The sequence below is a fragment of the Xiphophorus maculatus genome, chromosome 9, assembly GCF_002775205.1.
Source record: "Xiphophorus maculatus strain JP 163 A chromosome 9, X_maculatus-5.0-male, whole genome shotgun sequence".
In the NCBI taxonomy this organism is placed as follows: domain Eukaryota; kingdom Metazoa; phylum Chordata; class Actinopteri; order Cyprinodontiformes; family Poeciliidae; genus Xiphophorus; species Xiphophorus maculatus.
The window spans coordinates 22,638,891-22,892,760 of NC_036451.1; the positions used below are offsets into that span (position 1 = coordinate 22,638,891).

A 253,870-nucleotide genomic window follows, 5' to 3' on the forward strand; every position below is an offset into this window, starting at 1 on the left:
GACGACTCCAGCTCCTCTCCGCCTCCCTCTGGGCCGTCGTACTCCTCGCCGCTGTCCCACTCGGCGTCCTGGGAAGGCCTGTCGGAGCTGCCCACGCAGGGTCTGCCGCTGCGCCACGTGACGCGCGTTCGGCCGAGGCCTCCCCGGAGGCACAGGGGAGGACACATCACCGCGGAAACAGTAGGGACAAATCTTTTCATCGCCTTTAAATTTTCCGTTTTTTCACTTTTCTTTCCAAGCTCTAGATTTAACTAATGTTTCCCGGTATTTCGTCTTTCAACTTCTGTCTTTGTCAAATATAAGCTTTCAATTGGACTATGTCATCTCAGTGCATGCAGTGTACCCCGTCTGTTTTACTGCGTACATAACTTTTACAAATGAACCCCGCAGAACGAGCCTCTCTGAGGGGAGTGTTTGTGTGTGTCTGTGCCCAGCACTGCAGTGAAAATGGAGGAATAAGCCCTCTGGACGACGGACTCCCAGATTTTTATACAAAACGAGTTTTACCTGACAGGTGAGGGACGCTTTGATGTTCTCCACCTCCAGCATTTCACCTCCCGCCGTGAACCTCCGCTAACAAAATAGCCACAGACTTTACAAGCTTAGCCTGCACATTCGGTTTTTCACACGGTTTTTTCACTGCTGCTGTGTAGATTTTATTTCCACTTTTGCTGCAGTCGTCCATTTTCGATGTTTCGCAACACATTAAAAATGAATGAGCACTTTTGAATTACATGAGGAGTCCATAAGATTGGATGTTATGTAACAATAAGTAAAGCTGGCTGAGAAAGTAGAAAAATAATTTTTAAAACAAACAGTAAAATAATTCAATGATATAAAAAAATAATAGAAGAAAAAGTGGATATTTCTCTAAGGAAAAACCAACCAATCTATCCTCTCAACTGTACTATTCCAAAAATACGTACCCAGCTAAAGCATTGAGGAACCGAGCTTGTTCAGGTTCCATGCTGACTTTCCAACCTGCTAACTTTTGTTTTTTATTGCAAACAAAACGAAATGGCGTTGACCCACTCATCAGGAAATTCTGTGCTTACTCCAGAACCTTCAGCGCATTTAACCACGAGCATTTAAAGGAACTTTACGAATAATAATCTTTTAAAATCACAGGCAGTAACTGTGCAACACACTTGTGCACAGGGCCAGAGAATTAAAAAGCAGAGCAGATTTGTAGCAGCGTGATCGTGTAGAGACCAAAACGTCCTGCTGCATTTGTTCAATAAAAGGCCAGATACAGTAGACAGACCTGAATAGGAAAGGTAACCTTGCATGATTTCTCCTTTGAGTTTGTGCTTTGTGTAAAATAAAATACAGTTTTCGCGGTTTGTTGGGCGGCTCAGGGTAAACAATTCAATGTTACAGAGCGTTGGTGTCACCTGGCAACTTAACTCCCCCAGCCTGGATAGCTTGATTGACAATCAGCTGCAAAGGTAGCCTAGAGACCCATGTGCTATTTTGCTGATGAGGTTGGCTTCAATTGTCTTGTCCTATGAGATATTTCAGGTTACCAGTTTGAAATACATGAGTGAAAATCGGTTGTGGTCTGTTCAAATGTTCCGGCTCACATGAGATTTCAGCAAAAAAAAAAAAAAAAAAAAAAAAAAAAAACGTCTTTGAGCTCCAGTAGAAAGTTTTGTTTTCAAGCTGGAGTATTTAAATCAGAAACAATTTCATCCTTTTTTTTTTTTTCTTTAGTTTTTTAGTATTTATCTTTTTCTAAAGGCTTCTATAAAATATTTGAGTAATTGTTTCTCATTCGAATCCGCAACTATTATTCAAATTCAAAAGTAATCCCAAAGGGAAATTAAATGTTGTTGTAGCCAATACTAATTCAGGATTCTTTAAAGAGTTATTATACAGTAGATGCTGATGGTTGTGGGCAGGAAGGATCTCCTGTAGCAGTCTGTATTACAGCAAATTAGAAGAAGCCTCTGACTGAAGACGCTGTTTTGCTATGACAGTCTCATAAAGTCTTTTGTAATGTCACAAAAAAAGGACTAAATTCACAAAAATATGGTTGTGATTTATGTGTGACTTTGTTACTTCAAAAAATTTATATGTATGTATATATATATATATATATATATATATATATACATATATATATTTAAAACCATATAAAAAGCCATTATTGTTGTGTCCTTAAGACATGTATCCTAGCAACACCGCTACTGCAGTAGCAGAGCAGACAAACAAGCGACCCAGATGGCCGTGATGAATTTGGTGACATCTTAACAGAAGGGGCTCGTGTGTGAACCAACAGGATGACTGTGTTGAACTGGACTGTGTGTGTGTGAGTGTGTGACATGCAGCCTTTCTCCCCACTTTCAGTCAGCTTTCCTCCCTGCATAAAGCACACTCTCTGAGGAGGAAGAAAAGGAGGAACATGCTGGCCATCTTTGGCTTCCGTAGGAACCGCAGCCAGACCCTGTCCAATCAGGGGCCGGAGTCAGAGGTGGAGGTCTACGGAGATGGGTGTCACACGGTTGCTACGGCGCCCACGGGGTGAGACATTTTCCACAGACACACTCTAAGATTATTTCTTGGAAAGACTTTATCCAGTAGGAATGGCATCCCACTATGCCCCTTAGTTATCCACCATTCATCTAAGGCCTTACTAATCAAGCAACTTCTAAAGGCAACAAGTTGCAACAGATTTTGTTTAAAGGAATCAGAGCAACAAGAGCTTGTAAATGTCTAAAAAAAACAATAAAATGGACCAAAGTTTGTGGCTGTAATACTACATGAGAGGTACAAGGGATATAAATACTTTTTCCAAAGCACTTTATAGAACCACAGGCTCAGAGTTTCTGGTGGTCAGCTCCTTTTGGTTTTCTCTGTGAAAATCCGCTGCTCTGAGCTGATAAATTCTCAACAAACGGCGCTCTGAATCTCCATGTTTCCTGTGTTGACTTAAGGAATCACTGAGAGGTGCCAGTGCAGCAGCAGGCTGATGTCACAGTGTTTGCACAGGTGCGGATGACAGCTGGCGGCTCCGTTTTGGATTCAAAAGTCAACTAAGTAGTTAGAAATGGCCTCACTTCTCCTTAAACGCAGATTAGGCCAGTAAAACTCAGATCTTTACCAGGAATAATGATACCTCTTGATTATGCTATTTGTATCTTAATCAGTATTCATACGTTGAGGACTTTATTACATACTACCGTGTATTTTCAAGACTCACAGTGCTCTTTTATAGCACAATCAAGTAACTATGTTACTTTCAGTTGTTATAAAAATGCTGAGTGTGCCAAACATGAACAAAATTTGACTTTGCAATTTGATGCCTTGTATTTGGGCCTCTGTTTCTTTAAGAAGCTCCTGCTCCTCCTCATCATCACCACAACGTTCCTCCATTAAGCCGTTTACATTCTTAGGAGCATAGGACTGAGTAGTAGTTCCTACGATGAGATCAGCGGGGATTTGTTAATTGCTGCTGCCACTAGTCTGGAGGAGCTGTGTTGAAATAGGCGGAGCTTTGTGAGACCGATCGTTTAGGCGCCCTGAATGGTTGCCACGGAAGATTCAAGGATTTTCCAAACTTGCGTGAAAGAATCAAAGCAACACTCCAGGTATGTTTTTGATGAGGCAGTAACATTATAACATGATACAAAGCTCAAAAAAGTTGATTTTACATAATACTCCCTCCTTTTACACACTCTACACTGTGCAGCATGGTAGTGGCAGCATCATGTTCCGGGAAGCTGTTCAGGGAAGCTGGTCAGAGCTGATGGGACATAATGAGTTAAATAACAGGGCTATCCTGGGACAGAACTTGCTATAATGAACGAGTGAACACTTTTGCGAAGCTTCGTAGTTTCATCTGCTTGGGTTTTATGTCCGGCGTCCGATCAGTTTGTACACGCTCTCTTTTAGGACAGCAATGGAGAATGTATACACACTCCTCCAAGCTCCGCGGCCAGCCGCCAAGTCTCCCAGCGACGGGGCCGACGGGAAAATGAATGATCAACAGGGAAAAGGCGCTCTTATCCTGAGTCCGCCACCGGTGCCGGGGATCCCTCACCCAGGCATGGGAGGAGGAAAACACCCCTTCTACTCTCCCCAAGAGGTACTGAGCAGCCCTTCCTCTGTTTGCTTATACTTTCACCGCGCTCAGTCTATCTCGCCTCTTCGTCCTGTGTTTTGACAGATCTCTGAAATGGACGCCGTGTTCGAGCAGCCAGGGGAGACGGATAAGTACTGGGTGGACGACAAACAGCGGACAGAAGTGCTGGAGGCGGAAGCGGACTGGATGATCGAGAGCCGGCCGGGCGAGACGCCGGCAGAGAGGCAGCGCTTTGACGAGAGGACCCCCGGAGAGCCGAGGACGTCCGACAGACAGAGCGACAGGTACTGGGCCGAGAGCAGGCCCGTGGAGAGGCAGTGGACCGTCGACAGGCACACCCAGCGCCAGATCGACAGGAAGATAGAGAGGCAGTGGATGGGCGGCAGGCAGATTGAAAGGTCGTGGTCTGAGAGCAGACCCGTGGACTTACAGGTGGACAGTCAGTGGACGGGGCGAAAGCAGGACAGACAAGTCCAGCCGCTTCATTTGGCTCAAAGGCCGCTGCCTCCGTACCCGTCGGAAAGGACGCCGTCGCCCAAACAGGAGGGAGGTGACCTGTTGAAGAGCAGCGCAGAGGCAGCAGCCATAGAGTGGCATCCCCAGGACCCGCAGGGAGACGGAGGGGGTCCAGCAGATGGGTGGAGGAGCGGCGGAGAGGCAGGGGGAGGCCGGAAACCAGAACCCCCACCGCAGAGCAGCAAACCCAACGTGACCCGACTGCGGCCAAGACACAGGAGGGAGAGTTCAGACGCCCTGCCAGGTACAATCAATCAATCAATCAATCAATCAATCAATCAGTTTATTCACTCGATTTAAGGGGGCAGTGTTATATAAAATCCACTTTTTTGAGCTTTACATTATGTTATAATCCCAAATCAAAAACATGCCTGGAGTGTTGCTTTCATTCTTTCATGCATGTTTGAGAAATTATTTAATCTCCCATGGCAACCATTCAGCTGTGCAAATCGCCTGGTGAGCATCTGCTGAGATCTTTATAGAAGCCACTTCTCAATGCAACGCTGGTGAAAACGTTGCTAAAGGGTTAATGGAGGAGCCATGTTGTGATGACTTCCTGAAGGCGGAGTTTCAGAAAGAGCAGGAGTTTCTTAAAGAGACAGAGGCCCAATTTCAAGGAGTTAAATCAGGAAGTCATGAATGTTTGTAAATTAATTGTCAATAATCTCTTTCTAGTTAAACATACCTAATAGCATTTATAAATGAACCAAATCTCTTAGTTTCTAGATTTTTGATAGAATAAACAATTTATTAGTCTGTTCTCTGGCATTCATTCATATAAAATTATTTTATATAAAGTGTCACAAGCAAAGGTTCGGTGATAGTTTTATTTGTGCCTATGCAAAAAGTCAGATATGGAACAGCAATTTAATAATATAATTCTTGGGAGTGCTGACAGTTATGACACATTTTTTTTGCTGAATTTAGTAGTCCAATACTTTTACATGATTTCTCCTTTGTGTATTTTATAAGAGATTTCCAGTTAAATTTATGACCCAAAACAACCTCTGAAATTTTAACTTCCTGTTCTCGTTCCACTAGATTGTCACCAGTGGATAATCTAATCTGAACAGAAAAATCATCTGTTTTTCTGTTTCAAAAATCATACATTTTGTTTTATTCCAGTTTATTGCTAACTTATTGTACATTAATCACTCATTAAGCTTGGATGTCACAAACCAGACGTTCTGTAATGTTTTTTAAATCATTTATCCCGGTTGATGCGATCATAAAGCAAATTTGAGTTTGGCTTTGATGACAGCAAATTTCTCTTCTCATCGTTTGGCGCAGAGGAGGAAGGCGATGAAGAGAGGGATGCTGGGAAGACAGAGAGGAGAGAGAGAAGACGAGATTCCGAGGGTCAGCCTCCTCCCATTCCCGAAAAGGTGACAAAAACAAAATGTTTGACCTGCTGAAAGCTATCGTACTTTGTGGTGAATATCCGCTAATCACACTCTGATGTCATGTGATGTTGGCAAAAAAGAAGTGAATAATGTGATTCATGGTTAATGAGCTCCAACCAAGAGCACAATTCAAGGTTTAGATTTTAACACGACAGTTTTTCCCGGAGGCTAACGGATTTTCTCGTTGCCATTGTTGAATTGTGCCTCTCAGCCAAAGACCTCCTCCTACGTGACCTTTTCTAAAGAATCGGCGAATGAAAGGAACTTGCCTCCTCCTCCGGTGCCGCCTCCCGCCATCAAGCCGATCCACGGGCTCCCAGGCAGAGCGGCGAGTCAAGGTACCCCGCACCACAAATCCTGATTAGCAGGGAGACGCCAGGATTCAGTCTGAATGTATCCACACAAAGAGATTAGCAGGTCTTACAACGAGCAGCCTGACAAACTGAGGTTTTCTTTACAACACGATGCAGGAAGAGTAGCTCAAAATGCAATCGGGCTGAAATACTTTAACTTTAAATAATTCCCTGCGCTTCAAAAAAGAAAGCAGAAAATGTGGAAAATTCAGTCGACAATAGTGTGAGCGTGAGCGAGGTCTCCTGTGTGTGAAGACGCGCATAAGGAGGACGGCGCTTTGACTGCGGCTGTTTGAATGTGTTGCTCAGGCGACGAAGGACTGAGACCTCAGGCTCCTGCGAAGCCGCAGAGGAACAGAAAGGCAATGTCCTGTGATGCAGGTACGACGTCGTTTTCTGGTTTTATTCACTAAGCATAACAGAGCTGTGATCGACCCTCACCTCCAAAAATCTGACGTTTAAGTTTTCCTCTTGTAAAAAAAAAAAAAAGTTTGCTGAGGTTTTTTTTGTTTGTCTGTTTCTGTAGAACATTACACCATTACCCCATTTTGTAAATTAGAAGACCGTTTCCATTTGTCTGTGAACTTTTTAAGCAAGCTAAAACCCATAGAAAGAAAGCAACCGTATTTATGTTTTTTACAACTAAAGTTACATTTGAATGCAGGTGTGGTGACGACGCTCACCTGAAAGCCTCCCTGAACCTCCTCTTGTATCCTAATGCAGTTTGAAGGGCCTTTTCTTTGCTCCTTTTCTTTCTCGGGGAACCTGAAAGCAGCCAGCCCTTTTTGGAGATGAGGTGGTGCATGTCTTAGTGTGTTGTTGCTGTTTTGTGTAAAGTGTGTTTCTCTAACTGTTGACTTGTCTCCTGTCCCTCACCGACCTCAGGCTCTGAAAGAGAAAGCCCCAATAACATTGAGAAGCCCCCAAATCGCAAACCCCCCGTGAAAAAACCTAGACTACCACAAAACAGAAACAAGTCTCTGGACTTGTCTGGTACATGTCTCTGTTTTTATCTGTGTGCGTGTGTGTGTGGGTGTGTGTGCGTGTGTGTGTGTGTGTGTGTGTGTGTGTGTGTGTGTGTGTGTGTGTGTGTGTGGGTGTGTGTGTGTGTGTGTGTGTGTGTGTGTGTCTAACGGAGGAGGCGTGTGAGTCAAAGCTACTTACGCTTTTGTATCTTTGTACCAGTTGAGCTCACCTTCGCAGCATCATATTTTTATTTATTTTTTGGTTCCTTGCAGACAGCTTCAACGCCGCACCCGGTCACAGCGAGCTGGTGTGACGGCTGACAATCCCAGGGTTGCCATGACAGCGGCGGAGGGCGAAGAGCGCAGGGCCTAGGAGGGAAGACGACCAACATCGCGAAGCATCGCCTTGGTTTCTGTTGAAGCGCTCCCTCTGCCTCCCGCTTAATTTCCCGCGTCGGAACCCGCAGTCTTTTTGAAAACAGCATTTGCTACCTTAGAGAAGTAAACGATCGTCGCCGTGTGTGTCGCTGGAAAGCGGGCCTAGCGCTCGAATGTCGTGGCTTTTTTTTTCTTTTCTTTTATGGCCAGAAGATAAACGTCTTCATTAGAATGTGGTTTTTCTCTTTATTTTTGGATTTTATTTTTGAATTTGCAATGCATTTATTCGCTGATCCAGTTGACTGCCTTGATTGACACTTGAAAAATTAGTTGCTTCTTATCAAATGAAACCTGATGATTTTTATCTAGTTTTGCTTTCAGGAAAGGTAATATATTTTATAGATGAAATAAATATTATGTATGAGCACCCTCACGTTATCAATTAAACATGAATAAAAGAAAAGGTGAACTTCTTCTATCTGCATTTGTATTTTATTGCTTTAATTTTCTTCCTCCCTACAGGAGCTACATTTTACAGTAACTGCAGGCGGATGAGGCGACTCTTTTGAAGGAAAATGCTTGCTATAACTATGACGTAATTGTTTTTGCGGGTTTTTTCACCGATAAAAAAAACCCCAGTAAATTTTCCATTTCAAAAACATTTGTGCATTTCAGTTATATGCTGCATAATGAATAATTATTGCATCACAGTCCCTTTTTCCCCAGTGCGCTATGTTACAGCCTGAAGCATAATTAGATTTTTTTTTTTTTTTTTAGGTGAAAAGCTAACACAAAGTAGTGAATAATTACGAAATAGCATAAACGGGTTTATGAGCTCGGGCAGTTTTTGTGAATAAATATTTCAAAAGTTCAATGTTCAGCTTCACTAAGTATTTTTGTAGGACTCTATAGCCGTTTCTCACTCAGACTCGATGGATAGTATAAGGTTTTAAATCTTATACTATCTCAATAAAAAGATTCTCAATAATATTTAGGTCTGGACTTTGACTGAGCCATTGTTTCACGTGACGGGGCTTTGATCTAAACCCTCTGATTCATTTCTGGCTGCAGGTTAAGGGTCGTTCTCCTTGCTGGAAGGCGAATATAAAGTCCAGTGTTACGTCTTCTGTGGTCTCTAAGCAATCACGAAAGGTTCTCCTCCGTTATTGTCCTCCATCTTGTTCCATCCGGTGTCCAGTAGCTAAATCGGTGTCCCTCACTTGGCTTTTTGGGAACCTGCAAAGAGATCGCTGTAGAAAAACGGATAGGAAAACATCTCACTGAGCACAAAATGCCAGCACAGAACCGGTAAGTTTTAAAAGTCCTGTTAGTGTCAAATAAAGTCTCAAATCTATCAGAAGAATAAAGTCTTTGTCAGGGAGCCTGAACTATATACATAATGAGAGGAACAGGATCATGAAAATATATTTATTCTCAGATTTACATTATTGAAACATAATTATGTTACATCTAGTCACTAAAATAATACACTGTACTTTGTCAAACTTCTAGCAATCACCATAATACAGTGATTAATGGACTTATAACGCAGATATGTAAAATTTCAGAAAGGGTTTGAGAATGAACTTCTATTATTTTCTGTGGCTGATGTACTATCAAATGGTCTCTACCAAAAGAGATTAACTTTTTTAAAAATCCTTTTTATTTGTACCAAGATTTTTTTTTTAAGTAAAGTTAAATTCCATAAATTCAATATCTATTAAACTATACTCAGCACAAAGCTAAAGAGTTTTGGATAAATTAGGTCAATTTGACTTAGTTCCTCTAAATCTTGTTACATGTAGTCAAACTAAGTGAAATTTGACCTTTTTTATAACAAAGACATGAAAATATTTTAAAATATTTTTGACCTTTTTGAGACTTAAAATTACTTAATTAAATTAATTAATTATTTAAACGTTTTAGTTTGTAAAGATTAGTAAATCTTAATTTATTTAGATAAATACAACACATGACAAATCACTTTCCAATTATATTAGAATTATATCTTTTTTACACGTAAATTAGCAAAATTCTGCTATATTAAATGGACATGCACACACACACACACACATACTGTACATATATATACAGTATATACTAACTGACGCCACTCCAACCTCACATAATATTCTAACAGTGGACGTAAAATATATTATTGTCTTTCTGGAAGCACAGACTCAAGGTTTCCATGCATAATTTGTATTTATTAACCTGGCATAACCATCGGGGAGGTTTGGAGAAGAAGCGAAAAATTCACTAGAAGGCCTTCAAGGTCCAACAGGTTCTGTTCTGACGCCAGCCTGGCATAAATACGCGATCCAGCCTTGACTTTAAAGCAATCCCCTCCTGGTTTTAAATCTCCCAGCTCCAAGTTCAGGCAGCAGACGGTCCTTGACTCGTCTGTAACCTTTTATTGCACATGAGGAGAGCAGATAGATCAATGTTCGTCTTAGAAATTGATGGCGAACAAAACTTCAAACTGAATCCGCCCTCATATCGGCTACAGCGGCCAACAAATCAGAGCAAAACGCTGACATTGCCTCCTCCTCACTCGTCAGCCTCACAGGCTCGCTTTCGGGCTCGTTTCTGTCGCCCCCAAGTGGCGACGAGGCCGCAACTGCGACGGAACTGTGATTAAAAGAGGCAGAGTTGTAATTGCGGTTAATTAGCGGGAAACGGTTTCAAAGGAAGTGGCCGTGATCGCAAAGAGAGATTCCAGCTCAGGACGCGATAAGGACAGCTTCAGGGTCCCACGGTAACGACCTCACAGACGCCTGGTTTTGATTTCCACGATCGCGACGTGGCTGCTAAATTTACCGCTCGACTTCAGAAATGCCCCCTCGGGTTGGCATGGCAACGTCGTGTGGTTACAAGTAGAAGAATGTGAAAACAGCAGGGGGCGACTGATCCCTACAGATGAGGCAATCGCTACTGAAACACACACACACACACACACACACACACACACACACACACACCCGAACCGGGTTGTCATCGGCAACCGAGTTCTGACCTTTTTTTTTTTTCTTTCAAGAGATTTGCTATTATGAGTCAGATGTGAGTTATATACAGAGAGGAAATCTTTGTTTGCAGTTTAATGAAAGGAAAAGAAGAACGGCAGGTTTTCTAGAGTGAAAGATTTATTTATTTCTATGACTAAACAGAGTCCTGTGCTCCTAAAGTCTCACTTTTTTTGGATTCCGTGTACATAAAAGAGTAATTAAAACGTAAACAACTCTTCCCGGAAACAATTTGACACTACAAACTATGACTTCAGTTCAAACTACAGACATCCTGGCCAGATACGACTTTTATCTCACACACAGCGGACGTCTGGTTTGAAGTTTAACGCCTACTACGCCTCACATGTATTGATGCAGAAGCCACTTGAAATGGCAACAAATCTGTTGCAATGTAAATCGATTGGACTTGATTTCGTACTTCCTGTTCTCCACCACGTCTCTGTTTGTTCTCAAGAGAATACGAGGAAATAACACCCAAACCTGGAGCACTTCAAAGTTCAAGCTGCACCCGGAGGCGTCTTATTTATTTGTTTTCATTTATTACATTTTTTCCCGTCCGTACTCGCGCCTTAACTCTGAAGCGAAACACCCAGTAAGGGCCATGTTGCATTTTCTCGAGGCCAACTCTCCCTGTGTTTCTTTGCAGCTGGTGCGAGAGGACACGTCACATGGCACAGGAGCCATCCGAACACATCCTACTCTTCCCATCATTCTCCCGCTTGTTACCAAGCAACATGATCACATAGTAAAAAGGCCGAGGGAAGAGAGGAGCAAGAGAGAGAACGTGTGGGTAGAACAGTAAGACGCAAGAGCATAAAAGGATGGAGGCAGTGCCGAAGAAATGGGGGGTTATGGTGCTCTGAAAGCAGAGGAACACCCCCTGGAAACCAAAAAGAAACCACATCTCTCGTACCAGGAGCCAGATGCTCTGCTGCCTCTTTAGGTTTGCAGCCACTGTAGAGAAGTCCTTCTGCAAACTCTCTGTTCGTTATTTGAAGGTTCAGATCGGTCCTTCTTGTGGTATTTCTCTTGAAATACGACAGAAGGAGGTCGCGCTCTGTGAGATGTCAAAAGGGCCTGAGTGAAACGTAACTCCTTGAGTGGATGACTCACCGAAGCAGGACATGAGGCGTCTCAGTTGTATTGTGATAAAGCTTGTGCTGGCAAAGGTCACATGTGAGCTGTTCACCGCGGTCGCCATAGAAACTGTTTCTACAACAGGTGACATGGACTTCAGCCTCCTAATGTTTCCTTTGGCCTAGATGCCTGTTTGGTAGATGTAGCAGCTCAAGCAGCTTCACTGTTGTTCTCAGGTTGCAAATTTTAGGTTGCTACGTTTGCAATTACATTACACGTCACAAGACATGTGGGCCGATGTTCCTCCAAATCACGTCTCCGAAAATTACAGGCTAATATTTGTAAGCTGTGCTCCACCGTTAGCATCCATGTTTACGTCCGCAAACACTGAGAACGCTGACGCTTTTGCGCCCTCTACTGCGCATGCGGGACACTTTCAGGTCATTTGCCATTCACACATACAGCTCGCATCTATTTTGAAGTGGGGACGGCCACGGTAAAAGAATCCAATTTGACAAAAAAAATATTGGAATTAGGTCACTTCAGGCTGCAGTGTGAACGTAACCATAGACGGTAAGCAACACACTGGGTGACCATACGTTTTGACTGAATGAGCAACAAAATGCAGCCTTTCGTGCCGCCCCCTCATATAGTGGCACCCTCGGCAAAGAGCCACAATGCCCACACCAGAAACTGCCACTCTGTGCTACCAAAAACCCTCACCCAGATCGATGTAAGCAGAATGACCAGTTTTCCAATGGCTGAGGCAAACAAGCGGAGCAACAGCAGTCAGACTAATCGAACAAATGCTTTGAGAAATCCCCAAAATCACAACTTTTACAACAGCCCCATTTACAGTCCTACTGCTGCTCACAAACACACTTTGATCTCCTGGAAAGTGCCGTGAAAATCATCTCGTCAGCTCTCCGGCAAGCCCGAATCTCATTGATTATCGACTTGACATTAAGGACGACAGTGGAAATATCATAATCCTGCAGGAGGATGAGGGAGGAGGAGAGAGGAATCAGAGTGAGCGAGGAGGAGGGCAGGAGGAGGGGGATGAATTAACAGATTTAGTGTCATCTCTCAGTCTGGGAGAGCAGCCAAAGTATCGACCGCCTTAATCCGTTCATCCCTCTCTTCCTCCTCCTCCTCCTCAGCCTCCCTGTCTGCTGCCAAACCAGATTTCATCTGTTTTGTTTTGTGTTTTTCTCCCCTCCTCGCCCCCATTAAGATTAAAGTCGTCTAATACTTTTTGTTTGTTAATATGACCACTGTTGACGTGAGGTTGCAGCCTTGGAAACTTTAAGCTGTCTGCTCAGATCTAGAGGCGCCCAGCCCAGCAGCACATCTGCTAGAACGGTTGCTATGCACTTGGAAGAGGGAGAGAAAATTAAAAGGGCCTTATCCCAAATTAAAAGGCATGCTAATTTTCATCATCATCATCATCATCAAAAAAAAATAAAAATTACGACATCCACCCCAGGCTGAAGGTTTCGAGCATCATGAATAAGCAGTACTCATTACTTTACATCAATCTTTAGTTTTATACTTTATTTTATTACTTTTAGAAATTGTGGAGTACTCACTATTTAGACCAATATTATATTTTTTATATTATTATGCAGAGAAACTCCTATTCGTTTTTCCAGGGAAACGCCTTCCAGCTTATAAATGATAAATTATGAAGTACTTATGATTATCTTGCAACCCAGAAAAGGAATTAGAACAAACTTAGAATCCAGAGAAACTCACCTTACTAGCTTATAAATAACAGACTACTTATTCCTAAACAAAAGGAATTAATATGTAGTTTTATACTTTTTCTTCTTTTGCTCTTTCCTTTGGTTTGTTATTCTGTTTGCATTTCCTTCTAATTCACGTGAAGCACTTTGAATTGCCTTGTTGCTGAAAATGTGCTATATAAATAAAATTACCTTTCCTTACCTTACCTCAAACATCAGCGTTTCCAACAATTGTTGGCTTAAATTACATCGGAGGACTCGCGATTAAAGACTAAAATGTCAAAGTTTCCCCGCGGAAGAATCAGCCGCGCATAAAGGGAAATTAAATAATTAATCACGATAAAACCGCTCACTGGTCTGAGGAGGGGTCGGACGGCGGGAGACGATACGATGCGATGCGATGCGATGCGATACGATACGATATGATACGGTACGGTACGGCGCGTGAGGTGAGGTGAGGTGAGGTGAGGTAATAACGGGAGCGCTGACGGCTTATGCGAACTGCTCTCTGTTAATCTGACATTGGGTTCTCTGAGGGAGAATCAGCTCTAATCTCGCGACTAGCCCCGATAAACCCGCTCACAACGAGACCCTACGTGTGGGTGGGAGCTAGGCAGGAGTAAACACGGGAACATCGTGCACACGCAGATCCACAAACGACACGCCGTCAGGGGTGCAAGACGGTCTGGCGAGGCAAGAAAATCAATAAAGGTCCTGTAAATACCTTAAGAGTATGAACATGTTTAATCGCAAAGCTACACAAGCTCAAAGTCAGATTTAGGAATGGGCAATTTAAAGCTTGGGAGTTAAAGTGATGGATTAGAAAGAAAGAAAACACTGAGATTAGAAAAGCTAAGAGTTTGGGAGTTTTAATGATAAACATTGATCATCCAAGGGTATATTTACATAATATTTCGGTAAGCTGTAATAAAACATTGGTTTCACTTCATTTTTCTTACACTGAATTTGAGGCACAGCCGAGAGGCATCCTGCTGATATTACTGCAATATTTCAAGCTGCGGACAAAGCGCAGCTTGAATACTGTGGAGTAACATTTCCACGGTTTTATGCAAAGAAAAGAAATTTAATTAAACAAACGTTATGACACAGTGGGAAGCAGAGGTACTGGAGGGATCCTAAAAAATATTGCGGGCAAAGCAGAGGAGTAATTTTCAAAGTAATTTACTGTAAAATAAATAAATAAATAAATTGTATTATGTCACACTAATCTTCAGCCTATTAGCCGTGTTTTGGACTTACTGTGAATTAAACAAAATGGAAATGTACTGGTGTTATAGCGGTCTAAACAAAGGTCTGATGAAAATATACTCCCATTTCCTTTACAAAACTGACAACATTTCAATAATTCATCACCAACTGATTACTCAGAGTATCATGAAGGTGATCCTTTCTTCATTTGAAGTCCTGCTTAGATCGTTAAAAAACCTAAATATTCAAGATTTTGTTGCAAAATCTGTAACTCGTTGGAAGGAGATTAAAGGTTTTTTTCCAGATATTTTGAAATGGCACATATTTTATCCATTATTTCTTACCTATTTTGTTTTATCGGCTCTAGCAAAAGTTAGTTAGCTTTGCTGGATTGACTGTAAGAAAACATGAAGAGTTAGTGGCAGTAACTCCTGTAGTGGCTTCATCTAGGAATGAAAGCTAGCGAAATGAAAAAACTTAAGATAAAATTATATACATACATATATATGAACATACACATATTATGACTTTAAGCCTAGAATGTAATTTTGTCTCAGCTTTAGCGTATTGTATTCACATTTATTCTTTACTCAGTAATGCAGCAATAAAAAAGACACATGACAAAACAAATGTTTCCCATGATAGCATCTTAAAGAGCCAAAAAATATGAAGCGGAATTTCTTGAAAAAGCTGCGCATTTTGGAGAAATGTATTTTTTTATAGAAAAATTAAAAATCATACCAATATGGAAACATGGTGGTGGTTGTGTGATGGTGTGCTCTACTATCAGACGTTGTACGAATTGGCAGAGTGGATGGACTCATGAACTTCCAGATAAACATGAACCTCAGGCTCATCTGAGTCGATATGGAAGTCGATCTGACGACAACAACTTAATGACAATTAATTAAAGGTGCCAATTACTATTTTCACAAAATGGCCGATTTAGAAAACTATTTCTCTCTTCATAAATTACACCATCATTTGAAAAACGACTTTTGTTTTTCCTCAGGTTGCCTGTGATTGACGTTTTTTTGTTTGTTTGTTTTGATTATCTGAAGCATTAAGACGTGATAAACAAGCAAACATAATAAATCCGTGAGGGATGTGGACGTCTTCACTGCTCAGCGGCTCACCAGTTCATACCAAATTTCACTTTTAGGGACAATGACAATCAACATCAACATTTTTCAAAACCTCGCCAAAAATGTATTAATAAAGAATATACACAAATATATTAAGGCAGCATAACATGTATTTCAAACCATCTCAGATCCTACATGTTTCACCTGATATGACCAATTAATTGGATTGGAGTATCAATTTTCACCAATGTGATCAGTTTCTGTCGTGTGACCCCCTGTTTTCTTTTCCAGTGTCACCTGTGCGTGTGTGTTTCTGTGTGTGTGTGATGAGTGAGGAAGGCTGAGGAAGGAGAGGGAGGGATGGGAGTGAGGGAGGTGGGGGCTCTTGTGAGGTGAGACGTGTAAGCCTGCTGCTTGTAGCAGAGTTAGTAGGGATTAGGACATGTATATGTGGGATAAGGCCGAGTTATTGGGACCCTGCAGGCCTCCAGATCACACCATCTGTCCAAACAGAGCCGGCCCACCGTTAGCTCCGTCACTCTCTCGTTCCCAGCGTACCCGGCTGCATGCACGTCTCCTATTGTTTTCTTTTTTATTGATTTAGCGACGATTCTGAAGTCAACTGTGACCAGCGCTTACAGCGAGGCCTTTTCCTGAGTTTCTCCAACTCCGAGGGCTCATGTCACTCGACCTCACATGGCCTCTCAAAGGATAAACGCTGAAGGATGTGAGACCCGGGCAAACAGGGTGACAGCGGGGTCAGCGTCCCATTCATAGGTTTTTGTAGCAACAATGGGAGATGCTCTGGCTTAAAGGGTCATTTCAGTTAAATTAACTAGCTAACTACCTAACTAACTAACTAACTAATTATGAAAACTGTTGTGGGTTTTGAATTTTTTTTAAGCCATCTTGAAGCTCAACTGCTGCTGCTTTTAATCAGCAGAACTTTCAAACAAATAATTGTGTTTTTTGATGAGTTTAAGCATGTATTAGTTTTTATGCTCACATAAATGGAAGTAATTTAAATTGGTATGAAACAAAAACTAGAAATACGCTGTACCCACTAGCTTTAACACACAAAAAACACGATTGTGCAAATTGCGCAAATAAATGTAAACTAAACACGTAAATAATATATTTTCTCTGTGTGGCTCCAGTGTGTAACTGTATTAACATAGGCAGTCGATTTCTTTGATTTACTGAATGTTGGAGCAGTTAATGGACGTTAACGTCTCCCTGGCAACCAGCTCTGACCATTTCACATCTTTTTAAAACCACTCCATGAAACAGGAGCTGAACGTTTTAAAAGCCGTTTTGTTTTCTTTCATTCTCTTCCTGACTCTGGGGTCAGGTTTGTGTGAAAAGCCTTCGCAGTGCAGCCCAGGCAGGGTGTGTTATTATATTGTTTGGAAATGGCCTCAAAACACCAATATTATCGTTTATTGCAATAAGATCTGGGACTATTCATCGTCCAGCAGAATTTGTCATTGTGACGGGCCTAAAGATAAAATAGCCATTTTTATTGTTTGTGTAAGATGGTAGAGGTACACTTCACTATACGGGAAAGATTTTTGGATGTATAATATCTGTATTTTATTCCCAGTTGGACGGTTTCGGCCTTCTCGCTGTCATCCTGTATGCATGCAGCGACAACTCACTCACTCGTATTTTCAATCGTTACGGTAATCTGGGTCAATAGGTAGTTAAACGATAGCAACAGGATGGTAAATGGTAAAAACAGTGGGTTCAAAGGTCTCACTTGAATGTGCGTTAAAAATCGATAGGATAAATGCATGCACGACTGCAGATGTAGAGGATGTAGCATTTGCAGTAGAGTATGAGGTAAGTTCCTCTGTGTCTCTGCCTGTCTTTGTCTCTCCCCCTCACGGGAGGCCCTGTTGGTTTAGCTGCTAAGCTTTCCCTGGAAACACACGATGGTCAGATAGAGAAGCTGGAACAGGGAGCGTAAAAAAGAAACACTCAAAGAGAACAGATGTAATTTTACCAGTCTTCATTCAGGCTAGATTGCCTCCTAAATAAAGTATTTATTCTGGGTTGTTTTTTTTTCTGTTGTGTAAATTTCAGAAATATTCAGTCTGAAACTTTTGTTTGTGCTTCTCGGACTGTTTTTTTTTTTTTTTTTTCCACCAGTCAGCATGTCTGCTTGCATTAAAGGTTTTGTTTGCTGTCTAAGTCAGATTTGTGATGGCACTATTAACTCACTGATTCCACAGCGAGACACTATTAAGACACGCAGAGACTCGGGATTAACAAGTTTAGCTTTTAAGGAGCATCGAGAAATGCTTGTTGTGCATTTCCCTGCTGAGGATTCGTAGAGGGAAACACTGAGCTAGAAATGTTCACATTTAAGGTTTTTATCCCAAGTCCAAGAGGCACGGAATATGACTGAGACACTGTCAGTGTGAAATTATTTGATACCTTTATTATAAAACATTTAATAACATTTTTCAAAGAATTGTCTAGATGTGTTAATTACATTACTAATTCTGAAATTAAACAGGCTGATCCTTGTAAAAAAATATATATATGTATATATATATATATAATTGTACTTAGGCTTAGAAAGTGAAGACGTTGGATTGATATTTTAACCCAACTTTAGAAAAAAAAATTTTTTTATTTATTTTTATTGAAATGGCAGATATAACAAGGAAATCTGGCAAAAGGGTTTCAACAAGTGCAAGGAGAAGAAGAATATTTCCAACTGGACACTTTTCTCAGAAAATACGTAGTAGTAATGTGACATTATAATTTAGACTTTCATTATAGAATGATTTGCAAAAATAATTATTGCTTCTTTAAATTTTCCACACTTATTGGCATTGCATGAGCAGAATGCTCAGGAGTTTTTATGGGATTTAATGAGATAGACCAAGATGACAGAGTGGCACATGATTGTGAGGTGAAAGAAAAATGGTACATGGGTTTCAATTTTTCTTTCTTTCTTTCTTTGCAAAAAAAAAAAAATAAAATAAAAGGTTTATTGTCCATTTTCCATTTGAATCAAGACTTTGTAAAAGCATCTTTCACTATGATCACTGCTGCAAGTCTAATCTACAGAAAATTGATCTTTTTAGTAAAAAAAAAAAAAAAGTACTGGTGTATGAACATCATTCTTTTATTTTTTATTTTTTTGTCTTGCTATAGACACTCGATTACAGCTAGTTCTGGACTTTAACTGGGCCATTCATGAACATGTTTTGAGCTAAACCATGACATCATAGGTCAAGCTGTATGTTCCAGGTTATGGTCCTGCTGGGTGAATCTCAGTCCCAGGCTCAAGTCCTTTAAAGCCTCTAACAGGTTTTCATTCACCCAACTTATGTTCAACTCATGCCAGCTTCCAGCCCCACAGCATAATGTTGCCACCACCATATTCAACACATTCGGGATGGTGTGATTAGGGCAATATTCAGTGGGATGCATGTTGGCCAAAAATGTCTGTTTTGATCTCGTCTTACCAAAGCAACATTCTCCGTGTGTCAAACAGCACAAGGTACTACTCATAGTTTCCTTTCAATAATAGCTCTCCTATTGCCATTCACCCAAAAAGGCCATATATATGGAGTGCAACTGATTCTGTCAACTGACTTTTGGATCTCTCCGACTCCTCCAGAGCTACCAGCGGTGGTTTTGGGTATGGGCAGCATGGCTTTCTGCCCAGGTTGACATGGCCAAAGGGGTGGCATTAGCATTCAAAAAGGTCATCTCACTCTACAGCTGAATAGATACACTGACGTTTGTGTCTGGTTCACATAAGCAATAATCTACAGGGCTGCTGTTTTTGTTTTTTCTTTTTCTTTTTAAATCATCTCTGGTTTCAAATCCCAAATAATAAGATTGGCCAAGCCTAAACTGGATTGTTCCCTTCTATACAGATATTTAAAACTAAATTTAACAGTAATAAAACTCTACTCTGTATTTTTAGATGGAAAAACTCATTTATGCAAGAACTGCACTGGACCTGAGCCTTCAGGTCCCTGTGGGATCAACGCCCTCCCTGCCGGGCCTGTCATTTTCAGTAGTTTGGTAGTTTGTAGTTGAGCCACACTCTTCCAGTTTTCAGGATAAGTGTTCCATGAAACGGGGTAAAGCTTGAGATATCATATTCAGGTCTAACTCTGCCCTATACATTTGCACAAGTCTGCTGTATTCCTTGGTCTTCATGGTGCTGTTTGTTCACAGATGTTCTACAGCAAACCTTCGCGGTCTTCATGGGACACCAAATAACACACCGGTATGAAGGGAGTCGGTTCCACTGTTTGTGTTTTTAGGGGTATCAGATCAAACTGAGTGACCTTAAAGATTTTTGGTTGATCAAAAAAACTTTGTGTTCTTCTCTTACACCACAATAAAATGAGTGTTGTAGATCTGATGTGCCAAAAAGTCCACAGGCTCAAGGGGGTACGATGACTTTTGCACAATCACGTCCAAGCGCCAACATTAACTCTTTGGTCAGTAGGACTGTCCACGGTGAGGCAGCACAGAGTCTGGAGTTCAACTAGGGGCATGACAACAAATGTGTTTTCAGCTAAGTATTGAGCCAGGTAGAGTCCGATTTAGCAATATGACATAAAGGTGTGAGGGAAAACTTCTGATAGAATAGTCATGAGCTGGTAGAAAGTTAGTTTTACAGCGACTCTGACAGTTTATCGACTGATAGGCAGCAACCCCAAAGAGTGAGATGGGAATGTGAAGGTAGGTCTGTCTGTGTGAGCATTAAGGAGAAACAAGGTGAACAAAAAAACAAGATAATAAAAAAAAGGATAAAAGATAGAGAGGGAGCGAGACATTGCCAGACTGTGTGAACATGCCTGTGATCCATGAGAGAGGGCTGAGGGGGGGGCAGAGAGGGGAGGGCTTGTTGCAAACAGGGATTTGCAGTGAGGGGGGGGAAGGAAGGGGGCAGTGGCACTCAGTGACAGAGAGCTAAACTCACACACCATACACACACACACGCACGCACACCCACCCCTACACACACTGTTTCCTCTGTGTCTCTTTCCAAACGTGTCAGTCAACCAGTCAGTCAGTCAATTATTTGTGTGTGTGTGTCTGGTGGGGATGCCTGAAAAAAGCTCGTAACCATCCTTCATCTCTATGACCGGCGGTAAGACGATTTCCTTCCTCCTTGATTGACGCCTATCTGATTTCCAGGACTTCCTTTCGTTCCACTTTCATTCTACTTTCATTCTACTTTTGTTCTACTTTTGTTCTTTCGCGAAGTGTGTTTTCGCCGTGACTCTGGTCCGGAGCCAGACTGAGGCCTCCATGGAGCCCTGACACTGTTTGCTTTCTTTTACAATCCATTTTAAGCCGCAGGGGTGCAGGACTAATGGGCTGTGCACCAAAGGCACCAGTTGAAGGTGGATTTTTAATTAGGTGTTCATTTGGATAATTACAATAATTAAATCTGAAGGTCTGTAATTAGTGTAGGTGGGAAACAGCTTAGCTCTTCTCAAGCTTTCTTTGATATCCTTAGCGATGCAGATTGGATTAAAAAGTTTGGGCTTTTTGGTCATATTAGAACGCGATGTGTGGTGATGTCTTTGAATTGAACGAATGCCTTGTGTACTAATGTGAGATTATTGGTTTCCAAGACTTAAAATTATGACGTAAAACTTTTTCAGTGATCATCAAGTTTGTCACAAATCATATTCTGACTCCTGAGCCATGTTAAAAATGTTTTTCACTTTGTTTTCTGAAAGTCTCTTGGCCTGGATTAAAGTCTGAACCTCTTGATAATTGGATTTGGTGTCTTGAGACGTGTATCTTTCTGTCAAAAATGATTAGGCCCATTTAATTTTTGTGCTCAAGTTAGTATTGAGTCCAGTGGGATGTTTTTTATTATTATTATTATTTGATGTTATATGTATTGGGTTGTCTGCTGTATGGTAGGTATGTAAAGATTACACCTCAGGATGCGACCAACCTGAAATGTGGTTTAAAGTATCTACTTTATTTATGGAAAAGTAGGCAATTTACTTGATTAGATCATTTAAAATAAACAAAGTTATCTTAAACAAAGGTAGGACTTTTATACACACATATATGCAGCTTTTAGATCCTGTGAACAAGTACTAAAATATTGAGTTTATAAAGTGACAGCAAAAGGATGGTACTGTCTGGCAACCTTCTAGCTTTTAAAAATTAGTTAATTAGTCTTTGAGTTGTTATTTGCTAATTGTGTAACATTTGAAATTTTACGGCTTTTTAAATGATTTATGAGATGTGCGAATAAAAATTTTAAAGTCTAAATTATGCGAGGTGAGTTTTAGTTTGAAAAGTCATTAATGACATTGCAGAAAACCTTCTTAAAGGTTTGTTGCAATGTCAAAGTACAAGCTTTAAACGGAAATAAACACAGTATGAGCTATATTACAGCCTCCACCTGTTAAGTTATTCTTTTTTTGAACAATCCCAAGCTGATCTGCCGGTTGCCAAGATGTTTTGACAGTGAGAAAGCATGTCTGGTTGTATATTTTAAGAACTAGGAAATATACAACCAGTATCAGTTATTGTGAATCTGACGAAATGGAGAGTAAAGACGCACTCTCTTTCCTGTGACCCTGGTTTTGTTTCTGCAGGACACAAGAATCACAGACGAGATCGAGGAGACGAACAATTTCTCACAGTGGAAATTCCTCAATCACTTTACCTCCTGGTATCACTACTGTTGCCGTCTATGAGCTGCGCCGTGGCAGCGGAGCGGGCTTTCCTGAAATCCTGACACACGGAGAAACCCAGTAAAAGCTCCCAGTAGCTCCAGCAGCAGACGCCATGTCTTCTCCTTCCCTCCCCATGCCGTCTCTCCCACCCAGCCCCCTGGCCATGGAGTACCTCAACGACTTTGACCTTCTCAAGTTTGAGGTGAAATCGGACACGCCTCCGCTTCCTCCTCCATGTTCGTACCCCAAATCTGGCCTACCCCATGACCCCTCGAGCTCTCCGTACACCAGCAACCCTCCACATGACTCCAGTTTGAGCTCCAGTCCTTACAACTCGCTGCCGCCTTCGCCGACTCTCAGCGATGCGCACCCGCCACCCTCGGGCTCTTCCTCCATCTCGTCATCGTCCTCCTCCATCTCCTTCCCTCTGTCCATATCCAACAGCTTCACCTCTGGCATCAGCTCTGGGTCCCAGGGAAATGTGGAGAGCAGTCCCGCACATGGTGGCCCTCAAGGCCCCACTCCTGCCTCTCTTGAGGACCTGATATGGCTGGCGGCGCTGCAGCAACAGTTTGGAGGGGAGGTGACGGGGCCGGCCACTTTGCTAGGAGCTTTGGGTGGAGTTCCAGAAAGAGGCGACAGAGAGAGGGGACCGGGGAATGGCTTTCTGGGATGCGAAGACGCCGTGGAAGCTTTGCTGAACTCAGCTGCCGCAGCGGTGAGCTCGCAGGTAATGGCAACAACTCCAGGGCTATTTTCTCATTTCTTGCGCCTCTATCCTTTGAAGGGCTGATTTTATTCTTCTTGTTCAACCTACCAGTTCCCAGGTCTTTCTCAAAGCTCAAGCAGCAACCTGGGAGACTCCAGCAGTGACAGTGGAGGAGACATCTCCTGCACCAAGGCGGCAGACATGTGCCATCGTCCGCTAGTCTTCCTGTCATCCGCCCCTCCCACGCTCCCTAATGGCGCCCCTGCCTCAGTTCCTTACCCACAGCCACTCAGCCCCCAGGGCCGCCTTCATCACCACCAACATCACCATCATCATCCTCACCATCCCATTCATGCCAACCATCACCATCATCACCAGTCACACGTCAGCCAGGTAAGCATCACGTCTGTAAAGACTTGTGCTCGTGATAAAGGTTCGCTGACAGTGCACAACAGAAAATCAAAGATGCAAGACCTTGAAACACACTTCTACACAAATGGCCTAGACTTCTGACCACCAGTTTGACCAGTGACAATGTCCTCACGAGCGTAAGCCTTTTCCCAGCAACAGAAAGTTGTTGAAAAAACAGACTATCGTGTTGCTCTTTGTGTTTATAGAAGGTCTTTTGTGAATTGTGAAAGTTTCATTAAAAAGCAAACAACTAAAAGGTAACTGTGTCTGAGAGTAGGTGAAACGTTAGAGTGGGATAAAACCAGGGAACTAACCCTTGTTTTCAACATCTTTGCTTAGGTCACACTCAGAAAGGACATTAAAACATTTTTCAAAGTATTTTTCTCAATTACAAAAATAGAAGGATCATTTTTCTTCGTCAAAAAGTCCATATTTATCATCCTGCATTCTTATCAAAATAGCCACTCATGTTGGATTCCTTCGAGGTATTTGAGGTTTTCTTTAAAAGGTGCCACCTTTTGAATCTGAGGATGGGCAGTCGCCATTCATTGCCTTGGAGGCCTAAAAGGGTCACTGTAGAAGGATCTGAAGTCTGAATTTCTAATTTTGTTATATGTTAATATGCAGGTATTAGCTGCATTAGCTAATATTAGCCAAAACAGTTGATAACTTGTTGAGCTGCTTTTAATTGAACCAATCACTGCAACATGTTTAGAAACAGACTTAAGACTAATTCAATAAACTTTAAACTGAGAGTGGTCCAGTTGCAGGTCAGAAATCAGTGGGATATGCTAATTGTTTCTAATGACAATGCTAACTACAATTAGCAATGGAAACAGGTAACAACAATCTCTACGATTTATGCATTCAAAGACCATAGAAGTGTTTCTTTAATAGAAGCTTTAAAGTCTCATGTCTGACACCAAATAAACTCAAAGAACTGCCGATTGAAAGCCTAACTAAAAGTTTATGACAAGAGCTATAGTGATTCCTGAGGCAATATCACCATTTTAGATCTTTAGGTCTGGCAGGAGAAAAATCTCTAACAAACATTAATTTGTAATTCCAATGTCTGGGAATTCCTGAAGCTGGTATTCTGATGCGGAAAGCAGCAGCTTCTTCACCAACACAGGCCTCAAATTCCAATATGGCTGACTCACACATAGCAAGGTGTAAATAGTCAGTTATTAACTTTTAATTTGCACTTCTATGGATTTGCATTGTATGTTTATCAGTTACAGACAATCCAGTTTAATTTATGGTAGAGGAAATACTTTCAGTGTTTAAATGCTTAAAATTTGGGGAAATTTGTTTTTTGTTTGTTTTACAGTCCTGTCATTTAGAATAAAGAAATAAGCAACTCCAACTGTTTTTTTTTCTTTCTCAAAGTAGCACTTTTAAGCCAAAGGTGACAGATGTCACAGATTCCAGTTGTAAGAATAAGTCACAACTAAACCAAAGCAAAAACTATAAACTTTCTTTAAGAAGTCCTTTAAAAGCATAACACTGCTAAATCATTCGTGTTTGCAAGTAGATATATAGTGACAATAATGTAAATACATTAAAAAAAAAACATTAAACTGTGAAGAGGTTTTAGCTCTCTTTTATAATAGAAACATTCTTTATCTGTAGCCTTTGTATTACTAACCACAGACATACTGTAGGTCAGACTCATCAGGAAAAAGGCATTATCCTCCTTTTGCTACTACACTAAAGCAAGTTTGCATTAAATCCTTATGAAATGATCTCCAATGAATGCAGCACCACAGGTAAATAAACTTTATACGCTGTGTTCTGGTTGATCAAGATGTCTCGATGGATCTTTATATGGAGCACAGCATGAGCTTACGATAATATCTGCTATTATTGCTGTACCTAATCCTGATAACTGTCACCCACACTTAGTCAGATTACATGACAGATTATGGACATGTGGTGCCGAAATGTGCATCCTGACAGACAGACGTGCTCACCAACACACACCGACACACACCGACACACACGCATATTTGCGCGGCTATCTTTGCAGGGACTTTCCATTGACTTCCATTCATTTCTACAGCCCAAACCTTACCCTTACCCTTATCCTAACCTTAACCATTACATACCTAACCCTAACCAAAACTCAATTCACATTCACAATCTGACCCCTGACCCAAAACCAGCGTTTCCCCTTGTGGGTCCCCACAACGTAGTACGTGTCAGGAAAATGGTCCCCACGAGGTATTAGAAACAAACACACACACACACGCACACACACACACACACACACACACACACACACACACACACACACACACACAAACCATGTTTAACACATCACACGTAGCCAAAACATCGTAGTAACATAAAAGTCTAAATGTTTTCCCAAACTCATTTCACCCTCCTTTAACACGCACACTCCTCTCGGCGTTGGAGCTGTTGCCACCGCGCTAACTCTGCAGCTGTGTTTTTGCCCATCTGCCCAGCCATGCGGGGTGAACGAGCGCTTCTCCGACGAGCAGCTGGTGAGCCTGTCGGTGCGCGAGCTCAACCGACACCTGCGTGGCGTGAGCAAGGACGAGGTGGTGCGCCTGAAGCAGAAGCGTCGCACGCTCAAAAACCGCGGCTACGCCCAGTCCTGCCGCTACAAGCGCCTGCAGCACCGGCACGCGCTGGAGTCAGAGAAACACCTGCTCACACAACAGGTAGACGCACACACTAACGCTTAAAACTGTGACTGACAGACTTGGTAACACTTTATTTGACGGGGTGTGCATGTAAGACTGACGTGACACTTGTCGTGAAGATGAAGGGGTTTTCAGGAACGCTAAATGGCTGCTGTCATGAAGTGGGATTCGGTAAATAGTGACACTTTTAATCAATCAATCAATCAAATTTTATTTGTATAGCACATTTCAGCAGCAAGACATTTCAAAGTGCTTTACATCGTTACAAACACAGAATCACAATGCAACATAGAATCAAGCATTAAGTCAAGTTACATCAATAAATTTGTAATTGATTACATTTCAAATACAATTCTAAACAGGTGGGTTTTCAGTTGAGATTTAAAAGAAGTCAGTGTTTCAGCTGTTTTACAGTTTTCTGGAAGTTTGTTCCAAATTTTGTTTTAATGCAAGGTTAACAATTTGAATGAACTTTTGACGCAAGGTTTAATGCAACTTTGCTTTAAAAAGTGTCAGTATTTACCAAATAATGCCGAGTTGACACTTTTTATGCACTTTTAATGCAACTTTGCATTAAATATGCATTTAAAGTGTCATTTACCGAATGACACTTAATGACAGCAGTCATAAACATTCATGAAGACTCCTTCATGTTCATGACAGGTTTTATGCACAATTAAAGTGTTACCACAATAGTAAACATCACCTTTCCGTGCGTTTCATTGTGATTTAATGTGATAGGCCAACACAAAATAAAGGGTCATTGTAAAATGGAAAGAAAATAATGATATGAAAAGTTTAGCATAGGGTCATATTTAGGCCTGTTGTGATAACTATTTTTACTGGACCTTCAATTGTCCCAGAAGTTATCGCGATAAACGATAACATCGTTGCTTTGAGACCATTTTCAAGTAACATAACGGAAATGGCATAATAATGCAAGGACACATTTTTAGAGATTAATCAACTTTAAATTCTAATGAACAGTTACCACTAGGACTGTAAGTCATTTGAAGTGTCCAAAATAAACAAACAACTCAGAAACAACAAATAGAATGAATTGTGGACTCTCTGTGAGCCAAACTGCCCTTCAAAATAAGGGCTTGGCTGAAGACTTTTATCATCCAGCTTTGGTAGAAAGAGAGAGAATTGAAATTATTGAGTTTGTTTTAATTCATCATGATTGTAATTTATTGCTTTCTGTGACAAGCCTTGTTTATGTAACCCCCTTTACTCTGATGCCCCTAAATAAACCAACCAATTGCCTTCATAAGTCACCTAACTTGAAGCTAAAGTCCACCTGAGTGCATTTTAGCGCCAATATGCATCCAGGCGTTCTGTGAAGCTCTTTCTTATAGCAGCATCATGAAGACCAAAGACCTTGGTGCTGATAAGGTCAGACAGAAAAGTGTGGAGAAGTTTAAAACAGTATGTTATGAAAGTAGAATCAGAGGCTTTGAGCATTATTTACTCTTTCACACAAAAGCAGTAATCAGAGAATCGGCTAAAAAGCTCCTGGCATGTCTGAAAAAGAGATGTAAAGATCCACAGCTCAGGTGGGACAATCTGTTGACAGAGCAACCTTTTCCCCTGAATTCCTCAAATCCGGCCAAGATAGATGAGAGGCTAGAAAGTCACTGCACATCCACCTCAACGCAACCTGCCCACTGTGACGTATGGTGGTGGTCACATCATGCTGTGGGGAGAAATCTGAAGGAAGCTAGTAGGATGGGAAGGTGGATGGAGATAAATGCTGGAAGAAATTTCTTGATTTATCTTCACCAAACACTTGAAGGTGAATCTGTATTTTTCACTTGGAAGACGATCTAAAGCACATGTGCCAAACTCAAGGCCCGGGGGCCAAAATTGGCCCGCCGGAGCTTTTTATGTGGCCCGCTAGGCTCCAAGTTACATCAATAAGTCCTTCCAATTTTTCACAGATATGCAAAATTCACACAAAATCAATAGATCCCCACATTTTTTCTCCTTTCACTGCAAATTTTTCTGAAAATTCATCAATAAACATTGGGCTTCATTGACTGCTACCCCTCAGCCTTACTTGATACCAAGTTATGGTTACGGCGAGGAATAAAAAGTCACATTTAAAGTTATACACTAGCACAAATATCAAAAAAATTCCCCCACAAAAGTAATCATAAAATCCTGGAGGGACAGCTATTTGTTAACATTTTAACAGTTTGATTGGTTTTATCGATACATTCTGGTTCAACCGGCCCTTTAAGAACGTTATGATTTTTGATACGGCCCAAAATGAAACCGAGTTTGACACCGAGTCTGATCTAAACCACACAGACTGCAGAGGGATGGTTTCAATCAACACATATAGTCAAAGTCCAGAACTAAATTCAAATGAGAATCCTGGCATTAAAAAAAATAAAGTGTTTGAACTATTTTTGCAATTACAAATGGACACCTAGAGCTACCATTGAACCAAAAGGTTGTAAACAAAATGTAAACCTTGAATCATTTTTATCACCAGGAACAAACTACTTAAAATATTTTGTATGGGGAAACCATAGTTTCCCAAAAAACCGAAAATAGAAAATAATAAATGAAGAAATAAAATAACTTTCAAATAATTTAATATATAAACTAATAGATTAAAACAATGCTTGATGGGATTAAGAAGGTATGGCTTTGAGTCTGTGTAGGTACGTCAGCACCGGATTCCAGATAGAGAGGAATTGATCCCTCGAACGCCTAATCTTTCTGTATAAACGGCATCAGATCTCCTAGACATAGACCGGCTTTAGGTGGGTCAGTGTAATAATAATGTCCTTCTGCAACGATGTGTGTGTGACGTTTCTTACAAAGTTTTAATGAACGGGAAGTTAAAAACTTTGGGAACGTGAAACAGCGCAGACATTACCGGAACGTTCTGCTGATATATTTTGCAGTCTGTTTCACTAAATCCTTGCGTTGCCATTAAGAAAAACTCAAAGAAGCAATAATTCTGTGCTGTTGTTTGTTTTTGCTTTTTTTTTTTCTAAACTCCTTAGCTGGATCAGCTGCAGTGTGAGCTGACCCGGGTGCTGAGGGAGAGGGACGCCTACAAGGCTCGCTACGAGAAACTCCTCAGCACAAACCCGGGAGCCGGCGGCGAGGCGGCCCCTCAGACGCGCACCAGTAACCCACCATCCCCGCCCCCCGACTACTTCCTCTGAGTTTATCAAGCATTTAAAAACAAGACCAGCCAACATGGAGCAACATGCTGATGAGTGATGACACTCTGGGGGACGCAGGAGGGGGTAGAAAACTAAGATCTGTGTGTGTGCATGGTTGTGTTTATGTGTGAGAGGCATTTTAAAGAGAGGCGTTTTCAGGTAGCGTTTGGGCTTTCCAACTGTGAAAAACACACTTTGAATGGTGGGGGGGGAATTAAGCAATGCGGTCTGACTTTGTAGATAAAGAGCCTTCCAAAAGTTCTCATATCCCTTTAACTTTTTTTTTACATTTTGACACGTAAAAACCAAACACTATGTGTTTTATTGACATTTTTGCTCCTGACCAACACAAAACAGTGCATAATTGCGAACTGAAAGGAGAAGTTCTTTTTTTCTTCTCTAAATCAAAAAACTTTTATTGTTCAGTCAGCACTTTCTAGAAACTCATTTTGAGGCAATAACAGCTGCAAGTCTCTTCAGGGTATTTTCTCTAAATAGTTGAACTGAAAATTTTCCAACCTGACTCCAGCTCAGCCAGATTCAGTGACAAAATGTAAAATCTCAGCACAGGTTTTTAAATAAAAATAAATAAATAAAATAATTTCATGTCTGGGCCATTCTAACAACCCAATATGCTTGGAGCCGAACCATTTGGTTGTAGCTCTGGCTGCACCCATGTTTTTAAGCTTTTGCAGGCTCCAACTAGTTCTCCTCTATTGTGCATTTCCCATCAGCTCTAACCAACAGGTGAAGGGGGGTAAAAAGTATTTATGGTAGGAATGTCATGCTTTTGGTGATCATATTCCTTCCACTTCACAGTAGTTTTGCTACTTTATGTTGGTCCAACACAAAAAGAGAATCTCTGAAATGCATTTAAGGGGCAGTATACTGTAAAATTGACTTTTCTGAGAAAGAGCAGGAGTTTTTAAAGAGACAAAGACTCAAGATCAAGGCACTAAATTACAAAGTAAAATGTCATATTTGATAGCAGTTTTATAGCAACTCAAGTTAACATAACATTATGTGCTACATAATGGCATTAAGTGTCTGGAAAACACACAACCCTGCCCCTTTAAAGTATATGGTTATTAAGTTGCAAAATGTAAAAAAAAGAAAAGGGGATATTCATATTTTTGCAAAGCACTGAATATACACTTTTCTGTGAACACACAAAAACCTCCTGAGAGCTCTCCTGAAATCAGTGCAACAGATCAAAAGAGCTTTATAGTCCCTCACACTGCTGAGCGTGGTATCTATGCAATAATAGAATATATCTGCTATGTACTTTCCATATGTCCAAATGAGTAATCAAGGCTCACTGTAGCATTTTTTCTTCTTCTTCTTCTTTTGTTTTTTTTTTGTTTGTTTTTTTTACAATAAGCTGCTAAAGCTGCAGAGGTCTGAGTAGTGCAGTGATGATACGTGGAGTGATATGGGATTGGATCACGTTTCCATGGCATGCAGTTGAATATTTGCCAGCTAATATTTCACAGTTGCCTACCAAAGTTTTTAAGCTCACCAACACTTGTTATTCTTTGTAAAAAATTAAAAAAAAGAATAATAAAAAAAAGAATAATCATAGATTAAAGAATGTACAAGGATACCTTTCAGAGGAATCCATCAGTGATAGTGACATTGCTCTTGTGTTTTAGCAAAAGGAGTCTCCTTTTCTTACTAGCTGAACATATTAATTAGTGGCCTTCAGCCAAGAACAAAGTACAGACTTGCTGTTTGCTACAAACAATCAAGTTTTTTTTGTTGTTGTTTTTTTTTCTGCTAATGCAGAGATGTGGGGTTCTGGGAACGTATTTCGAAGCAATCCATCGCAGAATAAAGACACAGAAAGCTTGGTGTAAATAGGAAGATGTGTTTTGGGGAAGACCTTTGCAGGTCTCCTTATCCAAAGCAAATTGTGACACCACAGAGCTGGTCACTGTGGACTCAGACACTGTGGGACTAATTAACAGTTCAGGGATGAAAACAAAGACGGAAACACACACTGTTGTTGAGATATTTTCTGAGCTGGAGGTACAACGCCAGATTTCATTCATTAGAGGCTATTTATTTTGTGTGAGTGTAGTTACAAAAGAAAAAAAGAAAAGAAATCAATTGTTCTTTTATTTATTCACTTATTTATTCAGTATTTAATGTTTATTTATGTACTTCTAATTATTTCACTGGTTTCCATTCCATTAGTGTGTATTTTTACTTTCCTACAGTTTATCATTTTACTCTGTCGTGACTAGAATTAACATTATTACAGAAGCGAGGGCCATCGCCGTGGTTTCCCGCTCCCATTGTAGTGTGGTTTCATACACGTATGAAATAAACAAAGTTGTTTTTTAAAAAAAAAACAACAACAACCTTGCATTGTGTCCATGTTTTATTGCACACCTTGCAGCGAGGTGTTAACCTCCTCTCCCCTCACGTTCTCATATCCGTGTATCTCCCACATTCTGTCCCCGGTAGGCCTTTTTTTTTTTTTTTTTGGCAGCCACATGCCCATCCATCCCTCCCTTTATCTCTGTGCTTCTATAGTGAAGCGTTGACCCTGGGTGTGTGCTGTTTGGGATGACCTCATCTTCGGCTCTGCCTCCCCCTCTGTGTGTGTGTCTCTCGTTCTCTCTCTGGTCTGTATAATGGAGCAGGATTAGGGCTACAATAGCACTATGGCTGTTCACTGCCGGCGTCCATTGTTGCTTTGTGAGGGGAGTTTGGGAAGGGGTGGAGGGCGTGGGGTGGGGGGTGGGGGCGTTAGCACGACTGCTAGTGGTCAGACATACTCTGACACAAAATGCATCCAAAACACACACATCTTGAATAATCTATCTACCTATGTTCATGCGGATGTGTGACAAATATATCTAAAGGTGTTCAAAAGCAGGAGGCAGAGTATTGTAGGAGAGCCGGCCCAAGGCAAAAGTACAATAAGCGGCCACTGAAGGCCCCCTGCTGGCCTGGAGGCGCCAAGGGCAATCGAGGTTTCAGAGGACAGGACGAAAAATGTTCTAGTTATATCTTATATCAGCTTAGTGCTTCACAAAACACTAAGCCATAAACCACCAAGTTTTTAAGATAAGTAAGTGGTCGTTCTTCAGTGGCGTGCCCAGACATTTTGGAGGAAAAATGATAAAGTATGTTAAACAATAAAAGGGTACCTTGTGTGCCAGTTCGAAACATGGGCTGCATTAGAAGTGTGAGATTTATTACAGGCCACACACTACACTGTAAATTAAAAAAAAATAAAAAAAATCTGAAATGCCCTGTTTGTCAATAGGAAAGCAAGCAGATGCTGTAGCACCACCTAGTGCTGTGGTGTCCAAATTGCCCAGGGGCAATTTATGGATCTTGAACTGATTTTTTTTTTTTTCATACCCCCAAATGCAGTTCAAGAACAGTACAAATTTGTTTATGAAACGTTTTACTTTTAATCAGTAAAATTATTACCGTTGCTGATGGCCCAGGTCAGATTAGCTTCAGCCTTGGAAAAAAAAATAACAACAGAAAAACACCTATTCATACAAAATAAAAAATCCAAGAGTTATACTACTATTTTTAAAATAAACCCCTCTGAACATTCCTTTAAGGAATTAATTCATTAGTAAACGTAGACAACAACACCATCAAACAATGGTCAATATAAAAGATGAAATGGGCCGCTGTGGTGGTTGTGGCCACCATGTCAGATCCTCCCTCCGGTCCTGTTTAATCCCAGACCGGCTCTGGGAGCCAGACAGACTGTCATAACTCTGTTTTCCTAAATTAACAACCCAATAAATTGCTTAATTTTACATATCTCCCAAGGATATGCTCACTCTGTGACCAATTAGTAGGGAAAACGCTTGTCTTGTACTGCTCTCTAGAGGCCGTGTTCTGCATCGCCCCCATCTCCGGTACCAGAGGTTAATGAGAGCTTCGTGACTCTGACCATCTTTCCACAGTCCTGCTTCTTCTCAAGCTACACCCCAGCTCTGTTTCCTCTCGTTTGTAATTAATTAACTACATGCATCTGCAGCAGATACCTGCAGAAAAGCTCCTTTCTTCCTGTCTTCTTTGTTTGTTGGCCAGATTCATCTTTCCTCCTCAGCAGGAAATCTGGATCCGGAAAGCCTTTAGTAGGTGTGAGTCACACGGCAGTAAGTCTGAAGTGATGAATTAGCGTGCTGCCTGCGGAGCTGGACCCGGGCCCTATAACCTGAGAAAGCAGCGAGAGAGCAGGGAGACGAGAGAAAAGAAAGGGAGGGAGAGAGAGAGGAAGGGAGGGAGTGAGGGAGGACGCAAGGGAGGAGAGAGAGAAAGATTGAGAGAGAAAGAGAGAGAGAGAGGAGAATCCGTGCTTACTTTATAGTTGCCGACAGTCACCTGAGTGGTGAGAAACCAGACCGGGCCGGTGGAGCTGGGGCTCATTAAATGACTGGGCTGGGGGTTCACAGGGTCGTTCCTGGCGTTGCTCTGTGTCTTCCGGACTCCTCTCTCCCGATCGCTTTGTTTCAGCTTGCAGATGCCGACAGATGTGCCCGAAGACAGGCTCAGCATCGAGGAGAATGCCGCCAAGGTAAGGAGGGCATGAGGGCACCGAGAGCCCCCCCGCCCCCCATCACTCCTCTGGAATGATTAAAACACATGATCTATCTATCGGCGCTGTTGTTGTGACTGTCACGGAGACTCTGTGCGTTTTCTGTATAAATCTGTGTTAAATGTGGGTGGAGAGTGGGTGTCCCTGGGTTTTTATATATTTTTTCAATATTGTCTACTAAAATTAAGGTGCTTTCTCGGGTTATATTACTTATACAAAATAATATGTGTGTGATATTTAAATTTAAACACTGTTTTCAGCTGACAACATCTGAAGGAGTTAGCGCCAATTAGCAGAGCGCTGGCAACTAAGCGAGTCCTGCATTAGTGTTCAAATATTTCCACACAATTTCGCAAGTTATGGAAGAAGAAATACAGTAGTCAAATAATTTTCGCTCTACACTGCTTGCCTCTGTGATGTACAGTGGCTTCTTGTTACCTTAACAAGCATGTAAGAGCAACGATGTCAAAGATTTTTCACCAAATGGCAGAGGGGTTAGCAACTGGCTGGCTAGTAGTAAATGAGGTTTTTTTTTTTATTTTTTTTTTTTTTTACACAATTTTGCAATTTTAGAAAAACAAATTGCAAACTATATTTTGTTCAAAACCTTTACCTGTGCAGTACACGTTTGTTGCATCTTTGAAACTGATCACAATCGGGAACAATGACGGAGATAAATATTGGTTTTTAATATCGGATCACTTTAATCAGATCAATACCGATACAGATTAAAAAATGACTAACATCAGCCGATACCGATGTCGATGCAGATATATCGGTCATCCCTACTTACAATATTTATTGGTTTGGCTGCAGTGTTTGAAAAACGAATCCTCTCGAAGAATGAGATGCCGTCCCACATCAGTGTGTGACCAAGCTGGTGACCAGTATTAGGGGGAGGTACCAGGGTGTACTGGTTATGTACGACAGGTCACACACTTCAAAGGCTGCTGTTTGTTGAATTAATGAATTGTTAACTTATCTTCAAGCTTTAATCATCCGATCCAATAAAGGCCATCAAACAAGAGTCAATAGCAAAATGAAATTTTTGCCATTGGCAGAGAGGATTTGACACGTCTTTTATGGGTACAACTCTGCTGCTCAAACCGCGATTTCCTAACAAACATGGGATTGTGCAAATGGAAATGAGAAAGATTTTAAATTGTTTAAGATTTATTGCCAATTGGCATAGTCTGCCATGCACATCATTTTCTTAGCTTTCTTCCTTGGTGTATTTTTATTGTTGCTGTTTTGGAACTGGCACCGCGAGGAGGACTCCTGCTCCCGTGACGACGGAGAACAGAGACAAAATTCACACGTTTTCAGTGTGTGAAAATTGTACTCATGTCTTGAAAGTTGTTGGAGTTTTTTATTATTATTATTTCTTGTGGTTTCAACATGTCTCTAGATAGACTATTAGAGGAAGAAAGTTTTGGAACTTTTTGAAAGTGTGTTACTGTGTGGGGGGTGTTTTGTTGGTTCAGTGTGACAGCATGACTCTGCCCAGCACCCCCACGGTCCGCAGAGGAAGCACCCCTCTGCCGATAAAGCACCAGCTCAGACGAGAAGAAGCTGTTCACGATGACGTGGACTGGGCCTCGGGGGCGGCCGGGCCTTCCCCCTCGCCGCTCGGCTTCAGCCCGGCCCTGGACGACACTCCCATCGTCTCCGTGGAGGGCAGGCACGACGGGCCGCTGCGGATCGCCCTGCTGGGTCAGAACGGAGTCGGGAAGTCCTCCCTGGCTCTCGCCTTTGCCGGCGACATGGACCGGGCTGCGTCGGTGGATTCTGATGGTACGCGAGATTAACGGAGGTGGTAAGTTAACGGCAGCGTGTGTCGTCTGAGAGCTAACCGACCCCGTCCTTCATCCTTAGGGGAGGGTTACGTGCGCACAGTCAGTGTGGATGACGAGGAGAGCACCATCGTTATCTATGACAACTGGAGACAGGTGAGCCAAGCAACACTTCAGGGTCCGCTCTGCTCCCAGCTTCCTCATTAGGCCGGCCGAGACCCCTCTGCAGCTGCGACCCATATGAGCTCACCTACTTTTCAAACTTTTCACAGAACTGTATGTTTTCTTCTTCTTCTTCTTCTTTTTTGTTTGACCCAATTCCTGGTATGGTAAGCGAGAAGTTTTCATTTCCCTTCCTTTATTTGAGATTTGTAATGTAGACTGGAAAAACACAAAATCTTACCAAGTAATTAGCTTCTACTCCAAATATTTTATTTCTCATTTTGAAATAAGATGAGCCTACAAGTAACTTTTGAGCAAGATATAAGAGCTTGTTTTTAAATCAACAATTCCTGAAAACTACTAGTTCCATAGGTGGATTATTTCACTTATAACAAGACATTTTTCCCAAATTATAAGTGAAATATTCTGCCAATGGATCTAGTACTTTTCAATCATTATTAAGGAATTATTGACTTATCTTGGTACAAGGTTACTTGCAAGTTAGTTTTATCTTATTTCAAGTGTACTGAGATATTTGCAATAGAAACAAGACCAAAATGGCCTCTGTGAAGATTTTGTGTTTTTGCAGTGTAGAGAAGGATGAAAATAGACTCCAAATAAACGACAAGTAAAATTTTAATTTGAGCTCACCCCAGGATGCAAGCTGCTTTAGACAGGCTACCAGTACAAATATTTAAAGCATCTAAAAGAACAAAAAGCGAAGAAAAACGGTGCTATAATGGAGTATTACTGCTGTATGTATAAGCAAGTGAAGTAAAATCTGTTCCCATTCTATACCTGGAGATTATTGTTTTGTTTTTTTACTGTTTTGTTCTCGTCAGCACTGTGGCAAAAATAATTGCCCATGGCTGGAGAGGCGTCGTGACAAAAAAAAAAAAAAAACCAGAAGGAGAGGACAGTAAATCTGCAGCATGTGCATCTGTTCCAGCGAGGAGCGCTCGCTCTCGGCTTGTTTGCATTTCTCTTCCTCTTTTCCCTCGAGTGCGTTTCAGAGGCGTCTGTGTGAATGTTGGCTTGAGCCGCCCACAGCCTGGGAGTGCCAGCTGACTGCTTTAGCGTTTCTGATTTAGACGGATGTGTGAAAAATACCGAAGACTCACGATTTTGTTGCTGCAGTCCGTCTTTTTTTGGGGGGTGGCAGCTCTTAAATTTGGAGTGCTTGTCATCATCAGTCGGTGCTTAGCAGCGGCGGTCCAAGCCTGCATGGGGCCCCGAACAGGATTTAACCTGGAGCCCTTCTGACTACCATAAATCAACACATCCAACTAATATCTGCTTTATGTTACTCACAGTCAATCAGTTACGTGTTAAATGTTAAACATCCATCCATGCATTTTCTGTTCACCCTTGTCCCTAATGGGGTCGGGAGGTGCTGGTGTCTATCTCCAGCTAACGTTCCGGGCGAGAGGCGGGGTCACCCTGGACAGGTCGCCAGTCTATCGCAGGGAAGAGACATACAGGACAAACAACCATGCACACACACACTCACACCTAGGGAGAATTTAGAGAGACCAATTAACCTGACAGTCATGTTTTTGAACTGTGGGAGGAAGCCGGAGAACCCGGAGAGAACCCACCATGCACAGGGAGAACATGCAGGTTAAACATAATAATTGATATTTAGTCTACAGTTCATGCCTGAGTGATAGCAGTTAATGCTAAATTTGGCATATACTTCAGATCTTCTGATTTTCCCAAACTAACATCGTTTTTAATTTTGTGAGGGTTTTTTTATTTTTATGGAGTCTGGACTGAACTTGTGCATCTCTAGCTGATGATCAAAGTTATTTAAATAGGTAAACGCTCAACTTCAGCAACAACTATTTATCAAGCACACATTTGAAATCATGACCTCTGTAGTCTTTGTGGAAAACAGCAGGTGGATGTTCTGGGTTGGGCAGCGTTGTTAGGATTCAAATTGCAGACTGTTAAAACCTGGAATAAATTATTCCACACTGATTACTGATTTGACATTTTGTAATCTGTGAAGTGTTTACACAATTTAGTACTTAAGTTAAAATTTTGCGAAAATTCTCCCTTGGAAAAAAAAAGCTAATTTTGTCAAGTGTTTTCTTTTTTTAAAAAAAAAAAAAACGTCATTACCCGTAATCTATTTCTTGTAGAAAATAAATAAATAAAAATGGTGCATTTGTAATCCTTATCTATATAACAGCTTTATTAGTCATTTGGACCTCCATGTTGTCGTTTTTTTAACCTCAAGCAGCTGCTTAGTTGTGCCTTGTGTTTGCTCCGGTTCTTATCTACAGAGATTATTTTTTACAAAGAAAGAAGGAAGAACTAGCAATGGCAGCATTGACTAAAGTAGCTTTCTCAATTAATTTCAGTGTCATTCAGAAGTTTCCATACCCTCATCAATAATGTGAATGTTTTACTAATTTTCAACCTCTAATAATACACAAAGAGCAGTTTGACAAAGAGGTATTTTTAGGCTAGATTGTTAGGTAGGTTGCATTTAAATCGGTTTTCTGAACTATTAGGCAACAGTGAAAATAAGTATGTTGGTAGAAATCGATTAGAAAGGCAAACAACACTGTTTAACTGTCAAGCATGGCGGTGGTGACATTATGCTGAGGGTCTGTTTCAGTGATAGTGTTAATGATGTGTTGCTCAAAGTCGATAGAATGACGCAGGAGGAAGAGTTACATTTTTTAACTTCACCTCAAATCATCAGCTCATCCAAGAAGACGACTGATCACAGAAGCACGACGGATAACCAGAGCAAGTATTTTTTCTAAAACCTTCGGAACGCTTTGTTTGTTCACTAAGGTTTGAAATACAATGTCCTGTTTCCCTTTTTGACGTCCTCGTTCCATAAAGCAGCATCTCCTGGGGATTCCTTGTAACAGCTGTGTGTTTTTATTCCGCATCTTGTTGAAAGTGCAAAGTGTTTCGGCGTGTGAATGACTGAGTCTCCACCTAGTTTTTTATTTTTGGCTGTTTTTACCTTCCCACAGGACCTGTCGGCTCTCCAGTGTGAAGTGTGTGTCCTGGTGTTCTCCGTGACCGACAGGCGCAGCTTCCACCGCACGGCCCAGCTCCGTCTCCTCCTGAGAGAGACGCAGCCTCAGACTCCCATCATCCTCGTCGGCAACAAGAGCGACCTGGTTCGCTCGCGCGAGGTCACGGCCCAAGGTGCGTTTCCGCTCTCCGCCCGGCCTCCCCCGTGGGTTTCGCCCAGGTGGCGGGATTTCCTGCTATTGTAATGGCAGTGAACAGCAACGTGAATGTACAGTGGGTGTCTCACGGGAGTGCAGAGGGTGCCACAATTACAGTCAGAGCTGAAGAGCGTTCGTAGTGAGTGTTCGCTGCCTCTTCACATTCATAACACTTTCACAGCATTCAGGCTGTGTGACAGACTGTGTTATTAGCTCCATTACACAAAGGTTGAACCTCACATCCATTTTTGATAAACACCGGTGGCACTAGAGTCAACAACATCCTAGTGGCGTTAGTGCAGTGCATGTTTTTTTTTTTGTTTGTTTTTATCTATCAGGAAATGCATGTACATAAATCAAGGATTCCCAGCAAACAGCGCAGAACCGCTTAGCAAACCCCTAGACAATTCTACAAAATATGCAAAGAGACATCGACTATTGTAATGTTTTTTTTTTTCCTCACTTTTATTCACTAATCAAAAATTGTTAGCAAAAGGACGGTTCCTTTGAGTCTTTTTCCTGCCCATTTTTGCGCTTGCTATGCTAGCTTGAGGAGCAAAGATTTTTAAAAAATCATGAACGTAATATTTCAGTTAATTATTTTTGCCTAATTGTTATAATATTGATTGAAAAACTATGATGGAGTATTACGGTCGCGCTAAAAGTAAAAAAATAAATAAATGAATCAGTTATAAAGTCATAAAATTACAACAATAGAATCATAAATATCAGAATAAAGTCGTATGAGTTTAAACTCGTTATTATTACCAGAGAAAGTTGTAGCATTATGAGCATAAAGTCGTAATATTGCGCCCAGTGTGGCTCTATGAGTCACATGTCCCGATAACCCAAACTGAAATATGGGCTATTTTCTTTAGACATTATACCACAGCTGCCAGATTTACACACGCACAGGCAAAGAACGTGGCATTTTAAATCACCCACTGTGCACCCTGCCGTGGGAAATGACTGCACTGGTCATTATGTAAAGCTTCTTAATGTAACGAGTGTCTGGGGTCTTTGAGGCAGGTCAGATTGATGGCTGTTTGTGCTGCTAATGGCGCCAAAATACCTGCTAATGGCAGAAAAAATCAGCGCAGCAACGTTGTTTCTGTTTTGTAAAGAAAATGTCCTTCTTCTAGTACGATTCAAAACGACTCCAAAATACACTGAAGACCGCAAACGTTGGAGTACTGACCCTCTGTCCGCCCACTCTGCCTCTGTTTGATCCACAGCTGCACACATTCATATATGTCTGTTTTCAAATCGTGCGCTGGTTGTGTGTTGTGACGTTTCTACATGATTGCTTTTCTTTACTTTTAGCTTTTTGACGAAAGAAATGTTTCATGTCAACACGAAGACTGATTTCAACAAAATAATGACGAATAATTAAAAGTATTTAACATAAAAAAAATCGATTGCATTATAATTCAGTACCTTTAAGTCAATACGTGTAATAGGCACTGTATCTGTGCTCATATGGCCCAGACATAAATCTAATTGATCTATCTAATACTTGAAAAGCATGTTTACAGATGCTCTCCATTCAAACTGGCTGAACAGAAGCTATTTTACTGAAGAGAACAGAAATACATTTCAGAGTGCAAACCTAGTAAAGATAGTAAAGAAACAACTTGCAGAGCAGTGAAAGCTGGCTCTGTGAAGCAATAGCTTCATCTTTATATTTGCATCATTGTCATTCCACTACTTAGTGTTGGTCCACCACATAAAATCTTAATAAAACACCATGAGGCTTGTGGTTCTAAAGCAAAAAATATATATATGAAAAAGTTCAGTGCTTATTAATACTTTTGCAAAACACTGAAAATGTTCTTTAAAAAAAAGACTTTTCACCCAGAATCTAACTCTAAGTGTCATCATCAGAGCCGGACCAAGGGATACGCAAGTTAAGCAGCTGCTGAGGGCCTCCACACCACGGGGCTCCCAAGACCATCATTTGATTTCTTTCTGTGGCGATAGGTTCCACCTTGTGCACATTTTGCACACCTATTCCAAATTTTTAAAAACAGAAGAAATTCAATTTGCTAACTTTGTTTACTGCATATTTGGTGTTTGTCTGCAGATGTTACTTTCAAATTAATATGCCATTACTTAAATACCACTCTGCATTTCAAAATGCAAATTAATCAGAGCATCTTTGCTTGTTTGTTATTCCCAAATCAACAGCCATAATAACACCTCTAGGATGTAAGCTAATTACAAATGACGCTAATCGTATAGTAGGTATTTTACATGTGTAGTGTAGCCTAGAAATTATAACGTATCTGGGCTTCGATGTGTTGGTATTGGTGGCCCCAAATTAAAATCTGCAAAGGGCCCAAAAAAGGCCTGTGCAGGCCCTGGTTATCACATTAAAACCTCTTAAGTAGATGACGCTAAAGATTCTTTGCTCTGACGCGACATGATTTTTATTGACTTCCTCCCTGTCGTCTCCGTCAGAGGCCATGTCCAGCGCTGCCCTCTACAACTGCCTGTATCTGGAGATCTCCGCCTCCCTGGACCACCGCACGCCGGAGCTCCTGGAGTCCGCCGTGCGGCTAGCCAGAGGTCAGCCGCCGTGGCCCCCGGGATCCAGCGCGGAGGACATGTGCGGGGGAGGTCAGCGAGAGAGCATCACCTCGCGCGCTAAACGCTTCCTCACCGGCCTGATGCCGCGGTACCCGCGCGAGAGGGAAGTGGGCAAGTTCCTGAGACAGAAGTCCCGCTCGTGCCACGACCTGGGGGCGCTGTGATGGCACGCGGCGAGGAGTTTTAATAGCTTAGCAGAAACAACTCAAATTGATGTAGTAAAGCAGCAGAATGGAGGAGGGAGGGAGTGACGTGGCACTTAGTGGACAAAGATGTAGGATGTGAATGACAGATGGGGGGTGAGGGGCCCGTGTGCGAATTTACCGGAGAAACGACAGGAAGGTATCGCAGTATGGTGTGAAGGATCATCCGGCGCACAGGAGAAGACGGGAAGAAAAGCTAGCTATCATGTCGAATGGCGAATTTTTGTACACAAGCTTAAAGAAAAACAAGAAAAAAAATACTGTTGTAAATAAGCTGTAGATGTGATACCCAACTGCCACAGCTTTAAAAGCGAAATAAATTGCTTTTTTTTTTGAGTCTTCAGACGGCTGTTTCACGTTGGCCTCGAGTTTTTATTTATTTATTTTTTATTTTTTTGTTATCACCTTCAGCGGATGGGAAGTAATCAAAGTAGAGGAAAGAAACACACAGCATAAAGGCATCTCTGCAGATATCCATAACCTTTCACCGGGTAAGACCTCGTGTTGCGCTCATTTCTTTTAAGCTGTAATTGCATCCGTGACGACGGCGGAGGAGCCACGAAGGGCAGCGAGGACAGACAGGAAATAAAGAGATCCACAGAGCAACAGCCAGGCAGGAGATGCAAAAGAAAAGCAGATTATTGTATATAGACCGACTGTTGCCATGTTACTGTTGTCTAGGAAACCTGGAGTCACAGAGACTTGGACATTATGTCCACTCTAGCTCTTTGGATTTGTCTCAGCTCTTTGGTTAGGGAACAAGGGGGTTGGTTGTTGGTGACTGCGTTGTATTTTCAGAGTTTAAATACTTAAATATATATATATATATTTAAATGAAGATCTTTCTTCTTCATTCTTCATGGACTCATCTGCACACTCTGCCCACAGTACTTCTGTCCTCCCACGGCCACCCACGCATGCAAAGATCCTGGATCATTATACTTTTCTCTTCTTTTTTTTTTATCAAGAAGAAAAGGTGAGATATCATAGAAGAAGAAGAAAGAAACAGAAAATGGTGGCATAGTAGTCATGAGTCATTCTCTTGGCTACAAACTACTGGAATGAAGTGAAAGGTTAAGATTTTGCACAGGAAAGGATGAGCCTCAGGCGCCCTCTGGCGGTTCATCTGGAGTCCTGCAAGCACAGGAGATGGCGATCTGGCGGGGTGTTTTTCTGATATATATTTTTTTAGCAGCAGCAGCAGTGATACTCAGAGCAAACCAGGTGTCATGCAGATGGTGTTGTGGGAGTTTTACGAGCAGTGAGGTGGAAAAACATTTGTCAACCGTGTGTTGTTTTTTTTTAAAAGCAATTTATAGAAAGCACAGCAACAAATTACACAGCAGATATGAGAAGCTGGGAGGTCAACTATCAAAAACGGGCATTTGTCTGAGTGAAGAGTGTATAAAATTAGTCTTAAGATTTATTTTTCTTACTATGTGATTACAGTGCAGAATTGTGCTGTTGAAATGTAAGTGTGCTTTACGTGACAGCCCGACACGAGTTAGCGCGGAAAAGGACAGTTTTATAAAACAAATACCTCAAACATAAACAGTGTTGCATGCATTTATATTCATATCCCTTTGCCTCTGAACTCTCCTAATGAAAACCACCTGATTAGTAAATAAATAGTAATTTAATCTTATAGCATTTGGGCAGGTTAAACTCTAAAATAATATCCCAAGCTTTGGACATCTTATGGGTGTAGCTTATATTTCCACAATTGGAAATTGTATAAATACAAAGATGGAGGGAACCTGGGCTGGGCTTCAGAAAGGGCTTACAGGGGCAGGAGCCCATGGCTGCAAGGTTTGGGGGTGGCCAAGGATTTAGAGTATTTTTGCAATGAATGCATCTTTTACATTGTACATTATATAAAGCTCGTAGGCCCGTACGAATTGTGTTTTTACAACACTGAAACATTTGAAAGTTCTGAACCTGTAATGCATCTTTTTGGAACCGACACTGAGCCATCTTACGCAGGACATCTTGAACCTGCTGATGTGTAGGCCTGAAGTGACTGAAATCGGATTTTTATTTATTTTTTTGCCCTTATTCGACCAATATCTGATTTGTTTACGACAGTCTGAACAACACAGCTCAGACTTTTCCAAAGTGACCAGGCGACTTTAATATACATGAAAACCACGTGGAATTTATAAAATACGGTCGGTGAGCATCAGACAGGAATGACAGACGCCAGTAAAAAGAATTGAAAACCCAAAGTTTCCCCCAGAAAACCTGCTAAGCCCGGTGGTTGGGCGCTAGGGCAGTCATTCATCCAGCGGCCCCTCGTGTTTTTGAGTTAAAAAAATGTTTAAAGTCGATAGGAAATTTGAAAATATCACTTGATAATCATGTATTATTGAAAGATTGGACGATTAACACCTGAACACCAACTATAAAGTCTTAAGAGACGCAAATATTTTAAAAAGACTTAAATAAGCAACACTTAGCCTGGTGGCCCACCAGGCTTATAATACACTGGGGGAAACCCTGAAAACTTTATAATGCTGCATTTTACTTTCTGCTGATGAAGATGATGGATTAAACAGACAAAATAAATGGGCATTTTATTCATTCTTGTTTTAATGGAATGATTCAGGAAGATCTACAGTTAAAGGACAAAGGCATGATATGGGTTTAGGGCACAAGTCGGTCTAAGCTACTTAGAGGCTACAAGCTTGTAGTTTTTGGTCAGCAAGCTTCAGAGACACCCATGTGTTGAGCATGGAGGCCCTGATCTTGCACCACACCAGGTGGTTGCTCAAGCCGATGATCTGCGCCGCAAACTGAGCCGCGGCATCAGGAGCGAGGATCGTGGAGCAGCCCAGGCCTGTGGAGGACACGGAAGACAAGAAAGCTTTAGCGGCTGTGACGGATCAACCCGCCTCCCATTAATGGAACAGCAAACAGGACGCCGAGCGCTCTGCTCACCACTCGGCAAACGGAGGGATGACCAAACGTCTTGCGCTCCCCAGTCTGGAGTGAGAGGGGGGCAGTTGATGACGGGATAAGCGGTGTTTCCAGACATCACCGGCCCCAGGCCGTTACTCCTGCCAGCTACAGCCACGAATATGGTAGGAACTCCGTCACCTAGGGGTGAAAAAAAAAACCCACACATAAGAGATGAGGGATGGGGCAAAAACACCACTCAGTTAGCCCTCTCATCTTAAGAAATGCATACCTTCATATTCTGCTTTAATACGGAGGGTTTCATCTGGGCCTTTGTGAGCAGAGGTGACCCTCAAGATGCAGGGGAGTCCGTAGGAGGTGCAGGCCTTCTTGATTTTTTCACAGTGAGCCATGTCAGAGGTGGAGCCCATCAGAACAACCACCCGGCCGCTGGCTTGGGGCTCCAGGAGGAGCTACCGATAACACAGGGATCAATACCCACAATGAGCACACTGCAGGAGTTAATGTTGAAGGAGAACACCAACTAGTGGTGCAGAATACTGTAAAAATTGTCCAAGGGTGGATACAAGAACAGCAATCTGTATGCTCATCCTTCTGGTGGTATGTTTTCTCATATTTCCCCAATAACCTTTTGAATTTCAGAATGACAGACAGTTTTTGAAATGGCCACCATTTGACTCTTAAACCAATTATTGCCATAAACTGTTCCCTATTTTTATGACTTGGATGTCAGTGGCTAGCTGTGCCCACCACTGACAATAACCATTGTCAGTTTTAGTGAAAATATACATGCTCCACTATAACCATTTTGAAAAATGTCCACCGGGAAAAGAAAAAAAAAGAAAAGAGTTCATTTGTATTGCTCAAAATATGTAGGCTATGATTTGACACTAAACACCTAGTTGGAAATTTTAGTGTAAACATCATTTCCCATGATGACAATGGTGGCCATCTTGAAAAAAATCAAAACATTATCAGTAAATATGATTTGTGGGTCCAATTATGTACAATTTGCCACCAAAATTATTCATCTGCTCAGGGACCATCTTGGAAAATTGCCACCATCTTAAATTTTTTCAGTGGCTAGCATGTGAACATTTTTGCCGAAATATTCAACTATCTGCTGCACTAAACCAAAGCATTCCTCAGGTACTGATATCAAGTAAATCCTACCTGGACCCTTTCAGAAACCCACTCAAAGTTCCTCTTCACCATCTGCATCGCTTCTGGTGTAACTTCTTTCAGGTCTCGATACACCTAGGAGGAAAAACCCAAAAACATTTTAGCCTTTACAGTTCCCTGAAAGTACATCATCATACAATAAAGATGATTATAATTTCTGACCTGCTTGTCTTTCTGCTGGCTCCGATCCCCAGCCGGCCAGAGCCTCCACGAGTCGTTGTCGATGACGTCAGCGAGAACAACCTCCCGCGTTTTAACATTCACACCGAACTCAATCTACAAAGATTTAAATGGGAAAATAAAATAAGTTCTGTTGTTGGGCAGAGTAAATAACCAGCAGGGGCGACTACCTGCCTTCATGTCCACCAGCGTGCAGTTCTGAGTAGCCCAAGCCTTCTCTAGAATCTCAAAGATGGCCACTGTGCTGCGGTTCATGATGTCCACCTCACACTGACCAACGGTGAGCCCAGCCAGGCTGAACTTGGCCGCCAGCACCTGCTCCTCGGACCACTGAGGATCGTTGTTGGCGTCGTCCTAAAGAGAACGACAGTCATTCAGCTCCCGCCCATTTACGGACGGCCGATTTCAATCATCGTGAGCCTTCGCGCTTACTTTGAAGAACATCTCCATCTTCAGTGGGGTGAAGCGGTAACCCTCTTTGACTCCCGGGTTTCTCTTCAAAAAGGACCCAGTCGCCACTCTGCGACACACCCACTCAATGGGAATCATCTCACAGTGGGCAGCGGTGAACGCCGTCTCTGAATGTTGCTGCACAAAGGCAGTCTTAATGCCTGCAAAACAAGACAAGGTGTTAAGACTCGAGCCTAATTCCAGCCTTGGACTTTAGAAATGCATTCCAGGTTTTTGAAGGGGTGCCAGACATTTTTTTAATGTCCAAATTCAACCCTTTTTCAAACTCGGAAACAGCCGTCCATTCTTGAGCGTATTTTTCAAATTTAGCACAAGTGTGACAGTACTAAACAGAAGAGAATATTCACGTTTGTATTGCCTTCAACGCACAAAACTTGGATACATCAGTAGCTATACGAGCAAACAAATGTGTAAAGTGATGGAAGGGCATGTCAAATGAACGGCTGTACAAATGGTTCGCTCCAAATGGCCATCCCAAATCTGTTATTTAGATGGATGGAAGGATGGGCAAAAACAAAGGGATGAGTGGCTTGGTTAGGGCAGATCTAATTTGCCACTCATCCCTTATAAAATACACCAATAAACTCCCAGCCTTTCCAGAGTAGTTAACAAAAGACGATAAAATAAAATGGCTCAATCGTCATTTCAAGAACTGAATGGCTGATTGTTCAAACAGAGAGAACTTCAAAAAGCCGTCAGCAGTGTGAAGACAGGCCCCATCCCTCAATGTAATTCTGCTTAATTAGAACGTGACCGGCCAAGTTCTGGTGAATTATGAGAAGGAAGTCACAAGACGGACCCGGGCTGCCACTTGATTTACACACACCAGACTGAAGAGGCACATGGCAGAAAATCAGCCAGTTACTTCTGCATAAAGGCAGAGAAAACGAGCGATTTGGAGATAAATTCATTCATAGGTGTACCTTGTCTTTACAGATAGCAAACACCTGACCTCAGGTGTAAGGTGTCCTTAGTGGTCACCTTACTGATCTCTGGCCTTTCCAATCAGGATCACACCAGCATTCATGTCAACCATTAGTACTCAGCTGCTAATAAGACTAAGGTTATCGCAATAAGCAATAAATCGCTTGAAAAATTGAAACAATATCAATAATTTTCCATTTGCATGACTTGTCGTTTCTTTAGTCCAGTGCATTGGTCTCAACCAGCCCTTTTTTTGAATAAGACAGTTTAGTCTACAGAAACTTCATAATTCATTTTATTTATTTATTTTAGGTATATAAAATGTCTTCAAGTTCTATTGCTAAATGTTCATTATAGTTTTATTGATTTTGGAGAATCTGCCTTTGCATTCTTATGCCATCACCATTATGTTACCTGAAAATGGTCTCTAAACAACAATATTATCGTGTATTGCAATAAATTATGTGACAATTTCTCGTCAAGCTAAATTTGTTATGGCGACGGGTCCTAAATGAGTTAGTTTTCCATAATATTGTCAGAGAGCAGGTGGGAGGAATAATGGGCATAACCCTAAAATATCTTGAGGAATTTGTGTGAAACTTGCTTGAGGGCAAATGTGACACACCTGCACCAGCTCACGCTGCAACCTGCAGCACCAACACCTTTGGGTTCACAAACGTCACCAAGTCCTCACCAGATTCCTGGAGAAGTTTGAACACGCAGCAAGTCGTCTTATTGGCGATGGCAGCCTTGCCCTCCATCTGATCCTTCCTCGCTGCATTCCCAGCGGTGATCTGGTCTTTGGACTGCACCAGAACCAGTCCCGGCTGGTCCACCAGCTCGAAAATCTGCTTCGTCTTCCCCTCACTCAGTTTCTGGCCGATGTTCAACTCTGAAATCACGCACAACAGCGAGAAGAGAACTCAAGTAGGTTGCGTTTAATTACTTAAGCATGAGTTGATTTTTCGTGCAGTACCTGTGCTGGAAGCCATCGCGTTGGTCGGTCCCAAACTGTCCTAGAGTACAAACCAAAGAAAGTTGTCAGGGGCAGCAGCAGGGAGGCGTGGAGGCATGCAGCAGCAGCCTCGGCTTACGTTCACTGACAGCCAATCACAGCCTTCCACAGACTCCCTCAGCCAATCACAGCAGCGTTGTGCAATCACATGGGTTCAGGAAGCTCCAACACATAATTTTAAGGAGAAAAACTTTGGAGTGCCACAATTTTTAAGTTCGATAAGAGAATCGATCTGTCGAAAACCAGATCAACACGAGACAGCAGGTCTAGTGACCAAGCGGGATAGTACAAACACCTGTGTTTGTGATCAAATTCCGCTTTATTCATTCATTAAGAGTTAGGACGTCTTGTTTCTTCAGTGAAAACCGTCTTAACCTTTTTTTTTCCCCTTACCCTTGATTGAATTAGTGTTTCGGGCTCGTGATGGCGAGTTAAAACGGCGTCATCTGACCTGTTTTTGTTCGCCACGTTGTGTCACACAAAGCACGTGTTCGCTCAACGGTGTACGTGCACGCGCACGCTGCTTCGTTCCGCGGCAATTGGGCACGAGACCGTCCGTTCGGGCTAACGGGGTAACCGTTGGACTCGCAGCGCCGCGGCCAGCATGGAGTTTGAGGAGTCCGGTATCGGGGAGGAGTGCGGGGTTTTCGGCTGCGTGGCCGCCGGAGAGTGGCCCACCCAGCTAGAGGTGGCTCAGGTTCTCACTCTGGGACTGGTGGCGTTACAGCACAGGTAAGCGTCGTGAAGGTTTGCCTTGAGTAACGACGGATAACTTATAATTTTTTGGCTAATGGCTCTCTCTTGACTGGCTTCTCTCCAGTGTCAAGTTCAGGAGAAAATAATAATAATAATAATGCAGGCACGGTTGCCTGAACTCTTTTGTCATGAGCTTGAGTTAACTCAAACCTGTAAACATTTCATACATTTAAAATTTACTATTACTTGCGTTGGAGTTTCTGTGTGACGTTTTGAGTCCGCTCAATATTTCTAAGTAGAAACTATGCGAAATTTGTGCTGTAAAACATTTAAAGTTACTGCTCGGACTTCTTTCTATAAAAGCCATTAAAGCCACTTTAGAATAGAATAGAATAGAATTCAACTTTATTGTCATTGCACTGTCACTAGTACAAGCAACGAGATGTAGTTTGCATCTATCCAGAAGTGCTCTACGAGATATAAATATTTATTTACAGATGTACAAGACTATGTATGTATGGACTATAAGGGGTTATAGCAAGAGATATAGACATTGTGTATAAATATAAATATGGGAGCTGTATGCACAGATTATACAGAATATACAGATTATACAAGAATGTTAGGGAATGGATTATATATGTATATAATACAAGATAAATAATAACCTATATTTAGGTTTTCGCATACAGTACAACATATAAAGTTTTATTTTGCCGTGAATCGCTATTTAAGCAATGTGGAGTCTACCCTCCCAAAAACAAACTTCCAGGTGCACTTGCCTCTGGTGACATCACATAAGGCAACTGATCAGTGTTGAGCACATCTTTTCCATTTTTCTCATGTTTTTTTTTTACGGTAATCTTCACATTTATCAATTTGAAATTTATTCTACAAAAGAGTTTCCTAATTTCATGCAACAAGGTCAACATGTGTGATGTAATTCACACAAAGAAAGAAAACTGCAGGATTGGCAGGGTTTGTCTATGTTTGATAAATTAATTGATGAAATTCAGTTTTTTAAAAAAAAATGTCATAAGTTCATTTCTAACAAGTTTCTAAGTACATCTTGGCCACTTGGTTTGGTTTAATTTCAAAAAGAAGAGAAAATAAAAATTAGCTCATGATTAACACATAAAATGTTAAAGAAATTGTAATGACTTTTTTATTTATTTATTATACCTAAGTGACATATAACCCTTTTATGTGACAGAAACAGAAAGCCAAGGTGTGCTATGTATTGGATAAAAAAACTCTGCTTCATAGTAAGTTTGACTTGCTGCCATTAAATTATCAGCCTGTAACGCTTGAGAAGTTGTTTTTTTTTGTGTTTTTTTACTGTAGGTGACACTGGTTTCTAACAATTACCTGTGTTTTCGGGGGTGGATTAGAGTGGGCCATGGAGCACACGGATTTGATCTTTATTATGGGAACATGCTCCTGCTCCTCTTTGCACTGTGCCTCCACCTGAGCACGGCCTGCATTCAGTAGTTTCGCTGGTTTCTGGTATGTGGAGTCTGAAAGTAAAAACATCGGCATGCTGTGATGTCATTACTGTCCTTCAAACATAGTTTGCGTCACAGTCGACCTAATCTGGCATTGTGCGTGTCTTTTATTAGTTGTTGTTTTTTCTTTGTTGCTACAATTATATCCTCATCTTATCAGCCTCTAGCAAATCGCGGGACAGAGCCCTCGCTCATTTCGAGACATCATGGGACATGCTCAGTGATGAGAGAAAGGAGGGATTTTTACAGACCTTGATCCACAGCTTTTCTCTTCGTTCCTCTGTTTGCTGGAAAGTTGACGTCTTTTCCCACCAGACTCTCAGAGGGGCCTGCAAACACCATGTAGCAAAAAACAGTGAGGAAGTAAACTCGACAGCTTAATCTTTTTTTTAACCTAGTTTGTTTTCATGCTTTTCAGGATATTGATACTGTGAATGTTTAAGTATGTTTGGACTACTACCTCATGCTAACATTAGCTTTATACTCAAAGTGAGCATTTTCGCTAACCTTACGATAATGAAGGTAGTAAGTTGTTAATATTAGTAAATGGTGATGATAGAAGAGTTTAAGTTAATATTAGCATTTTTGCACATTTTAGCTTTTACACTACTGTTACTCAATTGAATATGTTACTGTAGGTTAATATGCTAGGAAAAGTCCTAATAACATTAACATTTTAGCTCATTTTGATATAAAAGCTAAACTATATGTAGTGAATGGAGTAAATCAGTGTCAGTCAGCATGCTATTGATACCCCAAATGCTATTGACTACATTTCAGCTAAGCTTAGCATTGTAGCTTACTTTAGCATGTGCACTGTTGTCTGCATTGTACATGGATAACATCACCGGTGGTCAACATGCTAGTTTAGGGAATACTTTAGTTAACCTTAGCATTTTAGCTAATTCTGTACATTTTCATGACATTTAACAAAGACAAACTGTTTGTTGTTTTAAACTTTTTAAGGCTTGAGTGATTAAACCCACTGAACCTAATTCTTCTTTACAATCTCAGATTCGGTTCACTTTGACAGGCCCCGTTTACATTTCTTCAGAAATTGTTTGGACTTTTACTTTGTAGACAAAAGTCCAAACCCTACGATCCTATTTTAAGGGTCAGTGTGTAGAACGCATTACTTTATTAAAGCAATGCAGTACTGACATTTTATTCTAAAACAGATAAAGATATTGAGGGTAAAGCGCTGCCTCGTGTTTATGGTTGGTTTAAGTTCCTTTTTCTTGTTTAGCTAAAGAACTAAAGGTCTGTTAATAGTATTTAGACAAATTATGACCAGCTCACTCTTTGGGTTGTGATGTTGATCCGACTGATGCTCCCTGATTTCTCGCAGCTTCAGATCATCAGTGTCTGTGAGTAGGCCAGAATCACTATGACAAGTTTTCTCCTCCACTGCTGCTCCTCTGCTTGACTTTGCTAAGCAAACGTCAACCCGATAGTTTTCCTCACAGATTTGCAAGACTGGGAGTGGGCCCGAATGCGAGGCGTCAGCAGCCCCCCTGCCGCATAGCGAGCCGTTTGGGGCGTGCGTCATGATGGCGTCCACTTCATCATAAAACCTCATGAGACGCTTCCGCTCGGCTTCATCCGTCTTGCTCCTCTGAAGGGACCGGTAGAGGTACTTGAGGTTTTTGTACTTGGTGTGGCACTGCTTCCAGTCGCGCTCAATGCCTTGCTGCATGAGCCGGTTGGAGATCTGGACGAAGATGTCCCTCTTTCTGGTCGAGCTCTCCAGCTGCTTGCACACGCGCTCGTCGGACCACACCTGGATGAGAGCTTGCACCTCCTGGTCGCTCCAGTTCCGGCCAGTGTCCGACACCGTGACCACGTGGAACTGGTCTGAGCTCGGGGAGTCTGCTTGTGTCAAATGGGCCTCTGTGGTGCAGAAGAATAGAGGTAGTAAAAATCTCTTTGATCCAGAGTTCTTGCACATTTCGCTATGTTAAAATTTCATCATTTTTGAGGACTATTGGTCGGTTTTACCCAACTTCATTGTATAAATCAAAAATTTATGGCAGATACAAAGGGATGCTGTGAATATGGAACTGGATAATGAATGAGGCTGGATGTAGCACTGCAGCTAACAATGATTTTAGTAATTGATTAATGTTTTTTTAATTACCACTTAAGCTTATTTTATACAATATTTTAAAAAATGAAAATAAGCACCCAAATTCCTTTTTTTTAAAAACAATAGAATATACATTTTATCGCCTAAATGCAATCACAGATTTCCTTTAGTGAACGTTTGGTCATTTGTAGGAAAGGATGCATCTGAACCAAAAAAAATACTTTAACATCAACACAACAGGGCTGATCTGTTGATTAAACCAAAAGGTTCTTAAAAGGGGATTTTATTATTTTTTTACTCAATCTGAAGTTATATATGTTAATTATGTTTTACCTCCTTCCTCTTTAAAACATATTTAGAAACGAAAGCATTTCATCTTAAATACAAATTGTATATATTTTACAGTTTTGGCTTAACATCAGCTTTGACTCCATTCGTAGCAGAGTCTGAATACTCCAGTTAATGATCATCAATTTACTAAATTAGATGACAATTACTTCAAGAATCGAGTCATCACAATTAATCTAATTTACTGTTTCAGTCTTAGATGGATGATGGAATGTTGTTGGATGGATAAATTGACACTGGATGGATCCATTGCATGGATTAATTAACAGACGATGGAAATGGATGAACATTGATTGATAAATGTTCAATGGACAAACAGACAATTGATAGGCATAGATGAATACATTATGGAGAAAAATGGATGAATGAATATACAAATGAGCAAACGGTTGGATTTAGCACACAAGTAGATGTTGGATTTTGAACAAAGATGGATGGCTGTTGGGTAAATGAATGGATAAAACCTTTAGGTAATGTGAAGAGGTCAGAAATAAACATTTTCCATATGTTACACAGTGAATGAGATTGAAACATTATATCATACCTGTGCCTCTCCATTGTGCTTCTATGTCTCCATCAATATCATAATCATCACTGTTGTCGTCTGAAAATATAATATAGAAAAATTAATTTTCCTGAATTCAAATGTATGGTGTGTAATCCATCAGAATCGCCCACCATCTTCAATCTCAATGATGATCTCGTTGTCTGACGTCGTGATGGATCTTGTGTTGCATGGCACCGTCTGTAGCTGGCCCACCGTCGCGTCTACGTTGTATAGTCTCTTTTGCATCTCCTCTGTCCCATTCTCCAGTCCCTGGTTGAGCAAGATGGCTTCTACCTCTTCAAAAAACTTCATATACCTTCCAGGGCCCCCGGCTCCGCTGCCCGCGGCAGCGTGGGCACTTTTCGCCGTCTTGTAGTCGTACTTCAAGTTCTTGTATTTGGTCCGACACTGCTTCCAGTTGCGCACCACTCCGAACTTCCTCTGCATCTGGCGGGCCATCTCTTGGAAGATGCACTTGTTGCGCAGCGTGCTCTTCAGGCGCTCGCGGACGCTGCGGTCGGCCCAGACGCACAGCAGCGCCCGCACCTCGTCGTCCGTCCAGTGGCGGCCGCCTTCTTCGGTCACGTTTGGCGTGAGAGGAAGACTGGGATGCATTCTAGCCTTTATTCCTACAGACACACAGGCATTTCTATCTAGGGATGAACCGATCCACTTTTTTCATTGCCTCTATCTGAGGTTTGGTTTTGGCCTATGCCTACCACTACAGAAAATTTGTGCTGAACTGACTTAAAACGTTTCTTTTTTGTAAACATAAACATATACGTATGTACTGAGTTACAAATATATTTGATAACTCTGCACCAGTACAGCACATTTAAATACAGTAATAGCCTCCCAAGCTTGGTCAAACAAGTAAAAACGGCACAACTTTGAATTTGTTCAGTCAGTACAATTAGGAGTACAGCAGCCTAATGTAAAATAAATAAAAACAATAGGTTGACTACCTTGGTCAAACATGTAAAAATAAACTGCAACAAACTTTCTTTAAAGTGCAACTAGGAATTCTAAAAAACTATGAGCAAAAAGCATAGAATTAGACTGAATAGATCAGCCCTTATATATCGAGCACATTGTCACTGATACCCGATCTAGAATTTAATAAATCAGTGCATCTCTACTTTTACATTTGTTAAAACTTTTTTTTTGAATTGGGGAAATAAGTCAGCTTTTGGAGCAAGCAGGCAAAAAAAACAAACAAACAAAACTTGTATAACATGCTTGCTCTTTAAGCAAAGCTGAACGTTTTAAGCAGTGCTACGGTTTGTGGTAACCCCAGATTTACCTTCATTCATTGGCACTGAGACTGAGGAAATGTAGATGGCCTCCACCGGCCTTCCATCCAGTCCCGGGGCAAAGCCGGCTGACGTGCCCGCCGCCGCGTCACCCCTCCTGCTCTGAAGTCCCAGACTCCTGCTTTTAGCCTGACACTCCCTCCAGCCGCGCGCAACGCTGAGCCGCCTCAGCCGCTCTGAAATCAACTCGAACGTGCCTCTGCTCTCTGCGCCGGGCTTAGCTCCAACCTCATCCCACACTGACACGAGAGCCAGCACCTCTGCTTCCCCCCATGGCCTCTCCGGCGAGCCGTGCTCCTCCACCACCACCTCCCCGTCTGCCCCTCTTTGTCTCTCTGTTCCTCTCTCCATGTTTCGAGCTGACCTGGAAACGTTTTCGTTTCCTCGGCCCCCCCTTTCTATCTTTTTTTTTTTTTTTTTTTTGTCTCTGCTGCCCGGTTCCCTAGGCAACCAGGCGGTTAAGCCTGAGAGCAACGCCTACGTGCTGAAAAGCAGCCTCACCACTGGCTTAAGCTGTGTGCAGAGGGGGCGGGATCAAGTGTAATCTGAGAAGCAGCTTGGTAAAATGGACTGAAACTGCAGCAAGACGACTCTCCATGAATGGCAGCTCCACAAATGAGAAGCTCCTTTGTTCTGTTTCTTTGTGTGTGTGTGTCCCCTCCTCCAGCTCTGGTTCCTCTTTTCTTCTTCATTGCTTAAATCAAACCGGTTTGAACTGCCTCAAGGCGCATTATCAGAGCTGAGTTTGTTGGACCATGGAATCTTTTATCAGGACTCCATCTTAGCAAAATTGACGATTTTGTTTTTGTTTCCTCAGAGGTCAGGAAAGTGCTGGGATTGTCACAAGCAATGGAGCCAGTCCGCCTACATACACGAGCCACAAGGTGAACGAGTTGTTTAATTCACACACGCATCAAACGTGCCCTCAGATCACACACCTCACACCTCAACACTTCACCCTGAATCACCTTAATGGCCGCTCCGGCCTCTCCTGGTTTGTTTTGAGGCCATTTCTCACTCGAATCATCTGATTTCAAACAATGATCCCTCTCGGCATTTCTCAGGGCATGGGATTAGTGAGCACCGCTTTTGCACCAGAGGCTCTGCTCCAACTGCGCTACGGGAACCTTGGGATCTGCCACACGCGCTACTCAACGACCGGGTTCTCGGAGCTGCAGAACTGCCAGCCCTTCGTGGTCGACACGCTGCACGGCAGGATCGCCGTGGCGCACAATGGAGAGCTGGTCAACTCCCGTGCCTTAAGGAAAAAGGTGAGGACGAGCATTATATGTTATTTGTGATTAGTATTTATGCTTCAGGCATAAATACATTTTTCTCTCTCATTTTTTTATTTATTTACTGATTTTATTCCAGCTCGATAGTTGTTTGTAGCCACTGCATTCACAGAGACTCCAGTCTGATATGAAGTTTTTAGTTTGACAACAAGCAAATTCCTCTTTACTCATAAACAATAAAGTTTATGAATGTGAACCTGCACAACCAAGGGTCTTCAATCACTCTCACGGTTTTGTTTATATCAGTCATTAAACACTGAAATTTACACAGAAGTAGTGAGTACTATTTTTATTAGTGATTTTTTTTTTTTACTTCGAACTTAAATTATCTGTTAAATTCTAGTTATAAAACATGACATTCTTTGTGTATTGCCGTCTATAGAATGAATAGAACGAAGACTCGGCTTTATTCTATTCTATAAAGCCGAGTCTTTATAGAATAGAAAACAGCAGGATCGCCGTGGCACACAATGGAGAGCTGGTCAACTCCAGTTGACATAATCAGCATTTGTTAAAACACTGATTATGTTTTATTAATAATCAGTGGGCAGTATAATGTAAAATGAATGTTTTTGAGCTTTATGTCATGTTATATTATACGTCATCAAAACCTAAAGTGTTGTTTTGATTTCTTCATGCATTTTTGAGAAGTCTTTCAATCTCCCATGGCAACCATTCAGCTGTGCAAATCACCTGGGTGAACCTAGCACTGCCTTCACAGATGAAGCTCCTGGGCTTTTTTTTGTATTTTTGACTTTCTGTGTCAGAGCAGCTCCGCCCCACGGCTCCCCCACTCAGCTCCTTCAGACTAGTCAGCAGCAATTAGCAGACACTGGGTGAAACTGCACATCTACTGAGCTCATTATTCGAGCCACTTCTGAGTGAAACACTGGCAAAAACGTTGTTAAAGGGTTAATAGAGGAGCCATGTTGTGATGACATCTTGGAGGCGGAGTTTCATAAGGAGCAGGAGTTTCTTAAGGAGACAGAGGCCCAATTTCACGGCATTAAATTACAAAGTAAAATTTCTTTTAAATCTTGTTTTATATATGTAGCATTTTTATAACAACTGAAGGTAACATACTTGATTGTGATTCTATGTACCTGAAAAATATATAATACTGCCCCTTTAACGCCTATCAGAACAGCAGCTTTGAGCACGTTTTGCGTCTAATGCTCCTAGCCTTAACTTGTGGTGCAGGTAATGCGCCATGGAGTCGGTCTCTCCACCGGCTCAGACAGCGAGCTCATCACCCAGCTGCTGGCGCTGACTCCGCCCATGGAGGAGCTGGACACCCCTGACTGGGTTGCCAGGTGACTACCAACTCTGGACGCTGCGAAAATGCACCTCCTCGCATTATTTCTTTACCTAATTTTTAGTTTCCTTCTACTGCAGAATTAAAAACCTCATGACAGAAACACCCACCTCTTATTCGCTGCTAATCATGTTCAAAGATGTCATCTACGCGGTGCGTGACCCGTACGGGAACCGGCCCCTATCCATAGGAAGGCTTGTTCCCATCTCTAGGCTCCACAGTCCAGGTATTTGCTGTTTAATTTTCACTTGTTTAGAATATTACTCTAATTGTGTTGTGAAACTAGGAGAAGTGAAAGTTTAGTCCAGGCTGATGGGAAACCAGATGAAGATCTCTAATAAAGACATTGGATCCGCATTTCATTCCTGGTGTCCACGATTTTCCCCTCTGAACTCATTTTCTTACAAACAGGGAGCCTCACAAGAGGCTCAGCTCCCTGGGATATGATTTTGTCAGAGGTCAGATCGCTGCTAGTGGATGATTAACGTGACTCTTTGCTCCCTGGTTAGGTGCAGGAGAAGAGGACACTGAGGGATGGGTTGTGTCATCAGAGTCCTGCAGCTTCCAGTCCATCGGAGCAAAGTAATCTTTGTTGCTTTTAATGTTTCTCCACATGTCCATAACTCTAGTCTGTATTAGTTTCTAACATTGCCACGTCCATCTCAGGTATTACAGGGAGGTCTTACCAGGAGAAATAGTTCAGATATCCAGGTTTGGAGTGAAATCTCTAAGCGTCATTCCTCGCCCTGAAGGAGACCTGCCCGCCTTCTGCATCTTTGAATACGTTTATTTTGCCAGACCAGACTCCATTTTTGAAGGTATGAATATTTCTGTATTAATCATTAAGCCGCATATAATTGCATAAATTGGAAGAAGACAGGAAGTGGTAGGAAGATGATGATGCGGTATGTTTTTTTTTTTTAATGACCTATTGCGTGAACAAACTTATTCATGTGATTTTAATTGCGTTTTCAATGGAAACGTCGCAATTGCGAAATTGAGTTTTGTCAACATTAGCGGAATATCGAAAACCTTTTGCGCACATTTGTAATGAAAACGCAGCCGCTGTATAGTGACCGGACATTACCGCACCGCAGGGCAGATGGTGTATACCGTGAGGCAGCGCTGCGGCCGCCAGTTAGCCATCGAAGCTCCGACAGACGTAGACCTGGTCAGCACGGTGCCGGAGTCCGCCACCCCTGCTGCTCTGGGCTACGCTCAGCAGGTCAGTCCTCTACTCATCTGCTCAAAGATGGAAAAACGTCAACACTCACAATAACATTTCCCTGTCGTCCTTCTCCCAGTCTGGCCTCCCGTACACGGAGGTTCTGTGCAAGAACCGCTACGTGGGAAGAACGTTTATTCAGCCAAATACCCGCCTGAGGCAGTTGGGAGTGGCCAAGAAGTTTGGGGTGCTGACCGACAACTTCGCAGGGAAACGAGTGGTGCTTATTGATGACTCCATCGTCAGGGGCAACACCATCTCCCCCATCATCAAGCTGCTGCGGGAAGCTGGAGCGACAGAGGTTGGTTTCCTGTAGTTGGAGAAACTTTTAGGGTGTGATGCAGATTAGTGCAGGGGTCCCTAAAGTGGGTCCTCGAGGGCCGGCATCCTGCATGTTTTAGTTCTCTCTGGTTTAACGCACCTGGATCCAATGACGGTTCGTTAGAAGGCCTAAGAAGAGCACTGACCTGCTGAAAAGGTTGTTGGTACCACCAGGGAGAGAACTAAAACGTGCAGGTGCCGGCCCTCAAGGGCCGACTTTGGGCACCCCTGGGTTATAGTGTTTGTTTAGTTTTTATTCTATTTATTTTGGTCTGACATTTGCAGCTAATGCTAGCTCTGTGGAGATGTATGCAGTGAAGTGTTACCAGCTTGTCTCTATTATTGTAGTTTCTATTTGTTTTATTGACGCTCTCTTTTTAAGACCTTTTTAAAGTTGTGAAATAAATAAATAAAATATAATAAAATGACATAAGCAAGTTAAAGTGTGGATATTTTTATCCACATTTTTGTTTTTTAGCTCAGTATGATGTTAGTGCTTTTATACTTGTGTTGTAAACAATTTTAAGGTAAATAAACTTTGCTAAATACACACCTGACAAAGGCAGCTGATATCTTGATGATTGCAAAGAATAGTTTTCTTTAATTCCCTAAAGAAACTACAATAAGCCAATAATTGAAGACATTTTAAATGTCTAAATCTGAACTCACTGAATTTAAGTGTGAAGACCCTCTGTTTCTCTACTGCCATCGCTGGCTATGCTAACCAGCCTAGCATTCACAACAGGATCTGCTGATGGGAAAGGCTGTAGCAGTGCCACAGGAGAAGAAATTTGTTCAATTCCACTAAAATCACACAAATTGATCTCTGTTTTAAAAGAAGGCAATTTTTTTTTTTTTTACCCTTTCTGTGCAGTCAGTCTGAGACATGACGTCTCATTCTATAGACGGCAATACACAAAGAATGTCATGTTTTATAACTAGAATTTAACAGATAATTTAAGTTCGAAGTAAAAAAAAAATCACTAATAAAAATAGTACTCACTACTTTTGTGTAAACTTCAGTGTTTAATGCTTGATATAAACAAAACCGTGAGAGTGATTGAAGACCCTTGGTTGTGCAGGTTCACATCAGGGTGGCGTCTCCACCCATCAAGTTCCCCTGCTACATGGGCATCAACATCCCAACCAAAGAGGAGCTCATCGCCAACAAGCCAGAGTTTAAGGACATTGCTGGTTATATTGGTAAGGCTTTATATACAGTACAGACCAAAAGTTTGGACACACCTTCTAATTCAATGGGTTTTCTTTATTTTCATGACTATTTATAAGGCAAGAAATCCCACTTATTAACCTGACAGGGCAGGTTGACCTATGAAGTGAAAACCATTTCAGGTGACAACCTCTTGAAGCTCATCAAGAAAATGCAGAGTGTGTGCAAAGCAGTAATCACAGCAAAAGGTTGCTACTTTGAAGAAACTAGAATATAAGGGGTATTTTCAGTTGTTTTACACTTTTTTGTTTAGTGCATATTTCCACATGTGTTATTCATAGTTTTGATGCCTTCAGTGTGAATCTACAATGTCAATAGTCATGAAAATAAAGGAAACTCATTGAATTAAAAGGTGTGTCCAAACTTTTGGTCTGTACTATATATACGGTATATGTTTGTTTTTAAACAATACATGAACATGTTTAAATGTTTGTCTCTGCTTGTGCTCGTTCTGCTGCTCAGGCGCCGACAGCGTCGAGTATCTGACCGTGGAGGGACTCGTCTCTGCTGTCCAGGAGGGAATCTCCTCCTTCCAGAAGGAGAATGTCAGCTCCTACAAGGAAGTAGGCCACTGTACCGCCTGTCTAACTGGGAAATATCCAGTAGAACTCGAGTGGTAACTGGGACAGTAGCAGCAGCTGCATAGTGGAGGGACTCAGTCCTGCCATCTGAAGTAAAGAAACTGTTCCACAACTATGGTGCAGGCATTTCTGCAGTCTCTGCTCGCAACTTTAAACTGTTTAAAAATCGTCACCTTCCTAAAATAATGGTCTAAGTAATTTTTTGCGAAGTGATTTCTTTTTTTTTTTTTTCTAAATCATCTTTTGGTTAAAAAAAAAAAAGACTCACCACTATTTTAGGAAGGCGACAAAATGCTGCTTTTGGTTGAGCTTTACACTACTTTTTTTCCTAAATCAATGGATGTGTGATTAATTTTCTAAGCACACTAATAACTATGTATATTTGTTTCCTTTGTATGTTTAAACATCAAATGTGTTTAGAAAAAAACTTTGTATTCCAAGCATTTTCATATCAGAACATTAAAATGTGCAAGAAACACAACTGGAGACCAAAAATATTAAACTCTTACCCAATGTCTTTAAATTGAATTTATTCTTTTTGCCAAGTTGATATTTTATGAAACTTTAATAAAGGCAAAGATAAAAACAAGTACAATGAGATTAACAATATATGCTTTATATGTAATAATCAATTAGCAATAAGGATTCAGAACGCTTTAGATTCAGCTATGATCCAACAAGAACAGACTGCTATAAAAGCCACACTACATCCACTCTAAAACGGCTCTTCTGCACAGGACCAACTGTAGTTACTTGTTCATCTCGATTTATCTCCAGTTTCTGTTGAAAAAGCAAAGCTGGTGATTAAAGATGTAAAGATGAAGGAAAAGCTGAACATCTGCAAAGGACTAAAGTCACCTGGGAGAGAAACCATCACATGCATCATTCTCAAGTCGACCTGTTGAGAGGCAGAAAAAGTGATTTCAACACTTACAGGTGCATCACAGTTTAGAGAACCAAGTGAATCTGTTGGTTACCGTATTTTCCGCATTATAAGGCGCACCTTCAATGAATGGCCTATTTTAAACTTTTTTCATATATAAGGCGCATAGAATAGATGCTACAGTAGAGGCTGGGGTTACGTTATGCATCCATTAGATGGAACTGCGCTAAAGGGAATGTCAACAAAATAGTCAGATAGGTCAGTCAAACTTTATTAATAGATTACAAACCAGCGTTCTGACAACTCTGTTCATTCCCAAAATGAATGAACAGCTGTTTTATTATTTTCCCTGAGGTAAAGTAAGTGACGTGGTATTTTTGTGACACAGTTTATCTTTTAACAACAGCAAGGTGTAACATATAGTGGTGGGGAACTTTTCCTTGATTCAATAAACACGTAAAAAACAGTCTGATACTGTTACGGTAAATCAAACGTTAGTGCAATCACAATATATATCCACTTCCGCACCATTGATTCGTTCATGTTAAATTCTCTGGCTGCTGCTCTATTCCCATGTTCTACTGCGTGACTGATCGCCTTGAGCTTAAACTCTGCGTCGTAAGCGTGTCTCTTAATTGGAGCCATTTTGGGGTCTTTACACAAAACCCAGCTTGCACCGCGCGCTGCTTCTTCTACGGGGGAAAATGAAGTCGGCGGCTGCTTACCGTAGTTGCGAGACCTGTTGTGGCTCAATATTGGTCCATATATAAGGCGCACCGGATTATAAGGCGCACTCTCGGCTTTTGAGAAAATTGAAGGTTTTTAGGTGCGCCTTATAGTGCGGAAAATACGGTACTTCAGATTCATTGTTGACTGACTTGCTTCAAATGTCTGTTGATGTTTTGTTATGGCTCACAGCAACGGAAAACTGTCAGCAGCAGGAAATGCTCTAAAATCTCATTGAGATGGCTGCACTGACTTTGGACTTGAAACATAAAATTTAATTTGAATGGGGATTTCGAACCACTGAACAGATCAGCTCTTTACCTCCTTAGCCAGGTAAGCTTCCCTTTTTATATTTGAAGCCAGGTTCTTTAGCATGAATGATCTTTTGTGGCTTACTCTCCTTTTGGGGAGTATATGTGTTAAAATTTATTATTGAGTCTTATGCAAGTTTCAAGTTTCCATCAGCTGTAAGCCACATTCATAAAAAAAATGTTTAATGAATTAAGTTTCAGTCATTTAATGAGTTAAAGCTGGAGTACTTCACTTTTATATAAAAAAATTTTTTTTTACATATTTGCTAAAAATTTCACCATGTCGTGACAGTATGATATAAAACAGTTAATCTGTAAAAAAAAAAGATCCTAAGTCCCTTCTCACCGCTCATTGCAGAAAAGCACATCTCCCAGTCAAAGCCAGGAAAACACTGTCAATCAACTTTGTGTACATGCTGCTCAATGTCCTTCTGGCAGAGAAACAACTCACCGTTACAGAAAACCTAATCTGTTGTCATCAGTTTCTATGCTAACCAGCTTTAGCATTCCTGGCTGACTCTGCTGATGGGGAGAAGCTGTAGTGTCAGATAACAAGGAGGTGGGGTGTGAGGAATGCGTACATGAGGGTGATTAACAGCACTAGGACCCTCCTCTCTGTTGTTTGGTTGTTTATGACAGAGCGATACATTTCTGCAAATAACACTGGGAAAAACCCGAGGAACTAAATTTTTAAGATCATCTGCCTCATACTGTCACAATATAGTGACAATTTTATGCAAAAACAAAAGAACTGTTTTTAATAAAAGTTAAACACCAGCCAAAGCTTTCAGATTTACTGTGCCTGTATAACCTGTTGGTTCCCAACTGGGGCTTACCCGGAGAAGAGAAGAGAGGCTGGTGCCGGTCCATCCAGGCCTCCAGGTATGCTGTAGAATCCTGGGATCTGTGTTTACAGGGGCTGTAAGGGACGGCGCTGGGTTTGGGCGACTGGCAGCGTCTGAGCATCTCATCGCTGTGACGCTTGGACCCCGGGGAGTAGGCGTAGTTCTCGTACCTGAGGCGTTTGGACTGCGGGTGGCCGTCACACCTCTGCTCCCTGTGGCGCTTCCTCAGGATGGCGCGGTGGGGCGACAAGGCGAGTGCTGCCAACGACGTGAAGGACGCGGTCCTCTCGGCCTCAAAGCTTCTGCCATACAGATGGCAAGGAAGGGCGTCGAAGGGAGCCGATTTTCTCTGGCACACAAACTTGTGGTAAACCCTCAGGTAGTCGTCCTCGACTTTCTTTGGCGATTGGTAGGCGCGGCCTGGCAGAGAAGAGTCGTAGGAGAGGTTCCGTCTGAACCTGCGGTGGCTAGTCTCTGCCCGGGCCGGCGGAGGCAAGACGGGCCGTTGCCGGGGTGACTGAGTGGAGTCTTGGGGATCAAAAATCTTCACCAGCACAACAGGCCTCTTGGAAGGAGAAGACATGGAAGGGGAAAGTGATCTAGGCTTCATCGGTTCTCTTGACCAATCCTCGTCGTATTTTCTTCTGGAAAATGCAAGAGGAGACCGACAGAGGGCACTAGCTGTTCTTTCCTTGGCAGGGGTTCTGTAGATATCGGGCCTCTCTGGCACAGAGAGAGTTTCTGCTGCTGAGACCTCTGGTCCGTCTGAAGAAACGGAAAGTCTCCTAAGTCTGAAGAACGAATCTGGGGATGATTTGGCATTGATGGGGATCTGATCAGCAAGGTGGGTTTGTTTACGAGGGGAATACTCAGACACAGTGAAAGTCTTGTTCAACGACATCTCTTGTGGTTTAGCGGTGTCAGAGAAGTGTATTAGCCTGATGGAATGTGGGGTGTCCCCGATCAGCAATCCCCTGTCCCTGCCAGGAGACTGTCGTCCATTACGCAGGTTCCCCAGTGTCAAGGGGACAGGACAAGGTATCGTCTCGGTCCACATCCCCTCTGCAGGTCTGCCCGAGTCCTCTCCGAGAAGCCTCTTGCTGGCAGACGGTTTCAGGTGGGTGTCATTGGGTCTCGCTGTGATGTCAAAGGTGGTGTTGAGTCTCCTAGACTGCTGCCTGCACCGGCGGTAGCCTCCGAGAAGCCTCTTTCTGGCCGACAGTTTCAGGTGGGTGTCATTGGGTCTCGCTGTGATGTTAAAGGTGGTGTTGAATCTCCTCGACTGCTGCCTCCACCGGCGGTACCGCCTCAGCACGGAGCTGGCCGTCGTGCAGATGGCCTGTCGATGCCAGGCTCTTTCTATCCGACTAACCATCGTTGGGTAGAGCTCGGCCAGGGTGTTGGACCGACTGCTCAGAGACATCTGCAGCTCTTCGTCTTGGTCCTCTGGCAGGAGCTCGCTCTCCGACAGGCTCCTCCATGTCTCATCCAATGACTTGAGAGTTCCCTCTGCTGGAGGTTAGTACAGAAACCAAACATTACGTTAGAACAATAGAGCGTCCGTACTTTAGAAAACATTCATACTTTTTAAACTTCTGCATGGGTAATTAAATTCCAACCACAAACTTCAAAGTATTTTGTTGGGATTTTATAAGATAGACCAAGAGAAAGCTGTGCATTATTGTAAAGTGGAAGAAAAATTATTCAACTAACCCTGAAACTAATGATTGTTTTAGTAATCGATGATTATTATGAGTAATCTGGGGGGAAAAAGGCTAATTCTCCAGATATTAACACTTCAACAATGCACTGTATTTCTTAAACTGTGGTGACTTTTCGTCTCCTTACCGCTATCCTCATTAGCGTGTTCACTGCAGTCCTTCACTTCATCAGCTTTACATGACAAATTTAACTGTTAAGAAAAACATACTTTTTAAATTAAGCCATAGCAGATATTTTCAGCTTAAGTATCAACTATTTACCCCATTATGTTTACCTGAGAATGTGCTGTGACACTTGCTACAAAGAAAGAAAAAAAAGTTAATACAAACCACAGAAAATAAAAAAAATATATTTACTGGTTTCATATTGGGGTACGTATACTTACAGTTTAAGGAGCAATCGCTTACATCTAGCTGGCTCTAAGGAGGGGATGCATGTAGAATTCAGATTTTATAATTAGCTTTAATAAACTCACCTCATGCATTTATTTAACGAGTGACTAAATAACAAACCTGTGACGCTGACTTTTCGAAGTGGTCTCTGGACTCTGCGAAATACTTTGAAAGAGCTGCACAATGGCAAGAAAACAAAACAAAAACAGAGTTAATAAAATTCTATTAGCAGTAAATCATTCTTACAGCGATTTGCCAATTTTTAACGTAGTCTGTGCAACGTCGTAAGCAATTTAAAAGTTTTAGCTGACGTGCAATACCAGTAAGTCACCAGTGGGTGGCTTCAAAATGAACATGTTTAAATGAAAATCCAGACGGTGGAAGGCAAAACATGAGAGTTCACTTACTTCTTAGTCCAATTTTTTTTATATCGACCTCTTGCACGTCGTCTTTATCCTTGACTTTTGAATACTGTTTAAAGAAAGGTCAATATTAGCGAACATCACCTCTGCTGCGATGTTTAGAAGTTAACTGATGGTAAAAAAAAAAAAAAAAAAAGAAATCAGCTTGTTCCGCCAACATACCTTTTCAGCGATTCGGTCCAGAGACCTCTTAAACCTGGCGGTGTTTGCTTCTAGCATATTTCGCAGAGATTGCGCCATACTGCCTGTCAAAAGCGCGTCCTTCTGGAAGCTTAAAGAATAAATGAAAATGTTGCAGGCAATAGCCGAGAAAAGGAGAAAGGCGCTATAAATTTGATTTTCTTCTTCTTCCTCCTCTCTCTGGGTGTTAGATGCGGTAGGCGGTATATTACTGCCACCTACTGGTATGGAGTGGAAAACCAGAATGAGGGCAGGGGGTCATCTTAAGCAAACAAGTCGGCTTTGTAATGTGTATAATCGTTTCCTTTAGTTTTTTCTTGTTTTTTTTTTGTTTGTTTGTTTGTTTTTTTTCACAAATAAAATACATTTAACCTAGATTTTACCGTAGGTATCTTGAATTAGTTGTATTATTTCCTTTTCGGATCTGACGCCTCTACAGTGAACACATTCTACAATAGAAGGGAACATTTATCAATACAGAGACTAACAATGGACTCTACATTCTCACTCCTAGGAGGGGAAACAAATCATATTCTTACGGAAGCAATATATTCAAGCAGTTGTGAATTTTGTGCATGCCTACTTGTACATGTTAAATGCCTTTCACAACCCAAAAAACCCCCAAAAAAACTTCATGTTCAGACAAGACAGAAATGTACTGTACTCCGTCGTACATTGAAATAAATGGCTTTATTTCAATTTACTGCGACACTTACGTTTAAGGATCTAAAATGATCCTAAATAAATTATAAAGCTAAAATAAAAAATATGAGTTTATTTTATCATTAGAAATTGTATGATCTTTTGCTGCCGGGGCTGATAAATGTTAGTGATAACATTTCACTCATCTAATTTTACTTTACGTTTTAAAAGAAATGTGATTGGACAATTTACAAGCACTACCTTTGAAGACAATCGGTATCTGCTGTTAACAAGTTGCGTTTTGTAACAGTTACGACACATATGTAGATAAATGACTTCTATAATGTTTATGTTAAAATCTACATATTTGGTTGCTTTCATTAAAACTTAATTTCAAATGGTTGGCATTAATTTTGAGCTTGATTAAAACATTTTATGGTAGTTGTTTTGGATAGTTAGATGCATCCTATTACACATGCTATTTAATCTTTTGCTAATTCTGACAACGAAACACATACAACCCTAAACTGACTTTGTCCGCTGTTATTAATTATCAGCCACCGAATAGAAGGTAAAAGTTCAAAATGTTAGAGTGTCCGAGCTTTCAAGTAGGGAATTGAATGCACCCGGACGTTACGACGTCACTCCATTTATGCGTCATCTTAACTCGCCGGTAGTGCTCCGCCCATGTGAAAATAAAAACATCGGCGATGAGAGTGCTCTCAGTCAGAGTCTCAGTACGTAAAGTGGACAGGAATGGTTAGGCGGTCAGTGAACGCCTCATCGGAATGCCTGCTCGGACCCTCCAGGATCTGGTGTCCGCCGCGGCCTCTCTGCACCCGGACCGAGCGGCGGTCCTGTATGACCCCGGCTCGGGAGAGACTCCTGGGTCTCTGCTCTACAGAGAGGTGGTCCAGCTCGCCGAGGATCTTTCTGCTGCTTTACTCCGGAACTGTTCTCCTGGCGGCGGCGCTGTCGGCCTGTACTGCAGCGACGATCTGCTGGTCCCCGCCTGGATTCTGGGGTACGTTTGGACCGCTTTTGTCTCCTGGCCGTCTGGGTCTCAGACTTTGTCTCCTCACTACGCTACATTATCCGTCAGGATCCTGCAGAGTTCTGCCGCCTACGTCCCCCTGGACCCAGAGGCCCCAGGACTTCTCACTGCCAGAGTAATGAGTCGGTGTGGCCTCAAGTACTGCGCTGTGAATCGGGACCTTGTGCAGGTTGAATTATTAGTTTAATTTCAGTTTTGCAGACGCTTTCACACAACCTCGAACTTTTACTAATTTTGTCACATTAAGTGATGGCTCTACATATAATCAGGGAAGATTGGGAATCTCGGTGGTGGCCCAGAGCGACATTAGAAAAGTCGGAGCAGGAAATCAAAAAATAAATGTAACTTTTTTTTACCCTGAAAAATACAATATGGAGACGTGGTTTCTGCAGGACTGCATTTCCCCCCAGAATTCAACATGATGTTCTGCGTTGTAAACCAGACTTAGATTATAAAAGCCTTTAAAAAATACATTAAAATTGAAATTTGTAGAAAAGCTTTTTTTTTCTATAGACGCAAGACACTTATTGCAAATATTATTTTTATTAAAGTCTTTTTCTATTTGAATATAAACTCTTCTTCTCCTTTACTCTCCCGTTTAGCGATTTCGGGAGGCTGTAGCCGATCACGTCCCTGTGCAGGTTTGCGTGGAGCTGCCCCAGTTCAGGCTGACCTTGATGCACATCGAGCCCCGTCCGGTCGCCGAGGACGGACCTCAGAGAGCGGGCGGCTGCCATCCCTCTGATGAAACTGGTCCCCTGAAGGACTCCGGGCGCCCGGACCTGGCGTACGTCCTGCACACATCCGGAACGACGGGTCCTCCCAAAACCGTGAGGGTTCCCCACAGGTGCATCGTCCCCAATATTCTGCATCTGAGGTCAGTTTGGCTGTTCTTCTTCTTACGTCAGAGGAGCAGGTGTGAAATAAGAAAGCGGCTTGTTTCTCTGCTCAGATCTCTGTTCCAGATGAGCGCAGACGATGTTGTTTTTCTCGCCTCCCCTCTGACCTTTGACCCGTCTGTAGTGGACATATTTCTGGCCCTGTCCTCGGGGGCTCTGCTCCTCCTGGTCCCCTCCGTGATGAAGAAGATGCCCGGTCGACTCGCCCAGATGTTGTTCAAACATCACCGAACTACAGTTCTTCAGGCAAGCAGCAGTGTGCTGACTGAGAGTTGAGCTGAGAGACTCTTCGTTGATGACGGGGTTGTTTTTTTTTTCAGGTCACTCCCACTCTGCTGGTGCGGTTCGGTCACGGTATTCTGAAACGGGACGTGCTGTCACCCGGATCCTCGCTGCGGGTGTTGGCTCTGGGCGGAGAAGCCTGTCCTTCTCCGGCTCAGCTGAGGAGCTGGAAACACGAGGAGAACAAAACCGCCGTCTACAACATCTACGGCGTCACAGAGGTCTCCTGCTGGGCCTCCTGCTGCAGGGTACCAGAACCTGAGCTGCAGTGCAGCAACATGTGAGTGTTTGGAAACGACCGGCATTGATTCGTCATCATTAAATCTGGGCTGCAACTAACGATTATTTTATTCTTAGGATTAATCGATTAATCAGATTTTTTTTTTTTTTACCGGCCCATTCTCCAGATTTTTCATGTAACCATTAAACCATTTCTGTACAATAAAAAAAATACATCAAGAGATTACTTCTTTTTTTTTTTTTAAATAAGAAAATAAACATTTCGTAACATTTAGTCAATTTGAACCTGGAGAAACTAAAACGGTGCCACTTAAGACAAACGTGCAAAATGTTTCTGTATTTTGTAAAAGTTGGACGAATCGCTCTGAAGATGTTCTTTCAGAAACTGGCCCTTTTTTTTAAGCCTATGATGCTGTTCACGATTAATCGATTACTAAATTTGTTGACTACTATTTCAGTGATCGATTAGTCAGGATTATGCGATTAATCGTTTCAGCCCTGCATTAAACACTGAGGGCCTTTGCAGCACGGTGTCCTCTGTGCCTCTTGGGACTCCGCTGATGGACACGGTGGTGGAAGTCCGGGATGAAGATGGCTGCGTCATCACGGAGGGTGAAGGGCAAGTGTTCATAGGTGGGACAGGTTTTTATTTATTTGGTTTTTTTACGTTACATTCTCAAAAAAATTGTACTGGAGACAGCATGCTGTGTTCTTGTTTTTGAACAGGTGGAGAGGACAGGGTGTGTCTCCTGGATGGAGAGGACACCGTTGTCCCCGGAACGATGAGAGCAACGGGAGACTGGGTGAACGTTAAAGACGCTCGGCTGCACTATCTGGGACGGAGAGACAGAATGATCAAACGGAACGGGAAGCGAGTGAACTTGGACAGCGTGCAGCAAGTGAGTTCACTTAGAAATGAAAATAACGCTGAATGTTCATTGCTCTGCGACTGTTTTAATGCTGGGATCCAGTTGTATTCAGAAATGGAAAGTTTTAACTTCCCAGTTGGAAAAATTAACTGCAGGGCCTTCTGAAGTCGGATTTTTCACTGGGAAACTGGGAGCAACTCTTGACTACCCCCAGGTGTCACTAGGGGACTTCACGTTTCAACATGGCCGCTCCTCGCATCGACAGAAATAAGATGTGGCTGGAAACATGTCTAACAAGACACACATGTAAAAGTTAATCTAAAATCGATGTGGTGCCTGCAACTCTAAACTGAACAAACTAAAAGTGATGTTTGCTTATGGAAACTAAAGCTTAAAACCATGTTTGTAAGAAGTATTTCAAACAGTTGGTTATGGACGCCCCCATGTTCAAATTCAGAATGCTGTTGCCTCAGGTCTGACGTTTCAGGCAGCTCGAAAGCTGCGTAAGGCACGCTGAACTGAAAGCGACAGCATATGAAGCAGCTCAGAGTATTTTTTTTAATTTTTATTCTTCCATCTCTTCCAGCTAATCCTGAGTCTGCCTCAGGTGGAAGCCTGTGCTGTGGGTCTCTATAAAGAATCTAGACTCCTCGCCTTCGTCGTTGCTTCAGCCAGCGAAGTCCGTCACCGCCAGGGGGAGCCAGAGGGCGCAGGTAGAGATCTGCAGAGGCTCATACTGAAGCGGCTGTCCGTGCTGGTGTCCGCTCACTGCGTTCCCGACGCACTGGTTCTCGTCCCGGCTTTATCCCTGACTCCTCATGGTGAGCTTTAATCATCAAGTCCTGGAGGATTTTTTTTTTTTTTTATAATAATAAAAGAAAAAAGTTCTAATGTTTGCATTTTACCAGGCAAAGCAGACATGAAGGCTCTGATGAGAATATATGAAAAACAGAGGGAGTGGTTAAGGTCGTCACGGCTCGAGATCGGAAAGCTAAAGCAAACTCTGGAGACTCTATGGCAGGTATTACTCTGTTTAAAGCTCCACTATGTAACTTTTATTAAAAAAAATAGATATTCATGTGTGTTTTTTTGCTGGTTTTCTTTACATATTTGTTTAAGCTGTCACTATGTCGTGGCAGCATAGTATGAGACAAATAATGTGGAAAAAACCGAGCTCCTCCATCAGAGTGCTATTCTTGTCTGCAGAAATGCACCAGTCAGGACCAACCAATCAGAGCCAGGGGAGGCTCTTAACACTGCCAATCAGGGTATAACTTACCTTTACAGGAAGTTGTGTATCTGTCGTCATCAGTGGGTATGTTATCTGGCAACAGACTGTGTTGTGGTGAACTAGCTGCCGTGTAGTAGAGAGAAAGGCGGATGGTGTGAGCAGAGTACACAGGCATAATTGACAGCGCTAAAGCCCTCCTCCTGACTCTGATTGGTTGTTTATAAAAAAATAGTACTGAAAGAAGGCAGAGGAGCTGAATTATTTCCACAAATGATCTGTCTCATACTATACAGCCACGGCATTGTTATAGCCTTAACAAATATGTTGAGAATATATTTTATAAAAGTTACATTCTGATGACACCTTCTGCCATCAGGATACATTAGGCCTCCCTGCAGATGCATCCATCGACGAGCGGTCCAACTTCCTGTTCAGTGGAGGAGATTCCCTGAAGGCACTGCGTCTCTGTGAGGACATCCTCGCCGCCGTGGGAGTGTCCTCTCCTCGTCTCCTGGAGGTCGTACTGGACAGGTCCTTCTCGGACGTTCTACACCACGTAACGCAGATGCTGCCGCCGGAACTGGACGGCTCATCGTTCTCTAAGAAACGGCCCGCTGAGGCTCCGTCTGCGGTTCCAGCAAAGAAAGGGCCTAGATCTGACAGGACACAGCGGGAGACACTCGGGTGTAAAGTCGTGAGACGAGGCGGCGAGGCGCAAGGAACGCACTTCAGCAGCGTAGATGCTGGTGAAGAAGAACCGCTGGACGGGAAGGATGTCGGTATTCGCCTCAGTCCGAGCTGGTCCTCTGACACCGGCAGGTGCGTGGACGCCTCCCCGGTGATTCTGGTCCGGGACGTCGCCGACGAACGATCCAGAGCAACGGTGTTCATCGGCTCCCACTCCCACAGGATCCAGGCGTTAGACCTGGCCGGCGGGAACCTCCTGTGGGAGCGAGTCCTCGGCGACAGGATCGAAGCATCGGCCGCCGTGTCTCGCTGCGGCTCCCTCGTTGTTGTCGGTCAGTGTCGGTTCTCCTGAGTGTCTCTCTGATGCGTTTGGTCTTCTGGATCACTCCAGCTTGCCGCTTTTCAGGTTCCTACGACGGCTGCGTTTACTTCTTATGCACCGACTCCGGAGCAACAAAGTGGGTGTTTAAGACGGAGGAAGCGGTGAAGAGTTGTCCTGCTGTGGACCCTGTCACCGGTCTGGTGGTGGTGGGCTCACATGATGGACACCTTTACGTCCTGGACCCTCTGGTTAGTGTCCGCTTGTGTTTTGTTTTTTTTCCTTCACACATTCTACAGCAGGGACAAAGTAAAGTAAAATATGACAAAATTATATGTTTTTAAATGTCTCTGACTGGTCCGAGAAAATTACCAAAAAATGTCCAAAAATTGTTCTTGCTAAGTTCTCTGGCATTTAACAAATAGAAATAATTTTGGTAATTCCACTTATAGTAAAACAAGAGGCGTTTGCTCTGATTTAACTTCAAACAGTGAGGGAAAAAATGTGAATGCGTCTCTTTATTACCCTACTATATCTGGTTTCAATGGTACATTTTAGGCTTTTAATTGAACGCTATATTGCACTTTTTGTTACAAAACGGTGCCGTTTGAACATCAAGTACTTTTAAGGACTTTACACAGAAATCAAACACTTTCCAAACCTTGAAAACACTTACTTGGAGCGCCAGCATTTCAAAGATTTCAAGAACCTGTACGAATCCTGCAGGGTGGCGGGGCCTCCGAACCAGCAGGTGGCCCCGGTCGCAACAGAACAATCGGAAAATCGCAAAAAATAATATTTTCTTTGTATGAGCCAGAGATGCACAGAGAAGTCATTTTAGAGAGGAGTTTTAACCCTTTTTGATTGCTTGAACCCCTGTGTTAGTTTATATGTGGTCGTTGTCTTTCGCCATTTGCTTTTCACTGTACCAAAGCTTAATGGAAATGAATGAAGGTGTGTGTGTTGTTGCTGCTTAGCTTCGGCGGTGTGTGTGGAAGCGAGACTGCGGTGGCGGAGCTGTGTTTTCCTCGCCGCACCTCCAGCCGTCTCGTCGACGCCTGTATGCGGCGTCTCTGGGAGGACGACTGCTGTGTCTCAACCTGGTGAGACTCTGACGTCTGTGGGAACCTGAACATCTGAAATGAGAATTTCTTTTATATTTTGAGATCATACCTGGAAAGCGTAAGAGAGCGTCACCTGGATCTGTGTTTGTGTCCCTGCTAGGACAGCGGGGACGTGCTGTGGTCCTACTCTAGAGACAAACCTTTCTTCTCCTCTCCAAACTCGTCCTGTGGACGCGTTGTGATCGGCTCGGTGGACGGAAACATCTGCTGCCTCAGCGACACCGGGGAACTGGTGAGGACACGAAACGTTGCCTCCTTTCTTAATCGCTTAGATGTATGTGCTTCAAGTTGTGGCTTACGATCTGTTGTTGCACTGCAAAAACCCCAAACCATACAAAGTATGTTTGGTCTAATTTCTAGTGCAAACATCTTGGTACACTTGAAATCAGACAAAACTAACTTACCAGTAGTTTTTCAGCGAGATATAGGGGCTTTGTTGCAAGTAAATAATTCCTTAATATGGATGAAAAAGTTCTAGTTCCACTGGCAGATTGTTTCACATATAAAATGGGAAAAATGTCTCGTTTTCAGCAAGTAAGATTTGACTTATTTCAAAAGTCCTAACATATCTGCACAAGAAACTAGATCAGAAATACTTGGTAAGATTTTGTGTTTTTGCAGTGTGCTCTTCAGAGAAGCTTGTGCATTAGGTCAAGTTTTCCAGTGGTTTAATTAGTAACGTCTAGGATCTACTCTCATGTGAAACAACTAGGATATCCTGCAACAGCATGCGTTTGCTAACAAATTTGGTTTCATATCAGTTTGATCAATAAATCATTTAAAAAGTGAAGAAAATCATTTCCGAATGAAGTGGCTAAACCTACGTCGACCTGTTTTGTGTCCGGTGTTGGGCCGCAACCAGTGATTATTTTAGTGATTGATTATCCTATAAAAGCCCAAAACTAATTTTAGATTGATGCGTACATCTGTTGTTTTGAAAGTGTCTAACTGGTGCGCCTCTTTGTCTTTGTTTTCTTCCTGCAGCTGTGGCAGTTCCCAACAGAGGCCCCGGTTTTCTCCTCCCCGACCTTCGTACCGGGACAGCAGAGGCTTCTGTGCGGCTCCCACGACGGCCGCCTCTACTGTCTGAGCTGCGCCGACGGCTCTTTGGTTTGGGCTTTTCAGACGTCAGGCAAGGTGTACTCCACTCCCTGCGTGTTTCAGGGCTCCGCTGTCGGCCGCGGGGGGGCTCTGGTGGGCCTGGCCTCCACGGATGGCACCGTCTGGATCCTGGACGCGCGAGATGGCCGCGTTCTGGCGTCGGCCGCCCTGCCCGGGGAGCTGTTTTCTTCGCCGGTTGTGTGGGAACAGTCGCTTGTGATCGGGTGCCGTAATGACTACGTGTACTGTTTGAACCTGACTGGTCATGTGTAGGGGGTCGCGATATATGTCTGCACTGATTATACAGTTCGGTTAAAATAATCATGGCAATGTAGAGAATGAAGCAAAGAGAACAGGGAGTTGACGAACCTTCTGGCAGGTGTAAATAAAGGATGGGGCTGGTTCCTGACCTGAAACTGAGAAGCTGCTCATTTATTGGTCTGTTTGAGGTTATTGTCATAATAAAAAGCTCATTTTGAGGGTATTTCTCTTTGGGCAAAAGCCAAGAAAATGTTATGAGAAACACGCTGTGGCTTGAATTTAGAGCTTGATCATTTGAGGTTCCTAAACCTTTAAAGTTTATTTTTAGGCCATTCCACATGCTCTTTTGTTTTTCAAAAATGGTGCTGTCTTCATACCATTGTTTTATTAATTTGACTTTTTTCAGATTTTTGTTCATATGCTCTGCTAGGCTTCACCTGGGCTTCCTGTAATTGTTACAGTATGGATTACTCCGTATCTTATAACTGATTGAATATTGGCAGCATTTGTTTTACATGCATGGACACAATTTTATTTATTAGTTCAAAAAAAAAAAAAAGAGAGATTCTGTTGAACCACACTTCAAAAGCAATGTCATTTTAATTGGTTAATTTGAAGTAAAATTGTATTTATTACTTTAGTCAGTTTCCAGTTATTTCAGTGACCATTCACAGAGGGATACCAACAACTTTGTCTATGCCTACCTCTGTTGGTTTTCTATTACTCTGCGACACCTACAATTAAATTTGCCATATAAAAAATTAGCCTCGACGTTGCTTTCCTACGCAATTCCACTCGATTCAAATCTGCCTGTATGGCTCCGTCCGGACTTTCTCCCATAGAAGTCGATTTCTGTTGCATTTCAACTGGGCCAATCAGCAAACAGGGAGAAGTTGTGATTTTTCTGTACTGTTGTAGGATTGGAGTCTGCCTGTAGTTGTAGCGGAGGAAGTGATCAGAGCCGTTCGGTCCGTGTTGGCTACATTTCCAAATGTTGACATTGCGTTGAGAGTCACCTGGTTGGGTTCAGCGCTTCTCTCTCGGCAGCGGACAGATGGCTGTTTACAGAACACCAGCAATTTCCGGTAAGCGTCACCGCTCAAAACCGGTGCCTTACATACGTCACAGGCAAATATCAGCGATTGGGTAAAATGTAAAACCTCAACAGAGTCCAATGGTTTCTCAATAGCCGAGAGCCCAGACTCTCTGTTCGAAGCAATAATATATTTTCTACCAAAAACCGGCTGTTATTTTACAATAAACACAGCAGCCTGTTAGCTCGGTTCAGACATCAGTATTTAATTTACATTATTAATAACATTTTGGATCTGTTGAACTTTCTCGTGAATATCTCTAAGTGGGACAAAAAGTGCAAATAATACCAAACGCTTTTTTTTTTTGTTTGTTTTTTGTTTTTTTGTCGTCGTTACAGATAACACTGCGTACACTACACTATTGTGCACGACCAAAGTTAGAAACAAAGTGACTCAGGTTTCCTGGGTCTCTTTCGGAGCAAATACATACTTACAGATGATGAGAGGGAGCGGCGAGGACGAAGAGGTTTTGCTGCGTCATACGGGAAATTTCTCCCATGTTGTGAGATCGGCTCTCAATGAAAGAAGTAGTGACGGGTGTGAGTCTGCAGGAGGACATGCCAGAAGAATCGGAGCGGGTGTGAGGTTTGTCTCCAAAGTCCATTTTCACACAGGCGCAGCGCTTTAATGTCCTCCGTGCCGCGTTGCAAGTCCAGTTTGTTGTTCTGTCACAGTCGTCACGGACACAGTGAGATTTATTATTTCCAGTATGACTTAGAAAAAAGAAAAAAAAAATTAAGAAAAAGCACAAGATTCCCTCCTTACACAACAAACAAGGCTCAGAGAAAAGCTACCATACAGTTTCAGTGTAGATAAATCTGCTGCTGTACATAAATAATACGGAAGAGGGCAGAGGAGATGCCTGTAACGAGCTTTTCCAGAGGAGCGGCCATGCTGGGTTGTTTTTCTTTCTCTCTCTCTCTCTCTTTTTTTTTCCTGGTAGCCCTTAAAACATGATTCAGACGGATACCCTCTGCTGATTAAGCGCTGCTGTTCCTCGGAGCACGGAGACGGTGTCGAGCACACAATTTATTACAACCATGGTGACCCAGTTGGCTCCTAAGGTACAAAAAAAAAAAAAAGTTGGCTACTGCGGTGGTCAGCCATGGCTGTGATTGGCTGCTGAGGACTTTGTCTTTAGGGGTCGTACAATTGGTGTGATTGGATACATTATACGCATGCTCTCATCTGTTTTACATACATCTGCGCAGCCTTATTGGTCATTTTTGAATGTGAAGCGCACTTTAACGTGGTGGTTATAGCAGCCAGTGGTGTTTCAATGAGGAGTTTTCACGTGGACGGGAGAACGTGATCCTCAGGCTCCGTGGGTTCTGTGCTCCCTCCACCCCCCCTACACGCCCCCCATGCATGGCGCGTTAAACTGGCGTCGGGTGGTGGGGCTTATTTGATGATCTGTGGACAGTCGCTCCAGGCTTTGGCCTTTCGTTTCGCTAGTGCCAGCCAGGCCGGCTCTGTGGACACCTGGGGAGAGTCGCTGGAGGGGAATCGCTTTGACACGTCCTTGACAGCAGGTGGCGACGGCGTGGAGTCTGAGATTTCAACTGGAATTTTAAAAAAAGAACAATTAAAAAAGGTGAGTGCCACACCACATCCTTGAAATTCACCCACAAACTGTCAATCTATTTTACTTAGATTTAATGGAACAGGCCGAGGCGACAGTAGATGGTAAGTGTATGAGATGGAAGAAAAACATCCTTCAACTGAAAGTCACCATCGCTCAGAAATGACAAGAAATTAGTAATAAACAGTTGTAGGTTGGGGTCCCTACCTGTGACTGAGCTCGGTAAAGTGCTGGCCTTTTTTAGCGGATCCCTGCGCTCGAATCGTCCCAGCAGGCTGTCGGGTCTTTTAGGCTCCTCAGGAGTCTGAGGCTTGGAGGAAGGACTGGTTCCTCCGCTCTCTCTCCCGTCTGTAGGACTCACCAGTGCAACCTGCAGAAAGAATTGAAAACTGTGTCAGGGAGAGTAAAGGACAGTGGGTAAATGGGGATCTGGGCCACCTACACTGTCTTTCTCTCTGGCGTGCTTCTCTGCTAGCTTGGCCTCTCTTTGGCTTCGACGATCCTCACGGGTCTGCTGTTGCTCCCTGAAGCCTTTCTGCTTCTGCAGGGCCAGGGTAATCCATAAGGGCCCGGTTTCCTTCTCCTGGACCCTTGCGCTGTCCAGTGAGTGCCTGGCCTGTAAGGAAGGTTTTTCTGCAAGAGAACACACATTTGATTTTTACTGACTACAGTAAACAGACTAAACTTTTTAGTCATAACTACAACTCTAAATACTTTTAGCATAGAGCCACATTTACAGTTTCATACACAACACAGATTGATGATTTCAGCTAATATACGGCTTGCACCAGGTCCTGGAGACACTGACCTCGCCTGATGAGCTCTGCCTTCCTGTCTGCCTTCTCTCTCCAAGGGATGTTGATGGAGGGGAAGAAAGACCTCTTCTCCTTCGGCTCCTCCTCTAAATGGACATTACTGTGGCTGCCCCTGTGCAACTGAGTCACTGCTGATGGGTCTTCGCTTCTACTAGCCTGGTCCTGGACGGATAGATCAGGGCTCCCCGTCCTCTGGATCGCTTCCTCACAGGGGAACCCGTGGGCTACTTTAGGGAGCGGAGAAGGAGGAGGCGTTGGGGTGGCTCCGGAGGGTTTGGGGGATGGTGTTGGTCTTCTGTAGAGCGGTGGTTTGGATAGGACTTTCTCTCCTTCATTGTGTGGGACGGGGCTAGTAGGTTTGCCTAGCTTACCCCGGGACATGGCAGGAGATGCAGATGCGTGAAGATGCTTGCTCACTACTCCCTCTTTCTGAGGCGATGTGGGACTTGATTTGTCCGAAAAGACGGAGGATGCGTCAGAGTCTGGCTCGATTGGAGTGAGAGGTGAAGGGACGCCGTCGAAGCTGTCTCCAGCGCTGTAGCGTTTCTTCCGTTTCTCTGTGGACTGTTCGCTGTGAAAACGCAGTGAGTAGTTTGTCCTTCTCAGCTTTATTCCAAAAGGTGAGGGGTTGTCCTCACCGTCCTGTCCCTGCGTCTCCCCCTCCTCCGTCTTGTTCTGAAGCCGGCTCTTTACTTCGGAGCCCTCGGGTCTGTCCCCGGGGCTGGGAACCAGGAAAGACGGGAGGTCTTTGGCAAACATGCACTCCTCTGAGCCTCTCTCTACAATCCGAACAGTTTTGCTTGTCCGAGTGTGAGGTTTAACGGTTGGAGATTGGGACCCAGCTGTAGGACTGTCAGATCGAGCAGCTTCCTCTCCTCCTCCATCCTTATGATCTGTGCTGAAAACCTCAGAGTTTCTGTTTGAGTCGCCAAACTTCTTCTTTGCAGGGATGATGGAGAACTTGGCACTGGCGGACATTGTTTTTCTGAGGTTGGTGTGAGCAAATGGAGGCTGCTCGTCGCCGCTGAGCTGAGGCTGATTCCTGCTCGGAGGATCCGGGTACTCATCGTATTTCCCATCCTCAACCCCCTTAAATATCTTTGAGCGGATACTCGCCCACTCCGCCAGCACGGCTGCACTCGACTCATCCGGGGAGACTGAAGACTCACTGAGAGACTTGGTTTTTCCAGATTTGCGGTCCGGTGAGCTCTTGCCCGTTGCGGAAGATGTTCCTTGGGCCTTTCTTTCCTCTCCCAAACCCAGTAGGGACTTGCATGCGGTGTCTTTGATCTGGTCTAAATTGACAGCTGTCCCACAGAGCTGGGCCCCTGTCACCAGTATAGCTGTGTGGGGGACATATGGAGATGCCGGCAGGTTGGGGGAGTCTTTTCTTTCCTGGGAGGAAGCCGTAGCTCTTTCCCTTTGATCAGCGTCCGCAGTGCCCTGATGGCTGGCGGCTGGTGTAACAGGGGTCAGATTTACCTTCTGGAAGAGAATCTGTTTCTCTCCAGAGGAAACCTTGAAGGAAAAGGGTCTCTGTCGCTCTTCCATCTCCCTCCAGCGCTGCTCCTCGGCTCGCCGCTTCTTCTCTTGTTCATCAGTGATCCCAGCGCCCTCTTCAGTCAGCATCTTGTTCTGCTCCTCCAGTTGCAGTTGTTTCTTTTGTTCCGTCTCCCTCAGCCTCAGTTTCTGCTCCTCTTTTTTCTTCCTTTCCGCTTCCTGCTTTTTGCGCTTCTCTGCCTCAAGTTCCCGTTGCCTCCTTGCCGCCTCCTCTTCTTGCTTCCTCTTTTCTTCCTCCTCGCGTCTCTTCCTTTCCTCTTCCTCCATTTGCTTTTGCTCTTCCAGTCGCCTCTTATCTTCTTCCTCTCGCCGTTGACGCTCTTCTTGCTTTCTCCTTTCCTCCTCCTGTTTCCTCCTTTCTTCCTCTGCCCTGATCCTTCTTTCCTCCTCCTCTCTCCTCAGCCTCTCTGCTTCCTCCCTCATCTTTCTTTCCTCCTCTCTTTTTCTTCTTTCAGCCTCCTCGCGCCTCCTCCGTTCTTCCTCTTCTTTCATTCTTCTATCTTCCTCCTCTCTTTGTCTCGCAGCCTCTTCTTGCTTACGTTTTTCCTCTTCTTCTCTGACTCTCTTTTGGTCCTCCTCTTCTTTCCTCCTCCTCTCTGCCTCCTCTCGCATCCTCTTCTCTTGTTCCTCCTGTTGCTTCTTGCGACTCCTCTCTTCCTGCAGTTCACGCATCCTCAGCTCCTCCGCCCTCTTCTTCCTCTCCTCCATTTCCTCTCTGAACTGTTGCTCCTCCATCTCCCTCGTTCTCCTGGCCTCCAGTATTTCCTCCTCGTAGAATCTCTGCTTCTTCAAGCTTTCCTTGGAGGACTCCAGAGATGCTCTGCGCTGGTCAGCTGCCTCCAGCTCCTCCTGCATGACTCCAGGAATGGACACCTCCTGGAGATCCTGGGGATGAAGGGACAGGATTGACTTAAAGTTCTAAGCCTCTGACTTTTGTGGATAACGTCACAGATTAACGTCTTCCTTACCAGTGTGAACCGCCGGTGTTTGCGGGAAATCCTCTGGTTTTTTGGTTTGACGGAGAGCTTATGCTTGGCAGCGGTGTTGTCCAGGCGAGTGACAGACTGGGGGACAGCATCTAGATTGATGGACTCAATGGTACCGGTTGGTGGGAGGACCCGTTTGGACCTCGGGGACTTCACTGGCGTGCTGTGCTGCGCAGATGATTGAGCTCCTTGGACCTGCAACAGAAAATGTATTTGCAGCAACCTTGCAAAAGTCTCGACACCCCTATGGGTTATCATTTCATCACTGAGGTCACACATTTCAATGTATGTAAGTGGGATTTTGTTGGAAGATCAACAAAGAGTTCTGCAGAACAGGAAAGTGTAAGGAAGCACGATTTATGGTTTTCAAAACTCAAAGATTTTAGGCGTAGCCTGCATTTGTGTTCACCCCCCTTCACTCTGATACTCCCAAAATAAAATCTGTAATAAATAATTGACTTCAAATATGAAAATGCTCAAAATTAAGTTTTTGGACTGAAAACATTCTTTTGCAGAACACTAAACACTCATCAGAGTTAATAGGACGATGTATCTGATGACAAAGGTGGTTCTACCAGGTTCTAACAAAGAGGTGCCTAGAGGGAAAGTCCTTCAGATTTATTTTTTTTGAAATTTTACATTATTTTTCTTCCACTTTACAATTTCACACTACTTTGTGTCTGTAAAACACACAATAACAGTGAAAAAAGCTTAAAGTTAAAACTTCTGAAAGGTCCAAATAAACATGAGACGCTTCATCAAAGAAAGTTAAAATCTACAGCCTACTTCCCCCAAAACTGTAATCTTCACAATGAAAATCACGTTCAGCCGTTACCTTCGGTTCCATTTTGGGCGGCTCAGCTTCTACCTGGGCCAAAACCTGCAGAGGGCTTCGGGGAACCTCTTCCTCATCTGAGCTTCCCTCATCCCCCTCACTTTTTCGAAGAGAAGGAGGCTTCTGGCCAAACTTTATACCTTGTGCGATCTGCCTCTGTGTGGTGAATAAGTCCGATGTTTTAATCCACTCATCCGGAGCAGTCATGTCGTGTATTTGAGAATACTTATGGATAAATGTCTCTGAGCAGGGTGTGCCTTGACCACAAACCTTTATAGCCACCAACAAGCTATTGCATTATTGTGGATGGATGTGTCACCACTCTAATCAGTCATGGTTCATTTAATCTGCTTTGTTGGTGTCCTGGCATGAAATCTGGACACTGATGGGTGTTCAACAAGGATAACGACTCGAGACACACGTCAAAGCTCATTTTGGACTGCATTAAAGAAGATATTAAAGGTGACCTACTGTGCTTCCTCGACCAGGTTAGGATAGATCTAAGGGCTAAACATAACATGTTCACTACATTTTTTGCGCATTATAGTTTCCTAGATGATGAGATTTTAGTCTGGTCAACTCTGCCTGTTTCAAGCTCCTTTCAGAATGAGCCCTTTTAGAGTTTCTTGTCGCTTTAAATCAAATTATTATGCCGCAGGCCACGCCCCCCGCCTCAGTGTTTACATTCACATATAAAAACGGCTGGAAACAGATGCACGTATATATACAACAGTACATATTTGAAAAGCGGTAGTGGGGCCTCCTGCACAACCAACAAGAATTCAGCGAGTGGTTTCTGAACGGTTGGCCAACAACAAAACATCTGACTTTTCCAGCAGCCATTGTACAGCGCATGCAGCGGTAATACCAGTGCTTTTTCACTTGGGTTGCTAGGCAACAGTGAATTTTGGACCCAACAATCGGGAGGTTTTTGAAATTGCTCGTTTTACACACGCCAAAAGACATTAATTTATTTCCAAAAACGGCTCAAAGTTGTTGGGTTTTTTTTAAGTGCGTGGGCTGTTTTTAAATGGAAGTACAAAACATGCAAAAAAAAAAGTAACTTTTGCTTAATACGTTCCCCACTAAGCATTTGAAATTATTCCAACTTTATCTCGATTCAGAATTTATGCACTGTATTTAAAAGCTCCGCCTGCTCCGGGAAACCTACACATTTCAATGAACTACGGATAACATAGAAAACAGAGGTGAACCACAACCTCTTGATGTGGTCTGGTGCAACTTGCCAAGAGACATTTTATCAGACATTAATGGGCATGCAGGTGGAATTTTAAACATGCGTGAATCGGTGAAAATCTATGAAAGATTCACCCTTGTCCTCACTTCTCTGTCCACCCAGTTGTTATTTTTAAACAGATAACCGAAATTGTGTTTTTATTCATGCAAATTCAGTCTAACCTTGTCAAAGAACAGCTCGGATAAATCCTAAAAAAAAAAAGATCAACATTCATGGGAATTGTGAGCGCATGCAAACATCTGAACCTCACTGCATGCATGGCGCCACTCTGCGGCGTGCATGTTGAGCTCAGAGAAGTGTAGGGTTTTGTGCGGGGACCACCTGAAGGTTCCTAACTTTATCTGAAACGTTTTCCTGGGACATGCTGCGATCCAGACCGACTTCCTCCGGCGGCTCCTCTGGGATAAAGATGCTGTCGTGGGAGAGAGCTCGAGATCCGATGGGATTCAAGTCCCTGCAGAGGATGGAGAGCGTTCTCAGAGGTGCACCGCAGCTCGTTCTTACTCTCCAGCTTTTTACAGCTCCGGCAGTTTCATCACTTCACTTTACCGTTTACAGTGCAAAGTCTCACTCTAAACTTCACTTTCAAATGAGATAGATTGTCTACAGAGATGACACAGCAATTTGAATAGAGATTATGACTTGTTGAATCACTTCCTTGTTATAAACCTTTCAATGCACCTACCTCAGATTTTTACTGGACTCCTCATTGTCAGACACAGCTCCACTGCACACTTCCCCGGTTGAAAAACTTGCTTTTAGCTCTGCTCCATCAAAGCTCCTTTTAGCTTCCCGTTTCTTCTTCTTCCCGAAGAGCCGTCTGAACGGCTGGAATTTGCCCTGTCGTCTTCTCTCTGCCGGGTGGGGGGGAAAGAAAGTAGACGATAATCACAGCTCCATGTAATCACATCAATCTTTTTTTCTTTTTAATCACGCTTTTAGTGAAGATAACGAGTGGGATGATGCCCGAGGGCTCGTTTTTTTTAAAACATGCGACTGAGCAGATAATGAAATGCGAGCGACACTGCTGAAATAAAACGAGTGAAAACAGCAGATAAGATGATAAGCGAGGTGACAAGCGAAGAAGAAAACCTTGGGCTCCAGTTGGAGGGGATGGGAAAAGACAAATCTCAAGCCCTAAAAGCAGGAAAAGAAATGCTGGGGGAGGGGGGGGATCTCTGGTTTAATGGAAATGAACAAAAACAAAAAACCAGAGGCAGAAAACAGCAACAAGTCAGAGACAAACGCCCAGTGATTCACAGAGCTCCAAGAGTCAGGGCCAAAAGTTTGACTCCTGTCGCATTTGACCTGCATTTAAGTGTTTTCACTTTTGTTTAACCACTCTGTTTGGAAGCAATCTCTTCATGTGTCCGATTAGAAAAAGAGCATGCATCAACATGTGACATATCCGTTGAGAGAAAGCAGCTGTAAAACCTTTTTATTGGCGGCTCACGGGGAAGTCTTAAACCAAAGCAAGAAATTAACTTTGGACTCTCAGCTAAAGCCAGAACTTCACATCTGTCAAAGCAAAAAAGAGAAAATTCACTGGTGTCTCATTCAAGCTCGCATCAGTTTCAACGAATTTTGTGCTTTGCTTTTTCTCCGTGTCTGTGTACTTGTAAGGATGCACCCTGTGAAGTAAGTGGGTGAGGTTACAGAGCTGAGTCTCAGGCTCTGTGGGTATCCCTTTCAGAGCTAAAAGTAGCAACTGGTGTGGGATTTCACTGCACACCCCTCTCACTGAACCCGAGGCATGATGGGGAAGTGATGCAGTAAACTCATTTCTCCTCTTAGATCTTTTGACCCTAAACTTTGTCTTTTCTGTGGGAAGAAAAAAAAGACAGGCATCTGCACTGCATTATGGATTTTAATACATGTATATTTATAGGAATATGGGAATCGGGAGTTAGATTTGCACTCGTTTCCAGTGATGAACATGCCTGAGGCACTGATTTGTGATTTTGTTTGCAAGTTTAAGTTTCCTCAGTGATTAAAACCAGTTTTGTGCCCAAATGCTTCACATAAAGCAGAAGTTGTAGTCGAATAGCTAAATTTAAGCAAGTCTCTGAAAAGGGCTAACACTGCCGACAAGCTAGCTTGGTTTGCTTAGTTAGCTAAAAAACATTTTGCTATGAAAATTTTTTTTTTTTTTAAATGAAAACCCTTTTCAGTTTACTAATCTGAAAAGGGTTATTAAATGTCCCTCTACACCTGAAACTGAAATAATGTTTGATTGTGAACTCCACTTAGCATTTTGTGATAGAAAATGCTAGTTTGTTAAGGAAAAACAAACACACCAATAAAAGTGTGTGCCATTTTCTTTAAAAAAAAAAACACCATAAACCATAATAATTTGTAGGGATGTCTTGATATCAAGATTCACTTTTTAATAGACAGGTTGAGTCAAACTGCAATGATGTGTTATGAACTGAATCATAAAAACAGTTGTACCAAAATAAAGAGCTAAGCTAGTGGCGCTAGCCTAGCATCTCAGTAAGTTTCCAGGTTGGAAATTCAAGTCTATTTAGGACCGCAGCTGTGTGCAGCCAGCAGCAAAAAGTAGTTTGCTGTTCAGAAAAACGGACACGCTGCTGTGTTCAGAAAGTTATTGGTGGGAAGTAATGCAGTGTTATTTTACCGCACTTTATGATCATACATTTCCAAACAGACATGGCAGATATCGAACCAGCTAGTTCTCGCTGTCCGCAAACGTCTGATCTTAAATGGCACTTTATGATCAGGGATTAATAAAATTCCAATCTGGCCATTTTTAATAAGTAGCCAGTTTAAAGACAAGACCGTTTTCTTTTTGTTGCCGAACCTGCCAGTGTCCATGCTTTTAACATAAAGCAGCTTTAATGTTTTCAACTGAAAATCCACAAATGTCCTCCATTTAAAAAAACCCCAACAAAAAACAGTAATTCTTCCAACTCTTGGGTTATTTTCTTTCTCTTTGTGATTAAATCTACGCGAGTTTATATGCTTAATTCATAGTTATAATATATATTATTTATTTTTTATAAAGTTATGTAATAATATATTTCTTCTGTCATGTTCCATAAAAAAAGACAAACTCAGTATTACAGTTTCAGAGGGGGACGGTACAGTTTGTGCGTGTTTACAGCAATAGCTGACTACATGACAGAAAACATGACTGGCTGTTTTTGGGTTATGACTAACATGAAGGGATTTTTTTTTTTTTCTCCCTCCAGGCGGCAGACCTATCTGCAGAGCTGGAGGGGTCACTGATGTTTTCATCTTGGATCTTTGTTCTTATCTGCGTTAGTGAGAAAATGGATGCTGTGGCTTAGCGGTCCGTGGGACCAACTGATGCCGAGGTGCAGCGCTGATGTTCTGCCGCCCTGCAGCATGTTCTCCCATCATCTCTGCCCGTCCAGTGGCACAAAGCCCATAATGCACTGCCACGGGCACGCTCAAACGCTCATGCATGAAATAAGACAGGACACTTTTTTTTTCCCCTTTTCTGTAGAGTAGACAACGCGGGAGTCAGATCCCGCAGAACACCAGCCCAACCCAACTCGAAGACTCGCAGTGAAGTGCATTTTGTTTAGACGTCTTCACTTCAGACCCTTCCTGGGTTTTACAATTCAACCCACTGATGAAGGATCATCTACTATCCGGTTAGGGAGTTGTCATTTAATTCAACTTTAATATAAAGACGTAGATTTTAGTTGATGTAAACTAAGATATCCACAGGCAGTATGCTACATTTTACTCACACATTTGAACTGGAACACTAACAAATAATGTTAAATAAAATGTAAAGAAAGATTTGCTAACATATGTGCAATAGAATTGTTATGGACAGACAATTAGGTCAATTTTATTTGGGAAACCCAAGTTTTTTCATCAAAATACGCAGTATTAATCAAACATAAGCTTATTGGAATTTAAAAGTGATGATTAGGGAATGTAAAACCCAGCAGAAAATGTGTAAAATGTGTTTCTACAGTTATTATGTCCAAAACTGTTTATTTTTTATTTTTTATATGAGGTACTCCAAGTAAAACAATGTGATTAAAACTTCTCCACGTACTCAGAAGTACTTTTACATTGAAGAGTTACCACAGTCCAGGCTGTAAACTGCCACAAACTGCATTCATTAAGTCAGAACAATGCTGACTTTTTGAATTGCTTAGGCGAATTTTTAACTTCAAACTAGATCATAAAAACCAGACGCACACATCCTTGGACTGATAATGAGGTGTTATGAATTGATACAATCAGTATTAGTGTTGATTACATTAATGTTTGCGTCACGCATTGCGAGGGTACTGATTAAACACGTCCTTCTTCTGTTCTATGTGGTCTTTTGCACTTGGACACAAAAGTAGCTTTCCGATTAAAAGCCAACTTTACTTCTAATCTTCCGTCATTTTTCCAACACGGCCCAAGCCTTCAAATCAACATACCAACCATCTTACAAGGATCGAGGAAAGGCAGGAAGAAACTTGGCAGAAATTTGAACACAGCACACAAGTCTCCTCTAAAAAGTCAAACCCATCACCACGCCATGCAGCTCTTAAAGAGACAGTGAGCCAAACTGGAACTGTTTTACGTATGAAGCATTTTTATGTTGATCTGACCATGTGCTTTGAACCATTATCCCAGGATAAGGTCCAGTAGGAACACATTTCCATCACAGTCTTATTTAAAATCACCTGGTATTTCAAATAGTTCAATATTTCATGTACTCTAAAAATCTCACAGGGCCTTTAGAAAACTATGATTTTACATATTCGTCCTTTGGTTGATTTTGCATGTTTGTTCGATGTGATTTGTTTGTGTAACTCCACTGTCTCCTTAAGAAATGCCTTAGGAGCACTCTTCAGTTCCCATTTACCTGAGCCTCTGGGTTCGGTTACCTCTAAAAGCACCTCATGGTTGTTTTCTGTTGCATCCGTTGCCATGGTAAACCGCACACTTTGACTGTAGTGGGAGAAAAAGAAGGTTGAACATAAAGGCGGGGTTGCTGTTATTTACTGCAGAGCGTGAGTACGAGGTTTTAACGGAGGGAAACGATGAGAGCAGAGGGACACGGGAAAGAGAAAACTGACTGCAGAGGAGCTGCAAACCTTCACCAGGTCCTGCTTTTCTTTTAATTCTCCGCCGCCTCCGGCATTGTCATCGGAAAAGGTTGGCTCTGTTAGCTTCTGCAGAGTAGCCCTTGGTGACTGCGGCCGGATAAAGCCTGAAGCTGTTTTGCAGTGCAACATGAGCGCCCCGAGGCCGCTCTGTTCGCTCGCTTCCTTTCCAAGTCCACTCCGGCTTCTTGTAAACATTTCATCCCGATCCAAAATGTTTGGGTTTTCTCTCAGCTTTCATGTAATTCTGCAAATCTGAATACATTACAAACTGTTCTTTTTTACTTTTTTGGGTCGTGCTAACCGCTTGTTTCACGAATCAAGAGACCAAACAAATCTGGAGTTGACTTCTGATACAGTGGTAGAGGAATACACTGCTCAAAAAAATAAAGGGAACACTCAAATAACACATCCTAGATCTGAATGAAAGAAATATTCTCATTGAATACTTTGTTCTGTACAAAGTTCCATTTGCACAACAGCAGGTGAAATTGGTTGTCAATCAGTGTTGCTTCCTAAGTGGACAGTTTGATTTCACAGAAGTTTGATTTCCTTGGAGTTATATTGTGTTGTTTAAGTGTTCCCTTTATTTTTTTGAGCAGTGTATTTCACTTCCCAACTATGACATTTAGCCCTCCCATAACTGAACGTATTTATCTAACATTAGATTATTTGAGCTATTTATAATGATTGACACATAACATGAAGAAATATCAAAGATACATTGATTAAATAAAGAAAAAGATCAGGGTTAGAATAAGAAATTAATGTAAAAGAAAAAGAGCTGTCCAAGTAAAACTAGCCCTACATGGAACTATAACTGTCTTATATTTAAAATCATAAATTAACTGTGATTAACCATATTCTTCAGATTAATGTCGCTACTAATGATGCCCAGTCAGATGACAACCAGAAAGCTAAAATCAAAACATTTCCCAAAAAGATCTGCTACTGGCCTTTATTTAACCGCGGCTGGACAGGAAGACGGGTAGAGAGAGAATAGGACCATTCGATTCCCAAATGGTCCTGGGAATCGAACCAGGGACACCTGGTTCAGGACTGTAGCCTCTCTGTATAGTGTCCCTGCTCTACCATAAAGCCATTTGTAATTATTTGGGAATTCAGTGAACCACATTGATCAAAAAGCTAAACGATTAAACGAAACTTTCATAGTGCAAATGCTTTTTGGTGGTAGTGAAAAGAGGCAAAACCAGTAATTAAGTTTAGGAGCAATTTCCTTTTCTTTTAACTTTGGTTATCTATGCCTGATATTAAAATATGTGCAGTCACAAGTTTCCTTCAGGAAGTCATCAAAACATGGCACCTCTATTAACCCTTTGACAACGTTTTTAACCAGCGTTCCACTGAGCAGTAGCTCCTATAATGAGCTCAGCAGATGCACAGTTCCACCAGATGCTTGCTAATTGCTGTTGGCTAGTCTGAAGGAGCTGTGTGGTCACAGGGAGGGCTGCTCTGAAGCCTGTAAACCGAGGAGGAGCTGTGTCCTCTAAGGCGGAGCCAGGTCCAACCAGGCGTTCTGCACAGCTGACTGGTTGATTCAAGGATTTCTCTAATATGCCTGAAAGAATCAAAGCAACACTCCAGATATGTTTTTGATGAGTGAATAACATAATATGTTGTAAAGCTGAAAAAACAAGTCAATTTTACATAACACTGGCCCTTTAAGAACAGAGGACCAACCCCTAAACAGCCACTGCCAAAGTAGCATGACAACAGAGCCTCCCAATAACCTGCCTTTTCTGTCCCAACACCTGCCTGCACTGCATCACTCAAGCTAGAGGTTTTCTGCTGAACCGCGTGGCTCGTCTGCAAAGCAGCTGCATAAAAGCAGACAGTGGGACAGCACTGAGAGAGCCAGAGAGACGTCTGCCGTCTCCAGTGGGACCAGAACGCAGCGTACTTCCTTCCTGAGGGGGACGGAGACAGACGGACACTCTCAGAAATGTCTCCGCAAAACAACAACAACAACAAAAAAAAAGGCTCTTTGTCCAGTCAGAGCAGAACAAGGAGCAAACAAGCATGTTTGGTAGTAGGAGTGTATGAACACAGAGACAGTGTGCAACTGTGCCTACTGCTGCCCAGAAGGATACTGTTGATCCCCCCCTCATTTTATTATTTGTGTCTTTGGTTCGCCGGTTCTAAATTTGCCTTTACTGGTGAACTACAGCAGAGGATGACGATGGGATGAGATAAACATCTGCTCTTTGACAAATATACACCTGCATCACAGCATAGCAGCGGCGTAAAAAAAAAAAAAAAAAAAACAGTACAGCGTCCTACAAACAACCCAGCACCACAACATCCCTTAACCCACACAGCCACGGGAGTCCCGACGGCAGCAAAGTGTCACAACCTGACAACACGAGCAGCTTCCTGACGAAGCAGACAGTCGAACGCAGCGGCGCCTTAGAAACCGTTTCACCCATTTCGGCAGCACAGCTTGGGACGGCCGTGCACCGCCGCAGCAAAACCCGGGGGAATATCGATCTGCTCTTGATCACAAAGCTCGTTTTACCCAGATGAATGTCGCTGCCGTCTCCACCGAGGCCTCGGGGTGAGGGGGAAGAAAAACGAGGGAATAAAGAAAGAAACGGAGGCAGAACAGCAAGTTTGAGTTGTAGGAATGTGCAGTAGAGGTGAGGAACATGAAAACGGCATGAAAGGCGGGGGGAGGATGATGAAGGAGAAGAAGCTCTTCCAAACAGATGCCCACAATGTTCCCTGATAAAGACTATACTGCCAAAAGTAATCACTCATCTGGTTACAGAGTGTGTTTGTGGACGTTTTTGTACTATTCTTCCAGGGATTCATTTATTTTTGTCTGAATTCTGACTTCATTTCCCCTCAGATTTCTGATCAGACTGGTCTGAGAAAAAAGTCTGAATTCTGAGATTACAATCAGAATTATTTCTTTTTCAGTGGCCCTAGTCCTCCTTCCTACATTTGTGAGATCAGACGCTGATGTTGGACAAGAAAGCCTGGTTCACACTCACCCTTGTAATAAAAAATAATTGTCTGTATATTCTTGCCAACAGGACAGTACTTGCCCTATTCAGAGAGAGGAAACATTTCTTCTGCATCCAGAGCTATGGGTTCTTCTCTTTTGCTCACCTCGTGGGACTTATAAAGGACTTATACTTCAGTCAACAAGTCTAAAGTCTTTGAAATTTTATACTTGTGTTTGGCTCATAATCTTTTGGAAAGACGCACTAATAACCTATTTTGAGTTTTCTGACAAAAGACTAAAATCGGGTCCCAATATTTGAAAAGGTTCACAATGCCATCCAATCTAACAAAGTTCTCAAGGCTTTTGGTAGAGAAACCGGGCCCTAGCAACACATGCTCTTCTCCATATTTGGTGGAGCCTTTCCATATATCCATCCAAATCACAAGGTGTGAGTTTCACATCTTAAATTACAAGTTTAGAATCGTGACAATAGGACAGAAAGGGTTACTTCCTAACATCCATCTGAAGCTAATGAATAGCATTTAGATAGCATCCAATAATCGTCATGGAGACCTGTTGACTAAAAGATACCAATCTTTGCTGCAGATCTCTAATGAGATTTTTGCTTTAACTTCCTCTAAGCTGCCATATCAGCTTTCTTACTGTGCATAGGCAGAAGATCCTCATCCAGCCTAGCAGAAGGAAACTAAAACACAGAATATATTTATACTAAAGGGAAACAAGGATTGATACATTTAATGGATACATCTTTAAAAAGTAATACATAAATTATTAACTAGGAACAACTAAGGAACTATTTTGGATGAGCAGAACCAATAACTGTCCTACATTGGTGGTTACATGTTGAGGTGGTGGTTCCAATAAACTTAATCTGCGAAAAGAAAAATATCTTAACGATCCCATTCAGGATCTAGAGTCACTTCAGGACCTCGTTCTATGTTTTTATCTCGCTCTTCGCTGTTCTCTGACGAGTGTCTTCACAGCAACTAGGCCCAGAGCGGACAGACGCAACGCTTAAACCGACGCACACAGCAAATGTTTGTCACCACAAACAGCTGGACCCAACCAGCAGCTGGGTTTGTGGCGACTCAACGCCGTGCATAAACCCAGCTCCGGGTGCTTACAATGCAGTTCAGTTGCCAGCGGCTGCACAGCGAAAACGAGGCTCCATGTAAACGCACTTGACATTTAGCTAAGTGCTGGATAAGTCGAAATGTGGAAAATAAACCTCAGTGCTCTGCTGTGATTAATCGCCATCTGCTCGGTCCGTAACAAAACAGAAACTGTGAGTTCCTTGCAATAATGGTTGCAGACAAGCTGCTACTGAAGATCCAAAATCCTAGGGCAGAAATTAAGTTCTTTGAATTCTCCCTTTTGTTGATGGTTGGGAAAAAAAATAGGCAGTTTTCTTATTTTTTTTTAACATCTTTGTTTTTGCATTTCAGTTTTCTGTTTGTTCCTTTAGGTCTGGTTGACATGTACAGACAGAAATGTGTCCCAGTATGGCACCTTCTGCACAGGTGAGTGTGCAAGGACAACAATTTTACTACAAAAAAAAAGAGAGAGAGAGAGAGAGAGCCAACAGTGATGGAACTAAAACTGGTGCTAGGACCAACTTTAAGAAGAACATTTCAAAGCAAGATGATTTACAGGCTGTAATCATCCCTGCAATTGAAAATAAATTATAATAATTTTTGTTTTTGCAAATTCATTCATGTTTAGGGAATTCCACATCAATACATCCATTTCTTTTGTACATTAGCAATCCTCCTTGAATGCAAAAGTGTTAATCCATATTTAAAAGTCACATCTAATCGATACAAACTAACCAAGATTGCCTCTTTTTTTAATTTCTGATTTTATGTAAACCTCAACTCAGTGCAGTCCACCAACAAAATGAATAGTGAAGTCAAGAAAACGGATCTCTTCTCTCTTCGTCGTCTCCCTTCCTTTACTTATGTTTCATAAATAGATTTTAAGGCGTCATGTTTTGATTCGTCAGCAGTACGGTTTAATTCTTCAGGTCTTTGTCATTTCTTATGTGAACTATGTAAAGGTCTTTTCTGAGAGAAAACATCCCCCCCCCAAAAAAGCACACACTTGCTCTCTAAATCCCCCTAAATGTTCCCACATTGCATTTGATCCCATTACAATCTCAAAACTTTGACGGATTTACGTGAAAGACCAACACAAAGCGGTGCAGAAGTGAGATGTTTGGGAAATATTTTTCAGAATCCCAACCAGGCTTTAAACTTCTCCACAACCATCGTTCTGACCGGTTTGCTGTGCTCTCAGGTCACATGAAGTTGTTTATTCACATGTACATATGCGCTGAAATTAAATTACACACAGATTATTTGATTGTTATGGAATTTTGGAATAGATGGCACAGGATTTTGTTTAGGGATTTAACAGCAAACGCAGAAAACAAATGTAAATGACACTTTCTTAGAATTTTATTTTTACGCAAGTATAATTTTCATGCCACCGTTTATGCACTACGTCTATTACATCAAATCCAAATAAAATACTCCTCGGTTTGTGGTATTAACAACAGACAGCATGAAAAAGGTTAGAGTATGAATAATTTTGCATGGTCACTCTATCTGTGCACACAATATTAGTAACTCCAAAAGTGATTATGGGGCTGTTAGATTAATATCAATAGCAATGAAATGATCACAGTCAGTAAGATCTATTTTTTTCTGGCCCGCCAGGTGAAAGTTAGCTGCCCTATCAGCCTCTCCAGCTACCAAACCAAGCAAAACATTCTGGACAAAAGACATTCAGATCCAACAAGCCGGACACAAAACTATAACCGAAGATGCAGTATTGATCATCTGTACAGACCCAATATGGTGAATTAAGAGAAAACAATGGATTTGGGTGTCAAATGCAACCTGTATCACATGACCATTGTTATATTTTCCACTGCAGCTGACAGCGAAGTGACAATATCTAAGCATGACGACAAAAAAAACACAAAAAAAAAACATCCACGGGGCACAGAAAAAACTGACACTTTTGACATTCGCTCGGTGCAAACGGAACAAAAAAAGTAGTTCAGAATAATTTAACTTAAATAAACAAACGTGTGGAAAAGTAGCTGCTAATATTAGTTTTCCTCTTTTTTTCTTGCTGCTTAATTTAACCCGCAATTTAGCTAAACTAACAGAGTTCACTGAGATCTAAAGAGGAGCTCCTTCTTACCGATCTGCTGTGTTTGAGGGGATCTGTGAGAATGTGTGGCCGTTCCACCTGCCTGCTGTCACTGTGGATCTAGGCCATTACCTGGAGTCAGGTGTCGGATGCAGCAGGAACTCGCTTGTCTGCGTGCTTCTCTCTCTGTGTGTGTGTGTGGGTGTGCATATTTTAGAACAGCCCTGTAAATGCCTCTGAATATTTTCCTCTCTATATGGATTTGAGTGCACAGTTTGAGTTACATCGACTCACATGAGCGAAGGGTCTCAGGGGTGCACATGTGCATCAGAGAGAAGCACATGTGCAGTCTCAGGGGGAGGAGGTGTGTCTGCTGAGGACGGGGCAGAGCTGACTGAGGAGAGAGAGAGAGAGAGAGAGAGACGCGTCTTCCAGTGTTTGTTAGTGTCGCTGTGCTGAGGAGGCACAAAGTGACACTTTGTTTTCCTCCCTCCCCGTCAGAAGGCCTTTACAGGAGAACAGAGTGGCATTCATCACGTCTACTGAATGATGAGCACAAAGCCTTGCATTGTGGCTCCACAGCAATATGCACGTGTGATTAGAATGGTTTTGAACACAAAAAGCCACAGCTGCTTGACGGGCATTATGGCCACAAATGTCTAGTATATTAAAAGTCTGCCATGCTCCGGCTTTCAGAGCCTGCCCTCTAGCTGCGGCCAACGAGCGCAGCCTGGCAGTAAAAGAAAAACGTTCCAAAAGCAAAACAACAACTTCATGCCTCAGCAGCGTACAGCTAAACGAAATCCTCAGGACAAGTACAGAGCTACGTTTAATCAGAAGGGCTGTAAGGACGGCTACTCCCCTCGCTCGCCCCATTCTCCAGTTTTGGCAGGATCACACTGTAGCCTCACAGGGATATGGTAATGATGGAGCTTTACCGCCCTGACTGCTGCCTATATTAGAGCTGCACAGCACTTCAAAGACAGACGGTTCTCTGACTGACAATGGGCTGGAATAGAAACACCAAGCGGAGCAGCGCAAACATGCTCCCACACCAGTCAGTCGCAGGTTTTCACACACGCACAGCCGACGGAGGCTCTTAACGACCGGTGGTTAAGTGAATAAAAAGCCAGGGACGAACACACACACACACACACACACGCGCACACACACACACACACACACACACACTCAGTTAAGCCAAGTGACGGTGTGGCAGCTAGACTTGACATGCGGTGAAGCAACCACTCAGAGTTTAACTAAGCATTTTATACGACAGACCATGCTAAGAAAATAAAACAATATTATGGGAATGAAGTCATAAAATTACGAGGAGTCATAAAATTATAAGAATACAGTCGAAATAATATTACTTTAGTTTCATTGTTACAACTTTATTCTGGGGTTGCACCAATATAAAATTTTGGGCCAATATCAACGTCCGATATTAATACTGCTGTTCTGGCTGATAACCGGTATTTACCGATATTATATATATATCGCGCTACCGTTTCAACACTGTTGGGAAACAAAAAAACTAAACAACCGGAAACCGAAAGCAACAAGATGAAAATAAATATTGCTTGTTCATATCGGCCCGATATGCTAAGAAATTACTAATATCCGCCAATACCGATTCTAGTGCCGATATATCGTAGATCCCCAAGTCATTCTCCAACTATTATGGTTTTATTCTCGCGCCACTTTATTCTCAAAATATGACTTAAAAAGAAATTAGGACTCTTATGACTTTATTCTCGTATTTTTTAAAACTTTTTTCTTGGACGACTACTCTCATAACATTACGACCTTAGACATATACAAGTTTATTCTTACACTTTAACAATTTCATTCTCCTATGTCAACTTTATTGTCATAATATTATGAATTCATTCTTGTAATTTCACGACTTTATTTTTGTGATTACATTTTTTTCTTGGCATGGCTCTAACAATCTGTCGTCATTTTAAATGAAATTTCTTCAGCCTGCATTTCTTAAAGGTAGGACTAGAATTCTGTGGGAGGGTTTGATCTGAAATAGATCAAATACTAGGCCGTTCTTTAGTAGCTCCGGTCTTTCGCAGTGTCTAAAACGTTGCCTTCCAGAATGTTTCTGTGTTTGTCTACCTCCATCTTCCCCATCAACTCTGACCAGCGTAACTGTCCACCATGTTTCACGGCGGCGATGTGAAGTATTAGTTTTCCTCCTTTGTATGTGGAGAAAAAAAGTGCAACCATCTGACCAGAGCACCTTCGTCCACATAATTTACTATGTGGTTTACGACAAACAGCAAATGAAACTATTCGTATATTTTTTTTTTTCCTTCTTGTCCATGGCTAATGTTCTCGCTTTACCTAAAAATAGGATTTTTTTATTACCGGTTTTGAACAGTTGTTGGCTGTGAATATTTGGAGATGAACTCAAAAATAAGGTGGAATCTATTAATCGCGCGACTTCTGATGGCAATCGCTCCTACGGGACTTTATTTAAGGGTATCAGCAGAACTGTGGACAAACACAAATAAATGTGACGATGTTTAGATCCTTAGTAGTAAAAAATAAAAATAAAAAAACAAAAACTGACAAATCCCTTTTCCCAATACTTCACACTTATGCTCCGAATTGTGTTTCGTCTATCAAATAAAAACCCAACAAAACACATTCAGAGTTGTGGATATAGCAGAAACGTAGAGTGTGAATAATCTGGCAAGGCATCCTACACCAGGGACGATGCTTCTCAAGGTATTATTAGCTGCAGTAAACAAACTGAAAACATGAAGACGTCTTCAGAGAAACTGCCTGGTAGACACTAAGCAGCTTTGTTTGAGCGAAGGACGTCGGGGCAAATAATCTTTGACCGAATAGCCCAGTAGTGGCCTGCAAACCAAATATCTTTTTTGCGTATTAGATGAAGGAATGTTTCGGCATGCAGTCTGTTACCTGGACACATGCATGTTTGAAGGAGGACACAGGTGGAGGAGTGGAACCGCCAGGAGTGGACGTATTGAATGTGATGATTCCTTACATTGTGTCATGCAGTGCTGATGCAATTGCCATAAATTTGGGGGGTAAATTTTAAATTTTCACAATATTTTATTCAAAATAAAAGAAGAAAAAGTCAATAACAGGAAATCTTTGTCTCTCTGGTCTTTTTTTTATTTTTTAAAAATGCACTACAATAGCAACCTGACTATATTTTCACTTTTGTTTTATTATTTTGTGTTGTCAAAATATCTAAACAAAGAAAAGTTTTATTGCTTTCTGTACTAGCTAAAAATGCTTGTCCTGCACTGACAATCTTCCAGTTTGCATGAATGAGATGAGGATAAAATAATGGCATGATGGAGAGTGAAGTATCAGGGAGGACTTATGAGCAGGAGGACAGCTGTAAGATATTTTCGGAAATATCTTGGCATTTTTATATCAATATTAATCAAAAATATATGTGTATTGTTTAGCATTCACCGACAAGCTAAAACAATCGAGCGGTGAAGCGATTGGCTTACACTGCTTTGTCAGTCTCAAATGTGGGCGTTTGACTCAGTCCAGCAGACAGAAGGACGAGAGTTCAGACTCCATGTCTCTCCTAGGTATGGCAGATTCTCCAAACCATCAGACTGGCTCAAACTGGTTGATGGTGTTCAATCACCTGGTGAAGTCCTTCCATTCACAGCCCACCCATAAACCACGCTGCATCTTAAAGAGCGCCCCTGTGGTGCTGTGGTGTACCTAGACTGCATGCGGTGCAGTCTGGGTCTACGTGTCAGAATCATGGAACAAATCAAAAATCCCTCAAGACAGGAAACGACACAGACCAGTTTGCTCACCGCCATCGCCCTGACGAGCACAACACCAGCAGCCCCGTGAATTCATCCCTGGCAAACTGCCATCCATTCTCCCTGCCTCTGTGTGTCTCAGCAACAAACTCTACTGACTGGGCCAGAAATACCAGCATTGATTTAAAATGCTTTAAATGACCCGTGGAAGAGCGAATCTATAATTTCTTTCTTTTTGTCCAAAACGTTTAGGCCCCGCACCATACGGCCTGTGTATGGCTTCGCGCTGACAACCTGACGTTTCAGATGCTGCTACGGAGCATCATACGTTCAAAGAAAAAAGAGAGACTGCCATTGCTTCTACAAAAGACTCCATCAACCCTGAAGGCACCAATCAATACGCAGCTGAACGGTTAATGGCAAATTAGCGGATGCTGCCGAACAGGGATGACGGTCTATAAATTGCCATCCAAAAAGGCGCAGGAAGAACAAAGAATCTGGCATCTGTTTTTCTTTTTCTTTTTTTTTTTAGTGCATATTGTCACGAACGGGTTTCGAAAAGCCTCCACATGATCAGCGTCGCTTTGGTTTTAATAGGAGGTAACGTGAATGCAAATTTGGCCTGATGCAAAACGCGTTTGCGCATTTCAAATCACAACAAATTGCAAATGTCATCCCATTTACAGCACATGTACACGCGCGCGCACACACACACACACACACACATCTGTGGGAGGGATGAAGCAGAAGATCAGTGCGGGTCAGTTGTAAATGAGAAGTGGGCTGTGGTGACAAGGTCACCAGCGTCGTGCAAATGAGGGGGGTAAAAAAAACCCAGTCAGGACAAACACAAACAATATGGAAGAAGAGAGGAAAATCCCAGCACCTTTGTTTGAGAACGCGGTTCTTCCCCTCCGATCGGCGCTGAGGTAAACCCTGGGCCCCCCGACAGCTCCGAGCCCTTTTGTGTTGCTGATGCTGCGGGTGCACGACAGGCAAGACGCACGCACCGAGAGACGCTCCCCGCACAGCTGCCCGCGTGCCAGACGGAGATGGAGAAAGGGAGGGCGTGGCAGCGAGAGCGGAGCGCGGCGAGCGGTGGCGGCGGAGCGGAGCGCGGCGCGGCGCCGAGCGTCACGATGCGAGCGCGGTATACGGCGAAGGCGCGTGATTCCTCGGAGTCATTAAAAAAAAAAAAAAAAAAAAAAACGAGTTGGCGAATGAAGCCACAATCCGATAGAAAAAATATAATTAACTCTGAAAGCTTCTGTGTGGTTGAGAGGAGGACCTCATCTTGGAAATATGTCCAAAAATATTTCATGGTGCAAATGTTGTCTTTAGTGTTCAAATTATTTTGGATCTCAAAAAAAAAGAAGAAAAAAAAGAGCAGATTTATCCCAATTAAACATTTCACAATTTTGTGTCACGCTCCAAAACATCAGCGTGCTTTAATACGCCGCAAAAAGCAGTGGAAGGAAATAATACAAGATTTTCAGTTTTCAGTAAAAAATCTGTCCGTTTTAGTTGTTCCAGAAAACACATTTTCATGCTAAGTGAAAATGAGTTATTCACGTGTGTAGAAGTTGGCGTAAATGAAGCCGAGTGGCAATCAGGGGATTATTGGTTTCAGCTGGCTGGAGGCCGACATCCTGATTCTCAAGAATTTGACCCAGGATAAATGTGTCTGGCTGGAAAAAACAAAAACAAAAACAAAAACAAAAAAACACCCGAAGTCATTAAGTTACAATGAAATTATTTTAGGCAATATGAATACTGAAAGAAAACTACTTAGATAGATTTATGTCGTTACCGTTAGAAAACCAGAGTAATTTTACATAACTTTTTTTATCGCAGTGAAGCTGAATCTGGATTTGGATGTAAAGAGCAAGTTTGGCTCATTATGAACGAAACATCGGCAGCATTCCTCCGAAATGTTAACACACACAGGAGTTCAACAGAGGGCCGTGGTTAAAAATGAATGACTAAAATACAAATGACATGTTTCTTGCCTATACGTCCTATGGGGTTGCGACAGGAACCGAGTCGAAGGGTAAAACTTAAAACTACATTTCCCAGAACCCCAGCGGGACATTTCTGAGGAGGAGTCGTGCGGTGTTTACGGTGGTCTGCCGTTGACTCGCCGCTCAAATAATAATAATAAAAACATTCCTGACAGTAAACACGTGTTTCATTCACACACTGACATGTTCTGCTTGTGCATTATTAATGTGGTTTGGCTTTAAGTTTAGCAATCATTTTGCGGGGTTTTATTTTGAAATTATTCAAACTACGTTAAACTACTTTTACGTAGTTTACGTTAAAAGTAAACTACGAGAGAAAACTGGCAGAGAGGACCGAGATGTGACGCACTCCCACCCAGTGAGGTGTATATTTTAGAGTGGGTTCTCCACCGTTGATGTGAAAACTGTTCCGGGATTTTATTGTGATAGTCCGCACAGGATTTTGGGCGACGCGCGCTTGGAAACTTAACTTCGAGCCTTATTATGGGTACGTGGTAGATACCGAGTGGAAACTTCCACACAGAACCTCCAGCATTTAAAAGTAAAAAAAGACCAAAAAAAAAAAAAAAAAAAAAAAGCTGGCGGACACCGGAGAAGACGAGCAGGACGCGGTCACGATGCTTCCACGCAGGCAGGACCACGGGAAGAGAAGGAGCGACGGCGTGCGGAGCGGCTCCGTTGTGAACTTCAGGAGCGCGGGGAGCCCGGGCTCCGTCCGCCGCAGCTCCGCCGTGCTGCCCTCGGTGCTAACCTTCCTGGTGATCGTAGCCTCCGGAGGCCTGCTGCTCATGATAGAGAAGGGAATGCTGAACAGCGTGGAGACACCTTCTCCCCGGGGCAGCGCAAGGCGGCCGGAGCTCGTCGGCGAGACCCGAAAACGCGGTGCAGATGGCGCGGACGTGGACTCCCAGGTACTGCAGCCGTTTTACCCCCACCCCCTCCCCAGTCTTGATTACAAACAGTTAAATTGTGCTTTAAACTGCTTTTTATGTCGCTAAGTAATTAAGTTCCCATATACCCCTTAAACATGTCCACATATTTCAAATTCAGAAATGCCATCCAAAAAGGGAAATTAAATGTTGTACCTCAAATTTATAATACACTCTAAAAAGGGCACTATTCATTTGTATCCAGTCGGTCCAGCTCTGTATTCATCTCCTCTCAGGAAACAGGTTAAAAAAACAGTCAACAGCAAAACTATTGATCGTGGACTTTAAACATCTATTTTTAATGCAAAGATGGCTTGCAAAAGTCACAGTTTAAACAATGTCATAAGTTTGCCACAAGCCGTGTAAAGGGAGCAGCAGAGATATGCTCTGATTGTTTTCTTTACGCCTGTATGCAAACCACTGACAGAAAACCCTTAAGACCCTCATCCCTTTAGTGAAACATGGTGGTGGGGAGGCTTTTCTCCAGCTAGGACATCAGCTTGAAGAAGATGGAAAGAGCTGAACACAAGGTAATCCTGAGAGAAAATCTTACCAGGCAGCAAATGATTTGAGACTGGGGTTAGATGTTCATCTCAGACGTGCAACTAGAGCTACAGAGGAATGATTTATGTCCAAACATATTCATGTGTTGGCACGGCCCAGTCACAGTCTAGACATGAATCCAACTGGGAATTTGTGGCAAGACTTGAAAACCAGTCTGACTGAGCTCAAGCTGTTTAGCAAAGAATGCACAAAAGTTTCTGTCTTTTGATCTTTGCAGATCAAAAGACAGATCTGCAGCTGTAACTTGAGCAAAGGGTGTGTTTTTTTTTAAATATACAAAGTTCTGACAGACTGGCTAAATATAGATGCATAGCACAGTTTTCAGATGTTAAATTTTTTTTTTTGAAAACAGTATATCCACTTGACTTTCACAATTACCCAAAAACCCAAATAGACGTACATTTGACGTTGCATGAATCAGAAAAAGTTCGACGGGAACGAGTAGTGGCTCGACATTTACATTTGTTTCACCGGGGTTATTCCTTCGCATTTAGATCCTCCAGGAGATCCGCAACCGCACCATCAGGACCATGTGCAGCCAGAAGAACATGCCCCACAGCGTCTGGTCCCTGAGCCCCCTGCAGAGGAAGACGGTGCTGCAGCACATCCTGGTGAACGACGAGTACCGCTTCCTCTACTGCTACGTCCCCAAAGTGGCCTGCTCCAACTGGAAGAGAGTCCTGAAGGTCCTGAGCGGAGCCTTGGAGAGCGTGGACGTCAGCATCAAGATGGATCACCGCAGCGACTTGCTGTTTCTATCCTCCCTGAAGCCGGAGGAAATCCGCTACCGCCTCAAGCACTACTTCAAGTTCATGTTCGTGCGGGAGCCCATGGAGCGGCTGCTCTCCGCCTACAGGAACAAGTTCGGAGAGATCGAATCCTACCAGAAAAAGTACGGAGCGGAGATCGTGCAGCGCTACAGGAAGGGCCGTGCCAAGGAGGCGTCCGTGACGGGAGACGACGTGACCTTCGGAGAGTTTGTCCGCTACTTGTTGGACGAGGACGTGGAGCGCATGAACGAGCACTGGATGCCCATTTACAACTTGTGCCAGCCCTGCGCCGTTTCTTATAACTTCATAGGCTCCTATGAGCACCTTGGAAGGGACTCGGCGTACGTGCTCCAGCGCATCGGCGCGCCGCCGTTTGTCAACTTCCCGGAGAGGCAAACGTGGTACAAGCCCGTCACCACACAAACGTTACACTATTACTTGTGCACTTTGCCGCAGAAGCTACTCAGGGAACTCCTGCCGAAGTACATTTTAGACTTCTCTCTGTTTGCTTACCCCCTGCCAAACACAACCTCTGAGCACTGCCGGCATTAATAGATGTTCCGTTTCCTGGTTTTTAAATGTTTATATATATATATATAGAAATTCATTTTGTATTATTTTTATTCCTAAGGGAAAAAAAGACTATTTTGAGAGATATTAAACATGTACTTCTGATGTCACACCAACCACTATAGCTTCAAAAATGAACAGACGAGAAAAAGGTCACTGAAACTTGAACTGTTACAGTAAATAGGTCACAATAGACTAAAACACAGTTTCAGCTAAAGTTCATTACAGGCATGAATCTTAGTAATTTAGTTATTTTAATGACCAGTAGTTTGAACTGTTATTATTGTCAGGTTGGAATGATGAAGCAACATTCAACTTCAAAGAAAGATCAAACAAACGTAATATATAAAATCAACCAGCTGTGGTGAAATATCTGGCTGGATATTTGACCATTCTTCTAACATGGAGTGTTAAAAGTGGTTTTCTGGCATCAATCTGACATTAACATTGTCTGAAAACTGTCAGTAGGTCTGAGGTTGGATTATTGTACTGTGAGAAAATCCACTTATGTCTTAGTTTCAAACTATTTGTTGAATTGAGGTGAAGTTTGAAGGTAGTTCACCTTTCATCAGTAATCCATCTAATTTGTGCAATGTACCAGTACCCTTCAAAATCATTCTACCATTTCTGATAAGAGGACCAGCAGTATACCAGAACCAACTTGATGGCTGTATCTACCCTGTCGCCAAGGTGCAGCTTGCTAAGAGACATTTTACCAAATTTTATGGGATGCATTTTGTACAACTGTGAACATGCGTAGATTAGAAAAAACCCTAAAAGTTCAGATATTTTTTCTGCACCTAATTCTGTTCTAAAATTCATTTTGGTGCATGTTGTGTTACAAACCCTCTGCCAAAAACTAAATTACATAACTTTTACACTTTTAAGTCAATCTAATGTTCTAATCTTGGATGGCAATGTCCCTCCCCTCTTACTTTGCACGAAGCATTAAACTGTTTACCTACCATCCATCCATCCATCCATCCATCCATCCATCCATCCATCCATCCATCCATCTTCTTCCGCTTATCCGGGGTCGGGTCGTGGGGGTAGCAGCTTCAGAAGGGAGGCCCAGACTTCCCTCTCCCCAGCCACTTCTTCTAGCTCCTCCGGGGGAATCCCGAGGCGTTCCCAGGCCAGCCAGAGACATAGTCCCTCCAGCGTGTCCTGGGTCTTCCCCGGGGCCTCCTCCCGGTGGGACGTGCCCGGTACACCTCACCAGGGAGGCGTCCAGGAGGCATCCTGACCAGATGCTCGAGCCTCAACTGGCTCCTCTCGATGTGAAGGAGCAGCGGCTCTACTCTGAGTCCCTCCCGGATGACTGAGCTTCTCACCCTATCTCTAAGGGAGAGCCCAGCCACCCTACGGAGGAAACCCATTTCGGCCGCTTGTATCCACGATCTCGTTCTTTCGGTCACGACCCAAAGCTCATGACCATAGATGAGGGTGGGAACGTAGATCGACCGGTAAATCGAGAGCTTTACCATCTAATGAAACTTGAGAAGCTTTTTTTTTTTATCATTCTGTCTTTTTTTGATTTATTTTTAATCCTTTTATTTTACAAATAATTTATAAAAATATATATATATATATAAAACCAAAAATATTAAGTATAATCCACAAAACTCAACATTTCAATACTTAAGTGCTTGAGGTTAGGAATGCAATTCATTTTTAGACATGTTTGATCTGCAAATGTACCTGATGCCAACTGCGTGTAAGTCGAGTAAGAATAAGAAAAAAAAGTTTCACAGCAGCTTTTTTTCCCCCATATCCTGAGACATTGTTTGATTAAGTAAACTTTAGCACCACGGAGGTATGCTGCAGGCTACTTCATGCCAAGGTCTGTGGAAGCCTTCATACTTCATGTCCAGACTTAAACTTCAAGACTGGACATCTGACTCACTGCAACTTCACTTGTCATTAGCCGTTAATCCTTGAAGCCAACACTCCTAAACAGGAGAAAGGGGGGGGGAAAAAGCGTTTCAGCATTTAGGGTTTAAACATAATAAAAATGTGTCATCTGCAATTTGAAGCTATGGACTTTATGTTAACAAAAAACCCAAACATTTATGACCTTCACCCTGACCAAACCGTACTTGTCTGAGTGTTCATGACTTCGGAGGACGGAGCCTTCTGCTGAAGTGTGGTGAGAGCCGCTGGATGAGTTCTGGAGAGGCGAGCTTTGCAGAGACGAAAATGACAAACCCTGTCTACGCATCTCCTGAACCGCTCTTTCACTGACGAGAGGGGGGACAATGCCACAAATGTTAGGATTAAACCTTTAATCTCCATTTATTTACATTCATGCACATGCAGCTGCACAGCAGTTAGCTGAGCTACAAGTATTAAGATCTATAGTGATTAGTAAGTTGGGTGTTTGTCAAAAACCATCAGGCGTATTTGAGATTTATTCATTTAACTTCTGACTGACCAAACTAAATTTACAGCCAACATTTGGAAAAAACCAAAAGAAATCCCACCCATTTTCAACATATATTTAATAAATGATACAAAAATACACCCATTTTGCATTTAATTAACTCAGTCATGTCCAAAAGAGGAAAAGAAAGTACAAACCTAAGAAATCCCTGTGCATTTACATCCAAATCGCCCTAGATGATCCATTTTATGTATCTAAAATACATCATGTTTTATGCATCTACAAGTTAAATGAACTTTTATACTGAATGTAGAATTTTTCTGCATGAACTAATCAAACTCCAATCCTCAACAATAAATATTCTTCAACTTGTAGAAGCAACAGCAGAACTTCTCCTGCTTCAGTGTAATCAGGGATTTGTCAGTCAGGTCAACATTTAAACAGTGTACTTCTCCAAATACAACAGTAATGCTTTTCTAGATTCCCCTCTTTTAAAGTGAAAGTGGCAAGTTCAAATAATCACCTAAAAATGTTACAATTTTTTTTTATATATATTCACACAATTGCAAGAGAAGTTCTGAGTTTTTTTGTAAAGGTTTTCACACATTTCCTGTTAAAATTCAACATTTTTCTGGATAAAATGTTCAAAGTATTCTGCCCCTTTTAGTCATTTTTTAAGTATTAGTAAAGGAGGCTCGCTATAAATGCACTTCAGATATTCTTGCAGTGGTCAGGATAAAAAAAAGACAACTGACCAGACAGGTAAAATAGTGATGGATGGTCTGATTGCTTCAAAAGCAGATGGATAAGATCAACTTGAGACGTATTGATTAATTGGATGGATGTACAGCTACAATTGCTAAAAAAAAAAAAATTGATTGAAAACAAAGATGGATCAACATAGATGATGGAAACATTTAGATAATATTTAGGTTTCCAAACCTGAAAAATATTTGAATAAACTTCCAAACTTTTCCAGGCTGTGTTGGAGTTCTGTTTCTTTTTAATAATGGTTTCAATATTTACAAGTGTCAGCAGATGATGCGACAGTGAAAGTCTCCCCCCCCACCCCCCCCCAATATAAATAAACTCACCGTTCAAAGCGCTCTGTGGTCAGCTGCCTTTTCATCACGTCCATCTCTGTCTGCAGTTGAGACACTTTGCCACGGAGGTGGGACGCATCTCTGATGCTCTCTGCGCTTTATGCACATACGAAATAAACATTCAGCATCCTGTTTTTATTAAAAAAAAATACTTTATTGAGCTCAAAAACCAGTAAAAGCGGACTGGATTTGTCTTTTACTTTTTGCTGTCAGCCAGAGCGAGCTTGTCGCGCAGGGCTCTCAGCTCAGACTCCCTCTCGCTGGCAGCCAGGTGCGTCTGGAACTCTTTCTGCCGGTTGGTGGACAGCAGCGTCTCGAGGTTGCGCACCGTCAGCCTCTCGCTGGCTAGTTGCCTCTTCAGGACCTCAATCTCTGATCGAAGATCCTCCAGTTCTCCGGTGATCTGAGTACAGGAGAACAACAAAAAAAAAAACACATCACAAAGAATGCAACAAGTTCTCTACGCCATGAGTGGAATTATGATTACTGTAGATAGAATAAAATAACAACAACAAACACAAAGTCTTATTCACCCTCTCTAGCTCCATGCTCTTGGAGGTCAAATGTCGTGCAGCGAGTTCCTTTCCGGAGTCTAGTTTGACACACAGTTCCCTGACAGAAGCCAGATCAGAAATGAGTGCCGCTTTCTCTTCCTGGGCTTTGTACAGATCCTCCTCTAGCTGAGACATCCCACGGGTCAGAGAGGACACCTGGGCTTCATAAGCCTGCAGCGCCTGCATGTGCTGGGAGAGACAGAAAGAGCAGGAAGCCACGTTAGGATACTGATCACTTCAGTTTTGTTACACTGATTTTGATCTAAAAAAAAAAAAAAAACTTTAAATATATGCTCGGAGCTAGAGTGCCAGTTATTGATTATAAAATTTACGCATCGATCAATTGGTAGGCGGACATTTTCTTAAAAACTTGATTCTTTTCTTATTTCGAGAAGGTTGACTGTCTTTCCATAAAATGAAATGCTGAATTTTTCATAACATACCGAATACAAGAAAATAAGGTTAAAATTTAATAACTTTTTTATCAGCTACATTAAATGTCTGAACAAAGAAAATTGTTTTTTTTTTCTCACATTATTAAACTTAGACATATTTATAAAATAGAACAGGAGCCTTTTGCAGGTTGCTGGAGAGACAAATAAAAGACGAAAAGAATAATATAGTGGAAATGTGCTGCATGAAGTGCATTAACTCACAGCAGCCCTCAAATTCAACCATGCTTATTGGCATTCTGATTTTTTTTTTTCTTTAAATCATACAACAATTTTTCTGCGTTATCCCATCAAGTTGATGTTGCTCCATCACTGCAGCTCGGCTGACTGGCCGCTATTAAGGTGAAACTTAGAGAGCTTGTCAAGAGTTTATAATTCAAAACAGAACAACATCTTTTTCCTGTTCTGGTATGACTCTGCCATCTTTATTTCTGTATAAACTGGCTCTGGTTAAGGATGACCAGCAGCACCCTCTTCTGGATGGAGGCCAAACTACAACACTAAAAGAAGTGGACGATATTAATCGATTGGAACTCATTTTAATCTAACAAACCATTAATCAACAAAGTAACCGTAAGTGGATTGATTGTTTGTGTCCCTGCTTGGAGCATATTTTTATTTTAATGCTTCACCTGTTGGACCTCTTTGTCTTTTTGTCCGACTATCTCCTGGAGCTGCCTGCGCTCTGTGTCCAAGGAGAGCAGCTCCAGGCGGATGGAGTTATTGAGGCCTTCTGCTTGGTGCAGTTTCTGCTCCCATTCCTGCATCCCGGAGTGAGCCATCCTGAAGCGCTCCAGTAAGTCCCTATTCTCCTGTTCCTGGGAATCACCAGTTAAACAACAGAAATCGTTTCCAGAGATGACAGAAACTAGCAGAACATGCCAAAGCAACAGAAACGAGAGCATGGACCTTACCTTTGTGGCCATCAGTTTCTCTATTCTGGACACTTCAGAAATATACGACTGAACCCTGGAATTCAACTCGTCCTTCTCGTGCAACGCCTCCTCCATTTCTAAATGTACAACCTGGACCGAGAGACATTTCTTTAGTTTGTGTTCGGCTTTGTAACAACAAAATATAAAAGCAGGGTTTAAAATCTTCATCTACTTGGTTCTCCCTGGTCATAGTGGCCAGGTCGTCCTGCAGCCTCCTGTTTTCTCTCAGCAGGACTTCTTTGTCTCTCTTGAGAGCAGGCAGCTCCTCCTGAGACGAATCCAGCTGCCTCCTCAGACTGTTGATCTCCCGTTCTCGACTCTTCAGCGCTCCTTGCAGCTGACTGAACGGAAGACAGAAATCGCATCAATTTCGTCGTTGAGAAAAGGGTAGTAACATACAGCAAAGGCTCCTGCTGCCGAAATACGGCTCAGTTAAAAGCGGTACTCACGCTAGGGAATTGTCCATATTTTTGACAGTGAGTCTCACGTCTTCGAGGGTTTTTTCCTGGGAAAAGCCAAAGGATTGCTCTTCATTAGTTCTCGCCACAACCCACTGAGGCATTTACAAATTACAGTATTTATTCCAGATGATTACAGAAAGAAAAACCACAAAATCACATAATAATATTAAATAACACAACAGTAAAACACTGATTCAGGTCATTTAACCTTGATTTCAGCTTTGAAATGTGTGATAGTTTATAATAGCGCTATTGTTTATTATTACTTTTTGCTTGTTAGGTCAGCCTCCAGCTGCAATTAAGGAAAAAAAACAAAAACACAGATGGGTTGAAGTTGGTTTGATTGTTTGCACTGAATGAGTGAGGATGGAAACAGTTTTTCTACTGTATCGTTTATATTTGGAATTTGTATGAATTCAACCCGGAGAACACTTCTCTTAATTTTATAAGCCAAACTCAGGGAGTGCTTTTTATTTTTAGCGTGTCGAGAACATCCGCCTCGAAAACTGTTGACATGCAGGAGCAGCCATGGTGCATGTTCTTCCTACATTGCACCAGCTTAGTTGTTGATATTTGAACATCCTAGATCATTTCTTGATGCACACATGAAAAATAAACAAACAACAAGCGTTTAGATTGACTTCACTGTGTGTTTGAAAACCATTTATTTTGAGTTGTACTATTTCTAATAAGAAGCAAAAGCGCGTCAATGCTACAAAAAGCCTGTAGTTGAAGTGAAACATGCTAAGAGAGACATTTACTAATATATCAGTAAATGTCTCTGATATTTACTTGGTATCAGAAATCCAGTAAATTTACTGGATTTACTTGGAACATCTGAATATTCCAAGATATTCAGATATCTTGGAATATCTGAAAATTGTTTTTCTTGGACAAAAACCTTGTAAACAAAAAGTGCTCATGAACTTGTTGGTACCTTCTGGGACAGGTCATCCTGGAGAGCAACCAGCTTCTCTGTCTTTTGATCCACCTCGTCCTGTAGGATATCTTTCTCTCTGTCCAGGACACAGATCGACTTCTGGAGAGTTCCCACTTCCTCATTCCATTTGGAGCTCTGCTGACTCAGTTCCCCTAACAGGAAGAGGACAAAAAAAACTTTTAAGCTGCTAAAAAACAAATCGAAAAAACAAAAAAACAGAGTTTTGAAGGTTTACAACATCTGGCGGCTCAGCACAATCACCTAATCTCTCTTGAAGTTCTTCGATCTGCTCGTGGGCCACATGCAGTTCGTTTATCTTCACTGAGAGTCTTCGCTGGACGTCAGACAGCGACTGCTCCATCTGCTCCTGCAGCAGCCTACATACACAACAAGACGTGTGAAATTACACATCTTACTTGTCCTAACAAGTATAATAACTTTGGAAATGAATTTAACAATTTGATGGATCAAGCTAAGATGCGCCAAACAACCAGAGATCAAAAATCATAAAATGTTCTCTTGATTGGCTCTGATTCAAACAGTTTTTTCAATATTCATTAAATGTATCAAAACTAAGGACCGGCACCATTTTTGGTCCATGAACGCATCAAACTGCACATGTATTCTGATAAGTGGTGGGCGATATGGCCTTAAGGTTGTAAAAGTGATGATAAAAACCATTTACCAGTACTTGTGTGTCGGAGTAATTACAGCCCCACAAACACAAATACTGCTCTTGAAAAACATTCCCAGTTGTAATGCACTACTTTAGGACTCCAGTCACATAAACACTAAACTAAACCACACCATAACTGCGTTTAATATTTTCAAATGTATCGATATTTATTGATAGTAAAACTACCAATCCCAACAATGCAGACAGTTTTGGAGGGTTTTAAAATTTATTAATTGGAATTTTTCACAACTTTGAATCAGAATCTCTGTAAGAAACTTATTGCGATAAATGATAAAAATTTATAATAAAGTCCCAATCCTAATTCTGATACATTTTGTTTTCAGTTTAAGAGAAATGTAAGAAATCAGAAAAAGACAATGGACAGTTGATTTGATACATAAATGAAGAATATCATTTAATTACTTCATTTTCTGTAGAATTCAAAATTAGAATTCAATCAATGACTCCTGCCTCTGAGCTTTATGGGATGTGGTCCTCAAAAATTGAATACCATAAATTGTATCAGGAAGGAAAAAAAAAAACAACATACTGGAGACAATTGGAAATATGTTTTCATAAAAATTTTATATTTTCCTCAATAGCAGATTAAGAGCAGCGCAACAGCAGTTGATTCTTTTACAAAATCCCTACAACAGGAAACAACAGAGCAGATCCAAACAGAAAGCCAGCATGTCGTACCTCAGAGCGTTGGCCTCGGCTAATCTCTGTGCGACTTCTTCCGCGCCTTGGACCGAAGCAATGGAGCGAACCTTCAGCTCTTCCTCCACAGCCTCCTTGCCATCGTTCAACACGCACACTTGAGCCCGCAGGTCCAACCTCTCCCGCTCCAGCTGTAGCCCAAAAGCACTCCAGTTACGACAAAAACATAACACATTCGATAGAGAAACTATCTGAATAACGATCAGACTCACACTCCCGACAGTATTCTCCAACTCGAGAATCCTCCTCTCGTCTCGCTCTCTGTCAGTGAGCGCTGACATCTGGGCACCCTGCAGATTAATAGCAGTGACCTTATAAGCAACAGAACAAGTGGACTGTTTTTTTTTTTTTAAATCAGTCAATATCTAGATTAGTTTTTAAAATAAACCAACTGATCAGATAAAGTTTACCTTTAACCTCTCCATCAGTGAGTCCCGTTCAGAGGTCATCTGGTCAAACTTCATCTTTACTCGTCTCACCTCCTCCTGCATCCTCAAGAGGTCCATCGACAGATCTGCTCTGCGGGCCGACATTAGGTCGTCTTGAGCCTGAAAGAGCCAGAACAAGTGAAAATTATGCAGCACAGATTTTTTTTTTTTAATTAGCATTTTCTGATGTGCATTTAAAACGTACTTGCTTAAAAAGGGTTTTGAAGTGGTCTCTCTCATTACTGAGGACTTGAATGTTCTTCTGAATGTCCTCCATCTGTCTCTCAAAGTCCATCAGAGCAGCCTTGAGCTCATCCTTTTCTTTGATTACAAAGATCAGTTCTGGGTCTGGAACGCTTCCCTGAGAAATGGCAGATTATGACGAGACGTTTGGCATTGATTTTGAAAGATCTTTTACTCTTTAGTTTTTCCAACAAAAGTAACAGCTTTTATCCAAACCCGCAGGCTTTGGTCTGCAGGGGTCTTCTGAGTTTGGCTTCAGTCATTGGCCTGTTTAGTTCCAGTTTATATTTCAAACATTCGAATGTGTTTTTTCCCCCCCCCCAAAGTTTTTAAAAGTCGATGAAGTCTCAAGATCCGAGTTGCTTCAAGTTAGGTTACGTCTCACCGAGGCTTTGCGAGGTTCGACAAAGAAACACAAGCACGATACTAAAAAGCATCTAACAAGACAAGTCTCTGCCTTTAGTGTTATGTGACATTTAGGAAGTATAAAAAATTGGGTAATTCTAATGAACCTAAAAACTAAAACTAGGGACATTTGTTTGATTTAATTTCAGACAGTGAGGAAAAAAAAGGCACTTTTTTGGTATATGTGAACTTCTGGTTTCAATTGGATAAACCACACACCTATAATACATACATAGAAATATGAAAGTTGCCAAAAAGTTTAACAGAAACTATGTTTCTACTTACTGAAATATGACGGAGTATTATTGCCAAGCTTATATTCTCGTATTATTTCAACTTTATTCTTGAGATATGACTTTGTTCTCATAATTTTGCGACTTTATTCTCATAATTTTATTTTATTTCATACTTTGTCGTACAGAAATGAGGCCCACCTTTAAATATTTTCTTCTTCAGGATTTGGCATTTGTAGCACTATTTCATATTGTAATGAGTTGTACACCTTTGTTTAAATTCTAGTTTACCTTAGTATGGGATAAAAGCCAAGTTTTCAGTTTTAGAGGAAAAGCAGTCTTTCAGATTAAGGATCAATTGGAAAACCCATTAATAAATAAATCAGAATAAAGCTGTTAGCAGCAACCTTGCTCACTTTGCCTTTCGGACTCCTGCCTCTGTCTGGACTGCGGCTGGGACTCGAGCCTGGCCCGCCGGCTCCTCTGGCTCTCTTGTACCGCTCAGCCTCATGGCGGTAGAAATCCCTCTCCTCCTCTAGACTCTTGACAAAGGCGTCCAGACGAGACGGGGAACGCTCCCTGCCGCAGACGCCATGCTTAGAACGGAAAGCCTCCAACTCCAGCACCAGCTCTTTCTCTAGGTAAACGCATATCAAGTCACCCCTGTTACAGAAACATGACGCAGGTCTCAGCGAAGGGGCGCATACAGCAAACTGCTTCCTACCGGCCGCCATCATCGCCTCCACTTTCTGCTGCAGCCTGGTTTTGTCGTCCTCCAGGAAGTTCACCAGTGCCTCCATCTTTTCGTTCTGCTGCTTCAGCTCCACCAGCTGATTACTGAAGCGGTTTCTTTCAAACTCTCCTTCGGATTGCTCCTGGGTTCATACGTTACATTGACTCGTTTATATTGTTAGAAAATAAAACAACCTGAAATCAAATCCTCTTTATAACATCTAATATACAAACCCTTCTTGTATGTGTGACAATATCCTCAAGGTCTTCAATGATTTTCTCTTTCCTTTGAATTTCTTTCTACACAGAAAATATATATATATAGATATTTTTTTTTACAAGAGGTCTTTATAGTTAATTTCATATTTCCATCTTACACATTCTCTTACTTTTGCTTTTTGTAGCTCTATATCAACGTTTTCCAACACGCGCTCCTTGTCCATCTCCATGCACTGCGCAAGGTGATCTATCTGCGTCAGCTCCTCACACAGCTCCAGGTTCTTTAAGGAGAGGTTTGCCACCTCTGTGGAGGCGTCCTTCTTCTTTTGCTGCAGTCCTTCTATCCTATCCTGGAGGGCGCTGTTGGCCTCCTGCAAGTACTCGATCTATAAAACACAGAGCAGACTACGGTCACAAAGAATCTACCAATATCACAATCGTTTTCTGCGAATTTTGTATTTGAAAGCGGTAATGACAGCTGAACTTGCCTGGAGGTTGAGATGAGCGATCAGTTTTTCGTTGCTGACGTTATGGGCTTCTAGGGAAATGACGTCAAAAGGCCGCCCTCCGTGAAGTAAGCGATTCAGACGCTCCACCTCCGTGTCCCTTTCTTCCACCTTTCAAAGAAGCGCCTCAATAGATTTAAACAAATTTCTACGCGGCCAAACAATTAGGGCTTGGATTAATCGCGATGAATCGATTGTTATAATATAGTGGTCAACTAATTTAGAAATCGATTAGTCGTTAACTAGAATATACAGACTCTAAAATAGGCAATCTGTTGAAAGAACAAAACGGAGAAGTAATTAAGCTAGAACTGTACAAAATATATATACATATTTGTACATTTCACATGCTAGTTAAAAAGAAAAAATCTGTCTGCAAATACGTGCTATCAATCACTCAAGTGGAATAGTTCAAACTCCTATTAAAAAAAAGGAACCATCACCATTAAGCGCCTTTTGCTAATAAATTACTAGTCAGTTAATTTTTAAAAAAATCAACATATTACCATTCGCTGTATTAATGTTTGGTCAAGCAGAAAGGGCTGAGGTTTTTAGTGGCCGTGGTCGATATTGACTTGGAATTTTATCGCAATATTTTGTGGTACTATTGTGATAACGATAAAGATTATGGAAAAAAAAAACCTCACCTTTTACCATCAATAACTGAAATTTATTGTGACAATAGATCAAAATTTTTCACAATGAAAGTTAGTCAAAAAATTTTTTTTTACCGCAAATGCGTCCTTTGCTGCAAATGGTTACGTCATAGGCAATAAAATTATTTCGTTATTTTAAAAAATAATTTAATTATTTTATTGCACCTTTCACAGTAATTGTAATATTGTATAAAAAAAAGGCTTCAATAATCACTTAACTGTCAGAATAATCGATAACTAATATAACCGCTATTTGTAGCCCTAGACACATAAATTAATTTTCCTCACCTGAATGCTGAGATGTTTTATAGATTCTTGAGCATTTTCCAAGTCTAGTTTGAGATCGGCAATGTCTTCCTGCAGTTCATGGATCCTACAAATCAATGTTATCATGAGCTGAGGGGAATTGATGCAATTACCATCAAGGAGGCTGTTTTACAAAGTAAAAATAGCATGACTCTTAATAGCTTAAAAGCAAACCTTCCATCAGCTAGTTGCAGTAGGTCAGCTACATACGGATCATCAGGCTGTGGGACAGGATAGGCTGATGTATAGGAAGGAGGTGCGAGTTCGTCAACCTGCATTCTCTGTCGTCTGAAAGGAATACTGCGCTTTTTCCCACCTACAAAGGCATGAAAAGGGATTTAAGTGTGTCAAATATTCCTTCCTTATTGCAGCCACAGGTTACCTGGCGTCTGCACAACGGCTTGCATGTTCTTCTCCTGCAGCTGCTGGATCCGCTCAGCTTTAGCCCTACTGTCTTTCTCCAAGCAGCGCACCTTGTGCACATACTGATTGTTTAGAAACTTGAGATCAGATGTCTCGTTGTCCAGCTTCCTGATTTGTAATTTCAGCTCTAGAAAGAGAAGATTGTGAGCACACTTTAAAATCTACAAGTTCTAAAAGGATTTTCTCTTTTTGTTAAAGGATTCCATCCTTACCTCTACAGAAATTATCTTTCTCTTCCCTCAGTTTCAAGAGCTCCAGATGCATGCTGTTGTTTTCCTTGACCAGTCTGGAGTTCTCTGCCTTGTACGGCTCCAGCAGAGCATCAACATTTCGGCTCTCTTTCTCAGTTTTTCCTGCCGATAGTTTGGCATTGCGGAGGCTCTCTGTTGTGTGGACCAAGTCGCTGCAAAAAACGGGATGATGGGGGAGAAGCATTTTTAAAACCTGTGATTTATTGGTGGAGGTTAATAATGACTTAACAGGTGCAGAGGTGTCCTTCACCTGAACAGTTTCTCCACTAGCGGCAGCGACTCTATTCCGAGAGGTTGTCTGTAGCCCAGCTGATCCAGACGTTTCCGCAGATTGAGAAATTTCCTCTCTGCGTTGCTGGTCATTTTTGTATTGCTTGCAGTTCGCTAACTAGTGCTTAAAACCCCACGGTTTTACTTACAAAGTAAAACTTTGGAGATGGCAAGGGGATATATTACATAGCTTTATTGCTAATTGTTCAAATGAATAAAACTAGCATTTATGAGCAAAACACAATTAGCTGGTTTTGCTATCCCTCCGTCTCTGAGGAGACATCGAGCTAGCTACTGGTAAACAGTTTGTGTAGCGGCTATTAGCTTAATAAACGTCAGCATAACGCCACATTACCCATTATACGGCGCCACTCCTCGAGTCAACAGCAAGTCGGGGCTTCTTGTAAGGCTGCGTGGGATTTACAAACTACGTAAAATAAGTATAAACGTGTTGAAATTGAACGGTTTCCGCGGTAAAGTGGTTTGAAAAGAGCGCCGTTGATCTGTGGTTTGGATTCGTCGCCATGGAAGTAGAAGGCCCGGTGAAACGCCGAGGAGCGCGTGTTTTGTCAAACAAGGTTGCCCCGGCGGAGGGTGGATTATAAAAGACTACGTTAGTCGTATGTCAACGTTGTAGCCATATTTTGAGTGGCAAAACACACGTGGAAAAATTCTGGAGCCAACATAAAGGCAGCTTGAAATAAAATGTAATTCTGAAAAGAAAAGAAAACACTGCCGTATTTTATGCCTTTTCGTTTAAAATAAAATCCGTTCATGTCAGTGTTGTGTACGGAAGAGGATTAGGGCCACCGAAAAAATAAAAAATAATAATTCTGACTTTAAAGTCAGTATTATAGTAATAATAATTCAACTCATTATTATAGTTGTGACTGTATGGCGTTATACGCAGTTGAAACCAGGGGGGGGAAATCCTCCCTTCTTACTGTCCCTTTCCTGTCTGAGACACTGTTAATAAAAAGCAATAGTTTCACAAAACATTTTTTTTTTAAATACTTAAGCTTAAATGTTTATTTTATTCATAGCTCTTACTCAAGCATACTTGTTCTACTTTCCATTCGCAATATGGCGGACCTGCTCTTAAGCCCTTTCTAAGGGGCCAACAAAAACGGCGCAGGGTGTATCCTTCTATGTCTATGATGAAACTTTGACACATCATTTCAGGGAAGCTTCAAGTGCAAATTTATTTTGTACATATTGCATGGTGAAATAAAAATGTGACAAACAATTTAGTGTGTATGGAAGAACTGCTTAAGGAACATACAGGCACACAAGTAGTGCTGCAATATCTGCGTAACCGCTCATCGTGCAACTCACTTTTAATAAAACAGTCACTCACATGAAATGTTCATACTTCAAGCACAATAGTTAATGAATATTCAGCCAAAGCGAGGCAGTAGTGAATCATCAGAGAACAGTTTTCAGCAGGCAAACTAATGGGACTGGGCAATGCTGGAGAAATACTCCAACATGTCTTGGATGGTGAACTCCATGGTGATCCCAGAACCAGGATAACACCTCCCTATCAAACCTTCAAAGTGCTTATACTGACGGATAAACTCATCTTGCATGGAGTGCCACACCACCTGGTGGAGGAGACGAGAAAGTGCAGCATTTTAGAAGTAGCAGGATGGACGTTAAAATCTCACAACGCTGAGCGTTTCTCACCTGCAGCAAACTTTCTTCCTCACACAGATGTTTGTCCACCTTTTTGTAAAGGTTGTCCAGACCCTTTTTCACCTCCTTACCGGGATACTCTTTGATGACCTTGCGCAGCTCCTGTTTGTTGAAAGCCAGCTGGTAGCTCACCTCCTCCTCACGTACGCCCTGAGCCACACGTGCCTCCACCCCTTCAAAGAAATGCTGCGAGAGAGATGACATCTTACCCACTATAACATCTCTGGGCATGTACATCTGTGTAGAACTGGAAGATAATTCTTACATTGAGCTTCTCCAGTGGCTGACCAAGGGAGTTGATTACATAAGACTGCAGGTGGTCTGTGTATTTGTGCTTGGCCTCGCGTCTCTCTGCGTCCAGGCAGGAAATCTTTAGGCGCGATAACGTAGAAAAGATGTGGTGGAAGTTTTCCATCATGACGACGTCCCGGGGCGTTTTCTGGCTTTCGCTGGCAACTTTCTCCACTGAAAAGACAGCCAATGTTAGATATTCTGCTTCCAGACATTACAAGGAGATTTTTTTATTTTTATTTTAAATGCCACCAGAAGCCTGACCATTCATGAAAACAGCTCTGATCAGCTTCACATAGGCTTTATCCAGGTCCCCTCTGCGCTCTGCGTTACGGAAGATCGTCTCAGCCAGTTCTGCAAACTCCTCGAATCTTGTGACAAAAGGCAGGATCCCAACTTTGCTTTTCTTCGAAATCTTCACTTCTTCCATCTGTTTAATCTGACCTGACTGTATCAAGAACACAGATTTCAACTTGCTACAGCCATTCAATAAAAAAAAAAAAGAAAAAAAAAGAAAAAGACTGGACTGTTCCTGCCTAGGACAGACTTTACTCACAATGCATTTGTCAAAGTTCCTCTTTACGGTGACCAGCACATTTCCCAGGGTGGTGCTGAGGAAAGAGGCTGGATCAACGTTCTCAGCTGTCCACACGTGGTGACTCATCTTCACCAGCATGTACAGTGAGTGGAAGCTGTCGATCTTGTCGCCCAGGGCGATCAGGCTGTTGAGTTCGGGTTCGATGCTCTGGAAGATTTTATTCATCATCAGCCGAACCATGTCTTTCCTTTAATCACAAACGGAAAAGTTTGAATTAACTTCATTTGACTTTTTTCCCCCCGTTTCAATATATACATAGTAAAGGGACAATTTTATGTATTTTTCAAGGACATAGTGTCATTTAATAGCTCAATCAAGTAACCATGTTACCTTCAATTGTTATAAAAATGCTGTATATATCACATATGACTTAGAAGAAATTTGAGTTTGTAATTTAACGCTTGGGATTTGGGCCTCTGTCTCTTCCTTCAGGAAGTCATCATAACAGCGATCCTCTATTAACGCTTTACCAATGTTTTTAACCAGCACCGCACTGAGAAGTAGCTCCTATAATGAGTTCAGCAGATCCACAGTTCCATCAGCTGTTTGCTAATTGCCTCTGGCTAGTCTGAAGGAGCTGAGTGGGAGAGGTGGAAGGGAGGGCAGCTCTGCGAGGCTTAAGCTCGGAAACTGCAGCTTTAAGGAGAGACTGCGGCTCGAAGGTGGAGCTAAGTCCATGCATGAAGGAATCAAAACAACACTCCAGGTATGATTTTGATGAGGGAATAACATTATAACATGATGTAAAGCTAAAACAAAAAGTCGCTTTTGCCTAATACTGCCACTGTAATATTTACTTCCCTTAACACATCTTATGACAAATACAAACAAAATAAACAAAATTCCTTGAGAAATATGGAGCAGGAAGAAAAAGAAAGTTCTCACTATCTGCCTCCCTGCTACAAAACAACAAAATACATCATGAAATATAATAACAAAGGATTGATGGTATTTTTACTACAAGCATGTCAAAGTACTCACTCAGATGATAAGGAGTGTCGGTGGTCAGCCTGAGGAGGCATTCTTGACGGGACGCTTCCATCCGCCTCTTCTGTTTCAGGCTGACAGGACGAACAGAAATAAAACAATGACAAGTCTTATTAAGCGTCTAGTGACAAGTAATCGAATGCTGCTGTCACTATCGAATGGCTATATCCGCTACTGCAATATTTTCTGTTTTGAGAGGAGATGCAGGTCCTGGGATGAGGCATGAATGCTGCCGTTGGCTTTAATTAACATCATTCATTTGGATGTATGAGCGGTTTGTCTCGTGTGGTACCACACGTACCTGTGCGAGAGGCGGCAAAACGGTCTGGTGCTGCTGCAGTTTAAAGAACTTGCTGATGAAGTCTTGTTCTGCGAGACACAGAGGCTCCAGCTCACTGAGGACCTGCTCAAATATCTGCAAAAACAACCACACTCCATTTAATACAAGTACAAAGCAAGACGCACACAATAAATGAATGAAAGAAAGTACACTTTGCTTTAATCCATGTAAATACTGCCTCAGAAATGACAAGTTACTAGTTCAATTAGTCTTTTTTTGTCATTGTTTAGGGCTGCAACTAACAATTATTTTAGTAAACAATTGTACTATCGATTATTCCGATGATTAATCAATTAGTCCAATTAAAAAATTGGCACATAATAATGTTAATGACCAGATAGCAAAAGGTGCTTTATTAACTTTTTTTTTCTTTACAGAATTTGAACCAAGTGAAGCAACTGGTGCATTTTTTACTGATTGTGCCTTTAGAGTTCTGGGTAGAACATATTTACAGGCAGTTTTTTGTTTTATTATTTATAAAATTTAGATATTTTTTTTTTAGTACAGCTTTGGCTTAATCACTGCTCTGAATATTTTGTTATTTCAGCAAATGCCAATTTCTCAAGTCAACTAATTAATAGCTTACTTAATTTGTTGACGATTCTTTTAAATAATCAATTAATAGAATTTATTTGATTAATCATTTCAGGCCTATTATTGTTAAATAAATTATGTATTTTATCTTCATTTAAACTGCACTTGTTTAAATTACCTCCAAGAAGAACCAGCTAATTTTCTCCCCACCCACAAGCTTTTTCCTGTTAAAGACTGAAAAATGCACCATCACCTTATCAAACTTGGTCCTGTCGGCCACATCCATGTCGGAGGCAGACATGTTGCCCATGTCCAGCAGGGAGGAAGACTGAGATCGGCGGCTGTTGGAGCCCTGAACAGTCAGCTTGTTCAGGCTGGAGGTGGAGCCTGTAAGCTTCCCAGAGCTGCCATGCAGGCCTGACGCAGCACGGTCAACACAATACGGCGTAAGTCGGTGTTTAGCAAACAAATTTCCAATCTTGAGTGCTACACATTTGTTTTTAAAATGCACACCTCAAGCAGCAATTATTTTAACAAAAGTGTCATTTTGGCATCAACCACAGAATTATAAAGTGCATTAAACAACTAAACAGCATAGAGAGGCTTCAACACAAACCAAGCAATTACACTGTGAGGTAATGGACTGTATTAGATGGAGTGTGAAGATAGGATTTATTTTGTCCTTTTAGTGCGGCGATTAAAAGCACACATTGTAACAGACAGCTCAATCCAAATCTCATACTTACTTTCCGTTTCCTGTTTGAGCGCACTCTCTTTCCGAGGAAGCGTGGCTGCAGCCGGTTAGAAAGGCAGGCATCAAAGACAGACACAGGTTAGGCTTAAAACATGCAGCATGGGACAGAGGAGGGCTAGGTGTTAGCTGTACCACTTCATGTTAACGCTCACGAACTACTGCAGTAGTTCAGACAAACCTTTTGAAAACAAATTCTTGTTTTCAGAGGCAAAAAAAAAAGAAGCTAATACAGAGCGCAGGAAGCAGAGATGTACATTTCTGTCAAACATCAAAACTCAACCAAGGGTCCTATGCAGATATTAAATATTCAGAGCTGAGCATGAAAAGAGCCTGTGCAAAGGAAAAAGAAGACATTATTAAAAGATAAAACACAAAGCAAGACTTTGCTGGGACGGCAGGTATGAGTCGGTGAAATATACTTTGAAAACAGAACTTATGCGGAAAAAGCTCTAAGAGAGTGAGGTGTAGCTTGTTTCTGTCACATTCATTTGTTGACTAAATGATAAGAAGAGACTTCCTCTCACACACAAGTTAATGTACTGCAGAACCGAGGCGTGCTTCATGTCACCATTCAGACTGTGAAGGGAAGTAGAAGCTCTTACCAAACTTGCCCTTTGCTTCCTTGGATGTACCCGCCATCTTTATTTTGGCAACTTCGAAGAAGTCTTTGATTTCCCTCTCATACAGTCGGTTCATGTAATCGACATAAGTCTGAAAGGAAAAATGTCACTAACTTAATATGCTATAGTTGTACTGTATGGCATAATAGAGCAAAAATGACAGCTTCACGGTATTTACACAAAACCTGAAAACAAAAGTGCGATTTTAGTGCTTTTATTTCAAGCAGAAATGCAATAGTTATTCATACTGCTGCTAAAATAATACGACAATAAAATAAGAGCTACAGTGCTGTTTTGAACATTTATTTAATCTTATTTTATAAGTAGACTTCAGTAGATTTAGAATAAGTATCTGAAGACTTTTGCAGTACTTACTATTTTCTCTGATTAAACAATGGAGAAAATAGTAAAAATCAAGAAGCACACCAAAAAAAAAACATGTTTCCATAACTCATGGTTTTTAAATATTTATGTTAAAAAAAAACTAAACATTAAGTCAAGTGAGGTATACAGCTGGACATGCAGACAGGAATAGTTTTCTGTGGTAAGATGAGTCACGGAGTCACGGTAGTTATGTGGCTACCGTAAACATGTCTATTTCCTGGAGTAAAATGAATGCTTCCAATCCCATGAGCACTGGACTAAATGTTGAACTTTGTGTTGGAAGTATAATGGTTTTGGAAAGTCTCACTGCCATCATTTTTAAAATGTTCAACATCATCAAACTATCGAGTTACATTTTTGATGCTTGTAACCACAATTGACGACATGGGTGTGCTATGAATGTGAACTGACCCTCGACAGGCCTTCGTACTTCTCCCTGTGGGTGTTCTTCAGCCACTCCATCAGCTTGGCGTAGCGTAGCAGGTCCCTGTGGAGGGGGCTGTGTTTGGGCAGGGTCAGTTCTGCCGTGTTCTGAGACAAGGTGGAGCTCTGATCGTGCCCCTGAGGAAAGGATCAGTCAAAAACAAACAAAAACACCCCGTTAAAAGTGTAAATTCTCATTTTTAAGACCCATTTTAGCCTCACGCCGATTGCTTTGAATCCCAAACTTTTGGACTCATAACTTTCCAAGTGTTAAACTCTAATGGGCCTCATCTCTGCTTCTATCTATTAGCATTTTTGTTCTACGTTGTTTTTCACTGCTGGACATGCACACGGAGCATAAAACAGGCATAGCATTTTATGACATGAGCTCATCGCAAGTAAGCTAATGTGAGCACCCAAACATGAAAAGTCCTCAGCCAAGTCAGTTGGGAAGAGGGGAGGAAAATGGACCGAGCCTCTTTAGCTTTGAGATCAGATGGGAGATGTTAAGGAGTTAGAAAAACACTCCATGCAACAGCCGATGTTCTGTGGAGTGGAAAGCCTGGAATCTCATGGAAACTGGAGTGGATTATGAGGCGCCAAACATTAGCAAGAGGGCAAGTAGTTCGGGGGTGAGGGGTTGGGTTGCCGTGAGGGTACTCACTGGAAGTGACAGACAGGAAGACCTATAATACTGAGGGATGGTCATTTTGAAGTAACTGAAGTGGTTGAACTGACACAGAGACAGAGAGCAGAGTGGGATGATTCAAAGTGAGCAAAACACAGAGTCAAGAACAAGCTGGAAAAAACACAGGAAGCTCAGGAAGAGCGAGCTCGCTAAACAGGAAGTTCATGAGCAGCGGAGAAGAGCCTGGAAACAGAGCAGCTGGGGTGGGTCTGTGGTTTCACGGCTCAAACACACACAGGGTGGATGTGGGGGAGACCACAAAGTTTTAAACTTTTATTCCCACAATTTTGCTAATAGCTATGTTTGCTTTTGTGTTTAAATATGTCAAAGAATGAGGAAAGGAATGCATCTGAAGTTATATTTTGGGATTGTCAGGTCTACTATGAAATGCCTTTGAGAAGTATCCATAACATTTGAACTTTTTCACATATTGCCACATTAAAACCAAAAACTTAAATGTACTTTAAAGGGATTTTATGTGTTAAAGCAAAACAAAGTTGTGTAAAATCACAAACAGGAAGGAAATCATTCATGTTTCTCAATACGTTTTTCAAATAAAAATCAGAAAGTTGAGGTGTGCATTTCTACTAAGTTCCTTAAATCTAGAGTGTGTAACTGTTATAAAAATATATATTTTTTATACAGTACAGACCAAAAGTTTGGACACACCTTCTAATTCAATGGGTTTTCTTTATTTTCATGACTATTTATAAGGCAAGAAATCCCACTTATTAACCTGACAGGGCAGGTTGACCTATGAATGTAAAACCATTTCAGGTGACGACCTCTTGAAGCTCATCAAGAAAATGCAGAGTGTGTGCAAAGCAGTAATCACAGCAAAAGGTTGCTACTTTGAAGAAACTAGAATATAAGGGGTATTTTCAGTTGTTTTACACTTTTTTGTTTAGTGCATATTTCCACATGTGTTATTCATAGTTTTGATGCCTTCAGTGTGAATCTACAATGTCAACAGTCATGAAAATAAAGGAAACTCATTGAATTAAAAGGTGTGTCCAAACTTTTGGTCTGTACTGTATATTTGTTAAAAATGTCACTCGTCGTCCAGTGCCAACTAGAAACAACCAATCGGGACCAGGAGGCGGGTCTTAGCGCTGTTGATCTCCTCCTGTGTGATGTTCATAGATGATCTGTATCTGAACACAGATCATCTATGAACGTAAATTTTCAGGACCACGCATCAGATTTTCATTTGCAAAAACGTTTGAAAACAGTTATCCACCATTTCATCTTGGTCTATCACAAAAAATGTTAACAAAATACATTAAAACTTGTAGTGGTGGTGATGTGATATTGCATTGTCATGTCCTCGTCAGGCATTTTTCACATAACCTGCAGGTTTATTTCCCAATTCCCTTTCTTTGCCTGTCAGACTAGATTTTATATATATATATATATATATATATATATATATATATATATCACAAAATAAAACCTTAACTTAAAGGAATAATTCTGAGTAGTCACATGATGTGCACCATTTAGTGAATGTCAATCAACAGAACGTTCTGATGGCGATGTCAAAATGACACTGAGGCTGTTACCTGGTGAACAAACACATTATTGAGATGATTGGTGAGGCGACGAGCAAAAGTATCTCTCAGCTCAGCGAACAGCTTCTGCTGCTGGTTAACGGCCGCCAGCTGCTCATGGCCTGGAGGAAGAAAATATCAAAAATTACAACTGATTACATAAAAAACAAAACGACAACTAAACCTGACGTAATCAGCAATAAATCGATTAATCGCATGATAAATTAAAACGAGTTCCATAATTTTACTTTGTATGATTGACTTTTCTCCTGGTTATTTATTTTGGATCTTTAAAATGTTTTCCAGTTTCAGTCTTAAATGTTTAACAGTTAAAATGTTTATTGATCTTTGAGAGGGTGTGTTTGCATTAATGAATGAAAAATTGTCTGAAACAACAATATTATCATTTATCACAATAATTTCTGGAGCAATTTTCCATCCAGAAATTGTTAACGCGACAGACGTAACAACCACTAGATGATTTTCTAGTGTTTAATGGTCACTGACCTGGCCGTAGAGCCACATTCATGCACTGCAGCAGAGCTTCAGAGGCACTGATGCACGCCTCTATACCTCTAGGCGAGGTCAGGTCTCCCTCCTGCAAGGCCCTGATGTGTCCCTTTGACAAGTCCATGTAGTTCTGCAAAAGGACAATCAGATTTCTCCATTAAAACACTTAATAACTTTTACTCAGAGGGAAAACAACAACAACAAAAAAAAACGCCTCACCACTAAAAACTGGATCTCGTCCAGCAGCTTGCCGTTGTTGGTGTTGCTAATCTGAATGAGGCGGTTGCTCTGAGAGATCTGGTCCATCTGGTCCTTGACGCTCTGCAGCATCTCCTCGTAGCTGCTCAGCTTCCCCTCGATGGTGTCAACCTCGGCCAGAGCCTCGTCCAGGAGCTGCATCAGGATGTTCACCTGCTTCTCCGATGCCATGATGGACTGAATGTTGGCCTTGGAGTAACAAGAGATAAGACTCAGTAAAAAAACAAACAAACAAACAAACATTATTCTGGATTTTTGTGTCAAGACTCTATCAGGAAGTAAATTTGCTCACCCCGTCTAAAACCTGCAGCTCCTTAAAGAGCTTCTCTGCGAAAGCTTCCGCGTTGGAGACGGCAAACTCGCACATCTCCATCATGCTCTCGATGTCCTGCTCCTCACGCGCGCTGAGCTCCTGGTACTCTTCCAGGGCATCTTCGTCACCGCCTGCAACGCTCTGACTCTCACCGCTCGGCACCGACTCTAAAAAATAAAAATAAAACAAAAATGCTCATGAAACAAAAACGACATGAAATCCAAAGGAACAAGGAGCAAATTTTTAAAAAATTGTGTATTTTGGGAGTCGTACATTTCACATTTCTATACAGCAAAACCACAATAAAGGTCATTTTGAATAGAAGGAAATACTATTCTGATGGATTTTTTGTTTTAACCAGACTGTAGCTTGGTTGGATATTTTTCCAACCACTGATGAAAATGTAGGGTTAAGGAGAAAGCAAAATTTGGTAGTAGCATGAAGAAAGGTTGAAAATGTTCTCATAGCTTTTAAACTCTTCCACATTTTGTCACTTTACAACCACAAACTTCAATATATTTTATCTTGATTTCATGCAATAGAGCAACAGAAAGTAGAAAATGATACAGCTCCTAGTTTGGTATTAACATTACGAAACAAAAGCAAAAGCATGCACTTATTGGAGAAGTGATGGGAAAAGTCTTGCCCTAAATCCAAATGGAAATCTGTAACCACATGTTTACAGATGCTCTGCATCCAGTCGGACTGAGCTTGAGATATTTTAAGAAAAATCAGCAAATATTTCAGTCTTCAAAATTGCTAAGGTAACAAAAACATATCCCAGTAAATGTGAATCTACAATAATGTGTTGAGAAAGTGGAGTTTCTCAACACTAAAGTAATTAGTTGTAATGAACTATACCTTTTTTTATTAATTTTGAAAACCATGTTTGTTTGTTTTTTGCTTCCATTTCAAAAATCATGCTCTACTTTGTGTTTGTCACTAAATTCCCAATAAAATGCAGTAAAGTTTGTGATGGCAATGGGACAAATCAAGGAAAAGTTTAAGTCCTACGAATGTTTTTGGCAAGGCACTTTATACACTCAAATAACAAACTGAAAAAAGTCAGGATAAACAAAACATACAATGCATGAAACCACTAAAGATTCTAATAATTAAGGTGAAATAGCAAAACAAAGGCTGAAAGTAATTAAAAATGATTTTTTTATATAAAGAATTTATATAAAAAATAAAAAAATAAGAATAAACAAAAATAAAAGCCTTCCATGTTTAGTTACACACTTCATATTACTGGAGCTATAAGACGGCGAGGGTCTCTGATGAGGATGATGGTTTGACGTTATGAAGAATACAGTGGAAAGAAATGAGGAAGGGGAAATTTAGTCCTACCAACCTTCCGCTTTAGGAAGTTCTGGCCAGAGAAGTTTAAGAGGAGAAAAGTGAGAATAAAGAAGAATTTAACATGTAAAATAAACATAAATTGAGACACAAGGAAGATTTATTAAGCATGCTACAAATAAAGAAACTCAACCATAATCCAGAAATGTTGTCCCCTTTTGTTAAAACTGAAGAGGCAGACTGAATTTTAACTTAAAGCAATCATCTTGGGAGAAAGATGCAACTTTAAAGAAATATAATTCATATTACAAAAAGGGGAATGCAGTCCCAGTGATGGCTGATAATAGAGTGGCTAACAAACCTTCAAGAAGCTGAGAACTGACATTGACAAACTCCAGCTTCTTCCTCAGATAACGCTGGTTCAGCTTCCAAATACAGGAAATGAAGGAGTTCTTCTCTGCTGTGCTGCTAGCCAACCACTTGTAGACCTTCTCGAAATGGAGATCAAACTCAGGATTCTCCTGAAACGTAACACAAAGTACGTTACGTCTGACTCCATGACATTTGAGCACAGTAGGACGAGAGCAGAATCTGACCTTGCTTGCATCTTTAGCATCCACTACTGTCAGGTCTCGGAGTTCCCACGCCTGCTGCCTCTTGTAGAAGTCGCCTTTGTCAGATTTTTTCACTTTAACCACTTTAACTTGTACAGGCCTTTCCGTGGTGACTGGGAGAACACATTTGATTTATTGTAAACATGTAGTATTTCTTATATTAATTCATTACTCACAGATGGTTCTCGTACCTGTGGCGCACAGGAAGCAGTTTTTCTTTTTCTTTCCTGCCTTGCAGACGTTTACTATCCCGAGGAGACGCTCATCGTTGGGCGTGAAGATGTCCCTCTGGAGAGCGTGCTTGATGGCTGTCATGGTGGATGCTGTCATACAGAAAAATAAAATCGTTACTAGGAACCACTGTGTCCATCAATACAAGCCCTCGAGTTTTATACACAACACATGCAGCTGATTGGCCCTGAGGAGTAAAACATAGCAATAAGCCACGACTGCGAGAACATTCTGACCACGTCAGAACAACATCATTGACACACAGCGAAGGAGAAACCAAAGGACAGAGTAGGAACACACACACATCAAAACTTTAACGCTGCCACATGTTTAATTTGTAATTCAAATCCCCCTTTACTATGCTTAGCGTTATTAGAAATAATCAACAAATTAATTGGCCTGAGATCAGATTTGAACAATCTGTGGAAAGTCAAATGCTAATGAAGTTGAGGTTTTCTCTTCCTAATCGTTAACGCATGAGTGAGGACAATTTTGCAATAGCTTTATTTTCTGATTGATTGCAAGTATTACTTCATAACTTCTTTTATGTGTAATCCTTAGAAGCAACATTTAAATTGGTCGAAACCAGAACCTCTCAAACCAGTCTTGGCCAGTAAAAACCTGACTGCTTCATCTTTAAAGGTTATGTTTCGCATCATAATAAAAAGGACTTAGAATGTTAGAACATAGATTACCAAAAATGAATTGTATTCAATTCAATAACATCTTTTTAATCCTTAAGAAAAACCGATGGTGTAGTTATTCTCCTGCTTGTGTTGCATTGGATCTGAACATGCCATCTTGTTGAATAACTACGCTTTATTTTGCATGCATTCCTCTTTGCACAGTGAGCCACGAATCCAGTCCCCAGAAAAGAGTCAACCTTCTTTATTAGTTTGTCCAGCTTTTATAAGTCACTGGCTCTGATGTTGCTTCCCCACCCATTTCAATGTTTCTGTCCTCTTATTGAATTCAGGAAATTATCAGCTATAAATACTAGTTAGGGATTAATTGGATGTATCTTGCATTAGGAGTTTGATACTTTTCCGCTACCTTGTATAATGATGTTATCAGAATAAAGCTCGGCTATTGGCACAACAAAGTACGCAGGAAGAAATAAAAAAGAAGATTAAAAACTAATAATTCAAAACCTGTTTAGATTTGCTTTTAGCACAAAAGCTCTACTAATAACAACAACACAGCTCCTGTCTTCTCTGCTAATGTTTCGGGTTAGCTCTACTGAGCTAACAGCGGTTAGCATCTGCTGCGCAGCTTGCAGACACACAGCAAAAAGCACGTCAACTTCAACGACAGAGTAACTAGAGTCCCTTCAAATTTGTCGAGCAAAATACCATATTTCAGACCTTTTAAAGAATAAAAACTAAACGCAATGGTTACCTTATTTTTTATCAACCCACCAGCCCATCAAAGCACCGCCCTCTCACTTCCTGGTTGTCGAGCTGAGCCGTCACGTGACGCCCTCCAATCCAAAACCACTCCCACTGACACCATCCTTCCTTATCTTTATTTAACTAATAGAAAATAAGGGTTAAGAAAAAACGTATTAGTCTTTGTATTAACCAATGATTCTTAAGGATGATCCTAAGATTCTCACTTTAGAGGGCATCGTTTCTAATCTTGTCCAGCAAAACAGCTTTTACATAATATTAAACATGCTCTTCTTTTATTGGCAGGAGCTTCTTAGTATTAGCAACAAAAACAATATATAAAATCATTGGTGCTCCAGTTTCAGCACCCCCTATAATTGCAGTAAAATAACTGTAACTAAATCATGTTGCTGTCAATTGATACTTACCATACCAGCTTTATTTATAGAGTACTTTGAACACCCGCAAGACCAAAGTGCTGTACACAAAAGTAATGAAACAGCAGACCCAGGCCCACTTGCCCAAACTTTGTCATATCTACAGTGAGAGCAATAATGAAAAAAAGGCTAAATGAACAAGACTGGATCAGAGCATGTTCATTTTGTTTTGATTGGTTATTAAAGCCTAATAAATTAAGCATGGATTCACATAGGCAGGATTTTGGTAAAGCATAATTTAATCCAATCAGAGAAGAAAACATACAGAGCAGACTAATGAAAATAAATAATTGAACATGGTCACATTAAATCCTTCTTTCAGGACATCATTCATGCAACATTCTGCTTCTTTCTTCAGGTGAATGAAGTTTTACATTTCTGTGCCAAATCTGGGATCTCCTGATGTTGATAGGTAATCATATGACATAAAGCCCACGCTACATCAAACTAACACGATCTTTTCATAACACCAGGTGGCATTGTTAATCCACAAAATTGTTAGTATTTCCAGAAATAGTTTGGTTTATTCCCTGCTACACGTCTGTGTATGTGTGCTGTTGATGTTCAACCTATACATCATGTTTTTTTAAGTATGATGTATGTCTAAAATGCTAAAGCTGTCTCAAGTTTGTTTCAAAGTCCACAGGACAGGAAGAGTCAACCAAGTGTCAACACACTGAGTCATACGTGTGATGCAGATGGAAATAAGGGATTAACCAGTGATCTGCACACAATGCCTTGAGGTGCAACTTCTGTGTTTGAAGTTATTGTGCAGAGACATTGTTGGATTTCCCAGCTGCTCAATGTGTCATGCTCTGTCACGCATAGTTAAAGTCACGGTCTCGTCCTGGGTGTGATGCTGGCTTACGAACAAGCTACCACAGTGGAGATATTTCAAAACAGGGGAAGAATTTATTCCACTTTCTTTACTCGCCATGTAGAGTGATCTTAGATGTCCACGCTGCAACTACAAAGATCATGCATTAATAATCCAAGCACTATAGCATCACTGAAGTGTCAAAAGGTCTCTTTGGCGTCTTTTAGCTTTAATGCGCTCCATTTATTTTCCTCCACTCCTCTGGGATGTTGAACCATAATCCAATTCATATAAGTTGTAAGTTTCACCTGCATCATATGCCACCTGGTAACTGATTTATAGTGTTAATATTCGGGTAATAGGATAGGATTTCAAATCCAGACTGTAGATCAACACATACATAAACATACATATGTATTTACTTGAACAGTTATGAAAGTAAATTCTCTGCAAAGCTAACACTGAAAAGAAATCAAAAAAGATGACAGCTGCATCTGTTTTGGACTTCATGTTCAAATAATGGCCATTTGTTTATCTTATTAAAAGATAAAACAAATATCTTTAATAAGATATTTGTTTATCTTATTAAAGATAAACAAATAAGACATTTGTTTTATCTTAGTAAAGATAAACAAATGATAATTTCCAGCTTAGAGAAATACAGAACATCATGAATTTCTATTTAGAAGTTCCTAGAAGCCTAAAACATTTCTGAACTTATTTTATTGGTAACGACTTGTTTCACAGTGAAAATGAGGAAATATTCTAACTTTTAGTTGTTGTTGTTTTTTTTTTAAACTCATTTTTGAAATATTTGTTTTTTATTAAATCCCCGGTTGCACAATTGTTGTGATTATTGTGGAGGATTGTTTAACAAGTCCTCGTCTTTTCAGCTCGCCTCAGTGGATTTAGGGACAGCTGTGGAAGAAAGTTGATTTTGTATTTGGTGAAAACCTTCTGTGCCATATTTTTGGGGGGAAGAGTGCATTTAAGAAAGCTAATAATGACCCAATGTCCTGATTTGTCAAAGAGTTCATAGTGCCATGCACTCACACAATGTTTCAGTGGAAGAGAAATCCGGCCCACAGCATCACAGTTCCGCCAACAAACCTGCCAATGTGGATGTGATGCTTTTCCACAGATTCATATAGTATTTGTTGCTAAAACACTCAATCTTAGACTCATCCAAACAAACTGCTCTGACACACTATTCCATTTAAAAATACACCAGAATTTAAAACTCCATAATTTGTGAAGTTTACTAAATATTGCTCCAAAAATATTTTGTTGGTATGTAGATAGTGTCTAATTATCGCCAAGGAGAGATTTCCTAAAGTGAGTTTTTGGGATTCTCTCCCCCCCCCCCCATCTTCTCAAGTCTTCTTATGGTAAGATGAGCAAATGTTAATTTCCCAGAGAAATATAAATCACCGCAAATTTCTATTTGGAAGTTCCCTGAAACTCTGATTGCCTCCGGAAAGATAAGTTTAACAATTTCAAAACCTACCTCACTTCAATTCAAGTCAAAGAAATTGTGCAAAAATTCTTCCCTAATGTGGGAATTTTTTTGTTTTGTTTTTATTTCAAACAACAAATAAATGTTAAAAGGGATCAGTGTCTAATTAGGTTACTACAATAAAAGCAATAAATTTAACTTACCCTTACAACAAACCTTTCCACCTCTGTCTGAGAAATAAACTTCTTCGCAGTGTCCAAGAGCGATTATGTGTTGACAGTGACATTCTGACACACAAGAAAATGACAACGCTAAAAAAACAAACAAACCTTCAAACAAACTGTTTGTTGACTGGTGGAGCGAGGCAAACAGAGCAGCTCTAGCAGGTCAAGAGGTTTACCTCTCTGAATAAACCTGTCGTATCACTGGGCCAGTAGACCGACGAGAGAGTCCCAGTAACCTGCATGCCAGGTGACATGTGACACATGAACAAAAGAACATTTCACTGATGTGCTGCAGCGTCAGGGGAAGGCGATTGCATCTGTATAATCTACATTTGACATTCATCCCGGTGATGAAAGGCAGATAGCATTTTCTAATTTTGCTTGGAATCAGAAACATTGGAGTTGCTATCTCTGTGGCATTTTCTGCAGCCTTTATAGTATGCTGGAATAAGAGATCATCAGTGCTGTTTTAGACTTGATTTGTTGGATTTTCTGCACCTGTGTGGATATAAAAGCAGGTTACGTAGGTTACGACAAAATAAACAGTGAGGTAAAGATGTGTGATAATATACTTAGAAAAATTATATAATGAATTTAACAGTAATTAACTCTATTTTTGGGTGAATGTTATCCATCACACCCAGGCCTAATTACTGCCAGACCTGTAAAATCAAGAAATCACTTAAACAGAACCTGGAAGACCTGAATGATGAATTCTGCTTTCTACCAGAAAGTCCTGGAGGACAACGTCAGAGAAACACTTAGTGACCTCAAACAGATAAATTATGTCTAGCCACTGCAACACTTGCCTAAATACAACTTTGGAGACTCATGACAGCCAGCTCCGCCTTGGTAATTACTCCAAACTACACCAAGGTAAAAAAAACAAAAACAACCCCCCCCCCGCTAAAAACACACTAGTTACATACTGTATAGTTGTATATAAAATGAAGTTTACATAGCCTGCAAAGCAGAACCAAATGGGTAAATAAAACAATTATTACATTTTTGAATTGATATCTGAGCGAGAGAGAAAGGGCATTAGAGGAAGAGAAATCACAGAATTAGATCACAAATATTGTTTTTCATGAAACAAATTTGTTGATACCCTTTAACAGCATATTCAAACAATGCTTAATTTTTCCTCAACAGTGATTTGTCTAAAGGCAATTTATGTAAACTAGCATGCCTTTACAATGTGATAGAGTAAAAGAATAAAACTGGTGTAAGACATGAGTTGTTGCTGATTCTACAAAGACAGATAACACAGGTCGTGGCAGATGGAAAAACTCTCCAGCACGCCAGGCTGTGCTGGAGTTTTTCCTCTCCACGGTCACCACATGCATGCTCAGTATGAGGGATTTCTGTAAAGTCCAGGAGGAGTAAATGGTGCCTCTTGGATTTCTTTAGATAGAAATCTAACCTAATCTGATAATAACCTGAACTTAATGGACTGTGTGATAAGTAGAATCAACTGTAATGTACAGTATGTGTGACTGAACTGAACTGTGATTGACATGCTGTGAATTGGTGCTATACAAATAAACTGAATTGAATTGAGTACCGGTTATCTTAAGTGCCTCTAATGGCTTGTTTATTTAATTGGGATCAATACAGTATTTTTTAATTTAAATCAAACTGAGACGAATTAAAGGGAACAAACATTAATAAGTTTGATATTTTTGTGTGTGGCGCAAATATCAAATCAGCCAATCATACAGTAGCAGATCTACAGTAGATATGTGGTTTAGAGAATTTACTGAAGTTCAAACTGAACATCAGACATGAAAGGTACATAACTTTGTTAATAGTGGGCTGGTTTGAATACTTAAGAAAGATTTGATTTCCTCCCTGTATAACAGGCCGCAAAAAGATGCTTTCTGTCCCCAACCATCTATAAATCTGTAAAGACAGTTTTCAGGTATAACAGTTTGAGTTACAACTATTATTATTTTTTCTGCATTAGTAAGGTATTTTTGAATCAAATTCAGTTTGCCAACGAGAAAGATTTCACCGTGGCTCTGTCCAGTAACACAAACAATATCATCTTTGTGGCAGAAGACAATAGTCTGTGTTTCATCCAAGGTGTACCATGTTGGTAGCAGTATGTCACCATCATCTCTAAAAGCTATCATACTGGCCCAACATCCTTTGATTCAGCACTGGAGAAAGCTTCTTTTGACATCTTCTGAGAAAAACAGATCTCTCTCTTTCCACAATATGTTTCAATAGATGAAATTCTATTTCAAGGAGGTATAAAAGTGAATCTGCCAGTAACCTGTCCATGACATTTAATAGAAGACATACTGTACATTTGCTTGAAGAGTCCATAATATATACATCTTCGGGAGTGTTGTTACTATTAGTGCTACAAATCCCTTGACTTAAAAAAATTAATTTAAATGCAAATTTTTGTCAATGGACCCATCAGTCTTTGCAAAAAGTTGCTGGGGCAAAAAGATAATCATTTGCTCAAGGCAGAAATGCATGCATTAGAGATGGGGTTATTTGTTATGTTAATGATTTTTATTTCCTCTTCCGTCAGCAGGACTATGTGGAGTGTCTGTGCATTGCTCGTTTGGTGTTGCCGCTCATTAACAGCGCTGTTAACAGTGTGTTTTAGCTCCATCATCAGCTATAACAGTTCTGTTATGATCTATAGTCACTCATTTCATAATGACTTTTTTATATCATAATGGATTTTTTAGTGATGGAGGGGAATCTTATTTATTTTTACATTTACATGAACTTCTTCAATTTTTCTATTGTTCTATGGGATTTACATTTAAAAAAAACTTTATTGCATTATTGACTGTATATACCCAGCAATTTTTGCAGGACCTTTCATTTATTGGTATTTCCTAGTTCGAATGTTTTGGTCCTAAAACCCCCACACGTGATTTAACAACAAACGTTTTTCATCTAAAATATCAAGTGTATTCACAAAGAGTACACTACATGAAAGGTATTGAAAATAAGTGACAGTACAACTTAATAATGATTATTTTGTACTTTACAGGTGAAGCTTCTGATCATTGGTGATCTGGCTGAATGCCTGCCTCACTTCTGTCGGTCTGCCGTAGCTTCACCACCATCATTGTGTGAATGTGTGTCTGAATTGAAAAATGACTGATTGTAGAGTGAACTGCTCTGGAGTCCTCAGACTTGCTAAATCGCTATGCAAGTGCAGGACATCTACCATTTGGCATCAAGGTGAATTTCCACCTGAATGCTTCACTCATTTCTCTCTTGGCATCCAACTGAGCACATAAAGCATTTTCCATCGCTCCAACATCATCAGGTAATAGTTTGCTACCCACAAAAAGATGTTGATTGAGTTTTTCTCACCCTACTCTTCAATCTTTAACACCAGTGAGTATTTTTTCTCAGCATGGAGATGGAAAGCGTAGGAAGACTGAATTGTTATTCCTACAAAACTGCATGTACTGTTTTCCATAAGGAGATTGTCTTATGTTCCGATTTCTACTTTAGTTTTTTTCTGCAGTGCTGTATTTCCATTTCTGTATCACAATGACATGGTCTGTCACAAATTAAAAGCATAAATGTGACTCTTGTCCAATCTCTTACCATTGATCTCCCAAAATTACAATTTACAGTACTTGTCATCAAAACCTTAGCCTTAGTTTATGACAGAATTTCCCTCCAGAGGGCTCTGCCATATTGACAACATGACTAATCAATCTGACTGTCATATCCTTACACAATGAAACAAAGACATGCCATTCTGAGGTACTGGCATGTTTTATGACTCATTTAGATATTGAGAAATACATTTATTATTTTGTAAATGTTGAGTATGAGCCGAAAAATGTGACTGAGAAGCGACTGAAAAAAACCTGTAATTAACCACCAAGAAGAACTCAATAAAGCTCTACAACAATGAGCTTATTTCTGAATTACTTCTACTTAAGTAACTACTATTTATGAAAATAAATTTGTACCAGATTTAAACAGAAGAAATGCAGCCCTTCAGTTAATTGTCTGCGCTCACCTCTAATGTAACATGTGTTGCACATGTCTGTAATACTACAAAAATTGTATAATATTCAGCAAAACTGGTGCCACATAAATCACAGCATGAAATCACTTTGCGTTAATGTCCATTAACTCATGATGCACAGAGATAACTAATCACATAAACAGGAAATCATGGCACACTGCAGTATTCAGAGCCTTCAGTCTCTAAATTAAAGTCCGTATCCTTTCTACAGGCAGTATGTTGTTAAAATATTTTTTGGACGGTCATAAATCACCAAATTTGGATAAGCTTGTCCTAGATCTCGATGAAAGCCGAATTTGATTGTAGCGGGAAAGAATCAGGAAGAAAAAATTGCTGTCAAATTTGCTGCATTGTGCAGATCATATTTATTAGTGTGTGAGGACGTTGATAGTGCACTGTCGTCATCCATTTTGGAGACTAAACAAACTTGCAAACATGAGAAAGAAGAAAGTAATACAAACAGCAAGGCTTTGTATTAAACGTGCCAACTTCCATCTTACACAATAATAGACCAAATAATATTTTACTTTTTAGTGAACATGTTTCATATGAAACAAACTATACATCAACTGTATATAAAGGAATTTTTCTTTTTTTAATAAAATAATTTGCAGCATATTGGTGACATAATTCGGCTGCTACTGGTAAAAGTGGTTTTCTTGATTTGGAAAAACAATAAAGAAGAAGGCATGGGAAATTTCACAAAGTTAACAAATGGTGTTGGGAGGAGGATGTGCCTTGTTAATGAGTTACTCATCCTGCTCATTTTCCAATCATGAACATCATGGATGTGTTTAGGTGGATCTGACTCTGGATCTGAACTGATGACATTATGTCACTCAATTGATTGAATCCTGAAGCTATTATCTGCTGAACACTTTGTGATATGTTACACAAAATAGTCTACCTTCTATGTGTTTGTACCACATTTTAGCAAACTACCATGAATGGATTATTATTGTTTCTGTCACGGTCTGTGTTTTTCTGTGGGTTTGAGTTTCTGTGTCCTTTGAGTCTCTGTGTTGTCATGTCCTCCGCATAATTATTCCCAGGTGTGTCTCGTTCCCTGATTACTTCCTGTGTATTTAATGTCACCTGTGTCTCTGCATCTGTCAGGTCCTAGTCATTGTTTCGTCTGCTGTCCATTCGTAAACCCTGTTGCTACCAGTGTTGAGCCTTTGCCTTCCGCTCTGCTGCCAGGATTATGGACGTTGCATTGTGTTCTTCCCTCATTAAAACCATCATTTCTCACTTCAACCTGGGTCTACAGCGTTTGCCTCACCACCTTCATCCACCATTTCATGACAAAAGGACCCGACCAGACCGATTGGTGAGGCTCGCACCATAATGGATCCAGCTGGATTGAGGAAAACTATTAAAGACTATGTAGAGGAGGTGGCAAAGCCTTATTCCGCCCGTCAGCGTTTGGGCATTGCTACTCCCCTGGTCCTGTTATTGGACTACTGGATCCCGCGACTTCCGCACCTGGGGCTGGTGGAGTTGCAGCAGGAGGCAGAGTGGGAGCGCCTGATGGCGGTTGCCGTGCTGAAAGGCAACCCTCTGCCTCCCAAGCCGCACAGTCTCTCCGCCAGCCCAGATCCAGCATCTCTGGGACCACCGCTACCTCCAGTCTCTGCTGCAGCGTTTTCTCCGTCCCTCGCCGCCGCTACTGTCTCTGCGCATCTTGCCCCAGTAACAGGGTCTCCGGTCCCGGTTAGTGGGATCTCGGCCCTAGTTAGTGGGATCTCGGCCCTAGTTAGTGGGCCCGGTGTTCCCGCGTCATTTCCTAGTGTCCCCTCCGAGCTTCCTAGTGCACCTTCCAAGTTTCCCTTTGTGTCCCCTAGTGATCCCTCCAAGTTTCCTAGTGTCCTTTCTGAATTCCTTAGAGCTTCCTCCAAGTTTCCCAGTGTTTTCTCCGAGTTCCCTAGTGTTTCCCCGTCATTTCCTAGTCCCTCCTCCGAGTTTCCTTGTGTTCCGTCATCGCCCACCAGGGCGATCAATACATCACAAAAACACCATACACAAGACAATTACAAATCCTATTTTATTTCACAAAAAAGAGATAGTATAAGAAGAGCTATAATAGTTATTAGTAGAATAGTAAATTATGTTTAAAAAGCACAAATAAAATCCTCAAGAATTTAGATTTTTGGTGAAGTTCAGAGCCTTCTTTGGTAAGGATCTGGACTAAAATGTGCAAAGATATGCTGAAGGAAAAAACACAGAAAGTGCTTTTAAGAGAGTAATTTATATAATATATTCAAATTTGTAAAAACTCTATGGAAGTCTGCACAGTAATCTGCATAGCTTACGTGGGCAAGAGAGATGTCTTCAGCTCTCTGTCTTGTTGCAGGACGGTGTTGCAATATAATGGTGTCATCGGAGTCCACTTCAGTTTCTCCACTGGAACTGGTAAAGGAGCTGCTTGCTGCACAACTTAGCTGATCCATAAGATTATCTAAACATCTTGTTGGTAGTTAACAGTAGCCAACACACGAAAATTGAGAAAATTGTTTCTCTAACCACATAATTACACTATCAAGTAACCTGATGAGTTCTTCTCACACGAAATAGTATGACACAAACACAGCTAACTCATACATATTTGTCTGTATTCATTGCAATTAACCACTGAAACACTAGAAATAGGTGAAATTGTTGATGTTACTTTGTTTCCACATGTGTGAAATGATACAAAGGTGAACGCTTTGTTGATCTCATCCTAGATTGGTGATATCAAATGGACATCAACATGTCTATACTGCTCTTAAAAGCAATTTCTATCCCTATTATCCAGTCAAACCCATAAGAATGACCAAAAATAGTTCACAAAAATAAACAAATGACACTTCAAAAAAACTTACCTTCTGGATTGAGATTTTGTGCTTCACAAATCTCTAGCACACCAAGGTTCGGGGATTTCAAAAGGAGCTCAAAAACATCCTCATCCACGTCAGTCTTTGAGTCATCAAAGACTTTTAAGTCCAAGGTTGGGATGCTGAACTCTTTTGCAGCTGTGAACATAGCAAATTATTTATTTATTATGTATTTGAACATATGTAAATAAAAATTTAAATAAGACATAAATAGTAAAATTAATTAAAACAAAATAATAAATCTGAAAAGTTGGTATAAAGCACCCATTATGGCACCATTCCCAAAACGTTTTTGAGGAACACAATATATGAAAATGCTGGAAACGTGTTTTGTTAGCACTCACCACATTCCAAAAACGAACTTTAAGTCAGTTGGCCTTCAAAACAGATGTATTTCTGTCGATCTCTGTATTTGACACGCACAGCTTGCATCCTTCATGATATAAAATTTTTTTTTTTCTATAATCATATAAACATACTTATCAAAGTGAATAGAAAATTACAATAAAAGGTTGAAACCATCATGATGACGAAGCACTGTGTTGTTAACAACTATCCATAATGGGCTAGGCTTTTTACTTGAATTTAGCCAATTACCACAACTCAAACGAAAAAAAAAAAAGCATATCAGCTCCATACAACTCGATGTAAACGGGGTTTATAGACAAAATAGTAAATCAAAAATGTTTTACTGACAACTTACATAGTTTGCATACAAAGCACAACTTTAATTCTTTCATTTTTATCGTCGCTCTACGTTCAATAAAAGTTACTAGCATAGAATAGCATAAAATAATGTTAACTCCGAAAAAATTATTTTATGTCAACTCCGAAAAAATTATTTTACCAAAGATTTTTCCTGTGTAAATACAGTCCCCTTAGTAAAGGACATTTTGGACAGATTACATAAAAAAAATTTCATAAATGCAACACAGAAAAACACATTGGAGGGAGAGACAAGACCAAGACGGTTTTACATTTTACCAAAAATTCACAAAGACCCACAAAAATGGACAATACCATATGAAATGCCACCAGGAAGACCAATTGTTTCAGATTGTGGAAGCGAAACATATCAAACAGTGGAATTGATTGACTATTTTTTGAATCCTCTATCTACAAAACATCCATCATATATTAAAGATACTTATCATTTCATAAATTTGGTGAAGCAACTTAAAATTCCACATAATTCATTTCTATTTTCAGTGGACATTGACAGTTTATATACAAACACTGATACTGAGGCTGGTATAGCATGTGTTAAGAAAGTATTGAAACAATACCCGGACTCTGACAGAGCAGATAGAGCCATTATAGAATTATTAGAAATTCATCTAAAAAGAAATTATTTTGAATTTAATTATAAGTCTAATAATGGATATTTGGCTGTGGTTGTGTTGCATAGGTTTATTACTGGTTCCCATCTTTGAAAGAGGATTAGAAACAGATCACAGTCAAGCCCATAATCTACGTTGTGGTTTCAAGGTGTAATAGTGTCTCAATCGCACATAAATAACCTTCCCATTGGAAGCCACCTTCTTGGTTTTAATTATTCAATAAAGTAATAACGATATGAATCTAATTACAGCAGCGTATGTAAATGCCAAACAACTTTACAACTACTTAACTCTCCAAAGGTCATGACATTTCAAGTGTTATCCAGAATGATGGACCACATGATTGCCTCCTCCATGAGCTTTCAGGAGGCAGCGACCACGCTGTACAATGACGCCAACAAACATTTCCTTTACTTTACGATTTCATGTATCTGGCAACCGATCTGTGAAAAGCAAGTGTCTTGTTAAGCCGTTAACAGTGAGCAGGTTATGCCCTGCACACGGACCCACTGTTTGATATTAATTTATGACAGAAAGATTAGTGTAGGAGGATGACAAGGGTGGAGATGAACGTGATGTTTGATTGAGATGCTCAGCTCTAACTAAAGCTAATATGGGAGGAGGACTTGTGGCAGTTTTCCTCAATCAACTGTATCCTGTTTTTATATTTAAAACTTTCATGCTTGCTTTAGCCAAAACAGATTTCTCTTTCCATGGAGGCAATGAAACCAGTTGGTCAAAATGGTATATTAGCTTCATAAGTAAAACTGACAACACACCTTATTACAATGAATGCAAAATCCTCCTGGAACATACACATTTTATCCAGTGAATCTTTTAGCATTCACGTCTCCTTCTTACATATCGCCCACACCCCCTCTTCATGGGACTTTAATAAAATCCTAAATCCCTTGTATTCGTCAAACAGTAAACTTAATCCACCTTACTTTGTATTCATCTATCAATTCATCCTATTTCTATTATCTTTTTTTGCATGGGTACACCTACACAGTGGTGTATTTTTTTCCTAAATATATATAATTATGTTTTCTGATTTATCGTAAAAGATCCTGACAAAAAGAACTACTTTGGAGTGTCTCTGCTTTCACGCATGGCTTCACAAAGGCCAACAAATTACCTGAGTGCTGAGACAAGGTAATTCCATAATGACTGATAATGAGTCTCTATACAATGAAATAATTCAATTATATTACAAGTTTAACAAAAGTATAATGCGATTAGATTTTTTTTATAGTTGGTTGGTGGTCTGACCTAAAAACGGGAGGGCCATTATTTTTTCTGAAACAGCACTGCTATACAGTAAGTTCTGAGCTTCAATGATGTAATTGTTATCTCACAACTTTGGCACAGTCCATGTTTAGTTGAGTATGAGTTTGGGTTGAGTGGTTTACCTGAATGAGTCTCACTTTTTGGCTGCAGAGCAATGTTTTTTTGCTTTCTTCTCTCTAGTTTTGACTGGAATGGTGGTGATGGTATAACGGGTTATCCAGCTGTCCTGCAGCCAAACCCAGAGCTTGAAAATCCGCTGAAAGAAGCAAATACATACACCTGAATGTCAACCTACTTAACCTACTTTTATAGTATAAGAAGCAGTAAAGTCACACAAAGATAAGAATTAAACGCATAATTTACAACCCAGTATGCCATTTATCTGAGTTTAGAGACAAGTGGCACACAGTAGGAAAATATATCTTGCGTACTTATTTAAAATAATACCATTGGTAGCTACTATCAAGTTCCCAACGTTAGTACTTTTAACAGTAGCAACGTGACACCAAAAACATTTTTGTAAGCATATATTAACTTTTCTGACCCCTTACAGCTTTCTATTTACTCACTATTTTACCTCCTTGTTCGGAGAAGCATTTTCACCGCCAACTTGTTGATTCAGCCTCATAACTTAACACGCGCGCGGGGCTCCCTTCCCAGTGACGCAGCCACGTTCCCCTGCGGAGGGCGCGGGGCGCGCGAGCCTTCATATTTCTCTGACGCCAGACAAAAAGTGTCAGAAGAGCTTGAAGTGGGAGAAAAAAAACACACACACACACAACAGCGAGGAAAGGCCACTCAGAGGAGGGAGATGAAGACCTTCAGTAGCCAAAGCCAGCCTGAGCAGCGCGGAGCCCTCTGCACCCTGCACAGCCTCAGCGGCGGCGCCATGAGTCCCCTCAGCACGGCCAGCATCACCCTGGCAGTCCTGTTCATCCTCACCATACCAGCCTCTACAAGTAGGTTGACAAATATTTTTATTTTTGACATGCAACAATTACTATTATTTTTTGTGTTTTTTGTGCATGATTTGTGTTGCAGAAATCAAATTAACACCTCCAAACTTTTCAATTTCTGTGATAATGATTGTTTTTAGATTGTTTTTACAGTATCTATCTATCTATCTATCTATCTATCTATCTATCTATCTATCTATCTATCTATCTATCTATCTATCTATCTATCTATCTATCTATCTATCTATCTATCTATCTATCTATCTATCTATCTATCTATCTATCTATCTATCTATCTATCTATCTATCTATCTATCTATCTATCTATCTATCTATCTATCTATCTATCCATCCATCCATCCATCCATCCATCCATCCATCCATCCATCCATCCATCCATCCATCCATCCATCCATCCATCCATCCATCCATCTATCTATCTAACCAAGACACGACAGTATCTGTTTGTGTTTACTTACTGACAGGAAGTCAAAAATGACTGAAGGGAGTACAGATGTACACTGACACTTTATCGTGTCTTATCAAACTGACCTTTGAGTGTGTTTGTATTATTTAAGGTCAATGTCAACACAGGGCATTTTTTGTCTATAGATACGCAAAACATAGAGTAGTTATTGCTATTTTTAAATTTAAAGATCTTTTTTTTGTCAAAGCAGATATAATTTTGCGTCATGTTTATACACTCTCTCTCCATGTTTGACTGTGAAGCTCTTAACCTGCTAATGGACCTTCACTGCAATCATGTCTAAACATACAGGAAAAAATGTTGATTATTCCTACTCTAACTGCGTCCGCAAAGCTCTAATGCCGTTGTTTAGCTGGCTCAATAAGACCCATACTGTCATGTTTTGGATCACAACACTGTAATGATGCAGACTCTCTGGCTTAAGTGTGAACTGGGTGTTTTTATGTTGTTTTGTGAAATTAAAGGTGCCCCAGTCAGTCTTCAGCAGGTCACAACAGACCAGAGGCAGCTACTTCGTCAGGTAGACTTTACCTTATTGTATTCTTAATCGGTCTTCTCTGTGCAGTCCCCCATCATCCTTTGTGCTTCTCCACAGATAGACGCTGTTTGCTCATCCTACCTTTCTGCAGACCTGAAATACTGGGTGAGTGAGCTATGAAACAGCTTGCTCAGTTTAGAGGGAAATATCACATTGAAATAATTTCTGACAGCTGCCATATTTACTTTCCAGACATCAGATGTCATAGGAGAACTCTGTATGTTGATGTTGGTTCAGAAGTCAAAGGTATCTTATATCATATGCTGGCTTTCCGTTGTCTCAAAATGCTTGGTTGTGCTGTTGCATATCTTCACCAGTAATCTGATTTATGCATTTTTAGGAGCTGAGAGTTCAAGAAAATAGTAAAAGGGTGAGTTAATTTTTTCCTTCCTTAATGGAATTTATTTTATTTAGAAATATGCGGGCTGTTGGTTTGCATGTGAGATTTTTTTTTTTCTCCTGATGTTTGACGCCCTATGCTGTATGTGCAGTTTTTATTTCACTATTCCAGACCACAAGGCTATCTCTTGTCACAGGGGGTGGTAAGTTAAAAAAATAATAGTGAATAAAACTGCACTGCCACAGTGTGTTGCTTGACTGAACAAAAGCAACTTTATATGGGAACCTGCATCAGTTTTTTTTAAACCCCTGAACTGGATATTGCTTTATTGAAACTGATGACAGTGACAGGTAATTTGCATATTATTTCCCCAGAGCACGCATAATTTCTATAAAGAAATAGCTGCAGAATGCATGGTGACACGAGCACAGTACCAATATGCACAATTAAATCCTCTCACAAAGCTTTCCTGCCTTTATGAGTGTGATGCATGTTGGACGCCATTTTGTTCAGGAAGGCAGCACCACAGCTTCAAAAACGTCAAGTTCCTTGAATAACTGCCTACATCTTCAGGACAGGAAAGAACCTTGCAGCCAATCTGGGTTCAAGTCCTGACCTGGGTTCTTCTTGCATGGACTTTGCATGTTCTCCATTGGTTCTCACAGGCTAACCCTTCATCCCCCCACACCCCTCATGATCCTGCAGGCATAGACAATGAATGGATGAAAAGCTTTGAGGCCCTTTACATAATTTATTTTACATTTATTTAGCTACAGTAAAATTTCTAACATCACAGCAATGAACAGTTGCATGCTTAACTTGAGCTTGCTTACAGCTGCCTATGTTTAAATGAAGTGGTGTTTTTACACACATACATATACATACAGTATATGTATGTATGTATGTATATATATATATATATATATATATATATATCTCGATTAGAGTAAAAAAAAAAACCCAACAGACATTCGAAGAGGGAATTCAACAGATTGCAATAAAATAAATAAAAGAACATTTTTGAAAAAGAAAAACACAAAAAATAAATATGGGCTACCTTATTTAAATAACTGCATAAAGCCATATGGATTTATTTCAGATTTTATTCATGTTATCATTTCTGTTTTCCAGGAAGTAGTTCGCAAAACACAGTCTTACATCTGATTGGTTAACCTGCTCTACAAGTCAGTTTTAGCCCAATCATCTTTTATCACAGCAGTTTTAGCCAATCCCCTGATTTTGATAGCTAATGCTTACAGAAGGTATTACATTTCAATAGTTTGATCAATTTGAATAAAAAAATTGAACGGATTAACAGGTTTAACTTTAATCCGTTCAAAATCACAAACTTATAAAAATAAGTTTGTGTTGTTTTAACCATAGAGTGAATTTAAATGTTTAATTATTTCCACAATTCTTGTTTTTTGACACATCTATGCATTTGTGTTTCTTTTCATAAATATCCATTTAGTCTATTGCAGCACTTAAGGCCTCCCATAGTTCAATTGCTTTAGCTACACATATTTATTCACATTGAGAGAGATTTGAGAGAAAAAAAAAGTCAGTGATGAATCTGGTTCTCAAAAAAAAAAAAGGAATTTATTTTTAGTTTTTGGGCTGCCTAATTTCACAAAGACATAAGAGGCATTCCACTTTGTTTAGCGATGGCCATCCCATGAAAATGTACACATTCACTTACCTCTTTCTAATAAATATAAATGTAAAGGTTTAAACCCCCAAATAGAGCATGAGGTCTTCCCTGCAGACTTGACTGCAGACCTGAAGCATCTGCATTTCTGTGTTGCACACTCTTCTGTACAAACAAAAAGAAAATTGTGTACAGTCCATGGTGTCTTCTCTTTTCCACTGTTGTTGATGTTCGCGTGTCTGCCTCTCTGTGTGTGTGGTGTGTGTGTGTGTGTGTGTGTGTGTGTGTGTGTGTGTGTCAGAACTCTCAGTTGCACCCTCTTCTGCATCTCGTTTCTCAGCTCCATCCCAGAAGAGAGAGAGGACTCGTAATGAGCGTATGTACCACTCACATCATTTCATTTTTAGTGTTTTTATTTATTTGAATCTGATATCCACTTCTTTAGAAGAAATTGAGAAATACTTTGTGTTCTGAATGCAGAAATCAAACGCAACCACAGATGCAAACTGCTCTATTTGCTCGACCTCTCAACACATCTTGCCCTGAATTTTTAAAAAATGTAAAGGTTTTCTGTAAAAGTAGGTATGTTATGTTTTAGATGTTTTCTTAGAGCTGCAGCATGCACAGCCAGCAGATGCTGATACCGAAGCACACGTGCTTCATTCTGCTGTGGACTTAAATGCCTTTTCCCAGTCCTTAGCTCAAGTCATGTCAAGTCAAGTCATGTCATGTCATGTCATGTCAGTAATGTTCAGTCTGCATTAGTCGTGTTTTCCAAGCTGAGAGTAATTATGGTCTAAAAACGAGTGCTGCTGGAAAGGGGAACACATCCCTATTTGCTTTCAAACAAAGCAGATAGAGAGCAAATGTGGATGAGGAACGTGGACACTGTTTGCTTTGGAGTGACTGTTTAAGTGGGTATATGCCATTTCCTCTGCTGGTGGAGAAATGATGTTTTCTACGTCAACAAAATCCATCATCATTTTGTGCAGAAGGTTCAGTCCTGCTGGGTTTTTTGTGTGTGTGTGTGTGTGTCCATCCAGGCTGAACTCCAGGGACCTGGCGGAATTGAAAGCAGAGGCTACTTCCTCTATCGGGTATGTTTGCGTCAGGTAGTGACAGGAAGTAAAAGCTGCACATTAAATAACAGAAATTATAAGGTTCTCTTTGCTCTTTTAGCCACGAAATGGAAAACGGTCTTTAGAATATGAATAAAAAAGGTAACATCACAAATAATGTATGTCAGAAGTTTTACCTATGGCGAGTTCTTTTTTAAATTATGACTTGATTCTGTGCGTGAATATGCTGCAGAAACTCCACCTGCGAGTGTACAGAGACACGGACCTGCGCTGCACGACGACTGAGTGATCCGGACGCCTGCCACTGCCCTTTGACTCTGCTGTACATTGATGTTTGAAACTATACAATGAATACCAATTAAACTACCATTCATTTGTCCAGATGTTATTTTGTGTGATTCATTTAGGTTGTTCAACTTTGAGTCGTGACATATTATTCCAGCATCAGTCTTTGTATCTGGAACAAGTTGGAGGAAAATACACAAAACTATACACTTTAGCATAAAAGTATCTTGGTATTGAATTGTTTGGAGTCTCTTCTACTTTAGCTAAATAGTTTGTGTGGTTTAACATTATTTGCAGAATTTGTAAGTTAAATATGCAGTTATTATTACCAGCAGTAGATGCCGCCATCGTTCCACTATTTATGTGGGTTATTTTTACATTATAAGATTGGTTATTGGTGAGATTGCCAACAAAGTTGTACCTAAAATCATTTAACACTCTCTGCAAACTAAGTTTACTGACAATTTTCAAAAGTGTTCAGTTGTTTACTATTATAAGTGTGAATAATATTGCACAGATTTGATCCAAATTCAACTCTAAATGAGTACTGCAGTAGCTGAAATTATTCAACCCCCTTGAATATAATTCTTCATAAATGCCCACATGTATGAATCAGGGTTGTTTTCAGACAATCGAGGACTTTGTTAATTTAGAGTTTAGACAGAACACCTCAAATACCAGGCCTGTTAACATTTCACTAAATACAATTGGAAGCAACAGTGACTATGCCACTTGGGTGTGGCTGTTGTCTCAAATTTAATCATAGCACTTTTACTTTTTTGGGAATGTCTTTAAAATTAGAAAAACCCAACAATCTGAATGTAAAGAAGGTGTGCCAGAAAATAACATCTTTAAAGTTATTTAACAATTATGATTTCATTTTTTAAATGACCTATAAGGAAACAATAATTTTGTGATTTTCTTCTTCAAAATCTGAAATGAATGTTTTGTTGTTATTGCTTTGTTTGTTTGTTTGCTTTGGGGCTCGGGAGGTGATGGCGCCAATTGCCGGTCTGTATGTATGAGCTAACTAGACTAATTCCACTGCGATGTGGTTCATATAACCATCGTTTTTTAGCCACAGAAATAGCATTGTTTTAGTCGTTTCCTCTTGGTGGACTATACTGGTTTGCCTTGGAGCATTCCAATGAAGGAAACAAACCAGGATGTTAATGAAAGTTTAATCATTTATATTAAAAATTACAGAGCTGTGGTCACTGGACAATGAAAAAAAAAAGTTTTCTTGGGTGTGTGATGTCCTGAAGATGTACGCCCTGCACTGCCATCTACTGGAAGTCCAGTTAGACAGAACAAAAATGTTCTGTAAGTTTTGTTTTGAGACAATCACAATGAATCATCTGTTCATTAAAGTGGACATCACTTGTCATATTTTAACATTATTTCCAGTACTGTGACTATGCTGCAATTGAAAATACTTTTCTGCAGTGAAAATAAATACTTTCTGTTAGTCTTTCCAACTAAAACAACATATTATGAAGTTCAATAAATATATTACACTTAGTATCTCTGCATTTTGCAAGGCTGAAGTACAGGACATGACTAAAAGAGCATCATGCAGCATAGTATAGCTAATATCTAGAAAAAGTCATTAATATCTCTCTGAAAATGAAGGACTGGCCTTATAAAATCACCATTTGATTTTTAGGTCACATTATAACCATAAGCCTGTTTCATATACATGTATGTATTGTATTGTCAATGTGTTGTTTGAGGATTGTCATGCGAGAGACCATTACAAGGTAGTGCAAAATTATGCAGTAGAAGGGAAATAATAGTTGGGTTTAAAAATACTTTACAAAAAAATCCGGAAAGTGTGGCAGGCATATTTGGCAGACTTGGTGGTGCACTTAAACTGACAACCTTGGCAAGAAAAGCGTTAATGACAGACGCAGGCAAGTGGCTGCAAAGTTTCATCGCTCAGGTGGAAGGATCTGTTGACATGACTTTTATGGGAAAGCAGCAAAATTCTTGACCTGAAATATAGCCAAAAGAATTTACCGCCTCTGTGGTTTGCCACAAAAGCTATGCAAGGGCCACAGAAAGAAGTGGGAAACATGTTACTGAAACTTGTCATGATACTGAAATAGAACTTTTTAGCTATGAAATACTGTTCTGCAGACACCTGTCTGAACACACCATACCCACTGTGAGTCAGGATGGCGGCAGCATAGTTAAACAGTTAGTTGTTTTTTCTCTCCAAGATTCTTGTTATAAGTGTAAGTATTATTAAAAATACATCTTTACATACAAAACAACTCTAAGTAAGGAAAGAGTCACGTCGTCCCCAGCTCTTAAAAATAAAAACTTAAAGTGAAGCTTTTAAGAAGAAATAGTTCACAAGTTATAAAGGGGAATAAATGAATTATACTGGCTTATTTTTTTCCGTTTGGTTTCTAAAACCTAAAAAAGTGTAGAAATAGCGCCATATTCCCCATCCACTTAAATATGTGGTCAAATAGAGCACTGCGACTCTCCTCGGTTTGTCTGTTGCCATGGTGATGGTGCCACGCTGAAGATGGGGAAACACAAAAAATACAACAGCTTAATTGCCAAGACACCTACAGACACTTACCTACTTTGTTAAAGTTAAATATATTATTAGAAGCTTGCATATATCCAGAAATAACAGAATCGATACGCAATATGATAAAAAATATCTACTTTGTGCATTTTTGTCTGCTACAGAAATCTTTCACTGTGAATGGCGATGAGAAAGGAGGAGAGAGGAGGAAATAAAGAGAAAAGGTAATAAATAAATTAAAAAAAAAAACAAGAAAGAGAAATTAGCGAAATAATTTCTAATTGTCTACAAATGGTTTCATTCAAAATCTCTCTGAAATTACAACTGATGTTTAACAGTTTAGCATTATGTTAAGTGATAAAGGTGTCAGCACCTTTATGCAATTACGAGTGCATGTGTGCCAGTGTTCGCAGAGGCGTGTGTGTTTTGTGGAGAGCAGCGGCAGCCGGCAGGCCGTTTTGGCTCCACTTCCAGCTCCAGTCAGTCAGCCTGCCTGCCTGCCTGCCTCCTCAGTCTGCGCAGTCCGCCGCCCGCAGCGCCACCGGGTGCAGGAATATCCCGATGAAAGACCGGACTCCTCGGAGGTAAGTGTCGCCGTTTTATCAACGAAGCTGCCCTGGGGACCGCCGCATCTACATCGACGGGCTCCACGTACACTTTTAACAAGCTTGAGCGGACTAAAAAAAGAGAAAGTCCAGCTTGTTCCCGTTTAGCAGCGGAGACCGGCTGAAGGCCCGGTGACCCACATTCTTATCTAATGCTGCGCGTTAGCCAGCTAGCTTCGGCTAAAACTGGGTTAACTGGCACACAGCGCCTTTTGGCGTATGAGTTCAATGCAGGCAATATATTTCATGTTAAAGTTACTCGCCGCTTTCTCACTATTTTACTTTAATATGATGTACTTGTGAGTGCCATTTATCGCAGTGTTATAAACTATGGAGCTATTGTTTTGTTGCTCTAAATGTCGTTAGCCGGTAAGCTAGGCGGCGACAGCAGCCTTCCAGCAGTCTCTTCCCGGTTTTGCCGGCCGGCTTCAGGGCATGGACGGATACATTTGGTGCCCCTTTATCGGAAACTTTCATGCAGACCAGGCTTCAGTTAGCTCTGCGACTACATAACCGGTAGTCCAGTTTCATATTAATATTTACATTTTACTCGGTTTTTAAAGGCATGCCCGTTTCCCTCCACGTTAATTAATATACAGCTGCTTTGTTTTCTTTGCGCCTAAAAGTCATAGTTTTTTTTTTTTTTTTTTACCACAGATAGTAAATGATCACATTACTTTAGTCGCCAAGGCTATTTTACCCGTCAACGCAGCTGTTTCTTTTATGGTGCTTGATTTTAAAGATCCTCTGCTATTGAATGGGAGTATCCATAGCCGGTCCAAAACTATCTGGGGCCCCAAACAGGAGGGGACTTTTAACTACCACCAATTACCTCTACGTTACCAACATCCCCATCATATTACCCATATTAAAAGTTTATATGTCGAGCAAAATTACGTTCATTTACAACTGAAAACTAACTGCTTGAATCTATTGGAAAGTGCACTATTTCTATTTCCATTCTAAAAATCAGAATTGTATCACCTTATTTAACAAATGAATCAAAACAAGAACATCGACTAGTCTCTAAATGCATCAGTCGTGTTAATGTACGTTAATTTATTTTTTGAGGACAATTAAAGGTTCCCCATGGTGTTCCTCAGGTCCCATTGTCCTTCATGTTTTAGACACTTTTTGCTCTAGCACACCTGATTCAAATGACTTCATTACCACCTCCACATGTTATGAAGTGCTGCAGAAGCCTATTAATCCCCCATTCATTTAAGTCAGGTGTGCGATAGCTTGGAAAAACAAAACAGTGGCTCCTGAGGACCAAGATTGAGAACCACTGGTTAAGCCATAAATGTGGTTATTCTTGCAATTTCCTCCTTTTTTTCTGTTGGATTCAAAATTATTACCTCCATCAGAGAGCCTATCACGTATATTTACAAATATTTTATTTGTTATATCCCTTAAAAGAAAAAAAAAGTTAAAGTAGCTTAAAATCAAAATCTATAATGAAAAAAAGAAGGCTATCAGCCTGGAGCACACTAATAGGTGGACGCCTTAAATAGTTATCCACTTAGAGAAATTGTTGTTTAAAAAAATGATCACATGACTTGTTTTAATTACCACTGATGTGTCACCGATATAAAAACATTTCAAACCTCAATGCAGCTGCTTAGTTTGCTTATATGTTGGGCCGGCGCAGATTAAACAAAAAAAAATAAATAAAATGGGAGTAGAGAGAAATGACTGTCTTTTAATATAGAGTACTTTCAAATAAAGTGTGAACCTTTAGAATATTGTTATAAGTTGAGTTTGTGAATAAGATATGCCAGCTAGACTTTAGTTTAACCATTCTAGACATTCCTGTCTTGTGTGCCCTGAAACTCTGAGAGGAATTTGTAGCGTGACAAGTACTTTAGCTGCAGAGAGATCCCTTTGTCACACAAAAGGGATTTTTTTGTCAGGCTGACCTTTTTCTGAGAAGTAAGGGAATCTTCTTAATCTCCAAGACATAACAAGTCTGGCTTAATAACTTTGTCAGCATTTATTTCTTCTTTGTCAAAGAAAACAGGGGGGGGGGTCTCTTTTGCTTCTATGTCAGCAATCCGGTGGTAATAGAAGCTGCTTAAATATTATTATTTAAATGTATTATTTAAATTGTATTATTTAAATAATACAATTGTATTTAAATCTGACATGTTGTGTGAAGTGTGTTTTTAACTTTCTAATTTTGTGTAGATAATTTTTCAGTTTCACTCTTACAAAGTGGGTTCATATTTTCTTTAAAATGTGGTATAGTTTCATATAAAATCACAAATATGTTTGGACCATTACTTCCAACAATGGATAATTGAAAAAAAAAAAACCCAAACTTTTATATATCTTGACACTGAGGAGTTATTAGTGGAAACTAGCTTACTGCAATGAGGGCAAAGGTCATTTTATTTTCTCTTTCCTTTTTGACTAAGCAGATTGCTGTATCTTGTCAAGTAAACACTTCACTTAATTAAACTATTTTTGGACTGTTGTGTTTCAATATTACTTTACTTTTTCACATTTTAAAAAGGTTTTAAAATGTTTTAAAAAACACAAGCTGCAATAGTAAAAGTTTATTTCAAGTCATAGGAGCCCCTGTGATTAATCACCTAAAGGAATAATATAAATGTTCAGGGTTTCCCCCAGTGTTTTATAAGCCTGGTGGGCCACCAGGCTTTCCTTGTGCACCCACCAGGCTAAGCATTGCTGATTTACTTAAGTCTTTTTAAAGTGTTTGCATTTTTTAAGACTTTATTATTGGTGTTTGGGTATTAATCTTCCAATCTTTCAATAGCACATAATTATCAAGTGAAATTTTCAAATTTCCTGTCAACTTTAAACATTTTTTAACTCAAAGACACGACGGGTCATTGGATGAATCACTGCCCTATCATCCAACCACCAGACGTAGTAGGTTTTCTGGGGGAAACCTTACAAAGTTTGGAAGCAGATTAGCTTTGAATGGAGTTCAGAGAGACGTGTGTGTGAATAACATCAGATGCTTCTGTGTTTGTACTGCAAATGCCTCAAGATGACCCAAATGTTTTGGTTCTGATTCAGTAATACTACCACCCCTGCTCTGGTATATATAGCAGGCCGTTGAATAAAACTGATAAAACTGAATTCAATACGTTGTCATGAATTGAAGGAGTTGGCTAATAAACAAAATCCCACTGAATTATGCTGCTGTTTGCAGGATGTGCTGTTGTGGAAGGAGTTTATTTCCAGAGACCCTCAGCCTGGGCTAATTAAGCTGTTTGAATTGCAATCCGTCAAGCGGCGTGACAGAGTTGCTCTTCATCCATGTTTCATTGTGTTCTATTTTTGCTCCACAATCTGTCGTCGCGAAATTGATGAATATGAATCAGAGACTGATGTTGACTGAGTCACCAGAGCTCCAAGTGTTTGGTCGTGAAATGGAGCAGGAAAATGGATCGGTGTTGTGTGATCGCATATTATGCTGAAATAATGTGGACGATCGTGTTTAACTAGTATCTCCGTTTCAGCTGTTGACATGTTTTGTTTTTGCTTTCCTCTGATAAAGTTCAGATGAAGACGGTTTCAAGACTTTAATGTAAGCCTGTCGTAATAAATGAAAATGAGCATAATCATTTACTTTTGGATGATTAATACATATTTTGAAGGGCAATTTTTATTTATAGTTTTGGTTGTGTGTCCTTTTTCATTGTTTTCGGTTGTTGTTTATATATATATATATTTAAAATATCTTTCAGTTACAGTATTAAGTGTTCTGTACAGAATTAAAGTTTATTTGTTTTGAGATACATTATTATAATTATGCCATTATTATCAATAGATAACTTGAAAATAATCTTAAAACAACAATATTATTGTTTATTACAATAATAAATGTGTCATCCAGCAACATTTATTGTGACATGTCTGCTTTTAATGTATGTCAGAGTTTATAATTTATGCTTCAGGGTCACATGACCTGTTTCAGAGCTGAATCATAAATCAATATCTTTCTGAAATAATGCAAAGTGCCTTTTAGAATAAAGTTTTAATGCCAGAAGCGAAAAAGACTTATGACACGATGTTTTAGCAAAAGTCCATGCACTGAGCTTTCTTTGTGTTATCGCTGTAACACAAATAGCCAACAAAGTGAACTTAACCTTGAACTCTGAGGCATGACACTGATAACAGAGCTTTTACATTGAACTTTATTCAAAATATTAATAAAATGGCAGGAAAAAGTCAGCAGAATTTTTGCTAACAATGAATTTAAAAACAGACTTTTTCAGAGGCCGGATTGTCGGACATTTTATTTATTTTTTGGCCCTTTACTTAATAGAAATTATTCCTCAGATGTTCATAGTGCATCCCACTAAACGTCACCCTGACTGTGCCAAGGCCAGTCACACTTTTGCTTACTTTTGCTCATATTGGTCAGGTAGGTTCATGCAGCATTATTTATTTATTTGCATTAATTTGTAGGATTTCTTGTCTAACTGGCAAATATTAGACTTGAAGGGTGAAGGACGCAGCCTTTTTGTGTTTATAGTAAACAACAATCACCTTTCGCCAGGGTGTGAGTCAATCTGAAGGTATTTTCCTTCAGGCAAGAAGTTTTTCTGATGAGAAATAAAATGCACTGTGTTGAAAAATATGATTTTAGGAAGAAAATAAAAGGACGTCAAAAATCCTTTTTATTATCAGTGAGAAAGCTGCTATTGACATCAAGCGCTTTTTATAATTCTCGATAAGCTTTCTGCACGTTTCCTCTGGTATTGATGACATCTAATCTTTTCCTCTTAAGTCTTTAAAGGTGGAATGCCTCTTTGCCATCACCCTAATCTTTAGCTTCCTTCATAAGATTCTCCTACAAATTCAAGTCAGGACTTTGGACAGTGTGTTTCTCTTACATTTAGATGAAGTGGTTTGAATACTTGAGCTCAACTGTCCCTGATCAGAAGAGATTTGTTGAATTTACTTCAGTCTTCCTACATAAAAGGTAAGCAGATTGCCTGCTTACCTTTTACAAAATGCATGGTTCAGGGAGGTCTTCTACTTACTAGCTAAAACTTCAAGAAGGAGCTGCTTTCAACAGCAATAATCTCTGTACTGATGAGTAAATTTTAGTATTGTACTGAGAAATTAGTTTGTAATTGGAATTTTCCAATTTAATAATAAAAGTTTTAAAAAAATAATACAACTTTCAGCTTGATCTTAGCCAGTGACCGGCTGGCTGAAAACTCAAAAATAATTTCTTAGTCATTTTTTCCACCTGCTATTATTAAGCCGCACATATAACAGTGTTTGGTGTTTGTGAAGAAGATTTAAAGTTGGCTGTTTTTAGTATAAGTGATGATGTCTCTAAAATAAAGTCGTAGGAAGTGCAAAATATATAAGAAGCTATTAAAAAAAAACAGTTTCAGTCAGGCTACTAAAACAAATAGACTTCAGGTGGTGCTGGTCATTTCTGTCCTGCACATTTTATTCTTTGCAGTTTCAGTTTGTGTGTCTCAAAGGTTTGTTGTATGGAAGTTTCCTCGAGTTGGTGAAGGAGCTAGCTGATTTCACCAGACAACAGCAAGTTGTTCTGTTGTTTTGAGATTTAAGACTCCATCTGTCATGGGACTTGCTGATTTAGGAAATCTCAACAGCCTTTAGGGAATCTAATATCAGGCTACAAGTTCTGCAGGAAATACAAATTCGACCAACGTGGAAATTTGCCACACAAAGCTGCAGAGTATGCATATAACATGAGCAGGATAATGATGCACATAGTGCTGGCTTGGCAGTCTGGGTAGATGTAGCACAAGTAATCAGGCAGCGTATCATCATGTTTCTAAAAAATAATGGCCTATGTAATTTTTGGCTAAAAATTATTTAGGCAAAAAATAAATAAGTAAAAATTAATTGGGCCGTTATTTTAGGAAGGTGATGACATGCGAGTCTCTATTCATGGTTTTTAATAGGAACAAACGTTTCCTAAGAGATGCACAGAGTCAACAAACTGCTAAATAATTGGGTTAAAATGAAATAGATTTTGATTATTGTTGCAAAAATTAATTAGAATCGTTAAACATTCCAACTCTTTTTTTTACTGGAAACAATTACATTCTGACTATATAGATTTAGAGTTGAAGTTTTTATAAAGTTGACAAGAAATGTGAAAATAACACTTGATAATTATGTGTTATTGAAAGATTGGAAGATTAACACCTGAACACCAACTATAAAGTCTTAAAAATGCAAAGATTTAAAAAAAGACTTCAATAAATAATCAAATAAGTCCCCTGGTGGGGGCAGAAGTAAAGCCTGGTGGCCCGCCAGGCTTATAATACACTGGGGGAAACTCTGTAACAATATTAGCAATACAATACAAAGTTTAGAAAATAAATGACTAGTTCTGTTAAAAGTTGTAATTTAAAAATCAAAATTTTGTTTTTCCTTATGTTTAAAAAAAAAAAACGTTTCCAAAGTGACAGCAACAAATCATTTAAAGTATGAATGATGTTGACTTTAAGACGGAACACTGCGTAACACTACATGTTCTCCTACTTTGAGCTGCAGTCAATAAATGGGTGAGTGCGAGCGTGACCTGGAACATTAATACACTGAGATTAATAAAATGTTGTTACGTGCTTTGTGGGAAACCACAGAGGAATATCTATTCACGCGGGGAAAATAAAGACGAAGGTGTTTATTGTTTAAAAAACTCCTTGTGTTTATGCTGTACTGATTACTTCTCCGGTCGGGATCCTTCTGTGTTTGTCTGCTTTAGCTTGGTGGTTAAAAATAAGTTTTATTTTGATTACAGTCTCATGTGGTCCTCAACCCGCAGTCATTATCGCCTCCCTGGAGCCTGTCATCTTTCTGAACCCCACTGACCCACTTGGGATCAGGACAAGGCCCCTGGCGGAGGCCCCGCTCCTTAGAGACGGGCAGCCGACAGCCGTCGAGGGGCGTTCGCCAGCCACCACTGCTGGCTGCTGGACCGTTCTTGTCTGTGTGTTGCTGAGTCAAAACGCAAAAACAAAGCCTGCTCTTGTATTTTGCGGAGGTGTGTGCAGTGAGTGTAAACACAGCTGGCTGCCCTGTGTTAACACGTAGGCTATTGTCACAATTCAGTAGGATAGTGGGTAAAGTTGTGGATTTGTTTGCTCAAAAAGCAAAAAAAAACTAGCGTTATCAAAGTATTGTCGGATCTATTTTCAAAGAGTGAGGGAATTACACCTTTAGTTATCTGGTTGAAATAGTGATTTGTGGACTTATTGTCACATAACCACATTAGTAAAGTACTGTATAAGTGAAGTGTTTTCGTAATTGTGATTTCTGATTATGAGTACAATTAATTATCCAGGATATCGCCTAATACAACTGTTTGGAAGAAGATGTTTATCAGCACGTCGGGTTTTTGTGTTTTAGATACTGGACTGTTTTCTTCTTCTTCTTATTGTTATTATTATTAGCATTATTATACCTGGGTTCACTGATAGTCCACAAACTGATTGTCTGAAGTGAAGTTATTATAAAGATTTATCCAATCAGATGTTACCAGTAAGGTTTAAATAGAATTCCTTTATGTCCTGTTTAATTTTTGGTACACGTTAACAATTATTTAATGATTTCGAAGTTACCTTTTGGCATTACAGATATTTTTTTCTGAATATTGGAATCATATGAAAGACATCTCAATAACCCTCAAATACTGATTTGCAAACAAAAGTGAAAGTAATGTGGCGTTTTGGGAGAGAGCTGTTTTGAATTTTGAAAACATTTCTCATCTGTTAGCGTTATAGCTTCTTTATAATTTACGCCATTAACATTGAGTCATGCACGCTCCCTCTTGCAGAGAAAAACACTTTGTAACAATATAGGTAAAAATGATTTGTTTCTTCTAAAAATGCAAAATGATTTGCGCCTTGTCCGAACAGAAGCATGTGTTTGCAGGATGTGAGCCACTGCAGCGTCCCAGTGTTTCACATCTAGTGACTCAAGTCGATAACAGAGAGTGGCGATCCCTGCGTTCTGTTCATGTTTTCATGGCATGACAGAGGGAGTATCAGCTGCGGAGGCATTCATCCAGGGTATTTTTACTCGGTTGCCGTGGTGTTGCCCGTTGGCACGGTTGCTGGCACCGGCGTCCCAGCAATGGGTGTGGCACGGTGCGTGACGAGAGGCGCCATAGATCCACTTCAGTGACTCATATCCTCAGAGCTCTGCTGCCCTAAATCGGAGCAGGCTTGCACACACCCACATATGCGCAAACACACTTGAAGCATCCCACGTCGCTCTATAAGCACCAAAAAAAAGAGAAAAAGATAAACCGGTCGCTGTGTTTCAGGGTGAAGAATACTTTACATTTTTCTCTGTTTCTTGGAATCACTTGATTGTCGATGTGTCATCAATCAGCATATCTACATCACTTTCCTGACCATCTGTTCCTGGTGAGGCTTCGAGGCACCAGGAAGTCCTTTGTATGTCATGTGTTTTTAACGACAGCACGCGATGCAGAATGCCTGAGGTACTCGCAAGGTAATGTGTTGCACTTGTAAGGCTTTCGTGTTGACAGCATTCCGGGATTTTTTTTTTTTTTTGCTGAAAAGTAGAAGGTGTTGCCTGTGGAGCTGTAATTAAGTTAGATCGGAGGAGGAAGAGGAGGAGGAAAGTAGGTCAATGGGCCAGCAGGTCAGTGAATCACAGATGACGTCATGGTTATACAAGCCTCGCTCTACCGGTTGCACAACACTCACTTGGCAGTGAAGATATTGCTGTGAAAATGTTTTAACATTTTCCTTGCATCACTTAATTTTATCTCATAATGCCGATTTTGTATAATTTTCCCACATGTAGTATTTTCCTGAGTCCCCCTCCCCTAAAATCTTGTGATCTAGTGATCTTGACTCTGTTGAGAGCGAAAAGCTGCCTGCTTTTGTTTGTCAGGAGAACCTAAGTTTATAAAAAGCTTTTACTACCACTCCTCACTTCTTGTTATACAGTACTTGTACTGATGTGTAGTCGGCCATTTGTGTTGACAAACAGTTATCTAAGATAAGACTCATGCGATCTGTGCCAAGAGTCATGGCATGTGCAATAAAATACCTCTGTATAGCTGCAGTTTGTGATTACGCACTCGCCTTCCCTTGTCACTTTTTGTGACAAGGGAAGGCGAGTATTAGCTGACTTAAACATATAATATATAATAAGTAATTTCAATAGAACCTCCATAATGGTTGAAATATCAAAAAAAAAAAAAAAAAAGGAAAATCAGTAGATAAACAAAATCATTGACATCTTTGGGTTACTCAAAGTACAGTAAACCTCTGAGTTACTTAAATAACAAATTGAAGTTTTGGAGTGGACTAGTCTAAGTCTGGACTTAAATCCAATTCAGATGTTGTAAAACATCTTCAAACACACCTTTCATACTGGAAAATCTTCCAATATGGCCGAATTACTGCATAGCGTTATTAGGTTTAGGGTGCAAATAGATCTTCAGGTATGGTTCAGATGGCTTTTTTTCACCTTAATGAATGAAATTTGAAAACATATTTTTGTATTTACTTTGTTATCATCATCCGTTATTGAAACCTGTTGATTTGAAACATTTAAGCATGACGACAATAAAGAAAAAACGGCAGAAATCTGTAAGGGAGTGAAACGTTTTTTTGGTTTTATGAACTACTGCATGAAATCAAACATTTCAGTTTCTACTAAAGCAAGATAGAACGTGCTGTAGACACTACATTTTATGACCATTTATTAATTCAGCCAATCAAAATTTATTAGAATGGGGATAAAAATGTGTAAATTATTTGACTAATCAGCTGGTATAACTTATTGTGACACATATCTCAGTTTCATCATAAATACCACAAAATACAGATGTTTTTTCCCCTCTTTTGCTCATTACTATTTTCCTTTGTGTTTACTTACACTCGCTGATTCCTGAACAAAAACATTTTGTAATTAAAAAAATGTTGAACACTGTGAGAATAAATTTGAGGGCTTTTTTTAAAGCTAAAATGGTTCAAAGGCGGATTGTTGGGACTCTTCTGCAGCTCACTAATGCATAGTTATTAAAAATCATTTCTTTTATCCACTGCCTCCTCATGAGTCATGGACAGAATTAGCTCCTGCTATTAAAACATTGCTCTGCAGATACAAACATTGAGTAACTTAATGGCCAGCAGCCTGGTTTATGTATGAGTCATGCATGTTTTTATTTCTGTCATGTATGGCCTCCATAAACTCATGGCTTCACTCTTGATAAACTTCTCTGTTTTCCACCAACTTTTAAGCACTAACATCACATCTTCTGCTTTTATAGAAGAATTGCAATAGATTGCTATTTTATACAGTTAATTCAAAAAATTATTAATATCTCTGTATGATTTAGATTTAGGATTATGTTTGATTCAATAGAGAATTATGTTTTTCATAGGAAATGACAGGCATCTTTTGAAAAATGATTAAACAATTAAAAAATTATATTTTGCATATTTCTATTTACACTTGAATAAAACAAATGTCATGTTAAGCATTTGCATATCTATAATAATCAGCAGAAAACTGACATTACAGCAATCAAACACTTTAAATAATTGCTGACCAACTGAGTGGCATTTTTAATCAAATAGAAACCTTCATCAACTTTATGCCTCAAAAAAATCTCTTCCTCTATGGACACTTGGATTGTTTATATATATATATATATATATATATATATATATATATATATATATATATATATATATATACACTGCTCAAAAAAATAAAGGGAACACTCAAATAACACATCCTAGATCTGAATGAAAGAAATATTCTCATTGAATACTTTGTTCTGTACAAAGTTCCATTTGCACAACAGCAGGTGAAATTGGTTGTCAATCAGTGTTGCTTCCTAAGTGGACAGTTTGATTTCACAGAAGTTTGATTTCCTTGGAGTTATATTGTGTTGTTTAAGTGTTCCCTTTATTTTTTTGAGCAGTGTATATATATCTTTTTGCTTGATGGTGTAGTTTTGCTGGCTTTCATGGTAGCCATTCCATTCTCATATTACTTTACAATATCTATTAACAAATATGAGGAAGTACCATGTCAGCCAGTTACTGCCTCTGTAAATCAGTAATGTTACAAACCCAACATTACTGATTGCTGCTGCGTTAATACATTAATCTTTGGGAATAAATCGAGTGAAGATGTATTGCTGTAGCCTACACTTGATTTAATCAAGGTCTCAAATCATTCAGCTTGCTTTCAGAATTCATTTTATTGTGAAACTGTTCATAAAGTGTGTATATTTCTTCCAGTCATCGCATTCCACTGTAATTCATCAGTGCAGGTAGATTGTCGCCATGGCCGGCTGAGGTGTCTTGAAGCTCACACCTGATCCTCTGTTGTTCTTTTTTTGTCTCATAGAAACAGATGTTGCTGCCATGTACAACACTTGCATCCAAAGGAGACCAGAAACTCATCTGACTGAAGACCTTTTACCAACTTTCAGCTCTCCTCCAAGACTCAAGTCCAACATCAACCGCTGCTGCAGCCCACCCACCGAGACCCTTCACTCATCCAGACACACTTTCCTCTCGCACGACTGGCTTTATTTTTGGTGAGGATAGGATTCTGCTTCGCCAAGACTGTGCTATATTTGCTAGTGGTTTTGGTGTTGAAGGTTATTTCTCTCTCATTTTATTTTAAAGGTTCATTCACAAATGTCTACCTCACGATTAAAAGACTACACGCCGACTCTGCAACCCTGAACAGGTTACAAAATGACCTCAAGCATTAACCGGTGAGATGGATATTCTAAACGTTTGCTTCTTTTCTAATGAGCAGTCCAGACATGGTGTACTGTAGGGTCACAAACTGGATTTTAAAATTCCTTATTATGATCTGAATAAGGGGAAAAAAGGAATAGGAAGGAACAAGTTAGCACTTAGTAAAAGTTAGAGCTGCGCATTATATTGAATCATCAATGCGGTTTCGTCGCCAAGGGAGGGGAGAGGCTAAAACTCTAGATGTCTGCAGTGCTGCAGTTTCAAACTGTGCCAACTTGGACAGATGAAAACACATCAGTTTCTTCAAAAAATATTTTATTTTTATATATATTTTTTACACCGGCTGGTGTTGGAGTACAGATAGTTGCCTCCTAACCCATACTGAGATCCCAATGCTTTTTGTGTCATCAAAATACTTTATTGTGACTTAAGGTGTTTATCTGTGTTGAATGATTACTGAACTGATTCATTTTACGAAAAATCTTTTTGTCCTGAAGGCTTGTGGGTGGCTTGTATCGACTTTGTGCTGTGTAGCTCTCTTCTCGTTCTTAGTAAAAAAAAAAAAAAGTCAGTATTTGAATCTAAACATTTCGTTCATAAACTCTCATCGTCACCTGTCTTGTGAAGATGAGTATTTTTTTTATACTTATGTATTTTTTGTCATTAATGCGTGTAATTCTCAGACATGTTCATTTATGCTATATCTACATTGGAAAACTAAAATCTTATTAATGAGGACACTTTTGCGTTGTCGTGCCTCCACTGAAATTTAAAAGCCTTATTTAAAGGGGGTGCACCGATAAATTGGTCTGTCGATAAATTGGCCCCGACTTCCTTAATTTTGGGAGCTCTGCTGATCGTCCACCGATCTTATACATCTTAGCCGAGGTCTGAAAGTCAGCCACTGCCCCCTGTAGCTCTACCATGAGAGACGGCTGACTCACAGGACAGAGACGGTGACCCAGCAGGTCACGTCTGTCCGTGCACGGTTAAAAAAAAAGTCTCCACACTGTTACCAACTTAGAAACTTTGTTGTTATATTTAGTAACTTTTCTGACAAAAAAATTGGCAGGCCTGACTTTTCAAAGATCGGAGATCGACCGGAAAACCTCAATCGGTGCGCCCCTTCTTGTTATGTAGGTTCCTGTTGTTTGTAAATAGTGCTGTTTTATTGTCCTCTGTTTAGAGATGACAGCAGCATTTTTGATGGGTTAATGGAAGAAGATGAAAAGGACAAAGCCAAACGGTAATAACCTCTATCACACCAGGGTTTCCCCCAGTGTATTATAAGCCTGGTGGGCCTCCAGGCTATACTTGCCCACTCCCCTGGCAGGCTAAGCATTGCTTGTTTTTTTTGTTGTGTTTTTTACGTAATTTTCTTTTAATAAGCCGGACTGCAAGCCTCTGTGCTGTGCTGAGCAATTCACTGGTAGAATCGTTCCTGAAAGATGGGTTTATAGTTGATGCATTGAACAGGGCAGGAAGCGAACCAATCACACCACTGGCGCCTCAGCGCATTGGGCACCTATCATGCTGCCGTCATTTGATCTCTGAAGTTTACCTTGGCACGGATCATGCGCGCCTTCTTTCACTCAAACTGGACACAGGCACACATGTATAAACATTTCTATCAACACCCTTTGAGGACTTGGGTTTTTTGGATAATTCTTCATCAAGATATGAGTCAAGTCTAAAAACCACCGCACTAGCTCTGCTTAGCTCAATGAGAACTGCTAATATAACCGATAGCCGTGCATATAGAGGTGCACGTTGAGCGTGCACTGTGCAGTGAGGATGATATATCTTTGCGAACAAAGAATTATGTGCGACATGTGCGTCTACCTCCCGACACGCTGCCCTGCGTGTGGCTCTGTGTCTGTGCTGATAAAGTTGTTGTATGTGTTCCTCGGTTGGCCGGCGCGTTAGTGCATGTCTTCTAATAACATAATTACCCAGCAATATTTTACATGTCCTATGAACTTAAAATTTTTTAATACAAAAACACGGTGGACCGCTTCGGGGTCCCCACAATCGGGCTTAGCAAGTTTTCTGGGGGAAACCCTGGAGTCATTATAGTTGCCTCAGCCTTCTGTTGGAGTGGCTGTGGAGAGGGGTCACCCTTTTTTTAAATTAATTTATTTATTTTAACAATAAAATTGCCATCATAATTTTGTACTTAAAAGCATAGCTGTTAAAGAAAAGAAACATAGCTAAGTACAGAGAACAATAAACATGAAGTGTTTTGCCAGTTTTGCCAACCTGTCTCGAACATGATTGACATTTCATAAATACATCAGCATACTAAATACTGGAAGGGTATTGTCTGAAACAGTTTTGCTTGTGTAAAAATATTTTAGTTTAAAAAAAGAAATGACACCACGGAAATAGTGGTATAGCCCACACCTATCTTTGCTACATATGAGTAACAGAATAAAACATTTTTATGGTGATAGTTGTGACCAAATTCACCAGTTGTCAGTATAGCTTCAAAGAAAAATATTTTTAGTAGTACGTAGTTGTTAGGGAGTTCATTTTGTCACTCTCACCAAAACACTCATGCTTTTTTTGATGTTAAATATCATCTTGTCTGAACACATAACATAGCTTTTGTGTTTTTACATTTTAAAAAATCTTTCAAGTTAAGAAAAAAATCTCTTTGACAGTTACGTGGCAAAACTGAATCAAGATCAGTGCTGTTAAGGAGAGATTAGCTCTCTGAAAGACTAAAACAGATTATCTTTTTTAATAAGCGTTAAGGTCTATGCAAATGAACAATGTAGGAGTGTGACTTCTATTTTTTTGAACTGGGATTTTATGATAAATCATCTTAAACACACAGTTATTTAGTATATCGTACGGATCACAACTACGTAACCAGAGTTGACTTTTATTCTAAACAGCAGTCAAATGAATCCAAACGAATTGTCTCGCTCCTAATCCAACAGTGAGTCCCGTAACAAGTCCGAGAAGAAGCGCAGAGACCAGTTCAATGTCCTCATTAAGGAGTTGGGCACCATGTTGCCAGGCAACACCCGCAAGATGGACAAGTCCACTATTTTGCAGAAAAGCATCGACTTCCTGCACAAACACAAAGGTGAGAAACGGTGAGGGGAAGAAAAATAAGAAAACGGTTGAGCCGGGCGCTAAGTTTCATGGTTTTTGTCTCCTGAACAGAAATTGCTGCTCAGTCAGAATCAACAGAGATCAGACAAGACTGGAAGCCTCCGTTTCTTAGTAATGAAGAGTTCACTCAGCTGATGCTGGAGGTGAAGCTGATTTTTTTCCCCCTACTTGTTCAACTTTCCTTTCAATAAAAAAGGCATTTGTTAAATAAAGAAACACTTTATCCTCAAGGCCCTGGATGGGTTTTTCCTCGCCATAATGACCGACGGGAACATAATCTACGTTTCGGAGAACGTGACGTCTCTTCTCGAACACTTACCAGTGAGTTTCGCCTGTTTCGACATTCAAATAGCTTTTTAGCTGTTCACTTGATCACACTTGATTGCTTCGTCACACATTTTTATAAAGTCTCGTGTTGTGTGTTTCAGTCTGATCTTGTGGATCAGAACCTTTTAAACTTTCTGCCCTCGGGGGAGCACTCTGACGTGTACAAAGCTCTGTCCTCACATGTCACAGAGGGAGAGACTCTAACGCCAGAGTATCTGAAAAGTAAGCTTGCAGATTTAGCTTTCAGTATTCTTTATTTAACTTGGAAAAGTGTCGTTTTTAAAGTATTGTTGTTGTTTTTTTTCCCCAGCAAAGAATCAGCTTGAGTTCTGTTGCCATATGCTTCGAGGGACAATTGATCCCAAGGAGCCCCCCGTGTATGAATTTGTCAAATTCATAGGAAACTTCAAATCTCTCAATAATGGTAAAACGCGTTGCTCACAGTCATTGTCTGTGTTTTTGTTTTTCTTCCAATTTAATTTTTCTTTTCTTTGAACTTTTCCTCCTTTTGTAAACAGTGCCTAACTGTAACAGAAACGGTTTTGACGGGGTGATCCAGCGATCGCTTCACTCTACGTTTGAGGACAGAGTGTGCCTGATTGCGACTGTAAGGCTGGCCAAACCACAGTTCCTCAAGGTGAGGATTGTTGTTGTTTCTTCTGCTTGACCCACATTCAGATTACTGCTTTAGTCACTGCAGGGAAATCCAGAAGAAGAAGAAGTCTGAGAAACACCGGTTTGATGTGTGTGATTTTATTGAGCATTTCTGTAGGGAACGGTTTAGCATCTGCCACGTAGGAAAACCGATGCTTTACTGCACCTTTGCTTATGTCTTTTTAGTTTATGCTCATTCCTCTCTTGTTAAAATTACAACAAGCTCGTACATTTTTTAAAGGCTTTCTTCAATTTTTTTAAACGACGTTTGGAAAACTACAATTATTCAGACTTTTAAAATGATTTCTTGTTGTGGTAACAACAGTTTTTACAGCTGGAGTTCTGCTTTTATAGCCGAGTAATAAAGACCACTGTTTTTGAAGGGTTGCACATCAGTTGTTTAACAATGTTTTGAAATCTCCTTTCACAGCTTGTCTATCTTTTTATTATTTATTTTTTACCTCCTGTCTATTTTGATGTGATGGAAACACAGCATGGGTGTATTTTTATTATTATTTCCACCATAAATGTACTTTAAAACTTGGATATTTTCTGACCTAGTTGTGCTTATGAAAGGCTCTAAATGCATTAATTTATTCTTCACTCTAACAGGAGATGTGCACTGTTGAGGAGCCTAATGAGGAATTCACCTCCAGGCATAGCTTAGAGTGGAAATTTCTCTTCTTGGACCACAGGTATAAATATCTAAACTTTTTTTTTTTTTTAATTTATGTTCCAACTAATTTTAACCTAGTTTTTTTTGTTTGTTTTTGTCATTGTTTATCACATGCATGAGGTACTTTTACACCCCTGCTTACAAACTTTGGCCTCCATCTTTTTATATATACAATGCACATGTTGTGTTTCCAGAGAATGCAATTAAATCTGTAAAAGAACAGCAGGGACAGCCTGATCTGCAATCAGTCATGAGTATTTTCCCCGAGTGATTCACGCAGCGCCGATGATGCACAAAAGCCTCACCGCAACTGCTCACAATTCAGGCTGTGTGACCTCATGCTGACTCCTCTTGGTCTGTTTCCCAAAAAACGAGCTTTATAATAAAGAAGATCCTGTTCTTGAAAGCTGCTAACATTATTGAAATCTGTCCTCCAATGTTCCAAAACACATAACAGATCCCACACTCTCATCATTCATTCAGTTTAGAGATAAAATATAGGAGCCCTGTGGGGAAAACTCCATACAGCCAGGTGCTTCTCATTGAATGCACTTGATGAAATGATGATCAGTAAGTATGAACACTTTTGTAGAGGGTTTTTGGCAGTTTGCTGCTCGAAAGCATCTATGTTTGTCTTGACCCAATAATGTGGTTGAAAGATGCTTTTTGAACCAACTAAAGCCAACTTTTGCACATCAGAATTGTGCAAATGGCAAACATGCAGCAATGTTTTAAAGTTTATTTGAAGTAAATTAAAAAATAATAATAATACAGGCTGCAGTGAAAATTGACCATATACCTCATGCTATGTGAAAGATTAAAGCTGAGATAAAATTTTCACATAGTTGTTTGTAGTATCAACTTTCAAAGGAGGAAGAAATTATTTACAAAATACATAAATAAATGTTAAGTCAACCTAGTTATAGAAGTTGAGTTAGAAATACATATTGCAGCAAAGTGATGTTTACCCAGTTCTACCTCACTATTGATGGATCTACAGCTCAACATTTGAGTTTAAATCAAGCTACAGTATTCAATTTAGTTTTCCGCTAAACTCGTTTTCTGTTTTACACACGTTGCCTTGGTCTATGTGAAATAAATGAGTAAAATGATTTGAAGGATAAACGTTTAAAATGGATGTCCTTACACTTAGGAGGAACGGTGGATTTGTTATATCTCATTATAGGGAATTTATTACTCGCTGGTTTGCTGTTAGACCTGTCAAAAGGTTCACAACACCTTAATTTTGTCTCACGGTTTCTCCATTTGGGCTTCTTTGTTTAGCAAATAATGACAGCCCCCTGATCTGTTGTGTGTTCTTGTAAAACCTTAAGTTAGTTTTGAATAATTTCACAGCTTCTTGAAGACCAAAATGAAATGCAACACTCTCTAGTGTACCTCAGTTTCCACAAACTTTTGTTGGTGTATAATCTGTGAATAATGACCTCTAGCTGACAATAGTGAGTTGTTGGACCGAGTGTTTAGTGTTGCTGTATTTAGGTTAAATTCCCACTAACTTCTGCTGCGTTGGTTTGCCCAGAGCCCCGCCCATCATCGGGTACCTCCCATTCGAAGTCCTGGGTACTTCAGGTTACGACTACTACCATGTAGACGACCTGGAGACACTGGCCAAATGCCACGAACACTGTAAGCGCTCCACTGCATCCAATCCCTGAAGTATCCTGATCACTTCCTGTCATCTCGGAGAACAAATTTCATCTCTTTGTTTCCGCTTAGTGATGCAATATGGGAAAGGCAAGTCGTGCTACTACAGGTTCCTCACCAAAGGGCAGCAGTGGATTTGGCTGCAAACCCATTACTACATCACATACCATCAGTGGAACTCCAGGCCTGAGTTTATCGTCTGCACACACACTGTTGTCAGGTATATATGTGTCAGTGCGTAATGGTTTATATATATGCATTAATATGCTTGTTATGGTGACTTGCAAGAGTAGCGCAGCTCAACCTTTATCCTGTTTTGTGAAATTATAATCAGGAATTTACTGTGTATTGTGTCCCTAATTGTCAAGTGGAATGGTTATAAAGTTAAACTTATAAAGTTAATTAAACCTCGTCACTAGACTGTCTTGGGAAGGCAGAGCATCTTCAGTCAGAGGCTTTGTCAGATTCAGTGCGGTACAGACTGCTGCAGGAGATCTCTCCTGCCAACAGCCATCACCATCTACAGTAACTCTTTGAAGAATCTAAATTAATGAGTTACGACAACAATTAATTTCCCTCTGAGATTAATAATGTGTTTTTGAATTTGGAAAATTGTAACATTTTAACTGATCTACAGAAATAAAATGTTGTGCTATTTATCCTCAAAAATCACCAAATTTGAAAATGGGTATGTCCATTTTTTTTTTCTTCATTGTTTATTTAACTAAGAAAGAATAATTACATTGTAAAATCTCAACAATGAGAAAATTGTTATTTTAATAAAAATAATAACATTATTTGTTGCTCCCAGTCACAACAAATAATGTTAAATGACAATTTATAAAAACCCACAGATTAAATCTAAAACCACACAGTCAAAAATATTTTTGGTCTAGTTTCAAATATACTAGTAATAAAACAAAACTAACTTGCAAATAGCCTTTTAACAAGATGTAGGAGCTTATTTTAGGTCAATAATTCCTTAATACTGATGGAAAAGTTCTAGTTCCACTGGCAGATAATTTCACTGACAACATGGGAAAAATGTCTTGCTAAAAGTGAAATAATCTGCAAATGGAACTTGTACTTTTTGTTAAACAATATTCCAGCAGAACAATGAGCCTAAATAACAACTTTTCAGATTTTTGTTTGGGATGGAAAAAAGATGATATGCATCCTTTTTCTTTCCCCCTCCACAATAATTCACTATTTTGTTTTGATTTGTCAAATAAAACAATAAAATTTGTGGCAAGAACTGAACAAATTGAGCATTTATGAATACCTTCATGGTTCAACCTACATATGGATTTCATCCAGCGCCTCTCCTCTGCAGCTACGCTGAAGTACGAGCAGAACAACGGCGAGAGCTCGGAATCGAAGACTGTCCCCCTGAGGTCGCAGCTGACAAGGTGAGACGTTTGCTCGACGTGTTTCTTCATTATTCTTTAAATAATAAAAGTTGAGTATTTAACCTCTGGTGACGCCTTGGCTCGCCAGTCCCAGGATTCAGGCTCCGAATCGCAGCTCAACGCCTCCAGCCTGAAAGAAGCTCTGGAGCGTTTTAACCACAGCCGGACCCCGTCGGCCTCATCGCGCAGCTCGCACAAATCCTCCCACACTGCCGTCTCTGACCCGGCCTGTAAGCTTTTTTTTTTTATCATCGATGAAGATACCCATGAGGGTCGTTTTCGGTTTTAATCTGATCATATTTCTTCCTCAGCTTCACAGATGAAGATGCAGGGAGATAGAAGTACACCAGGCCGACAGTCTGTCTCTGCCGTGGAAATGACATCGCAGCGGAGATCATCAGTCAGCAGTCAGGTCAGCAGGAAAGATAGTCAACACTTTGGTGTATGGGTTTGCTGTTAGCTTGACCTTACTCTGACCTGATTGCCAAGACTTTTATCTTTTCCAATTGTCTGGGGTCGTTTCTCCAGCAGTCGATGAGCTCCCAGAACACGGGCCAGAACGGGGCGCCTTCCATGACTTCACAGCAGTCTCAACAGCTGCCTCAGCAACAGCTTCAAAACAACCAAGTAAGGAACTTCACAGAACTGGAGCGCACCCTGCTGTTTATCTGATGAATATTCCTTCTGGTCCATCAGCGCTCTGTCAGCTTCTCACATTACAATTTGCTGCCAATGAAAAGTATGTGAATTATATGACTTAGTGCCTTGAAAAAGTCTTAATACTCATGGTAGGACTTTAAGATTGGAAAGGGGCAGTGTTATGTAAAAATTACTTTTTTGATATTTACATCATTAACATTAACGATGTTAATCCCTTGTCAAAACACATACATGGAGTGTTGCTTTGATTCTGTTTGAGAAATCCTTTAATCTCCCATGGCAACCATTCAGCTGTGCAAAACGCCACAGTGGACCTAGCTCCGCCTTCGAGGCGCTGCTCTTAAGCTCCGACCTCACAGAGCAGCTCTTCCCCCCTGCTTGCCCCACCCGGCTCCTTCAGACTAGCCCAGCAGCAATTAGCAAACATCGGGTGGATCTGCACATCTGCTGGGCTCATTATACCAGCGTCTTCTCTGAGCAACGCTGGTAAAAACATTAAAGGGTTAACAGAGGAGCGATGTAGTGATGACTTCCTGAAGGTGGAGTTTCAGAAAGAGCACGACTTTCTTAAAGAGACCGAGGCCCAAATTTAAGGCATCACATTATGAAATCAAATTTCTTCTAAGTCATATTTGATATGTAACCACAAACTTCCTGCGTCCCCAGTGGACAGTTAGCAGCGTGGTCTCTATGCCATATCTACGTGGGTTTTCTCTCTGACAGTCGGTGCAGTACTCTAACCAGCTGGAAGCCATGCAGCACCTGAAGGAGCAGCTGGAGAAGAAGACCAGGATGATCGAGGACAACATTCAGCGGCAGCTGGATGAGCTGCGGCAGATCCAGGTGGAGCTGGAGAGGGTCCACGGGCAGAGTCTGCAGGTGTTGCTCAGCTGCTGCTTTCAAGTTATATTAAATACGACGTTATTGTTTCCGTTTCTGTTGGGACGTACTGAATTATTGTTTCACTGTATTATTACTTTGTGTGTGAGTTTGAAATGTTTTTGTCAGATGTTCCAACAGAAAGGGGATGAAGGACTGAACCTCAGCTCAGCTCATTCGCCTCATGGCACTGCTGGCCAGCAGGGGGCGACAATGAGCATGCAAGGCCAGGTGGTCCCTCCAGCAGCTCTACAGAACAACATGCAACAGCAGCAGGCGGTTCAAACCCAAACCCAGTCCCAGCAGCAAACACTTCTGAGGGACCAGAGCACAGTGATGTCACAGGTCAGACACACTAAAATATTTTAATAATTAAATGTGTGTCAACCATAAGCTCTCATTTATTAAGGATTCAAGGTGTCTGCACATCCTTAGTTTTAAATGTGTATGTCTAAAATGCAAATTGTCTTAAAATTTTTTAAATTAGTTTTACAAAAATTCAAATTAGTATTCAATTCTTTAGTTGCAGGTCTTAAATTTAGTCAGAACAGGAATTTTCTGTCAGGCAAAAGTTTTAGTTGCATGAAAACATCTTCATTGCAATTTCTGTGACAGGAGGCTTTTGAGGCTATCCGTAACTAGCTGCTAATGTACCCTTACTAGCTAGCTAGCCTTAGCTGAATAGCTTTACTGGCTAGCCACCAAGGCTCTTTGTTTTTTTCTTTGCTAACTAGCTAGCAGGGGTAGCTAGCTTTATTTGCCTCTGTCATGGGTAAATGCAAACTTATCAGCAGTTGGCTGGATGATGTTTGTTTTTGACCCTGGCTGACTTCGGCTGCCACCCCATACGAGAATAGGTGCAAAAAAGCTTTTAAGCTAGACACTATGGGGGTTAAAGCTGTGGAGAGCTACATGTAGTGTGAGATGCACAGAGCTGGGTTCACAGTTTTTGCTTGATTATAATCCAGCAAGTTATCCAGAAATCCCCATAGTTATACATTTTCTAATTGGTCTTAAATACATTTTAAGTTGGCGTTAAAAAAGGTTTAAAAAGTCTTAAATTTGCAGATATCCTGTTGTTTTCTCTGTTGAAGAATTTTCCATCAACTTATTTCTACCTCATTACTTATTTTTTTTCCCCCCAGTCTCAGCGCTCAACATTAACTCTGCAGCCTCAACAGAATCCTCTCTCCGGCTCCCTCTACAACACTATGATGATACCACAGCAGAGTCAAGCTAACATGGTTCAGATTTCCACAAGCCTGGCGCAAAATACCGGACCCAGCAACACTGCCGTGGCAACATTTGCACAGGATCGTTCTGCTCAGATAAGGTGCTTCTTCAGAGCTCAGTCGTCACAATCGTGTCTAGTTGCTGTGGTGACAGCCAAGGAGAGACATTCTGACCCTGTTTTCTCACCTCACAGGTTTCCTACAGCTCCTCAGCTGCTGACTAAGCTGGTCACAGGACAGATCCCAATGGGGGCGGTCATGGTCCCCACATCCATGTTCATGGGTCAGGTGGTGACGGCCTTTGCTCCCCAGCAGGGCCAGACTCAGACCATCAGCATTTCTCAGCAGCAGGAGCAGCAGCAGCAGATTCAGGTGCAGAACCAGGTTTCCGCGCTGCAGGCAGGTCAGGCTTCTCTGGCCGCGCAGCAGCCGCAGTTTCTGCAGGTACACACTGCAACACCACTGGAATCACTGGCAGCTTCACTTTCAGCGGCTAATTTTACATTTCAGCTTGGATGGCATTAGCAAAGGGCTGCACCTATATTTCTGTTTTAAATTATCTCAGAAATTGCGACAAACTATTCATACCCCCAGAATGTTGTTCACATTTAGTCTTGTTTCAGTTACATACTTCACTTCAGCTTATTTTATTTGGGATTTTATATGACATACCAACAGAAAGCAGTTCATAATTTTTATTTTAACAGATTAAGATTTTTTTTATACCTAATTTGATTTCAGATTTTAATTGTTGTTATATAATGTCTTATTAAAAAAAAAAAGACATCACAAATGAGAGAAAATATTTTCATAAATTGGCTTTACTTCGATCATTCCTCCTGTGAGTTGACCAGAGTTCAGAGTCCAAATAATTCAAACCTGTAAAACATGCTTGTCAAACAAGATGGCGGCCCTAGGCGTGCCGACATCACTATGAACTATGGAAACAAAAGTTGTGTTGTTACAAAAAAAGTCCTGATTTTCAAAGAATTCAATTTCCAAAAACAAAAAAAAATGGATTAAGCGAAGGAAATTTGATTAATCAATAAAACTGATGTTTTGCCCAATTTATTTATACACGTGTGTGTGTGTGTGTGTGTGTGTGGGGGGGGTTATGTATCTATGTAGGTAGGTAGTAATATTTTACAAGTTGAGATATTACAGATATTTCAACTTGTAAAATTTAAATATGGTTCAGTTGGTGAATTGTTTTTGCTAATTACGTGACTTCTGAAGGCAATTGGCTGCATTGGATTATGATTAGGGGTATCAGAATAAAGGAGACTGATAAGCACCGCATTTTAGAAAGTTTAAATAAAATGTAAAATTTCACTATCATTTGCTACTTTCTCTTTGTAAGAAAAAAAAAAGCCAAAACATTCAATTTTAGGGTTGTGAATTTCCTTAAACTTCAATATTTTGGAAATTGTATGCTTCATAGTTTCTCTATTCTGTAAAAGAGCAGTACTTTGATAAAAAAAAACTCAAATTGAATGTAACATTGATGTCCATAAATGTACCTAAAATTCTATACAGAATCATATTAATGTCTGTGTGTATGAGAGCCATTTTAAGTTTTAAACTTCAATATTTTGAAGTTTAGGAACATTCTTAACACCGTCATTCTTTAAGGTGTAAGAATGATTTTGTTTCTTGCATTAAATATTGACAAAAAGTTTCCTCTGTCTTACTGATCTAAATGTTGCTCTCCAGGCTCCTCGGCTCCTTCACGGAAATCAGTCGACCCAGCTAATCCTCCAGGCGGCGTTCCCTCTGCAGCAGCACAGCACCTTCTCTGCCGCAGCGCAACAGCAGCAGCACCAGCATCACCAGCTGGCTGCTCACCGGTCAGACAGTCTGTCTGACCGCCCGTCCACTCAGCCTCAGTAGCTGACTGACGCAAGATCAGCCAAACTAAGACTTTTGACACAAGTGTCATTTTAAGTTCTGCAGAAAACACAGACGAAGGTCCTGCCTCTGAAGCAGAGAAGAGACTGACAATGCAGCCTGGCTTCTCACAAGGATCTCTTCTGCTTGTAAAAAAATAAAATAAAATAAACAACAACAAAGAAGAAAAACCTCCAAATGGGATGAGTTCAGCGGAGAACCAGGACTGGACTCGCTGCGACTAACTGGAGTTAAAGATTTCACCGTCGGCATCTTGAAACAGATCAGGCAGTTTGGATATATTGTATTTTTTTTTTTTTTTTTTTGCTCTTTTTGTTTTTCTGTATAAAAAATAATTATGGGTCAGAAAATATTTTTATGAATGTGGTGTAGATGGCAGTTTAACTGTACAGAATATTGTGTAATATATAATGTAAATATACAGAAAAAGAAAGACCTAATATTTTATATGATGCATGAAATGCATAGTTGTTTTTTGCAGCTTTGAATATACTGGTTTTTTTCCCCCCAGGAAGTCTAAGACAAAAAAAAAAGCTCTTACTTGCTCAGTGGCTGATGTTTCCCAACTTGCTCTCTCCCGCGGGGACGTTTGTGCGTCTGCATAGCAGACGATGCCGATGCTGTTTGGATTTTGTTTCTGTTTTTTAAAATTTTTTTTGTTTTCAATCTTTGACCTTTATTTTCCACACAGTTTACTTCAACCGTCTGAGTCACATTTCTGTCTGTTTTTCTTTTTCTTTTAATGTTGTGTTAAACATCCAAACAGTGAAGACTGCAAATTTGTGAGATGTTGCTCATGAAATGGAAACTACCTACTACCACAATGAAGTTAAATGAAAGCAGCAGTGAGATTTGTCCTCATTCATATCTTTATTTATTTGTCTCGCCTGTTTTCTGAAGATCTTTCAATCTCCCATCTCGGGCTGTGTAATTCTTCAACATGTTCTGTTCTACATTTCTTAAAAAGTCTATATATCTATAAAAAACAAAATATATATATATAGAATATCTAAAAGGGAATCTGCCTTGTGATCTTTGTTCATTATTTTTACAAATACCGTGGGGATGTTTCATTTCAGCAGGCAGCTGCTCTGTGGAGAAATGGACGGATCCGATTTTAAATGGAAATTCAATCCGACAATTCTCGATATATCTGTCAGATTTACATCATTCCTGTCAAAAATCAGGCCTTCAAAGAAAATAAAGCCAACATTTCTTTTAGCAGCTGGTGTGAGACATGACTTTTCCGACCATGCAACATTAGCCTCAACATTTTGGGTCGGAACGGATTTGAAACTTGCGTTGGCACACATGGAAACACTCACCAGGACATAAAAATCACAAATTATCCGTTTATGTGCTTAACCCTCTAACTTGCCCCCGTCCTTTTTGCGCTGCAGTTTTCCGGAGGCAGCCAAGCATTTTAACTTTATCCACATTGCTCCCCCCCCCACCCAACTGTCAAATTTTCTTCTTTACACAACAAACACAAAGACCCACTTCTGCTTTATTGTTGGCATCGGTGTCTTTTCCCCAGGATATCGTGGTTTCGTTGGCAGTGTGGCCAGCGTTTGGAACACGTTCAGCTCGGTGCGAGTCGTCATCAGGCCGGAGAAGACATGAGGACTCGACTCACGCTGCAGGGACGGATCAAACTCCCTCGCTGACTCCTCCTGGGTTCCCGGAATCGCTCTGACTGTGTTGGCCTGATCCCGACAGCCTCCTCACCATCTGATCTTATTCACTAGCAGATGGTGTGAAACTCACGGCTCTGCGGCCTCTTCTGCCATGCGGAGGCAAGTGGCTACAAAGTGCTTAACCTCTCTTCCAACATTTCACTTGGAGCCACAAAGCATCTCCTGAAGTCCTACTGCATAGGTTAAAATGCCAAAAGTAATTTTGCTGGTTCAACTTTACACAGATTTGAACATAAGTAAGAGCTATTTTCTTACCGTAGGACTTAGTTTCGACCATTCTTCAACAACTGTATGCGTGAGGTCAGACACCGATGTTGGCTGTGAACATCTAGCTCGGTTCAGTCGAGTTGAGCTCAGAAGTTCACACCCGTTTTACAAAGTGTTGCTTTATAGCTCATTGATGTTTATCAGGACGCATTACGTTACTAAAAGAAGACAAATGTACTGCTTGTCTGTGTTTTCCTAGCAGGACGAGCTTTCCAAAAAGCAACAGTTGAAAGATAAAATACAAATGCATGCCACACTTTTCAGTTTTGTTTTTTGTAGAAATCAGAACTGTGTACGTGTCCAGTTGCAGATTACTTAGTTCGGGTCCATCACATCAAATCCCGACAATAGAGATTCAGATTTGTGATTGCGATGTGACAAAAGGGCAGGAGTATTTTTCAAGGCACTGAAAGACCTTGTGGCTCATCAATTTTTTATTCCCCTGGATTTTCCTCAGAGTTCAAGTATCACAATTAAATTGCATAACCTGTTTGTTTCTGTCTAAATTCAAGAGGCCAACATTAGTACAAAACTGAATTTGTAAGCAACCTTTTTCACAACTCCCCATTTTACCAGTTGCTTACCAGTCCACTATGATACAAAAAATATTTTGTCTTTTTTTTTTTTTAACACAAAAAAGATTACTTACGGCAAACAACTTTCTACTGGGACACTACTGCCATCTGCTGTTCATCATGGGGTTTAACAACCTTTACTGAGGCGGTTTTAGATTCGTTTTTCAAACCTCTTAATAGACAAAAAAAATCTAACGTAGTATTACGTTTTATCTCTTTTTCTTTTAATTATATTGAATAATTTTGTCTGAAATATAACAGTAAAACCAGGTTATCAATCTGTATATGGTATTTTAATTAGCTGCCTGCAACTTGTGACTTTCATATTTTTATTTTCTAAAAACACTTAATCTGTTTTATATTATATTCACAGAGAGCGATCACTTGTGTCCTTTCATTTGCTCTCCAACAACAGAAACAAAACTGTACAATATCTAATTTAGAAAAGCGAAAAGATTAGGAACTAAAAAAATCAGCTTTTAAAAAATCAATTATTTGTAATAAACTAGCAAATAAATCTTTATAAAACAAAAGAACAGCCACTCAGTAATGCTTTAGCAGCTCTGACTGGCACAAGTGGGTGAAAAAAAGAACCACCTTCTCCTGGAAAAAGAAAAGATGGCTGATATCTAAAAGGCTGAAACTCTAGAATTGGTTAAAGTGTGCATTTCATCATTCCAAATTATTGCAGAGAAAAGCATTTATAGACATATTTGTGTATATTTTTTTTCTTGGTCTCAATCTGAAATATTGTTGAATGGATATTATAAGCAAAGCTAGTAGTCAAGCTGATCAGTGGACAGATCATTATAATGAAAGTCACACACTTTCCTATAACTCTACTGCACAGATGTCAAACTCCAGTCCTCGAGGGCCGGTGCCCTGCAACTTTTAGATGTTCCTCTGCTGCACCACACCTGAATAGAATAATTAGGTCATTAGGAAGACTATGGAGAACTGATCAACACAAGGAGGAGGTAATTAAACCATTTCATTCCAGTGTTTTGTACCTGTGGCCCTTGAGGACTGGAGTTCGACACCCCTGCTCTACTGGATCACAAAGTATCCCATCAATGTGACAACAAAGGTTAGATGTGAAATGTAACAAGTCTTTGAGTCGAGGTTTCAGCCGTGTTGTTCTGAGCACCACACAAACCTATAATTGATTTGTAATGAAGTTATGTAAACGTAAGAATATTAGAAATTTTAAACTACATTACCCTCGTTTCTTTCAGGACTCGGAATCATGAGGTTAAATGACACAAACTCAACCTTGCAACAATTGGACAGTGACATTTGTATTCAGCATAACGACAGAGGTGAGCATTATTGCACCATTTATATGCATTGTGTATGTTGTGTATATGTTAAAATAAGTATTGGCCCTATCAAAGCCTTGAGGGACACCTTTGTGAAATTTTGCGATTTTTTTTCCGAGATTGTTTTGCCACCCAGAAATGAGACGATACACTTTTTGTTAACTCTAAGTTTATAGACATTTCATCAAATCAAACAACTGAAGTGTTTCACAGCTGGGTTAAAGTCTGTCAAATATTGACAGCACAACTTAAACCCGTTCAGTTAAACAGAAAAAAAAAAAAGAAAAAGAAAAAACATTGCACCCCACATACAGAAATTTCTCCCACTTTGTGTACAGACAACTAATGTAAATGAAGCTAAATAAATACACAACTTTAAATAAAAAGGGTAAAACTACATTGTATTGATGCAGCAACACCTTAGTGTTGAGCTTCATATGATTTGTAGGTGTCTAAGATGTAGTGAGTCGCTGATTCTTTTCCTGATGCGTTTGTTTTTCTCCTCCGTTACACTGATTTCATGACACAATAAATGCCGACTGGCCATTCTTCAGCATGAACAACTCATTCTGTTCATCGCCACTGGGAACTATTCAGAAAAAAAAATGTACCTTTAAGAATCAGTGAAGCTTTGTTTTGTTTAGAAATAAAACCAGACATGTAAAAAACCGTACAAAAACTGTGCTTAGACGATGGAGGTATTAAAGTGGTTTGGGTCGGTCTCTCTATGCAGTACAATGGGAAATACTGACTGTGTGTGAATTAAAACATCTTGGTGGAAGTCAAAAATAAAACAAGTTAGAATAAAAATAGAAGAACTAAACATTTAAAAGCAACCAAACTATTTCTCCAACAAATTCATGTTTTTTTTTTTGCATAACATGGTACAGTAAAGCTCTGATATCTAGATGAGAACCACTGACCCAGATACTCCACCAATTTTTATTTTTACTGATCAAAGTAAAGGAGGTCCACTAGGTTGGTACTGTACTGTACCATGCAAACTGAAAGCTGCGAGTGCCTACGATGAGCCTGCAAAGTGGAGAAAAGTACTGCATGTCAGGTTCAGTTTGATGCACTGGTGTGTAAAGTTAAGAGATCTGCTGTCAGGTCAAGTGTAGGGTTTCTTCAACGCTCCTTCAGATGTGAATAAAGCTCTTAAGATTGAGCAACTACAGTTCCCCTTCAGGCTGCAGCCGCAGTAACTCAATGATTCTGTTGTACCAAATAAAAAGTAAAAATGGGGGGGTTTCTGTTCTGAGATTAAGCCGAAGCTCTTTGATGAAAAGTAGAATGTCTCGTTGAGAGAGAGCAGCTGCTCTCCCCGGCGCTGTGATGTGGACGTGTTTGAACTTGTGGAGGAACGCACTCCACGTTTCGTAACTCACCCGAGTCACAAACAGAAGCGGAACAAATGCTTTTCTAGGAAAAGCCGGTTGTACGAGGTGCTTTTTCCGTTTCTATTAGGAAAGTCCGCTTGTCTACTGTTATACGACTCCTGGACGTCTACGACGGAAATAACCTCGAAGATCAACATGGACAAAAAGCTGCTGGGACTCAAGAGATAGACGCCAAATACTGAATCCAAATGAAAGTCTCTTTCCAGCAAGTTGGCCATATCTTACACATATTTACAGAATGAACAGTTTCCCTTTTGTGCACCAATTACAATCCAGTTTCTGGCTTGATGAAAAGGGCAGATAAGGCGAATGCCAGAAATACAATCCCTCCGATGATGGTAACTGTGGAAACAAAAAGACAGTTTCAGGCCGACAGAGTTTTTAAAATAGAATTCAACGATGAATTGAAACTCTACACCATGAGATTTCTTTTTGTTTTTTTAATGGGCGTTGGTTCTCATTCACTTCTGAAAATCTAGAGTTGGATGTGTCAAAAAGCTGAAGCGATGCGATGTAGTCCTTTTAAATTGATTGAGATAAGTGAGGAAATTGGACACAAACAATTTCTGAGCATTTTTAAAAAAATAATAATAAATTGATTCCTCACAGCCTTTGAGACATTTCCAGCTGGATTAAAGTAACACAAAACATCTCACCTGTCCTCACAGAAATCTTCTGAGCAATCATTCGTCCTCCAATCACAGCCAGTCCTGTACACAAACAGTGGCCGATTGTCCCACCTACTGCAACTCCAAATGGATCCTAGTAATTAAGCATAAAAAAAAAGAATAAAAAATGAAATCAGGAATAAACAAAGCAGTAATCGGTCACCTAGTGCAGCGTAACAAACCTCTCTGGCAGCTAGAATGATGGTGGTCAGCTGTGAGCGGTCCCCCCACTCTGCCAGGAAGGTGAGGGTGAAGGCTTGGATGAAGATCGGCGAGATCAGTTTGTGCCACTTCGACTGAGGTATGGTGGGTCCTGCTCCCGCCTCCACGTCTGGAGAGCCGTTGGCCAGCTTGGAGCGCTGGAGCTGCAGGTGGAAATAAAGAAATTAGAGAACACAGCAAAAAAAAATAAAAAATTTAATTTAGTTCCCATTTTTGGAGCATGTGAACACTGTTGTTACTCCACATCTCCACTGTAGTCAATAGTAAAGTTCTGGTTTCCTCTGCTGCCTGAGCTGAAATCGATCGGCGCACCGATCTTTATGAAATGCAAAGCTACGATCTTCTAAATTAAGGTTGAGACACAAAGGAGCGAACAAGGCACTTTTCCGGGGAACATAATTTTCGACAGAATGTGGATAATTCAGGAAAAATTTGCATGCTCTTTGAATAGGCAAATTCGACCCACTTCCTCGTCTTTCTTCTTGATCTCTGCTTGCACCTCCTCCAGCTCTTCCTGCCCTTCGTCTGGACTCATTTTCAGCCCCTCTCTCAACATGCGCACCCCAAAGATGGCAAACAGTGCAGTGGACACATAGTAGGTGTAGATTCGAGGGATGATTGTGGTGGCGTAGCCGAACAATACTGAAGAGAGGAGGAAGGAGGATTTTTATTACATTTCAGAAAGCAATGAAATAGTTGTCCAAAAAAAGAGAGGTTGATGCAAACCTGACAGACAAGTCATAAGCCCCAGAGCCAGCATTGCCCCTGCCAGCACGGTGAGGCGGTTGTAACGCATGGCCATGATGGCTGCGATGAAAAACGTCTTGTCTCCCAACTCTGAGACGATGATGACGGATAAAGAGGCCACGAAGGCGTGGATGAAACCCAGGTTTCCTTTGCTGGAGCCAGTCTCAGTAACCATCGGCCCCACTGGATGGGGACTGGTGGCTTTCTGTGAAACAAAAACAGCAGCCAAGTTACAGCGCTTATAGAAAAAATCCAAACCAGGTCACATGACAACATGAATGGGGAAACAAAAACTGGCGAAACTGTCGGTACCGGTGGAAGTATATTAAACCGACCATAAACCCAGTTTAGCAGCACTTTGACAGCTTTGGTGACATAAAATCAGTCAAAAACGATATCAAATTGGTCACTCCGGAAACATAAGACCCGGAAAACGCTGGTGTTTATTGGTTAGCACGCGCTAACTCAGACGCGCTAGCTTGTTTCAGAGAAGCTCTCCGCCGACCACGACAAAATGTCTAACTGGGCATGATAATGTACATTTTTACCTCATTTTGCGTCTGTTCCTGCACTGCTTTCTGCTCCTCCTGAATGGCAGCAACCCCGATCGACAGCAACAACACGGCGGCGAGCGAAAACAGCAGACTTCTGTTAGCTCCCCTTCCCAACAACACAGGCATTATTGCTACCGGAAGCGACCCAACACGCGCTGTAAGACTGTCTTCTACCCCGAAATTCACTTCATTTTGCCCTAAACAAAACGAGCAAACTTCATTTTTTACAAACTATTCAGGTTGACGGACTACCCGGTGTTACACGTCACGATGAGACCAACTGGGCCAACTCAAGAGGGAAGTTGTAATGTCGCTCCAGCGTTGAGTTAACAAAGCCGACACCTGATTGGACAGCGAAGGATAATGACGCTCTACGTATGTGATGACGAGCCGAGTGGAGAATTCGGTGATTGGACAGTTTTATTGTCGGCATTAGCTCAAAGTTAAGGGAATTTGTCGTGGAAATTTAGTGAAGCAAAGTTCAAATAAAAGCTAGGTATTAATTAGTGTCGTCTGGCTAACGATATTAGTAACAAAGTCCATATTCTACATACGAGCCGACTACATTGAACGAGAAGCCACCCTGCCACATGTATAGCTTCAGCACACTTTACGGTCAGCATGACCCAGGACTGTTTGTGGTCTCTTTCATAACACTTACTTCTCTGCACAGTTCTTTTTTCAAGATGGCCCATTCAGTCTGGTGGAAGTTTGAACAGTCCAGTGATATCCAATAATGGTACTTCGTGCATAATTTAGCCTGAACGTGGATGTTTTCTTTGAAAAAAGAAACCAGACCAGTCTCTAAAAGTCCCTGCCTTTCTGTGTAACACTCAAAGTGTGTTACTATTAAAAACACTCACACCTTGCTAATGCTAAATAATGTTTTTTATTTACCAACTGTAACATTTAAATCATTGATCAGTGTAGCAAATTAAATTATGTGTTAAGTTTTGATAAAATGCATTAAAGTCACTTCAGTAGTTTAAAGTCTGAGCTGAAAAACTGTTAATCGAGTCAGTTGGAAGGGATGTGGCTACTTCTATATCTTTAGCTAGATAGGAGAAAGATAAACCAGTAACAACGAGAGGACAGGACAGGTCTTTTTTTTTAGTTCTGTTCAGGCAGCCTGACAATATCATTGATGTTTACCGGTACCAGTGACATTCTCAGGAGTCTTAATCACCTGCTGAACAGCCTTGCTGTCCGAAACAGGCCTCGTCTTGACAGCTTCTGGTATCTTAGGTTAGAATAAAAAACTCAAACTTTCAATTTGTTACACTTTAGCTGCAATAATGGAAACAAGCGTATGAAAATTTGCCCCACATCTCAGTAAAAAATAAAGGAAAGAAAAGCGGTACTGGAAAAAGTATGTTTGACTTACTTAATTTGACATTTTTTCTCACAGTTTCCGTTACTTACATTTGTAGTACAGAAGACTGAGGGAAGAAAAGCAATTCTAGAAATCTTAAATTATATCAATGCTTATTTGATAGCACTTTATTTGAAGGGGTGTGCATAAGACTGACATAGCACCTGTCATGAACATGAAGGCGTCTTCATGAATGTTTATGACTGGTGCCATGAAGTGGCATTCTATAAATTATAAACTTAACTATAAACTTTTAATTCAAAGTTGCATTAAAAGTGTCAACTTTGCATTATTCTGCGAATAATGACATTTCAATGCAAAGTTGCTTTAAAACTTGCTCTAAAAGTCGATTAAAACTGTCAGCTTTGCATTAAAAGTTTCATTATTTACCAATAAAATAGTACCGGAACAATATTCAAAGCATATCATCAGTGGTTTCCAATGAATATCTACGAATTGTTAATGGACTGTTGGACTGCTGAATATTGCAGTGAAATATCCTTTTGATAACTGTTTTGCTCAGTGTTGTATAAAGTACTGAAATCTCAGAGTCAAGTAAAAGTACAAGTACCTCTCCAAAATATGACTTTGGTAAAAGTCGAAGTCACTGACTGAAATGTTACTTGAGTAAAAGTCTTAAAGTATCTGAAACTTCTTGTACTTAAGTATGGAAATTACTGTAAAAATGGATGTACTCAAGTAATGTAATGAAAAGTACAAGTAAAAAGTAAAACAAAGCAAATGCAGTTTGAATGACATTTTTTATATTTTGGTAAACTTGTCAAATACACTTAAAATAATGTACACAACCAAGTGCAGGCAAAATTGAACCTGCTAATAGATATACCTGCAGGCATCATTTAGTTAAGAAAATTAGGTGCTTTACCTATAGCACAAGGTTAACTTAACCTGCTTTACAACTGAACCAGCTTCTTAGTAAACCCTCCAGGACAGAAAATACAAAGTTTTTGTAAGCCTTAAGTTTTCCCTTCAAGTAAGGTCAGTGCTGAAAATGAGAAAAATAAATAGTACAGAAAATGCGGCCAACATGAAGAAAAAGAGCTGTTACGATTACTCTACTTCACAAATCAGTGAATCAGTCAATAGGTGGTGCACACAACTGGTCATTATGCAAAAAAAAAAAAAACCCAGAAAACTTTGGAGCGGGGGAGGGGGAAGGGGGGGGGGGTGCTGCCCACTGACGCGGCTCAGGGATTACGTGACACGCAGCGCCGTGCGCAGTGCCCTACAATGCACTGTAAGCTATGTAATGTGTTTTGAGGCAATTGACCAAAATCCCGGACAATTTTTAAATTCCCCCCGGACATCTTTTTAGGTCTGAAAAGTAGGACATGTCCGGGAAAAAGAGGACGTCTGGTCACCCTATCACCAGCTGGTGGTTCCCCTGGAGCCGTGTCCGACGTAGTTGCAGTCGTTGTGGTCTCCGTCTCCTCCTCCATGTGGCTGCTGCTGATTGCGAGACTTGCTTTGTGTTTAATGGGAGAAGCGAAACAGGTGTATCCTATTGGTGGTGATGAACAAGCCCAGGCTAGTAGGCTACGGACTTTGTTCGGTAGCCTGCTTGCTACTTGCTAATCAGTAGGTGGGGTCAAAACACTTTGTTTCTCTCTCTCTCGCTTTTTTGTAACGAGTAACTAAACCACACATTGAAAATGTATCGGAGTAAAAGTACGCAATTAAGTTCGGAAATATAGTGAAGTAAAAGTGAAAGTCATCAAAAATTTTCATACTCCAGGAAAGTATGAAGTACTCCAAAATATACTTAAGTAAAGTAGTGAAGTATTTTTACTTCGTTACTATACAACACTGGTTTTGCTATAAAAGGCCCTGATTGTAGGTACTGTCAGATTTGTAGGCAAAAGACTCCGATGCAATTCTAAATACTTTCATAGCCCCAGCAAAAAAACAATAATCTGATAAAAATTTGAAGTCCACATGGCCCACCCTTTATGAATGCAAAGACTCCTGTGAGAGTCCGATGCTTTAGTCTGAGAATGATCAAAACCACCATGACTGCATAAATGTTTGTCCATTGACATGCGATCCGGAGAGCTCCGTTTACTCACCGGTTGCACATGAACGCCGGGCGAAAATGACCCCACAGCTCTCTGCAGTAGGTGTTATTTTCAAAGAGTGTGAAGACAGAGTTAGCCTTCAGAAAATACATTTGTTGTATTCTTTAACGTGCATTTTCTAAAATCACCCTTATTTAAAAAGTTCTTTCTTTGTTCGACCTGAAATGTAAAATTCCACCTCGTCAATATGCATAGACGGCACTCTTGAAATTCTCTTATGGCGTTTGGTATTTTTGTGGCACCAAGAGATTATTAGTGGCCTCCAACTGGACAGCCAACCTGGACAAAACTTCCTGGAAGCGCTTCAGAATAAACAAACTTATTTACCCTCAGTGCCAAAGCAACAACAGCCAGCTTCAAACTTCACAAGCATCTTCTTTGTTTGTGGTGTATTGTAGTGCCTACGTTACTGTGACATTTCGGGTCATTTATTTTTTTACGCAATCAAACCATTCTAATGTCTTCTAAAAACTATTTTGCAAACTTCCATTGGTATCTCTAGTGATCAGCTCTGTACCACTGTCCAGACTGGTGCAAAAAAAAAAAAAAAAATCACAATTGTCGCCCCTAAAACTGTGGGATCAATTCTCCCAGCACATCAGCTAGATTCCAAACCCCATGCTTCTATACATGTATGAGAGGAATTATTTTTTTTATTATGTCATTTTTATATTTTACCATTTTGGGTGTTTTATTATTTTAATTCAAAACACTTTGCATCAATGGCAATTGTTTTACATCTTTATAAATAAGTTTCAACTTCAACTACAATAATATGAAATGTTGTAACAAGTAAACCCATGTTGGCGTAACATAAAAAAATTCATGTGTTCATGTATGTCATGTATAAAACAAGATCGGACAGTAATAACAACACTGATTTAAGGTCCATTGTTTGCATCTTGTATCAGAATCTTCTGCCTATTTGCAGTTGCAGAGAGCTCAGAGCACAAAAGGTATAAAAGCTCTCCTGTGCTTTGGGTACGACTCGTACTTGCTGACGTAGAGGTCGTGACAAAGCTGTCCAGCCAGTGCCTGGTTGAAGAGCACGTAAAGGACCACCAGCCACCAGGTGAAAGAGAACCCGCCGAGAGCGAAGCCCAGCGAGACGTAAATGAGCAGTTCGGCGAAGTAATGAGGACAGGAAACCAGCTTGAACCAGCCCCCTTCTGGCACCCGGTGAGCCAGAGTCTCCACTCTTCCTAAAAGGAGAAGCAAACAGGTCAAAGAATGCATTTAGGTTTTTCACAGCAGTTGCAGCAGAACATGTGTTCTCATTCGTATTAGTAATGGTGGCTGCGTTGCTCTTTTTGCTGCTCTCTACTACACTTCTTTGTGACAACTAAGACGTGTTATCTATTTCAACTTCAATACTTTTGTCTTTTTAAAAATTATTACACTTACTTTGCCCTTTCATCCAATTTTATTTAGAATTTTTCATCTTAATATCAATATCTTAATACATATTTTGATTGGTTTTTTTTTTGCCACACTTAAATCATTAATAACCTTATCTTCTGCCAAAGTTTGTTTTTCTCAGCTCTACAGTATGCTGTGTCTATTTGTCTAAATGTTATTGTAGTTTTATTGACTTAGATCAGCATTTTCTGGTGATTTTTCTGATTCTGACCCTTCGATGTAAACCGTCAGAGTAATTGAACCTTTAAAAGTGTGTCACGTACACCCTTTACAAACTGATCCTACTATCTCTAAGAAATCTACTATTCTGTATTTCACAAGTATCAAGGCAGCAATTTTTGTGATACAGCATGAAGTGAAAATGTGTACCTCACTATTCTTTGTTCAAATAAACCTATTTTAATAAGTTAAAAACATACTTTGCAATGAACACCTTGTGTAATGAAGACTTGAGAACACTTGATTGCTGTTCTGATTTAAGTTTTAATTTAACCATACGCGTTTTGTTTTTGTCATGTCTTAAATTAGAGACGGAATATCTTCAATCTGTGCTTTTTGCGGTCAATGTTTTGCAGAATTCAACTTTGTACAATGTCTTTGTAATAAATCTAATGATTGAAGTAAACTAACCTGAATTTGATGAATACTATCTAATTAAAATGTATGGCAATAGAGTGATTTAAAAAAAATAAATAAATAAGAGTTTCCTGACAATGTCAGTTATTTAAAAAAAACAAAAAACTAAATCGACCAAAATTGAAGTAGGCAGGTCAGGCTTTTTAAATATTAGTGTTGAGTCAAAAATGTGAAACCAGTGCACAGCAAGTGAGAAACTTACCTATTCTTTTAAGATAAGGATATTTTGAAGCATGTCTGTTAGTAGATCGACCGCAACGAATCGACTAATTTTAGCTTATTTTACTTGTGCTACTCCAAAAAGTGCAAAATGACAAGAAAAACACCCAATATTTACTGTACTACATACTTGAAAACCACTGCTTTAGCAGGTGTGTGTATTAAAGGTTTGCTGTACTCTAGAAAACTAAATAATAAATGTCATAGATAGCAACAGTTATAATAACTATATTATTTTAGTAGCAGTATTAATTGTTTGTTTCCTCTTTCATAAAATTATGAAAGAGGAATAATAATAATGTAATATTTCACAAAAAAATATTACATTATGCTTCTCTCCTCAGGGCTATTAAAACATTAGTCTCATGTTATGCCTGTGTGTGATTGTGTTTCACCGACACCTAAAGTTTCATCAGTCTGTCTAGTAGTTGGTGGAGTTAAATTAAACTCCGTCGCTCACAGACTGACCTGACTTTCCTTTGCGTAGCCCAGCCAGCAGGACTATAGACTGATGCTGCAGGAGAGAGGCCGCGACGAAGAGAGCAAATCCGGCCGCACGAATCCAATCCGAGCGAGAGAGGAGAGTCCCAGGACCTAATCAAGCAGCATAAGCATTTGCATCACCATAGCAGAACGGCACATGACAGGATTAGTAGAGAATCTAACCTTTTGCCGTGCGATCCGAGCAAAGCACAGTCAATCCCAGCACAATGTAATACCCCAGGCCAAACAAATACTGCACCAGATGCATGGCCCCATCAGAAAACACGCTGACAAACAGACACTCCAGCAGCCTCCTGAGGGAGTGGACACACAGCAGCAGCTGCACCAGGACCGTGGACAGCTGCGGGGCTGCAGAGAGGAGACCCACCCCCCCATCAGCGAGGATCGGACAGGAAATGAAAACTCCTAATAGAGACGAGCTAGTTTACCTTGGCCAAAAGAACTGGGTACACCAGTTAAAATCTCCAACATCCCAGTCAGCCATGATGGGTATGACTGCAGCTGGTAGATGAAGTTGAAAGACAACAGCAGAAGGAAAATATTCCAGCAAATAGAGATGGCATAAAAGTGCCAAAACCACCTGTATGAACAGAACAGGCGTAGGTAGCGGTTTCACTCAGCTAGTGGTATCTCAACCCAAACATTCCTGTTATTTATAGCAAATAAAAATTAACACACTTTTTCTAAATTAAAATATATATATATATATATATATATATATATATATATATATATATATATATATATATATATATATATATATATATATATATATATATTAATACATAACTTGTTACCGTTTCGGGACGTCAAACACTCGCAACCATTGTGCTCGGTGCAGCTTCTGTTTGGTTTTGCCGTAGCGAATCAGATCCTGAAACAATGTGAACGGACTGGACTTCCGGTACTCTCCCGGCAGCTGGGCTGAGGCTTTGTGAACGATAAAAGCTACAAGGAAACACAGAGCCAGAAAGAACCAGCAAGTATCTATCAGACTAAGGCTGAGGGAGGTCCAAGTCATGTTAGAGCTCAGCTGATCGTGGACAATGTTTTGTGCAGCGCAGAAAATGACTCCCGGAGAACGTTGACCGTGCTAATGGTTCCGCTGTCACACAAAAATTCCGAGGTTGTGGCTCCAGAGGGCGCCCTTGTTTCTCAACCGTTCACGTTCTTGGTTCTTGGTTCTTGGTCATCGTTCAGTCTGTGTTGACCACATGGTGAATTTTTCGATATTTTGTCACGTTACATCCTCAAACCTCCGTGTATTAAATTGGAAGTGAATGTACAAATGAGTACAAGTATGTGAAGAGGACAGAAAATGATACAGATAAAAAAAAAGGCATTTGTGCGTATGTATGTTGCCACACACGGTTGCAGCTGAGCAAGTGGACCCAACTCAGAGTGTGGGAGCTGAGAACAGATAGAAAAAACAGAAAGCTATGCCTTTGTTACTCACTGTCTTCATCGTTAAATCTGAAGATTGTTCTATATAAACCCTGGTGTTTTAAATGTTACGTTTAAGTTATAATACCCCCCAGATATTCATTTCTATCTACCTGCTGGTTCTCAGTCATCCAGGACATGACAAAACTAAAAATGGCTTAAAAATAAAGCAACTTAAGTTATAATTTAAACAGCCCATAACTTGTATTGGGAGCCATTTCAATAAATCAATGTTTATGAGGAATTTTATTAACAGCAGTTACTCATTAAAGCTCTTTTTATTTAGAACCGTAAAGTTTTGTAAAGGTGTAGCAGAGATTAGATCAGTGATACTGAACAAAACTTGTATCTAAGCAACATTTGAATTTTAGTTTTATTTCTCAATAGGTTGCTTACTGAAAATAAAACATGTTTGATGTGCATTACTAGTCATTTTTGGTCCTGCAGCTTGAATGTGGTTTGAAAACCGTTTTAAACCACATTTTACTTTGCATTTCACTGTAACTTTGCCGACCTCCCACAAAATCGGTCTTAAGAAATGTTCCTGTTTATGGTCCCCCCCCCAATAATGAGATGGGATTTACGCCCTTGAGCACGGATTTCCATAAGCGGTGTCCAGAAAATGCATTTCTGCATTTTTGGATGCATGGCAAACTTATCTGCAAGTGAGCTTAGTTCTTGCAGGTTGACCAGTCATCAGTGTGTGTTCCCTCTTCACAATGTGACGCTTAAACTCAGTGTGTTTTGAACGGAGAACTTGGCTGGACCTTAGAGACAGCAGATTCCAGAATGGCTCTTGGAGGAGCACGGTATCCTGTCTGAGGAAATCTGGACCGTTTCCTGTCCCCCCAACCGTTTCCCAGTTCCCAGTGCCAAATACGGGATCCTCAGCTGGACCTCAAAGATTTGCTGAAGGTGTCTGTTTTAACTGTAGTTCCCCAAACATTTTAGAAAGAAGCTTTCCAAAAACAACCAGACTGACAGACGGTTTAAGAACTCATGTTATTAACTCTTACATCTTTTATTCACTGGATATGTACAGTGGGATTTGTTGGGATGCAATTCAGATAATGTTTTCAGAAGTTGACATTAGTCGTCGTTGATTTAGAAAAGTCCAAGTTGGGAAAGATGGAGGTCTGTACCAACCTTAAATCTGAAAATCTGACATGGTTAAAACTGAATTCACTGATATGCACCGTGAAAATTTTATTACATTGTTTATGTTTTTATTTTCACATTTAGTTTTGTCTTCACTTTCTATTTATCATAAGTTCAATCTATTTTTCATCAATTTATTTTAAATAAAAAACTGATAAGTTAACAAAACCCTAACCTGCTGCAGCTATCTAAGGCTTCACACTTACAATGTATAAGTATAATCACTATAATTGTCAGAAAACTTAATAAATGTTTTGTGTATCTACAACATATATGCAAATGGGGCATTATTGTAAATACTTTTCCTCTCCAAGTATTTAGTATCAAAAGTTCTGAGCTCCAGAAGTTTAGAACATTGAGAACAAAACGTTAACAATTCATAATTTCCTTCATTTTATGAAGTAACCCATGAGTCAAACAGTGGCTTACTTCACAGCTGTAAACCATAACAAGAGCTACTATGTTACTTTTATAACCGGGTGTTAAAACCTTTTAAATGAATAAAAATATATTTTTTGCTTTGTTTATGCGTTTGCCATGTAAGTGGCGGAGCAGCCTCGCGGTTCAGCTGCATTGTTCTCCCTGATTCTTTCTGCAATGTGCCCACTTTAATGCAATGCACTCTCATACAATCGGCTTCCCTCTCCGTTTGTGCTTCATCGTGTAAACGTTTTGTGGCCATTCTTTTCGCACTGAATTGTGGGAGGCTGACCTTTAAGATCTAGAGGTCTGAGAACATAAACCACTCAACCACCAAGATGCAAATTTTAAGGCAAGTTTGAGTTTTGAGATAATTGCATAGGCAAAATGTCCCCTAGAACCTCATGAAGTGAGGCTTTTGTGTGCTGTTGGTATACCACATAAAATCCCAATAATATACATTAAAAAAAATCTATTTGACACTATTTACATCCCATAGGTATAATTTTAATCATGACAATTGTAACTTGCTTTATCAAATATCTTCTTATTGACTACAAGTCTGTAGCTATGCTATTTTTTCTCATCTTTTCCAGATTTTAAGATGAGAAAAATCTTTCACAGGACAGAGCAAAGCGCTGCGTAGGCCCATTGTAATCGTACTGTTTCTTCTTTTTTTAATTTTCCCAAATGAATTTTGCAACAATTCAAGAGCAAGTGCAGTTCTTAGAAGAGAGGAGGGAAACATTGCTAGGATGGCGTGAAAAGGTCCTTGAGCCATTGGTTGACTAGAGATCTGACTATTTTTGGACAAACTCTTTTACACAAAGCTGAAGGAGTGTCCAAATTAATTTATCCAAGCCGTTCTGCTTTTATCTCCGACAAAAATACTAAGAAAGCCAATTCAATAATCTTTCAGTTCATCTGGAGGAACAAAACTCAGTGTTTTCGACAATGTTGTCTTATTAAAGATTATGATAAGGGTGGAATTAGAGCTTTAGATTTTGAGGCTCTGATTGGTTCATTCAGAATAAATTGGCTGAAGACCTACAGTATTTGTTGCTTTCCAACTCAACGTGGTTTCATGTCCCTAAAGCCATATTTAATATAAGCTGGGTGGCTTGGATATCTTGCTTTAAATGTGATTTTGAATTAACCAGGATTCCCATTTCACTGTCTAATTTTCATAGACCAGTTTTGAATTTATGGAAAATGATATTTACCCACAATTTCACCCCACATGGATCCGTATTGTGGAATAACAGATCAACATTGGTAAATGGAAAATCAATTTTTAAAACTGACTGGCATGAAAAAGGTATTCTAGTTGTCACTGACTTAATGGACAGTAATGGTGTTTTGTTAAATCATAGAAAATTTGCCAACAAATTTAATCTGAACGTTACTTCTTATGAAGATATTCTAGTGTTGCGTCATCTTTACCCAAACTGAAAATTGGAGACTATAGTTTGACTGATATGAGGTGCAACAATGTTGCACTTGTGGCTGCCTTCAAATCTAAATTGTTTAATGATCTCAATAACAGTATCTTGGTAACAACAAATGTGCCTATAATTGAGAGGGCGTTCTCCAAGTACGTCAAATCAAGTACGCTTCAAAATCTCTCACAATTTTTACCCAGTGGCAGATGTTTTTGCACAAAAGGTTTAAATTTGATGCAACATGTTGTGCCTTTGGTGAATGTCCAGGAGAATCCCTTCATCGTCTCTTTTTTTTCTCTTGTCCCCTTTCTTGTAAACTGTGGAGAGACGTTAAGAATTGGCTGTCCCTTAAAACTGGGGACATCCCAGAGACAACCATCACTCACATGTTATACTCTGTTGAAGACTTTGATAGCCAAATATCTGACGCGGTAAATATAATATCATATACACTGCTGGAAATGGAGAGGTTCTACTCCTTGTTTTGATTTTTTTTCTTAACCATTTTAAACTGTATTACACCTCAATGAAACATCTGAAATCCATTTATGCAAAAAAAAAAAAGGTAACTGCCAGCATCTCTACTTTTCTTTTGTTTGAAATCTTGCTCTATTTTTATCATTTGCCTTACGTGCTTGTCTTTTATAGTCTTAGCCCCATGTTTTGTTTTCTTTTTCTTTTTTGTACCTATGTTGCAATGTTTTGTATCTCAACTGATTGCATTGCAAGTTCAGTTAATGTTCTACTTCCAGTGTAGTTGCGTTTTGTCGCCATCTCCTGGTCATTCATGAGTAAATGAAGTTTTTTTTTTCCTGTTGCGTTAATAAGCATGTTGCAGTAACAATAATAATAATAAAAAACATAATAAAAGTAGCAGTAGCAGCAAATAACTGAACAGTTTGCCAATCATTTGTGGCACTTGAGTTAAGGTTTAAATTAAGACCAGATCAGTTTTTGGCCTTTTGAACAGAAAGATGTTTTTTACTCTCTTACCATAAAACTAGAGTTTCATTTCTTTGCATGTCTGGACTCAGTGAAGGAATGCCATGTCAATTTCACCTTTAAAAGACACTGATTAAGAAAATTGGTGACAAGTTCAGTTCTTGTTAAATACTTTAGGCTATACGGAGTCATCCAATACATTTTAAAATGACTGGAAAGTTAATTTATTTCAGAAACTTTATCACTAATTGAACACATTGTGTAGATTGATTACACACATGGATGTCTGACGTCCTTTTATCTATGTTAAGAGTGACGATTTTCCTCTAATAGTTAATGAGAACAAAAATTTCTACTTTGAAAAACAGAAATGTGAGCTTTATGAAACGTATGCCCGATAGCTACTGAAAGGTTATTATTTTTAAAAGGTACGTTTTAATCTGACAAGACTCAAAGTAATGGAAAGAAGAAGAAAAAAAACAACAGTGGCTGATGAAACGTCCGAGTGGCCGATTAAACATTTTCTCTACCAGTCGCTGGTAGAGAAAACTCTCCAGCCACTGGAGAAAACTTTTAATTTCCACCCCTGATTATAATACAGAGCATGCAGATCTCAGTCTGCGGCTGTGCTGCATGCAACGTGACAGTGGAGAGGCAGTGAACAGAGCTGCGCCCTACGCTGACTAACTGCATCTTAACACCTGAAATAAAATGATTGATGCTGGACTACCTACTGGCAGAAAGAATATGCTTGTTTTTGCCAGAGCAACTTAAATCTAGTTTTCTTTTATTATGCTTCTAAATTACAAATAGTCCTAACATATTGTCAGTGCACACAGCACTTCATTCGAATCATTAGGATCTGTACTCTGTCAATAACTCAAAACGCCCAATTAGGCTTGTTCATGGTTTTCATATTTACAAAACAGTCCCACACTTCACGTAAGGAGGAACAAAAGCAATGAGTTGAGAGACTAATATCTTCATTTCGGGTTATATATGTTATGATGTTGCGTCATTGTGGGGACAATTTTAAACTAGGTGGTCCGTAAGAGTTTGTTAAATAGGATAAGTGGTCCTTGGCCTGAAAACGTTTGAGAAACGCTGATCTACAGCCTTACATATTGCAAAGGCTGACATTTTCCCCCATTTATTACAAAACGGCAAACTCAGAAAATCTATCAGTTTTGCTTATTTTGATTAAGTACATGCAACAAGATTTAGATGAACTAAGTGAAATGTATCTAATTTATGCAACAATCTTTCGCTTTCTGCTTAGGGTTATTTACATAGATGATTAAGGTATACTTGAATTTATTGTGATTGCATTTACTTAAAAAAATATTAGTGCGAACTGCTACAAGGATTTGATTAAAAAAAAAGAGTAAATCTTACTCATTAGTTTTGTCAGTGTAAGGACTGGATTATGTTTGACAAAACTGCACTATAATTGGACTACATTAGCCCAGGCGGATTAGCAAATGAGACAACCATTCCAGTTTTGATGAGGCGGCTTGAAAACGCCTGGATGAGGCTGAATGAACAGGTTCAGCAGGGTGTTGTGTGGCTGCAGATGCCCCTCCCTCCCTGCGGGCCTCTCCTCTCGCTGAGGCGCCTCTCTGCATCCTCAGCAGCAGCAGCAGCAGCAGCAGCGGCTCAGTGAGAAACACACACAGGCGCCCTGCACTGCGCGCTGACCGCTGGCCGTGTCCATGACTCTCGGAACTTTGTGTGAAGTGGAACAGAAAACCTCGTTGCTTCATCATGGACTCCTATAATGAGGAAGTTTGATTTATTGTTTTTCTTTTTTTTTTTTTTCATTGTTGCTCTGAAGTTTTTGTCGATACTTTGATGAGGATTCAGTCCTTGGTTTTTGCCCGATGATGAAGCAGGCGGTCTCGTTTCTTCTGCTGCTGGGCATTTTTCTGGAAACATCTGGTGTAGCTGGTAAGATGATGGAATAAAAAAACCTTTTTTTTATCTACAATGCAGAATGAAAAGTGTCACATAGGTTGTAAGTACTGTGAAATATAATATTCTTTAGTTTCAGGTACTTTTTTAAAACTTTATTGACTGCATAGCACCAGTTACTCAGCATATTTAGTCGTTTTGTCTCTTGTTTAAGCCTTGGCTGACTTTTATGTCCATGATTTGTGTTTTGATGTCAGATCATCACAACTATTTTGTCTTGTTTTTGGAGCATTTTCTAACTTTTAGACCTGTTGCCAAAGAAACATTATTTGTGACCAGTCATCTATTCTTTTTAATTTTATTTTTGATATGGCTACTTTGCTATAAATGCATAAATGTGATTAATGTGGCTAAAACTACACGGGTCTGTTCTAAAAAAGCTCTATGTTGTGTATATTGTTTTTTAAATTTACTTTACCACAAATGCTCCCATTGAGTTTCAAAAGTCTCTTTGGCAATGGAGCCAAGAACAATGCAAATAAGACTAAAAATTTAATTTAGAAAATCTAAGCTGCATTGACCCAATGGGTTAAATCTATATGTATGGTTCTGGAAGAACAAGTTTACTTTTTATAGAGAATCATTTCATAGTGACCTCCTGGTCCTTATGTCGCTTTCACAATCACAAAGAAATCATGTGCTGAGGTTCTGATTGGCCACAATGCAATTTTTTTTTTCCATACAGTAAAAATGTGTCCTTTAGGGCCACAGAGTGAGGCGGCGGTCAGCCTATATCCTTTGTAACAGGAACCCCCACCTAGGGTCACACTGTGCCGGACTACTGAGCCCGACCCAGCCCATCTTCCCCCGCTTCCTGTTTTGACACAGTTTCGCCATTTTCTGCGGCGCTGCAAAAAAAATGGCCTAAAACAGCAGTTCGAAAACATAACGCTACAATGGAAAAATGTTTTCTTTTTTTTTCTTGATTGTGCTTTCAGTTTCTACCTTACAGCCTCCACTTCAAACCCAACACACACTGCAGGCCCTTGCGTATCTTTATTATGGCCACTTTGACTTGGTTGGTTCTCGTCTTTATTTATCCCAGAAAACATGCTGAAAACAAGACTCTGTCAGCCCACATGTTTTGTCTCACATTCAGTTATTAATAATCCCATCTGATGAACTCTGACCACATTCAGACATTGACAGAAGTCTTTTCTCCTTTTCAACCAGGTTGGAGCATTAAATGCCATTCAATGGGCTTTCCAGGTCATTCCTATGAGGGCTGATTGCATTTTGAAACAGTCTTTGCCCTCATTAACATCCCTGTTTCTCTTTCCAGGCCTCCAGCTCCGGTTCACGCCCGATCCACCAACGCTCAACATCTACGGCACCCACCGGATGAACAAATCCGACAACCTTGACCTAACATGCAGGTTTGTGCAACGTCATCATTGTTCTTTCGCCCGTCACCGTTCAGAGTATGCGGTAAAAGCGGTGAAGTCTTGCATGCGTGTCGTTCTGCCAGAGGTCGGCAGCGCCTGGTGTGGTCCAACCCCCCTGTGAGCGCTCGCCTCTCCACCAGCGACTGCAGCGGATCAGGACTTTTCTGCACGACCCTGACCATCACCAACGCGACCGTGAATGAAACCGGACAGTATCGTTGCTACTATAAAGACCTGAAAGTCGAAGACGGCAAGACGGCGGCAGCGGTTTATGTCTTCGTCCGTGGTACGACTCCTTGTTCCACTTCTTTTTCTCATGTCGTTTTATTGTAAAGTCAAAGCAAAAGACCTTCTAGTGCTCTTTTCTTAGACACATTTTCAGAAAAGTCCTGCCTCCGGTCTCACTGGGCCTTAGTTTATACTTAAAGCATACTGACTATCTTCACTTTGTCTTGTTTCAGATCCCAAGGTACCATTCGTGCCCTCTGAAAAGGAGTACGAGGTAGTCTTCATTCGTGAAGGCGAGCGGGTGGTGATACCCTGCCGAGGCTCAGTGGAGAATCTCAACGTCACGCTCAACACCGTGAGGACGACTCCCTTCTGTTTTAATCTCTTACACTGACATTCATAAGCATTTACAACACGCAGCCACATTTGTAGGACGTGAAGTGCAGTGACAGCGTTTTCAGATGACGATTTCTTTTTTTTTTTGTTGCTGTGGAGAAACTCACCCAAACCAGCCTTGCCCTGCGTGAAAAAGCGATTACCCACTAAAGCTAATGGTTGTTTTTCCACCCTTAGCGGTAACAATAACCATCAAGTGGCTTTAACTGGCAATCAGTCAGTTTATATCAATGAGAAGAAACTGAGCATTATCAGTCCGTTTTAGGTCATTGGCTGCATTACTCAAGTGCGCTTTAGCTTAACATTTTTTTTTTTTTTTGGAAAGCTGAGCTCATTTTGACTGGCCACACCCGAGCCTGATTATTACCAGCAAGATATAATCAGCAAATCACTTAAATAGAACTTGTTTGGCTTCCTGAAATGAGCTAAAAGGTCACACAAAGCAAACCCGTCGTGGCTTGAGTTAAGAAAACATAGGAACGGCTCGTTCAGAACGTCACAAAAGAAGGTCAGAGTTCCTGCTTCGACAGTTAAAAAGAGGCTGGATTAAAAAAAAAAAGTCACCAATGGGAGAGTTCCAACGCAAAAACTATATTGAACTAAGAAAACACAAAAACCAGCCTCACATCTACCAGTGAAGATATGATTGATTCCCAAATACTTCTGGAATATTGGGTGGATCGACAGGACAAAAGTGAATCTTTTTGAGACGTGTGCATTCCATTATATGTGCTGTAAACCTAACAGAGTAGAAAAGGAACATTATGCGTATATAACTTAACATGGCGGTGGTAGCGTGGCGGTCAGTGAGTGGTTAGCTCCTTCACAACCTGAACAACCTGCTGTAATTGATACAACCATAAACTCTGCTCTCTACCGTAAAATTCCCAAACATCAGGCTCTTCGTGATTTAAAGGGAGGTTTTATGTATTTCATAACATGATCAAGTACCTACGTTACCTGCAGCTGTTGTGAAAACGCTGTATATATGACAAAAGACTCAGAAGACGCCTTAAAATGAGCTACTGTCTCTTTAAGAAGCACGTCATCACAACGATGCTTCCCCATGTCTTTCACTGATGCTGTTTAGAAAAAAAAGTTGATATTTGCTCAGTATATTTTAATAGAGTCAGTTTGATTTTATTGTTCATTGAAAACTGCTTTCTGTACTTAAAAAAACTTCGATTAACTAAAACATTGTGGTGTAACCAAAGAGCAAAAACAATAGAAATCTGTAGGAAAAAAAACCTTTTCACAAAAACAGACAATTCCCCTTTTGTTTTTCCAGAGTTTTTAAAACAAAAATTAGTATTATTTAAAAAAATGAAGACACGTGACAAAGTTTTCATAGAAACATCAACACAAAATTGGCCCGAAAACAAAACTAAAACGCAGTGCATTATATTTTTTCTTTAAGATTTGATTTCCAAATTACACTAGATTCCTAAAGTGTGGTCAAAATCAGTATTTCGCCTGTAATTCAGGCTTTCCTTTTCTTTATTTACCTATTTAATTCAGAATTGATTAACTTTCTTTGTTTGTCAGAAGTATCCAGTCAAGGAGATCCATCCAGATGGGAAGGAATCCGTGTGGGATCCCAAGAGGGGTTTCATCTTACCGACCCATCTGATAAGCTACGCTGGAGTCGTGTCCTGCCAGACTCGGATTGGAAATGAGATATTCAAGTCCCCTCTCTACATCGTGGCTGTTGTTGGTAAGATAAAAACAACAACAGCAAAAAAAAATCAGTGCAGAGAAATAGATCCAAATATTAGTTCTGGAAATGTCGATATAAGATCTGGTCAGAGACAGAATTAGGGTGATTACATGTGAGCAGGGACATTGTGTTGACTGGACTTGGCCTGTCCTGAGCGTGTGTAGCCTCAGCAGAACAATAGCATGTCCGCGACTGTCGTGCCTTCCCTCCCTTTTCCGCAGGATACAAGATTTATCACCTCACCCTGACCCCCGCTCACCAGAGGCTGTCTGTGGGGGAGAGGCTGGTGCTAACGTGCACGGCCCGCACGGAGCTCAACGTGGGCATCGAGTTCAACTGGACGCACTCCGGAGGGGTCCTGGTCAGTCCGCAAGTCTCTGATTCTGCGGCGCCGTTGTCGTCGATCTGCGGTGAAGTCATCCTGGTGGGAACCGGTTTGACTCACCGAGAGCGACGCGCAGAAGCAGAGACAGAAATCGGGAAATCTGTTTCCCTCTTCCTCCTTATCTTGCAAATATTCGGGGCTTCCTGCTTTCAGGAATCCGTCGGTCCGTCTGTGCGCCAGCAGGTCAAAGGTGACCACGTGTTTTATTCAGAGAGGGTTGTGAGGAAAAGGGACAATGATGCGTTGGTTTTCAAAACTTATTACAAGTAAAAATATGAAAAGTCCTGGAATTGGCTGGAGGTCTTTTGGGTCACAGATAGAGACTGAAAAATGTCTTTGTTGTTCTACGCAAAATGACTCAGACAAGGTTAGTTTTTAGGACACCAAAAGAGCAGGTTCATGAAATTTTTTTCTTATTAATCCTGTTAACAAATATACGTGAAGTATGTTAATAGATATAAGCAATGCAAAAGTATCAGGTTTGCCCATTTTATTGTACTCCTGTCTCAAATTGGTTAGTGTTGGAAAAGAGAAGAAGAGATCGTCCTCACACGTCGCTCGCACTCTTATTCAATTATTTTACTGTTGTAGACAAAAACAAACATGGCAAAGCATCATTTTCCATAATGTTAACCACTACTTAAGCAAAAACATACCGCTTTGAACAAATTAAAAACGTGAAAAATTACAAATACAATTAAAGCTGCAAGCAGCCTCGGGCGGCCCTCGCAGCAAGCGCCGCTCCGGCCTATTGGCCACCGCGGGGGTTCCAGCCACCGCAGAAGGTCTCGCACAATTTCCAGAGCCGCAGCCAACTCCCCACCGCAGAAGCTCCGCCGCAGTTTTCAGCACCGCCGCCCGCCAGCCACCGCAGAAGCTGTCGCGCATTTTCCCCGCCCGTCCACCAGGCGACACGCGTGAATGCGTTCGGCAGCGCTCCCCGACGACTGTCAAAAAATCTGGCGCAGATCGGTCGATGCGTCGAGGAGATACAACCCATGTATTAACTTAGGGGGCGCAGTGGAGCCAAATTACATTTCAAACCCGTTGGGCTCTTTAGAGGTGAACAAAGGTCATACAGATCCAGTTTGGCGCCAATCGGATGATCTATGCATGAATAAGAGCCAAACGTATGCATATGGCGAGGGAATGATATTCGCCATTTGGCCACGCCCACACGGTTCAGCCAGCAGCGAGCATTGACAGAGTTTATCATCCGAATCATCTTGATTAGGTCAAGAGAGCCATAAACGGAGCTTTCCAAGTAAACAAACGGCACTTCCTGTTCTGAGGGGGCGGGGCTTATATGACGTCATAATATGATGACATAGGGTCGTCAAGGATCCCACCAGGGTCACTCGTGCAAAGTTTGGTGCAGAAGCTATCGACCGTTCACAGTAAAATACAAGACTTCCTGTTGTCAGAGGGCGTGGCCTACGTGATGTCATCATTTGACCATTGGATATTATTGGACACAAGATAATGATCAATAACTCAAACTTTGGTGTCTCTGTGAGTTTTTGTGTTAGAATTACAAATTATTTAATTTTTTCCTTTTCAATTCAACATTGAACTGTCATTCCGTAGGGCAATGCTGCCCTCTGGTGTCGAATTACTGAAATTACTGAAATAGTTTCATTATTTCAGTAATTCGACACCAGAGGGCAGCATTGCCTTACACATGACAAAATAATCCCCTTTGTAATTGACTGTGTAACATATTACACAGTCAATCACAGGGGATCTTTGAGCCCTGCTAACCCCCCTTCAACATGCTCCAAAACTCACCAATTTGATAACTTTAAATCAAACATGCCTTATGATCAGACTGACCGAGTTTGAAGCCGATCAATCGAAATCCCTAGGAGGAGTTCGATCAAATACGAAGGCTGTAAACGTCAAAATCGAGGTCAAATGAACTTCAATCTAAAATGGCCGACTTCCTGTTGGGTTTAGAGCATGGCTCTAAGAGACTTTTTTGTACGTCCCGACAAGATACACATGTGTACCAAGTTTCGTAATTCTAGGTTTCAGCATGGCTTGGGGCTGTTCATTTAAAATACTCTAGGGGTCGCTATAGAGAAATTAGGCCACGCCCACCAAATTTTGTTATGAATTCCTGTCGGTGGGTGGATAATGATCCATCCTAGTGAGTTTGGAGCAGCTGGGCCCGAAATTGTGGAATTCAGAGCCAAACGTATGGCAACCGCGTCACAGGTCACTTCGCCACGCCGCCACACCCACCTGCTATGTCAAAGCCGGTCAGGGCTTGAATCCACAACACACCAACATGTCTTCTGTCTCTGGACACAGTTTCATGTTGATTAGGTCAAAGGGCTAAGATAGCGACCGTTCACAGTAAAACATGACACTTCCTGTTCTCAGGGGGCGTGGCCTACTTAAAAAAATAATTTCACCACAGGGTATTTTAGAACACCTGATGACGACCAATCCCTGAACATTTGGTCCCTCTATGTGTTTTTATATAGGAAATATAAGAGTTTCGTGTTTCATGGCGAGTAGGTGAACTTTGACCCCTGCTAACCCCCCTTCAATATACTCCAAAACTCACCAATTTGATAACTTTAAATCAAACATGCCTTATGATCAGACTGACCAAGTTTGAAGCCGATCAATCGAAATCCCTAGGAGGAGTTCGATCAAATACGAAGGCTGTAAACGTCAAACTCGAGGTCCAAAATGGACCTTCAAGACAAAATGGCCGACTTCCTGTTGGGTTTCGACCATGGCTCTAAGAGACTTTTTTGTACGTCCTGACAAGATACACATGTGTACCAAGTTTCGTAATTCTAGGTTAAAGCATGGCTTAGGGCTGTTCATTTAAAATACTCTAGGGGTCGCTATAGAGAAATTAGGCCACGCCCACCAAATTTTGTTATGAATTCCTGTCGGTGGGTGGATAATGATCCATCCTAGTGAGTTTGGAGCAGCTGGGCCCGAAATTGTGGAATTCAGAGCCAAACGTATGGCAACGGCGTTACAGGTCACTTCGCCACGCCGCCACGCCCACCTGCTATGTCAAAGCCGGTCGGGGTTGGAATCCACAACACACCAACATGTCTTCTGTCTCTGGACACAGTTTCATGTTGATTAGGTCAAAGGGCTAAGATAGCGACCGTTCACAGTAAAACATGACACTTCCTGTTCTCAGGGGGCGTGGCCTAAGTGATATCATCATTTCACCACAGGGTATTTTAGGACACCCGATGACGATCAATCACTGAAAGTTTGATACCTCTATGTGTTTTTGTATAGGAAATATAAGAGTTTCGTGTTTCATGGCGAGTAGGTGAACTTTGACCCCTGCTAACCCCCCTTCAACATGCTCCAAAACTCACCAATTTGATAACTTTAAATCAAACATGCCTTATGATCAGACTGACCGAGTTTGAAGTCGATCAATCGAAATCCCTAGGAGGAGTTCGATCAAATACGAAGGCTGTAAACGTCAAAATCGAGGTAAAAAATGGAGGTTCAATACAAAATGGCCGACTTCCTGTGATAGTTGGCTTATAACATTAAATGTAAGTTCTGAGTCTTTTGGTGAGCTCTACAAGTGTACCAAATTTCATGTCTCTACCATGAAGTACGTTCATACCATTGTGTCAACAGAAAATTGCTAGTTGCCGCCGTTCAGCAATTTTTTTTGCGATTTTTGCGACAACCTTAAAATTCAAAATTTTTAAATTTTCTAGTCGCCACCGCCAAGTTTGGTGAGTTTTTGAATATGATAAAGCCCCCAAAAAGGCTCCTCTTTAGGGGGGCAGAATCGTAATAATAAGAAACAGTACAGATACAATAGGCCTTCGCAGCGCTTTGCTGCTCGGGCCTAAAAATGACAAAAATACGAGAAATGATCCCACCACAAAGGATATGTTCGTAGGGCATCCAGAAAGCTAGCAACAACACTGCATGAACTTTTTAACTCATTTATCGTGTTGTTCACATGCCGTCAATGTAAAACCACGTCTTGATAGTTCTGCACTCGTTTGGACCTGGTGATCACTCGGGGGAATTTGTTTTCCTTTAAAAGTATGAGAGTACGAGGAGCTACAGACAGAAAAACAAACAACAAAACTTTTCAGACTTGCTTATGAAAAATAAAACTTTAAAGTTATCACTTTCCACAAGTATGCATTATTTGAAATCTGAATGAAACATTCTGGTTTTGTTGTCAAGTGAGAAAATGAGGCACTGTGAGTAAGCAGAACTTTTTAACGTTACAAAACAGAAACAGATTCTAGAAACAAATTTAGAATACTGTGTGGCTGTGAGTCGCCCGTTTCAAAACACCAACTATCTGCTTGCTGCGTGTTCCCACGTCAGAGCTCAGAGGGAGGTTTCCACACCGTACCCCACAAGAAGAAGCTGTGGGACTCTCTGGATCTGTCCAACACGCTGATAGTGGAGAACGTCACGGTGGATCACTCTGGAGATTATACCTGCACAGTTTCCAGTGGGCAGATGGAGAAAAGCGCTTCAGCATATGTCACAGTTTTTGGTGGGTACTTTGAGAGCACATAATTGTCGCCATCCATCCATCCATCCATCCATCCATCCATCCATCCATCCATCCATCCATCCATCCATCCATCCATCCATCCATCATCCATCATCCATCCATCCATCCATCCATCCATCCGACAGGACACACAACCATGCACACACACTCACACCTAGGGAGAATTTAGAGAGACCAATTAACCTGAGAGTCACGTTTTTGGACTGTGGGAGGAAGCCGGAGAACCCGGAGAGAACCCACGCATGCACAGGGAGAACATGCAAACTCCATGCAGAAAGACCCCGGGCCGGGAATCGAACCCAGAACCTTCTTGCTGCAAGGCAACAGTTCTACCAACGCATAATATTATGTTTTGATTAAAACAAGTTAAAAAGTGGTTCATGGGGTAAAAAAAAATTTTTTTAACTTTGTAACAAGAAAACTTACTCCTTTAAAAAAATGGCAGGATATTGAGATTCTGGTGAAAATCATCTTCACATTCCAAAAGTTTGAACTTTAATCCCCATTTGGAGTTGGTGGGAATGTTTTTGCTGCACCATGTCGACTGAACGATGTTTTCCTGCCCCTAAGTTGTTTTCTTTCATCCAGCACCTGAAATTTACTCACAGGCTTCTTTAAAAATGACTCTCATTCTTTGCATGAATGTTTTCTGTTTGGAACAAACCTAATTATGTAAAAACAAACAAAAAAAACCCCCAGAGATACTCTTTATATCCTCTAAATACTATATTTCTTAATTCTGTATTGAAGAAAGCTAACCATCCTAAAAAAAACCTCTATAAATGTCTTTAAAAAATATTCAGTTTTAATACGATATAAAAGTTTGTTTAGAAACGTCAGATTTTTTTATTCCAACTATTTTGAAAAAAGATATATTGCTCGTTTTTTCCTGCTTTACAATTATGAGCTGCTTTGTGTTCGTCTTTCACATAAAATACCAAAACACAATGAAACACAAGACACTGCACTTTTTGCAATTGAGTTGATAGTTACTCCCCATAAATGCTCCTGTGAGGTTGGTTACAACAGAACGGTAACACTCTGCTCATTTGTTTATTTCTGCAGAAATGCCCTTCATTGATATGACAGAACAATGGCCAGAGGTGTGGGAAGTGAACGTGGGCGATCAAACGCCCACAGAGATCCCCGTCAGGTACTCGGCCTACCCCGATCCCAACTTGAAGTGGTACGTCCGCAGGTTCACCTCGATGGGGTTTGGATGCACCTCTTAAATTAAATGTCTCTCCCGCAATTTGTTTTAATATTTCCTTTGATATATTGACAGGTTGAAAGACGGCCAAGCTCTTGTGAAGGACAACTACAGAATAAAACACAAAGGTGACCTCCTCATCATCCGCGGAGCCACTGAGGACGATGCAGGGACCTACACTGTGGTTCTCACCAACAAGATCACGAAACATGAAGAGAAACGCTCCTTCAAGCTGCAGGTCAATGGTAGGTTATTGTTTTTGTTGTTGTTGTTGTTGTTTTTGCCTCTTCATCATTTCAGCTCAACTGAAATGATGATCTGCAAGGCAGGTGTCGCCTTGCAGATTTTTTTTTCTGTTTTTGATTTCTTTGTGACCCTGAACTGAAAATGTTTAAATTGTTAAATCAATTTTAAAATCACACTAACTGTTTTTCAAATGGTGGCTTTGATTGCTAAGTGATTGTTAAGTGGAAAATGAGTATGTAGATAAAAAAAAGAAAAAGAAATGTAATTGTCCTTATTTTTAATTGATTAACTTTTTTGTTCAGTTCTAGTATCCACATCCAGGCCTGATCAGAGCCCGACTCGAGGAATTAAGAAATCACTTCAATTAATGATGAATGAATGAATGAATGAATGAATGAATGAATCAACCAGTTTGTTATTATTGCACATTTCAGCAACAATGCAGTTCAAAGTGCTTTACAAAAGAAATAAAAAAAATCATAGAACAATTGAGAAAGCCAGTAAACATTACGGTTTGTGCCATCGTTACACATCAAAACATTGTTCAGTGTTTCATTTATTATGGCTCAAAAGCAAATCTAAAGAGGTGGGAATTTAGTCTAGATTTAAAGGAAATCCGCGTCTCAGCTGTTTTCCAGTTTTATGGAAGCTGAATCTTGCCTGACAACCTTAAAAATAGAAGCAGCATCTATCAGCCATTATCTATTCGTCTGGAATGGTTTGGAAAGTCTCTAGAAGGCCTTTGGGACTCCAGCGAGGCACAGCGAGAGCCATTATTTACAGATGGAAATAACCTGAAACTGTGGTGAACCTTCTTAGGAATGACCGTCCGACCAAAATGACTCCAAAATCTTAGCTACTCAACCATGAGTTCACAAATGAACCAAGGAGAACATCTAAAATGCTGCAGTTCATGTTTGTGTTCATGACTGAACATTAACAAAGGGACTGAGTACAAATAGCCTGCATGGTAGCATTCCTTTGACAAAAGTGACGCTTTGCAGAAGCTTTGCTCACCTGTTGCAACAGGCGAACACATTGTACCGACAGTCATACATGGTGGTGGTAGTGTGATGTTTCTGGGGCTGCTTTACTTCTACAATTCCAGGATGACTTGCTGTAATTATTACAAACATGAAGTCCGCTCTCTGGCAAAACATCCTGAAGAAAAGATGGTCAGACTATCAGTTTGTGACCTTCAGCTCAGGAAAAAGGATCCAAAGCGCTCTTGCAAGCCTAACAAGAGAAATTATTTGGAATGGCCTAGACAAAGTCCTGGCCTAAATTTGATTTTACTCCTGGGACACATTTTGTCCCTCGTTGAAAGCTTTGCAAATTTGCTGAATTGAAACAAATCCACCAAGACGTGTGGGCCAAATGTACTTCCCAGGGATGTAAAAACAAACCCAGTACCAGTTATTTTGAACCGTTCAGGGCAATTGTTGCTGCTAATTCTAAAAGATTGAGGTAAAGTGAAATCTATAAAGGGGCAAATACTTTTTAACAACACCGCGTTTTGTCAAGATGCGCTGGAAACTTGTCTGTGCTGTCCTCTACAGTGCCTCCTAAGATAATCGAGAAGGGGAGCGGCTACAGCGACGAGTACGAGTATGGCAAAAGCACCACCCTGTGGTGCACCGCCCGCGGCATTCCCACACCTGAGTACATCGAGTGGCAGTGGATGTCCAAGGAAGACTGTCCCTGGGCCTTCTTGTAAGTCACCCTTTTCTATCACCCCGTGTTTTTGTATGGAGGAGAGGAGAGAGTTGTTTTTCTGAATTCGAGCTGCGGTGACTTTCCCCTCAGACGGTCCCTGTCAACAACTTGTTGATTTACCGGAGGAATAGCTGCTTTCGTGATGTTGATGGAAGCACGAGACGGCACAATGAGAGTGCACTCTGACCTTGATGCAGATCAGCGGATGTGATTCGTTCCCGCCTCAGTGTCCATTTTTAGAACAACATCAATTATTGAGACTCAGAATGTTCTCAAATGTGCTCAGTCAAGAATCTGCACAACAATTATTGTAATTTCGGCCGGTTTGGGTCGCAGCTTTGTCCACATGCATCCTGGACGTCTTTTTTTAAATTTTTTGATTTTTTTGCGGGTTACACAACATCCTCAGTGAATTCAGCAGTGATTTGGCAAGTGTTGACAGAAAGAAGACAGTCTGTGTGCCTCTGAGATGAGGTTTTGACCAGAGAAGGTCGGCAGCTCGCTTCTTATCTTCTGCCTACACGACCGAGTGTTTCCTCAGTCCAGATCCACATTTCCTGTTGTTCCTGTCGGAGTCACTTTAAAAAGAAAGCGCGTTTCCCTGCTGGAGCTGTCTCTCCTCTTGGGTGCATTCTTTTTCCTGTTATCTTTCAATTTTACAGGCTTGTTTGAGACAATACTCATAAGTTTTCCGCCATTTTTCACTGAAGTGCAACTTGTTCAAGTAGAACTATTTTTGGATGTTTTGAGATTAAAGGTAAATAAATCCTTTTCTGTTCTGGTGTTCAGAAACAACATTCTGCAGTGACATTTTGATGACCTCAAATACTGGTCATTTGGCCTGATCAAAGTTACTGATACTATGGATGCAGCATTTTGTCATATTTTTGTCAGCAGTCTCTGACATTTGGCTGTTATTTCTGGTTGTTTGTTGGATGGATTTTTCTCCTATTTAAAGGAGAGGAGCTGCTCTGTAAAGTCTAATGAAACTATAACTTGTGGGGTTCCCCAAGGTTTGTTACTTGGTACACTTGAGATTTTAATTTTATGTATCACTCCCAGCAAGCATTACTTGGGTTATACACCGTGTTCCAGATTATTATGCAAGTGATATTTTCTCAGATTTTCTTAAATGGTCACTGCAAATGATGGTCAGTATAATTTTCAAGTAATGAACTATTACAGTATAAATCTAATTTTACTGAACAAAGCTCCCCATGAGAACAGTATTTATTTTCAAAAATCAAAAACTCAACATGCACTGTTCCACATTTTTATGCACAGCAGATTATCTAAACATTTTATGGATTATAAAGAACTGCAAACTGTCATTCTTTGAATGTGCAGCATTAAATGGTCACATGTACTAAAATCAAAGCTACTTAAATCAAAAACATCTTAACAGACTGAGTTACATGTTAACATAGGACCTACTTTGATATCACAGCACAATTATTGAGCCTTTGAACTTGTGAGTTTGTGGAAAGTTTCTGCTTGAATTTCTTTGCAGGATGTCAGAAAACTTTCCCAGAGCTGCTGGTTGGATATGAACTGGATTCAGATCTTCTGCTTGAGGAAACTCCAAAGGTTCTCAATAGAGTTGAGGTCAGAGGTCAGAGGAGGATGATGACCCCACCATGAGTTTCTCCTCTTTTATGCCCATAGCAGCCAATCCACCACTGCATCCATCTGGACCATCCAGGGTTACACAGCAGTCATCAGTGAACAAGTCTGTTTGAAAATTAATCTTCATGTACAGCTGGGCCCACTGAGACCGTTTCTGCTTGTGAGCTCTGGTTAGGGGCCCAATAGTAGCTTCATGCACCTCAAGCCTCTGGAGGTTCCAGAGGCTCCAGCAGCTTCAAATAACTGTTTGCTGCTTTGTAAAGGCATTTTAACAGCTGCTCTCTTAATCCGATGAATTTGTCTAACAGAAACCTTCCTCATTTTGCCTTTATCTGTACAAACCCATCTTTGTTCTGAATCAGCCACAAATCTCTTCACAGTACAATAAATGCTTCAGTTTTCATTAAATATCTAATGTTTTTATATCTTGTCATACGACACTACACTATCTGATGATTTTCATCAGCAGAGATTCTTTCTCTTTCCCATATTGCTTGAAACCTGTGGCTTGCTTAATAATGTGGAACATCCTTCTTAAGTAGATTTCCTTTAATTGAGCTCAGCAGACAAACTATTCAACCAGCTCTCTGAAATTAATTATAGTGATTCAAAGAGCCCCGACACACAATAAAATCTATAAATTTAATAGCACAACAAAAAATGTAATCTTTATGACACTTAAATCCAATTTGCATAACAATTTGGAACACGGTGTAATGATATTCTTTACCATTTATATCTTTTTCTCACATTCAGTTGATGTTTTTTTTTATCCATGCTACCTCGATAAAAAACTATTGACGTCACTTCAATGTTTACAAGTCATAGAGACTTGTAAACATTGAAGTTTACAAGTCTTCAATGTTGTAAACTTTGTTATTCTTGTGTCATTAACACAAGAATAACACCCGTTTCATGTTTATTACATTGGCTCACTGTAGTATTCAGAACAGATTTTAAAATGATAACGCTCATATATAAAGCAGAGGAGGAAGTGACGCCAGTGTATTTATCTATTGGTATTATTCTATGTCCTGTGACTTGGGTTTTTGTTACCGTTAAATCCTGTACAGTGCTCTGTGACTGCGTTAGTGAAAGCCGCCTTATAAATAAATCATTCATTCATTCATTCACATATGTACACATGCTTTTTATTCTGTGAATCAGGCCAGGACTGAACAACACCGAGGAGCTGCTGAGGAACTGCACAGCCTGGAAAAATGTCTCCATCGGCGGCGGCGTTCGCGACCAAGTAGAAGTCACCGACAGCGTCGATCGAACTCAAAATGTGAATAATTCACCGGTTACATTCTTTTCCCATCTTATATCTCCCATGAGTCCCTAGATTTTGTCATGTGAAGATATGGAATAAAAACGGCAAACTAAAGTGAACTTCTTTGCTTGTAGAAATTTATCAGTGCGTTGAAGATTCAGAAAGCAGAGACTCATGCCCTCTACAGATGCAAGACTGCCAACAAAGTAGGAAGGGATTCGAGGAACATCTTTTTCCGTGTCACACGTAAGATTTACTTCTTCTCTTGTGTTTGTTTCATGCAGCCTTTGCTAAATCTGAGCTCAGTTTTGGCAGAGTGCATTTTTAATATTTTACCATTTTGTCACATTTATACCACAAACGTCAATGTAACTTTATGTGTCTAACACAAAATAGCAGCCATCCATGGGCGATAACTGACATGATATATATCCTATGTATTTCAATATCCCTTTTGACACTTTGAAAAAATTACCACACTTCACTGCTTCTCTGCTTCAGTTAAAATTCCCACAATCCTTTGCTGCGTCACTCACTGTCACATGACCAAACTCCTTTTCTCCCTTACAGATACTAATTGCAACAAGATGGAAATAAATATTGGTTGTTAATACCGGTCCATTTTTATATATTGGACCGACGCTGATATGTAAAAAGAACCAAACAAACAAAAAAAACAACTAATATCGGCCAGTACTAATGTTAGTGCCGATATACCGTGAATCCCTGATATGCATAAAAATTCTTCACACACTTGCTAGAGTCTTGCTGTCAATTGTTTTTGAAAATTTTGTTTCCTTTTGCTTCCACTTCAAGTGGACTGGGGTTTGGGCTTCACATGCTGAAAAATCTCAGTGAAATACTTTAAAAAGTTTGTAGTTCTAAGGTGACAAAATGAATACTTTTGCAAGGCACCGTTACTTGTCTGATCTGCGATTTGTGCCCCTTTAGGTGACCTCGAGGTGATCATGTCTCCCTCCGATAAGCCTATGGAGCAGGACGACGTGGTCCTACGGTGTAAAGCGGACAATCTGCTGTACGACCAACTGGCCTGGTTCCGGGTCACTAACCTATCCCCATCAGAGCTGGCTGAGTCCACCCGGCCCTGCCGCTCGCTGACTCTGCAGCCCCTGCCGCAGGCCGTGCTGTCCAATCTCCAGGGCAACATCACCCTGGACCTGATGCTGCCCAACGCATCCCGTCAGGATGAGGGCCTCTACGCCTGCCAGGTGAAGAACATCAAGTCGGCAAAGAGCACCTGCATTCTCCGCCAGCTGTTCCTCAAAGGTTAGCGAGGCTCGAATCGAGTCGAAAGCAGATCGCATAGAGAAGCTGATGAAAGTCAGAAATAACTCATTGTCATTTCTCACGTTTGACTTCCTTAGATCTTGAGGCTGCAAGAATACGCAACAATTTCACCGACCAAAAGGTCAACGTGAGTGTGACCATCGTCCTTCGCTGTGACGCTGTTGGGACGCCAAACCCGACAGTGGTGTGGACCAAAAACAACCACACGGTGGAGAAGGGCTCAGGTGGGACGACCGCTGCCCCGCACACCCACCGCCTCACAAGTCACCACATTTAATGCACCAAGCCTGTTCATTTGCTGCTTCCAGGAGTGATTCTGCAACAGAACAACCTGATGATTCAGCGTGTGAAGAAGGAGGACAGCGGTCTGTACGCGTGTGCGGCATGCAACAGCCGTGGATGTGACACCGCACAGGCCTATCTGAGTGTTGAAGGTCAGTCTACCGCTGGTACCAAATGCAGTTTGCTTCTTCGCCAAGATGAAATAAGACCAAACTAACTTAAACTAACTCTTCAGGAAGATATAGGAGCTTATTTTAAGAAAATGTTAAGAGTACTCTGTTTTTATACTCTGACCTGTAGAAATCCACACCTCAGAAAAATCTATCTTGAGGTCAACTATCAGTCATACGCTTCATTAATGCAATTTGACCTTTATAAAGGAGCAGCAAGAGGAAACTGCTGTTGAAAAAAATGATACAATTGGCCGCAAACCACGCAGGTGACATGAAATAGCAAATAAGTTATAAGAGGAGCTTTGGTCTGATGACAACCGAATTGAATATTTTGGTCTATGTACCTATGCAGGGCAGAAAACTAAATGTGCATTACCCCAAACGCACCATCCTGATGGTGAAACATAGTGGTGGCTGCATCATGCTGAGGCAAAGCTTTTTCTTCAGCATCAACAGAGCAGTCAGTCAGAGTTTCTGGGGAGATAGATGAAGCTAAATACAGGACAGTCTTAACCCTCCTGTTTATGTTCGTTTCTAGGGTACAGCAATAATGTTCGTGGGTCAGTTTGACCCAGGGAGTGTTTAATCATGCTATAGTGTCAGAAACCAAAACATTCCTCCAAAACATTTTTGTATCTGATTATTAACTCCATTACTAACCATTTCAATCAGTATTTGTGCAATGATGTTTTATTATTTCTCACAAATTAAAGATTAATAACAACAACCTGCTCATTTACTCATTTGGACATAAAAAATGGAATTTACATTTTTAATGTCCACTGAAAAAAAACCTAGACACAAAAAAACTATAATTTCCTTGAAATTTATCTTTGGTAAATTTTTTTATATTACATTTATTTTTTTTTTCAATGGGTGACCTTTATAATTGAACTTGAGACACACATACTGTTCAGGGTCAAATTGACCCGCTGATTAAAATCAAGATAAATGAGTCATGCAGAAACTATTTATGTTTTCCTCCACTTCTGCTGAGTGTCACTCAGAGTGGGTGGAGTTTGTCCACAGGAACAGAAAAGATTCCCATCAAAAGTTGTATGAACACCTGCTTTCTCGCAGTTTCCTAGAAGTAAAGAGAATAGTGAGAAAGTGGGCTTGTGTGTGTCGGGGTGTGTGTGTGTGTGTGTGTGTGTGTTTGTGTGTGAGTGTGTGTGTGGTGAAATATGGTTCATAGCTGCAAGAAAACATGTAGAATTGGACATTTTTAAATCTTCTTTTGCACTTTAACCTGACTGCCGGGTCAAATTGACCTGAACAGTATCTATGTAAAAAGTAGACCTAGGGGTTGGTACAAATGTGTAAAATGAATAAATTTTCAATTCATATGTAGAGTGCACCTATTAAGACAAATAGAAAAAGTTTCATGCAAAATAAATACTTCCAAGTATTTAAAAAATATTTTTAAACTTTAAAATGTGTCAATTTGACCCGGAACATAACAGGAGGATTAAGGAACCTGTAGGAGTGGCTTAGATCAAAGTACATTCATATCTTTTCAAGGTGTCCCCCAGAAAACTTGCTAAGCCTGGCGGTTGGGCTCTAGGGCAGTCATTCATCCTGCGACCTGTTGAGTTTTTGAGTAAATTTTTTTTAAAAGTTGACAGGAAATTTGAAAATATTACTTGACAATCACGTTATTGAAAGAGTGGAAGATTAATACCTGAACACCAACTATAAAGTCTTTAAAAATGGAAACATTTGAAAAACACTGAAATACATAAGCAATGTTTAGCCTGGTGGAGGCACAAGTACAGCCTGGTGGCCCACCAGGCTTGTAATACTCTGGGTCAAACCCTGTTTTATTGGCCCAGTCAAAGTTCACACCTATCCAAATGGGGATCCGGTGAACATTCAGAATGACCTGAAATGCAGCTGATCGCTTTATCAGTCAGCTTTATAAATGACTTATTATTCTTGTATGAATTTTGTGTCTTTTTGTGATTGTTTTCAGCCTCTCTTCATAGTTCCTTCTTTCAGTCTCTCTTATTCGTCCCTTTGCATAAAAGCTTTGAGGCCCCTTCACCCACTGGGCATCTGGGACCTGTGCCCAGTTAGGCAGCTCAGTGATGCACCCATGGCTCCCAGTAGGGAAAATTTAATGAGAAAAATTTTCACCCTCTATCTTTTTTTTTTCTTCTTTTGAAAACACCCACAAGTGATTAATTTTTATCCCTTGACGTCAAGGTTTTCCCACTTCACGTTACACTTATAACATCTTTGATATCAAAGAGAGCAAGAATAACTTTGCTTCCGCATGACAGGAAGTTGGCCCAGTTAACGCACATCCTCCTGGGAGTTTCTGAATCCAAAACAATGAGGAGACTGCAGGACAAAGGGAGAGGCCAGCCCTGCCCCAGCCTCAGCCTCGGCTCTGTTGTCTGTGCCTTTCTGTCCTGAACGCAGAGACGGAGCAAAAAGCAACAAACAAACAAACAAACGTGCTAACTAGGAGGGCCTACGTGATCCTGTCCCTGTACGCAGAAGATGGACCAGGTTAAAGGATCTCACAGCTCCGTTCTGGTGCATGTAGAGATAATACATAATACTCACGTTGCTCAATCTTCTGAAAAGAGAATCTCTGGTCTGAGGTTCTTCGGTGCGACATGCTCACAGCTGATTTAGTTCTCTCTCCAGACCCAAGAGGATCCACTACAAAATTCAAAATCAATCAGTGTGTGAAACGTTCTGGAGAAATCAGACAGTGCGTCTGCTGCAACAAGCATCTAGTCGTCGATCTCTTCCAGAGCAGTTTCCTTTTCCACATTTTGACATATTGTGGAGGAAGTGGAAGAAAAAAAGAATGCATGATTTTCAACGTTTCTTTTTACAAATAAAAATAGGAAAAGCAGGACATAGATTTGAATTCAGCCCCACAACAAGCGCCTCTAGTTTCTGGAACTGAATAAGTTACAACTTCAAATGTTTTGGGGGTAAAAATCTTCACCACCTTTTCACATCGAGAAATAAAAACTCCTATCGTCTTCTTTGCACAATATGTTGCTGGAGTTCTTGAGAAAACAGACGTGTTCTTGTACAATTTTGAGTTATATAATAATCTTTATACCGTCACCCAAAATGTGAAATGATATGCCTAATGCTGATATGCCTACAGCTATTCAGTGGAAAATATCTGTCCATTAAGCACATATTTCAGCTACAGATTAAATTTGTGTAACTCGAGTGGTAACTATGTGGCCTACAATGTACTTATATTCTATGAGACAAATACAAAAGAAACACTGTGACCTTATCTGTGGAGTTATGTGAATAATATTCTTTGTCCTTCCAATCAGCCACATGAGTGACGTATGAATTGTTCCCCATAAGAAGAAAAAAAAAAGGATCTGGAATGAAGGGGGGGGAAAAATCCCCTGATATTGTCCCAGACCACCCTTTCCTTAGAAAACGAAAGAATACACACGACTCCTTCAGCCCTTTCTGACCCACCCACCGCAAAAAACATTTTGGTAGTGGAGATGTGGTCTGTGGTAGCTTGTAGTGACACCCTACTGTGTGTCTGATAGGCCTTTTCCAAGTTGTTTTTGGCCAAAACCGTTTGCCCTGACTCCGGGGTATTTGTTATGACTGGATAAAATATCAGTTTGCTTACAGTCCACATTCCAGCAGTCTCCTTCCCTCGACCAGATCTCAGACGTTCAGACGTACGAGCCAAATACAATGACCGAAAACCTCCCTGACTATCACGCAACGCCACATCGACATTCTGACTCAAACACTGGTCGTTAAACTCAGTCGCTGGGCTTGATTTCTACCTGTGGATTGCCCCTTCAGTAGTTTGTTTGTGTGTCTTCTAGGTGCAGAGGAGAAGACTAACGTGGAGCTGATTGTTCCCATCGGCTCGGTGGTCATAGCCATGTTTTTCTGGCTTTTGATCGTCTTCGTCATCCGTGGGCGAAAGAGAGTAAGTAACCTTTGACGCTCCCGTCAGTACTAAGAAAAATAAAATAAAAAATCAGCAGAGCACGCTCATGTGCACAAGCGGCCACAATCGCAGAGCATGTATGATTGATTAGAGGCGACTGGTTTGGCTCTGGGAGGACACTATCTTTTGTGTCCAGAAACAACGAGTCCACACTCAGCTCCCCTAAGTCACGTAAGCCTGCAAACAGCGACTGGGCCTCATTTATCAGAATCAGCAGCCGAGACACTGGAAACCTGCCTGGACAGTTTATTGTACTGGGAAGCTGAGACAAACAGCAGCTTATTAACTCTTAGTTTACCTTTTTGACATCTCCTCTTCGCTTTTCCAGCCAACTAGAGACCTGAAGACCGGCTACCTGTCCATGATCCTGGACTCGGAGGACATGCCCATGGACGAGCAGTGTGAGAGGCTCGCATACGACGCAAACAAATGGGAATTTCCTCGAGACAGGCTGAAGCTCGGTAAGATGTGATCGTCATTAAGTCTGTGGAACATCGAGAAAGAGTCCTTCGACACGGGCCGGTTTTGATTAAAACCAAAACAAGAGTTCATCGGCTATCCAGATCACATCACGTTGTTAGAACATTACTTTTTAATTTAGGACAATCAAGTGCAGTATGATCAAACTCGAATCATTCACTTTGTTGCCCCAACACAATACCCATTGAGGTAGTTGATGACCAGTCTGCAATGACAAAAAAAAAAGTTTTACGCAATCACACGGCACAGTAGCCAAAATTTCTGCCTTTGTTTGTGTTCAAGTGGATAAAAGATGACCTGATTTCCAAAAGGGAGAGAGGAGGAAAAATGGCATGAAGCAGGAAATCCTCATATTCATGCAGGATTCAGATAATCTTATAAGATTTTTCCAGTGTTCATGATGCAAAAAGCCTCAGCATCAGAATATTTGTCACCCTGCCTCGGCTTGTGCGTGCTGCACGTTGCCTCTTCCTCACTGAATGAACATGGAGCAGATCATCCGTGATGCCGCAAAGATAGCGCAGCCATAGAAAATGAAGGGATGGAGTTTGGGGGGAGGAAACGAAGCTGGGCACTAACCCATTTAAACCCACCGGTCACAATAGTGACCAAGAAATTAATTTCACTTTTAAAGACTCTAAAAAGCTTACTGATAAAAATTTTCAGTTAATGTTCAGCAAATATTGAAAGTTTAGAGTGTGTGGATAATACTGATGTTTAGAGTAAATTATCACATGACCAGAGCTGCTTATGTCTCGGTTGCACCTTGGCGAGAGGAAGACTGCCACAAACCTCCCAAAGAAGAGGTTAGTAATGTATGTTTAAATAAACATACAACAAATATTTTTTGGTGCATATCATCTTTAAAGTGTCTAGTTATGATATTCACCTTTGCATTTACAAAAATTGGTTTGGTGTGTGAGCAGGATGTGTGAACATGTTGACGGTCACAATAGTGACCGGTGGGACAATACATTTGACCTAGGTACGCTTATTTAAATATAAACCATATTCTTCCAATTCCAAACTTCTTCGTTTTTAAGATTAATTTTGAGTGTGGTTCTTGATCTGTCAGACTTGGTGATGCCCAGACAAAGTATACGACAATGTAGTTATGAGAAAGATGGAATCCTTACTGATTTTGGTAGTGGTGGCTTAGACATGGACTATAAGGGAAAGAGAGGCCATTTTCCATGCCAGATTTTGAATGCATATGATCAATTCATGGGACAAGAGGATGATCTCCCCTTCACCAGTCATGTGGCATTCTGTTAGCACCTGCAAAGTTCATGATGAAGGGACAACTGTCTCCTTGATGTACCCTTTAAAAATAAAGAGGACTCAAATGAGGTTCTGACACAAGATGAGAAGCTGCTGGTCCAAAAGAAAGACAACAATATTTTCACAGTAGAAACAAAGATGAGAAACAACTACACAGAGACTGATGTCAAATAGATCAATGAGCACATGAGACCTTCATGACCAAAACCCCTCAAGCTACAGAGTCATGATCAGGTCCAAGAAGTGGTGGTGGCCCATCTCAAGAATATGCCTGTAAATAGGGTGATGGTAGTTTAGGAGGTTGGAGTTCATCTTGTAACTGGTGGGTCTCCTGCTGTAAGCACCACTTTGTCTGTGTCAGTCATTGTGATCAAGAGGACAATTCACCCGCCATGCCTGCCGGTGGTAGCCAGAGGACCTGGTGGTGCCAGTGTATGACTGCCTCACTTCTGTCAAACTGTGCCAGGGAAGCTGTAGCTACAATGTAGTAGCTTACTGCTATCAGTGTGTGAATGTGTGTGTGAATGGGTGAATGATTAAATGTGGTGCAAAGCACTTTCAGGTCATTTGAACTTGATAAAGAACTAGGACAGTACAGGCCATTTACCTTGTAGATATTATTTTACAAATGTGTCGTAGGAGGGACGACCGATTTGCTGACCTTCTCACGGGTTGTGGCTTATTATCTTATGCAAAGGTTTGGCACAAAGTCAGTAGGTCATGGAAATAGATCTCAAATGGACACTTCTCTTCAAGATGTGACCAAGACACTTACTGGTCAGTCAATGCAAGGATCGTTTCCAGAGATGTTGCTTTTGCACCCAACATGCCTGGGAGAAATTCAAGGCTTTATTGCACATTGAGTGCTTCAAGAAAGATCATGGAAAGTAAGAAGGGGATGAAATAACCCAAAATTGAAGAATACCAAAGTCGACAAATAATGAGAAGGAGCTACTGACCTTTGACTCCAGGCCTTTGATTCCAGTATCCTGTGTCCCTGGTCCAACACACCTGAATCAAATGGATCATCTCCTCAGTATGCAGCCCAGTTCTCCAGAGTCCTGCTAACCACAGCAGAAACGGATGGAAACGATGCCTGACACGGGCCCTCAGTCCCTGGAGTTGAAGACCCCTGGACTAAGTTTATTACTGTATGACAGTGTGACTGACAGATGTTCATGATTTTCAGTAATATAAATGAAGGCGTCTACTATAGAGGTTATCTTTATGATCTATGTTCATGTGATAACATAACACTACAACAGACTGAAGTTCAATATAATTATGCATAAGCACTCAAATTTACCCTTGTTTAGAATATACAGATAGTCAAATTTGTACTTTACAGAGCAAATGTTGCACCAAAGTAATGCTGTGACAAGATATATTCAAATAAAGAAACAATGTTCACCTTTTATGATCTTTTCTATTTGGAAAAAGCTCTTTTAGCTCGTCTTAGTAAGAACACCATATTATCCCACCGGTCACAATTGTGACCGATCATAAAACACACTTTTTTATATATTTTTCCACAATTTTTAAAATGATTTCCCCTTGATTAGTTCAAAGGCTAACATTGACATCTGATTTTAATATTTTCATGTCTGGTAAAAGTTTGGGTTTAAATGGGCTAAGATAAAAAGGAAGTAAGGACGAAGGGAAGGACGAAACGAAGGGAGGAAGGAAGGAAATTAAGTTGGACACTGAGAAGAAAAGGGAGGAAGGAAAGGATTTTTTTACAGTCAATTAAAAATAGTAAAATCCTACTTGGAAATATATCAAATCTCGCTTCATGCCCTCTAGACAGATGATGAAGACCAATAAATACCACAGCAAATACTGACCGTCGTCTCTGGCTATTACTTTTTGATGAAGGTGAACCTCTGGGACGAGGGGCATTTGGTCAGGTTGTAGAAGCAGCCGCCTTTGGCATTGAGAAAGCTACTACATGCACCACGGTTGCAGTCAAGATGCTGAAAGGTAAGTATTTTCTCTTCCTTTCTTGGGGGGAAAAAAAAAGCTCTTACTGCAATAGAAATTTAAGGTCGACGCCCGCCCTGTGGCGGGCATGACGTCATGTTTCTGTGTGTGTTTTTTGCTCCAATGTGATAATAAATTTTGTCAAAATGAAACAAACACTGTAAAATCACAAAGTTTAGGATGTTCTGAAAATAATGATACCAAACAAGGTAAGGTAAATAGTTTTTATGGTGAAAATATAAGGGTAAATTCAAAATTAGACCAAAACGGCCATTTAGACCCAAGACTCCAAAGGGTTAAGACATAAGGAGCCGTTTCATTTTGTTACAGAGGGAGCTACAACCAGTGAATATCGCGCCTTGATGTCAGAGCTAAAGATTCTCATCCACATTGGACATCATCTCAATGTGGTCAACCTGCTGGGAGCTTGCACCAAGCCCGGGGGTGAGTCAGGATGCGTCGATAATGAATCAAGAATGTCTTTTTGTGTATAAATATATAGCCTTTTTTTTGTTGTTGTATTCCACAACCTGATACTATTTGAGATAAATGTGTTCTTTAGCCGTATTCCCAGATCTCGGTAAAGTATTTTAAGGGAAGAAAGAGACAGTCTGCATCCTCTAACTGTAAAATTCAAATGTATGCAGATGATATTGTTGTTTTAAGAAAATGGCACCAACATGACTCAAGAAGATCCAAAAGAACTTGGAGCGGTATGGTTCATTTGTCTAAACCAGTTGGTGTTTTTCTTTGTCCTTTGTAGAACAAGACATTTTTTTATATCATTGGAAAGGATGAAACCATCTTAAATCTTAAATCATGTCAGTTTAATTGTTCATTTCCATATTGATGTTTATGAGGTAGTTCATTTAAATTACAACTCTATGGTTATTTTTGTTTTATATTGAGTGAAACTAACTACGAGATCCGGATCTCGTAGTTAGGAGATGACGTGTATTTATTTTTTTCCTTTGGTGAATGCAATGTTTTGTTGCACTTTCTTTTAACCTTCTATTTTGCACACCACCCTTTGTTAAATATGGACATTAAAACGCAGACATGAGCCTCACCTGCAGTTTTTAGGCATTGCTTTCTTTTTCCTTCATGAATTTCACACGTTTCCTCTTGCAGGACCGCTGATGGTGATTGTTGAATACTGCAAACATGGAAATCTATCCAGCTACCTGAAGAGCAAGCGTGGAGAGTACAGCCCATACAAGGTGAGATACGTAAGCTGCTTGCAGCCAGTAAAACATGGCCAGCACTTTAATGTGGTTACCTGCAGCCCAGAAAAAAAAAAAAAAAATCACAACATTGGCCACACATCTTAAAAGTATGTTATAGTAAAGATCAGCTTTTTTTTAGTTATTTAAAACCGTGGAGTCGAACATGACTGCAAATTTCTGCATCGAGTAGAAATTTTTTTGCTGTCAAAAATTAGGAAAACTCACCGCTCCGCTTTGAGAAAATCCTGACTCCATGATACATGCGCAGCAGTGTGGCTGTTTACATTTCCACTCAGCTGAAACACGTCCATGTCGCTTGCATGTCGCTTGCTGATTTTATTTTGACACGTTTCCCCCGGCTGGTTCCAAAACGGCTAACAACGGTGAAATCCGCTGGCCGTCACAGCAAAGAAAGCTTGCTTTTTGGGAAAAATGAGAGGAAATCTGGATGAGTCCGATTACACAGAGGAAGGACTGCTCCTTCGAGAAACAGAACAAATATACCGCCCAAGGATAATTTTGGCCACGGTGCACAAAGTTATCCAACCAGTACTGGGAGTAAGACGGACCAAACGCAGTAGCTCCAACTTAAAGACGTCTGCACACGCTTGTTCTGGCAAGGCTGCGGGTTAGGAGGCGTACACCTTGGACAGGTTGTCAGTCCATCGCAGGACAACACAGAGACAGTTTAGAGATGTGTTGCTATACAAATTTGATGTCAAAAAAATCAATTGTAGCCAAACAAATTCATAAAATACGTTTTTGTTCAATCTTACCGTAATGCAGGAGACAAAAAAAAACACACCTTATTATTTGCCCACATGATACTTTGCAGAGGTCAAGTGGGCTTTTGTGTTCATTATTAGGAAAAGTGGCTTCATCCTTGGTCTGCATCCATGAAATCCAGAGGTGTGAAGTAAACCTGGGAAAGTCTGCTTTGAGATGTTGCCACCAGTTTGGCCCAGATTTTTTTTTTTTAGGATGGCCTGAGTGATGGGTCAGCGCTGCAAACAACTGTTTATTTAATAAAAGTAACTGATCCCGCTCCTAAAATAAAATGTCTTTTTATTATCTTTCTGTGGCGAACAGAGAAAGCGAGCCAGTAGCCAGAGGTGGGCGCCTGCTGATGAGGATGTGACTGAAGGGGACCTCGGTTTGGGGGAAGTGGCCCAGCTGGACATCTGCACGGGAACGGCTGAAGACAAAGGTTCATGCGCCAGCGGTGACCCTAACCAAGGTTGTGAAACAAGAAGTCGCTCACCTCTTTTCACCGTTTTCATTTGTTGTGGGCAGTTTTGTCATTGAAATGTGATTCCAGAGAGCTCAGTTGACGACCATCTCACAATGGAGGACCTGATAAGCTACAGCTTCCAAGTCGCCAAAGGAATGGAGTTTCTGTCTTCTCGAAAGGTAAGAACATTTGGTCTCTCTGCTGTCATTTAGGCCTCCAAACTGGAGGACATGATGTCTTCATTTCTGTGCTTTAAATACACTTTGACTTTGCTTTCCTCTGCAGTGCATTCACAGGGACCTAGCAGCCAGAAACATTCTGCTCTCAGAGAATAACGTGGTGAAAATATGCGACTTTGGTCTTGCTAGAGATGTCTACAAAGACCCAGACTACGTTCGCAAGGGAGATGTGAGTCTTCTGAACTCGCGCATGGAGTTCAAATCATATAATTGAACTAGATCAATCAATCAATCAATCAATCAAATTTTATTTGTATAGCACATTTCAGCATCAAGGCATTTCAAAGTGCTTTACATCATATCAAACACAGAAACACAAAGCAACATAGAATCAACGATCAAAACACGACATTAAGTCAGGTTCCATCAATACATTTGTAATTGATTAAGTTTCAAAAACAATCCTAAACAGGTGGGTTTTTAGTTGAGTTTGCATCCATAAAAGGTTTACCTGTTACACTCCTACTGTGTTATATGGAACAAAATACCTGTTGCTATTTTTATTCCCACTCACGCTCACAATCACACAGTTTAAAACGATGTAGACAGCATTTTAATGGGCTTCTGGCACAAGGCTCCGTACACCTCTTTCATTACGAGCAGGGACTCCGCCGTCCCTCACGGATTTTTGTGCAATTCTATAGTACCTATTAGTGTCTAGAATTTACAGGGTTTGTGCTACGCGCAGTGACCCTCAGTCACTCGCTGTTTTTCTTCCGGCACTAGGCTCTGTACACCTCTTTCACAGAATTTCGCTCTGGGACTCCATCGTCCCTCACAGAGTTTTGTGCAATTTCAATATAGAATCAACAATCAGACCATGACATTAAGTCAAGTTCCATCATTAAATGTGTAATTGATTACGTTTCAAATACAATCCTAAACATGTGGGTTTTTAGTCTAGATTTAAAAGAAGTCAGTGTTTCAGCTGTTTTACAGTTTTCTGGAAGTTTGTTCCAAATTTGTGGTGCATAGATGCTGAAAGCTGCTTCTCCTCGTAGATGGTTCAATAAAACTTTTAATTTTTGCTGTTATTACAGGCCCGCCTCCCTCTAAAGTGGATGGCTCCTGAGACCATTTTTGACCGAGTCTATACAACTCAAAGTGACGTTTGGTCCTTTGGAGTTCTCCTCTGGGAGATCTTTTCCTTGGGTAAGCCTAACTCTAACCCCACATTGCAGCATGCATGTAGACCTCTGTGTTTCCATAACACCATCTGTCTCTCCTAAAGGGGCTTCTCCCTATCCGGGTGTTTGCATCGATGAGTCTTTCTGCAGGAGGCTCAAGGAAGGCACAAGGATGAGACCTCCAGAATATGCCACCACCGAAATGTGAGTTCTAGCTGAAAAATAACCACGGAGGAGCACAAAACGGCACATCTCGGCTTCAACCCTCGTTCTCTTTGTGGTCCAAACAGATACCAGACCATGTTGGACTGCTGGATGGATCGGCCTACAGACAGGCCCACGTTTGCAGAACTGGTCGAACACTTGGGAAATCTACTACAAGCCAGCGCACAACAGGTCTGCTCCAGACAAAACCAAAACATCCTGTTTTGTTTTTTTAAATCAAGTCTTCATCACCAGGAGTTGGAAGCTGACCTGTCAGATCGTGAACATATTACTTATTACAGTCAGTTGAATTTTTAGTCTCCTTTTTTTGTTGTGTGATCGCCGCGGCTGTCCGTGGGTTCTGTTATAAAACACAGTTGATTAAATTCAAACCCGTTTAATGGAGTGTTGCAACAAAACATCTGGGAAACATGCAAGAATTCAGGGTAAAAAGATGAACTGACTTTCATTTGCAGCAGAAGAGTCAGAAACACTTGCAGCTGATTTGAAATGGCTGGAAGTTGTGTTAAAATAGAGAAATCTTTTATTGCAAAAGACAAAACTAGCTTTTAATTCAAGTGCGTTTGGTGGTTGAGAAATTATTTTGAACTGAATCACCGGCGCCGCACTTTTTGTAGGTGCTGTTGGACAAGGGCCAAAGCAGGCCCACAGCATCACTCTTCCTTCAGCAGTGAGCAGGTGCTCGTTCATACAGTCTTCGTTTGATCGGTACCTCTGAAGTTTGTTCCTAAAAATGTATCTGTAGTTTTGTCCAACCAAAGCACTTGGTTCCAGTTAAAGTACAAGCAGAGTAAGGATCTCTATGTTTGATTTGGTAAGACAAAAAACAAAAAAACATTTTCATGTCATTCTCTCTAAGCATGAGTGGTTGTTGTAGAGACGTTATGACTCCAAGTTACCCCTCTTTCCAGTTGTTTTAATCTTTTTACTCTTCGCACTATAAATAGGAAATTTTCCATAAGTAGGTATTTTGTGATCAACATATGCCTGCTTTACTTGAACAGATTGTTGTGTTTGTGAGTTTAAAGAGGAAGTCATTGATCACATTAGATGAATTAACTCTTATTAATGAACTACAAAACTGCCTCAGTTAAATTTATTTTTGTATTAATTGCTAGGAATGCCTGTTATTTTGGCACAAAAGTAATTTTGTAAACAAACGGACTCAGTTTGGGGGATAGATGGATAATACTAAAATTTTCAGTGTAAGTGAATACCACAGCAGGCAAAGATCACCTTCTCATATGTGTTTTTAAATGTCTTTACTTGAGTAGCTTCGAGTAAACGTGACGAGCACTGTATGTTGCTTCTTATCGCTCAAGTTTAAGATTGTAATTGCAGAATTGCTTAAGTGAGTGTGTGTTTGAAGTTATGCTATATAAATCCTCTTTCTCTCCAGGATGGGAAGGATTATATCCCCTTGACAGCAGAAGGATGCCTACTTTCCTCTGAGCCAAAGAGTCCTTACGGCTGCCCTCAAAATGGGGAAACCCTGGAAACCCACTACGACATCCCATCATCCCTTGGGTCAGCGTGATTCTCTCATCATCCCACCACTGGTTAGTGTCAGTGGTGCTTTACTGACCTGTCCTTTGTCCACAGGCTGTCCCAGCAGAGCAAGAGATGCAGTCGGTCTCTCAGTGTGAAGACATTTGAAGACATTCCTCTGGCGCACAGCAGCGTCATGGTGAGCCCTGGTCGCCCATTCATTTCTGTTCCTTCTTTAAATTTATTTTAGTGGATACCAACTGCAAACACGCCATAACAGCCAAGGTTTGGGACATACGCTTGTTCAGTTGTCTGGTCATCACAATTGGCTTTCATCAAAACTTACTCAAATCCTTGCACATGTTCATTTATCCCACTTCTGACGCCAAATTTGTGGGAAAAATGTTAATTTCCTGCTATATACAACTAACGTACTTATAGGTGCCATGGCGAAGAGGTATTTAGTGTTAATTACTTCAGCAGTCAGTGGTCTTAATGTTCTTACCTGATGGGGTTTTGTTTTTATGTCATGACTCAAACATTTCAAAATGGTTGGCTCTTCTGCAGGAGGGTCACACAGACAGTGGGATGAGCTTCTCTCCAGAGGAAGTAAAGTGTTTAAATCAACAGCTCCCAACTACGCCCAGTTTCAGGTAAGTGAATACACTAAATCAAAGATAATATATAACACTTTGTTGCCATAGAGTAGTTTTCCTTTTCTTTTACTTCCCTAATTCGTATTGCCTTTGATTCGAACTCGTAGCCAATTGCTCCGCTGCAAAAGCAAAGAGTCCGTGGCGTCCGAGTCATCCAATCAGACGAGCGGATATCAGTCAGGGTACCACTCTGACGACACAGACACTCCAATCTATGCAAACGAGGAGGTCATCATGAAGCACAACATGCAGAAGAAGCCTCCGCTGCCCAAGATGGCGGACAAGTTCAGCGCCGAGATCCGCTACAGCACGCCGCCTGTCTGACCCTGTGCACTCCTCACCTCTTAGACCTCGAGTTCCCTCGCTGTATAGAATATTTATCCTTTTCATGAGTGTTACAGTCAAGGAGCAATGACAGAAGACATGTCTGGAATTGCAGTGGTGTTGGGGGCTTTTACTTAAGAGGAAACGCAGCAAGTCAGAGCAGAACAAGGACGGTTGTATAATAAGGTTTTCTTCATCTCTCTTTGGACAACCGGAGGAATGGACATTTCTGGACACGCCCACTTCCTGACGCACAATCCACAAACTTCCTCTACTGCAGGATGTGAATCTGGCCTTTTAGATAAATAAGTCAGGAAGTTTCGTTTTGTTTTTTTTTTTCCTCCTTTCTTTCGTACCGTAAACTTTCTTTTGTCCGCACATTGAATGGCCAGTTCTCATAACAGTGTTTTTGGAGCACATTTGTACATTTCTATTATTCACGTTCCTTTCAGTATTTTTTATTAAAAGCAGATGACTAAACCTAAATTTATTGTAACTAGTTTTATAAAAATTAAAATACTCACCACCTGCTGTCCTTGAGTGTTTTTTCTAACTGCTTGCAGCCTTGGTTTGAGATTGTTTCCATCACTTTTCACGCCAATCCAGGAGGCCGTTTTATCTGTTCTTGTGAACCACAAATGTCTCATTTCCTCCTTATGTGTCTTTTACGAGGAAAACAATACTTTCTCAGCCTTGGCCTCTCACTTTATGAGTGAGTGCGTCGTAGGGACAATGCTATGTCAACCTTGGGTATTGTTTTTAGGTGGATCCACCTAATGTGTGCAGTAACCAAACTATAAACCCAGTGAATTGGGGTCAGTAACATTATTCTCCATGTTGAAAAGTGGGGAATTTATTCTATGAACCCAACCCTACTTTCAATTTCTCTCCAATTTTTTCCCACTGTGTTCCTTGGGAAAATATTATTTTTTATTGTCAATTACGTAAAACCTCATTAGTTTGTGGTTGTAACATGAAACAATGCGGTGTAAGTACTTGAACAGCTGCCTCCTCCGTAGCGGAAACAGTAAAATGCTTAGTGTTTTTGCCGCAGGCGGTGACGTGGAGACTAAAAGCTTGCGGGGGTATACCCGGTCTGAGTGGCTGACGAATGAGAAGCTTGACAACAAAAAAACGTATTTTGTCTGCAATCAAGGACAACGAGCTTTTCTAATTATGGTGTGTCAGAGGAAACGGCCCAGACTCTGGGGGATTACTTCAAACTTCCACCTCTAATAGTAGAGGTATATTTAGAAAGCCCTGTCTGTTCCTGTTTGTGGAGGACATACAGGCAGGTCAATGACAGTGAAGGCAAAGGGAAGGCAATGCCTTCTTAACCCTCCTGTTATGTTGGGGGTCAAATTGACCCGTTTTAAAGTTTAAATTTATTAAAAAAATAGTTGGAAGTATTTTTTTTGCATGAAACCTTTTCTATTTGTCTTAATAAGTGCACTCTACATATAAATTGAAAATGTATTCATTTTACACATTTGTACCAACTCTTAGTTCTACTTTTTACATAGATACTGTTCAGGTCAATTTGACCCGGCAGTCCAGTTGAAGTGCAAAAAAAGATAAAAAAATGTCCAATTCTATATCTTTCCTTGCAGCTATGAACCATATTTCACCACACACACACCCAGACACACACAAGCCCACTTTCTCATTATTCTCTTTACTTCACTAGGAAACTGCGAGAAAGCAGGTGTTCATACAACTTTTGACTGGAATCTTTTCTGTTCCTGTGGACAAACTCCACCCACACTGAGTGACACTCAGCAGAAGTGGAGGAAAACATAATTACTCTCTGCATGACTCATTTATCTTGATTTTAATCAGCGGGTCAATTTGACCCTGAACAGTATGTGTGTCTCAAGTTCAATTATAAAGGTCACCCATTGAAAAAAAAAAAGTGTAATATACATTTTTTTTTTTACCAAAGATCAATTTCAAGGAAATTATAGTTTTTTTGTGTCTAGGTTTTTTTCAGTGGACATAAAAAATGTAAATTCAATTTTTTATGTCCAAATGAGTAAATTGATCCTTAATTTGTGAGAAATAAAAAAAAAAACATCATTGCACAAATATTGATTGAAATGATTAGTATTGGAGTTACTAATCAGATACAGAAATGTTTTGGAGGAATTTTTTGGTTTCTGACACTATTGCATGATTAAACACTCCCTGGGTCAAATTGACCCATGAACATTATTGCTGTACCCTAGAAACGAACATAAACAGGAGGTTTAAACCGATATTACAGTGTCCATATTCATTCAGATGAGTAAGAGCATAAATATATGGGACTGTGTTCAAGAACGAGTCCTTAAGTAATATTGTATGTACTATAATTCAGTACAAAATTACTTTGCTACGCAACATAAAAGTTTGTCAATTGTAATTGCACTAAACTCTAGGATTTTTATTTCGCAATAATCAAGCAACAGTGCCCTCTGCTGTGAAAACAACATAATTACACACGCATAACCAACCAATATTCACATTAATGTGACGTTGCATGAATGTATGAAAAGAGCATTGCTTCATGTTGCAGCTTTTCTGGTCCCTCGTGTGAAATTAGGGACACAATACTAGGGTTCAGAAACAAAACAGCATGTGTGTTGTTGCTGGAACTCAAGAGTAATTTCCTCTGGAATAAGCAAACAAGCTGCAGGGAGATCTCTGCGGAGCCAGGAAATCACTTGGCATTCAGGAACAGTCCGTTTGTGGACATTGCTATTCTCAGTGCAGCAGAAAATTGAGATCCGTCCTGCCAGCAAGCGAGCTCATTTGATGGAGACGGATAAGGAGCAGAGAAAGGCAACAAGCAGATAATGAAACGCACCTGTGCTGGGGATTTTTATCAGCTTGAGATCTGGAGGGAGATCAAAGTGTCTCAAATGGCTAAACTAGAAAAAAAGCTGAGCATGTGTTTTCAGTATGTTTATCCCATACTTGATACAAATCAATTTTTATTTTGTTGAGTATTCCCAACAATCAAATTGGATGGGTGATAGTTAGAATTATTTTTAATATCATTTGACACCATCATTTGCCAAAAGGTGGTCATTGGCCCGCTTTTAAAAGTTTTTCAAATTGGCTTTTTTTTTTTTTTTTGTAGCTCTTTACGCTCAACAGGCTTAAGATCTGGTTTGGTTGTTGTTATTAAGTTTACGTTGGGGGATTATTCACAAAATAGGTGATCAGTATTTACAGGGAATATGAAGGATGGAGAGGTATCAATAGTGATGTTCCTGAATGAAGAATAAATTAACATAACCTGTAAAGCATCACCAAAAGAGAAATACACCTAAACCATCTTTATTCTTTTGCGTTTTAGAGCACTTTACTTTTAAACTGATGCTTCAAATGTTCCTTTCTAGGTATGTGTGTCATACAGAAAAGCCTTTATGGTGCAGCATCTCTTGCTATTTGTTAATAACGGTTAGTTTATCAGGAAATAGCCATTCAGTGCAAACCTGATAATGATTGAAATGTTTTTAAGTTTCTTTGTTGCAGGCCTTAGCTTCTCTCAGATTAGCTGTTTTAGCTTCATCCCCCAGAATCAACTAATCTGGGTTTATGCTAAATTAAGACAGAGAGAGAGAGAGAGAGAGACCGCTTTTAACCTTCTAAAAAAACAATAATAATAAAATTTAAAAAATCAGAGCAATTCTTTAAGACAAAGAAAGCAATATATTCAGTACCCAATTAGGGTTGGACAAGTATAAATTAATAAAAAAAACTTGATGCTAAAAGGTTTGACCATACAACTGGAAAGCACAATCATAAAACACTTTTTGAACTCCAGCTGCAAACACATTTGTGTGTTTCTTAAAGATTGGTACTCGAATTAGAGTAAAGGCCTTTAAAAAAATTATTGTTCCTACTAAAACATTCACAACAGTTGTTGTAATAGATATAGTAAAAGTATATGAACTACCACACTACATAAAAGGTAAGAATTAACGTGTGCACTCAGAACATTTTGCCACATTGTTTACCTACAAAGAGCTAATTCTAGGTGTAATTTCTATAACTTTAACCACTAAGTGGTAGTAAAGCTCTAACATCAGACCATCACACTCTGTTAAAGGGAACAGATCATAAACAAGCACAGCACTGAACTTTCCTGACACTTGCTGGCAAAAACCTACGCTGCACCTCAACGAGCTACTGATGTGTAACAAACAAGGGAATGAAACTAGCCTGAGGTAATACTGCTCTGCAGAATTGCTCTCGTCTTGTTTTCCCCTCTCACTCTTCTGCATAGTCACAGCTCAAATGATTGCCTAAAAAAAAAAAAAAAGAAGAAAAAAATCCAATATACTTTGATACACACACACACACACGATTGATGAACCGGCTCGCAAAGTTGTCAGGCGTAATTATCATGTCACCATGCGATGTAGCAAATTGCAGTTTCTTTTTATCTGCCGGTGTCATTAAGCTGTCACTTCCACATAGCACCTCTACCTAGACAGAGAGCAAGCAAAAGAAAAAGTTGGATATTAATACACACCTACATACCCACGACATGTTCACAAGCACGCAGGTTTAACAGATGTATATCCGTTAGTGACAGGCTCACTGCAACCTGATCTATTATGAATGTCAGATGCCTGGAGCTTTCAAAGGCCACCTTCGCAAACACATCACTTACTTGCACGCAGTCGAGATTGACTCCGGTGATATCCCATGGCATTTCAGCAGCAAATAATCCCTTGGTATTTGGAAACGCAGGAGGCCACGGCTTATCGGCACGATTTTCACTCAGTCTCCTTTGCCATAGAAGGTCAGTGGAGACAAAGGCTACAGTAAATTGATTAAACCAGCTGCAGGAACAAACATGAATGATATGCCGTGTGCCAGGGACGATATCTGTGCCGCTCCCCCCAGGCTAGAGGCTGACAGTGCATTGTGTCCAGCTTCAGAGGAGCAAGTATCTGGACGTAACGGTGAGGTCTGGCAGTAACAGCAAAGTGACATGTTCTGTTGCAGCCTGTGAGCTTCAGCTCTAGGCAATGTCTCCATGAGCCTGTTGCTCTGGTTTGCTGCCCAGCAGGACCAGAACCGCTGGGTGGCACCCACAGAAGCATAGAGTCTCTAGATAGATGGAGGTCTGTGACAATAAAGTCTCGAAATTGTGCTGCTCAAATTTGTATGTTGAGATGAGATGATATTCCAAATCAAATTTATGTAGGAAAAAGAGCCAGAAAAACCCAAGACACTGAAGCCGTTGAGCTGATTTGGACAATCTCTCTCTTTTTTGTGCTTAATGACAGAGACATGTAATATGTGGTCTTTCATCACACTTTCAGCTCATTGCTCATTTCGTTCATATTTTTAGTTGCCTTTACTTGCAATCAGGATGCTTGAAATACTTACATAACAAGCTAATGTTACTCTTTCACAGTGCCTTGTCAAAGTATTCCCACCAGATTTAGCATTTTGTCGTGGTGCAACCACAAACTCTTCTCAAACTCCAAGAAGATTTGTGTCCATTTGTATTCACCCCATCTGAGTCAACGTTGTATAGAACCACTTTACAATGTAAGTTCAGCTGCAAGTATTTAGGATACTGTATGTCTCTAGCAGCCTTGGGCATCTAAAGACTAAAGGTTTTTGCCCAATCTTCTTTGCTTAATTGCTCAAACTCATTTAGAGTGGATGGAACCTGTGAACTTCAAACCTTCTGTGTTCTACTTGTTTGCCAGGTACACGGCAAATAGGCACCACTGCTGCATAATTTATCCAAATGCTGCTAAAACGTTGCTACAGTGACTTATTAACAACAATACCTCTCACTCTACTGTATGCAGACTTTCTGTATGCACCAATGATGATCCAGTCGTCTCACTATGCTAAATAAAGGAAGTGGCAAAAACAGCTCCAATGGCAATCTGATGAGTTTTATCAGTGATTCAGCCACAGGGGGCAGTCATGCGCTGTGTCTGGATCGCTGAGTACATTGAACTTTTATCTCAATAGATTAGGTGATTGTTATGAATTGCGAAGGAAAAAACTGTATGATAGCTTTGAACTTCCTTGTCGCTGTAATGTGGTATACAAATAAACTTAACTTGAAGAAAACGTACAACATCAAAAACAATGTTGTACAAAATGTGCTTAATGTCTCTTTCAATAATTCCCCTTCAGTACTTCCTGTTTTCACTCTTTGTCAGATCCGCCTCCTGAGCCAAACGGAGCCCGACCTTCCCTCCATCCAGGACTTGGACAGGCTGAGGGCTAGGAAAGCAGACCCCACACATCCTGGACATAAACTGTCTAAATGTTTACAGAGTGATATTTGCAAAAACAAAACAAAACAAAAAAAACCCGGCTGCCACAGAGACGTTTTCTTCCCTCATTCTCTTCTATTTCATTTGACACAATGAACACTTTACAGCCAGAGTTGCCAGCTATTCTCTTTCTTTATATATCAAAAATGTCTACAAATACAGGTAAATACTATTCCTCTATCCATATTTTATTTCTTCTAAAGTTAATGCATTAATTCTTCACATACCAAAGTCAAATTTCTTGTTTGTGTACTGTACACCAATAAAACTATACCGATTCTGATTCTCAGATAACAGTGGCCTCTGATGTGACACTACTGTTCATTATGTCAGTTATAAAATATCACTCATACAGACTGGAGTTGCCATCAACCTCTTCACAAAAGTTTATTTTTAGCAAAAATAACAAATCTGCAACTGATGTGTGAGATAATATTTGAACCAAAGCTAGGTAACAGTTCCAGTCTATTTATCTGAATAACAGCAGCGACCAACAGGAGCAGTTTTAAACTGTTGAATAAAAAATTTTTTTTTGATTTATATCATCTGTCATGTGTTTGAGGAAGGTCCCTTGCTGAAGCTATGCATTCAGAAACAGTGGCAAGCAATAGCATGAATGTCTACTGGCATGGCCCCACACACCACAATCGCTACAATGGTCTGGTCTTCTTCTCCAGCTGAGGACCCAGGAGGAGATTTGAGGAAAGAGATCAACCAGGACTTTGGATTGAGAAAGAAAACAAAAGAAAAAAGTGGAGCTCTGCTGGTGGTGTGTCTTACTTGATTTGTGGATAATCTCCAGGGAGGTAGTGACATGTATACTGTTATGGATGAGATTGGCATAATGTGATGGCATCAGTAAGGACGGGTAAGTGGGTGTTTTTCAGGAATGTTTTCAGAGGAGCGGCGAGGACTTCTGGTCAATTTTCAGCAAGGAGAAAGTAGATTTTTCTGGCACGGAATGACGGAGGGAACTATGAAGAGATCCTCCAGCAGAAAAGCCTGGACCCAGCAATCTGAGAGAACAAAGATAATTGACTTGACATGAAAGAGAACCTTCTTAGGGGAGCATGATTAGCTCTTGTTATGTAGGAACACTCTGGCAATTCTCCCACTGCGCTTATACTACCTCCTGATGAGCTACATCTGCCAACAGGAACTGCTCAAGCACACACACACACACACACACACACACGCCCGCATGCACACGCCACCCCAACACACCTGCATACAGAAAGCAGATATGACAGCAAGATGAAGGAAATTATTTCGATAATGTTCTTGAATAAAACTCAAAATCTCTTTTTGCTTGGAGATTTCACTAATCGCTTGCCAGTCTAATGTGACTATAGTCACCACAAAGCATTGTCCTGTTTTGGTTTTCACAATAAAGGTTTTCTGAACTGTTTCGATGAGTCTGTGTTTGACGAAGAATTATTTAGTTGATTCCTTACAATCTTATACGTAAGTTTTATTACAAGAAAAGATGGTGAAATGCAGCCTAATGCCGTAATCTCTTATGGCGAGGTGTTGGCACCTTTGAACAGCAAGATGCTACACAATGAACAGACAGCTTCTCTCGAAAACACACGTTCTCTTAACAGAAAGGATTCAACCTGACAGTCAACAAACTTGCTATGCTAGTAGCACACAAGTGAAGCTACTAAGAAAAGGATAAAATGACAATGAAGTTAAAACTATTAAAGGTAAAACAGTAAAAATCTAAAAACAGATGAAGAAAAGCGCCAGATTCAGATTTGTTTAATATGTTTTACATTCTTCGGGCAGCAACACCAGAAATATGTAATGAATAAACATGAAATAATCCACAGAATGATCTATTGTAATATCTCGGTCGTATATGAATATAAATAAATCTCTTTTAAGTCCAGAACAATATAAAAAAGAATATTAATTATTTATGAGCGTCAGCGTCTGGAGCAGCTCACAGCTAGGAGGAGCAGGAAAGCTATTTGTGTCTAGCGTAGCTGACGTTAGCTTTAACAAAACTGGACATTTTACAAAAGTTGTATGACTATTTTATGTAACTTAGTGGATTAAAAGCAAAACAAAATACCCATAAAGCAAATAAACTCAATGATACTGGACTGTGGGTGGTTAAAACACTCTCTCTCTGTTATTAACCTTTAGCAGTCTGAACTCCAGGTAACTTTTAGCTGAAGCATGTGTGGCCTGCTCCATTTGAAATAGTTCTAAGCACCATAAAATAAATTAAAAAACACTTAACATAATCATCCTAAGCTATTAATACTGCCCAGGTACCACACACACTGTGAACATAGAATGGTTGCCGTGTGATTACGGCTGACTCGGTCTCTGGGGTTAGGGTTAACTGCTACAGCTAGCAGCTAACAGCTAGCAGCGTCCAGAAACGACAAACAAGCTCAAAACGCAGCATCTCATTCTGATCTGGAACTGCTAGATCGCTTAGTTAGGGGCTTGTTTCCTGTTAGAGGCTGGTGGTGAAAACAAAATCTCCTCCTCAGGTCATATCGTAACAACAAGTGTAATGGTTAGCACAAGCTATAGGTGGCTAGCATAGGTGAGCTTTTGAAGTTTCGGGTGTCTTGCTAGCTGTGGTTTGAACAACATCGGCAGAATTTGGCTAGCAGGTGGACAGACTCGGTGAAGTGGCATTTCTCAGGTCTGGAATGAGCATCGGCTGCTGTGCTTCTCCCTGCAGGTTCTCTCTGCAGAAACTCTGAATAAACCCACAATTACGGTTTGTTCCTTCAGCTGATCAGTGCCGCACCGTCACCACTTGCAGTTCCAAGTGTGGCCTTCGTTAGCTAGCGAAGAAACAGATTTGCATGCCGTCTCCTCAATGTCACCCGGCCGGAGAGCGACTGATTGTCATAGCTTTTTGTTATGAGCTTCCATGATATCACAGAAGTTCCTTCCTGAAACTTTTCCTCTTCCTGCTGCTGAAACCAGAGGCAATGCAGAAAATATGTTGAACCAATAATGATCATACTAGCTTGTATTCAGTCCTTCATGCCTGGATGTTCAACAGTCGTTGTTTTATTTGTAATCCTTTTATTGAGTCTGTAAAATGACGAAAATAAAAGCAAATGGAAACAGATTTCATTATACGCAGTTTATTCAAAATTTGAATCCCAGTCTGCATGGAGTCTTTGCATTCATGGGCGATACTGAGATAAATTAATTAAACTTAGCTTTAAAACAGCTGTTTAGAATGTGAAAAAAATAAAGATTCCCATGACTCTTTCTTCAATAAACACAACTTTTCAGAGCCAGGTAGGCCTAACCAGAGTCAATCACTGCAAATTTAGAGCTTCAGGTCAAAACTGGAACTTGATAAGAGATTAAAAAGGCAAAAGCATTGTCAATTTTATCAAACGTTTGCTTTCCAGTGTTATTTAATTAGCTTCAAGCGTATCATGCTTGCTTTGTATAAGGGTGTGACAACTAATTAAATAATCTGAGTGACACCTTGTTAAAATGTCTTGTCAGTCCTTGTTTTTGTGGAAAGAAAAATCTGAGTTAAATTAAGTGCAGAAATGAAGTATGTGTCTGTAGTTATCCAAGTCAACTGACAGCAGAGCAGGAGTTTTAAGACAAACTTCCTGTCACTGAAATACAATGAACAAGAGGATTGTTTTTTTAAAAAAAGATTAGTTTTTCTGAAAGAGCGTCTCTCGGTTATAAAATACCTTCATTTTCTTAGAAAAATTGAAGTAGGAACACATTGCGTTTTATGACTTTATTGCAGACATGGATCAAATTTTATAGCAAAGTTGCTTTAACTTAAAGACAGTACGAAATTTCCCACAGCACTCCTCGACTACCTCACTTTATGTGTAACTGTCTATGGGGTAAACGGGGGGAAGCAAACAAACCATTCTAACATTGTTACTGCGGTGCATTTATCTGCAGCTGCCATCGGGGGCTTGGACCGAGCGATTCCTATGAAACTGCACCGAACACCCCCCGCCCCCCCAGCCTCCCAACAATTGATTGCAAAAATTATCCATTGAGCAGAGCAGGATGTGCCGCGTCACTGTTATTGTGTGTCATGGAGCTACAACGGCCTGAAACCTGCAGAGCCAGATAAGAGCGCTTGGCCACGTCGCTCCATTCACAAAATTTCACATGAGGTCACTCAGCTGTTGGATATTAAAAAAACCAACGGGTGGCGGTGTGTTTGTTGGAAGGATGGACGTGGATCCCGGGGAGTGAGGGATGTTATTCTTACTATCATGATAACACCGCTGTTCCTTCCTTACGTGATGGTTGCCAAGCCTCCGATGTCCTTATTTCACAATAAGGAATAAAGAGACTCATCAATGCCAGAGTTACATCTGGGATTGTGTTTGCTTGTGTGTGCGTGCTCGGTCAGTCTTCGGTGACTAATTCATTCATGAGAGTTGTTGTGCCGGGTTGAGGCCAGCTGTACAGGAAGGAGACCCTCTCAGGTTATCGCTGCTCTCACCGGACGCTCGCGTCATTCTCAGGTCCAGTGCAGGTGTTGTGTTTTCTCAGCGAGAGACATGCCAGGGAAACTACAGCGGCGCAGCATGGAGCAGGAAGTCCTGCGCCGCTGTAGTGACACAACTCTTGAGGACCTGCTAAAACATAACTACTGAGAAAGTTACAAATCCCGCACAACCTCAATTGTTACGTCTCGATTTCAGATTATCTGTAGGATGTTTTGCCGAAAATATTTTAAAACTGATGGTTTTAGTGCCAAACCTGTTTATCCGGCAGGTTTTATTAAGGTTTAGATGCAGACATGTTGTAGACAAAGATTTGGGAATTGTAGTTTTAAATATGAAGACTAAAGATGCACTGATCTGCTGATTTGAATTTATTCTGATTTCTATTTAAGAACTAATATAAGAAGACAAAAAAGAAACGGCTCTGAAAACATTTTGTGCCACATGCAGTCATTCATTATTTCCACTAGAAGCAGAGGCAATATGTGTGCATGTGAGATTGAGAGACAAATCACAGTAAAAGTCCACATTTTAAAAGCTTAGCATAGAGCTTACAAGGCTAGTATACTTGAGAGCAAAGCCTCAGGAAAAAAGCAGAGCAACTTGTCGTGCCTTTGCTGCAGGCTTCCTACTATTTACTGAAAGCTTTGCTCTCTCTCGCTTTCTCACAGCCCAAATACACAGCAGACGTTTCTTTACATACCGTGGAAGAGTTTTCTTTTTAAACAGCTTTCACGTCAAATCGTGTTGTCAATATGACCTGGCAGCGGTTAGTGTGTTTCAGCTGGATGGACATTTCATCCAGTTGAAATGTCAAGTGGACAACCTGTGAACTACAAGTGAAAACCCTGGAAAATGTAATGGATTTGATGAAATGAAGAGTGGATAAACAAAAAGAAAAGAAATCTAAATCCAACAGAGAGCTCTCTCAGTAAGTGTAGTGAGTTCCTGGGAGGCAAACTAAACGGGCTTCACGCAACCATGAAGTGTCTGTTCCCTTAATAGTTCAACCAGTACTCTTTTCAAGTTCCTACGGGGAAATTAAAAGGACTAAAACATAAACGCAATTTATAGATCTGACATGTAAACAAAGCAATAAAACTAAATGGCTTGGACAGAGGAGTCCTGGCCATTTTGGTTTTGAATAGTCAAAGAAGGAAAGCGGGTCGATGGCGGTCGTCAGGACCTCTGCTCCTCCAGCGTGTCCCTGTAAACCCGGATGCTGGAGCAGCAACAAAGGACACAAACGCCATCGCCATTCACTTTGCACGTGTGTGCTTCCTTGCAGTGATTAATGTGTTTTGTAGCGGGTCAGATTAGACAGCTCGTACTCTGGGGGTGTTCTTGAACCAAACGAATTGTTTAAATTCCATCCTTCCACCAACAAACCAGATTAATCGACCACATAAAGCTTCACTAGAGACTATCGGATGCTTGCCAGTCTTTATTTGTCTAATAAAACCGGCTTTGTTTGGATTAGAAAAACAAGATCCTGGATTAGGTAAAAACCTATTTCTCGTATAACGGCAATTACTCATTATTGGACAACATTTTGTTGGCTCTGCTCATGACAAAGACATAATACCACTGTGAGTGAACTGATTATTTGTTTATTGATTATGTACTTAGTAACTTATTATAACGGCCGTGGGATATTGCTATAGCCTGTTGTTTTCAGGTTTCAAATAAATTTTTATTGAACAGGTTTTTTAAAAGGAGAAAATTTCAGACTTTATTTCAGCGTGTTCTGGTTGGAAGGTGAAAGTTAGAGCTGATTGTAGAGTTCAACGACTGGCCTACAAACTACTAGCAACACAAACAGGTAGCATCGTAGCGGATTGTCACCATAATTTCTGCGCACCACACTCGGATTTTGATGCCGAGCTTGGCGACGTCACTTGACTTTCTTGATTGATTCATCCAGCTTGAAACTCAGAAATAATGACATTTGAGTACAAGATGTAAAATACAGTAAAACACACCGTTTATGTCACTGTTCCTTAGCGAGGACGCTGATGGATGTGTCTCCACACGTGGCTCCTTCACTCACACGACACAGGGCTGATGGCAGACGTTGTCTGTCTTCCCCAGACAAAGAGTTTTCTTGATGTCCTAAAGCACAGGAAGAAGGCTACACCTAAGAAAACAACTTTCCAGCAGTCATGTGAAGTTTGTCTTTTTATTTCCTGCAGAAATCCAAATGGTCCTCCATGTTGTTCTTGGACCTTCCTGTTGCCTTTGTAGCCGCAGGGCAGATGTGCTCACATTCATCTGCGTCTAGTGTTGAGAACGCAACAAGGGATGACCAGGTGCTGTATTGTGTTTATCGTTGTCGTAAATGTGTTTGGTAAGAATTGTACAAAAAAAACAAAACAATTCAAGACATAAAAAATCACAGTGTACCTTACAGTAAGCAAATGCAACGAACAAATTCAATAAACTGCCAATGATAAGTTGCAATTTTTGATTTTCATGATCCCAAAAACTGATTGTTAGTTTAACTTTTTTTTTTTTTTTTACCACTGTTGGTTCCACAAAGGTATCAAAGAATACCAATACATTTTACAATGTAATTAAATGCAGGTGTAGGATGTTGTTGCGCAATAAAACTACCTGTACCGTCAAGAAGCTTATTTAATTACAGATAATTAAAGTGTTAAATGAGTTTGTGGATCTTTGACTGAAGCACTCGCGACCGTACAACCCTTTGCCGGGGAAGATTAGAGGAATTTTAGATGATTTTTATTGTCACTTTTCTCACTATCAACAAAATTCAACTGAATATCGTGACATAAACTGCAGTTCATATTGCCCAGACACGTAGACGTCACAAAGTCTACTTCTCTGCAACAAGAGTTCGCCCTTTGATTTTTATTGTCCATAAATTTCTTTGTTATTTTTTTAGATGCAACATTCTTAATTTCCCAGCATGCGTGGCTATTTTGATGAAAATCAGTTGTGGCTTTTAAAGCTGACACAAGAAAACAATATATTTTTTAAGCACATCTGCGCGTCTTTTATAACAGATTCTCAGCAAACGGAATCGAAACAGTGAGTGAAGGCAGCGTGCGATTGTATCTGCGTGATTATGCTGGCATAATCACACATTAACTGGCACGTCTGATTTGTAGCAGGTGAAATGTTTGCGTAAGTTGATTTTTGTTTTTATGCGAGACTCATTTCAAACATTAAACCCAAAAAGTTTGTAGAACGTGCCAGTAATGTCGCTGCCAAATTCTTTGCAGTTATTTTCACCGCTGATAATAAGCATTATTACAGAAGGAAAAGGAATTAGTCATAATTCTCAGCGCAAATCAACAAATTGGGTCGCTTGTTATTGGGAGGAATATAGCGTTTATTGAGCCTTGTTCTGTGTTCTCAGCATTCATTGCTACAAATACCTTTACTTATGCTTTAAGCTCAGGCACATTTTCCCACTTTAATTTTGTCAACTTTTTAAAAACTAAATAGGGAGGATTCCTCTGCTGTTAAGCAATATTTAAGTTAAAGAGAAAGCAAAACCAAGTGAGAAAACCTCTGCACACAATAACATGAAAACAGGAGCAACGAACCATAAGAACAGATAACACAACATACCTAAGGCCAAAGATCATTTCAAGAAGTTTTCCTATAGCTCGAAAAATTCATGGAAAAAACAAAAATCTTAAAGCAACGTCTCATTTAGTCTTCCATAAAGCCTTTGTAGCGTGTAGCGCTTGAGGAAACTCTTGTCAACCGTAAAGTGGCGTGGTCTCCTTTATGGTTGGAACATGGCATGAGGGACAGGTGAAAAGATGATGAGGTCATAAGGAAACGAGATCGGGCGGAACATTGAAACACCTCAGAAGAACCGGAGGCTTTCCAGTGTGACGTGGGACAAAGGTCATGTTTGAGTGGGACAGTTTGGAATCACGTTAACCGCTAACTTACAGTTTTTATCCAATCCAAAAGTACTGTTTTTGTTATATATATGACTTGAAATCTTCTGGGCACGTCCCACCGGAAGGAGGCCCCCCGGGGAAGACCCAGGACACGCTGGAGGGATTATGTTCCCCCCTGGCCTGGGAACGCCTCGGGATTCCCCCGGAGGAGCTGGAACAAGTGGCTGGGGAGAGGGAAGTCTGGGCCTCCCTTCTGAAGCTGCTACCCCCGCGACCCGACCCCGGAAAAAGCGGAAGAAAATGGATGGATGTGACTTGAAAGCTAAACCATCATTATTATTTATTCCATTTTTGACCCCTACTTTGGACCGCTGGTTTAGAGCTTTGCAAAAGCAAAGAGTTGTCCAGTGAAACAGTTATTACAGTCATAGCTTTTACTCTTCTACTTACAAACCGGGTGTCAAGTTACCAGAATAACAGAAGGCACGTGATTAAAAAGAGAAAAGAATGGCATTTCCATCAAGTACATAAACAAGTCAGGTAATATTTCTATTTGTTCATGCACCAGAGCGAACCACAGTTCACACGGTAGTTTCTCCTGCTCTCAACATTCAGCGTAATTCATTAATATGACATTTCTATCATTTACTAAACCACACCAACTGTTAAGATTTTTTTTTTCTGTCTTTTAAATCAACTTTCTAATCCAAATCCAACCACTGGACTTTACTAAATCCATGTGCAAACGCAGATATTAGCTCACAAAACCAGTTAATGCGGGAAGCAGCCGAGCAAACATTTAGCAATTCTTCCAACTTTGGCCGTCAGACGCCTTTGGCATTTATTAAGATAACCGCAGCTACACCCGCCCTTTAGTGTCTCCTTAACAACCAAAACAGCAACAACGCAGTGCTTCATACAGATTAACATTTCTTTCGCATTGTACGCTTTGCGGTGTTGGTTGTCGCTTCTCCAGGTTTCCTCGCATAACTGTATTCAAAGGCTTGTCGTTTTCACTGGATTCTCCTCCTTATGATTGCTTACGTTACTATTGTCCAAACTCACTTCCTCTGGGTTCAGCTTGCTGCTGGTTTTTGGCTGTTTCCTTGGTCAAACCCACTCGAATCAAACGAAGGATTCATCAGCAGGCTCCTGTAGAGCCTGATGACACACAGAAAAGCATTTCTAAAGGTAAATAGACTTCAACAGAACTGTAGAGCTTTAAAGCAAACAGCATGCAAATGTTTTTTTAAATCAAATTTTCTGTTATGTCTATTTTGTGTAGATCTAGATGTTTTTTTTTTTTTTTTCAAATCAATATTTTCCATTGTGACAGAAGAAGCAACAAGATGGATGACTTCAGGATTTCAGGAATTCACTGCACTTTAAGTGTTTCCACACACGACAATTCAATGACTTAAAAGCATGACTGTCATTTTGGTGCGTGGTCAGATGAAATGATCACCGTTACGTTTTAAATAAATAACACCCTACACATTTAAAAAACATAAAAAAACATCTCCGTCCAGATGAGAACACAGAAGTTTCAGCGACAGCGATAAAACATCTTTTGAGACGAAGACAAAACGTTGAGTTTTTCTTTGGTTCTGGCTTTCGAACAAAAGCAACGCAGGCCGCTCTTTTTGAATTGACATGGTTGACCGAGATTTATTCACAATATTTACACATATACACAACTGTAATGGTGACAGGACAAATGGAGGGCAATTGCTCATGTGGTTTCCAGTGCATGCTCAGTGCACAAACCAATAGCAGGGATGTTTAAAGTTGCCTGAGAGGACATTGTTTAAACCACAACCTCAGTTTTGAATTTTTGCAAAAGAAAAATTCTGTTTTCCCGACCAAAAAAAAACAAACCCATTTGCATGTGGATGAGAGGTTCAGATGCAGCAGTTTGTCTTGCAACAACACAAAACCTTGCTGTGGACGAGGCCCACGGCAGCTAATAAAGCAAAGCCATCTTTGCTGGTATTGCAATTATGCATGCATGACACAACGTGGCAAAAAATCCTCTCTGAAAAGGGAGACTGTCGTTAGGGAAGATTTAAAATTAATGCCTTACTCAGACAGAGCTTTGTGCTGACGTGACGGTAAAAATCGCCTTCTTTTCACCCGAGAGACGACATTTCTCAGTTCATTCTTCCTTAATAAAGCCACAGAAAACGCTGCGATTCACGTTCTGGGTGAAACGAGTGGACAGAAACACAGAGGAAGAGACAGATGACGCATGCGACGGGCGAATGTATGGATGTTTATTTTACTGGCGACAGAACTTAAGATTGGAGGGGAAGGAAGACCGATATCCTCGCTCTTAAAATAATGAACGCAAAAACAGGATGTTTGAAGCACAGCCACACAAAGAGAAGAGATAGTGATGCTGTTTGCACAAGAGCTAGAGAGCTGCAAAAGATTGGTGTTCACAACAAACCAGTTGTGGCAAAAAATAAATAAAAAAAATTTGCATATGTATAGATAAACAAAAATTACATCATCGTTGTGTTAGTAGAGCCGTGTTGTGATAATATCATTTTTTTTTAAATTGTACTTTTGTTTTGAGTAGAAGCTGCCAAGCCAATTGAGCATGAGCACTGTAAAACCACAGTTAGACGAATTCAGTTTTAATTCATTTAAGATTTTTTTTTTTTTTTCATGTCTTTTCAATCAGATTTTTGTTTATCCTGACAATCTACTGAAAAATATATCATTAAATGTCAGGAGAAGAAGAAAAAAAAACATCAAGTGACAGCTGAGGTGACAACTCTTGTTGATGCAGCGCCTTAAATCATGAACATCATGAGTTGCATGAGGTCGTTTTAAAAACCACATGTCGAAACTCAATAGCGATTATAATGTGGATTGGAACACAATATTCAGAACAGCACAGATCGGATTAGCTATAAAGCTAGTACTTGTTTTAAATTAATAACATTTCTTGCTTCGGACAAAATGTGTCCTTTCTGCAAGCACAACGCATAAATCCAAATTAGAACTCATGAGGGTCTTGTGAGCAATCTCTCTTGAGGGACTTAAACCTGTTAATACCCACAATTTGCTCAGCGAAGAACCGAAAGCCCTCAAATCCTATGCAGGTGACAGAAACCCCGGGAAGCAGAGCAGCATGAGAACGGAGTGTGTGTGTGTGTGTGTGTGTGTGTGTGTGTGTGTGTGTGTGTGTGTGTGTGTGTGTGTGTGTGTGTGTGTGTGTGTGTGTGTGGCTGCAGCCTTGAATTCTGGGCCTCTCTTGCGCCTGTTATTTCATCTGTTCCCGACACTTCGCTCTGCCGGAACGGGCCGCCACTCCGACCACGGCGGCTCCAAGCCTCAAAAGTACAGTGGATCCCACTTTAAAGGCTGAAACGCTGCCACGTTAAACACAAGCGGGTCCGATTCCCGAAGCGGAAACAATGTGGACTTAAAAATATTTCGAGATGCAAAGCGATAGGATTGCACATCCGATATGTCTGGTGCAGCATGTTGAACTATCGGCGTGTTGTTCCAGAGGTTGGCTAAGGACGCTGTGTGTGCAATCATCGGAAGAGCTTTTGTGCCTGCTGTGGACTTTTGTTTCCGCTCAAATGGCTACATACAATTCAGAATCAACTCAAAACCAAAATGACAGGCTGGAACTGCCAAAAAATGTTGACGATGTTGACAGTCGCTATAGTTTGCTGAAAGCTAACCTCAATATTTGCCTTTCGCATTGATTGTGGTGGCCTGTAAAAACCCGAAGGAGACAGTGGAGTCTTTCGGGGCCTGTCCGCACCCACTTTTCACAAACGGCACGAAAGCAAAGAGCAACTTCAGGGCTTGTTTCAAAATGCGCTGAGGCCTTCAGTCGCTCGGTGCAAGCGAGGAGCGTTGACAAAAGCGCGCTAAATTAGCCGTGATATCGGCGTCTGTGGTCGTGCAGAGTGGTTGCATTTCATTTGCAGCCTTCAAAACCTGTTTGATTGTACTGTCGCCTGAAGCGCAGTCAGTTGCACGAGTCAGCCGGGGTCTTTGAACCGTCATCAGGAGAACGCATCGAAATGATGCGCTGGGAAAGACAAATGTTTCCGCAAATTGAAAACTGTCATGTTGCGGAAACAGGAAATTGGCAATGGAGACCGTCCTGTGTCGACTGTTGCGAATCCCTGCAGGCGTAAACATTTAATTTCTCAGCTCATGATGTCGTCTGCAGCATTTTTCTTTCGCTTTGTGCACAGTGCATTTCCTGGAAAATGACCAGGTAACTGTTGCTGTTGCAAGCAATTTTTTTTTTTTTTTAACACGAAATGGCCAATGAGGACATGCAATTTGAACCAGAAAAAGGTCAAAGTAAAATCACAGAAACTGATCTAATACGATAAAAAAATTTTCTCAACTTTTGAGGATTTAAAAAAAAAAAAAATGAAAAGAAAGAAATGCACGACACACCATCACAGTTTGAATTTAGCATTTTGCCAGTGGAAATAATCTGTCTGAAAATAGTCATCATGAAATCGGTAAATAGCTCCAAGTGTCCTTGCGTATTTTTTACAATCACATTTCTTAGGTTTGCTCTGAATCTGCCTAACCTTTGTTTGCACTTGGTGGGGTAAGGTGGGCACGTAAAAATGGTAAAGAGTTTAACTAGTCCTAGGCTGACCCACAGGACCGGTCTCTTTCTGGTGTTCACGAACAGGACCTCACGGAGCGAAGAGTTTCGAACGCCGGGGCCCAAAATCTGTAAAAATCTGTAAAATGCACTGATGCGTTTTACAGCCAAGTGACGTTTCATCTGGAAACACAAACAGAACGAGAATCAAGCTCTGAATTCACCACCCATGTTCTGAGCCATCATCATTGTTCATGAAGGGAAAGGCACCTGCGAGGTTTTTAGTTTTATTTTGCACCTCGATTGTCCTCAATGTTCGGCGTAATTTATGAGAGCAGCCCACATCTCATATGTTTTATAGCCTATACACACCCACACACACACACACACACACACACACACACACGCACACACACACACACACACACACACACACGCACACACACACACACACACACCATCTTATGGAAGTTCTCCAGGATGACTAAAGAAATAAATCGTATTATCGTGTCACTTACTTTTGAGTCAAAGCTGTAGCTCTATAAAATTTATTATATTTGTTTAATCCAAAATCTGTCGACAGCACCTAATTAGTGCCTCTTTATGACTGTTGCCGTGGTAATCTGATGGTATCTAACTGAGGGGAGGGACTTGTGATAATCATCAAGTATTTGCTACCAAGGAAACATTGGAGTAAATATTTTGAACCGGTAAAGAGTTGTGGAAAATTTTTTTTTTTCTTTCTTTCTTTTTTTGTCCTGACTGAACATAAAAAACAACAACTTGATGGATTGTTTTTTGATTGTTTGTTATGTATTTTTCCATACAGCAAAAATAACATTCATAGATCTTTTGTGAAATGCAAAGATTTTCAACCGTGCTCCGTTTCTTCCAGGTGAGACGCCTCTGACATTGTCTCTGGTTCGGGTGTGGCTTGAACCAAAATGGCAAAAATATGTAAAAAAAAAAAAAAAATCTAAATATTTTACTTTACATGTGATGAATCCTTATTAAAATTACAAATTCACTTTATCAGATGGCTGACAAGAAATATTACCTGTTAAGCAATATTCAAATTTTTCGAGATGCAACAGCAATAAATGTGAATGCTTGAGTGTCTTTGTGAGCGAAAGTGCATGAAATAATAATAATAATAATAAAAAACACATCTGTGTGTGTTTAGGTTTTTATTATGATGTTTTAGATGTGAACTCAATTTGTTCTGCATGGCTTGAGCATGACGGAAAAACAAGATTCAATGTGCTCTAACTTAATATCGCCGTGTTTATCTCTAAGCTCCACAATAAAGCTTTAGAAACATCTTCAGGAATTTGGCACGTCGTCAGAAAAGCCGAAGGATCCGAAGAGCCACGGAGGCGTGTAGGTTCGTGAGAAGACGTTTGACAAAGGAAAGGAAACCAGCTTGTAGCGGTGAGGAGCCGTTATTGTTTGACTAGCGCTTTATCCAACCCTGAAGCGGTGATGCTACATTCAGTCATTCATACACACGCCGGCAGGGAGGGTGATGGCGGCAGGGTTTCTGCGGGTTTCACCGACTCTAATTTAAGACTTTTATGGATGGATAAGACTCGTATCTCCACAGAAATGAGTGAACTTTGTCCAGCCAACCGGCAATACATTTTGCATTTATCTGTGGTAGGCCCAACAAATCCAGCTAGCTGGCTAGTTAGCCAGCTAGCAAAGATACGTTAGCAGCGAGTTGCCAGTAGCCTCAACCACCTAAAGTCACAGAATGCAATGAAGGCGTCTATTAGTGCGGCTAAAACTTTTGCCTGACTAAAAAAAAAATATATATATATATATATATATATATTATATGTTGTCTACTAAAAATTTATGTAGCCTACTTAGACATTTTAAAGCCTTAAATTAATTATTATATTTTTTCTAAGACTTTTAAAGACTTTTTACGGATGCACAGACATCCTGTGGTGGCCTATTGTTGCCCTGGTTTATCCGACAGAAGCCAGGCTGCCATGCATCGTCTTGCCTAAAGACACACCGAGTTTGACCCGGTAACTCACCGGTTACAGTTTGAGTCCCCATCTACCTTGGTGTCTCCCCAGTAGACACCAGTCCTCCGGTACGACGTCACCACCGCCGTGTTTCTAGTGTCTTCAGAGTGACTGGCAGTGTCGGTTCTTCACCACACAACCCCTTAACATGCCTGCATCACATATTTGCTTTGTCCCCAGTGTAAGCTTCGGATTTTAACAACGGCTTCCTTCTGGAAAGCATTAAAAAAAAAAAAAATGAAAAAAGGACCAGATTTTTTGGAGTACATGATTATTTCTACCACTGGCTTCTTGGCTGCTGCCCTGAACGCTGCTCCTCTCGTCCGGCCCTTCAGCTTTGATGGATGATCATGTTTTGGTGGGTTTGCGGCGGTGCCATAATCTTTCCATTTTTTAATAAAATGACTAAACAATGCTGTGTCAGAGGCTCAAAGCTTAGGATATTATTTTACAACCTAACCCTGCTTTAGATTTCTCCACAACTTTAACCCCCACCTGCCTGCTGTTTTTCTCGTGGCGTTGGTTATTCGCTAATGCTCTCTAACAATCCTCTGAGGCCGCTGGATTTTTACTGAGGGTGTACTCAATTTACTAATTAGGTGACTTCTGAAGAGGAGTAGTTGTCCTAGATTTTATTTAAGGATATTAGAGTAAAGAAGGCTGAACACAAGTCCACTCAGCACTTTTTAGATGCTTGTCAGTAAAAAAGAGGAAAAACCAGCTATCACCCTGTTCCAACTCACAATTTTACTCAGATTAAAGACATTAAATACTCGTGTCGTAGATAAATATTGAAACAATTTTCAGTCAGAGCTGCAAATGTCTTATTCAAATTGAGGTTTATTTATATATTCAGACCAATAGATGGTTGATGCTAATGCTAATTGTAATTTATCCCTTTTTGCAGTGAGATTAGTTTTATTCCTTCCTTCAAAGTGTTAAAAAGAACAACAGAAAATCTCAGCGTTTAGTTGCATTTTTTATGTGTAATTTTTTAAATCAGTATATCAATTAAACATATACTGTAGGTGACTCCATAATACTTGACTTAACTGCTACAATAAAGGAGAAGAACAAGAAGAAGAAAAGATCGACCTCCCAACACCTGAAACAACTCAACTGTGGAACTGAGATAAATGGTTTGTTTGGCACAGATAACTTTGGGTAAATACTGGGACTTGCAAGGAAATTGGAGATTAAACTGAACTCAATACTTTGCTTTTGTCTACCTTGGAGCACCAGCTAAATATTTGATGAGCAGACAGGTGATACCCTGTTGCCCAATGGAATGTTACAGCAGACACTGGTTTTGTTAGCCAATGTTAAAATGTCTGGGAAACGAGGAATTCCTTCCAGTAAAGAAACAGAAAAAAAAGCACAACAGTACAAAATCTGTTGACACTGTTAAGATTAGGAGATTTTTGTGACTGATCTCGGGGCATGCAACCATTCACAAACATTGGCTCACATAAAAAAAAAAATTAACGAGGCTGAAAAAAAAAACACCAGAAGGTTTTGATGGCGGGCTGTGAGTGCGACCGATAAGATTGAGTAATCATTGTTTTAATCTGAATTCTCTTATCATCTATTTCACAGCCAAGCATGCATTCACCCTCCCTGAAATGCACAAAGGTCTTACTGTTGCACCATATGAAAATACATCCTCTTTCAATTCTAGGCTCATTGGTCCTTTGGTTGGTTTTCCTCAAGGACTTTGGGCTAATCCAATGAAATGCATCAACTGTCCTTCATAGTCTTTGTTTTCAAATAATGCTCACATTGCCATAAAGTTACAGTTTATAGTTATGGTAACCGTGGTGAATGGAGAAGGAAGTTGATTATGACCCACAGTGATAAGACAGAGCCTGAAAAGGCAACTAGATGCAAAGAAGAAAGGCCATGCCATTACAACAATACAGTCACTAGATACCCTGCTGGTATGTTTGCTGAACTCAAGGAAGAGATAGAGGCCAGGACATCAAGACATGGGGGGTGGGAGCTACTCGCAATCCCTAGTCCAGTGGTGCCCAACGTTGATCCTAGAGGGCCGGCATCCTGCGTGTTTTAATTCTCTCCCTGGTTTAACACGCCTGGATCCAATCATGGCTCATTAGAAGGCCAAGCAAGAACATCGAGATGCTGAGAAGGTTGTTACCACCAGGGAGAGAACTAAAACCTGCAGGATGCCGGCCCTCCAGGACCGACTTTGGATACCACTGACCTAGAACGTTCCCCTCAAAGTTCAGCACACTGAGACTCTATGGCAAGCAGAGGCAGGGAGAGCAAGGACCAGCGATTGTCAAAGTCAGTATTTAGCACAAAACAGAAAAAAAATACTGGAGTATAAAATACTGGAGTACATCAGGTACTGGTAAATCAATCCCAGAGTTCCTAGATTCAGAAACTCCCATCAATGCCTACAGAGCTCTAAGACTGGAGGACAACTCACAGCTGCTCAGGAAACAGTTCTAAACTGTTTATTTGTTGACCACAAAAATCACCTCTATCCTCAAGTGGTTTGTGTCCTTAATCTGCGCCCTTGCTGCATTCATGTTCTCATTCTGTCTCTCTCTGTGTGTGTGTGTATCTATGTTCATGTATGGACGTGTGCTTTGCCGTGACGACACGGGTTTTCTCAAGTCTACAGACGGTCACAAGAAAAGAAGTGGGAAGGTACCCCGCACCAATCCTGGGACCAGGCCCCCAAACGGTAGCAGATTTAGCAACAACATGCGACAGATGTGGGAATGAAACTGCGTGGACCACAGGGAAGAAAATGTCCAAGACCCAGCATGTCACACTTCTTAACCCCAAACCTACGATAACCACACAATTCAACACTCACTAAAAACCCACAACACAACAGATGACCTACCCACAGTCGCAAAGTTTCCCCAACACAGCCATATACAGAGACCAGGATTGATCTCTGTATATGGCCACAAACACCCATGGAGGCACAAAAACCACCCACGGGTCTTTCTATGTAACCAGAAAACCCATCCCTGTCTCCATCTAGGCTAGCACTTAACCATTTCACTAAGGCATAGCAATTTCTAAGTGTCTAGCTGTCAAAAAAGTTTCCCTTAAAGTTTGTTTAGCATTTTTGGGGTGTTTACACCAACGTTATGGGAGCCATCTGCTTGATTTCTGGAGCTCTGGGTCTGACTCCAGCCTCTTAATGACCTCTCACACATAAGGCCTGGGAACTGGAGGTTCCCTCTTACCATACGAGGAAGTGCAGTGTACCTTAGATAAAACTCTACCTCCCCTAACACCCATACCACAAACACATGCAAACTAACAGCAGCCATCTGCACAGGCACACATACAGGCTCGTCAGGCCTGTGCCATCTCTGCCTGTTTCCTCTGTGGGGTTTGTATCTCATGGCGTCTGAGTGGCAGCCCCCCCTCCACCCCCCAACTACCCCTCCTGCCTCCTTGTCCTGTCAGGGCGCACTCAGAGGTACATGTTTGCAGCTTGAGTAACTACTAGAATGGGTGGTGACGCATAAAATATTGCCCATATGCTGCACCCTTGGCGTCTTCTTTTGCCTTTTTTCCCCCACCACAACTCATCGGTTAACTGAATTTGGACGGTAAAAAGAAAGAGAATGTGAACCCACTCACCAATATTCTCAACTCAATACTTAAACACAAAAAGGAGATTTAAGTTATCAAGGACATAAGAGTTATTGAAACCAACCTTCGGCATATGAAAACATAATTGATAAATCATGAAATAACTGCAAGCAGTTTGTTCAATTTTACTCTTGGCTTTTACTTTCCTTTCCATGCCCAGGCCTGGTAACGTCCCGATATCCAGGATCAAGAAATCTCTTAAATATAATCTATCGGGCAGCATGAAGTTGGCTAAAAGATCTCAGAAGGCAATGCATCGCGCACCGATCTAAAACAAATTCAAGAACAGACTAGAAAATAAGTCACCGACATCTGCAAGTCATTTAAAAAATAAAAATCCGTTTCTAAAGCCTTGGGCCTCCAGTAAACCACAGAGAGAGCCATTATAAACAAATGGAGAAAAACTAGGAAAAGTGGCCAGTCTACCAAAGATTACTTAATAAACACATCCAAAAGGTCACAATATAATGTAGACCATCTAAAGCACTGCTGGCCTCACTTGAATCAGACGCACGAGTCAGTGTTCATGATTCACCAGCAGGAAAGAGACTGGGGGAAAGAACGGCCTTCATGGGAGAGATCCAAGGCAACAAACCACTGCTGACAATAACGACACGAAGGCCCATCTGAAAACATCTCGAGCCGCAAGAGATGGAACAAAGGAAAAAAAAAAAAAAAAAAGTTTTTGGAAGTGTGAGTCTCATTAGATATGTAAAAATAACCCAGCGTAGTAGAAAAAGAATATTATGGTGGTAGTATTTTATTAGAGGGATTCCTGAAACCGTAAATCCTGAAGGGAGAAATCTCTCTGATCGTAAGCTTACGTGTACTTGGCTTGTGCAATAACCTGAATCAGTATACAGAAGTTAGTCTAGCAGTGAATTCCTCAAAAAATAACTAAAAAAATTTTTTTTTTAAATTACGTTTTGGAGTGGCACAATCAAAAGCTAGCTCTGTGTCAGATTAATATGCTCTGGATGACCTTCATCAAGCTGCTCACGCTGGAACATCTCCCAGTGTGTTATATTTAAAATGCTAAAGATTTCCTGTACAGTGATGTAAAATACTTATTACACATCATCAGGTATTGCCTTCTTTTCTTTTTTTTTTTTTTTACATGAGGCCATGTTGTTTTCAATAGTTTTTTAGTCTTAACTCAAATCTTTTTTTTTTTCTTTGATGCAACACATTTAAGTGCGGAAAAAAAGAGCAAATAAAAAAAATTAATGAATCTTAAAAGGAACAAAAACTTTGTTACTGTACTGAGCTTAGTTTGTACGCAGGAGATTATACTTGCTAAAAAAGCAACATAAAAGGATCCTACAATATGTTTCTTAAAGAAGAGCAAAGTTTGGGACAATGCCGGCTTTCAGCTCCCAGTCACGGGAGTCCAGCGCATATGGGGATGTGTCTTAGTGTACATCAAGGCAGCCCTTATTTCACAAGCAGAACTTGATGCTATCTGCGTAAACAATAGTAGATGACCGACAAAAAAGGACGGCGCCCGAGCATCACATGTTGTAGCATGAAGCATCACATGATGCAGAGAAAAAAAACAACCCCAAAACATTGTGATCCGGTCTGAGGGAGGGAGTTGGGTCATTTAACGGAGACCCTGGAGGGATGTTGTTGAACACTTCTTTTCTAAAAACGAGTCCAATGTTCTGGGCCTCCTCGCCGTGGCCGGAGAGTTATTTGTCTCGCCGGCTACTCGAAGCGGCACTTCGCTCTCTGGAACGAAGACTCGGAAAATGTTCTGCTCCTGTGCAGAGAGAGACGGGGCCAGGGGTGTCTCTGGTGGCCACGGCTCACAGGCCCCTCTGTTTCCTTCCAACCGTGCGCTAAACGAGGCGGTTTTTCACATTAAACTGCCAGATTTACCACAAAACGTGTTTTTTAGGAAACCGACAGGCTTATCAAATTTACAACCACTCCGAGGAACCACAGCTTGTTGAGCAATTGGAGACACCATATATCAACGCAGGACCTGCAGCTCAACGCTCAACGGGTCGTATGTCTTTTTTTTTTTTTTTTTTTTGGGATTAAAACTGGTTACTCTATAAAACTGACAACAGAAGAACTATAATTTCAATGATAGTGTGAAAGGAAACAAATGGAAGTTTTTGGGTTTTTTTTTACTTCTGAGCTTCAATGATGGGATTTCCTGCCGCCTCTTATCAGTTAGATCCTA

At 40.7% G+C, this 253,870-nt stretch overlaps 16 protein-coding genes across 31 annotated transcripts in view; 9 read left to right on the forward strand and 7 right to left on the reverse strand.

Annotated features, from left to right (window-relative positions):
• LOC102235690 (capping protein, Arp2/3 and myosin-I linker protein 3-like) overlaps window positions 1-8,177 on the forward strand; it is a 49,472-nt gene extending 41,295 nt beyond the window's left edge. The window contains exons 31-40 of one of the 2 annotated variants that reach the window (XM_023339421.1): window positions 1-180; window positions 435-514; window positions 2,350-2,523; window positions 3,895-4,087; window positions 4,169-4,844; window positions 5,891-5,985; window positions 6,215-6,341; window positions 6,666-6,737; window positions 7,242-7,349; window positions 7,595-8,177. The exon at window positions 1-180 is cut by the window's left edge and continues 8 nt beyond it. In XM_023339421.1, coding sequence (XP_023195189.1) covers window positions 1-180; window positions 435-514; window positions 2,350-2,523; window positions 3,895-4,087; window positions 4,169-4,844; window positions 5,891-5,985; window positions 6,215-6,341; window positions 6,666-6,737; window positions 7,242-7,349; window positions 7,595-7,635 — 1,746 coding nt within the window. In that variant the 3' untranslated portion in view covers window positions 7,636-8,177. The remainder of the gene's footprint in view (window positions 181-434; window positions 515-2,349; window positions 2,524-3,894; window positions 4,088-4,168; window positions 4,845-5,890; window positions 5,986-6,214; window positions 6,342-6,665; window positions 6,738-7,241; window positions 7,350-7,594) is intronic. The other variant, XM_023339422.1, reaches the window with a different exon arrangement.
• A 12,672-nt stretch (window positions 8,178-20,849) lies between these two features.
• On the forward strand, window positions 20,850-31,872 carry LOC102224719 (transcription factor MafB-like). The gene is made up of 5 exons (XM_023340110.1): window positions 20,850-20,972; window positions 22,450-23,260; window positions 23,351-23,632; window positions 26,119-26,337; window positions 29,340-31,872. Exons 2-5 carry the CDS (start codon window positions 22,643-22,645, stop codon window positions 29,502-29,504), a joined length of 1,284 nt encoding a protein of 427 aa, XP_023195878.1. The 5' UTR covers window positions 20,850-20,972; window positions 22,450-22,642; the 3' UTR covers window positions 29,505-31,872.
• Window positions 31,873-33,769: 1,897 nt separating this feature from the next.
• LOC102224464 (GTP-binding protein REM 2-like) lies at window positions 33,770-42,367 on the forward strand. Its single transcript, XM_023340111.1, has 5 exons — window positions 33,770-34,059; window positions 35,565-35,874; window positions 35,956-36,029; window positions 39,032-39,209; window positions 41,693-42,367. Exons 1-5 carry the CDS (start codon window positions 34,006-34,008, stop codon window positions 41,983-41,985), a joined length of 909 nt encoding a protein of 302 aa, XP_023195879.1. The 5' UTR covers window positions 33,770-34,005; the 3' UTR covers window positions 41,986-42,367.
• Window positions 42,368-44,569: 2,202 nt separating this feature from the next.
• On the reverse strand, window positions 44,570-55,593 carry LOC102236450 (phosphoribosylaminoimidazole carboxylase and phosphoribosylaminoimidazolesuccinocarboxamide synthase). Of its 3 annotated transcripts, XM_023339884.1 has the most exons (15): window positions 55,198-55,593; window positions 54,026-54,523; window positions 53,892-53,951; window positions 52,213-52,803; window positions 51,165-51,242; window positions 50,777-50,925; window positions 48,674-48,713; window positions 48,392-48,589; window positions 46,735-46,913; window positions 46,477-46,656; window positions 46,285-46,398; window positions 46,114-46,197; window positions 45,212-45,392; window positions 44,962-45,120; window positions 44,570-44,860 (listed from the first exon to the last, which is right to left on the reverse strand). In XM_023339884.1, exons 1-15 carry the CDS (start codon window positions 55,556-55,558, stop codon window positions 44,694-44,696), a joined length of 3,039 nt encoding a protein of 1,012 aa, XP_023195652.1. In that variant the 5' UTR covers window positions 55,559-55,593; the 3' UTR covers window positions 44,570-44,693. The 3 variants fall into 3 exon arrangements, with proteins under 3 accessions (XP_023195652.1, XP_023195653.1, XP_005813329.1); XM_023339885.1 differs by lacking the exons at window positions 50,777-50,925; window positions 51,165-51,242; window positions 52,213-52,803; ... (1 more) ...; window positions 54,026-54,523; window positions 55,198-55,593 and adding an exon at window positions 49,164-49,241 and having other exon boundaries at window positions 44,578-44,860; XM_005813272.2 differs by lacking the exons at window positions 50,777-50,925; window positions 51,165-51,242; window positions 52,213-52,803; ... (1 more) ...; window positions 54,026-54,523; window positions 55,198-55,593 and adding an exon at window positions 49,106-49,197 and having other exon boundaries at window positions 44,581-44,860.
• Window positions 49,297-61,698, forward strand: ppat (phosphoribosyl pyrophosphate amidotransferase). The gene is made up of 11 exons (XM_005813263.2): window positions 49,297-49,444; window positions 56,025-56,091; window positions 56,272-56,478; window positions 57,703-57,815; window positions 57,898-58,043; window positions 58,327-58,399; window positions 58,484-58,635; window positions 58,915-59,042; window positions 59,122-59,343; window positions 60,446-60,566; window positions 61,057-61,698. The coding sequence occupies exons 1-11, from the start codon at window positions 49,317-49,319 to the stop codon at window positions 61,212-61,214; spliced, it is 1,515 nt and encodes a 504-aa protein (XP_005813320.1). The 5' UTR covers window positions 49,297-49,316; the 3' UTR covers window positions 61,215-61,698.
• On the reverse strand, window positions 61,393-66,835 carry LOC102236697. Its single transcript, XM_023339886.1, has 9 exons — window positions 66,639-66,835; window positions 66,462-66,525; window positions 66,175-66,230; window positions 66,048-66,081; window positions 65,937-65,959; window positions 65,789-65,852; window positions 63,932-65,452; window positions 62,034-62,073; window positions 61,393-61,955 (listed from the first exon to the last, which is right to left on the reverse strand). Exons 1-9 carry the CDS (start codon window positions 66,714-66,716, stop codon window positions 61,943-61,945), a joined length of 1,893 nt encoding a protein of 630 aa, XP_023195654.1. The 5' UTR covers window positions 66,717-66,835; the 3' UTR covers window positions 61,393-61,942.
• Window positions 66,836-67,972: 1,137 nt separating this feature from the next.
• aasdh (aminoadipate-semialdehyde dehydrogenase) lies at window positions 67,973-77,183 on the forward strand. Of its 3 annotated transcripts, none has more exons than XM_014474193.2 (14): window positions 67,973-68,322; window positions 68,401-68,521; window positions 68,955-69,229; window positions 69,305-69,497; window positions 69,572-69,813; window positions 70,270-70,406; window positions 70,500-70,672; window positions 71,229-71,463; window positions 71,551-71,663; window positions 72,250-72,892; window positions 72,967-73,130; window positions 73,857-73,982; window positions 74,104-74,235; window positions 74,988-77,183. In XM_014474193.2, the coding sequence occupies exons 1-14, from the start codon at window positions 68,087-68,089 to the stop codon at window positions 75,375-75,377; spliced, it is 3,180 nt and encodes a 1,059-aa protein (XP_014329679.1). In that variant the 5' UTR covers window positions 67,973-68,086; the 3' UTR covers window positions 75,378-77,183. The 3 variants fall into 3 exon arrangements, with proteins under 3 accessions (XP_014329679.1, XP_023194977.1, XP_023194978.1); XM_023339209.1 differs by having other exon boundaries at window positions 70,300-70,406; XM_023339210.1 differs by lacking the exon at window positions 74,988-77,183 and having other exon boundaries at window positions 74,109-74,229.
• Window positions 76,645-99,624, reverse strand: kiaa1211 (KIAA1211 ortholog). Of its 2 annotated transcripts, XM_023339208.1 has the most exons (9): window positions 99,411-99,624; window positions 84,181-84,349; window positions 83,817-83,949; window positions 82,238-82,393; window positions 81,385-81,597; window positions 78,850-81,301; window positions 78,484-78,674; window positions 78,249-78,411; window positions 76,645-78,021 (listed from the first exon to the last, which is right to left on the reverse strand). In XM_023339208.1, the coding sequence occupies exons 3-9, from the start codon at window positions 83,856-83,858 to the stop codon at window positions 77,861-77,863; spliced, it is 3,378 nt and encodes a 1,125-aa protein (XP_023194976.1). In that variant the 5' UTR covers window positions 83,859-83,949; window positions 84,181-84,349; window positions 99,411-99,624; the 3' UTR covers window positions 76,645-77,860. The 2 variants fall into 2 exon arrangements, with proteins under 2 accessions (XP_023194976.1, XP_023194975.1); XM_023339207.1 differs by lacking the exons at window positions 84,181-84,349; window positions 99,411-99,624 and having other exon boundaries at window positions 82,238-83,910.
• Window positions 99,625-100,861: 1,237 nt separating this feature from the next.
• On the forward strand, window positions 100,862-104,415 carry chst14 (carbohydrate sulfotransferase 14). The gene is made up of 2 exons (XM_005813264.2): window positions 100,862-101,456; window positions 102,533-104,415. Exons 1-2 carry the CDS (start codon window positions 101,163-101,165, stop codon window positions 103,358-103,360), a joined length of 1,122 nt encoding a protein of 373 aa, XP_005813321.1. The 5' UTR covers window positions 100,862-101,162; the 3' UTR covers window positions 103,361-104,415.
• Window positions 104,416-104,912: 497 nt separating this feature from the next.
• On the reverse strand, window positions 104,913-116,809 carry cep135 (centrosomal protein 135). 3 transcript variants are annotated; one of them, XM_023338897.1, is made up of 25 exons: window positions 116,255-116,809; window positions 115,966-116,156; window positions 115,713-115,880; window positions 115,505-115,646; window positions 115,313-115,397; window positions 114,351-114,479; window positions 114,033-114,248; window positions 113,878-113,943; window positions 113,636-113,786; window positions 113,319-113,548; window positions 112,236-112,391; window positions 112,013-112,150; window positions 111,815-111,892; window positions 111,582-111,733; window positions 110,468-110,583; window positions 110,204-110,358; window positions 109,255-109,310; window positions 108,978-109,146; window positions 108,785-108,895; window positions 108,503-108,688; window positions 107,398-107,607; window positions 107,065-107,267; window positions 106,856-106,960; window positions 105,478-105,618; window positions 104,913-105,330 (listed from the first exon to the last, which is right to left on the reverse strand). In XM_023338897.1, exons 1-25 carry the CDS (start codon window positions 116,365-116,367, stop codon window positions 105,309-105,311), a joined length of 3,489 nt encoding a protein of 1,162 aa, XP_023194665.1. In that variant the 5' UTR covers window positions 116,368-116,809; the 3' UTR covers window positions 104,913-105,308. The 3 variants fall into 3 exon arrangements, with proteins under 3 accessions (XP_023194665.1, XP_023194664.1, XP_014329681.1); XM_023338896.1 differs by having other exon boundaries at window positions 104,913-105,618; window positions 113,328-113,548; XM_014474195.2 differs by having other exon boundaries at window positions 104,913-105,618.
• A 641-nt stretch (window positions 116,810-117,450) lies between these two features.
• Window positions 117,451-129,839, reverse strand: exoc1 (exocyst complex component 1). Of its 4 annotated transcripts, XM_014474192.2 has the most exons (20): window positions 129,762-129,839; window positions 128,324-128,455; window positions 128,115-128,245; window positions 127,880-128,039; window positions 127,574-127,591; window positions 126,199-126,386; window positions 125,868-126,095; window positions 125,646-125,778; window positions 125,151-125,260; window positions 122,889-123,038; window positions 122,076-122,184; window positions 121,466-121,510; window positions 120,973-121,136; window positions 120,147-120,260; window positions 119,840-119,919; window positions 118,817-119,045; window positions 118,525-118,708; window positions 118,235-118,434; window positions 117,961-118,155; window positions 117,451-117,878 (listed from the first exon to the last, which is right to left on the reverse strand). In XM_014474192.2, exons 2-20 carry the CDS (start codon window positions 128,445-128,447, stop codon window positions 117,726-117,728), a joined length of 2,715 nt encoding a protein of 904 aa, XP_014329678.1. In that variant the 5' UTR covers window positions 128,448-128,455; window positions 129,762-129,839; the 3' UTR covers window positions 117,451-117,725. The 4 variants fall into 4 exon arrangements, with proteins under 4 accessions (XP_014329678.1, XP_023195941.1, XP_023195942.1 ...); XM_023340173.1 differs by lacking the exon at window positions 127,574-127,591; XM_023340174.1 differs by lacking the exon at window positions 121,466-121,510.
• Window positions 129,840-142,947: 13,108 nt separating this feature from the next.
• nmu (neuromedin U) lies at window positions 142,948-147,621 on the forward strand. Of its 2 annotated transcripts, none has more exons than XM_014474196.2 (9): window positions 142,948-143,171; window positions 144,120-144,175; window positions 144,251-144,298; window positions 144,386-144,439; window positions 144,534-144,563; window positions 146,483-146,557; window positions 147,225-147,278; window positions 147,361-147,401; window positions 147,493-147,621. In XM_014474196.2, the coding sequence occupies exons 1-8, from the start codon at window positions 143,024-143,026 to the stop codon at window positions 147,394-147,396; spliced, it is 501 nt and encodes a 166-aa protein (XP_014329682.1). In that variant the 5' UTR covers window positions 142,948-143,023; the 3' UTR covers window positions 147,397-147,401; window positions 147,493-147,621. The 2 variants fall into 2 exon arrangements, with proteins under 2 accessions (XP_014329682.1, XP_023195887.1); XM_023340119.1 differs by having other exon boundaries at window positions 146,522-146,557.
• A 2,942-nt stretch (window positions 147,622-150,563) lies between these two features.
• Window positions 150,564-175,980, forward strand: clock (clock circadian regulator). 3 transcript variants are annotated; one of them, XM_023340069.1, is made up of 22 exons: window positions 150,564-150,671; window positions 162,069-162,261; window positions 162,353-162,444; window positions 163,617-163,676; window positions 165,376-165,524; window positions 165,605-165,696; window positions 165,785-165,874; window positions 165,982-166,102; window positions 166,191-166,304; window positions 166,399-166,517; window positions 167,147-167,229; window positions 168,751-168,857; window positions 168,948-169,095; window positions 170,209-170,284; window positions 170,373-170,514; window positions 170,596-170,696; window positions 170,816-170,911; window positions 171,668-171,823; window positions 171,953-172,168; window positions 172,969-173,156; window positions 173,250-173,499; window positions 174,769-175,980. In XM_023340069.1, exons 3-22 carry the CDS (start codon window positions 162,425-162,427, stop codon window positions 174,943-174,945), a joined length of 2,505 nt encoding a protein of 834 aa, XP_023195837.1. In that variant the 5' UTR covers window positions 150,564-150,671; window positions 162,069-162,261; window positions 162,353-162,424; the 3' UTR covers window positions 174,946-175,980. The 3 variants fall into 3 exon arrangements, with proteins under 3 accessions (XP_023195837.1, XP_005813323.1, XP_014329677.1); XM_005813266.2 differs by having other exon boundaries at window positions 150,565-150,671; window positions 170,813-170,911; XM_014474191.2 differs by lacking the exon at window positions 163,617-163,676 and having other exon boundaries at window positions 150,565-150,671; window positions 170,813-170,911.
• Window positions 175,981-178,973: 2,993 nt separating this feature from the next.
• On the reverse strand, window positions 178,974-182,750 carry tmem165 (transmembrane protein 165). Its single transcript, XM_005813268.3, has 6 exons — window positions 182,407-182,750; window positions 181,838-182,063; window positions 181,578-181,753; window positions 181,072-181,254; window positions 180,878-180,983; window positions 178,974-180,563 (listed from the first exon to the last, which is right to left on the reverse strand). Exons 1-6 carry the CDS (start codon window positions 182,536-182,538, stop codon window positions 180,487-180,489), a joined length of 900 nt encoding a protein of 299 aa, XP_005813325.1. The 5' UTR covers window positions 182,539-182,750; the 3' UTR covers window positions 178,974-180,486.
• A 3,857-nt stretch (window positions 182,751-186,607) lies between these two features.
• On the reverse strand, window positions 186,608-189,709 carry srd5a3 (steroid 5 alpha-reductase 3). Its single transcript, XM_023339186.1, has 5 exons — window positions 189,456-189,709; window positions 189,087-189,238; window positions 188,821-189,006; window positions 188,623-188,748; window positions 186,608-187,082 (listed from the first exon to the last, which is right to left on the reverse strand). The coding sequence occupies exons 1-5, from the start codon at window positions 189,677-189,679 to the stop codon at window positions 186,823-186,825; spliced, it is 948 nt and encodes a 315-aa protein (XP_023194954.1). The 5' UTR covers window positions 189,680-189,709; the 3' UTR covers window positions 186,608-186,822.
• Window positions 189,710-195,703: 5,994 nt separating this feature from the next.
• Window positions 195,704-227,274, forward strand: kdr (kinase insert domain receptor). Of its 2 annotated transcripts, none has more exons than XM_023339727.1 (30): window positions 195,704-196,010; window positions 197,317-197,410; window positions 197,503-197,705; window positions 197,881-198,002; window positions 199,589-199,757; window positions 199,982-200,121; window positions 204,493-204,667; window positions 205,754-205,874; window positions 205,974-206,143; window positions 207,704-207,857; window positions 210,654-210,774; window positions 210,894-211,005; window positions 211,711-212,046; window positions 212,145-212,291; window positions 212,376-212,501; window positions 216,359-216,465; window positions 216,815-216,947; window positions 220,123-220,227; window positions 220,558-220,671; window positions 221,359-221,447; window positions 222,543-222,690; window positions 222,772-222,863; window positions 222,970-223,092; window positions 223,964-224,075; window positions 224,155-224,254; window positions 224,341-224,446; window positions 225,675-225,802; window positions 225,878-225,962; window positions 226,331-226,416; window positions 226,527-227,274. In XM_023339727.1, the coding sequence occupies exons 1-30, from the start codon at window positions 195,944-195,946 to the stop codon at window positions 226,741-226,743; spliced, it is 4,002 nt and encodes a 1,333-aa protein (XP_023195495.1). In that variant the 5' UTR covers window positions 195,704-195,943; the 3' UTR covers window positions 226,744-227,274. The 2 variants fall into 2 exon arrangements, with proteins under 2 accessions (XP_023195495.1, XP_023195496.1); XM_023339728.1 differs by having other exon boundaries at window positions 199,592-199,757.
• The last annotated feature ends 26,596 nt before the right edge of the window (window positions 227,275-253,870 follow it).

Coding starts and splice junctions, on each gene's coding strand:
- clock (XM_005813266.2), top strand. CDS start 162,425: ATGACCTCAAGCATTAACCG. Junction 167,230..168,750: donor TTTCTCTTCTTGGACCACAG/GTATAAATATCT, acceptor TGGTTTGCCCAG/AGCCCCGCCCATCATCGGGT. Junction 168,858..168,947: donor GGCCAAATGCCACGAACACT/GTAAGCGCTCCA, acceptor GTTTCCGCTTAG/TGATGCAATATGGGAAAGGC.
- kiaa1211 (XM_023339207.1), bottom strand. CDS start 82,444: ATGACTGCTCCGGATGAGTGGATTAAAACATCGGACTTATTCACCACA. Junction 78,675..78,849: donor GGCAGAGCTCATCAGGCGAG/GTCAGTGTCTCC, acceptor GTTCTCTTGCAG/AAAAACCTTCCTTACAGGCC. Junction 78,022..78,248: donor TTTACCGAGCTCAGTCACAG/GTAGGGACCCCA, acceptor TTAAAATTCCAG/TTGAAATCTCAGACTCCACG.
- cep135 (XM_014474195.2), bottom strand. CDS start 116,367: ATGACCAGCAACGCAGAGAGGAAATTTCTCAATCTGCGGAAACGTCTG. Junction 116,157..116,254: donor CTAGTGGAGAAACTGTTCAG/GTGAAGGACACC, acceptor CGTTTTTTGCAG/CGACTTGGTCCACACAACAG. Junction 110,359..110,467: donor AGAACTTCAAGAGAGATTAG/GTGATTGTGCTG, acceptor TCTTCCTGTTAG/GGGAACTGAGTCAGCAGAGC.
- chst14 (XM_005813264.2), top strand. CDS start 101,163: ATGCTTCCACGCAGGCAGGACCACGGGAAGAGAAGGAGCGACGGCGTG. Junction 101,457..102,532: donor GCGCGGACGTGGACTCCCAG/GTACTGCAGCCG, acceptor CTTCGCATTTAG/ATCCTCCAGGAGATCCGCAA.
- LOC102224464 (XM_023340111.1), top strand. CDS start 34,006: ATGCCGACAGATGTGCCCGAAGACAGGCTCAGCATCGAGGAGAATGCC. Junction 34,060..35,564: donor TCGAGGAGAATGCCGCCAAG/GTAAGGAGGGCA, acceptor TTGTTGGTTCAG/TGTGACAGCATGACTCTGCC. Junction 35,875..35,955: donor TGCGTCGGTGGATTCTGATG/GTACGCGAGATT, acceptor CTTCATCCTTAG/GGGAGGGTTACGTGCGCACA.
- LOC102236697 (XM_023339886.1), bottom strand. CDS start 66,716: ATGGCGCAATCTCTGCGAAATATGCTAGAAGCAAACACCGCCAGGTTT. Junction 66,526..66,638: donor TGGACCGAATCGCTGAAAAG/GTATGTTGGCGG, acceptor TTCTTTAAACAG/TATTCAAAAGTCAAGGATAA. Junction 62,074..63,931: donor GCCTCTCTTCTCTTCTCCGG/GTAAGCCCCAGT, acceptor GCCTCTCAACAG/GTCGACTTGAGAATGATGCA.
- srd5a3 (XM_023339186.1), bottom strand. CDS start 189,679: ATGACTTGGACCTCCCTCAGCCTTAGTCTGATAGATACTTGCTGGTTC. Junction 189,239..189,455: donor GTGTTTGACGTCCCGAAACG/GTAACAAGTTAT, acceptor CTGTTCATACAG/GTGGTTTTGGCACTTTTATG. Junction 187,083..188,622: donor GCTACGCAAAGGAAAGTCAG/GTCAGTCTGTGA, acceptor TTCTCCTTTTAG/GAAGAGTGGAGACTCTGGCT.
- ppat (XM_005813263.2), top strand. CDS start 49,317: ATGGAGTTTGAGGAGTCCGGTATCGGGGAGGAGTGCGGGGTTTTCGGC. Junction 49,445..56,024: donor CTGGTGGCGTTACAGCACAG/GTAAGCGTCGTG, acceptor TTGTTTCCTCAG/AGGTCAGGAAAGTGCTGGGA. Junction 59,344..60,445: donor GGGAAGCTGGAGCGACAGAG/GTTGGTTTCCTG, acceptor TTGGTTGTGCAG/GTTCACATCAGGGTGGCGTC.
- exoc1 (XM_014474192.2), bottom strand. CDS start 128,447: ATGACAGCCATCAAGCACGCTCTCCAGAGGGACATCTTCACGCCCAAC. Junction 121,137..121,465: donor GCTCAAACAGGAAACGGAAA/GTAAGTATGAGA, acceptor GTGCTGCGTCAG/GCCTGCATGGCAGCTCTGGG. Junction 119,920..120,146: donor TTTTGCCGCCTCTCGCACAG/GTACGTGTGGTA, acceptor TCGTCCTGTCAG/CCTGAAACAGAAGAGGCGGA.
- LOC102224719 (XM_023340110.1), top strand. CDS start 22,643: ATGTCTTCTCCTTCCCTCCCCATGCCGTCTCTCCCACCCAGCCCCCTG. Junction 23,633..26,118: donor ACCAGTCACACGTCAGCCAG/GTAAGCATCACG, acceptor CCATCTGCCCAG/CCATGCGGGGTGAACGAGCG. Junction 26,338..29,339: donor AACACCTGCTCACACAACAG/GTAGACGCACAC, acceptor TAAACTCCTTAG/CTGGATCAGCTGCAGTGTGA.
- aasdh (XM_014474193.2), top strand. CDS start 68,087: ATGCCTGCTCGGACCCTCCAGGATCTGGTGTCCGCCGCGGCCTCTCTG. Junction 71,664..72,249: donor CTCTGGAGACTCTATGGCAG/GTATTACTCTGT, acceptor TTCTGCCATCAG/GATACATTAGGCCTCCCTGC. Junction 73,983..74,103: donor GACTGCTGTGTCTCAACCTG/GTGAGACTCTGA, acceptor TGTCCCTGCTAG/GACAGCGGGGACGTGCTGTG.
- LOC102236450 (XM_023339884.1), bottom strand. CDS start 55,558: ATGGAGAGAGGAACAGAGAGACAAAGAGGGGCAGACGGGGAGGTGGTG. Junction 51,243..52,212: donor TCAACATCACAACCCAAAGA/GTGAGCTGGTCA, acceptor TGGTGTTTGCAG/GCCCCTCTGAGAGTCTGGTG. Junction 44,861..44,961: donor ATCCCTCCGTTTGCCGAGTG/GTGAGCAGAGCG, acceptor TGTCCTCCACAG/GCCTGGGCTGCTCCACGATC.
- tmem165 (XM_005813268.3), bottom strand. CDS start 182,538: ATGCCTGTGTTGTTGGGAAGGGGAGCTAACAGAAGTCTGCTGTTTTCG. Junction 182,064..182,406: donor AGGAACAGACGCAAAATGAG/GTAAAAATGTAC, acceptor TTTGTTTCACAG/AAAGCCACCAGTCCCCATCC. Junction 181,255..181,577: donor TCAAGAAGAAAGACGAGGAA/GTGGGTCGAATT, acceptor TTCCACCTGCAG/CTCCAGCGCTCCAAGCTGGC.
- kdr (XM_023339727.1), top strand. CDS start 195,944: ATGATGAAGCAGGCGGTCTCGTTTCTTCTGCTGCTGGGCATTTTTCTG. Junction 196,011..197,316: donor GGAAACATCTGGTGTAGCTG/GTAAGATGATGG, acceptor TTCTCTTTCCAG/GCCTCCAGCTCCGGTTCACG. Junction 205,875..205,973: donor CCCGATCCCAACTTGAAGTG/GTACGTCCGCAG, acceptor ATATATTGACAG/GTTGAAAGACGGCCAAGCTC.
- nmu (XM_014474196.2), top strand. CDS start 143,024: ATGAAGACCTTCAGTAGCCAAAGCCAGCCTGAGCAGCGCGGAGCCCTC. Junction 144,176..144,250: donor AGAGGCAGCTACTTCGTCAG/GTAGACTTTACC, acceptor GCTTCTCCACAG/ATAGACGCTGTTTGCTCATC. Junction 146,558..147,224: donor AGAGAGGACTCGTAATGAGC/GTATGTACCACT, acceptor GTGTCCATCCAG/GCTGAACTCCAGGGACCTGG.